The sequence below is a fragment of the Nipponia nippon genome, unplaced genomic scaffold (genome assembly GCF_047370975.1).
Source record: "Nipponia nippon isolate SJK-2023a ecotype South Korea unplaced genomic scaffold, ASM4737097v1 scaffold_2, whole genome shotgun sequence".
NCBI classification, from domain to species: Eukaryota; Metazoa; Chordata; class Aves; order Pelecaniformes; family Threskiornithidae; genus Nipponia; species Nipponia nippon.
Genome location: NW_028262336.1, coordinates 66,684,206 through 66,972,563, shown reverse-complemented (window position 1 = coordinate 66,972,563; position 288,358 = coordinate 66,684,206). Strand labels below are relative to the sequence as shown.

Here is a 288,358-nt window from a genome sequence, read left to right as displayed (position 1 = left end):
CCCCATTAGCCTTGTCTGTCAGGCTGGTTTTTGTTGTTACAGTGCCAACCACATCTGGTAAAATTTCCATAGCCCTAAGGCCACTGGTAGGGACAGTTGGCACGGAAAGCATCCGGCAGCGTGTGAAGGAGGATGAAGGCAGGGACAGGCGCTGTCCTCCAGCCGGAGGCAGCCGGCAGAGACCCTCAGACCAAGGCTAAGTTCATGGTGTACTCCTTCCAGGGGGGATGTTGCGGCATTTTATTTACAACACCTGAAGGGTTGCACCATCTACCTGCTGGGAAGACACATCAACAGACATTTTAGGTGCCCCCAGACAAAGCAGTGCCCTGTTTCGCTTGGCAGCAGGAGAGCTGCCACCGGTACCCTGCGGTGGCACAGTCTGCTCTGCCTGCTTTGGCTGGCCTGCGGGCACTGCGCGGGCTGGGTGTTTTTACAGCTGTTAACTTTCTTGTGGGGTTTATTTGTGCTCATATTTTCCTTACCCGATTTCTCAATTCTTGATCCCTTCCTGAAAAAACTTTTTGCAGGGGTTTACACCCTTGGCTTGATGGAGCATTTTCCGTACCTACGCAACCAGTCCTCCCCGTGCGGGCTACAAGGCTGGCACAGAGGTGCTGACCCCGCAGGCGGACCCACCACGGATTTGTCTCCTCGGGTCCCACTGTGCAACCAAGCCAGGCATCCTCCTGAAAGGTATTTTCTTGCAGAAACAACAAGTTGTCTGATACATAACCGCACCTTTGAGCCTTCAGTGTGTGATGCCCAGCTGTGCCCTGGGTTGGACCCAGCAGATGATCCAGCCCCGGGTGGATCTGGCACTGCTCTTCAGGAAGGTGCGCTGAACCAGCGCCCCTGCTTCTGCGGCTTTGGACACTTGAGAAGCATCGGGCTCACAGGGCAAGCCAGCAGCAGCTCTGTTGGCTGTGCAAAGACAAGCGCTATGCATGCAAGATGTGGGTCACGTTATGAAGGCTTTTCCTAGGATCCAAGAAAGCTTTATAAATGAACCGTAGAGAAAAATGGCTGTAATTTTTCAGAGCTCACTGTATATAAAGATGGCATTTACCCAGAGAAGCACTGTTTCCACAGCATAGAGAGAACTGGAATATGCGGTTAGATTGATCCCTTGTAGCTGAAAATTACCATTACATTTCAATTGCATACAGACACTTTAAATTATTAATGGGATTCCTGCCTGAGGGTAAACATTGTAGATTCACATTCTGAGATTTTTAAGAGCTCTTTGATTGCTCACAACTAGGGCTGTTAAATATAGTTATTTGCTTTATACATCTTAAGTGGATCAATATCAACTGAAGAAATATCAGGGGGATAGAGAGTGAGAGTAAAGGAGTAGGAGTAAAGCTACTGCCAGTATCCCTCGGGTCTTAAAGGATTTTTAAATCTGACTGAGGTTTTGTCCCTTACCTGTAACCTTGTCACTGACCAGCCCCTGAATCCTGGGTGAAATTCATGCAGTTGCACTCAGCACATACGCTTTAAGCAAAAACCAAGCTGTGACCTTCAATCGAACCTTTTCCAGCTGCTTAACTTGTCTGGGAAAAGGAACTGTAAAGCCATTCTCCTTTTTCTGATGGGAAGCAGGTCGTCAAAGGCTACTTTAATAGAGAGCCCCCTTTCTCTTTTCTCCTGAAAAACAGGACTTTGTGGACTAAAGTTTCCACGACGGAGTAGCAGGCATTACACACGCGCAATGTAACTTCCTGCGGAGCGGTTTGGGAACCGGCCCCAGACCCACGCGCACCATTGCCCTCACAGTCGCGGATATCCGTGGGCTGTTTTCCAGAGTACCAAAGGTCTGCAGCCTACGAGCTGGGGAGGAGATGACCAAGCATCCACATAAGGCCCTTCCAGCAGCCAGCTCCCGGAGCCAGCTGGGATGATGTCCTGGGCTGTCCCACGAGCTCTTGGTCACCCAGAGGACTCGTCTTTGTGCTTCTCTCTCTGTATGGGAAGCTATATTGCACTCCTGGATCCAAATGGCTTCTTTTTGAACAGACACACCACTAGAGATGTCTCATGGGGCTTCAATGTGTGTCCAGTGCTGCTGTTCTTTCTACTCTTCTCCTCTCAGCTTCTTAAAGCCGGCTGCTGCACAGGGAAAGTCAGGCTGAGGTGGAAGAAGCTGCTTTGCCTTCTTCTTTCCAGGTTCCCATTTGTGCTATTCCTCCTTTTGCAGCTGTCTTGAGGTAAGGTTTCATACGATTGCGTGAGCCAGCGTAGCGGCTCACTGCTGCCAAAAGGGGATGATTCCCATCCCAACTCCTGGCCAAAGTTCCTACCACCGCCCCTACTAGGTACACCACGCACTGGGCTCCTCTCTGAACGACAGCAGCGGGTACATTTTTCATTTCAGTAGGTAAATGGGCACAGGAGAGGGTCTGAAAAGGCACCAGCCATGCAAGAGAGGCAGTGGGATGGTGCGGCCAGCAGCAGGAGAAGTGGGACCGCTCCTTCTTCTCAGCCGCGGGCAGCTCTGCCAGCTCAGCTGCATGTAAAGCTTCAGCTGCAAACCTCAGCTCAGCTTTCTGCCTTGTGCAAGTGCTTCTCGGGTGCCACCTCTCTCCGTGCAGAAGGGGAGAGCCTTCGGGGTGGCACTGCAACATGCTGTGTGCTGTGCACGGGGCCAGGTGCCCGTGCTCGCAGGAGAAATTCAATTTTGAGCCCTCCCTGTCGGCAAGATGGTGATATTTGCTATTACAAATCCATTCACGCAAAAAGAAAAGCTCTTCTCCAAAGAAAAAGGACACATAAGCAGAGTTACGCAGCTTTGAAAAGTACTTATGTTATGCCCAGACTCTGAAGTGTGGTTCATTTTAATTCTTGTAAGTAAAATAACTTTCTGTTCAGGGATCCCATTGAAAAGAGAGACCAACCCAGCTATTTTATTTTTAATCCAGGCTAAACCTACGCAGGCACTGGCGTATCCTTTCTCAATAGGAGAGTCATTCTCGCCAAATTAAGTCATACCATTGTTATCTATTCCATTCAATCTACACATTTCTTTATGCAGCCCTGCTGCCCTCTGACTTCCCAACAATATCAGAAAACTTCAGCACTGAAGTAATGAAGACGGCGATTCAGCATGCCCTATTGGAAAAAGAGAAAAGGTTAGCCTTCTAACATTGTGGAGAGAAGTGTTGTTATATTTGATGCCTCATTGGCCACAAACAGTATCTTAATACAAGCATGTTTCACAATATGTTAATCTTAAATCAAGCATGTAATTATTAAGACTGATGTAACACACCTAGAATCACAGCACAGCAATTAGTCTTCCTAGTGCTGCCAGTTCAGAGCATTTCAAAATGAATGGTGGTGTTCAGAGATGCAATAGAGTATGTTCACAATTCCCGAACAGCAAATCAGATAATTCCATCCATCCCAATGTCAACAAAGTTGTGGTCTGATATAATATACCCAAATGTATTTAGGATTTGGAAACGAGAACGAATTAATAAGATTTTTTGAGTCTGAATAGATTGGACGGAGTTTCAAAGTTAGCGTTTGAACCAGATATCGAGTGGCTTCTGCGGTACTTCGCAGTGTGGTCCATACACAGTGAAGAAGTACAGTGTAATGTTCAAAGGTAATCAAATCAAATAAAAAATGAAAAAACAACAACAACAACATTGCTTTTGATGGAATTATCTCTTCAGAAACTTTTAGGAGGTAAAAAAAATCACACTGGCAAAGCATGATCATTCCAAATTCCCCAGGAAACAAAAGCGTAAGGGATTTTGATACTACAACATGTTTTTGAAGACTGAAAACTCAAATCTGATCCCTGAAGACGTATTTAGCTAGACTTGACATTCAGGCCCAGAAGGCTATGCCAAGCCATTTAAAAGTCTGGGACTTCATTTTTAGCCAGACGTTCCTACATTACAAATGCACAAATGCCATTCAAAGTTGACCTAGAAAGAATTACGTGACACTAATATCGTAACATGAATCCATCTTCAGGACCTGTTACACAGTTCTGATTTTGTCTAATGCATCATACTTGTAAAGCTGAGGTTCAGAAGTGACGGTGTAGTAATTTGTTAGCACTAGAGTGTAAATGCTATCTGACATAAGGCAGGAAAATCCAAAGCTGTGATATTTCAGCCATCTATCGGGGCTTCAAAAATAGCTACCAAAAATCCCCCAAACGAAAAGAAAGTGCTTGAGCACTTTGAATACATCACAGTCCACAGTGTGGATATCAAGGTCAGCAAGGTCGAGCTATTACCCATCATCAGGTCAGAGGTATTACAAATACTTTTCAGACATGTACATGGTCCAAATCCTTTGGTGGTATAAATCAACCTGATTAGAATCAAGGAGGTAATAAATGATCTCCTTAAATCACGGAACCCTCCCTGGCAAGTCACCCTCCATCAGAGACGTTTGCAAGGGCCACGGGCTGGCTGCCAGGACTTCTTTGCTAGGCAAAGCCTGAGCAGAGGGTGAACAGAACTTGTGGGTGAAAGCAACGCACACACAGGTTCAAGCAGTGAAGTCTTCCATGTGTATCAGGACTCTCACCTCTTGTGCCCTTCGCTGATTTATTATTTCAATGAGCATTGAACATATTCTTCTCAGCTGTGGAAAAGCGGCAGATTTTTGCCAAAGAGGCTGTTAGAGGAAATATTTCTCCTTTGGTTATCACCTGATATTACTAGCTCTTACACTTGCCAGATGACTTTTGAAAGCATGCATCCCTGCGCTTGACGTCCTCCAACACAGCTGCTGAACCTTCTGCGCTGCTGGTTTGTCCCAAGCCACCCTCTCAGCAGTTTGCTGTTTCTGTGAGGAACACCACCATCTCCTGGCTTACTATGAGATCACTTTATTAGTAGACAGGACTCAAAATGGAAATAAAGCAGGTTTATTTGATCAAAGTAAAATGTTAACCAAGTGTAAAGTGTTAGCCCACTTACAAAAGACTGTATCTGCCACCCATCCTGTGTTTTAGCTGTTCTCTTCTTCTCTTTAGCTCTTCTCCCTGCTTGGCACTGCTTTACTTCAAACAACATCTTCTTAGCGAGGAATCCTGTTCTCACTTTTTTTATTCCTGTTTGCATGTGGACATTTTATGATTGCTTTTGAAGTGCCAAAGCGTGTTGCTCTACAAATGTAGAGCATCTCCGTATTGTGCTGATGCTTAGCCATTCACTACACCGCTTTTTTTGACTATGCGAGAATACTAGTGAAGTATTTCTTAAGTGTGAGCTGTTTGAGTAGAGAGTCCTTGATCTGCCAGTTTTTCCTCATCTGTTTACCCCTTCTCTCAAGAGTCAAGCAACTTGCAACCATCAGCTGACTCCCTAACATTTTACAAATCACACATACAGAAGGAGCCCTCTGGGACAGCACTTTTTGGTTTGTCTTCCCAGAGACAATAGGAACCTTTTTGTGAGCTGCATGAAAATTTTACCACTCATACACTCTAAAATGCCCCTCTTTTGACACGTTTCTATTTGCACAGTTTATGTGATGTCCTCAGTATCTGCAGGGGCCATACACATGACTGTGCTAGCATGGATGCCTGACCTGACGGGCCGAGTGCCAGGGGATTCTCTTGCAGAGCATTGGTGATTAAGTTTTGTGGGAGAAGCATGCTTTAGGAGGAAGCGGAAAAACTAATAAAGTCACCATCGCAATGAGCCTCGTTGTTGTGTTTCAACTTTTTTGTCACTGGCCCAGTCTTGAGCTCCCTTGGCAATTTTTTCAGATTTCTCCTTCTGAAATTGGTGCAATAATAGGCTAGCAAAGGCCTAAGTGGTGAGTTGTATTACTCCGGCCCTGACTTTTAAAATTCAATGCTAACATAATTTGAGAATAGTAAACAAAAAAGTAAAGCTATTTTTTATTTAAAGGGATTTTTGTCTCTCTTGCACAGTAATCATTCCTGCTAAAGTGATAAAAATTGAAGGAGCTGCAGATCTCTCTCTTATATTGAGTACTGAGTTCAGACTCAAGTTCTGCAGCCTTTAGATTAGGCTGCAGGAGAAGCAACAGGCAAAAAAAGAAAGGAGAGGATGAGCAGGTCTGTCTGTGCTGCGAAAGGTACGGGGATAACAGCAGTTTCCCTATTCTCTTGGTACCTTCATCCAAGTGGAGAGCAGCTCAAGAAATCCCTCATGCCTCAAGTGCTCCCCCTGTCACTGGGCACGCGAGGCCAGTGATGGACCACAACTGTGTTTGCTGGATCACTGCCGCATGCCAGCCAGATCCCGAAGCAAAGAGTATGCGACCTGTATAGGCTGGAGATGCTATATTTCCTCTGGGCTGGAAACATTTGGAGCTCCTGCCTAATGAAGAGCTGGTCTCCATGCCCTGTGCTGAGTGAAAAGCTGGAGGAACAGGACCATTTGTCTCTATGTCCAGCACATGTCCTGCATGAAGAAGCAAGTGGTCCTTCCTTTATTTTGACTTCCCAGGGGGCATATGAGGGACGTGGGCTTGCAGGAGAGTCCAGCTAGTGGTGACAGACTTCTTCATGTTCAACCCCGTCTTGGACCAGGCTGTCCTTGAACTGATGACACTGTGAAGTTGTGGCAGACATTTCTCAGGGGTCCTCTCCCAGGCCCCTGTCTCAGCTCTCTCACATGCCTTTCTTAGGCCACCGCTGGAGCGAGGATGGGGGCTGACTGACCTTGCGTGTGCACAAGTACAAGCTTCCACGGCACATCTGCGCCCAGAGTGTGCGCAGTGCCGCCTGGGAGCCAATGCGGTGGTGCTCCCGTGGGTGCCCCCTTCGGGGTTTCACAGCAGAAAGGTGCCAGGGCCACCACTGGTTAGGGTTATTGGGCTAACAGCAGAGAGGTCTTTTCTCTCTAACAAGCCCATCTCACAGCCCAGAGGGATGGCATCAGCTCCCCCGTTTCCAACTTTCCTTCTCCCTTGTCTTCCCCAGTCCTCCTGCTCTGCTCTGCTCATGAAGAGGAACTACCCGGCAGGATGGTGACCCGCAGGGTGATAACCACACAGTTCCACCCTGTGTAGGTGAGCAGCTAACTGCTGTCTGCTTTGGGCTGTTTTGGAGCTTTTCTAGGCGAGTTATCTGGATGGCTTTCAGTTAAAACCCGCAACTTCTCCCTCTTAAGGTGATATGTCTCCTCACATATAAAACCATTTCTCAAATGTTATAGTAAAAGGCACACAAGTGACACATTTATGCCAGATCCATCTCCATTTCAGGTAGGTTATGGAGAAAGGCTGGGCTTGTTCCATGCAGTGGCTACCCTCTCTCTTCCCTAACGAAGCTGTACGCTTCAATCGCCTGCGGAGCGGCACGCGGTGAGACTCCCCGTGGTGCTTTCCAGTACAGAACGGGGCAGCCCAGAGCCTCCACAAAGCAGTATGAATGGTTCTCCTCTCTCTTGGAGGATGAGACCTTTTCTCCGTGCAGACCCAGTGAGCAGGCACCCTCGCTTTCCCCGCAAGGCCTAACAGTATGACAGCACACCCTGTAGCTTACTGAAGTACAGCTTTCTACTACAGTACTCCTTCGCCTATCTGAGGAGTTTATGTGCAAAGCCCAAAGGGAAATTACCAGCTCTCCTCTTACCAGGGCTGCACAGATGTAATGCCACTTCTCATCTATCCCAGCGAAAGCAACCTTGTACTAAATATTTGTTTAGAGCCTTCATTATTTGAAAAAGGCTGGTTGCGTGTGGTTTCCTAATAACTGGTGTAGGTTTATACTGTGGGCATCTGATGTAGACTGGCCATCTTCTGAAGGACAGTGCAGACCAGCGGACAGTGCTGCTCTTAAATTCTTCCCCTAGGTCACACCCATTAACCATGAGAGACATTTTAAAGACTACTGATGTTTCGATGAAGGAGGTTTTGCCCATGTTGCAGTGCAGTCAAACCATCACATCGGTAAGGAAACGCAAAGCAAGACTGCTCTGAGCAGTGTGGTCACACAAAGTGCATTTCAGAGCAGCATCTGACTGGGAGCACTCCTGTAGGAAACCAGATGCTTTGGTCGGAAGTGGGAAGCTGCACCTCTTTTTTCCAAGTATGTAGAAATGCACATTCTCCACAGATGCTGCAGAGCTGTTTGTGATAGACCACTTGTTACTTTATTAACACTTCCAACAGTAATGTGAAAAAAAAAAAGAAAAAAAAATGCTAAAATAAACTAGACCCCATCCCCATTCCCTGTACCATTCCCAGCTGCTAGCTTAACGGTGCAGTTTTTCCGCCTGAAGGATGCACATGAAACAGATCCTGAGCTGTAGGACGCCCATGCGTAGAGTTTGTTAGAGGGTACATCAGGGAGGGAGACTCAAGCCTCTCACCCCTAACAAGCGCTGTAGGCTACTCTTTAAAGTATTTCCAAAGCATCTGTCCTTTGGTCTGATGAGCATTAAATAAATAGGAGCACCTTCCACCCCAGAGAGCTGTCCCGCAGAAATACTCAAAGTTGTAACTGCTGATATGTAATGGCAAAGCAGCTGCTGTGGCTTTCACTTCAATTTTAGCTGTGCAGGCAGCCCAGTGAAGAAAACTGTTCCCCTGAAGCCACAGTGGAAGCAGGCCAGGGGCAATTTAATCAAAAGGCCAGGGGAAAGCTGAGAGGCAGGGAAAAGTGCAGAGGTTATGGTGGTGTGGCTGCAGGGGATGAAGCTATTAAAAATTCTGTATCCCAGAGAGGGACTGGGGAGAAGAGAGGACAGAAGCTGACAAAATTCAGCAAAGAAAATGGGCAAAAACCAGTTACAATAATGAGAGTCCTGTTTTAGCAGGGAACTAAAGGGAAAGGAAGGGTGCAGAGCTGGAGAGACCCCAGTGAGGCCACGGCAGGCCCCTCGGGTGCTGGGAGGGAGGAGGATGTCATCAACGGGCGCTGTGGTACTCCAAATGCTGCCGCAGAAGGTGCGTGGGCCACCACTGGGGCTCGGTCAGTGGTCACTCGGACTACAAAGTATTCAGGAACGACTCAGCAAGAACTTGCTCCAGCTGGGGAACAGTGCTGGAAGTGTCGGGAAATATCCTAGGGTGAACCCGGGTGGGGGTGTCTCAGCTGGCAGCGGGGAATCCTACGGATAACAGTGCTGTATCTAAGCTGCAAGAGTTACAGTGTTGGGGCTTTGTCAGCAGCCATCTGGCCAAGATGGCAATAGGGGCTTGGAAAAGCTAAGGGAGATTAGAGAGGCTGGGAGGATATAAAACACAACATATTTCAGTGCTCCCCATGCAGAGAGGGAACCATCATGATGGAGGATGGTGCAGAGACAAAATTGCTAGAGAATGTAAGTGCATGCACGGCTAGCCACAGCACGGCACCAGCAAACTCAGAAGATGCAATTCTCCATCTAATCTTGAATGGCACACTAGGCCTGGATCATACTTAATTTAAACATCCTTCTGGGAATGGAAAGGTAAAAAAAAAAAAGTCTGCTACAACAATGTTTCATTTTAAGGAGACAAATAATGTAAAATTGAGAAAGCTTATTAAAAGGTACAGCCAAAAGTACCTAGTGGGACTGAGATGCCTTATGGACACTGCATCAGAGGATGAAGGGAAAAAATGTATTTTAAAAGACTCTTAAAAGAATCCAGAAAAGCTACACTACCATATTTTTAAACAGTAAAGAGCACTACTAGAAGTTAAGTAAATAAATAAATGCCTTCAGAAAATGGAAGACATCTCCCGATGAGGGTGATACAAAAAAGGATAAGCTCTGGCAGACTAAATGGAAACCCACAGCATGACAGGCCTAAAAAAATTCCTCAGAATTAGAGGGCAAAAAAACCTATAGGGGCCCTTGGGGGAGTTAGATGACAAGCCCATGGATCTGTCTCAGATTAATGTGCCGGTAGAAGAAAATCTAGACCAAACCGATAGCTGGGGCTCTGGCAGGGAAAGTTGAAGACTTCGGGGCAGAGGTGCCAGACGCCCGCGGCCTGTCACCCGCTGGTGAGGTGAGGCCACATTGCGCAAGGTCGGAGCTGGCTGACGTGGTACCTTTTTTTAAAATGGCCAGTCTGGAGATCGCGGAGGTGATTTGACTTTCTGGAAGACAGTCTGGTTGTCAGGCTAATGAGAGCCAGAAAAAGGAGACATATGGATGAACAGGGCATACAGGAAAGAATCAGTGTGGATTTTCTAGGGGAGGGGGGGGGTTAATCCTGTTTCATCAGGTGTATTTAATCAAGCCAATTCTTTCAAAGCTTCTTGATAAGGCCCTTTAGCCAAGATTTCTGAAGAAACGAGGATACAGGAAAGTTTTAAGAGCAGCTTTAAAAATAGGGAGTAAAAGTAGAGATAAATAAGCAGCTGGAAGGAGAATATGGGTGAAATCTGAGAGAAATTTATGTTGTGACCTACATTATTCAAAATATCTGTAAGTGATGTATGAAGAAAAGCATCTATCATGAGGTGAGAGGCTTTGTTGGTCATACAAAATTATCCAGAGTTATCTGAACTGAAACCAGCTGCAGAGAGTTGCAGAAGGATCTCATGGTACCGATTAGCTGGAAATAAAGTCAGAGATGAAAGTTGGTGTTATTATGTTCAGGGTAATTTATATAGGGAAAACAATCATCTTAGCTGTACACATATACATAATGATGGGCTCTCCATTTCCTCTAACCACATAAGAAAGATCTGGTAGTGCTTGTGAACAGTTCTTTGAGAACATCAGTTCAGTGTTAAGTAGTAAAGAGACTCTTGGTAATTACTAGGGAAAGAAGGGAGCACAAAACAGGGTGCATCATTACCCTATAAATTTATGATGCGTCCTCTTTTCACATACTGTCATCTCTTCTCAAAAGGTTATAGTTGAAATGAAAAAGAGGTACAGAGAATAACTAGAATTTGCTGTATAAACCCGCTTCATAAAAATTACTGAACAGAATATGATTTCTCTGCTTGGAAAATAGATGATTGAGGAGAAATATGATATAGCTCTATAAAATTGTGTGCTGCAGAAGAAAATTTATTCACTGTTTCTCACAGAACCAGGGGTCACCAAATGAAACAGTCAGAGACAGCAAACAAAAAGGGGTACTCTTTCACACGGTGTATATTGAATTTGTGGGGCTCATTGGCAAAGGATGTAGAAGTCGAAATTATAAACAGGTTCAAACACAATGAAACCAACTAATGGAGGGGAGGCAGTCAAGGGCTATGGAAAACTAGTGTGCAGATACATGCTCTGGCTGGGGCAGCGAGCTGGCCAGGAGCCAGCAGCGAGCCCTGGCAGCAGAGGTGGCCAGCAGCATCTGGGGCTGCATCAGCAGGAGCACCACCAGGAGCTCGGGGCAGGGGTTGTCCCCTCTGCCCAGCACTCATTGTTAGACCACATCTGGATAACGTGGCGAGTTGCTGCCCCACAAGGCAGGAAAGACGCCGATAACCTGGAGTGAGTTCCCCCTCGCAACGCTCAGGGCTGGAGCATTGCCCCGTGAGCAGAGGCTGGGCCCGTCACAGCTGTGCGCAGCAGGGCAACAAGGTACGGCAGGCATGAACTGAAACGAGAGGGGTTCAAGCTGAGTATTGAAACCTCTCCCCCATGAGGACAGGCAGGCCAGGGGCAGGCAGAGGGGCAGGCAGAGGGACAGGCTGCCCAGGGAGCCCGGGCAGGCTCCGTCCTTGCGGGTTTTCAGGACCCATCTGAGAAAGCCCTGAGCAACCTGGTCTGATCTCACAGCTGGCCCTGCTTGGATCAAGAGTGCACAGGGTACCTCCTGAGGTCCCTTCCATCCTGAATTTCCCAGTGATCCCATCCTCTGATCCTCTGATCCGAATTCCTTTAGCTAGAAATTGTCAGAGGTCAGAAACCTGTATCAGGGAAAATATGATATTGGATTAGACTGTCCCTGAGTCAGACTCAATGCATCTGTTCATTTTTTTCTGCATTCTTATAAAGAAATAAATGTAGACAGTAAAAAAAAAAGTAAATCTAATGAAAAAGGGGATTCTGGAGCACAACTCCGTGAGAAGAAGCCCTGAAGCCTGAGAGTGACTTGAGTCTTGTGACAGAATGAAACTGTAACTGCACTTGACTCGTGGCTACCCTGCAGAGCTATTGCAAGGAAGAGAAAGCAGTTTAAGGCATCCACTCTGTCTTGTGCATCCTCAGCTGGTTCCCTTCACGAGTTCCTATTACATGGCCAATCAATCACACCTGCCCTGTGGCTGCAGCGCTGTCAATGAAAGCCTTCAGTGCCCTGCATGGTCCTGAATGCACTCAGTGATGTGTGAGGCAGAAAAAAACCAAGCTCAGACCTGTGCTCCTAGGCTGAGGTTGTAGGGCTTGCGGCTGAGAAGACCTAGCACGGATGTTTTCCAGAGTGACCCGAGCTACTGGATCTGTAGTGCAGCAAGCACAGATCTGGCAAGTCCATTTTTCACCTGCTTTCAGCCTAGAGCAACATTTTGGTGCTGAGTGAATTCCCGAAAGAGGCTGAAAGTGGCAACTACAGTGAAACAGCTTTTGGTCATTTTGAAGGCCCACGGTGATGTTTCATAAAGGTCCATGGTGCCGGGAGTGGGCTGGTGGCTCAGCCCTGGGGCAGGCTGCAGCACACCTTCTGGTGCACTATTTGGACTTCATGTTGGGAAGGGTGTGAGAGACATTCCCATCTCTTGATTACAGAGAAGTCCCCATGGTGCTCAGTGACACCCCTCTTTTTGTCTTCTTCTGGTATAAGAAGGACAAACCATTTCCTCCATCAAGTACTAGCCAGATGCTGGTGAACAGCGTTGCTTTGCTCATGTAATAGGGCTCTCTGAGATAGTTCTGTTTTCATGAGCCATTTCAGGGTGATGCATATTCAGTTTTACCCCCAGGCAGATTTTTAGGCACAACTGAGCTTTCACATGCAGAGAAGGAAAGCTTGGTGACATTGCACCTGAAATCTAGACCTAGCGCTGCCATCGGTTATGTCTTAGTCAATGCCTTGTTCCACTTTGCGTAAGAGCTGAGGAACAAGCTTAAAGCATCTTATTTTTCTATCCCTACGTGGTGATGCCTGACTCCCTAGGGCAAAACATTACACTTCCAAGTTAATTGGTATAGATGGTTCCAAAGTTTGGTAATACAAATCAAGCAAGAAATTCATTTCAGAGTGCAGGAGCCCCGTACTTTCTCTCCCTCTCAAGTCAATTCCAAATGCTCCGCTCTACAAGTTTCTCTTCTTTTCAATTACAGTTCTCCCATGGTAGTAAATAAATTTGTTTCAAGCACACACGTTTCTCTTCTTTTCAATTACAGTACCCTCTCAAGTAATTTAATTTCTTTCGAGTCTTCAATTCACATCCAACTTTCTCTCCAACAAATGTATACATCAGGTAGCAGAAATACATCCCAGGCTCTATCTTCATATTGAGGTTTTAGAAGGTGGGTTTTGTCTCCATTACCTCTGAATTGACTAAAACCTCTTTACAGGTTCAGCAAAAGGTATGCAGACCAAATAACACGTGAGAGCTGTGCAAGCGGGCTTTTGTTTGGGCCACCTCCTTTGGTTCCTGCGGCTGCCCTAATCCAGCCGCAGGAGTGATGGGAGCACCGACTGTCAGAGCTCCAGCCTTATTTTGACAGAAATGTATTCGTTTTAATTTGCAGCAATAGCTGACATGATAGTGAAGCCCTATGAAGGCTTCATCATTAGCCGTTGCAGGCTGATATTTATCTCCCTCTCATCTTCACAGATTATTAGAAGACGTGCAGAAGGGCTTTAAATGCACATGAGGGATGGATGGAGGACTGAAGGAACTGGAGGTCAAGGACTGCCTTGGGGTTGAGGTTGGGATGATCTGTACAGTCTCTGTTTGCTCTAGGACCCACCAGAGGCTTATCATGAAAGACTGGAGGGCCAAGCAATCTGGCAGTATGTGTACTATATCCCTCTGGCAAATAAACACAGGGCTGAGGTGACCATTTGGATACCTTCCACATGTGCAATACTAAATATTCAAAAAGTGACACATGGGGAAAAATGCACATGAATTCATTACAATAGGGGCTGACCTAAGCTGCCCACATAACAATAAGGGCTTCAGACAGTGGGGCGATGCGTGGTCCTCACTTAGCATAGCAAAGAGATACATGGTTGGACTCTGGCAGACGTGTAAATTCAGCCAGTTGGGTTAGTAGCTGGCTGAACAGGCAAAAATATTTCTCTGATGCTTTACTACAGCCACCTGTCAGAGGATGGGTAGAGCAGTCAGTAATCCACGAGTTCCCCAAGGAGCTTTCTTCTGCCTTTGCTCATTTAATCATGGCAGCGAGAAAAGATGATCCAGCCTTTCATGAGAGCCATACAAGGGTTACGGAAGTGAGAGAGTCTTCCTCAGCCAGCTGTCCCGAACTGGTATGATCTGACCTCTACGGCCTGCACCTGGGGACCGAGGTGCTGGGGTGCGCTTGCCGTTCCTGCCCGGCCCCAAGCTCCTGGCAGCTGGCTGAGCGTGCAGGCTCTCTCCGCTCGCACGGCAGATGGACTTCAGTGCCGGTGATGGAGAGCCATTGCCGATTCCTGATGGCTGTGGGAAATAGATGTTCGCATTTGCTCTCATTTTGGACATTAAAATAGAAAGCACATTTCTATCTTCAGTCTCCTTCACTAATTGTGGTTCATTTCTCTCTGGATTTGGCTTTTATGTGCACCCCAACTGACACCCGCTGGTTTTATTTATTGAGTCTGTATATGCTGAGATTCTGCCTTTTTCTTTTTTTTTTTTTTCTCCCCATTTCACTGTAGTTGCAGTTCATTCGGTAGCTCCCTAATTCGATAGCTCCGTTCCGGGATCTGGCAGCGTACTCGGTCTGTCTCTTTGCCGATACAATACTATTTCTTGCCTTACAAAGACTTGTTTTCCTAACATCCAAATTGTGCAGAGAGGCCCATATGTTCCCGTAGTCCATGTGCTCTAAAGCATAGCAAATTACTATTTAGAAAAATCCCTCTGTAGTCCCCTGTGCCAGCCAAAACGCACTCCTTGGCGTGATGCCATTCCCATTTACAGTACAAAGCAGTCTCAGGGAGAAGGTTCTCAAGAGGGCACCAGAGCTGATGCGCACAGTGGAAATGTGGGTGCAAGCAGAGACCAACTCAACCAGTACACGCTCCACATGTAGTATTCTGCAAGACAAAAACTTGCCACATTTTAAATGCTACACAAGGCACATGCCGAGCTCCCCTTTCTGCGATCTATGATGACTAAAATCCTTCAAAGATTCCTAAGTACACCGAAACCCACCTCTAGCCATTTGGAGCAGGCAAGGCGTTGTGTGGGAGTGCACAGACCTTTCTGCTCAAGCAAAGTGTTTGCTAGGGCCTCATTAAATGCCTTCCCCACTTTGCTTTTGTCCTTTCCCATTTTTCTTCTGTCTCAAACATCCGTTCTCGCAACCCTCTCCCAGTTTACTCCCTTCACCGTTTGAGGAGGCACTTTGATTTCACTGTACCAGCACAGCTCCCTGAAAGCCTCAGGAGTGGAAATTATAGGAGCAACTGGAGCTTGTTTCTGACCCACTACAAAAAAACCCACCTGCTCTCCCCTGGCAGCCCCTGGCCCTGCTGAGCAGAGGAGCTGTGCCTCATTAGCAGCCCAAGGAAGGGCTGGGGAACATCTCCTGTTTGCCACTGGTGCCTGTGAAGAAGCAGCTGTGCTGCATCTTGCTAGAAAGAGCCACATGGCTCTTCTCGCCTTCGGGCTCAGACACTGCTGAGGGACAAAGTGGCTGCTGAAGGGTTCTTTCGATGTCTTAGCTGGCTGTCCTCTATTTCAGTCCTGTTTGACCCTGTTAACCCTTTTCGGGAGGGAAATTGGATGTGGAGTCTGCTTCTTGTTCCATTGTCTTCCTGCGGGGTTTAGGCTCCCACAAAGAAGTGGACGTCCAGCCCTCGCTAGGACTGAGACCTCCTTCCCATCAGCTGGCCTCCTGTGAGCCCTGCGCCTTCATAGCTGCACAGCTTGGGTTTTTTTTCCTAGTTATTGTTTTCCCTTGTTGCTTTGGGGTGGTTTTTTTTCTGTTTGGTTCCCCCCCCCCCCCCCCCCTCGTTTGGGTTCTTTTTTTGTTTGTTTGTTTGGGGTTTGTGGTTTTTTTTTTTCCCCAGCAGATTTGAACTAATCTGTTTTGATTTCTATCTCTCTCTTTGCCAGTGCCCCTTCACCTTCAGTTTTAGGGTATTGTACATGCTCTGCACACCCTCAAGGAGCGGGAGAATAGAGAGTCTGGAGGAGGGTGAGAGCAGAGCTGGACTCCTGGCTGCAGACAAGAAATAGTGTGACGATGGATGGAGACCTGAGATAAGGTAAAGAAAGGAGATTTTTTTTCAGCCTGACATACTACAGGAGCAGGATGTGGAGGAAGGCTGTTTGTAAATGTATAATAAACCAACCTTTTCTTGCAAATAATCACAATGGGACACAATCCACAACATTCGTATTAATTGATATTTTCAAATATGTTTCTATGGAGAGTGCGTAGAAGAGGAGGAGAAAAGACTGTCGCAGTGGTACTGCCACCAGATGTTGGAGCTGTTGCTGTGTGCCGTGACTTTTGGTCCCATTGTACCGTGGAGTACGTGAGTCCCGAGTTATTTTCTTAATCTGTTAGTGTTGTTGTTGCTGTTGTCATTATTACTATCATTCCTGGAAGATCAGAATCTCACTGTGCTAGGTGCCACCTAAACACACAACTAAAAAAAATCAGGTTTTGTCTCAAAGTATATGTAATCCACAACTAGGACAAGAGATGACTGGCAGATACAGGGAGGTAGTACAAGAAATCAGGGAGGCCATGCTGGTCAACGTGATAGGTTTTAGTATCAACCCATCAGTGGCCCAGAAGTAGGGAAATGTGGTTTTTTTTAGGTTTTAAAGACAGTTTTTCAAGGGAACATCTGAAGGAGCACAGTGAAGCATCTTGGCAGACATGAAAGGGGAATTTCTCCAAGCATGGGAGATTGCACAGGAAAAGCATGAAGATGTTTGCTTAAAAATTCCGCGAGCGGGTGATGGAGCTGGCAGGATGGCCCATGCAGAGTCAGCTAGTTCAGACTGTATTGAGTGATGGGTGGTCGGGGCTGGTAATAAATGAAAGGCCTTGAAAATGATAGGAAATGTCTTGTATTGGACATGTATTGAAGGAGCCCAAGGAGGAGACAGGGAAAGGGGTGATGCAATCAGACCAATAGGGTAGGAAATGGTCTTTCAGCAGCAATCGTACGGAACTCAGCTAGGTTAGGTTTCATTTATCACCGTCAGAGATACCAAAGTTAGTGAAAAATAACTGAATAACAAGGAGATGGGAGAACCGTTTTAATCATGTGGATCGGTAGGAGAGAGCAGAGGTGTTTCCGCAGGAGTGTCAGCAAGACTAACGCATGGTGTGGATGGGAGAGACCCGAAGAAGCCAGGCAGGCTGCGTGGGGACGACCAAAAGGCACGCAGAACATGTAAACTTCCAGTTCACGAGTTTTGCTGGGCTGACCTGTGGGCCCACCCGTGCGGCGGAGGCGGGCAGCTCTCCTTATGGGAGCGTGCCCTCAGCATTGTACGGATGGTGAGTGTTGAAGAAGATGCAGCAATGCTGGAAGGCAATGCTTAAATACAGTGCTTAAACTGGGCAAGTTTATTTGCTGCTTACAGCAAGAAGGGAACCCAACACCTGTATCAGAGGTCAAACGGGCACTGTGTGTCATTTGCACCAGGTGTGCACTTCAGCCTTTTGAAAACAAATGGCTGTGAAATACCTAACTCTGCTCTAATTCTGGAGAGGTTTTTATCTTGCTGGTCATAGCAGACTTTGGTCTTTGCATTTGCCTTTTTTTTTCCCCTGCTACTCCTTCTACTGATCCCAGCAGTAACATGCCTGAAACTGCAAGTTTGAGAGCATGCACGTAAACTGGTGCCAAGCATTGTCCTGGAATGCCATTAAATTAAATACCATTTCTGGGAGCATTTCTCTTTGTTGAAAAGTAGTTTTGCTTTGTGCATATTTCAGCCTTTGCAATTTTAAGTGGTTTTCCTGTCAGAACCAGCGTAATGGAATAATATGTCTGAATTTATCCAGTGCCTGGACAAATTGCTCAAATTCAGTACAAATTAATTTTGAGTCCAGCATCTGAATTTACATGGCTTGGGAGAACAACTATACTGAAATCCTTCAATGCTTTGCATAGTAAGGTCTCTACAAGAGACATAGGACAGCTATAGGACAGCTCACTTTATTCATAATAATTTAAAAACTCACTAACAATAACAAAATTGTTGGTGCCATCTGTGGCAAAGAGGTTACTACTTTATTCTCAGATGGAGTATTTTCATCACCTCATTTTGCTGCTTGGCCTGTGTTCCTCTTCTGGTTCCTGAAATCTCTGGATTTCTCATCACTGGATCTCATCTCGTCTCATCACTGGATCTTTGGGTGTATCTTTCTATACTGGAAAAGCTCTGGTGAATCCTTGAGGATCTCTGTCTCAAAGGGCCGCCTGTACCGAGGATGCCGCCTTTCTGCTCCTTCTGCCTTACCGCATGGCTAGTTCGTCGCTCATTTTCTGAACTTCTTTCAGGATGAGGCAATCATGTTTGTGGTTGCTGTCTTTAGTCTCACACTACCCAGCTGTCCTGTGCAAGAAGTCACCTGTGCGTATCTCAGTTCTTTCACTGTGCAAATAGAGTCTGAGGGATGACCTTATTCTCCTGCCTTTGGGTTCAGCAGGATTATTCCCTCAGCTGTTCTGCCTTTTACTACCAAGGCCACGGCAGGCTTAACCTCAGGCAGAGTAGCAAAGACCTAATAAATAGGGCTTATTATTTTGGGCTTGGTGCCACACTAACCTGGTTATGGAGCTTCCAGCTGGCACATGCCTGGCTGGGGGCTGTGCAGTGCTCACCTGAGCAGCATCTCAACACCTTGAGAATTACGGGGCCGTTGCAGCCAATGTGCCCACTGAGACTGCATCGTCCCCAGCGAGTGAGGATGGCACCAGGGACTGGGAGGAGCTGCTGGTCCCAGGGCAGAGAAGGATCTGCCAGGGGCGATGGTTGTTCTGCCACTGCCCCTTGTGTCCGATACCGAACAGCACAGGATGTGACCTCTAGTTCGAAATTAGTCTTTCAGAGCAAAACTCATCCTGCACAGTGGCTTCCAGGAGAGTTTCTTAGCTCCTTGGTCTCGGCACATATCATGGTGGTGTCCTGACCGCAGATGACAGCGGGCAGTGGCCAGGTGCCCACCAGTTCCCCTCATCCCTCGCTGTCCTTGGGAAGGCAGCGCCGGCATGCAGGCTGGACCGGAGCCACAACATGCTCCAGCAAGGCCCCGGCTAAGAGACCGGGAAACCAGGGCTGCAGGTTGAAACAGGGAGCACACGTTGAGCGTGAAGTGAGAAGACCGACTCCTACTTAACGCTATAGTAGCCATTTTGTAGATGCAGGTATACAAAATTACGTACAGTAATTGAAGCAATGTTAGAAGCTCCAGTAGGGCATGCTGCACACATAAATGTGCACGGAGGTCGCCCGTCCTGCCCTGCAGCTGCAGCAATTGCAAGTAGACCTGTTTGACATATTGTTTTGACAGATCACCATTCTTAGTTTCCCTCAGCTCACATCCCAAAGGCTGCTTTCCAGCAAGGGCAACAAGATTTGTTTTGTTCCTAAACTTCCGAAAATACTTAGCAGCTAAAGCCCTTTATCACTGATTACACAAACTCCTCTACCCTGTTCCTCCTGCGGACTGCCTGGCAGGCCTAGCGCAGTAACTGTGCCCTGCTGACAGGCGGGCATTGCCCGCGTTAGGAAAAGGCGGCTTTGCAGGCCCCTTGAAAATATTAAGGTGGGTGCTGCCACTGTAGTTCAGATCCTTGTTTCTTTTCATATCAGCATGGATGATGGCGATTCTTAAGCTCCAGTACAGCTGCTAGACTACTCCTGCCTCTGTGCCACCTACCAGAGGCCACAGGACCAGTACCCCTATTGATGGATGCAGCGCTGCTCAGGTACACCAGAAAAGAACGGTTAACGCATTCAGAAAAGCAACGATCCCCTCCGCCCACGTGACAGTAATTTCTTTACACAAATATTGTAGTTGCTTACTGTCAGCAATGCCAACCTGTATCTGCAGGATGATGCTCCAAGATGAAGAGTGAAAATCTATCTAGCAAATGGTGACAGTTTCTAGTGTGATGGTGTCCAACCCATCAGCTAATGGAAGACACATCTGTGATTTATCAATACTAGAATTTCAGCTGAAAATGCAGATTTGAAACATAAATTATAAATATAGTCCAATAAATAAATCTCGAGGCATTTTATCAGCTACGCTATATATAAAAAAATCCTGAGGGTTTTATACTTCCTAGAATTTACAGAATTTTCTGGTTGGACATCTCATTGTCGTGAGAGTTGCTTGATCCCAGGAACTACCATTTAAGTAAGTGCTTCTCTGCATCATGCACATACTTTTTGCTTGGTTCTTCCCACATTGTGTACCTACCTGATTTTTATAATTTTGTCTTTTTGGTACTGATTTTTATAAAATATGCTGTAGTATACAACGTGTCAAACATAAAACAGAATAAACTGAGATTCTAAGCTATGCGCCTAATGTTATTGAGACTTGATCCAACTCGCAACACCTTTTAGAAACAGCAAGAATGAAAGAAAACCAAACCAACCCCAACTTCTCCTCCCCCAAACAAAACCCGGCAAAAACCACAGCCACTGTCAAGTTTGCGGTCCTCACGGGAAAGCACCCGTGTCTTTGGTGAGACTGAGCTGCCAGCCAGCCCCAACAAACAATGCTTGACCTTTCGGTAACATCAAGAGAGGAGCTCTAATAACACGTGGTATTTCCTCCCTAGGAAGATTACATCCTGCCTTTGCAGGAAGAGAAACTCCGATTAACTTATTTGTCTTCTTTAATTTACAATTCTAGCCTGGCAAGAAGAAATATAATTAATACTATGCAGCTTGGTATCATGTTCAGCTTTAGGTATTTGGTTATCTTCCTTGGGGAACACTGCTCAGATTAGTGATCGAGCCAGGGGAACTTGTCTCCAGTGCCAAATGCGCGTCTCCCCTGCTTGCGCTTCAGCCCGGTGAGGCAAATTCCTACTGATTTGGAAACGGTTATCAAGTCCTGTACGTGCAGCTGAGTCGCACAGAAGCAAAGAGAAGTTACTCATTAAACCTTGTGCTTTTTGGAGGGAGAGAGGATGCCTAACTTTTATTCTCGTACCACAGGTGACAGTCATTATGCTTTTTTGGGGGGGTACGATTTTGAGCGTGGCAAAGCTTTTAATTTGGACGCAAGCTCCAAGCATATGGTACTGCTATGAACTATTGTAGTCTATTTAAAAAAAATATATATATTACAGCCAGATATGCTTTTAAAATAAACCATCTGCTTTAAACCAGAGTTCGTTTGATCCTTGCCTGTAAACAGCCAGTCACCACTTTTTGAGACAGGAAACTCCGGGAACGGAAGGAGAGGTGTGAAATATCTGGGAGTCATTAAGCAGTGCAGCAGAACTGTAGTTACCAGTTGCCAGGAATAGTAAACCCTGCTTACACAAGACTCTTTTTTTTTTCTTTCCTTAGTTCAGCTGGGTCTCAAAGATTTCCTGCCCTGCGGATCTGCATCCCGCCGGCCAGCGGCAGCAAAGTGGGATGCTCCCATCTTCCGCTACCGCCTCTTCTGCTGCCGCAGGACAGCAGGACTGCTGCAGCTCTCAGCGCTGCCCAGCGTGGGAAACTTCCCCTGCCCTTCCTCTCTTTGTATCCCTGTAGGAACTCTGCAACACTGCTCCATCCCCAGCTCGCCTGCTCCCAAACCAAGGCATCCTCCCGGGAGCATCAAGAAATTCATTTTAGCTGTTGCTTTACATGAAGCCCTACTTGAGAGTTAGAGGCAAATAACAAGAAAATTTGCTTATTAGAATGCCAGAGAAGGTGGGGGTTTTGTCACAAAGAACCCTAGGAAGCACAATTGAAAAGAATTTCACCAGGGTAGTAACCACCCTGAAGAAATTACACCAGGATGTGAAGGTGCCGGTGGGAAGCAGCAGCGTGTGTCCCATCCAGCGGCACCAGCAAGGGCGGAGTGGTCCAGCTGCCTTTTACCCTCCGCTGCTCGTGGCCCACGAGCCCAGGAGGCCCAGGGATGGGAAGGACGTGCTGCACTGGCTATGCCGGCATGGGATGGGAAGGTGGGGAGTTCGGTGCTGGTGAAAGAATCCTTTCGGGGGTTTTTCTGTTGTTGTATGTATTGTCTCAAAAAGCAGTCTCTGTAAAAAGGCAGTCTCAGAATTCTTATGAAGTAATTATTTGATGCTTTAAAAATTATACATCTCAGCTCTTGGCTGAGGCATGCTCTGTCACAGACTTCTGTTTTTTGCAACATTAGCCATAAAGGAAGATACCCAGCAAACCCACGCAGCGTGTCTACATCATGTGGCCTTCACTGGTCCTCTACATTTAAATGTAATTTAATTATTAGCTTCCATGGGGCCTGAGAAGAGGTACAGACCTTGAAATCTGCCTCTCTCTTAGCAGGTGGCTGAACACACACGCACAGAAGTGCTTTTTACAATAAAGCGCTAAGTTCTCTCTTTGAATTTGAAATACAGTGTCTTCCAAGGTATTTTTAGGTGAAAAGATGTGAAAAGCAAGTGAATGGAAACCAAATGTACACATTGTTTTAAAAACCTTGCCTTGCACAATCACTAATTTAGTCACCTAAATTTTACCATCTGAACCAACACATGCAAACTTTGTTACTGAAAGAAAATCCTTTAGGAATCAGTTTATAGCCATGCACGTAAGGCGGCAGTGCTTTTTATAACTACAAGTGGCTTTATTTGAAGCAGCACAAGAAGCGCAGATGCAGCAAGCTCTGCAAATACTAAAAAAAAAAAAAAAAAAAAAATCCCCAACCCAAATGCTACAACAAATCTAAGTTAGTGTCTCATGTTAGTACGATGGCAACAGCACGGGTGCCCCCGGGCCCTACATCAGCAAACCGAATCGCCCAAGAGCAGGGCCCGGACGCAGCTGTGGGAGCGCAAGCAAGCGGTGACGTGCACGCCAGGAACGCCTTGTCCCGGGTGAGGTCCAGCTTTCGTTAACGGTCTTGTTTGTCTCCAGAAGGTGCTGAGGAGTTCTGCTGGTCGGGCCAACAATTTGCAAAAAGACCGGGCGATTTTCCTATCGATGCCGCTCTCAATTTGAATACGCTGCAGGTATCTTGTATGTAGATAGTGACCCACATAGGGTGTAAAGTTTATTTAAAGCACTGACTTCTCTGTAGTCTGCTGCAGTTTGCCTAAAATGTTCGAAGGAGAGTATAATTTCCATGAGAGTCAGACAACCAGTATTTTTAACCCATTTTTGGAGTTCAAGGCCGATACAACCTTTATACACACAATATCCAGTATGCGTTCCTGTAATTCGTTCAAGGACAACTTATCGGGCTGTTCACATTTGCTTCCATCTACTGATAAAATCAACAAATTCCACAGTTGCGCTGAGAAAGATTACGGAGAAATGTGATTTACAAACTATTAAAGACTTGCTCAAATTGCCAATAAAAAATAACGTCTAAACAAAATATTCAGATACAATGTAATATGTTTATTTTTTTTAAAATCCAATTTGTAAAGGTCCCTTTTTAAACAAAACAAGAACAAAAAAATCAACACAATTCAGAGGGCTTATCTCATTTACCATATTCCTCCCCACTCTTCACTTATCATAACACAAAGCAGCAACTTATATTATTAGTGCGCATATAGTGCACTTATATGAATTTTGATTTGTGTATTAAGCTTTAAATACAATGTATTTTCCGTGAGCATAGCCCAAAGAGTACACAACGTTACACTTTCAAAGCATGTGTTAAAAAAAAGGACAAAAAAAGTATATCCAAGACAGTCAAACTCAAATATTTTGACTTGGCAAATTCTATAACAAGTAACAGCAATTTTAAACTGCGTACAAAGCAGAACAGTGCCAACATGCCTCCGGTCTGCGAGCTATGGTAAAATATCAAGCGTACGTATAAAGGAGAGAAGCCAAAGAAAACTGCCACGAATTCAGAGCTAACCTGAGGCACACCCAACCGCGGCCGAGCAGAGGCAGCCCACTTGCCCGCTCGGAAATGCAAAGAGCCCAGCAACAACGAAAAGCACTTCTACGCTACAGAAAGTGAAACGGTAACTTCTTCCAATTTCTGTCTCTGCGTTTTTAAACAACTTGCTCAAAAAATTTAAAGAAGAACATCTAATTCTACCAAACAAATGTACAAACTCTAAAGTCAGAGAAGCTCCAGAAGATTGCCACTTTCAACCTTGCATAGTGATAGCTGGCATTGATATTGCTACCATAGCTTCAGCAGAAGATATGGAAAAGGAAAAACCGTTACTGCTAAGTGATGCACGTACGTAACATTTTCTTCACAAAATTCAGTTAAACGTTGTTTTAATAAAAGGGAAAACAGCTCTAAAAAGGGAAAGATAGTGTTCACAAGCTTAGAAATAAAAAAATACAAAACCAGAACATTCCATAATAAAAAAATGAATAACCATTCCATCATAACAGCACCTATTTTATCACTAAATAAGCCCCATACATGCAACAAACTACAACTATTGTATAAGGCTGTCAAATTAAAGGTTTACTTTTCATATAAACAAAGTGTAAAAATAGCAATAAGTTGCAATCTTCAAATTTAATGCTATGTGAGGACTTTGTCCCCCCGGTTTCATTTGGTAGCAATTGCAATCTGCGTTTGATATACAAAGGTCACCCATCTAGGAACCGTGATACAAATACATTGTGCCTAGGACAGTGTTGTCGTATCTCTGTTCAACCTTGACAGAATTGGAATGCTCCACAACACTACTGAGTTCGGGGATGCTTTCGGCAGTATCCCCAAACCCATGGTAGTGTCCATAGTGCAAAGTATCTCCAGGGTCTTCCACCCACGAGGGCCGGTTCGAAACACAGCTACTCGGGCTTCCGTTCAGGTGCAGAGACCCACACATATCGGTGGAGTTATTCATGGCTTTTTCTGCTTCCTCGGTGCCGTTACTGGTATGAATTCGATGCCTACTGGGAGAAGTTATTCCGGGAATTATTCCGTTAGGTGTTAATGCTAAAGACTCCTCACGCCTGGCATCCGTCCCACCGAGCTGCTGTGTGGCGGTGAAATCCAAATGTCCATTGATGGCACATCCATTTGTCAGTGCATTCAATATGGAGCTACTGCTACTCATATCTGCATTAAGAAATACACCTGTCACCAACAATTAAGAATAAATCGAAATACATCAAAATGTCTCCACTATACTCCACTTATTTAAAAAAAATGTTGCCATACACAGCTTTGAAAATAAATCTACCCTTTCTTTATCTGTAACAATATTGATAGTTCAAAGAAAGGAGAGCTGACCAGCAAGCTTGTGGCATGGATTCTTGTGTTGAAAATGCAACTCTCTATCTACATTCAGTGTGTAAACATGCCTGTATTAATCTTTGCTATGACAATGTGAATTTCTCAGAATTTTTTTCATTTCACTGCATGAAGTAAGTGTAGCAGGCAACATTCTGGGCGGTGGTTTGAAAGGTGAAATAGAAGGCATCGTTCCACCTCAACTGTAATGCCCTCTCGGGATGGAAGATTATGTACGTACAAGAACCGTGGCTCTTTTTTTTCCTTTTAGTGGTAACACTCACAGTACAGTGTACGCTGAAATAGGTCAAGTAAAGCAATGTTATGTTGGGGTGCTAATATAAAATGTTTCCAAGTTCCTTTATTCAGAAAGTACTTCAATTTATCTAGCAGCTTGCTAGATAACATACTAGGCAGGTTTGTATTTAATGGTAAGTTTATAACATCTGTACAATCCACATGCAAAATGCGGTACAATAGCAACAGCAGAGTGCACAGAAGACTAAAAAAGATTAGTAGTAGGAAACAAAATTCTAAAAATGTGCATGCAAAAACCACTGACAACTGTTTTAAAGCAATTTCTCCCCTGAATGTAGCAATTAGTACAACAGTTTTTACTTCCATAAACAGATTTCATCAGTATGTCTGAAACGTATGTTTTTGCAGTGGTACTCAAAGTACTAGCACAAAAAATCGGGTGATACATTCTGCCTTAAAAACGTCTGCTGGTAAAGGACATCTAAAATTTCCATCTATGTTGGTAAAGACGAGCAAGGCAAACGTAGAAACTACAGACCTATATGGTAACGTCTAAAGATTTTACATTCCGTTATTATCCCTGGACATATGCACGTATGTTTATGCATATATGAATGCATAAACCAACGTGCAAAATAGGACTGCATTTACCGCATATTTCCAATTCAAGCCAGTAAGTCTGTTGGTAACTTCCCACATTTGTAAAACACTGGGTTCCTGTTCAAGTGACACATGATGAGTACCACTGTTTGACAAGGAAGGATCTGAAGTTTTGGTTCTCTGTTAGTCCTTCGCACGGATACTATTTGAAATACGGGTTACGATACTGATACTTCACACAGAGCAACACATAATGCCAACAAATGTGTTCCATTTGTAACTCACTGGAGGCACTAACTGGAGTTTCCTGTTTAGTCCCTATGAGAGTTAAAATAACCACATCAGCTGAACTCACTAACCACAAATTCTTACTGAAAGTGGGAAAAAAAAACCCAAACCCAAACCCATCAAGACATCAAAGCTAATATTTCAGTGATGAAAACGCACAGAAGGAATTTCATTATTAACTGAAAAGTGCAAGATTTTTAACTGTTTAAAAATAAATCCTGATAGGCTGGCTTTGCCAAATCAAATTTAATAAAAATGGCGCTACTGTTAGTTAATATGCAAAAGTAGGTAATGAATAGTTCTAGTGATAATTATAGAATGTTGTTATTTGCTAAAAATTAGCACCTATAGTAATAGAGTATATTTGTGAAAAACAATAATTTTTCCATAAATAAGAACACTTAGTAATTACCACTGGAATATATCATAGTCTACTTTTTAAGTACTGATTTTATATATATATATATGTATATATATTTATTCCTAATATATTAAAATATCTATTAATTATAATTCCCTTTGGTGAATCTGATCTGTGGTACAAAGCATAAACATATTTATCACAGAACAAATTAAAGTAAGAAATCAATTTCTGACTATAATAATGCACTGTCATAGCAACTCCATGCCTTTACCTACAAAGTGCATGGAAAAAGCTGACCCAAGACAGTTTTAATCAAAACGCTAGATGCATCCTGGGCTTACCAAAAGCATCTTGATTAAGCAGCCCTTAAAAACCTGAAGAGCATTAATACTCGCTAATACTAGTAACATTTTGACTGTTTCATGAAGATCGGTACAAAACTGTTACGTTAGTTCCAAAAGGTACCAAAAAGGTACGTTAGTTCCAAATACTAGTTTAAGACCTGTGACGTCCAGTCTTTTATTTACATAAAAAAAGGAGCCTGCGCTTATATCATTGTGCCTGAACAAATTCTGAAGACACTGAATATGTCTAGACTATTCTTTATAGTATTTGTTGAACTATTTTGAATGGAGTTTAGTTGTAACATACATTATTTTCAAAGCTATATAAGCACTAGGATATGTTTCCCTATCTAGTCTTTTTATTAGCAATTAAATCCACTTAATGGAAATGAATAGTTTAAATTATTTCTGGATTTCCTTTAACCTGAAATTATAGCAACCAAAAGCAAGGCACAACGTAATACAAGCCTCAGGTTAAAAGTGAAACAGCCATTGCGGATTTCTGTTTATCTGAAATAATAATAAGCTACTAATAAACCTTCTCTTTCACCATTACAATATATTGCACGGAACAGCTCATTTTAGATACCTACTAAACCCCCAGTATAATGGGTGTTACAGCAATACAATAGTTTTCAAGACTCCAGACAAAAATTTGCAAAAATAAAGGACTAAGTTTTATACTTAAATTAAAAATAAAATGCATATTGATTCTTGCAACGACAAGGAGTTTGCATTGCAGAAACAGTGTATATTTCAATTTCTTTTGGTCCAACAGAAGTACTCTCCTGTTGTTTGGTGTCTTCAACCATTTGAATGTTGTTGTAGTTAACAGGAAACTGTCCACTCCCACCTGATACAACAGCAAACTCTCTATCAATGTGCATATTGTCAGCATCGTCCTCAACTCCTCCGTTCATCATTGGTATTAAGCCATCAAAGCTGTAAGCTGATAAAAAAAAGTCACATTTAGTCATTGGTGCACACTTGAAAACTCACTCCAACAAACAGACAAGTACTTTGATTATTAGAAGCTTTTTACAAAGAAACGTACATTTTTCACGTCCGAAAGCTTCTGACATGTCTGAGATTCCAAATGCAAAGTAAGTAAATGCTAAGTACTTGCACATTCATTTTTATCCCTCAAAATGGAGAATTACCAGTGTACCTATCAGACCTAGCAGTGTACCTATCAAACAATTACTAGTCTGATGTACTAACAGATTGAATAAACAGCAATTTAACTTACTCGTATTTAGGCTTTACAGCTACTGTGCCTGACAGATAAAAAGCTGTCTCTCTCTCAAATGTCTGTTGTCAGTCGGGACTGCTCCCCCTTTCACTACCAAGCGCCAGTTCCCAGCATCCCACCCCCTATCCACACCAGACTGCTCCAGGGATCCCTTCAAGAGCTGAACAAACAGATCTCTCTTCTGAGAAAAGCCGGCAAGCGGTTAGACTGCTGTGGGAAATGCTTTAATAAGCAAGATGGGCTCGACTTCACTACCTGTTCTACCTACCACCCACGGCACTGCTCCAGTACTCTCCCAGCAGACCCCGCACTGCTCTCACACCGACATTAACACACCTTTCTATATGCACTGCCCACACCTCTGCACATTATGTCGGAAAGGGCTACCTTAGTAAACTGCAAGTCAGCTCTCGTTACCTTGGGCACAACAGAAATTTTCGTAAACTACTCGTTTTTAAAGAACCTTAAGCAATAGCTAAAGTGTTTCAGGGCCAAAGAGATCACACAGGGCTTAAAGGAGACCAGGGCCCTCGGATCAGTGGGCTTCAAATGACCCTAAACCAGAAAGGCAAGGCATTTTTTGTAGTTAGCTAGAGGAATATGGCAGTGCAGCTTCCTGCTGGCCAATTCAAGGGTACACCTTGCAACGCCTCCATCCTCACCTCTCAAAGAACACCTAAAAGCAGCCGTGCCGAGGCTCGCGACACCGGCGTAGTCACGTCACCGGTTGCGTACAGCGAGTCAGTGCTGTCTGTAGCATGTACAGCACGGTGCAAAGCCAACCTGCCAAGGGCCGTGAACCGGAGGGGCGAGGATCAGGACTGCCGAGGACACGCTCGTGTGACCAGCTGGCCTGGTGTGCATCACCATTATATTTGACCCTGTGCACCACCCTCCACCAACCAGCCCAGGAAGCAGGGTGAAATCGCTGGAATTGATTTCAGAAAAACGGACATAAAATCCAGCTAATGTTTCTAAGTCAAAACTATTTGCTGTACATTCTGCAAGTGGCCACTGATTTACTTGTGTGAAGTTCAGCTTCAGCCTTTGGAACTCATTTTTGTATTACATTTGAAGAGAGTAATTAGTTTGTATCACAGTATACCGTGCATCGGTTTTGCTTCATTTTGAGGCGGAAGGTTTTTTTAATACTATGCACCTGGTAGCAGATAGATGTGTGTGCATACGAACAAAATTACACGTAACTCCCACCCACTGCCCAGTTCAGCTATTCCAGGACAGCGGGCAAAGCACAGCTGAAGTATTTCTCTTCTTCCAACTCTACCGCTTACAGGTTCTTGTAAGGGGCACAGACGGTGCCCCCTCACAACAAGGAGGCTTTTTCAAAGCAGCGATTGTTCTAATTTGGGGTATGGCCATCAAAACCTGACTCTTCCCTGCCAACACAGGTTGCCTGGGAATCTCCTGTGCAAATAGTCTTTAAAGGACAACAGACCGGTGTGGTTTTGGTAAGGGCAGAATTACCACAGAATTGGGCCGGTTTTGTAAAAAGGCTAGCTAAGCCCATAGATGTACTGATGACTTCTCATTGCTCAGCTCTGTTTACAAAGCGCCTGAAGAACAGTGATTCATTCTCACTCCAACTGACATTTTACGTTGACACGATATTACTGATGCTGATGTCTTTGAAGGCAGACACGTCAGATTACAAACTTCAGCTTCCGCAGTCGGGATGCATCTCTTCATTACTATAAAAACCTTCAAGCAAACGCAGCAAGGCTTTTGGCTTTGTTTGCAAAGGTCTTAAAAAGTCAAACTGGTAAAAATTTCAAAAATTGCCTACTCTGCTTCTCTAACATCTCTGCAATTGCTTAGGGGATCTCGTTCACATACTGTATATTTGTTTGCTCGATCTAACATATCCACTGGACCAACTATTTATGCTGAAAGGTAATGCAGATCCTGTTATTTCATGACAACATGCAGAATAAAAATAGCTAGCCCAGTGTCACTCCCACAGATTGGGGGGAAACGCTACCAATTGACTAGATTGGAGCCATTTTCTGAAGCTAAGAGAGACTGCTGGTTATGAACGTTCAGAAGGAGCAGCTCTTCAAAACAAAAGTTATGGATCTTCGACTTCACGCAGCGCCTCCCGGTAACAAAACATGAATGCATTGGAGACATCTTTCCGTAGCTACTATGGGCATCCGTATACCACATAAGTTTTCTCATTCTGTGTAGCTACTTAAGGACTTTACTCCTGAAAAGCAGTCTTGCATTTAATTGCATAGGCACTCTACTCCATCATGAAATTATTTATAGTTTAGACCAACGACATGAAGTAACATATCCCATTTATGACCGGCTACAGAAGTATGCCGTTCAGGCCTCTGATCCTGGCATAGCTGAAATGGTGGCTGGATAGCAAGTACTAAAGCAAATACTACAGTGTCAATACTGATGTAATCTATGTTGTTCGTGTCACCTTTAGAAACATTGTTTTGGTTTCAATTCCCCTCGTTACCTGGGATTAAGCACTGTTTGAGCCCATTTTATTTGGCTCACTGAAAGTCACATCTGTTAGAACAATATAAACTTTAACTGAAGAAAGCGTCTTCAATGAAGACCTACAAAGTCCCTTTCCTGATGCTAGACACAGGAAAAAGAAATGAGGTTTGAGTGCAGAATGCTGCATTCTTTTTAATAAGAATTTAATGGGATGACCAACAGAGAGGAAGCAGAGGATATTCTCTATCGTGTTAGTCAAGGTGTCTGTAAGATGTAAGAAAGATTTCTTCATAGAGCCACCAAAAAATATCTTCCAGGTTGTACTATTGCATCATAGCTGGCAGAGGAAGAAGCAGTATCCTCAATGCACAAGGCTGAATAGGAATCCTTAAGGTTCATTCTAGTCTTACGTCCTTCCTGTAAGGTACCAGTTCCTCTTGGAACATGATCCTGGAAACTTAAGGTATGTTAACTTAATGTCACAGACATAATCCCTCTCAATTTGAGAAAACTTTTTGCATTAAATTTCTTTCATCCCTCTTATCCAGCAAACAGTTTTTGAATTGCGAATGAATCCTGAAGTGGAAAATCACCATCAGAACATCCAGGCATCTTTGTGAATTAACACAACATTATCTGGCTCTCCTGAAGGAAAAGAAATTGAGGAAGGAGTAGAAGCTAATTTCAGCTCCTGCTCTTCCACATATTATTCTTGGCATCATGTAACTTTAGCACTCTCTGGAAATAGAAATTTCTGAACACGCCAAGCTGACAGGGAGAATCGGGATCTTGTGGTATGGAATAATTGTATTCATCTGCTTCTTGTATTAACATGTAACTTAGATATGTACGTGAGTTTGTCAATAATACTCAACATCCACTCTGCAAGGCTTTAAAATGTTTATTTTCCTTTCTCGGCAACAGAATCACCCCATCCCTTTTACCTCTGGGGTCTCACCTTCCGTTCTAGCCTTCTTTACTCCAGCAGACTCCGTATCTTCAAAGGATCTCTTTCGACTCGTCCCACCACTGAATGGATTGGGACCTGCATTCTGATGAACCCCATTTAAGGTGCCATTGCTATAGAAACGATTCAGGTGACAGTTCTGGAGGTTCAAGAGAAACTGGGCACATTCTTGGAAGCCCTGGGTATGTGCAAGGTCTGCTGCTGTCAGGCCACTGGCATTTCTCAAGCTGTACAATACAAAGAAACTGAATTACACTCATTCATCAAGCTAGCTTGCTGCTGCTGCTGCCCTTACTGACTATCTATCTGCTGGTGATGAGAGAAAACATACACTTAGCAAATTTCCATTAAGAAATTAGTTATCAATCTTAGTTTTATAACTAACTTAACTTTTCGCACATATATCTGGCTTCTAAGCAAAATTTGGGAGACAATACACTTTTAAATAAAATCAATATACTATGTGCCTTAAAAAAAACCCATCTTCCTATTTAAACTTCTCAAAATGCTTTATTCTAAAATAGTCTGAAGTATCTGATCTTTACATAAACTTCAGACTAATTTAAGCCTTGAATTTTACCATCTTCTGAAGTTTATTCTGCAATCTATTGCTTTAACTTGAGCAAAAGATCAAATACTCAAAACAAACTTAACATGACTTGGCAATTGTCCATGGCATTCTGGTTTCTAAGGTAACAACAACATCACTATTCTTCCTAACAATAAAATATATACATATATATAGAAAAAGATAGATAGATAAAGATGCTATACTTAGTTATGCTTTGCTTATACTTTTTTTTCTGGTTTGTTTCTCATTTCAAAGTGTGTGACATCATAAGTGCTGGGATTTGCTTTGTTATTTGAACCAAGACTTTTCCATGCACGAGAGAATGGCACTGGATTTTGAATATTCTAATGCATCAAGGAGATTATAAGTGACATCTGGTAGGACATGTAGAGACGTAGAGGTTTAATTTCAGAGAGCGCTGTTATCACACGCATTTACACAAACATACAGTATGTCTGTGCTTAGAAATATAGGGTAACTTCATAAGTAAGTGCATAAAAGTGGAGACAAGAGGGCTAGAAGTGACAAAAGTAGATTGTGAAGTGAGAGATGCCAATAAATCTTTCCTAAGTGTCTTCCTCCTTTCCAGACAGATCTAACTAGTCAGAAAACTGAATTTTTGTTTCTTGGCTTCAGTAGTTTAGACAAGTCCATTACTTAAAAATCCAGCCAACAGAATAAGAATTCAGAAGATTAACTGACCTGATTCTGTTGAAACTCATACGAAGTGGAAAACAACTCACTCCAGCTCATGCAAAGAAAACAAAGAACAAAGCCCAGCTTTGCTTTCTAGATCATTGCAACTTATTTGCTATAAAAATGACACTAAAAAAATCCTTAGAAACTATTACAGAAAAACTAATTCCATAAATGGATACGACTGGGTTACATAAAATTTGGAAGAACAAGACACAATACTACAGAATGAAAAAAAACATTAGGCTAGATGAGAGTAATTTCATTCCGTACTACAATATTCTAAGTCAACATTTACTTGGACTACTAGTGAAAATCCAGAGAACAGCAGCTAAGAGTGGTCTACGAAGTGAGACTTCAGAAGACTGAAAAACCTACTTAGTCAAAAGAAATGAAACCTCAAGGTAGAGGTATTAGTTTCGAATACCTAAAAGATAGCTGCAAAGAGAATAATCTGTTCTGTGCATCCAGCGCAGGCAGTATATGATGGGATTAACACTAACAAAGGGTATTTGAAGTTAGGCATTAGGAGAAAGCTTCAGAGTATAAAGGTTGCTGACTCTCCAGAGGGTTCTCTTCCCCTCCTCATTTTAAGAGCAGATGATGATTTCAGAAATTCTGCAAAATACAGTCAATCCTTTCCCGTGCTGAAGCAGACGGCCTGTTGAGGTCCCTGCTAGCCAACATTCAATGCTCTTTTGGTAGTTCTCATTTACTCGTGTAGCAACATACAGATGTAACACAATGCAGCTACAATTTAAGAAACAGAAATTTCGACATATCCGTTTTGGACAAAGAGAATAGCTCAGTTCTCTGAAATCCGTTTTAAATTTGCAAGCCCCAGAAGGACAGTAAAGGAAATCTAAACAAGAGCAAATTGAAGTTATGCAAAGATTAAAACCGACCAAAACAATATGGTGTTGACTGACCACCTAATTTAATAAAGCTTCAAAGAGTAAGTAATTCTATTACTTAGCAAATGTTATTGAACAATCTCTCTGCTTTGAAAAACGGACTGTAAGACAGGCTACAGTTAAGTCACCATTTCCCAAAGGAATGTTGATGCAAGTTGCCAGAGGCACTTGGGGATGTATAAACTAAGATGCAAGTGTGTAAGGCTACATGACCAAACTCTAGGAAAGAAAAGCTATGTTTCCCAGAAACAAAATAAATGAACTTTAAGTTAGTGTTTGTCAGATTTTAAAATGTAATGACTTTGATATTTTTAGATCTGTCCCCTTCCCACCTGTGCTGGTTTTGGGTGGGATAGAGTTAATTTTCTTCCTAGTAGCTGGTATAGTGCTGTGTTTTGGATTTAGGATGAAAATAATGTTGGTAACACGCTGATGTTTTAGTTGTTGCTAAGCAGTGTTTATACTGGTCAAGGACTTCTCAGCTTCCCCTGCTCGGCCCGGTGCACAAGAAGCTGGGAGGGGGCGCAGCCAGGACAGCTGACGCAGGCTGGCCAAGGGGCTATGCCGTACCGTATGGCGTCAGGCTCGGTGTATAAACTGGGGAAGTTGGCCCAGGAGCAGTGATCACTGCTCAGGGATGGGTTGGGCTTCGGTCAGCAGGTGGTGAGCAACTGCATTGAGCATCGCTTGTTTTGATTATTCTTTTATCATTATTATTTTCTCTTCCTTTGCGGTCCTATTAAATTGTCTTTATCTCAACCCACGGGTTTTGCTTTTTCTTTTCACGATTCTCTCCTCAACCCCACCGGGGTGGGGAGGGTGAGCAAGCTGCTGTGTGGTGCTTAATTGCCGACTGGGGTTAAACCACACCACCACCTCTTCCTGAACAGCTTCCTCTTAACAGGTAGACAAAGATGTACTTGTTCTACAGGAGTATTTTGGAAGTACTGTGTAAGTTTTCAAGGGACTCAAGCACATTGGATAGAACCTGCTTGCTTCTGAGAGTTTAGAAATCTCTCTTAAAAATCTGAGTCTGAATTTAGCCTATCAATTTCAAGAGAACTTCCCTCCGTTCAGAAGTTAGTAATTAAAAAAAAAGAGGGGAAAAAAGTTAAATCAAATTGAAGGAGATTACAGGATCTAGATGACTTTAGAAACTGGCTGGCCAACTGCTGTGAAAGAGACCACAACTGTTAAGTTCTCTCTGCTCCCTCTCAGTGGGAATGCTAATTTTCTTTAGCTGATTTTTCTAGCCTTCTCTAGGAGGAAAATCTGTCAGTGGGAACACAAAATGCGGCAAGGGCTAGCCGTGTTATACTAGCTCATCATAACAAAATTTAAGTAAATCCAAGAAAAAACGGCTAACTCAATTAGCCACATGCACAAAGTAGGAAAGAAAATGCTCTTAACAGGTATGACAGAGTTTTACCAGACTGGAATAGTTTTACAGATTTCTAAAACGTGTAGAAGTACTGCCATCACTGTGAGGATTCCGAGCGCATAACAGAAAAATACAGTCTTATACAGTCCTTCTAGAAGCCCTGGAGTACTTGAATGAATTAAAAAGCTAGGATGAGTACTAGACCATTCTTTAAAAGTGCCAATCTAGACTTGGAGTGGTACTACCCTGTTACAGCAGCAGTTACAAGGAACTGGGAACATATCTATTACTCAGTCTGCAGTGTCTGGTCTACCTCGAATGCTGCCAATGTCTGAAAATGAAGCAGCTACCTCAAGTTAGCCCATGAGCTAAGAATATAAAAGCCATTCCTGTAAACAGACTCCATTATAGGAATGAAAACAGAAACGGTTCATTCACTGCCCCAACTACACGTAAGACTAAGAGGAGTTCAATCTCTCATGTGTAATTCCTATGTCAGTCCTTGGTTATTAACTGCAATTGTACGTAAACTGGCTATCAAATGAAAAGAGGGAGTAGTTACTGAAGATTCATTTGGCTATTAAGTAGACTATATATGACATGGACTGCATGGTTGAAAAAAATATAAATCAACAAGCAGGAAACTCAAAGAGGTAATCACTATTATTTAAGTAAATTTTCAACTATTCAGTTATTAGAGATGTCCCTTGAAAGGTATTTCTCTTCATTTCGCATATCTGCCTACATAAAGAAAAGGGATTTGACTAGGTAAAGGATATTATAACTGAAACTAACCTCAAGACCCAGGCTGTGAAAGAAAAGTAGTGAAAAAAAAATGTAAACTGTTGGACAACATGGACAGAAATACCTCAAAACTTCATGTCTCTTGAAAAAACCTTCTCATCCGCCCATCTTCTGTTTTTTTATAAGTTAAAAATCCCTTCAGTACTAGTTTTGATCTTTTACCCTAAACACCTTGAAATAGCAGAAGCTGCAAAGCTCAGAACACACTGTTCGATATTAAATCTTCAGGCAAGCTGCCCTTTTGTTACTGCTGATCATACAGCAAATACGACAGCTCTATTTCTGTAACTGCATTACTCAGAATTTAAAAATGAGTAAGGAAATTTCCTGCAGGTTTTGTGGGTGTGTTTTTTTTTGTTTGGGGTTTTGGTTTTTTTTTCCCCCAACAAAGATGCCAAACTTGAGGACAAGCTTCTGTTTCTTTTCAGGGTTCTTCTCTAAGCTAGGCTACCTAGCTGAAACAAGAACTAGGCAAATAACAAGCTACACAGACTGGTATTTTTCAAAGATGATCTTATGAAGGAACAAGCTACCAGCAAGGAAGGTGTGGAAAGATGGAAGAAAGTCATATTAAAGAAAAGAAAAATCAGGCTAAGCCTTGAAAAGTTACATGTATTTTATGATTACTCAGTCCTTTATTAAATAGTATTCATTGACTTGGTGCAGTGTTTTCTAAAGGTTGGCCTAGTTACTGTCAAATCAGACAGCTGTGCTCCAAAAACTTAATTCTCTCTCTCTCTCTCCAGTAAAAAAAAAAAGTAAAAAAACTCAAGACATTGCTGACGGAGGTCAGTCCAGCTACAGGAACAGGTGGAAAAACTGGAGGAAGGACACTGAAAACTAAAGCTCTAAAAATATAATTCCCTTTTTGGCACCTACTGCAGACAGTAACATTCATGAAGGCTTGAACTGACAAATGGGAGAAAAATTCCTTACTTAACCTTGCCCAGGATTAAATGCAGTTTTGGTTAAGTGGTCAGAAAGTCAATTCACTCTACACTTCGAAAACACATACCTTGCATCATTTCCAAAGCAATTCAAGTATTTGAAAAACAGATGAGTCCTGTTAAGATTCTTTCACTTAGCAGTATTTTGTTGCTTTATAGTTTATTCATTATTTCCATGTAATTCTTATTACTAGAAACAAATTAGAATCATGAAGCATGGTATTATTTACCCTCAGCCTTCTTGTAGGCGAAAATCCAGGAGCTAGGAATGATAAAGATATATTGTTTTCCTCGAAGTACAGAAGCATGAGATGTTAACTCCAAAGCAAAAGAAGAAAGACAAATGTAATTGAAAAGATACATTTTCATATTATGAAGTTATTTTAAATAGAAAAAAAAAATCCATGAGAAAAGTTGAGGGAAGTCTGGATACAGATGAGTAGAAGTAGGTGATCTTGAAGTTCCTTGACAGATGACATTTAACACTTGAACTGTTCTGTAGTGACAGGTGTTTTATAAATAAACTCAAAACGTGCACTGTTATATTAAGAGTTAAAGCTCTGAATTTTGTATATGCATTTATTCATACACCTTCTACAGTGTTTAAAAACAACACTCTTATAAGACATTTTTCTTCTTCCATCGAGTGATGTCCACAGGCAGTCTTCAAAACTGACTAATCTTGGCATGAAGAGGACTTTTTTTTTTAAATTTTTTTTTTCCCTTTGGTTGACATCATCAGAACTCCCATTTTAAAGGCCCAGTTCATCTGGAGAGTCCTGGTATCAAATTAAAGCAGCTATAAAGAGGACACCGATGAAGCGTATGTTTATATTTCCTTCTTCTGAAATGATTTTAAAAATGCTGGCTGTCAGTGTAATTAAATTGTTGTTCAAAACCAAAAGAGATAAATATGTTAGCTGACCAATCAGGACTGGTATACAGAAACATGAATTAACTTTCAGTTTAGCTTCAGTTTAGGAGGTTGTTTTCATTATTTCAATCTAACCATGATTTGTTGTTTTGAGAAGCTCACTAAAGGAAGGAAAAAATCTGAGGCAAGCTCTCAAAAAATATGCAAGACATTTACACTATGATTAAGTTATAGAAAGTAAAAAACCCAAAACAAATAAAACAAAACTTAGAATTGTTTAAATATAACTACCTTCATGTAAGAAAGATTTACGTCAAGATAACTCACAAAATTTACTCTTAGAAGGATCTGTAGAAAGAAGAGATAAAGACTTGTGCTTCTTGCACTGAATTATAAATTACACTGAATTTAGTCAGAAAGAACTTGATTCTAAGTTGTTTCAATTGTTCATATTTTTTTATACTTATCGGAGGAAAAAAAGCAAGTACACTTCTATGTGGCTTTAACATAGAAATACATTTGAAATACACTAGCTTCCACTTATAATGTCACATACCTTGAAAAACAAATGTTTGCTACAAAAAGTCAACAGCAAATCTTTTTGAAAAAAACATTCATATATGTAAAAAAAATCCCCTAAATGTTTAATTTTAAATAGTGATTACATCTCCTACAGCTTACTGTGTTTTTGTTAATGCCATGCGACAATCTAAGAAAATAAACCACAGTTTTCGTATATCAATGTAATATCTGTTAAAAAATACTGATCTCAACTTATCTATTGTTAGTTTACAAATAAAAATGTAGATAAATGTAAATTAGGGTAAGCAAAGCATGCAAATCTATAGATTCTATATCTGAATTCCTAGATTAGCATTAAAACCAATCACCGCAACAAATACCTCAACAGTATGCCTTGTGTGCAGAAAGGAAGCGATACTGAACATTCAATGCCACAACTGTAAGGTTTTCGGAGAAGCACCTGTGGCAGTTTCAGCAGTTTCTATATGGAATGCTCCCCCTTTCTAGGATTACTTGAAAAAATCAAGTCAATTCGAATTACGTAGCTGTAAAACATTGACATGTGTAGTTTTTACAGTTTCAGAATCTTCTGTTTGATTTAAACGGGCAATGGTGCATAAACAGGAAACTTATATCATAAGGGATCACATATTTGCAGGCAACATTAAGATTAAAAGTTACATTAACATACATAAAGTGCTGTAGCACATTATTCAATATGTAAGCCATTATCATGTGACCACCTTAACAACAAGATACTAAGCCTTTTATGCCTTTAAAGCATTATTACTTTCATCCTGAAACCAATTTGTCAGTTCTTCACTGAAATTTATATAGAATGGATTAAAATTACCGGTCAACTCATGGCTTCAATTACTTTAAATTTAGTAGGCTGTATCTCAAAAGAATTAGTAACTATTCCTATAAAAAAAATTAGCAGATACAAGGATTAAAACAAAACAAAAGGAGAAAGAGAAAAAAAAGATCAGAACACTAAAACGCCCACAGTGAGAAAAAAAACGTTTCCTGTATAAACATCAGTATACTAGTCTAAAATTTCTAAAGCAAAATGATTTTAAAACACTAAACTTTAAGTGTTTTAACCCTTTGGTGTCCAAATACAAAAGTTGTAAAATAGTTTCAAACTTTTTTTTTCCAGATACCAAGAGAAAAATATTCTTAACTAAACAGATGTGTGTCACTGCTGGGGACAGCTATAAAAAATCATGCTAGAATTACATACTGGGCATCTACAAAAGCACAAGTTGGTGCCAAGTTTTTATTTCACAACAAAACCTGTGGCAGCTGATATTATTTCAGACTTTTAAAAACAATGGTAGAGTTTCTCAGAACATCCTCCAAAATCATAACAAGGTGAATATACTGGAAAGAAGGAAGCTCTTCTCTGTGAAGCCACTTTCTTTTCACATCAACACCAAGGTTCACTACGAATTATGCAGCTATAATCAGCCCCTAGATACTTCAACTCACGACTGAGCAAATGCAGGCAGAAGAAAGAATTCATTAACCATGATAGGCGACATTAGAATTACTACAAGCACCACCATCAGGTGGTGATTTATTGCTGTATCTGTATTCCAATTTATATGCTTTAAGAAAGACCTCAAACAGCAGACTTTGATTTTCAGTATTTCTTGTAAAAATAATTCACGTTTCCAAGTTAACTTTTGCCTGAACATTATAGGCCTATCTGACTTTGCCTGGTATCAGCAATCAACAATGTTTTTAAATTCATATCCGGCTATGTAAGTGATTCCTAAACACAACTCACAAAAGGAAGGTAGGAAAGACTACGGTAACTGTTGAAACAACAGTCTGATTGCAATACAGCATAACAGAAAAGACATATTAAAATGAAAATAAACATTTCCTTGATCACTAGCAAAAATGAATTCCAAACAAGCATCTTTTTAGTACTGCAGCCACTCTAAGTGCAAAGACAATATAAGAGTTACTTAGCCAGCCAACTTTATGAAAATGAGAACTATCATTGCTGCTGCTATCATGTTTCTAGAAACAGACCAGGAATTGCAGATAAAGTTGCTTACAATGAGGAAAGCGTTATGGAAGACTATTAAGGAAAGGTTCAGTGAAAACTCTGACTTGAAAAGATAAAGAGCCTTGCAAGGCAGATTCTGCCAAGATGCCTCTAGTAACCAATAAAATCATGTTATTTCTCCTCAACATATCAACTGAAAACCAATGATAGACTAGAATTAGAAAAATTAAGAAAGCAAGCTTCTCTCAAATGTGCCAAGCATGGAAGAAAGTTCAAGAGACTTAGTACAAAAATAATGGACAGTAAGAGCTTGGGAATAAAACTAAAGAAAAAAAAAAGTAAATAAATTTTCAAGTATTTTTGTGCCAGAAGGGGGAAAAAAAATCAAGAATGAAAGGACTAAAGATATTAGATGGATTGTTTTCTCATAATAGGCATGGAGAGGGAGACTATCAAACTACACAAAATTTTATTTTTTGTGACAAAAATAACGTCATGCTCTTAGTCAAGCAGACAGAAGATCTTTTGGATTAAGAAACCGCTGAAATGCATAAAACCACTTAAATGAGCTTCACGGAAGTGTTTTTTTCAACTTAGATTTTCCTCCATTTAAAAGAAAAATTTATCTACCACGTATGCGCAACATCAAGCAAAATACAAAGAAGGAAACAGAAGCTGAAACAGAAGAGCAACTTTTTCCCTAAGCTGTAACTGCCAAAGCTCTTCCAGAGTCTGTTAAGCCTCCATGCAATGAGATACATCTTGTAACCTGTAGCAGCACATGACACACATTAGAAAACTTTTCTGACCAACGTGAACGTGTTCTGGGCCATGCCACAACTGCCTGATATCTTTTGTTCAGGTTCAAAGGTACTAGCTGAACTATGATCAACTTTACTGGAAAGACACAAACTAGAAGGGCAAAGGAAATCCAAATCAACACAGTAGAACTTAGAGCAAATGTGTTGCAATTAACCATTCCTTCATCACATACCCAGTCAAAAATATCAGCAGATCAAGCACAGCGCCCGTACAGATCGTCACCACCATCGATGTCTGGACTAACCATCAGAACTAATCAGGCTACTGCATTTGGGAACACACTGCCCCCTTGTTTCTTCCACTGTATCTAACTTATGCTCTGGCCAAGTTCCACTTCGTAACACTTTGGTTCCTCCACTTGACTTAACCACACCCAGGTTTCTGTTGCCGGTAATAGCTTATCTTACAGAAAATAAAAGCCACCGTATCTGAAGCGAAGCTGCACAGTGAACATTAGCACAGTATCGTATGTGAAGGCAGATCACTCCCAACAAAAAAATCCTAACATTCCTGTCAGAAATCTGAGCTATCCTCATTTAAAAGTCTTGGTAACACTTACCAGCTCTTTTGGACTGAAGAAAAGCTGAGAAACCAGTGCTATAAATCACAAAGGCTCATCACTGATGAGTAAACTCCCCTATCAAGCTGACCCGTATCCTAGGAACTTCCTTTATGTTCCAGAAAGGTCACAAAATATCACTGCTTTAATGAAGGACTTAACTTTATTCATAAGAAGTACAACCTCTCACATTCTTCTCTATTTCCGAACTGGTGTCAGTAACTGCTATTGTTATTCCATCCCCACTAAGAATAACCCACTCTCAAACTGAACAGGAATGAGTCTCCCTCAGCTTCCTGCAATTATTCAAAACAGCTGTAACTGAAAACTACCCTTTTCCATCCTTGTTTACTGAAAGACTGAGCCTGTCTCTTACACCTTTTGGTTTATCAGTTATCCAGGCATGTATGTTCTGCTTCAGTATTTCCAGATCTGTCCCTGAGACTGAATCCAAATTACTGCCTTACTTCATGGTCACAACCTCCTACAAACCACGTTAAGTTCTTCTGCAACGATGGCAATCAAGCGTGAAACCAAACATGGAAGAAATTAGTAAGCTTTACTAGTAATTATTTTGCAGGAGAATTCGAGTTTCACCATTGAAATGTACAAACCGCTTTGACTTCGCCTTTCCGTAAGAATTTACAGAACGCAGGAAAGGAAGAATGAATTCCAACACCTGTGGCCTCCATACTGCAGAAGGGTCACTAGAAGACGACTACAGTGATGGCCCTTAAAATGCTTGTTATATACAATGAAAGAAGAACAGCCACATTTTTTCCTCAACTATACCGCACTGTCTAATAACGCAGCAACATCAGTTAATCCAGCAGTGCAATCTGGTGAGCACACAACCAAATTTGCAAAAAGAATCGTGTATGAAGTGGCCTGAGTTTGAAAAGTACCAAACAGATCATATCAACATTAATATACTAATGAACAGATAAGAACCACTCTGTTGAAAAAGCACCTAAATCCTATTCCCAAACAAATCATCAGCAAGAACATGAAGCATTACTCTCAAGATGATGTTAATGACCGTACGCAAGTAGGATGTTGATTCTTCTACACTGAATCAATGTAACAGCACAGCTTCTCAAGTAAAAAGATGACATAGTAATGGCACTTCACAAGTATGTTAACACCAGAAATGGACTGCAGTATTAGAAGTTTGGTAGTTACGTTAGCTAGGTAAGAAAAACAAACAAACGTTAAAAATCTACAAGTGTCTGCTAAGATTTTAAGAAATCAGGAAGAAACCCAGAAACTAATGGAGGAGATCTCTGAACCGAGAGCCTTCAAGAGAAGAGGCCATGTAAGTTTCCCCTCCAGACTGAAAAGGAAATGAAGGTTTATGATGCAAAGTAATGGCTGGTTTCTGAGTTATCATCATGAAATCTACACATCACTCTTCTTCTGTCTCCTCACTAAAGGTGACTGAATTTCAGAAAGTGAAGAAGTCTCGAAAGCACAAATCGAAGAACAAAAGCTGAGATATCACAGGAGTGGTCATAACTGAAATGTGAAAGAGACTTCAAACAGAAATGTATTACAAGAATTTCACAAAGGGCTAATCCAGCGGCACTAAAAATATTCACATTGGACAGATTTCCATTATGGAGGATGGAGAGCAATTGTGAAGAAGAAAAAAGAAATCAATGATGCTTTTTTTTAAACAACACAATGCAGTTCATGACACATGAATTTGCAAAGAAGAATTAAAATTAAGCCACTGCCAAAGAATGAGAATAAAGTTTTTGCTGAAAAACTAAATACCAGAGATAGGACATTCTAGCATTACAGAAAGAGTGAATTTACACATTCAAATGAATGCAAGACAGCTTTAATGAGAAAGTGGCTGCACTGTCTGTCTAAACTAGATCAACATCACGATATGAATCTGTCATCTGGTAGAAACAGATGTACTGGTATATTTATCCCAGCATGTCAGTTATTCTCCCCAAACCTGGAGACCAGAGTATAAGAAACCAGAACGGAAAGTATCTCTTTTGGGTCTTGTAGCACCCCATCACGGCATACAAATCAATTCTTCAAAAACCCGTAAGATTTCTGGCAGGGAAATAAAAAGCTTTCCTGTGCTACTATTCAAGCATCTTGATCAACCAAACTCTGAAGTAAGCGAGTACTTGCGTTCAATTAGATGGATGCATACCAAGCCACATCCTGTCCCCCAAGTTACACTTCTCTCCATCCCAGGATAATACAGCGTTTGAGACTTCTCTGCTAGCTCTAAATCAAGTCACTAAGGAATACACAACTGTTCAAGTGACAGGTGCCGAAGAATTTTTATTCAGAAATAAGTGGACACAAAGAACAAGGAACTGCATGAAAATGGACATGAAACTGGAAGAAGTTCAAATCAGTATAATTAACAGCTGCATCTGCTTATTTTTTTTAATTCCTCAGTGTCCTGTGACTATAGCTGAATTTTATATTTTTATATATGCTATGATGCAATCTATGTAACTATATTAATACCCAGCATTTCAAAAAATAGTGTAGAAGAGCAAAACAAAACATGGCACCAAGAAGGCTTTTCCTCCATAAAGAGCTGTGGACACTTGTTTGTCACCATGATAAATAATACACAATTAACCATACATAAATCGCATAATTATGCTTTTTAGTGAAAATCCAGCAGTTATTATGGATACTTTAAAAGGTACTATCCACATTAAAAAGTCAGTTACACAGCAAACCTTTTCACTCATATGAGGACATTGTGACCACCTGCTTCCCCCTCTTCAAGGGTCCATGAATACCATAGTTAGTGGAGCAACCATTTTTATGGCTGTAGGACATACTGTGCACAGAATATGCTTCAGCTAAAATGAGAAGGTAAATACCACAAAAAAAATCAAAATATTTTCACTAGGGTACAATTATTATTTTGTAATATTATTAAAAATTTACACAGGAATAGAGACCCAAATTCTCTCTCATCAATTAGGAAAGCAATGCAACAACTTCATGAAATTTAGAGACTGCAACATACTGTATTTCTCTGTAAAAGCAAGACACTAACAAGCCTGAAATAAAGTAAACTAGAACAATTCAAGAGAGGCAATTTTATTCAAACTAAAATTCTTACTTTTATCCTTACTGGACTATTGTCAGTATTCTTTGGCTTCCAATATAACCAAAGGAGTGAATAAAGTAGAAATACAGTAAATGCTGATATCAAAGACTACACTACTCCAAGTAACTTCATTTTAACAGCAGTATTTCAATAATCACTCATTAATAAAAAATACATTTTTTGCAATATTACACTACTGATTACCAGTGTTCGTGTAATAATGAAATCTTAACATCCCTGTTCTACTTTCTGTAAAAAACTAGGGATGGTGCAATACTTGATGTCTACTATAAATATCAGGTATAAGCTGTATATTTGACTATTTGCAGTCACAAGGGATATTCTCTTCACGTAACTAGATTTTGATACCGGAACTGTATGAAGAAATAAAGAAAAAATTGGATTAGAAGATCTAATCCCCATAAAAAAAGGCCATATTGACCATCAGCACAGATCAGCAGTTTAGTTCTAGTTAGTGCTTAGCTCTGTATTTTATAAAATTCTTGCCTTGGTCCTATATAGTCAATTATCATTTCGGTTAATATATACAAATTAGAACTCAAATATATGGATAAAATCCCTCTCCTTTTCTTCTAACTTAAGCCATAAAATAAAGGCAGTCAAAAATTTCAGAGCATCTACATTTTCAAGGTGTTACAAAAATCAGGAAATCAACATAACCATTAGAGATATGGGGCCAGTCTTCAAATCCAGATAACCCAAAATTAATCAATGTAAAAAGCATATACATGGATTTGGCCTAATTTAACATTCTGAGCCTGGAAACCAGATTCTATGGAAAAAAATCCTCACTCCAATCAGTCAATAGCTAGCTCTCTCAGGTGACAGGCCCAAGTCCTGATCCTCTAAATGACTAAACATGGGTTGCTCCACCACCCTATTGCATCTGCATCCCTGATTTTACCATTTCCTGGATAGGATCTGATATTTAATTTCCTATAGAACTTGCGACAAGTCTATCTAAGCTAGAAAACTGAGAATTCAAATTATTTCCTGTTCACTAAAACTGCTATAAACCTACGCTACTTCGGCTTCAAATAGCTTTGGTCAAAGGCGGATATCACTCTCCCAAGTTTTATAGAAATGTTTTGCCTATGGCTTGCAAATACGATGTTTAAAAAGTGAAATTTTAGTTCTGCAAATTAAAGTTGCAGCCACATCTCCAACCTCAGTTACTCAGCTACTTATTTTGAAAGTCCTATGGATGTAACGCGTCCTCCTCTTTACATCAGACTCTTAACTCACTCATTTCACAGTTTATGCAGTTCCACAACTTCTCTTTTGATTGGATACTTTATAAAAATCACAAGATTACATACTAATTGATGATGATAATTAAGGTTTGCTCAATTCCACAGTAAATTTAAAGCCAAGTTTATCTTAAGATATCGGAAAGTGAGTTCAAAATGGGAATTTATCAATTTAAGACTGATTTCATGAACTTGTCAATAACTGACCGAGACAGCTGCGTAAGTTATTTCAGTGTTATTTTTCTATGAAGCAATCTCTCCATATAAAGCAGTTTGTTCATTACTATTAACTTAAAAGGTACTATATTTCCTGAATACTCTACGATACCATTGAAAGAGTTAAATTTTATGGTAGATTTATCAGGGCAACATTACAAAAACAGTAAGATGGAAACCAAAGGGTAAAACAAGAAATTAACTACATGACTCTCATTTCACTTACAACTTAAAAATTTCATATTGCAGGTTAAAATACAGTAACTAGTTACCATTTAAGATAATAAGGCTAGTTCTAATTAAAACAAATTGCTAAAGTATTTACATTATTATAAGCCATAGAGCTTATACTCAACATTTCTAGGTGAAAACTGCATCCATTTTGTCCATGCTGTAAGTTGCAAAAGTTTGTGAGATTTTCTGAATGTTTTTGCAGTACATAAACCTTTAAAGAAAAAAGTTAACAGGGCAAATACACAATATACTAACAAACAGTATTAAACTAACTGCAAAGAGTGTGTGAGATGCTATTTTGCACAAATGTTGCTTTTGCATTGTTTTCTATATTTATTCACCAGTGCAAGGTGTAAATTTGTTGTAAAAAATAACTACACGCTAGATAAAGTGTACAATTTGGGGTCATCTGACAGAAGCGTGATAAATATTTTAATATATCAGATATAAATGCAATACTAATGTTGCACACTGGTGTCACTTAAGTAAAATAAACTTTATTACTAGACATGCAAAACATCTTGGGCTTCATTACAGTTGAACATGTCTAGCTGTCTTTTAATCAGGTGTCTGCTGTTTTGACTTTTCTTTCTGACATTAGTATCTATGTTTACTAGTCTAAGTTAGTTAGCTAAACACACAACAATCAACAACAAAAAAAATACCTCACTTACTCTATTTGCGCACCATGAGCCACAAGGGCACTTATGGAATCCATACTACCAGACCGTGCTGCTTTATGAATAGGAGTTTCACCAACATAATCCTGTAAAGACAAACTACATTTTGTCAAGCATAATCTTTCTAAAAATTAAAATATTATTTGTACATTACTCACTTTAATTAAGAAAGCAGATATATAAAAGCAGCATTTATTAGCTAGCAAATGCATCAGGTACTTTATTACTATTTTCAAGTTTGCAGTAGGCTGTCATGTACATTAGATATTTAGCAAGAAATAGTGCTAAGGGCATCTAACTCACAAGGTAAGCCTTATCCAATAACTAGGTAACCAACAGAGTCATATTCGGCAAAATTTGTTAAAAAAACTCACAACATATACCACCATAACAAGTTACTCTAATACCTTTATTTCCTAGCACTCTTCTTTCCCAGTCTGTTGGACTGAGCAAGCCATCTTGAATTCAGAAGCAGCATGGCCAAGTTTGTGGGACTATACTGCTTTCAGATCTTGCTGACAAACTTACACAGTACTGTACTGCACCACAAATACTCACCAGGTGAGGAGTGTGTAGGCATAACTAACTCTACTCTAATATAAGTATACCCGGAGTTCACAGGCCAGGCCAGATCTCCCCTGGGACATACACATTGACTCATGTCCTATATGCTTTTCTTTTCTGACTACCTTTATCCGTTTGCATTCCATTACTGTTAACCAGCACATCCAATCACTTGATCTTTTTGTATTATGTGCAAACATACTGGGAGTAGTGTATTGCTTTTCAGGCAACTCCTCTCTACAAACTGTCTTCGCAGGTAACAGGGAGAATCTACAGCCATTTTACAAACGCAACCGGCAAGCAGCAGGTAAATTCCATGCATCATGATCTACAGGCTGCAGACGAAATTCAGTACTTGCAATTAACCATCAATATTAAGAACCACAGAGAAGAATCTGTAATGAAATATGGCCTATGAAGTAGCAAGTAAATATTCAGTTACTGGTTTGTTACATGATTTAATTATCACAGTCCTCAACACTTTTAATGCACAGCACATTTTTTTTCCTTTCTTCCCCATCTTCTTTCTCTCCAAATTTACAGACTTCATTTGTTTGCACCGCTGATATTAAACATGTTCTAACTGTATGTACCTCATTTTTGCTTCCTCTCATGCCTTTTATTAAAATATCAACACTAGCTATTAAAGTAACACAGTACCTTTACTGACTCGCCAGTCTTCATACACAAGAGTGTTCACACCTAACTCTACAGTACTGGTTATGCTTTAGCTCTATTTGAAATGTGAATATATTCAAAATGTGATCATACTATCATCTTGATAGATAGAAGGTAACAAGTGTTTTAAACTGTCTGCCAAGCTTCTGAGAAATTAAAGCACATCTTTTAGACCATGTAAATATAACTTGAAGATGAATTTTGGATTATGTGTTATATACTCTCAATTTTCTACTTGCCAATTTTATTTCATGGTGAAATATTTTTATAACAAGTTACAAATTCACTGAGGGTAAGCCAGTTTACCAGTGCTTAAGACATATATTCAGCCAAGCAGTGAACCACCTAGCACCCCCAGCAGGCAACAATAATGGTACCAGACCAAGTTTACCTTCTTATAAACTAAGCAAAATTGCTGAGGCTGACACAAAGTTTGGAGACAGAAAAGAGCGGAAAACTCCTTGGAGTCCTTCGTGATTAAAAAATACCTATACAGCCCTTCTTCCAAAATGGCTGTCTATAGCTGATGAACAGAAGACTGCTTTCCAACTAAGTTTATATAATTTCTCCTATTTATAACTTTTCTTGAAGTTACAGGATAACAGAGGTGTTTAACAGAGGACACAATTTTATTAACCATCATACATGGAAATTCATTTGGCACTAATTTATCCAGGAACATTTTCTTCATAGTGTAATACATTTTCCCATCATGGAAGCCATCTTTGATTCATCATTTTGTTATTGTTTCCTTTCCCCCCTCCTCCTTTTGTTAAAGAGGTGAAAGTGTAGAAAAGAAGTGATTTGCCTCTTTTGTTCAGCATTAGTATTTACAGTCCCAACCCTAACTTAAAAGATAATAATTCAATATAAAGTTCAGTTTAGGGAAAGTTAGCTCAACTAGCCATGCGTATGACAAAGATGACAGAAATCTTTACTAGCCCCATAAACCTAGCATGCTGCCCACAGCAATATCTAGAGAACTTAATTATGAAGTATTGCTGTGGGGAAACGCTAGAAGGATGAAAAAAGCCCTTTGCAAAAGGACTCCTCATCACTGCATTACAAGAATAAGCTAAGCTTATAGCAGCTAACAATCCTGTCACCAACAACCAGAAAAAGGTTAGTATCTCAGAAGAGAATATATGTCTTGAGAAGGGCTTCTTTCAATCACTGGCCCGGAAAAGTGCATGTCTCTTCTCTAGAGCTAAGGAATTGAGAAAATACTTAAGAGAACGACAGAATATATGGATTTAGATTTTTATAGCAATTGTTTTAATTACGGCACCTAAGTTTCAGTCATCACTAATGTTATCTTCTTTTGAAGCTCTCCTATGGGACCAAATCTATTTGCACTGAAATAGTTTCTGAAAAAGTCTCCTAGCTCTACAAAGAAGAAATTCTTTCTGGGTTATGAGCTAGACTGAAAGGAAAAAAAAAATTATCTCCCACTGAAAAATGGCTTTAAAGTTTACTTATTTTTCAACACATCCAAACTCATGCATACAGAGGAAAACGAAGTACTCTATGAGACTCAGAACAATTCTGTTTTGATTCAACAATTGGAATGAATGGCACCAAACAGAAAAAGCAATATAACAGAGGTTTTTCCAAGAAGCTTCAGAGAACAGTTCAGGGTCTAGACTGCTAGCACATTTTCATGCATAAGACACCTCTTCCCTATCTCTTTTTTGGCCATGCGGAGCAAACTAAGTTATTTTATTTTGAGGGGCTCTACAAATTCCTAATTATCCTTGAGAATACCTCATAATCCTTCTACTTGTCCACAGTTCCCAGCTGTGCTTCAGTTTGATGCTTCCCTCCCTGGAATATTACTACAGAAGGGATTACATCAATAACTTGTACTGGCCTTTCATACCTAGAGCAGAACTTTTCATGGTCCCATTTACTCTTCTGATGTAACACTGCACCAACAGCCCAAACTTCTCTCACAATCCAGAAGTCACATTGTAAATAAATGAGCAGAAAGACGAATTAAATTTTATTAATTTAGCATTCAAGATAACACAGGTTTGTTTGTTTCTATGGAGACTTAAGTATTTTGTGTACAGTGCTCCTGAAGAGATCATAAAGAGAGTCATGACGCATCATAGGCACATTTGGTTTTTTGCAGCTCGCTGCCACTGTCAAACATCTTCCTCCTTTCCCTTGAAGGAGCATGACTATCCTTTTGCAAAGATAAGGGCAGTCTTCTCTAGCTTGGACTCACGACTAGACTACCTTTGACTTGTATTTCTTTTTACTGAGCAAGTAGCTAGCTTCCTTCCTTATTCTCTTTTTATTTATGTGGCTGAAAAGTCTTTTGCTTTTTTTGCCTTAAATTTTCTCAGTAAATCTATCTCCGCTTGATTAATCACTTTGCATTTCCTCACTATGCTGCTTAACCTCAAAAGGCACTTCCTCTACTGATTAAATATGTTTCTCAAACTCTCTCCTTATTCCCAGGCCTCTTTTAGATGTGATTATTTTTTCAGTTCAGTCTAAAGCCATTTTTTACTCTATTTTCCCTCTTTCTGTCTTTTGGGGATCCAAATTTCTGTTGGCTTTAGGATCTTGAGGTTGAACTTCGAGCAAATTTCATATTTTGTTCTCCAAGTTCCAAGTCTCTAGATACAAGTCAGTTCATTTCACTCACTGGTATCTTTATACCCCTGTCATTTAAAAAAAAAGTTACTTACCTGTAAGTTGGTTTTTTTGTTTGTTTGTTTTTTGTTTGGGTGGGTTTGTTTGTTTTAAAAAACAAAAAGCCCCCATGCACATCTACACTGAAAGCTTTCAACTACGTGTACTGGTCTTTGCTGGGATAGAGTTAATTTTCTTCATAGTAGCTGGCACGGTGCTACGTTTCAGATTTGTGACCAAAGCAGTGTTGATAATATGCCAATGTTTTAGCTAGCAGTGGGCTGAGGGTGCACAAGCAGCTGGGAGGTGACACAGCTGGGACCTCTGACCCAAACTGATCAGAGGAATATCCCATACCATATGACATCATGCTCAGCAAAAAAAGCTGGGGGGGGCTGGAGTTTGCTGGACCTGGGGACTGGCTGGGCATCAGTCAGCTAGCGGTGAGCAATTGTGGTATTTTTTGGTTGTGGCGTGGGGGTTTTAAAAAATTTTTATCATCACTTGAATTTCTTGGGTTTGTTTTTCTTTGTTTCCTTTTTTTACCTATTAAACTGTCTTTATGTCAACCCACAAGTTTTCTCACTTTTTCCCTTCCGACTCTCTCCCTCAGACCACTGAGGGGAGGAATGAACAAGCGGCTGCGTGGTCCTTCAGTGCCTACTGGGGTTAAACCACAACACAATGCACTTGCAAAATACTTCTAGTATAGATATCTGACTAAGACACAGAAGCACTATTTTACATGACGAGAAACAAACTAACTCCATTCCTTAATTCAACTGACTGAATTGCAAGTTCTACCAGCTGATCCCATTTCCAAGAGCCATTCAGATTTCTTGAACCCAGCACCCTACCCCTTCCGAAGCCAAGAAGCAGAAGCTGGAGAATACCAAGTATTTTTTCCTCATTCGTTGCTAAAAATGCTTTGCATTCATGATGGTTTCTCCTTCTGAATTTTGAATACAGATGAGAGTGGATGGAATATTTTTATCTGGATTTAGTCCAAATTGTTGTTTAAAATACAAAACTATAACATACCAAAGGAATGAGTGTTTTCTTCCTCCCCACCAAGGATATCAGCGTGTTTACAGTTCTTGCTAGCACGGGCAGTCTAACCCTCCTAAATCTATCTGCCATCACTGCCACATGATGGTAACTGGCTGGATGAAAAGTTCGCATCACCTGTAAGGACGCAGTATTTCTTATCCCTTCTCTTTAAGACAGGCCACACAAAACTGGTGTTTTGGCCAATCAATACAGGCAACATAGAATATTTAATAGGCTGAGGCTAGAGGGAAAATATATTTAAATGAAGTAATAGGCTTTTTACTCAAAAAATACTTTGCACTGTTACAGTGAACTAGAGCAGGCAGGTAGATGAGTGCAGGTCTTGAGTCACATTATTAAGAGCTATTAGTAGGCACTGCCCACTGAAGGAAAAAAAATAAATAACAGGACTTTCTCTTGAGTCCGCTGCTGGGTAGAAATAGGCAGGTCATTGCTTGACACTTCAGCTTTCTCCTGTGAATTTTTGTGGTGATCTGGGGGGGAGGGGGGAGAATTGCCCACTGATCATTAAAGTGAGAGAGATGGTTCTAGCCAGCACATACAGTTATAAAAGAGGGCTGGGCATCACAGGATATACTCACAGAACTCATCTGGGGAGTACAGTACAGCTGGGACAAGCAGTTTTTCAGCATTTGTCCTTCATTGCTGCTGCCTGAGAAATGTCCTAGGCAACTGTCACCAGCACAGAGATACGCATTTTCAAGTTTTCCTAAACTTCAGGGCAGGCAGCATGGGCTACAATACAGTACCTCAGGGCAGATATGAGAAAGCATGCATGCAAAGTCTACTGAGTACCGAAGGTTTACGTTAAGACTGAGAGACTCGAGTGGATTCCTTTTCAGAAGCTATCCTTTTCTTTTTCCAGAGATGATGGGTTAGTCTGTAGCCAATGACCAGGAGTCAGTTTGGAAGGAAAGTTTTACTAGTTTAAATATCAAGTATTCCCAGATCTTTCTCAGCATGTTTTGTATCCAGTGTCCATGGAACACTTGTCCTCACACAAGCATTAGCCAGTGACTATGTCTGTTTGAAGTACAGCATCAGTCAGCGAGCTGGAAGGAATAAACAAAATACACATCAGGAAATAGTGCTCCAAAAGCTCAAAAGTGTGGGTGGAAGCCCTAGATGACCACCTGGAAGTGCTTGGAAGTTAAAAAAGTAACCAAGATCATTCATTAAGCAGTTCAAATCAAACAAGAATAGCAGAATTTGACTGCAATTCAATAAACAGCTGGAAGGAATTGGGGAGAGCAAAGCATGCACTATGCTTTACATAGCCACGTATGAAACATTCCAAATATCTGTGAGATGAATTTGCTGCTATGGGTATCACCAAGGTACACCATTCAGCTTTCAGTGCTCATGCACGTGAAACTACTGTGATTGATCAGGTGCATCCTAACAAAGAACTTGAGACTTTTTTGTCTCTACTACCCTTTTAATTAACCAGAGCTATCTTCTCATTTTATCATCAAACCAAATCTAGAATACCTCTTCTTGTTTGTTCAACTAACATTTTGAGGGGGCAAAAAGAAGTTATTACATTCAAGCGTAACTTGAGCCTACCATTAACAATATAAGGCTTCCACAGTGTCATCTCTCAGTACTATCTCTATTAGTGTTCTTTGCCTGTCAATACCTCAATCTGTCCTTAGAATTCTACAGGATACTATCACCACTATCTCATTTGAAAACTTGAGAACCAGAGTACTCTTCCTCCTGTGGAGGACCACTGATCTATTATTTGAATTTGCTCTGGTGACACACCATCAGTTTCTAAAGACTCCCAAGTCACTGGCTAGTCTTGGTGACTTCTTTAAGCTGGAATGAGTTTCCTGTCTACTTTTAACTGCATGTCACACTGCCTTCTGCTTTCCTTTACAGTCATCTGCATGTTGCCCTCAGCCCATGGAGAGATCTCTCTGCACGCTTCTCCTCTTCGTTTGGGTGCTAGCTGCTACTTTCTTCTTTGCTATAACCTCACTCACTAGACGTGATTTTTTTTCCCCCATCACGTTCCAGGACAGCAAGCTTGTTCTTCAACTCCATTTCAACCTCACTGGTCAGTTCTTCTCTTTATCCTCATAGTTGGAAACTTTCATTCTTCTCATTCATTCATTTTCATTCATTCTTCTCTTCTCATTTAGCAGATAATTTGTACATCTTTATTCTGTGCATGCCATGTTTCCTCTCTAATCACCATTTCTTTACATTCTTACCTGGTCTCCAGATGCATTTATAGTTCTTGTATTTTCTCTTCTGAAGATTCTACCACTATGCAGCAATAACTTATTGCGTAAGTTACTTTTGTCAGGTATCAAGGAGAAGATGCGATCTATAGCCTCTGCATCCAGTCACCTTCATTGTTTCTACAATTCTCCTGGTGTCTCACAGCTGTTCTCAATGCACCAGCCTTCTTTTCTGAAAACTCAACACAAACTTCCCCATTTCTTATTTTTGCATAGATTTAATTAAAAAAAGAAAAACCAAACTCTAAAAATGCAAATGTTCAAGTTCTTCAGCAGACTTAGCTTAACTCTACTGCATATAAAACACAGTCTGGCCATTAAATATTTTAAGAAAAGTATGATGCAAGATTTAGCAGACCAGACATTTTACAGATGCTGTGCTATACTACAGCTTTTAGTAAATGCATATGCTGTAGTATTAATTACTCTCATAGAATATTATAAATAATAATTTTGAGTACTGTTATAAAGGCACACATTATGTATGCCCAGCAGACATAATAGATCCATTCAGTACCGCAAACATTTTATCCAAAAGCATGATAGATTTTAGCACTCAATTCTGTTACTGTACCAGAGTACAACAGTCCTTTACAGGAATTTTGCTACATTAATGCACTCTCTGCTACCAAATAAAGTTATCCTTACTCACAGTAGAAGTAATGGAAAATTATAAAAAAAAAATCACCCATTCATTCTTTGTTAGTAAAGTACATGTTTCTGATCTATTTGTAGGAAGTTACTAGAAAAGCTTTAGAAATAATCTAAAAAGGAAAACAGTACGAAACCAGATGCACCTTGAAATAAACCATGGCAGACCTTGCTAGTTAGATGTATGACTAAATCATGAAGCACCACAAAGGGCTCATGGTTCTGCAGGTAACGGTGAATTTTTCAAGTCTTAGCATATTCAATAAGTAAGATGTTCCTCGCTAGTCTTTTTTCTTTCCCCTAAAAAGGCATTACAATATTGGAGTATTTGCTAATGCTGCCAACACGAGAGCAGCACACCATTTTGTTCAAGAAGCAGCAAGATGTCAATTCCTAAAACAAATGTCCTCCAAACCTTTAGCGGCTTAAAGGACATTTATTACTCCTCTCTCTACTATAATGAAAAAGGTCTGTAACTGATGATTAAGTCATTTGAGTTCAGCTGATGTTAAAAACAATGTATCTGTACGTGAATGTAAGGATCACACATGTAGTAAAAAGGGACCAAGACACTCCTTCCAAAACTATATGCAGACATGAAATATGCATCAATCCATACCTGTTTGTTTATGTTGGCCCCCACTTGAATCAACCAATTCAGGCACTGTGGATGTCCTCCAAAAGCAGCAATGTGGGCTGGTGTTTGAGCAAAACGTGTTGTACTGGCATTTACAGAAGCTCCAGCTCTTACTAACTGCATTAGGCACTCCAGCTTTAAAGACATGAGGGAATAAAACCAGAAATGTTACACAGATACGCCATGACAATTAGCACATACTAAATAAATAAATAAATACATACATACATAAAACCTAGAAAATCTAAACTTGCTAGTGAGACTACACAGATGCAAAACAAGACAATATGAACATTAGGATATTCCCCCTTCTTCCTTTACTTTGGCCATACCCGAGATGTACTTAATTCTCACCCCCAAAACCGAATGCCAACATCTATGTTCAGGATGGGGGAAAAGAGGGCATAAATACCTCAGAGCTGAATACAAAAGCTACTCAGTTCGCTTTTGTTAGAGAGGAAAAAAGATTTCTGATCCAGCAAAGCTGCAAACATGATACTAAACAGACATTATTAGATAACATTTACCAAAACAAGAGTGTTGTTAGGAGCTACACAGATGTATTCGCAGGAGAGTTTAGAGTAAGGTAAATGAGAAAAAAACACAAGAAAGATTTTAAATTTCTTTAATGTTTTCTTAGAGTGACAGAAGCAGATTACTAATGAAAACTAATACTGTTAATACTATGCTAAATCTGTAAGAGGAATCAATTCTTTTCACCGTTTTCCTGTTATTACAGATGAAGAGCTGTTAAAAACCAAAATAGGTTGCATGTTTGTGGCAATACCAAAAAAGAAAGGCTCTCTGTTTTAAAAAAATTGCAGTATTTTGTCACACTATATTCTGACTTTTATTTTCCCATCATACTAACCAGAAGCGTCAGATATCCAGATACTATTTTTAAATGTTCATAACATTGCATTTGTAGAAGCTAGGCAAGCCACAGCCACGATGACCTCAACTTTCAAAAATAGTAAAAAAAAAAAAAAAAAAAAAAAAGCTCCTTTCCTGTCACACAGTAACATTGTCTTTTTGTTGATAGGAAAAGGAATGCACTATGCTAAAATAAACAGTTTAGTCTAGCCTTCCATTTATTGTGGTTAGAAAACAAACACCACTGCACACACATGCCACAGCAAAACTAAAAACCACCACACTGACTCAGGTTTATTAAAAAAAAAAATCTACAGGTCAGTCTCTCACAGTTAAAGAAAATGTTTGTTAGCCATGCCACAGCCATGGAATAATCTGTTCATAAAGGAGCAATTAAAAAGCATCAGAAAGTCAGCTGGCAGCTTGATTCCAGATAGAAGCACAAACATCACGATTTCAACATTCTTCTCTACTGCTGTATGTCAAGTCTCTCTTTCTCTCTTTTTTTTCTAACCTGTAAATTCCTGATCTTGAAGAATTACATACATGTGAGAAAAGTACCAACCACTGTAGTGAAGTATTTTATATTAGTTTTGCAAATATATTGTGAACTTCAATTGTTTCCTCCCCCCATATAGTTCAAACACATATGAACCCTATCCTTCAGGATATACAAAAGTACTTTTTTGGACTGTAATGGACTTGATACTAGACATAGACATACCATTAACTAATTACATGAGAGAAACATGCAAGGGTAACTGAAATATTGCAGTATTAATTAATCTAGCTCCATAAACCTCAACATTACCAAGGATGCAGTACCTTATGAAAAGCAAACAAGTACTTTTACTGCAAAAAAAAAAAAAAAATTCACATCAAAAAACTGGGGTAAGAAAATTTATAATTCTAATGCTAGACTACCAAAATACATTTTGTATTTGCTAATCTTAGACTTTCCTTGGTGTTCACATGCTAGCACACCTAATATTGCTGTTAACCTTCAATAATTATTAATAATTGTAACACTGTAATTATTAATATGCGACGTGGTGGAAAAAAACCCAGCTGCACCAAGGGGTTTCTCTACTATAACTGCAAACAAAAATAAAGTTCAGCCAGATTTTAAAACAATAGACTTTTAATAGTATTAATTTGAAAACACTTTCAGACAAGCATCACAGCTTCAGGAAAGAATATTTCCTGCACAGAAACCGGGCTGAAAGAATTTCCATAATTAGACAGGCATTATAGCCCATCAATTAAAAGGGGAAAAACATTGGAACTGGTTCACCAACACCATCTTGCACTGGTTAAATCCACTTTGTAAGATGGCCAACATGTCATAATTATCTATACAAGTTCATGTTTAAATGTTGGGTTTTTTCTTATGCGCTCCTCCCCCCATTCTCTCTTACAGGGTTTTAATAATGAAGATAACATTTCATCCCATTAAAAGCTGAAGTATGGGTCTTCTGCATCATGGCTGTCAGAAAAACCTGCTGCTTTGAACATTATGGTCGAATGACGTAAATTACTTCCGTGGATATGAAAAGTCAACATAACGAAAAATAATACTTCACTTAATTATTTACGCTTGAGATCAGGACACACAAGTCCACTTTCATTAAATAACCTTTTAGAAGATGTTTTCTACTGTATTGTTATACCTAAAGCAGAGGTTAAACCGATTTAATGAAGACGACAGACAGGCCTCCACATAGACCACAACATTGGCAAAATACCAAGGAAGAGACAGGCATTTGTATCTGTACTACTTTTGTTCCAAAAGAAACAGAATGTACTTACTACTATTTTGCTTCCTGTAATGTAAACAGTCAAATGGCAAAAATAAAAGTAGGAGAAGAGTACAAGCAAATAGATGTGGTCAGAGAAAATAAAAATATACATGCAAGTGGTTAAAAAGAAAAATGAGATTAAGGTTAGTGTAAGACAAAAATGAATTAAAAGCAACTTTTTTTATGCAAGCCCTTCATTTTCTACCTCTCTGGTAGCTTTTTAGATTGTTAGCAATTTTACATTCTGACCCATCTTCTCAGAAATCTACAGAATGCCAGTGTAATTTAGGGCACTATATAATTAACTCTAATTTGAATACAGCAACTCTAATGGGAAGTAATTTACATCTCAGGATATGAGCACTTCTCTGCAGTCAGGGAATATCCTGAAAACGCAAACTCCACCACAGATACTCAACGCAGCAAGTAAATTTGGACTTGCTACTATCTCTAAAAGGAGGTCTACGCTACCATTAGAACTTCAGATATTACAACCAGAAACACTGGATGGAAGTGCTCAATTGACTTTGCTGGTATTTTATTTATTACTTGCAAGCTCTACAAGTATGTTTCAGAGTAAGCTATTAAAAAACACTGTGTTTTCATTTTTAGTCTTAAGGTACTCCAACTTTATTGGTACTAGTATTGGATCTGTATTCCCCCCGCCCCAAACTATCTTTCCTCTTTCACATATTCATTTCTAGCAGAACTTGACTGTTGATGCTGCTTCCTTACTGCAGCACATCTAGGACTACATTCTTGCATGCAGTTGTACATGGCTTTATTCTAAAATGATTTTTGTACTGTCCTTTGATATAACAAGGCCTTTCTTCTATGTCCAATTGTGCAATAGGTAAAGGGAAAGAAACATCTCTATACTGCTGAAGTTCACCAACCCTGGATTGATGCTGTGTGTGCACACACAGGCATGCGTACGTGCATGAACTGTTTTAGATTTCACTGCTTACAACAAGCTGCTCCACAAGGACTTCTTCCAGAAAGGAACTAAATCAGTTTTGTCATTTCAGCCTCCTACAGGGCTGCAGTTAGAACCGATACATGTCTGGCAGACCACACTGCTAAACGGCCCTATATGAGAAGGACAGCCATGAAGTGTTCTGTTGCAATTTAATTTCTTTCAGGAAAAGAAAAACAAATGAGTGAAAATTCCACGAAATCTATAAAAACAAAGAAGTGCAGAGGGAAAGAGTCTTTTTCAGTAACTACTAATGAACATTTCAAAAATTCATGTTTTAAAAATCTAATACTCTACAATTGGAGTTTAGAATTGGAACTCAGAATTCTAATACTAGAACTCTCCATTTGAAGTTTTGATGAATCTCAACTTGGAGAAAAACCATAAATAACAACATAAGACATGTATATGAATGTCCCCTAAGAGGAGCTATTGTTTCATTGCTGGCAATCGTCTATTAATTGGTGAAAGGTAAAAGTATAACTATGCCACACAAAGAAAGTCAGTCGAGTTTGAGATCTGATTACATTACTGTAACTTTTTCAAGTGTGTTGTATAGTCTCTGGCTCAGAGAAAGGAACACTACCTGAGAACTATAAAACATGCAGATAACGTCCATAAATTTAAATTGCCTAGACCTTGTCAACAGGTTTTTAGGGAGGTACATATATGCAAAGTGGTATAAAACCCATTTACAGCCTATGTCATCTTTGCAAGTCTCATTTCACTTGCCAGATTTTTCCCCTTATACGCAACAACAACACATATCAAATTTTGCTGATACCCAAGAATGAACACGGCAAATATAAACACAGTATCTTGCATACTGACTTGTTCCTTTTGTTAGCTGTTTCTGCAAGAGTCTCTTCAACAGAAACTAGAACATACACAAAAACTCACGTAACCTAGCATGGTTAGAAAGCTGAAAATGTTTAAAGGAAAAAAACAAAACAACACACATACTTGAAAGGCAAAAGCAAGACTGCCACAACCATGTACCAAAGAGAAATTCTTACGAGATGGAAGAAGGAAACAGAAGACTGTAACACCACATTAGTATCTTTGCATTTTCTATGAGCGTACTTCACTATACGATTTAAGGCACTCCACGTTTTTTCTGAGTGTAGAAGCGTAGAAGGTTATTAACTTCTTTTTTGAAGAGATAAAAGGCTGCCTTAGGTTTGGTGGGTTTTTTTTGTTTGGGTGGGTTGGGTTTGGGGTTTTTTTGTTTTGTTTTTTTTTAAGACTGAAGGACTACTTAGCTATGTTTCTAAAATGCTTCTCCAACAAGCACTGCAGATAAGATCACTTAACATATAGAAAACATCTCCTAATGTACTTTCATAAACCTTGACGACTGCGTAAGTACATTCATTCTCCTTCTCTGACACACAATCAATAAACAAATAGAAATATATTGGAAATGGGAGGGAGAACAAGAACAAAGCTCCTCAAAATCCAAAACCAGACAAATCAATGAGGAAAAAAAACCCAAACCCCAGCCCTCCAGGCTGGAATTCTGCACAGGCTGGAACACTCACTGCATTAGAAACAGGAAAGGCCTACATAAAATCAATTAAGATACCACTCATCTTAAGACTTGAAGTTAGAGATAAGCCAGAGAAGAAAGGTGCTTTAGAAATACTTGGGTGATTTTATTTTCCATTTGCCCATTTCCTAAAGAGATGTTAATTCCCATTTTCGAGTTTGTCAATCCAACAAAGGAGATTGTAAACACATTTATTTTTAAAACGGTCCTAGGATTCTCGTATAGCACGGCTTCAAACACTGCCTGTCAGCTTAGACAGGCCACCATTATTTTTTAATACTTAAGGTTCAAAAGGAACGGAAGGCAGTGGTTTCAGGAATACAATAGACTAATTCAGTTGGGAGGGACCTACGACGATCATCCAGTCCAATGCCTGACCAGTTGAGGGCCGACCAAAAGTTAAAGCATGTTGTTAAGGGCATTGTCCAAATGCCTCTTAACCACTGACAGGCTCGGGGCACCGACCACCTCTCTAGGAAGCCTGTCGCAGGGTTTGACCACCCTCTCGGTAAAGAAACGCTTCCTCATGTCCAGTCTAAACCTCCCTCGGTACAGATTTGAACCACAGTGTAGGTACTTCCTATGTTTTGATCTTTTCTGCATCGCAACGATGCCAACGCAGTTAATTCCGTACTCGTTATCTGCGCGTGTATAAACCACGGTTTGTTTTTCATACTGACGGCAAGCGAGGAGAGCTTTACAAGCACAAGCATCTTCTTCCCAAACTCCTACCGAGTCGGTAGTCATAACACAGGCACCACAACAAAACAGTCTCCAGGTGTGGAGTCTGAGGGCGGCAAGGACCATGACCAGACTCTGCAGACAAAGCACGAAGCGCGACGCGACGCGACGGGGGGTTAGCGGGGAAGGAAGGGCTCGCCGCCACGGCGGTCCCTCTCGCCCCGGCGGGGAGGGTCAGCGTGGGAGGAGCCCCCCGCCCCTCCTCCCCCCTCCCGCTGAACCGGGCTTCTTCCGAAAGCCCGGCGGCGAGACGCAGGGCCGCCTGTCGGGCCGCCTGTCAGCCCGCCTGCCGGCAAGGCGGCGGAAGAAAGGGGCCGCTCCCGCCGCCGGCGGGGAGGGGATGAATGATTCGGGGACGGCAGGTGCCACCAGCCCCGGCATCTGCCGCACCCCCGCCTGGCTGACGGCGGGGACAGGCAAGCGGCCAAGGGCCGCGGCTCTCCCCTCCCTCCCTCCCGCCCGATCCCCTGAGGAGCGGCAGAAGGCCGGGGCGGGGGGGGGGGGGGAAGCGGCGCGGCGGGCGCCTCCCGGCAGAGCGCGCGCAAGGGGCAAAGATGGCGCCGCGCCGCGCTCGAGCGGGACTCGCGCCCTCCTTCCCCTTCACCACCAACCCCCCCCCCCGCCTCCGCCGCCCTCGCTCCGCCGGCCGAGCCGGGCCGGGCCGGGCCCCACCTTGCCGAAGTGCGCGGCCCAGTGGATAGGCGTCCAGCCGTAGAAGGAGTCCTCGGCGGCCAAGTCGGAGCGGGGCGAGCTCTGGAGCAGCGCGCACAGGGCGGGCAGGTCCCCATCGCGGCAGGCGCGGTGCAGGGGGAAGCGCAGGGTCAGCAGCTCCTCGCTGGAGAAACCCGCCTCGGGGCCGGCTCCCAGCGACATGGCGGGCAGGGCAGGGCAGGGCAGAGCGGGGCGGGGCGGGGGGGGAAAGCGGCGAGAGGGGGGGTGGCGGCGGCAGGGGCGAGGGGAGGGGGAATAGGAAGGAGGGGGAGAGAAGAAGCGGGCGGGCGGGCCGGGGCGCGCTGTCCAGGCGGGAAGCGGCGGCGACTGCGGCTGGCGCTCGCTGCCGGAGCACAAAGGAAGCGGGGCGGGGCCGCGCGCGCCGCTCCGCCCCTGGGGGGCGGGGCCGGGCGCCCCTCGGGGCGCGGGCGCGGGGAGCGCCGGCGGGAAGCCCGCGAGGGGAGGGGGCGGGAGGCTGGGGCGCGCCCCGCCCGCGGCCGGGCCGTTTTTTCCGTTGCCCGAGGGGGGAGAGCGGTTGCCGCCGCCGGCGGCCGAGGAGGCAGGCTTGGCAGCAGCCCCCGGGGCAGGGCGGGAGCGGCCTGCTCGAGCCAGGGCGCCGGCGGTAGAGGGACGGCGCCTCTGGGCTCGGCGGGGCAAAGCCAGCCGGCGCGGCCGTGTTTTTTTCCTCTCCCTGCGCGGCGGGGCGAGAGGAGCGGCCCGTGTTACCGCTGCTCTCCCCGCGCAGGTGGAATCGCCGGGGAGCGGGCTCTGCCGCGGCGCAGAGAGCGTCGTGACCGTCGCGGCACCTTTGCTGTGGGTGGCGGAATCGGCCTCCCTGCAGGATGCGCTGCTGGCTTTTAACGCGCCGAGTTTCCCTGACCACCAGCCAGTAGGGTTACGGCCTCTTCAGAGCGGCTGTGCGGTTAGCAGCAGGAGTTAGGGAGACCGGATGTTTGTCGTGTAAAAGCGGCCCGGGAAGCGGATTTGATGGAAACAAACCATACCTCATCAAGCCCTCTTCCAGACATCGAGTTCACCTGAGCAAACCCCCCTCAACTCAAAGGGACCGTTTGTGTGCGTGATATGTTTCCTTGCTTGGGGCCCTGACCTAGTACCTGAGTATTCAGTTGTGTTGTTTCCATACGCCATGTAAGTGCTTTCAAGCCAACTTCAGTACCCTTCAGCACCTGGAGATAGCGATGGGCTTGTGCTGCATCATAGATTGCAAACCAAAGGATAACCTTGTTAGTGTCTGATTAAAATCATAGAATCGTTAAGGTTGGAAAGGACCTCTGAGCTCATCAAGTCCAACCTGTTAATCTGACTGCCTGGTCCACCATGTCCCTAACCACCACATCCACACATTTTCTGAACACTTCCAGGGACTGTGATTGCACCGCTTCCCTGGGCAGGCTGTTGCAGTGCCTAACCACTCCCTCCATGAAGAAATTTTTCCTGTATCTAAATCTCCCCTGGCACAACTTGAGCCCGTTTCCTCTTGTCCTAAAATGACAATGCCAAATTTTAATTGCAACTAGAAACCAGTCCTTCAGTAATGACTCCACAGAAACTTCAGGAAACTTTTGTTGGTTGCCCCGAACTGTTTTCTGTCCAAAGTACTTGTGAACTACTTTTCTGACACTAGTAAAATTAAATTGATGGTCATGTGTTTGCATAAACCTAAGTGCGTTCATCTGCCCCTGAAAATCGAAGGATATTCCTTTTTCAGTATACACTCTTAAGTGATGCAAGCCAGGAATTACGTTCTGGGGCAAAGAAGGTACAAAGTAATTTCTGTTAAAAGTACCAAGAGACCTAGGCATTTTACAAGCTTTCCTTTAACATCAGATTAAATTGATCATTAATGTATTGTGAAACATCTTTTACTTAATATAGGAGTTCTGATTTCTCAGAAAGTATGTTGTTTTTCTCTCTTATGGAAGAAAAAAACCAGTAGTTAGGAAAAATGAAACTGGTCTTGGATTAGATTTTGTGCATGAGAACTGTGTATTGTGGGTAGGAACTAGTATCTGAAGTTATTTGGTTAAATTTGATTTTTTAATTACTTTTCTGATTGAGCTAGTAGTTAAATGTATAAAAATGACAGTTTTTTGGTTGGTTTTTTTTTAAATAGCTTTTTTTGTTCCATATATTCTTTGAGGGGGAACTCTGGGCTGTTGGGCTAACAAATCAATGTTAGTTTACAGCTTTTGCTGAAACTGTCCCTGATGATGGTTTTATACACTACCCACAGCAAGTATGCATTGTGGTTCCATAGGCGTTCCTCACATTTATTTGGCTTCTTTGGATTTTGGCATAGCTAAAACTGTGTATGTACAATATCCAATCCTCAGAGATAAGATTCCAACACAAAGAAAAACACCTACCTGCCAGCAGGAAGAACTGCACCCTGGAATACAGCCCATCATAAAACGCCCTCTTGACATATGCTTCCCACAGCAAATAGTTGTTTTGTGCATATGTAAAATCTTAGAAAAGGAATAAGAAATACGGCACACAGGGTAATTTTTCAGTCTTCAGTGAGGTGATAAGGGAATTCATTCACTGTGGAAAGGTACTGATACTGAGTGGGTGCTTGGTTGGATTGTACTGCTCTCATGTAGAGAAGGTGCTTTCCAGAATGCTGTTGCCACAGCAAACAGGAGATTTAGCTTAAGATTTTCCTTAAAATATCACAGCGATGGCCTGAGCTAGAAACAGTGGATTTAGACTGTAAAAATTATAGCAAAACCAGACACCTTTCTTGTGTTCTCAAAGTTTCATTTTGATCTGGACAGTCAAGTAGTAACATACGTCTCTCTGTACTTAGGAGAAGCAGCACAAGTCTGGTATCAAGAACTATCGTATTTAACTATGAATTCATAAAAATTATTAACTTTATATGTGGTTATATTTTTATAGCAGTATGAAGGCAGAGAATATAAAGGTAGAAAGCTTGCTTTCAGAAACTTTTGTTTTGACCTTAGCTGTCTTCTTCATTGTGGCCTTATTTAAACTATAGAGGCTTATTTCATTAGTTTTTTTAATCTGCAAAATGGGAATAATAAAATCATGTCCTGAGTAGTGGTAAGAAGCTCAATAAATCAAAGTGCTTTGAGGTAAAAACATAACACTATGATACGAATATACAGATGAGGAATTTCAGCACTAAGAATTACTGCAGCTAATATCTGTATCCTCTAGCTATTATTTTATCTTCACCGAATTAAAATAATACTTGGTTTCTACAAAGCTGCCAAGTTATAGATCTCCGAATAATGTGTAAAGGAGGATGAATGACAAGTAAGCCCTTTTATAGATGGTGACACTAAAGCATAGGAAAGCTAAATGCTTTGGCCAGGGGAGGGAGTACTTTCAGCTACAGCAACTTTCAGTTCAGTACCTTATCCTTTGCCGTACAAAAACGTTCATCTTACGTTGGATCTGGCCTTTGTTTTCACAAGCTCTGAGAGTTTATCATCCTAGAAGCACTTCTGTTTCTGGGTTATGTGGATTTTTTTTCCCCATATATAGCTAGGCAGATGCTAGCACTTTACATCAGTATGCCTCATTTTGGGATTAAATAATGAAGGTCCCATATGACAGAACAGTTGAAAGAAAAAAAGAGAAAAAAAAAAGAACACAAAAACCCCCAAACCGCAACTTAAATTATAAACATGGTCATTACCAGAATGCCTGGTATTAAGTAATACAGTTTCTTAGCTTGAAAACAGGCAAAGTGTTTCTCACGGTGTTGTGTATAAGCATTGACACAGCCGCTCACATATTATTTATAACTATCATAAAAAGCAATAAACATTAAAAATCTGGGTTATAGTGAAGATGGAATCATAGAATTGTTTAAGTTGGAAAAGACCTTTAAGATCATCAAGTCCAACCGTTAGCTTAGCACTGCCAAGATGAACAAGAATTAAATATTCCTGAACTTGGGAAGATTAATATTCAAGATTTGCATGTGTTTTTTAACTCTTACTGGGATATAGGAACTTCCATACCAAATAAAGGCAGTGGTCTATCTCATTCCCATATAGACACTGTCTTTATTTATGTCTTTATTATTCTAGCACCCCCTGCAAGAGAGACGAGTGCTGTTATTCCTTTTAGAAAGGGGGAAGCAGAATGCAGAGAAGGGAAGAGGCTTCAACAATGCCGTGCAGGAATTCTGCATGTGGAACTGAACCCTGTTTTGTGACTAAATTCCTCGTTATGAGGTCAGCTTTTTTTATTTCCTTGCTAGTGATCTACACCAAAAGTTCGAAAATAGACGAGCACAGTGCTCTCTGTATGCGACTGATTCCTTCATCAGTCTGTAGCTGGCATATGACTTGGGGAGTCACATCTGCCTCTCTCTATTTTTTAAATTGTGAATCATTACCCAGATAAATATAAACATTTGTATTTTTTAACATTCTGCTTTTCCATTGACTTCCTTAATATATTTTAGCAATGGGCTTTGTAGATTAATTAATGTTAATAGAAGTTAAATTAAATTTTAATTAAAATGTTGTCTTTAACTGCTGTCATATGTTGTGAAACTAGGGAGATAGGAATTCTGGTTTTAACTTTTTTAACATTTCATTACAATTACATTATAATTCATTCTTTTGTACTTCTTTATCATTATGGTGGTTAGCTTCTATACAGAACAATACAAATCTGAAAGATATTTTCGACAATCTTTTCGTCCAAAAGATCAGATACATATAATATAAATCTGTTATGTGGTTCTAACCTCTTTCTAGATGATAGATTTGTTTTCCCTGGCACACATAGCTGCTATTCTGGTCTGTTTGCACACAGCGTAAGTCAGGAAATTGACAGTCATGGGTTAAACTGTAATTTACAACCTCTTATGGAAAAAGGGAAGTGGTAATACATAACATCTCAGGTTCTTTGCATTTTCTGGTTTGTATAAAGACAGATTGTAGCATTTAATATGTTTTGTAAACTGAAATTCTTTAATGGAATGCAATAAATAGTATGCTTACAGTATTGTTTACACAAAAATCATATTCCTGATTTTTTATGACTCAGAAGAGTTCACCTCCTAAATTTAGTAGCCCACATTTTTGTGTATTTGAAAAAAATAGTTATTTGCAAGTCTGTTTGCATTAATTTCATCCTCAGTTCTATTCCTGGTCTTTTAAGGGAAGTGAGAGGCTTTGTTTCTGTTTCTGTCGGATCAGGGAGGTAGACTTCACGGTTTGTTGGGGCGTTTAACAGAACTAAATTTCCCCTAAGAAAGAAACAGAAAGACAGAGAAGAGTTTATAGGCAAAGAGGGGTGGAAGAAGAGATTTGTTTTATTTTAGCTAAGTTTGCTTTTATGTTCTCTTTTGGCTAAAGGCTGAGAAAGTAAATGGTCTGTAAATGAGGACTTCTTGAGTCTATTCAAGAGTCTATTGAGTCTATTCAATAGAGTCTAACAAGTATAAATTTAGAAAGTAAATACATTATTTTAAAGCCGTGTTTTGTGGAAAAGAATTTGCTGGCTTACGTAACTGTAATGCAGTCAGCTTCTTCTCTGTGCCATTCATTACATTATATTTGCCCATTTTTCTTTTCAGACAGGTTCAATATGGAGTGTTTTATAATAATTTGTACAGAACAAAGTCAAGGTTTCTTTCTGTTAAAAAAATACTGTAGAATTTAATCGAATACATAATTCATTCAAATCCTTCCATTCTTGCTGTAGCAAGCTTGCATCAGTTAACAGTTCGGGCTTTATTTAGTTGCCCATACGTACACGTCTAGTGCCATTTGAGATGCCCAAGAGTATCCTTCTTCCCTGTTGCCAGCTGCTGCTGCAGAAAGGTATCAGTTACGCAGGTCCTCTGCCGTGCCTGCACACAGCTAACAGGTACCGTGGGAGTCTGGAGGCTTCTTAGGCTGCGTTGGGCATCTGCGTCCTGACACATGAATCCTCCATAAATGTCATTTGCATGGATGTGCCCAGTCACGTAAGGATTTCCTCACATTTCGTCTGGTCCTGAATCCCGTAAAACCTCCTGTCTTTGGAGGAGGTTGTGACAGAATTGCTGGCTGCCTCCTATATTATGCCCGAATCCAGTTCTGGGTCTGTGGGGCATTCTATTAGCTACTTGTGTTTCATTTTGTTTTCGTATCTAGAATCTTTGAGGGGGATTTTGCAAAAGGACAAACTTATTCAAACATTATTCATCATTATCTCTTCTCTTCTCTTCTCTTCTCTTCTCTTCTCTTCTCTTCTCTTCTCTTCTCTTCTCTTCTCTTCTCTTCTCTTCTCTTCTCTTCTCTTCTCTTCTCTTCTCTTCTCTTCTCTTCTCTTCTCTTCTCTTTCCTGAAACTCTCAGTGAACTGTGATGAAAAGAAAGCATTTCTTTAGATGCCATGAATTTACTTTAGCAGTGGTGGGAACTTTCCATCATTTTCCTGGTGTGAATAGACTCTGACTTATCATTTCCAGGGACTAGTTCAAAGATTATGTTTATTTCCTATTTTGGGTTAAATTAAGCCACAACTGAGTGGTGTACCACTTGAAGTACGTTGTTCTTATCTGGATTTTTTGCTGTCTTCACCTTTCTTCAGTGAAGACCAAGTGTTCTGCTGCGATCACTCTTAAAACAGAATAGGAAATAAACATTATTCTTTCAGATGGAAGTTATTGGCAGGAACAGCTGAAACATTTTGTAAAAATTAATTTAATAAACTTAAAAGCATTAGTGCCCAAGTGCTAAAACTAAGTTTGCATAGTATGAGAGGCCTCCGAAGGCACAAAGATCAGGAAATTAATAGCAGCAGTAGCTGCTAACATGGAAAAAAAGCCGTGAGTGGAAAAACAGTAAACTGAAAGTCCTTTATCCTCCTTTCCAGTCCTCAGTTCTCAGAGTTTTGTCTGGCAGTGAAAGCAGGGAATCTGTCTGACTTTCAAATAATTACTGATGTATTACCCCATTGCAGGCTACTAGCAAAGAGCAGCTGTGCCCTGTAGCCAGAGCCAACTTCTCCCTTTCCCATCCCCCATTTCTGCCTGCCTTCCCTGGAGGAAGCTATCTCACTATTAAATAAACCAGGGTTGGGTTGCAAGATAAACCAAGGTTTCATTAGAAAAATATTTACTCATGCAGAAAGAAGCCTTTTTAAAAAACTTCACTACTTAGGAAACGATGCAATTTTGTGGGTAATAAATAAAACCAGATTTGTTACACTACAGTTGTAAAGCTGCCATCTTTTATGAGCCTGGGAAGAGTGACCTTATTCATCATAAGGCTTTGTCAAGTCTGCCTCCATGCAACTATTCTCTTCTTGATACATGTGAGTCATCTGGGCCGTGCTTAACCGAGAGGTCTAGTGCCTAAAAAGTAAGGGAGTTAATTATAGTTGTTGGCTTTTTGACAAACTACCCTTCCTTTTCCCACATTCTTTACCAGTTTTAACTAAAATTAGCATTTCTTGAGAGGCAAAATACCAGCATTGTGGTAAAAAAACAGTTCTGTAAGAAATCAATACCAAACCATTTCCATTTTCCGTTTCTATTGAGCCTGAACCACAGCAGTAAAAAGGCCCTTCAATGACCTCATCTCCAAAAGCAGGCGTTCTCGACAGAGTTACAGGACTGCCAAAAGTTCATGATATCTCCACTTATCTTTACATTTAAGAGAATGTAAATCTGAATTCCTGACAACTTGCATTCAGTAAATAACTTCTATCTGAAAAAGCGCACGGGTGTGTGGAGGAGTCTCGCTCAAGTTCCTGTTTAAATAATTGACATGGTGACTCCCTGAATTCCTCCCGATATTTCATTAGAGATGCTGTCTTCCTCCGCTGTCGTGCAGTGGGAAGCGGTGCCGTGTTGTAGCCCGCTGTTCAGCGGCGGGGGAAGCGACATGTTCATGTCATTTGTGTTGCGCCCTGAGGTATTTTGAGATGTAAGGAATGCAAAGGATACCATGAAAGTGTCGGCGCTCTCGCACTCAGAGGAAGGCTACCATGGGGCCCTGCACGTTGCCTCTCCGGGAATTCATGGCTGCTGGTATGGAATCCGTGTAATTGAGCATAACAAACCTTCCACGCCAAACCAGACTTTCTTATGTTAAGAACCACATTACCCATAATTACTCCGTGTACTGTTTTATTTTGCACTTGAATGGAAGCTTGAAGCAGTACATTTATGTAATATTTATTCAAATGTTAAATGAAACAACAACTAAACCCGTAGCTTGATTGCATCTACATGGATGTGAAGTTAATGAATCATGTAATAATTTTACAGTTCAATAATCTGGAAATCTCTCCATGGAAAAATATTTAATAAAGGGGAAAATCCTCTTACAAAGAGAACAAACAAAAATCTTGAGAAAGGTGAAGAGTGTGAAATGTCTGTGTCTGAGCCTGGCAAGTGTTCTTGAAACCTGCACCCTGTTCAGTGAGATTAGATGCTTGTGCTTGAGGGGTTTAGTCTTTACTCGTTTAAGAGCATGCTCCTCCCCAAACCGTGATTTAATAAAGCAATTGTAGCACCATCTTTTTGTCAAAGAGGATGGTGCCTGGTGCTTCAGTTGTTCATGAAAGGGAGTGAAAAGACTTAGCAGCCTGCGTTATCGGAATAGGTTTCTATTTTAGCTGGCATCATATGAAAGGAGCCATCTTGTGGTTGTCTCTTTTGCAAATGAAATGTTGCTGTGATATTGCCTTGAAAAGCTGAAGTTAAAGATGCATCTATACTTCTGTGATAATTTTTCTTCCACTTGTTTAGAATGTTACCTTTTAAGTAAAACTTGGCCTTATACATGTTTTCACTCAGAGAAATTTTTTCATTCTATCAGATTTCTGATTCTACCAAATCTTCAGAATGAAAATACCACATCTATCTATTCATGCAGGATTAAACTTGATATGTTTAACCTGTGTCCCCTACTAGTCAATCCACCCCAATATTTGCTCTTGCTCAGAGCTCTAATCAGCACTCTAAATTTTGCTTTAAAGTGCAATCATCAACAGCATATCCTCTGAAATGTGACTCCTTCTTAGTCGAACTGCTTGATAAATGAATGCTAAGGGATTTTTTTTTTTTTAATAATCTTCATTGAAATGTCATCCCTGGGAACTCTGTGCATTCCAGGCACAAAACTAAAGCATCCCCATCCTTTGCTCCTGGACTTCAAACTTGACTTGGAGAGACAACGTTTAGATGATACATCAGTCTGGTTTCTTCACCTCTTTGCTGATACACAACAGCACTTACCAGTTTTAGAGTTTGAGTAATCCACACAATCCTGAGGACATGTCAGCAAATTTATTTTATATAGATTACCTCACTGATGCTTGTATCAATTTAATTAAGTGTATTTAAAAAAAAACAACCTTAGTTAAACCAGAAGTTATATATAAACACAAGCCTCAGTCATGATTTGTAAAGTTCTATTTCCTTAAGAATACTGAATAAGGTAATGTATGATTCAACTTGGATAGCCATCTGTCTACTGCAGTTGTTAATAACTAAATGTAACATCAAGGCCAAAGGTCACCGTCATTTGCTGAAAGTATAAAAAATGTTACAAATTTGATTTGATGTATGAAATCTATAGTTTCTGGTAAATTTGTTCACATATTACAACTAACAGATAAGTGAAGTCTTACTTTAGAATGTGCCATTTGAGCTTTATTGTATTCCTTGGAATTGAAGGAAAGACTGCTCTAGGAGAATGCAAGTCTGGAACTGGGGTTTGAAGTGAGACTTATTCCTGCTGCAATGGGAGGTAGACCTTGAGAAAAGGAGAGATAGGATTAGTAATGGTTTTTACTACACCTGGTTTGGGAAGACAATGTAAAAATTTATTTTGCGAAAGTATTTGAGCCATCAGATTAATATTAGACCTGATAGAATTTTAAATCAGAGAATACCAATTAACTGGGGAAAAATCCAACTTTTTGACTGAAAATGTGTGTTTGGGTTCATTCAGAATATGCTTTCTTTGCTTTAAAACTGGAAGTGTAACATTATTAGATGAAAATCTGAGTTTTTTAAAATAAAAATTCAAAACATCAAATTCAAAATGAAATCTTTTTAAATTGTTAACTAAGATGCTTAAGTTGCTTTTCATTTTTTAAGCTTTTACTGATATTTTTACTTTTTCTCCCCAATTAAAAGGAAGACTTAAAAAAATTAGATTTTCTTGAGATGGAAAAATTATTTCCAGTGTCACTCTAAATCAGATCAAAATCTGTGATAGTGATAGCATCTAGATGGCATCTCACTATTTGAGAAAATTACTTCACTGAACGAAACACCATGGATGTAGAAAACTGAAGCAGGGACATCAAAGGTATCATACCATATAAGATTTTGACATAACATTTGCATAAGATTATGTTTGAACTGATGTAAGCAACAGTAATTCTCAGGCATAATCATAGATCTTTACTTTCTATTTTAATTACTGTTCTCTGTCTTGCATCTAGTAAAGGAGACACAATCTCTGTCATGAAAGAAATAGAGAGGATTCCTGCTTAGGAAATCAGTTAAAAGTAAGTGAATGAAAATATCTTCCCTTCAAAAGTGATGCTGGTATGACAGTGATGATTATTCTGAGCACTGGAATAAGAGAGACAAAATATATATGGGGTTCTTTTTGACGCAAATAATCTGCTGTTGTATAGAAAAGTTAAGTCTTTAAATGTACAGGATTCTGAAAGATAATGGATTAAATATAACAATTAAAATAACAGCAGTTGCATAGTTAACCTGCCTCATTTCCCGACCTGTCAGGATGCAAAAAGTCTCCTTTAAAAAATGGAGTCTCTGTGCATCTCTGAAGACAACCACCTCAGTTATCAAGAACCGCAGCCTGACCTCTGTCTCTACATATTTGAGTGGGACTTGAAGCAAAAGCTTATTTTTAATATGTTTCCACAAAAACATGGATTTACTTTAGTGAAACTGAAATCAGACATAGATCCCAGACTGATGTAATTGTGCAATTTTTTGATGTTAAGAAGAGTAAAAGTCAAGAATTTTGGCAATTGTAGTATATTCTGAGGAGAATAAATAGGCATTCTAAGAAATGTGGAATGTAATGAAGTGAAAAGAGAATCAAATGTGAGAATGGACCCCTTGGAAGAGAGTACATTTTTAAAGTATTACATTCCCTCTAATGTCTAAACTTTACAAAAACTGTTGAAAAGTATCAGCCTATCCTCACTTAACAGAACTAAACTGAGTTTATTAGAATTACCTGGATTTAACTTCCAGAAATTTCTTGTTGCTAGGTGAATTTGTAGTCATAGATACGTGGTTTTTTTACCTAGGTCAGCACTTCCATATTAATAAACAAGAAGTAGGGTAAGATTTTCCCTAGGTATAAATCACTGCCTCCACTGTTTATGGAAGCTTATAGCAGATCAGCCTTAAAGGTACCTTTGTACTTTGTATAGATTTTTTTTGTTCCTATTAATTAGGATTACACTGCATTTGCAATCAGAAACTGTTTTGTTCAAAACAGTAAGGAAAGCATTTTTAAACTGTGTTGTGAAATAGTTAAATGTCAGAATCTGGAAAAGAATGTTGTAATGCCATCATCTGGAAATTCATCCAAACAAGAAACTATTTGTCTCCCTGCTTCTTTTTCCACTTTGGCATATTGAATGAATGTCTAATTTACCTGATTGAAACCTTTTGCTTCAATAGTAAACTACTGATTTGCTAAAAATAAAATCCTTTTGGTACAGAGAGACTTTTCATACATCTGTGCAGGAACATGAGCTCTATCTGTACCCTGAAAAGCTTTCAGATATCACGTGCACGGTACTGAATATACAGCGTGAGAGTCTGGTGGAGGTTAATCAGTGATATTTCCTGTGAATTCACCTCCAGATGAGCGTTGTCTCTTTTTGTCATTTACTTTGGTATGATATTATAACAAGGGAATATTTGTTCCTTTTTTTTTTTTAATAAGACTTTAAACTTAATCTTGAGAAGCATAGCATTTTTTCACCATGTCCAGTAGATGCTAGACATCATTTAAACCAGCTAAGCACTGCTAAAAGCCTGTTGAACACCCTCGGTTCTTGCAGACACCAGCCTGTCCTTCACCAGTGCCATCTCTTCTGCAGTATCTAAGTCCAGGTTCTGATGTAATTGGAATGAGGTGAATTTTCACTGACCTCGCCAAAATAACAGAGCAGCTTTCAACTAAAATACTAACTTTGTTAATTAGATTGGTAATTTTACTAGATAAATCTGTGCCAGCGTTAAATAGTTGGCTGGACTGAAGAAATGGTTACAGCCCAAATTCAGCTATGTCATCTGTTACTGTGAAAATCTTGCCTCATGTGCAACTTCAGTACATTTTCCTCTATCTGCTAGGCATATTAGAATACTTCTGAAATAACACAGTTCTGAGCAGAAAGTATCAAGAGTAAACGCTGGACTGAAAGCAAAAGCTTTAGGCAATGCAAACCAGCATGTTAACCTGGAAGCATCTCCATGTATTAGTTTTTATTCTAGCAGATGCTCTCATCCCAGCTGTAGCAGCGACATTCTTGCATAAACACCTAGTATCCTAACATGCAGATATTCTTTTTATTGACCAGACTATCCCTGACAAGATACACAGACATTTTAGGGAGAAAAAAAAGATGTGTTTTATTTAGGTTTGGTGCTGCCATTGTGAAGAAGTTTGTGAGATTAGACTTAGCAAGCTTTATGGAGCATCTTACAAGGAAGCTTAAACCACAGCCATTATTTATATCAACATAAAGTAATTGTGTAACCCCAAAGGAATGGCAGTGTGTTATTTTAAGCAGTCAGACAGGACATGAGAGACTGATATCACATGTTGGCATGAAAGTTAATGCTGAAATCTTTAGCCATGCCAGGTTTTAAAATGACGGATAGTACCATGTCTAAAATGTGTTATCTTTTTTGAAACACACATAATTTTCTCCCTGCGTGGGGAATAATTGTCTGCTTATCATAGTAATGAAACGGGTGACCAAACTTGCAAATCAGCCTTGACTTCCAAGCATTTGAGAAGCTGAGGAATATCCAGGTAGTTAGGATACCAGCCTGCATTATGGTGGAACAGGTTTGGTTCATTCGCTGTTACAGATTTCTTATGCTATCCTGGATAAGACATACCAGTCCAGATCCACAAAGGCTTCTTGCTCCTATTGACAGCAGCTGAAACCCACTTCAAACAGCAGTTACTTTCTTAAAAACTTCTGCGGGTCTGCGCCTAGGTCCATATTCATTGGGAAAACAAAGTCTAGGAGAACTGCTGGGACTCCATCATTCCCCAAGTTTGTGAGGCTAAGTATAATTTCTGTGAAGTGCTCAGCTACTACAAAAGCCGGGGGCAAAGAAATACATAAATAAAAGCTTACAAGTTTCTCTAATACATCAAGCATGAAAAATCTTTGATACTAAAGCTCTAATATATTCATATCATGAGGCATTTCACCACTGCAAAAAATGAACAAACAAACAAACAAACAAACAGAAGTACAAGCTGTAAGTCTGTTTGTTTGGGAAATGCTTTGGTTTTTTCTCAGTGAAATGCTAAGAAAATAAAGCCTCATGTGAGGATAAGAGCCATTTGGCTCAAATAACCCCAAAATTTGGTGCTATAAGCAAATTGGTATTGAAAGAATTCCAGGCAGTTGTGATACATACAGTTATAAAAAACAGTAGTTCTTTGCTTTCTACAAGTGTAACATTATGTGAAATTTTGGTAATATAAGGTACTATTTATTAACCTGTTTTCTTAGCTTAATGCAATTTATGATTTGTGTTCAAGTTTCATAAATCATAACCTAAACAATTACTTGTTCACCTGTGTGTCAGAATCAAGCAGGAATATTTTTCACTTTTAAAAATCAGATTTCTGATTTTTTTGTATGTGTGACCTTGAACTTGTGGATTCCTGTTCTCTCACCAGGTGATAGCTATTCTCCAAAGGAAAAGCAGCACTGTCGCGTTCTCTCCTCTTCTAGAAGTATTTCTGCTGCCTTTTGAAGGGAACAATGTAGGTGACTACCAGCACTCCCCTCACTGGAGCTCAGATTAAGGCCCATCAATTTCAGAGGTACATACAGTGTAAGATGTACGTGATGCTCTTTCCCCCAGCATCACTACTGGCTAGTTCAGGCAGGCCAAATTCAGTGTACTGGCTGTTTTGAATTCCCATCTAAAAAGATGTACGCTGTGGCACTTTTCCCATCTACATCCAGTTTGCTCTTGTCCAGCTGCCGCTACCATGGATCAAGTGGATCCATATCCACTCTTCGGGGAGGCCAAGGAGAAAATCTCCTACTTAAAACTGCTCACTCTGACTTGGGATTCCCTTACACTCCAAGCTGCACTATACAGGAGCCAAGGCACCTATTTGGGTTTAAAAACATCCAAAGTTAGATGTTGTAGTGCTCCACCTACTCAGTTTGTAGAACTGGCGTATGGTTTTTGATGGTACTAGGCCAAGGCACCAAGTTCATCCCTTGTATAACAACAGAAAGGGCAAAGACAGCAGCAGGAATACTGTGTTGAGAATCACTGCCTTGCCAGTCTGTCTCAGCCTTGACCAAAGACTGAAATCTTTATGGTTCATTGTCAATGCTGGTTCAACCTTCAGTTTTCACTAAAAATACTCAAAATATACTAAATGGATGCATGCCACTGTTGATGTTTTTAAGGATTTCAGACTAAATGTGTTGAGGTGTGTGACCTCAGAAGTTAAAGTTATGCACGTACCATGTGTATTTGGAACCTTATCTGGGAATATGCATGCTTTCCAAAATGTATAGGGGTTGGGATGAAAAGAGAGTATATTTCAACTTTTCAGTTTTGGGAAAAAGCTTAACTAAAACTGGAATATGAATTCAGAAATTCACTGGGGAATTGTAAGAATAATCCAGGATCAGGCCTATAGTGAATTTAGGAGCAGAGCTTCTGAAGGAAGATGTAGCTAGCAGGTAGTTTGGGAATGGGCACAGTGCTAGAATCTCAAATTAATGGGATGTCTCCTGGAAATGAGAATCAGGAAGGAAAATCCTAGTGATTGTTTGAGCCTAACTTCATGTTTCTTACCTCTAGCCACCTACCTGGACCGTTCTGAGCAAACGCTAAAGAGCTCTGCCAGGGCAGGTCTTGCGTAAGAAGTTCCATTATTCAAATTTAATTCAGCAGTCTAGATTTGGGACGTACTTAGCTATTTCCTAGAAGTGTTAGTTCAGTTTTACTCAGGATTTCCATGGTTTTACTGCCAGGCAGTTTAACTGAGAGTAACTCAGTTTTTCCCTGTGCCTTATATTATGGGAAAGAACCCATAACTGTCAAGAGTTTGTATGATGCTTTATGGTTTTTTCTTGCAATACTGATGTAATTCTTGCACAATGTATGTGTGATAGTGTTACCTAGACTTTACAGTTACTATTATACAGATGACGTACTGCAGGAAATGCAAATGGGAAACCCTATCGCTCAGAACTACATATTTATAAGAGCAGTACGCCAAGAGTCGGAGCAGTGAGGGCGCTGACTCACAAGTGGTGCTGCTTCCCTAGTGATGGCTGTGACTTTCCCTGCTCCCAGCTGTCCTTGCCATCGCATGACATGCACTTTTCCACCCTCAGTGCAGAGATGGTTCAGCTGCTTATGTAGCAGCTGCTGAATTTCTATAATTTGCAGCCAAGCATATTTAGGTAACCCCAAATAATTTTTGGCTTACCCTAAAACATTGTACTGCCAACTGTAGTACTTCAGCAGCTGTTCTCCAACTGAGACATGGTTGCAACAGAACCAAAAACCTCTGGGGAAAGGGAAACAGGACTTTTATCAATGGCCCAAAAGAGTCAGGATGTTGGATGGGAAAAAAGTTATATTGTGTTCTGTGCTGAGAAGCTCAGGAGCATTTCCAGGCTCTTTGGTGTGAGTACATGCCCTAGCCTTAACCCAGCTACAGGTTCAGATGAAACACACATCCAGGACAAGTCACCTCTGATCATGAATCAGAACTTTTAGAGTGGGAGTCAGCTCCAGATTCAGAGCTAAATTTAGATGTCTACAGTGTAGATTTCTACATGTGAGGTATGTGCTTAATGCGCAAAAGATTTAGCAGATACAGTCAATGATGCTTTGAGACCAATTTTGTATCTTTTCGGATTATATCCTCTTCTTTCATTGGCCATTCCAGGAATAACTGTCAATGAATCATCTTCATCTCTTTATTTCTGCAAGTACTAATGACTCCTCAATGATCTCTGCCTCTGTTCTTCCTTTGTCATTGTTTTTCTTTCTCATTTGTTGGTAATAATTCTCAAGTCTGTTTGGGATGTAACTGTCAGAGACTTCTTTGTGTTTTCTTGCAGGAATCTCATGAATGTTAGTGGATTGAATAGTTTGTGCTCTACATTATGGACTCAACTTCTAGATGTGCCGGTTTGGCTCAACACTAAGGCTATGGGCAGAAGACAGGCAACCTGCATCATTTGGTGTCTCTCCTCCCACAAACTATCAAGTGTCTCTCTGAATCAATAAGTTTTTAAGGGCACATAATGGCTTTCTCTTTTTTCTGTCTTTCATCCATGTGTGTCTTGGGTTTGCGTGGCAAGGTTTTCGTAGCGGGGGAGCTACAGGGGTGGCTTCTGTGAGAAGCTGCTAGAAGCTTCTCCCATGTCTGACAGAGCCAATGCCAGCCAGCTCCAAGACAGACCTGCTGCTGGCCAAGGCCGAAGCCATCAGCGACGGTGGTAGCGCCTCTGGGATAACATTAAGTTAGGAAGGGAAAAAAAAAACTGTGCAATTGCAGCTGGAGAGAGGAGTGAGACTATCTGAGAGGAACAACCCTGCAGCCACCAAGGTCAGTGAAGAGGGAGGGGGAGGAGGTGCTCCAGGAGCAGAGATTCCCCTGCAGCCCCCGTGAAGCCCATGGTGAGGCAGGCTGTCCCCCTGCAGTCCATGGAGGACCCCATGCTGGAGCAGGTGGATGCCCGAAGGAGGCTGTGACCCCATGGGAAGCCCGCGCTGGAGCAGTCTCCTGGCAGGACTTGTGGACCTGTGGAGAGAGGAGCCCATGCTGGAGCAGGTTTGCTGGCAGGACTTGTGATCCCATGGAGATCCACACTGGAGCAGTCTGTTCCTGAAGGATTGCACCCTGTGGAAGGGACCCACGCTGGAGCAGTTCATGAAGAACTGCAGCCCATGTGGAGGACTCACGTTGGAGAAGTTCATGGAGGACTGTCTCCCGTGGGACAGACCCCACACTGGAGCTGGAGAAGAGTGTGAGGAGTCCTCCCCCTGAGGAGGAAGGAGCGGCAGAGACGATGTGGGATGAACTGACTGCAACCCCCATTCCCCGTCCCCCTGCACCACTGGGGAGAAGGAGGTGGAGAAATTGGGAGTAAAGTTAAGCCTGGGAAGAAGGGAGGGGTGGGGGGAAGGTGTTTGTAAGATTTGGTTTTATTTCTCATTATCCTACTCTGATTTGATTGGTAATAAATTAATTTTCCCCAAGTCGAGTCTGTTTTGCCCATGGTGGTAATTGCTGAGTGATCTCTCCCTGTCCGTACCTCGACCCAGGAGCCTTTCACTATATTTGCTCTCCCCTGTCCAGCTGAGGAGGGGAGCGACAGAGCGGCTTTGGTGGGCACCTGGCATCCAGCCAGGGTCACCCCACCACAACATGAAAAGGTGTTATCTTATTAATCATTCAGTTGTGCCTTTCCTTCCAGTGTTCTTTTTAAGAGCACAGCTGCTGTCTTGGGCTAAGTTATCCTGAGTCCTTTGTGGTTCACTTTATCCCCTGGTGACTTCATCTGCCATGAGATTGCCTGTATAGCCAGAGCACCTACAATTTTGTTCCACTATTCCGGTCATTTTAATACTAAAAGGATTCTCCGTAAGGCTGTGAAATGTATGCTGACCATCATTTCGTTTCCCTTCCAATACTTTCCAGAGTTTTTCATTAGTTTGTCTTTTAAACGCTATTGTTAACAAGTGTGTGGCTGAGATTAAACAGAATCATTGTTCAGAGAGAAAAGGGCTTCTGGTGAAACAGATGTCACTTGCAGGACTATATATCCCCTTCCCTTGGCAACTGACACAGATTCTGGCTAACGTATCCGTGGGCATCCTGCCCTCCCAACAGATGGTCAGAAGTGCGGAGAGCCAAAAGCCCATCTACGGACGCGGAATATGTTGAAGGGTGTATGTCTAGACGCAAATGTTGAACGAGCTTTTTACGCTGAACTTCTGTGCCCACAGTCAATCTAGAGGAAAGGACAGCTTTTTAATAAAGGAACATTCTGCATCAACATATGGCTCCTTTGGTGTTTGGAGCGGCTGATAGTTATGGGAGGGTTGGGGAGAGGGAGATCATGAAGTAATGAGCAGATTAGAAGAGTCACTCCGTTTTTGATTTCTTTCTGTTGGGAATATCTAGTAAGAGACCAAAACACAATTCTTCTGGTTCAGCTGAGTTTTTCAAAATTAGTTTAGGAAGTTGGAGAAATCTGCGGTACAGTTGCTCAGATAAACATATGTAGCCTTAGAACAGAATTTCACATGTGTTTTAGTAGAAAATTGAACTTGTTTTCTTAGGGCTTTGTCATATTTGCCAACAACTGTAAGAATCAGAGATGGTTTTGTTGTCACAAAATCATCCCACAAAATACAGAAGTTGTCACATGGATGAGTGAGAACAGTTTGTGTGGCTTCTTATAGTCATGCTTAGGAACCTGGCTCGTTCTTAGGTTTTTAGGGGAAAGGCAGTGACCTGTGCTACTGTCGCTGGGCATGGAAATGTGTAGTGCAACAAGGAGAGATATATATATAATTAGGTCAAGATTTTTGCCCTACATTTTCCTACAGCTGGAACTGCTCACTAATATATAGTCTGTACTTCACGCATGATCTGCCTTTGCTGATACCTGTTGAACTCTTACCCATCTGAACTTAAAAATCAAGCAGGTTTAAATCAGTTGCCTGGTGTGTTAGATAAAGGCATAGCAAACTGTGATAAACACTTACAAGAAATTTACTGAGTAATATTAAGAAATTGATGGAGATTTATATGAGTCAAGGCAAGTCAGCTGAAGAATTTGTATGTTTTTTGCATGAGCGTAAGGGAGGAGTTGACTTTAGCTATGAAGAAAAACAGAGGCAGGCATTAATGAACTGAGAGAGGGACGGAGTATTTTTGTGTGCGATGAGAAACTGAAGGAGCTGGCTTTGTTGCTTGCCGAGCCCTGAGAAGAGTGCTACAGGTGCTTGCGTGCCCTGGAGCATGAGCTGGTACAAACCAGAGGCAAGAGTCAGCCTTCACTCCGCACCATCAGTGCATTCAGACAGCTTCTGAAGATCGCCTTTTTCGTGGCAAAAGGGAAAGTTCATCTTTAGGTAGTTCATGCTTTGGCAGAAACGCTACCAAATGCAACAATAATTTATTAGTGTATGCACTAAAACTGTTAGGATGTTTCACTTACGAGTCATAATAAACAGCTATCAGGTTGTCCTGGTTTCACAGGTAATAATTATTTTCACTCACTACCAAGACTATTTTGGTCACCAAGGGCTGAAAAGTCATATATCACATTGTCATTCACCTATATTTTTTTGATCCAATTCAATCCTGTTTGTTGTGGTTTAACCCCAGCTGGCAATTAAGCACCACACAGCGCTTGCTCATTCCCCCTCTAGGGAAGAGAATCGGAAGAGTAAAAATGAGAAAACTTGTGGGTTGAGATAAGAACAGTTTAATAATTGAAATATAATAATAATAATAATAATAATAATAATAATAATAATAATAATAATAATAATAATAATAATAATAATAATAATAGAATATACAAAGCAAGTGATGCATGATGGCACCCACCAAATGATGCCCAGCCCATCCCCGAGCAGCAGCCCTCCATCCAGCTTTCCCCCAGTTTATACACTGAGCATGACATCAGGCGGTACGGCATAGCCCCTTGGCCAGTTTGGGTCAGCTGTCCTGGCTGTGCCCCCTCCCCTTCTTGTGCATCTCCAGCCTTCTCAGTCGGTAAAGCATGAGAAGCTGAAAAGTCCTTGATTTAGTGTAAGCACTATGTAGCAACAACTGAAACATCAACGTGTTATCAACATTATTCTCATCCTAAGTCCAAAACAGCACTATACCAGCTACTAGGAAGAAAATTAGCTCTATCCCAGCTGAAACCTGGACACTGCTTTACACCGATTCCTCCCTATAGTTTTCACTATAATTCCCGAGTATTTTAAATCATGGCATTTTTTAGAGTAAATCGTATGCCCTGGGGTTTTTTTGTAACTTCATTCTCTATGTTATTTGACTGCATACACGTGTTTCTATAGTTGATTATGATTATAAGGTCAATCACGGAGTGAGCTTGCTAGCAGTGTGCATTCAGTAGCACTCCTCATTAGCTGGTTCATAAAAGCAGGTTTTTTCATTCTTTGTACATTATACTGGTGTGAAGTGCCCCGTGAACTCAGTATCAGCTTTCTGGTATTTACCAGCCTGTTTTCTATTCTCTTTTAGCTCTTTTAACTTTGACTAAATACTAGCTGATGCACAGTCTCATGATCAACGTGAGACTTGCTTTTTAATAGTATTTTATTTAAGTAATGAAATTCACAATGGTGTTGAATTATGGTGCTTGCTTCAGAAGTGTTTTCAAGCTCCTTGTCTTTCTAATATTGCAAGCACATGCCACGGGTGTAAGGAAGGGGAGGACATAGCCTAACTCACTAGGTAGAAAAGTACGTCTTTGTGTTAGCGCTGTGAAAAAGGCCTAATCAGGGACCTAATCAAGAGACTGCAGAAGCTAAAGGCTCTCCAAGATCGACAGCCTTGGTATGGGGCTATTGTGTACTGTTTTAGAGCTGAGGCATTGTGTTTGCTATTCTGATGCAGCCCCGCACGGGGTATGAATGGAAAATGGAAGCCAATGCCAGTTCCTGTTAATTTTTTTCTGTATGAGAGTCTGTTAGCGATTTGCCACGCACCCTGAAGTCCTACCATCACGTGGGCTTGTTTCCTGCCCGTGTCTCTGCCACGATATTTTCGCCATCCCTTGTTCATCATTCTTTCCCAGCCCCTCTGCCACACCTGTGTGCTTTTGAACTGCTTTATGCATCTGGAACAGTTTGTCAGACTCTGGGCAGTAGTTTTTCTCCTTCGGGAAATCCATGTTTCCATACCGTATGAAGAAATCTGGCTGCGTTCCAGCCTGCTTGAAAGCGCGGCTTTGCACAGTAAAGTGTGTACACACGAATACCGAAGTGAGCGCTTAAGTAAATCTCCAGAACAAATCTATGGGAGTGTTACCTAGGTGAGGGCTGGGTGGCTTATATCTTATGATCGGGGAGTCATATTTCACAATTCAACAATTACCTGTTACCTGCTTTGAGTCTATCTAGTTTTTAAGGGGTGATTGAATTTTTATTCCTTCATATTATGCAAGAAAGGAAGAGTTTTCATCCTCGTTTATTGACCTAAGTCAAATAGTACCTTCATTAATAGAGAAATTCGTAGGTTTAAGTTACAGAAAAATTAATCTGATAGCAAGTCGTACTATTGCCAGGTCATTAGAAGGAATCTCACTACAGTGATTTTTGGAAGTTGCAGCGCACACATCACAAGCCGCAGATGCAGGTGCACACTGAGAAGTCAGACATACATCTACCACCTATAGGAGTGTTTTAGCCACTGGGCTATAGGCCAAGTTAAGTTCAATAGTATTCATCATTCCTGTTGAACCTTAGCCACTGTGTGGCATGGGAAGCTTGAGGAGAATCTGGAGTGCTAAACCTTCAACTTGGGGACAGTAGGAAAAGTGACCATTTTTAAAATGCGTGGGTTCAGATTTACATGAATTCCGCATAGAAAATAAACTGGCCATCTTTGAGTCTGAACATGTAACAGCAGTGTGCACAGGACCCTGCCTGTTTCCCCCACTTAGAAGCGTCTAGCTTATCAAATTATCTTATAGTCATTCAGTTAGGAAATGGGTCATGTCAATGAACAGATATTAATTGAATATGCTTACGCATGTTACCATGGTTAATTCTACACACTTATCACAGAACTGTTGGGTAAATTAGGAGATTATTGGCATGGTTAATTTGCATTCCACATCTAATGCCTAATACAGAATTTTGCTTTCTTATTTGTAAACAGAACAGTTGGGACTCAGGGTGGACTTGAGAGAGCCAACAGGCACTGCCATCTCATGTCAGTTTGGTCTCAAGTCAATGCTCAGGTTAGAAGATGCAAGGTTGCTAACCTTCATGATTCTGTTGCAATGTTTGGTGTTTTCCTTAAAACTTCAGCCTCTTGTTGGACTTCAGCAAAGCATTCAACGCTGTTTCCCACAGCCACCTTCTGCACAAACTGGCAAGATACAGATTGGATGGGTGCTTTCTGAGATGGGTAGGAAATTGGCTAACAGGTCGCACTCAGAGGGTGGTGATCAATGGTTTTTACTCAGGCTGGAAGCCTGTCACAAGTGGGGTCCCTCAGGGATCAGTACTGGGCCCCATGCTGTTCAACATCTTCATAAATGATCTGGATGATGGGACTGAAAGCACCCTCACCAAGTTTGCTGATGACACCAAACTGGGTGGTGAGGTGAACACGTCAGAAGGGAGAGCCATCTTACATAGAGACCTGGACAGCCTGGAAGAGTGGGCAAGCAAGAACAGTATGAAGTTTAACAAAGTGTGGCTGGGGAGCAGCCTTGCTGAAAGGGGCCTGGGGGTCCAGGTGGACAACGAGCTGAATATGAGGCAGCAGTGCATCACTGCAGCAACCAAGGCAAATCTGATCCTGGGCTGCATCTGCAGGGGCATTACTAGCAGACAGAGACGTGATCATCCCACACTACTCGGCGCTTGTCCGGCTGCACCTGGAGTACTGTGTCCAGTTCTGGTCCCCACAATTCAAGAAAGATGCGGACAGACTGGAGAGGGTCCAAAAGAGGACCACGAAGATGATCAAAGGGCTGGAGAACCTGCCCTCTGAGGAAGGACTGAAGGAGTTAGGTCTCTTCTCCCTGGAGAAGAAGAAGGCTCAGGGAGGACCTCACCACAGTATTCCAGCTGCCACTTAAAGGGTGGCTACAAAGAGGACAAAGGCTCTCTCTTCACAAGTTGCCATGTGGAGAGGACAAGGGGCAACGGGTTCAAGTTGCACCGGGAAAGGTTTCATCTCAATATAAGAAAGACATTTTTTACAGTGAGAACAATCATTCACTGGAACAACCTCCCCAGGGTCAGGGTAGAGTGCCTGTTGCTGGAGGTTTTCAAGATGTGACTTGTCGGGGTGCTAGATAATCTCATCGAGGCTCCCTTCCCCATGAAAGGTTGGACCAGATGATCTTCTGAGGTCATTTCCAACGCGGGCTGTTCTGTGATTCTATGATTGTTTAAAAACATGTTTTCTTTCAAATAAAAGTAGTCTTTAGCCCTAGATATTAGAGGCAAATGCCTGGAAATGTTAAAAATAATGTGGGAAGAGCCTTGGAGGGCAAATAAAAGGAGCTGAGAATGAATTATTGGAAAGCAAATCTGAAACTTTTTGCAAGCCAACACTCTTTATGTTTGAGGAATCAGTTCAGAACTTGTAAAGGCATAGGATGTTCAAAATTGTAAAAAGCCTCTCTTTGCTGCAGTTGGTTGTTATTAATATTTATTGAGAGGATAACTGAACTGGTACACCAAGTGGCCTGCTAAGTTACCCACTAAATTTTGGAGTTCACGTTCGTTGGCACCACCAGAAATTTTTCTTAATCTTTTCAGAAATGCTTATGCGTTTCCAGGCCTTCTGCTGTCAGTTTGGTTATTTTCTCCTCCATTACATTTTTAATATTCTACTGTATTGCTAATCATGTGACTTTAGGATTTTTTAAAAACTTCACCGTTCTCTGATGGCCTCAACTTCTGAATTATTACCTGCATAAATGCATCTCAGCTTTCATTGTACACAAAGTATCTACACATTTCAGTTTCTAAGGAAATGCTTGAAAATATGACTGGAGCACACTCTAGAGGCTCAAAATCTCAATGGCAGATAAATAACTCCAAATTTATTCATATTTCAAATCTCATGATTTTAAAGCCAATCTCATGATTTTTTTAAGCTTGTTTCATTTCTGATGAAGATCTGAAGCAAGATTTGTGACTACTATGGATTTCCTTATCTGCCGTTTCTCCACAGAACCATCTTTTATTATTCGTAATCTGCTGACAGGGAGCTGGGTTTTGTGTGTTCTGCTAAGTCTTATATCTAGGTGAAAGACGGATGGAACTCTGCCAGTTCATAGAGATGCTGATATTGTTTCTGGAGTGTTTTTGCAAACCAGCAAAATTTTTCTTGGTAGGTTTTGTAAAAGGATTGTGTCCTGAGAAGGACAAATGCTGCACTTCATAAATTTATTTGGAGGACCAAGACATAAATATATGTAAATTAAAAAATTCTAAACAGGTCTGCAGATGTCATAAGATTGTATAAAATTTAGTGTGCCACTTAAAATGGGTCTCTACCCTATACACGGGCGATATGTTCTCTGCTATTTTACATCATGTCACATGACGGGGAAACTTGCATGGAGAAGAGGAAGAGCAAGCTTGATAAAAATCCTGATTTATGTGTTGCTTCAAATCATCCGAGTTTGACCATGTGTCTATCCATCTCCACTTTGCAAATATTTTTTACCTGTTTAGTATTGCCAATAAAATGTGAAGCTCTTCAAGTATAGCAAAAGGATTAGTGCATTTTTTGGACGGTTGACACTTTAGGATCATGGTTAGTAATGGGTTCACGCTACTCTCTTGAAGGATGGTACAGATAGGGCTAAATGTCCAATTGAGTGACCTAGACAGGTGAGCGTTGTCACTGTATCTGAGCAGCAATTTGTAAAATCATTCATGCTTTCTCTATCAACACTGATAGATTTTTGTTATTATTTTCAGCTATTTATTAAACACATGTTGCCCGCTCAGACTCTGTTGGTCATATATTATTTTATGCTGACACTCTAGAGCCTCAAAGATGAATCAAACTCAGGCATCCCTGTCCGGGTGCGGAGCCCACATCCAGTAATCACAAGACCTTTCTTTTTTTAAACTGCAGTTGCTGTCTCTATTCCCGCTTCTCTGGCTCGTTATCGCTTCGTTACACAGACAATCTGCCCTCCAGTCCGAAGTCCTGCATTGGCTATGCTGCCTATTTGAAGACTTTGGGGCAGAATCAGGCATAAGCTGTAGCAGCCTTCCCGGGGAACATCTTCCAGGGATGTGTGGCCCGTCTGCAGAGGAGCTGGCATGGCATGAAGATGGTTGGCACACTCTTGCTGTCAGGACTCTGCATCTGCTCAAGACCTGGAGACGTGGCCAAGGCAGCTGAGGGATGTGCTGATTCAGCATCTCCGTGCTGGGGCAGGGATTTCCAAACTGTAACCTGTGAGCTAACATTTACATTTGGAACAGGTGGGAGTTTTTTTCTCCTTTAGCTGGTAGAGAGCCTTTACGTTTTGGAAATTGTTTGAATGACTGTTTAGGCCAGTGAGCTGCTGCGATTGTAGTTTACCAGTCCCTGGCAGAAACCACACAGCTGGAAGTCAGGGATAAAAGGATAGAAAAAAATTCAAGGATAAAAAATACCCAACTGGACCAAACCCAGAAGCATTTACTCCCCTTACATGAAGTACAGCTGAGGACATGCCTAAGGCACTACATCAAAATAAGACCTCTAATAATTATTAAGGGAAGGGAAGGCCATGGCAACAAAAAACAGTGGGAACAAAAAGCCTGCGGGTTCTTTTTTTTTCAAAGGAAGAAATGTTCCATGTATCTCTAGGGTAAACTGGACAATGCATCCAAGGAGATTTGCTTTCCCTAAAAGGTATGGATCACTAGATAAAAGTAAAACTTTTGATTGAAAAATGCCCTGTATTCTGGCTTAAAAGTTGGGAAAACCAAAGTACTTTCATTTAAAAAAATCAAGGAAAATTTTGAAAACTTTTAGTATTTTTTGTAAAAAAGGAGGTTACGAGGGAAATTTGTACTTGGTCAATATAACACTTTCCCATCAGAAGGCAGTTTTACCAGTCTTACTGGTTAGTTTCCAAGAGCAGACCAAATACGAAGTTTTTCTCCCAACCAAAACATCTAATTTCTAGTAAGCATCTTTTTGAAAAGTGGCCAAGTTGATCATTGGCATTTAATCCTTGCTGGCATTCTGCATCCCATAAATCCTGAGCTTGACAAAATTCTGGTTACAGAAATGGCTTTGGCAGTACTAACTACTGATTTCTATGTACTTGTAGGTAAATCCCTCTGCGAAGAAAAACTTCTGTTTTCATAGTAGCTACCAGTAATGACAAAAGAAAAAGAGGAAAAAACCCACAAGTGATAAGTAAAGTAAATATGAAGGAAGGAGAGAGCATCAAGCAAGAGAGAAGGAAATGCCGTGCCATCTGTCTGCTGTCAGAGAGGGGAGGATCATACTCAGGGTCTGATCCTGAGGCTTCTCTTCATTTACTGATTTTGGTGCCTAGCACTGATGCTGGGTAAGACACCTAAGATCGTTTACATATACCACGTTACCTTCCAACTAAATAAAAGTAATTAATAGCTATACATAAGACAGGATATTCTTAGGGAAGACATGGTTCCTATTTGCTTCTTTCAGTGAGTTTGCTACAACTCTGTGGCTTTTATATTTTCAAAAATTGTTCCTAATGGTGCAAATGCAAATAAAGGTGTGGAGTAATTTCTGCTTGCACTATAGCCTTTATGTGTGCAAACAGCACTGCCATAGATATAGCTAAAGGCTAGGGAAAAGTCAACATGAAATGGGCTTGTTTCTTACCTGAATTTTTTTAAATAATATTTGTTCCAATACCACTGACTGTAAGTCTTAAGAAAGATTATTCTTTTTATTAACCTTATTTTAACAATTACAAAATGAACAGGTTTATTTAATTGCTAGTTGTGTTTGGATATTTTGTAAGACCTTTATATAAACTTTGTTTGATTTCTTACTATTTATTTACTCCAGGTTAGCCTTCAAATACACTTATTTTTAACTGCTTGCACAGATGGCTTTGCCCATTGCTACAATTCAGAAGGACAATGACACTACAACAGAATTAAGAAAATCATGCAGTGGCTATATTGTTCTGAGCTACTTACATACATGTACATATAGAATCAGTCCATGTGGACTGATAAAAATCATACTGCCTGCATAAAATTTGTATGTACACAGGGGTCTGAACTCTGCAGTTAAAGTTGGGGAGAGCCTTTTGCCGCCGGGAACGTGACAGGAAGCAGAAGCCGCTTCTGGCGAAGACAAGTAATGAAGTTAACTCCCGTTCATCGAGCTCATCTTACTGGTAAGGGGAGGCACTGTGAAAGTAATTATTAAGAGACAGAGCTAAGAACATCACTGAGCTCAGCATCCTATGCTTTTCAGCTTTTGTGATTTTATTAGATACATGGATGAGGTCACCTTTTGAAATAGCTGAGAAAAAGGAGAAAGAAGAAAAGATGCTGGTTGCCTAACATCGTGCTGCTAAAGAAATCATGGAGCCTCTTGCTAACACCCGGAGGTTCGTTGTGGGCTGCTGTTTTCTGTATCTTGAAGGATATGCTAACAAATGGGAATTCTTCTGTTCTGTTCTGTTTTGTTTCCCTGAAAATTCTAGAAGAGTAAATCGGAGTCATTCTTGTGAATGCAGCCTCTTGTCCTGGAAAATCATAAGCAATCACTGTCATTGTTTCAGTCTTTCTGGTTGTGAGTGACCACAGAGAAATCCTGTTTTATGCCTGCGTTTTAAGACCAGAAGTGAGAGTGATGATTATTTAGTCTGACATTCTCCGTAACACAGGTCACATCTTAAGTCATAGTCATAGAGGCTCCATTTGATAACTGCCTGCTGTCTCATCTGCTTATTCAGTACTGAGTAATAAAACGCCTTGAGCTTATTCCTATACAGTTTTTTAATGTCAAGGTGATTACTATGAATTTCCATTAGCAAATACCATCGCAAGGAAAGAGTAGCTATTTTTCTGTAAAACTCGTTGATTACTGATCTTTCATTTATCGCTGCAATTCTAGTTCAGATTGTATTTTAGACTGTAATTTAGACTTAGTGGTATGTTTTTATTCCTGTGTTTGATATATAGAAGCTTCTGTATGAAATCATTGGACTTGAAAGGACATCAGAGTTCATCTAGTGCATCTTCCTGTTGCCAGGCAGGAACATGTGTAGATATATCACTTCTGACAGATACTTGTCTCATGTTTTCTTAAAGGTTGCTAACAACGCTAAGGTTACAGCACCTCCCCAGAAAAGCTGTAAAGACATTTCCCAGTGTCCAATCTGAATTTGCCTTGCTGCAGCTCAGACCCGTTCTTTCTCATTTCATGCACCACAGGCATGGAAAACACATTATTTCCATCTGGTTTGCAATAGCCTTTCTATGTATTTGAAGATTTGCTCCATCTTTTCGCGTAGGTCATATATTTTGTGTATTGTGCTGTTGTTCCTGCCTTGCATTCTCACTTTCCCCTTGCTATTATCGGTAGCTCCATGAGCACATGTATCTGTTGTTATTCTTACTGTTCTTTCATTTTTGCCTCAGGTACTTAAAGTTAGAATCTTCACAGTGAATAACTTCTTGATAGTGAATCGTCAAAACTTGCTTTTATATTTTAGCTGGATTATTTTATTCATACTGGTAAAGACACAAGATTTCTAAAGTCAGTACATCAAGAATTTTTGCTAAGTCATTGAAATTTCAATACTTTATTTTGTTGTTTTTTTTTTTTTAATACTGATTTCTGTTTTCAGCTCACCAGTATAAAAATGCTCTCCAGCTGAAAAGCAGGGAGGTATCCCTCGCATTTGCTTCTGGTTTTGGGATGTCAGACTGGACGATTTTGTGCAGGTGCCGTTCCTGCCAGGGCAACAGCTTTGGGCAGCAGGGCTATATATCTTGGCCCTCAGAAAGATTTAGCTTTGAATTAGCTAGATGGCCGGTGCTACTGGCTGGCGGAGAGTTTGACTAGTCTGCCCCTAGAAGGTAGCTCTTGTCGTGCAATGGTACTCTCCTCCCATGCCCAGCTTCCAACAGTGAAACTTCTGTGCTCCCTGCAAGGCGGACCTGGATCATTTCACCTCACGTAATCCCAGAGCAGAATCATGGAATGACTTGGGTCAGAAGGGACCTCTGGAGGTCTCTAGTCCAGCCTCTGCCTCAAAGCAAGGTTTACGCAGGACTTTCTCTAGTTGGGTTTTGAATGACTACAAGCATCTGGTCTGGTCTCCTCTAGATGAGATACATGGAGCCAGCACTTTCCCAGGCTGAGCAAGTCCAGCTTTCTCAGCCTCTCCTTTTGCGTGACGTGCTTCAGCCCCTGGACCATCTTTGTGGCCCTGCGCTGGACTGGTTCCAGACTGCCAGCAAGACCCCGGTACTGGGGTGCCCAGGAGAGGATGCACTCCTCCAGATGTAGCCACTCAAGTGGAATAACGGCCTGACAAGAAAGAGAGGAAAAATCACTTCCCTTGGCCAGCTGGCTGCACTCTAACGCTGAGTGCTCGAGGCAGCAGGGGGTTAATGTAGCTGAGATAAAGCTTCTGTATGGATTTAAAAGTGTTATTCTTTTTTCCCCTTTTGCTTCAGGCTGCTTATATGAGTTTTCTTCAGAACAAGTAATACTTTTGCTTAGTCCCCATGCGTGTAACTTTTATTTAGACTTCAGCATCCATTTGAGTGCCTCCCTCAAACAGTCTTTTTCACTCCTTTTTCACTGGTAGCAGTGCCACATGCTTGCTATGTCTTTAAACAGCTGGTGGTAACTAATGACCATGCTGAACGTGGATCCATTTGCAGGCTTGCATCGTCCAAAGCCTTTAAAGGAATAGCTGTCTGCAGATCTCATTTTCTTCTAGAATGTGTTTCAATATTATTAACTGAATATTCAGATTATTTGCAGCATTCCTGCTCTCAGTGTATGAATACCTCCCTGCCTGACTAGAAAGCTGAGGCTTAATCACACTGTGGTCAGCAAACTCATCTATCCTTTATTTTGGGAGCTCAGCTGGCTGTTACGGAGGGGCAGTTTCCGTTTCATCTGAGCACATCCTGTGCTAGAGAAATACCTCAACCATGAACATATGTTACAGGAAATACGGTGGTAGCACATAGGGGTTTTTTTTAATTTATTCTTAGACTTATGACTAAAGGGCAGTGTCAAAGTTCATGGTCTAAAAATGAGTATTTCTTGACAGTCGTCTTATTTTTAGGTCCTTTAACTTGAAACAAGATTTTTCTTGGCTTGAAATGGTGATCAAAATACAGCTGCAATTTACAGAAAACAATGAAATGCCTTTGTTGAAGCTAAATTTGCTTATGTGAGATTCTAGTGTTTACAAACCTAGTAAAAGAGCAATATTTGACTACAAAAAGTTGAATTATTTCAAAGTTTGTTTGCTTAGTTTTTTCTGAGGTTTTCTTTTCCTTTTGGAAGAGGAAGCTAAATTATATCCAGCTTTGCAGTCCTGCAGGCATGATGTGCCATCGTTTCTCTTTCTCATTTCATTAGGTTATTTTGCTGTGAATTATATGTATGTATATCTCAGATAGACCTATACCGTTTAATAAATACACCCCTAAAATGTACTTTACAATGAAGCAAATAATCTGTCTTATGCTTTGCAAATTAAAAGGTACAAACCATCTTAAATAAAAAATGTCTTGGGCTCAGATTTTGATCTTTTTATTGTATGGAATAGTAGCTGCTCCTCAAATAGTCCTGTTGTGTTTTTTTGAGGAGTGAAGTCCTCTTCCATGTGAATAAGACTATCCAACTTTGTCACCCAATATTTAATTATGTTTCATTACTACTATAGAAGATCTGCTTTTACAGTTTGGGCAAAGATCTCAGTGTATTTATCAGGACTGAATAAAAATTGTGGAGTCACTCTGTAGCTACTATTACTTAAGTTAAATGCATTACGGACTGTTTTTGTGTAATGCTTAAATAAGTGTATATGGTGTCGGACTACTTGATTCATAATTCTCACCAGCTGGAGTCTTCAAAGGCTTAAGCCTAACTGAGATATTAGCTGAAAGAGCATAGATAAAGACCTCAAGTAACTGCAGAATTCATTACTTTCTTATTTTCATTACTTATTTTTTATGTATGCAGAATTTTTAGCTCTGGTCCAAACACAATGTTGCATTTGTTAAATTAATAATTTGTTGCAACTTCTGTGTAAAGACCAACCTTTATTTACGTCAATATTCAAAATCCGGAGAGATTCAGAACAATTTTCCCTGGGCATGAATTATTTCTTCATGAATTAAAATCAAGAGAGGAGAGTAAAGAAGGAAAATCCTATAAAGTTCCCCTTGGAGTTCTCTCTGTTAACTTTTAATTTGGGAAAAATGAAACTGGTATTTAACAGAATGAGGTAAGGAGCCTGGAAAAAGTACAGTCTTCCTGTATCGGTGTTTCTCTCCTTGTTTTGCACTTCTTCTGTAGTTGAGTCTCTGAATCCAGTCTCTACAGGGCAGGACAGTGCAATGGTGTATGGTGCTGTACGACCAGCCTTCTTCTATAGCAACAGAGGAGCATCCTCCCTGGAAAGATGCTAAGCGCAGATTTGGAAGGCTGCTCCCTTACCTGAGCCGGTAAACGGTCTAGTTCCACTTTTAAGGAAATAGCAGCAGTCGACGATGTCTCTGACTTTTCATTTGCCATTTCAGAACGTTATGAATGACAGGAAACAGCAATGTTTGCCTTTTCTCTTGAAACATTTCATGTCTGTATGGAAGATGTTCAAAAGACTTTTTTTTATGTTGGTTTGAGCAAAAGGACTGCAGTCGTACAGGCATGACAGTGGCTGATTGCATTTTTCTCCTAGCTGGTTTAGAAAACAATCCAAGCTTGAAGTTAACTTCTGAACAGCTTTAACATCAAGAACAAGAGGTTGAAACTGGTACGGGGGAGCCCGTTTGTGAAAGATCTGCTTGCTGGTGGCTCAACCTCATCTGTGCCATATTGGTTGCGTTGTCCAAGCTTGAAATCAAAGATGGAGTAGTCCCAGTGAAGGGCTGCCCCCCGTGTGTCTGCTCATTCTCTACAGGTTTCTGTGATCAGCTCCTCAGCCTGGGAAACTGCACCCAAGAAAACAGGATGTTACCTTTTAAATATTATTCAGCTGCAAGTTTGATAGAGGGGTTTATTCTTGCCAACAGAAGTTGCAGGCAGAAGTTGCCACAGATGAAATTCGTCTGTTGCAATGATGTCTTTTGAATAAAAGATAATATGAGATTTCATACTTTATGTTTAGAACAGTACTTTTCCTTTGTTTTGTACTGAAATTTAGGATAGAAAAAGAGCCAGAAGTGGGCTTTGAATTTTTTCATCACTCCTTTCTCATGTAAAACTCCTGGCTACTTTGTGAGCATGGACTTTGGTGTTTGACTTCTATACCAACTAATTAAATGATTCTATTTTCAAGAAGTACTTGACCAGTAGACACACATGTATATACTGGAATGTAGTGATGTTAAACGAATCATTACTGGTGCAGACTGTCCTGTGAGTCTGGATGTGACAAACTGATGAGAAAACAATGTGGGTTTGAAGTACAAGGACCACACTCAATTTCAGCCTTTTTTTTTTTTTACCACCACCCCACCATATTTTTTTTGCAGGCTTTGTCTCATTTCCTAGCATATATTTGGAAGGTTAAATAGCTAGATCAAGTTATTTTGGTGGTGCTATTTCTTCCCAGTGGCATTAAGCCATGACATTCAATCCACAGCAGCACAGTCAAGCCACATTTGAGGATCTCTGTGTACATTAGGTATGTCAGACATCAAAGCGGGAGGCTCACATTTAGGTCTGACCCCACCCATATTATTAAATTTAAAGATGATGTCAATACTGTTGTGAGTTACGCATCAAATATAAATTGGTTACAAAACATATCTGAATGTTAAACTGCCTCAGATTGCCTCAATTGGTGCAATTAGACAGCGAATGTAATTTACATGTTGAGCAGTGGAAAAATTCTTCCTTGTACTAACAAGGATACATTAAACAATGTCTCCAGCCAGTTTCCTTCCCTTAATGTCCTTTGCTTCTTAAGTTATTGTTTAGTACACTTCCTAATCCTAAATTAGTGCAGGTAGGACTGATTTTGTACTATTTGGCATTGATGCAGCAATTGCACATGGTTTTTTCGGACCGACGTACATGATAAGCAGCTTTTCATTTCTGAACTGAACAATTACAGACTTGTTTTGCTGATGAACTGAATATGCAAATAATTATGAGGAAAATAGGCAATGCTCCCAGGAAAGCCTCTGGTTTCCAAGTCTAGTCTAATTAGTAAAGAAGGAAGCTTTCTTACACAGCTTTTATCATGGTCTGTTTCACTGATCAGATAGAGATTATTAATAGAGAGGGGACTGAACACTCTCCAGACTGAAAAGTACCTCGGTATAGAGTCAATCCATTATATCAATTACTGATTAATGTAATACAGGCTTATCAATATCATCACATCAAGTCATCACATGCAACATGCTGAAAATATAGAGAGGTCTGCAGTGCTTTGAAGGTGCCCTAGAAAATCCAAGACAAACACTGAAAAACTTATTTTGCTTAATTTAAAAAGAGATTTTATCTTACCTATGCAATGTCTTTCCTTTTTGTAGCTATACCTGATAAGGAGGTGGAATATGCCTTCTGGAAACTGGCTGAAAGATGCAGAAGCAATGACTGCAGAGCTGTCTTTCAAAATGTACCTTACATGAACACAGAAACTCATCATTGGGAGCATAGGAAACATGGACAAAGAAAAAGGAGACAAAAATTTCAGACAGTCTTCAGCCCAGGGTTCTTACAATGTTTTTTAGTCCAATTCCTATGTTTAAAAGCAGGAATATCCCATTAATTTGTTGGAAACACGAGTTTTAACACAAGGCCACTGAGTAATGAAAGCCTGACGCTCTCCTTACAAGGGGCATTTTTATATGGGGTAATACCTTCCGTGAGATTACACCTGAAATATGCCAGGAGAATACGGCATAGGAAAATATGGCATATGGCATACGAGGGCAGACCTTCTAGATGGTTTGTTTGCTAAATGATGATGTCACCTAAGCTTGGGAATTCTAGGAAATCCAGCATGTCAGTGACTCTGTTATTTCTCCTGTCTAATGAGCGGGTGTGTGCACCCTGGCATTTATAAAGTTGTAGGCCTTTAGGATTCAAGGCCTCTGGAAGACCTTGTTTGGTAAGCTGCTTTTCAAGTGACTACTAATTTATCAGAGTGTACTTTGTAGTTTTATTTGGCCAAAATCAAAAGCACCAAAAGTGATAATCACTGCAAACAGGACTATAAAAACCAGGAAAAATACACAAGATTGGGGTTCTTAAACACTGGGAGCTTAAAGAGAAAAAGGCAGCGGGCTGAGCCAAATCACCACCACCATAACCCGACTCTGTTGGGTGGCTGCAGTTTTGCTCAGCAAAAAAGAGAGCAGCCAGAGGTGCGCAGAGATTCTGGGGCGAAGTACAAGATTTCAGCTGCTGCCATCTCCATGTGTCCTGGGCGACGGGGCAGGGAGCAGTTTCCCAGCCCGCCCTCCGCCCTCCTCTTGGTACCCAGGAACAGCACCCATGCAAACCCTTTAGTCTAGGGAGATAAAGCTCCAATAAGCTAGGTAAGCCTTCAGCAGAGCTTGTGCTGGAAGAGTTTATTTAGTATTTGGTTTCTTTCGAAAGGAGCACTAGGAGAACATCTTACTGCTGACTGAGAGTGCCAGAAGTAAATCTGAAGTGAACCAGTGATGACACAAAGGTCTATAACCTAAATGGATATAATATAAATATGGAAGGGTGCAGATGCTAACTGTAGGGCAGATGGTGACATTTATTGACTGTAACATTTATTGACTGTAACACTTATTGATGGATCATTAGAAGGCTTCTAGCGCCTTGGCACTTCAGTACCTGCTGCACAGGGAACAGACGTAGTCAACAAATCGTACTGTAGGACTAAAAATAAAAGCTCCATCCACTCACGTGGTCTGCTGCAAAAATAGTCCGGAGAGCACTTGAAAGCCTGATCGAGCCAATAGACGTTGTGCTGAGCCTTGCTGCGTGCCAGGCTGGGGCTCTGGCCGGGTGCCAAAGGGAGCAAGCTCCCGAACCCCTCCCCTGAGCATGCCCTCCTGTCAGTACCGGCGATAAAAAATAGCAAGGGTGACCCAGCAGATGGTAACACTTGCTGTGCCATGGGGAGACAGCGATTTCCCCTGTGAATGGGGAGCAATACAGTTTTATAGTTTTACCAAATGTATCCAGTATGTTGACCGCTCATACAACTGGGAATAAGAATCCTCTTGCAAACCTCACCAACTAACCAACCCCATCAAATTACTTCTCTTTACCTGCAATTTGCACTGACAGCAAAGTGTGGAAATGGTATCATAAATATCCTGATGGGAGAGTCGTACATTTTATTGCTCCTGCTCAATACATTGACCAAGAGCCTCTAGCATCTCCGTGTTCTCCTTCCCTCTCCCATCCCATGTGCTGCCTTTCCATCCTCCCGTACGTCGGAAACATCTTGAAAACTGTCTGTCTACTGCCAAGGACTTTGGAGTGAAGTGGAGGACAGGCTATTCACACCAGTAGCAGGACGCTACTTCCCTCTGGTAATGACTGCATGTTTAAAAACAAAGCGGGCATAGAGCTGTGGCAAACTTTTATAGGACAGAAAAATATGAATAGAAAAGGACTCGGCAAAATACGTGCAAAGGTCACTGTGTGTACCTGCCAACCCAATGGGCCTATATCTCAGAGAAGAGGATTTTCTTCCATTAACCTAGTTTACTAAGTGAATTTTCCATGCGGCAGTGAATGACTGTCATTAGCATTCACTCTGAGTGAGAGAATGGCTTTGACTGTGGTTTTGCTTATTTGACTTCTCTCACTAAACCTTATCCATCATGATGAATGCTTGGCCCACTTTGATTCTGGTAGGCATAACGCAAAGTCTGCTGAGGAACGGAGCCTGGGTGAAGTCCAGTCCCTGCTACTGCAGTCAAGTCATATAATCACTTTAACCCACTCATGATACTCCCCTCTAAAAACGGTGGGGTTATTTGCCCCACTATTTCTTATCAGCATTGAAGATTTTTATGGCTAGAAGAATCAAACATCTTTTCCTGATTTCCAGCATAAATTTATTCAGGACCTGTTTATATCCATTTGCTCTTGTGCTAGCATTGTCCTTAAGCTTAAATAGCTTCTTGCCTGTCTATCTGTGATATTTACCCGCTGATGTATTTATAGACAGCCCTCCTGTCCCCTTTCTCAGGCTTTGTTTTGCCAGGGCAAACAAGCCAAGCTCCCATAAGATCACTGTCAGTCTTCTAATGACTCTGTTTCAGTGTGATTTAATTTTTCTGGAACATGAGTGTCCAAGTCTCTGTGCTATACTCCAAATGAGGTTTTACTAATGACTCTGTAACACTCTTTCTTACCTTTACTCTGCCCAAAATTCATCAGATACATCCTAGAATCCAGTTTGCCCTTTTTATGGATGGTCGTGTCGGACCTCTGCAATCAGAGCTCTTTGCAAAAGTTTTAGAGTTTGCTGTTTAAAAAATGTCACAGATTCGTCAGCTTCAAGGGAGCTGTGACAGCTTCCACCAGCTGGGGATCTGCATCTGATATTTCGGTTTGCAGGACACAGCTTTCTCTGTGGCTGGCCTGAAATGGTGGAGCTCGCTGCCAGCTCCCCTCCCCCAAGACCTTCCCCAGGGGAACCACTGATTTGCTTCCGCCCAGCCTGCAATGCTAGAAAAGCACTTACTCCATCTCATGCTGACAAAATACAGGGCAAAATTTGGCAAATTCTATTCATGCAGCATGCATGCATTAAAAAAAAAAATCTGAAAATCTCAGCTCCTTTTTTTTTGTTTAAATTCAAAACATTTTCAGTCATTTTAGCCATTTTGATTTCTGGCCATTCAATTCTTTTCCTTCATTTCTTTCTCAGTCCTCATTAAGTGTGAATAAAACTTTCAAAATGGCAATTAAAATAGATTGCCTTCTGTGGAGAGAGCCTACGTGTGACTGCACTGCTGCCCATTGTCCTTCTTCATTTCTTCCTTTCTCAGGTCTATCCTTCATCTTCTATCATCTGTGATTTAGACTAAGCCCTTCATGGCAAGGACTTTTGTTTTATATTCGTCTCTGCCTAAAGCAGACACACTTATTGTTGGTTTCTGAAAGTATAAAGAATGCAGCGGATCAATGCCATTATCCTGAACTGCACTTAGAAGGGAAACGCAGTGTGGCTGTTGAATTTGTGCTCTCAGGAGCACGGAAGCAGAGCTACATTTTGGGCTATCGCAGACTTGCCCGAGGACTCTGTGGATATTTCCATCTAAAGATCATAGCCAGGGTAAAAGCTACAAAAGCGTTGGTGACTGCGATAAAGCTTATAACACAGAGAATTTTCTTAGTTACCGTGTCAAATGAAATGGGTGTTAACAAAAATTTCGACTGCTACGACTAAGATCGCTAAGGATCTGGCAGGAGCCCGGACTCTGAGCTCAATCAGAGCATGGTGTCAATAGGCTGCATTGATTTAAAATAAAGTATTTCTGCTTCTGAACAGACCCTAAAGGCACTTGCCCAGGAAGTAGTAGAGCAAGTGGGCTAGAGGCCTGAGAGATCTGAAATCCATGTCCAGGGGGAATAAATCAGGGATCTGAGCTCTGGGGCACCTCTCTCCCAGCTGAAAGCCCTAACCATGCTCAGCATCCCTGTTTTCCCTCAGGCCCTGCGACAGGTGCCTGCAGCCCCCATGAAAGAAAGAGGTTTAGAAGCACCTTTTCCTTTGTTTATTTTCTTTTTGGGACTGCCTTGGACATTTCTGCATTCAGCATACTGCCTACCATGAACCCTGTTTGAGAGGCCCCAGTCTGCCTGGCCACCCCCCGCGCTGCCCTGCAGCCCCGAGCATCACGCCGCCGTGGCCCTTGGTTAAACGCCTGCTCCGAGAGTCCCATATTTGCGATTCTGCATCAGCACGTCAGCTGCACTCTGTATGGTACTCATTTATTTATGCTGGATTGACAGGCTTCTCAGGACCAGAAATTTTGCATCTGCTTATTAAAATACTTTGCAACTTGGAAGATAATGAAATAATTGGTTCTCTGTTGTGTTTCTTTTCTCCATTGTCACCTGTGCCAGGACCACGCAGCTCATGGATCTGCCTTCCTGAGTTCACCAGCACCATCTTTGGCGTATAGATTTTAACTGACACCTTCAGCTGACAGGTAGTCAATCAACAGCAAAGAGAGCTGGTGACATTGAACTTGTGATAGCTGGTTTCAGTAACTGCAAAAGACTAGCTCCCCTGCAAGTCTCAAGATACTTTTGAAAGGTAGGTTTAACTAGACATGGAAATGTATCTCTGAGTTTCATACAGAAGTGTTGCTTTGTTGGGGTGAGGTTTTTACTCAGAGGGATGTAAACCTCCCTAGGCTACAACTACAAAGATAATTACATATAGGGTGGGAATCCCAGCACAGTGATTCATCCAGTATGACCCCTACATAGCTAATTACAGACTGTCAAGGCAATTTCTGTTCAAGCCGGACCGATATTTAATTAGTCTCCTCCCCATCAAAATCCTGACCTTGGTTTGGCACCGGGAAAGCAGAGAGTTGTGTATCCGGCCAAAGCATCTCATTGCTGCTCCGGGGGCAGGCAGATGAGGTATTAACAGCTGAAAATGCAAAATCGCAAATGAGAGTCCAAAATGAAGCAGCAGCTTTCTCTACCTGCTATTTCCTTCCTCTCCTGCTCTCCCTCCTCTAAAACCTGTTGCTCAGGCTAAAAGACTAAATAAAATCTGCGGAAGTAAAATTGCCTTTTGGTGACTTCCAGTTAGTTCATAGCACAGAACAGAGGAGATATCTCTACTGGTAACTTTTTAGTCAAATTGAAAACTGGCAATTTATTCCTGCTGCTTTGTCTTTCAACCACTTTCTAATCCATGGCAGAAATTTACCTTCTACCTCGTGCCTACCTCGTTTCCTTAGTAACTTCTCATAAGAATACGACAAAAGCTTGGGAAAGACCAAATAAATTGTCAGCTGCTTAATCTTTATTTACAGAAAATGTTGCGCTATTGAATTTACTAGATCTCTGCCAAAGCTGGATGACGTATTTCATAGAATATTTCTTCCTCTCTTCTTCAAAAAAGGGTCCACATATTATTAAACAAACAAGCAAAAAAACAACATATAAAAATCTCTTTGCTTGCATAAAGAGATTTAAGACCTGGATGTTACCTGAACCTACATACGTGCTCCATATCTATCCTTTATTTATGAGAGTCAGTACCAAAATTACTTTTTCAGCTTTGCATATATTTAAAATGTTTTGCAGAAAAAGGTGGTTAAAATCATGCCTCTCGATACCTTCAGAAAGAGTTTAGATTGCTTAAACATTATTGTGATGAGTGCTTAAAGAAAGATATCACCAGCTTATGACTTAGAAGCAAAAGCGGGACCAAAGGCAGGACAGAAGAGAATCAGAACAGCTTTAATTGTGAAACAGAGGACTGCAGATTGGCAATAATTACATGTTTCATCGTTTGTGTTACTTCAAAACTCCCACCGTGGCATGGGTTCCACTTGCCGGATGGCGCAGATGCAAAATAACCGTCCGTCCGGCAAAATAACCGAGCCTGCGGTATGAAGGGTCAGCACTGGGGAAAGGATAAAAGAAGGGAGCAGTGCAGAGAGTTCGGGTGGCCTGCGCTGAATACCTTGTAGGGGAAAGTCTGACGAGGAAGGCAGGCAGGAAGAGATTGGCACGCTCCTACGTCTTTCGGGCGCTTCCACTTTTTTCCGCTAAAGATTTGGAAACAGTTCTCCCACCTCGGGCGAGCTTCTTTCAAAGGTCTCCAGGTGGGCCATCCACATGGCTTTCCGATGGCAAAAACTAGCCACGTTTGTGTTCTTCATAGCTAACCAGCTATCGGGTAGGAAGCTGTTACTTAAAATATGTATGGAAGGGGCAAAAGGAAAGACAAAGTTTCAAATGGTTGACGCTAAGAAATTCTGGAAGAGGTATCACACCTCAGGCGTCAGAGTTTAAGAAAATCTGCTTCTCTTAGGGGTTAGAAGGAGATTGAACGTTGGATTTAGATTATCTCGTCTCAAATCCAAAGCCACCTCTGTCTTTCTGAGAAGCGCGGTGGGCTGGCCCACGGTTCAGGAGGGAACGCTGGACAAGGAGAGGAACCCGCCGGAGACGCTGCTCTGGGGCTGGGGTGGCGGCGGCCGTGGCGAGCCAGGCTGGAAACCGCACCAGAGAGATGAGTTCTGGGTTGGCAAGGAGCCCTCTAACGCTGCCTTGAGGGCGGCTTTGCCCCTCGAGGGGGTCGGGTGGGGTGCGAGGGGAAGGGGTTGGCATCACCTCTGCAGCGTGTGCGCGGCATCAGGGAGGCTGATGGCGACAGAGGGGCCCCGGGGAGCCCTGGCCAGGTCTTAGCGAAAAAATACTGATTGCCCATAGGGTCCTCTCCGAGCAAAGTCCCGTGGGGTGCTGTCCACGCAAAGTCTTGAGGAATGGGCTCTGCCGGAATAAAAAGCACAGGAATGCTTTCACCGCCCTGTTTCAGGTTGGCCTCCCCGGTCCTCCTGAGTATTTACGTTGGCTTCCCAACCAGCGCCGCAAGCCGTGCAGGTGGGAGCTGGCAGGAGGAGCGCCGGGGAGGCACATGGCGAGCTGCAGGCGTGGTGGCGGGGACGGGGCCGAGGCTCCTTAACGGGCGTCCTCGCGCACGGGAATGGCGAGCAAACGCAAAAATCCGGTAAATGGGATCAACCGGGGTTTTTTTGGTATCAAATCAGCCTGGCACTGAAGGCCCGCGGGGGCGTGTTCCCCGCGCGACAGCGCGGAGGAAACGAGGGGCCGGGGACCCGGCAACTCTCCCTCCCCCGAAGGAGGCCGCGGCCGCCGGTGCCCGGCTGCTCCTCGGCTGCTCCTTCCCCGCGCCCCGCTGCGCGCCCGCGGAGGCGCCGTCCGCCCGCTAGGGGGCAGCCGCCGCCCGCCCCGCGGGCTGCGGTGCGGGCGCGGGCGCGGGCCGGGGCGGCGCGGGGCGCGGAGCGGGGCGCGGCTCTCCGCGGGCGCGCTGCCCCCGCGCGGCAGGGCCGCCTGCCGCCGCTGCCAGTGATGTCATGGGGCGGCGGCGGCGGCGGCGGCGGCGGCGGCGGCGGGGGGGGGGCGGAGAGGAGGCGGCACTGCAGCTGCATGTGTCTGTAGCGGCGGCGGCGGCGGCGGCGGCAGTGGCGGGGCCGGGGCGTCGTCATCTGCATTCACATGGGGGCGGCGCCGGCCTCCGCCTGAAGCCCCCGCCCGGGGAGACACAAAACCCACGCGAGGCGCGGGGTGCCGCGACCCCCGCCCCGCCGCCGCCGCCGCCACCGCCGCCGCCATGAATTCGGCGGAGCAGACCGTTACGTGGCTGATCGCCCTGGGCGTGCTGGAGTCGCCCAAAAAGACCATCTCCGACCCCGAGGGCTTCCTCCAGTCCTCGCTGAAGGACGGGGTGGTGCTCTGCCGCCTGCTCGACCGCCTGCTCCCGGGCACCATAGACAAAGTAAGTGCCCGCTGTCCCCCTCCCCTTCGCCCCCCGCCGCCCTTTGTGCAGCCGGGCCCGCCGCCCCCGGAGCCACCTCGTCCGCCGCCGGGCCCCCCGCGCCGCCGCCGCCCGGGCGGGAGGGAGGGGGGTCCCCCCCGGGCCCGGGGCGGGGGTGAGGGGCGGAGGGGGTGAGCCCCGGCCCGGGGGGGAGAGCAGGGGGGCGGCAGCGGGCAGCCGGGCTGAAGAGGGCTTTCCCCTCCAGGGCCACGGTTTTGCAAGTGTTTTGCATTAAAAAAGGCTCCGCTCTCCCAGTCGAGGTCCTGGATGTGCATGGGAGAAGCACCTTGTTTTTTTGGGGGGGGGGGGTTTATGGACCTTTTCTGGCATGCCACGAGCCGGCTGCAAACTTGTCGACGCAACTGCTGGAGCAGTCGGTGCCTCACCTCACTTGGGAGGTGATTCAGCTCATCCCTCCCAGCCTCTGAAGGACATCTTGATGTTTGATGCTTAGTGTTCTTGAAGGCTGTTTTAGCGTTATTTGGGTCTTTTACTGCTCGGTAGCCTGTGGAAAAAAATTCTCATCCTTTTCGGCTTGAAAAAACACGTTACAGCTCTTTTCGGCGTCGCGTTTGAAGAAAATGTTCTCTGTCGGGTAACTTTTATGTGTTGCGTGTGCGTATGTAATTCCCGTCGTAGCTCAGCTAGAGGGGAGGGCTTTGATTTTCGATACCGTGCCTCAAGACTTGGGACGATGCCGTTGTCTCACCTGGAGCTCAACAACGTAGCACATGTAGTGACCCGCCTGTTGGCGAAACTTTCCTTACGAGCCAGTACCGGGTGGCAAAGAGAAGATTGACGAAGGTCATCTGCTATGCTGATAGGGAAACTCTTTGCTTGAAAATAACGCCATATTTTTCACCTTTTGCAGTTGGCAGACCACTCCACGCACTGGAGCCTGCTGACAATGGGCTTTTGTTACCTTTTGTGGCTCTTTTTCAAGTCGGCCGCTGACCCACGAAGTTGAGAACCAGTGCTTTGAGCTCGGTCGGGCACTGGACTGGGCTTTCTCCCTTCAGGTCGCCACCAACCGGGGTCGTTGCTCTTTTGTGTTGTACTGTAGCGTGGAGGTCCTGGCCTTGGCCTGGAGTCCCACTCTGCTGGATGTAGTAGGTCGTTCCTGGACCCCTAAATTCACAAGCAAATTAGGAGGCAGCGTGGGGACACGGAAACCCCGCAGGATCCCATGGCGCTGTCGAGGGGCGATCGAAGTGATGAGTGCGGGCAGCGTGAGCATGGGTAACTTGGGGTCCGCCACGGTGACCAGCAGAGCTAGCTGGGACAGCCGAAGCTGCTGCTGCCGGCACCAGCTTTCCCCGCCACCATTTTCCCAGAAGTGGCTGTTTGGGCAATAGAGCTGAAGAGGACGCGTGTCCGCCCCTGAGGCGCTGCGGCTTTAGGGCCGTGGTACGTGAGGTGCAGACCGAGGTCCGGTACGCTGGGCTGTAAACTGCGGCTCCGGAGCGGGTAAATGTCCTGCTCTGCCGTCCAGGGTGACGCGTGTGACGTGGAGCTGAGGGCAGGGGCCCCCTCAGCGTGGGGATCCCCCGCCTGGCTGCCCGCCTCTGCCCGTCCCTCCTTGCCCCCCCCGGGCTCTGTTGCCTGGTGGCACCAAGCCCAAGGAGGGTCTTGGCAGCCCATCCCACCACGCCGCTCCAGGCACCCTCTCCGAGCACCTCTCCAAAATCTCGGGCTTTGGGTCCTGAGCTTCAGGGCAGAAAAGGTCTTTCGCCCTGTGCAGATGTCAAGCCTAGTAAAATGGGGTCCTGAACTCGATTCGGGAAACAGGCTCTGCTGAACAACGAAATAAATGAAAAAGCATGACAGAAGTAAGTGTTAGAACAGCGTTTCCCAACTTAACGTGCTTTTCTGTGCATGGTATAACCAGGAGCAGCTCAGTTAGTGTGAACGAGAGGTGCTCTTTTCTTTTCACATCAGAGGAGCGAATACTTCTGATGTTCAAGCAGGGGTTTCCTCCACAGCACCCACACCCGCAGGCGGGTTTGCAGAGGCGCACAGCTCCCCACAGCCTACCCCGCCACCAGCCCGGCCCGCAAGGAGCTGGCAGGGGGCTGAGCATGGGCCCCGTGGGGCTGTCAGGGGGGCTCAGCATGGACCCCGTGGGGCTGTCAGGGGGGCTGAGCATGGGCCCCGTGGGGCGGCGGTGCGGGGCTGGCAGCGGGTGGTGTGCAGGCTGGGACAGCGGCCAAGGCGGGAGGAGAGCTGGCGCTTTGCAGCCTCCCACCTCCCCGAGCTCGCCCCGCGTCGAGCGGGGCGCTGGGACGGGCAGCTGGCGGAGGTCCCTGCCGACCTAGCACGTCTCCTCTGTCTTTGGCTTAGTTAAAGTCTGGGGAGGAATAACTCTTTTTTAAATTTCTTTTTTTTTAGGGGCTCTTTACTTTTGTGCGGAGAACTGTACTTATCTTTGTGGGCATTTCACATTGCACTTTCTAATTCATAGATGTGTCTGAGAGACTCATTAACTCATTTTCCCATCCAACTTTGTGAATTTTTTTTTCTGTAGACTCAGAGTATATACCACATACTACTTTCATGCTCTCAGCTACGATTATAGGTCTGAACTATTTCCATAATACCTTTTCTGTTTCTTTTTCTTTTTGCTGATAAAAACATACAAAATTTACATCCTTCCCTGTATTCTGTTACTTTTTTCAATGCCTTTTTTGCTACTACTGTTCTTTTACATCATACGTTTTCATACTGAGTGCATTTTAAATATGAGCCCTTTTATTCCTTATTTGTCCTGAAAGACTCCAGTTCAAACTGGACAATTTTGAAGTCTAAAAGATACAAGGCTTCTCCCGCAGATGTAGGCTCTTTCAGTTCTTAAAATCATTTCAGATCATAACTTTCTATAAATATCTGACATCAGCAGACACTTTGAAGACTCACAGAGCTCATTTTTCTGTAAATACAAAGTAGTAACTAAAACCAAAGAGAACATAAAGAAAATACAAATTATAAATAAGAATAAAAGTTTATCAGGTTTTTTTCTTAAAATGTTTTCTACAAAAGTCTATAAATGCGTTTCTTTCAAAAACTGTTTAGAAAGAAGACTCAATATGTGCAGGAATGTAATAATACCTTTTTTGGCATTTTCTGCTTTTTAAAGCCTCTGGGTACCCTGAGAGTAATTAGTAGAAAATTTTTAATAAATAAATGTTGTGTGACCATAAAAGGAATGAAGCACTTGAAGGTCAAAGAACAGATTTTTCTTAAGTCGATAAAACAAATTAGTGGGTTTGAAGGCTGGTTAGTTTGGTCTTCCTTTAGATTGCAGTGTATTTGTATACCATCCTTGCACAGAATAACGTACAGAGCTTCTTGTCAGGAAGTTTTGGCTAAATTTGTTTACGTTACAGTCATCTTCTATCTTGAGCAGCAGCAAAAGACAGATATTAAATTTACCAGATTCCAAGAACTCGGAATGAAAATATGTTGGAAAGTAACGTTATTACAGACTGTTTCTCTCATTTTTGGGCTTCCATTTAATGCCATTATTGGCATTTTGAAAGAGAACATGACGGTAAAACAAAATAGTTGGGTTAGGCAGCGTGATGGTGCTGCTCAGTAACCTTATCCCAAACATGGGAAAGGAACAAAAGGGAGAGCAGTTACTAAAAAAAAAACAAACAAACAAAAAAACCAAAACAAAACCAAAACAAACCAAAAAACAGAAAAATGGAAACAAACCCAACAAAAAACACAACAGCTTCCCCCATCCCTGACCAAATCCAGCCATGTCTTAGTTTTTTTGAAGCACAGAGATCTGTACTGAAACACCCTGGTCAGTTGATCTGCTCTAAAGGAGAGGGGATTGCTGAATTCAGGTCATTTGAATGAAAAGCCGTGGTTTCAAGTTACCGGATTTCAACCCTGCGCTGTAAAATTGAGTTGCTTTGATGGCAGGGGAGAGGATCCCCGTGGAAGCATTGCAGTGCAGTTGTCTGCCGCTTAGATGCTTTTCCTCGCAGAGATCATTTTCCAAACAGATTCCTCCATCGCGGACCAGTTTGACCCACTTTCGATGTTGTAAACAGAGATCAGAACTGGAGCGGGCATTTTCCTTGTCCTATGAGGCTTCGCGCTCCATTAAGTTTTGTTTGTACTTTCATTTTTGGTCAGCTGTTCGACAGAAAGCATGATTTTGAGGACAGCTTTGTTCCGTTCAGGGAGGATGGGGAAGACACATCGGGGGATGCGATGCAGCAGCCATTTGGCACCTTGTGGTCCCCCCTGCCCCTCCCGTCAGGGGCTCCCGGAGGGGGCGAGAGCAGCTGGTTCAGCGCCTTGAAGCCAGGGGATGGGGAAGCGTGCTGGGTCTCGCGCGCCTTGGCCCCCCTCCGTCGAACAGACCGTCCCCAGCCGTTGCACCGAGCATGGGATTAAACAACCCAGGAGCCGCTCTGCCGCGCGTGGGAGGCTGATCCAAAACACAGCCGCTGCCTCTCGCTGCTCCTGCATCGGCGAGGCGCGAGGGGAGCGGTGCGAGGCTGGCCCCGGGAAAATAAATACAGCGCTCTCCTGCAGGCTGAGACTCTGCACACGGCTGGAAGAAAACTTCATTCTCCCTGTGGAGGATTGGGCACCGGTGTTGACATTGATTTGGTTATTTATTGGAGTGGTATCAGGGCTGATGGGAGCAAAGATTAGGATCTTTTCATAAACACCTCTTATATTAGTATCGTTCTCTTTTTAATGATGGATGTCTTTGGCTAAACAAGGCGTTCTGAATTGTAATTTAGGAAGACATTAACTCTTTGCGACTCACAAGGCAAATGAATTGCTGTGTATGAGCGCGAGCACTGCAGAAGGGTCAGGGTCCCCAAAAGGAGGGTTCAGGCTGCCACGTGGGGCAGCCGTCTCTCCAGCCATGTCCTCGCGACGGGCGTGAGCCCCGACGGCTCTGGCAAAGGGAGGCTGATGTTCCCTTGTCTCTGATTTCACACGGGTGTATCGGGGCCAAGTACTTCTGTCCTGTTGTGACAACGTGTGACCTGGATGTCGTGTTTCAGGCCTTGCAAAGGAAGAAGGAAGGGAAGGTGTTTGGGAGCCAGAGGTAATAACAAGCGGTGCTTTTTATAGCCCGATAACCTTTGCAGAGGGTGCAGTGCTGGTCGTGAGCTGACTGTGGAGCCCAGGCAAAGCTCAGGAACCGTGGTGAGCATCCGATCAGTGGTGCAGAGGTTACTTCTAAGGTAGCAGTTGTCAGGTGCTGGTTGCTCCTGAGCAATTTGAATTTGGGAAATTCTTCTGGCAAGATGGCTCAGCCCCTGCAGCCCTGCTGAGGCTATTGGGGTCTGCCTGGCTGAACCGAAGGACTATCCCGCCTTTGCTCACTGAAATCCATCAGGAAGGTATTGCAGATGCTGGTATTACAACAGCAGCAGCAGAAGGTCATTGTAGGACTAGACCTGTGAGGCAGGAAGCAAAATCTGCATTTTAATGTGCATATGCGCTCTCCCTCCAGCAACAGTCCTTACATAGAGCCTCCCAAGGAGATTATTTGTGCTTCTGGCAAGAATAATCCGCACTGGGCAGCTGTGCCTGCCGTGGCTGCGTGCTTGGGGAGCGCCGGCGTGCGTGTGGATGCCGTTGCTCCAGGGTGGAAACACTGCGAGGGCGAGCCGAGTGCCAGGGGAAAGTTATCCCAAGCGAAGTCATTAGAGTGCCATTTTCCTGAATAGGTGCTATTCTTATAAGTGTTACTGTGAGCTTCTTATGGGATCGTTTGGTCCTGTTATGGAGTTATCATTGGCCACGTTGTCATTTACCATGTTACTCCTATTGTCTTGTGAGAGCAGCGGTGCACGGATCCACGGAAGGAGAATGCCCTGGCTTTTCCCATCTATGCACACTGGCTTTGTAATTCTGGTGACTGGGATGTTATCCAGAGAAACATGGTCTGTATGCACGTGCTGAGGAAGCAGAGGACTTGTATCTGCGTTTCCTGTATTTTTCCTTGAAAATCAGGCTCTGTTAATGCACAAGGGTCTAGACTGAATTAAATAAGGGCATGCCAGACCCTGAGAAGAGGGGGAAATCAATGAAACTATTGGCGATTAAATCGTTTTTGTGAGAAAATATGGAAAGATAATTAAGTTTTGCTGGTCTTACTCTTGTTAATGTCCTTTCCACAGTTTCTAGATATGTTCTTTCTATGTCTGTGCATAATATGGACAACAGAAAAGGCAATTCCTTAGCCCTCAGGTGCCCTGCTGCTACCCAGACCATCCTTCAAATGCTGTGTCTGTGTGGGGAAAAGGAAGAGCTGTGGGGATGCCACCCGCGTGCTCCCTCTGTGTGCTAGTGGCCAAGGGCACCACATCGTTCAGCTGAAAATGTTTAAGATTGTAATTCAAGCCTTAGAAAAACTGGAAGTCTGGCTTTAAAATTGAAGTTTGCAAATTAATTATATATATGTATATAAAAAAATAAAAGTGTATTTATACATATATACACACATATATGTATTTAAAATCTGGCTTTGAACCACTGAGGATAATTCAATATACATCTTTCTTAAATAGCAATTCTAATCAGTTGTTACCCAGTGGCTGTGATTTGAAGAGCTGGAACCTTAGAACATTTCAAGCATGACAGGGCTTGCAAAAATACTGCGAGCTGGCAGCGTGGAAGCGGCGTCAGTCTTGCACCTTGGCTGGCTGCGCTTTACTCCCTGATCCTCAGCCAGTGTGACACTCCCCCGCTCTCCCTGGCTTTGCTGCGTGGAGCAAAGCCACCTTCTCTCCACATCTCTCGGTATGATGTGGTTGCCACCATCACCCGCCACTGGCACTGCAGAGTCGAGGAGGGGTGGCTGGCCTCGTCTGTGAGAAGTTGCCATCGCCCTGCTCCTCGCCACGGACCTTTGGCACCCGGTGGGCAGAGTCCCCTCCTGGCCCACGAAACGCTGCTTGGGTCTAAGAGCATTTCGTTCAGGTCTCCATTTTCCTGCTCTGCAGCGAGCGCCGTCAGACAATGTTGGCACCTTGCCCAGGAGAGGGTCTCCGCTGTAGGGCTTTGGTCGTCCTATGGAATATTTTCACACGAGGCGGGGAGGGGAGAAAGCAGTAAAAATCATACACTGCCCCGCCGGCACAGCTGTGCTGACAGAGAAGTGCTTTTGTTGGCTTTGTTAATGTCATTGGGGGAAGTGGTACTGTTAGACTGGCAGAGGAATTCCCTCTCTGGCATATGTTACATCCACACCGAGGAGCGATGCCAGCGTATCTAGCAGCAGAGCTCTCCCACTGTAAACAAACCCTGAGTGATTGGACTCCTGAAGCCCGAGCTTGTGCTGCATCAAACCAGCGATGCTGCGTGGGAGACGGTGCAGGGTTTATGTGAGAAGGGGCGCAAAATCCCTACCCACCAGCCTCCCTTGGCAGGGGAGCCTCTTTAGGTAGGTTCTCGCCAAGCACTGCCCAAACGCTTGCCCACACCTGGAGCTTTTTCCACTCACTGACTTCAGGGAAATACACGTCTTCCCGCAGGCACCTAATGCTGGCACCCCTGGAGCTCCGCAGCCTGAGGCTGATGATACCGCATGGGGCTGGTGACAGTTGCATGCTAGCCGATTTCCTCTTTTTCTTTAAAATAGCAAGAAAATCAGGAAAAACACAGGAATATTAGTTCTCAGTATTTAGGAAACGCTGGAAAGAAGACTACTCCTGCAGCTGCAACTGGACCCTTTCAGGTATATATACAAAATTTTTCAGGCACACTGCTGTGCATGTGTTCCAGTAGGACCCCTGCTTAGTTCAGTTCACGAGGTGGGCCTGCAAGTGGGTCGTCATTGCAGTTGCAAAGGCAGCTGTCAGTCTTGTATTTGCTAAGTTTTACGTGCTTGGCATTCTCAGTTTCTTAGTGCTGTCTTAACGTAGTTTTTTGTGTGAAATACAAAAATATAATGGAAACTTCAGAAAACAAAAATACTGTCCAGAATGCCCTGGCACCCTTAACTTACTATGTTTGTATCTTAGGGCTCGGTCGAATACCCACCTCCTGAGAGTCAGTTTATAGGCTTCGATGGGAATTTGATCAGGGTCCAAGGGAAGTGACAAAAGTACACTAGTTCCACTGCAAAGAACGTACTGTTTTCCTGAACATTGTTTAATGCAGGTGCAGATCTGAAAGGATGAGCTCAAACAGCTGGATCAGTTTTACAGTATCATTTTCGCAGGGCAGATTAAAGAAAAATAAGTGGCTCTAGTAGTTGTATAAGACTCAAAGAACCAGTTTATCAAGGCTGCCACAGACCCAGTTGGCATTTTAGCCAAACTGTACATTTCCTTTGCAAACTTAGCCCTCAAAAACTACGTTCAGCTATTTCCAATAAGGGACTGAAGCAGCTAAAGCAGAACATCAGTGTGTTTAAATGCAGGTCACTGTTAGTGAAGGCTGGTCAAGCAGATGAGCGTTTCTGAACACGTGCAGGGGAAAAACTTGAAGAGCTGGAGGAGTCGTCAGTCAACCAAAGTGCTCCTGGTGGCAGGTGCCGTAGCAGGGTGGAAGTTGAGGGAGCATGGAGCTGTGGCTGATGAGCTGGTATGGCCCATTGGACAGTAAAGGAAGGGTGGTTGGGATAAGGTTGTGTGGTAGAGGATTAAATGTGGGATTGGAGTTGCTGGTTTGGAAGGTGGTGGTGTGTGGTCTGAGGTGGGACAGATGTTGTTGAATGGAGTACAGGGACTGGTGTGGTGATGTAGGATGTGCAGCAGAGGAGTGGGGTGAGCTGTGCTGATGGCTATGGAGCGAGGCAGTGGGATCTAAGAGCTGCTGCTGTGGCTGTCACTAATAGTGGTGTCCAAGGGGAAGAGGTTTGGGAACCACCATGCTAAATTATTTCTTAAAAAGTGGGCACCTGTAACTTCTCAGAGAGGATGCACTGTTGAGTTCTTCCGAAGGACACTCAAAGGACTCTTGGAAGTCCAGGAGATGATTGGAGTTTGGGACACTAAGCAAATGAAGGCTCACTGTAATTAAAGTCCCGGATTGGGTCAAGAACATAGGTGCACTCTTGCTTTTGCCTCCTGCTGTGCCTTAGCTCTTGGTTAACTTCAAGGCTGGGTGTCCCTCTCAGCATATAAGAATTTTAGGGCATATTTTAAGGCACCTGCCTTCCCTTTTGTATGGTGTGCAGAGCCTAGGTGAATTCTTGCATGAACCCTGGAAATTTAAACTTTGGGCATCTTAGTGCATGGCTTGTAGGAGCTTCAGTCTTTGCCTGGATCTAGCTCTTGCTATCTGTGCTGACTGGCTGCAGCTGCGTTTTCAGAGCACGGGTTTCCTCATGCCAAAATTCAGGTGTCTAGCACACGGTAACTTCTGTGTGGCTTATTACTGAAAAGTTTGTGGGCAGCAGGTTTTATAGGTTGGGAAAAGTCAGTACTAAAGAGCTACAGTACTCCAGAAACAGTATCGTGGCAAGATCTGGTGCTCCTTCAAGACACCTAATTTTAAAACAAAACTGCTCCTTGCTGAGAATCCTGATCTGCATTTTTAGTTTAGTTATAGCTAACGTCACCTAATGCCACCAGCAAGACGTGCGATCCATGAAGTGGTTGGGCTCAACTGCAGGGTGCTCCTCACTTCGAGACGTGGAAGATGTGACTCTTTCAAGGGCAGCTGTGACTCCTGCTGTCCTGGGAGGAGTGTGGGGCTCCATCCGCAGTCCCCTGCGCCCAGCTCTGTTCACTGACTATGGAGGGAGCGCCGCACCTGCCATCGGTCCCTAGCAATGGATGCTTCCTTAAGAAGCAGATGATGTCCTCCAGTGTAGCTACAGAGGACATCGCTGCGATGTCACTCTTTCTTTTCCATCCCTGCTGGGTGCGATTTTTGAGGGCGGGTGCTCTGGGACAGAGGACAGAGCAGGAAACCTGAACGCCCCAAGGGATAGGCCCTGCTGGGCACCGGTGCAGGAGCAGGCAGGAGGTAACACAGCTGGGAGCGGTGGGGAGGGAAGGAACCTGCAGGAGTTGCTGGACAGTGAATCACCTGCAGCTTCACAGCCCAGGTTACCGTGAGAATGGCCTGGCCTCCTCCTCGTGATTTTTTTTTAATCTCATTTTTATCCCTGAACACAAACCCTGGTGACAAACCCCAGCCTGCAGCGCTTGTGCAGGAGGTGTTTGCCTCTGTGCCACCATGCTCCATCGGAAGATCAGCGGCCCTTGATGTTGTGCCTTAGCCACTCAAAGGGGCTGGATGCAAAACACAGCTCCTGTGGGACCAAATGTGATCAGTAGGACCCTTTCATTAGCTTTGCTGCATTGATCATTTATGGTATTTTTACTGATTAGATTGCAGTAATGCTCTGTGTGTACAAGGTGTTCTGAAACCTGGAGTGAAAACTCTTCCCTGCTGCGAGGCAGATACGGTGTAAAAGGCTCCAGGGTGCGGAACAGGGTGTGGGAAAAATGGTCTGGCATGTTGTGACAGAGGACAGTACCCTCGTTCACCCTGTCTCTACAACGCCATCCTTTGGGATTGCATTCTTCTGCAATGCTCTTTACAGTGCAGGGTTGCCTCTTTATGGGATTTTCCCCTAGTATCCTTACTTGAGGGTCGAGTCTTTGAACTTCAGACTCGGGCAGCCGTAGTCCTGAACAGGACATTTTTAAGTGGTAGTGCTGGACATGCCTACTAGTTTGCAGCTACCTGTTATGTTCTCTATCCGTTTCTGCTTTCTAGTAACTTTTCTAGTCTTCTTACATAGTAAACCATGTTGTACATATTATATGTCATGCTGGATTAATGATTGATTTTTTTAACTTATATGTAGTAACCTTGCTGTCAGTCAATCGCTTCCTATTGCCCTCCTGGTAGATTCCAGTTTATATTTAAAGACCTCATACACCTCTCTTCCTTTGACCCATTTTGTCAACTTGTTCAGCAGATAAATACAAGTAAACAGCTAGTTTCCCATACATATAGCTGAAGATGTCTCCTACTTTTCATTGATTTCTCGTGTTTATGCATTGCTATCAAAGGACTGTGGTTTTTTTTTTCTTTTAAACTCATTATTTTACGCATTCCTTGCTTATTTTCTTCATATACTTTCCCTGTTCAAATGAACTAATGGTAGCCTTTTTCATTTTTTCTAAGACCACTCCTGTCATACCTTTTCTTGATACTGCCTGTCTCCACATTGCCCTTTTATATGCATTTGTAGTTGTTGATTAAAATAGTAGATTTAAACTGATCAAAAGGGATGTGACATTTAGCTAGGTACCATCTATTCGTATTGCACATTGTTGTCCATCTTTTCTGGATGGTGGAAAATGTACTCGGCTTCTTGATAGCTGCAGCGCATCACATAAGCGTCCTCATTGAACTAGCCGTGATTGCCAGAGCTACTCCCTGAGAGATTAAATCTTAATCAGAACCTGTCCCTGAACCACGACAAAGTGGTTTATACTGTTGCTGCTCTGTGTATTACCTTCCACTTGTCTCTTTGGATTCCACTGTGGAGCCCCGGTCCCTAATTAAGAATCTGTCAGGTCCCTCTGGAATCCTTGTCTTTTCTAATTACTATTAACCTTTTTTATTTATATTACTAGAGCACATAGAGGTTCCAGTTGGACACTGAGGCCTCTTTGTACTAGGAGTCGTATAGACAGGTAAGAAGAAGACAGCCCCTGTTAATGAACTAATGGTGTTGGTCTATGAAAGCAAGAGGATGAAGCAAGTACTGGAGAGGAAAATATGTAACCTCTTTATTTCATTGGCTTTATGTACATGCAATCAACTTTTTATGAAGCTAAGTAATTTTGGAGTATGGCCCTACTTTCTCATTTTGTTTATCCTTTCTCTCTGGATGTATTTGCCATCTTTCAGGCAGACTAGGACTTACCTGCCTGTGATCTGCTCGCATTATAGTCTATTACATCTTGAATGGTCTGTGAGGCTATAAATGTGATCTATGAGAGAGAGGTCGTGCTCCGGAGCTTCCTATAACTGTATGGAAAGGATGTCGTATACCATAAGTGTGATTTTAACACGGGCTTGGCCCACATAATTGCACTTCGAGATTCTGTCGGGGGGCTGAGTTTGTTACTCAGGTCCCCCGCTGTGTTTCTCAGCCATCTGTGGGAGAAGGTTGCCAAAATCACTTTAAGACTTCCCAGGTAAATAAGTTAACGGGTTTGCTTCTTTTTATGGGATCATTAACACTTTAAATTTCTAGCAGGATACAAATGCTAAGATATTTTTAAATTCTTTACCCATATGCTTCTGTCTGCTGTTGGATAAAAATGCCACTGTAGCCACAGAGCTGAGAAAACGTAACCTGCTTCTTGCACTGCCCCTGAAGTCTTTTCCCTTGTTTTGTGAGAGAAGAAATGCCATTTCTAAAGATTTACTGTAATTTATTTTATTCTTTTGAGGGAAGATGATTTTTAACTGGAAACGTGCATTAGGGCTGAGGTGTCACAGACGTATATTTGGCATGTATTTTAAACTTCCAGACCTGACCTAGGACAATTTGCAGGATTTGGGTTTTCTTTGCTTGTTATTTCTTTAATCTTAATTGGAAGGTTTTGCCCTCCTCTAATCAGATGTCCCTTTTTACCCCCTTTGTTTTTGGTTTTTTTTTTTTTTTGCCTATTTCCAGGTATTGTGCAGTCTTTTATGAATTATGTGCAGTCTTTCACGAGGTAGTAGTCCATATATCTGGGTTTCTTAAAATTACTGAGTTCTCTGCTTAATGTGTTGGGAGCTTTGGGAATAAAGAGTGTTAATGTGGATTATGTTATAAGACAAAACATTTGTTTCTTTTGAGAGAAATCTAGATTTACTGTGATTTCTTGTTAGAGGTTATTCTTGTTTGGAGAGTAGAAGGAATTTTAAGGTTTCCCAGAATGAAAAGAGGCCTTGATGAATGAAGTAGAAGCAACCAAGAAAACGGTGGGTGCAAAAAAAAAGATGAGGAAGTATGACCTATAAAGGGAGATAAAACCCAGTTATTGTGCAAATAGTTGAAGAAAAAAAAAAAGTTATAAATTGCAACTATATAATTATTATGTAAATACTAGGAATATGGAGGAGGGAGCATACTAGAAGCATCAACATGAAAATACTAATAGGATTCTCAGGAATCTATTCTAGCAAGGTATGTTGGCATGATTGACTAAGCTTGAGATTTCTTACTCGAATTAAGAAGTAAATTGATAGAGTAATCAAAAAGCGTAACAAGCAAAAGGGATGAAGCCCATGATGTTTCAGGGAGGGTTCTGTCACCGCTTGTGTCTTTTCTGAACTTACTGATTCGGGCTGTTGTACTCACATAGGACTTCTTTGGCATTGCCTTTACCTTTTAGCGTAGTAAAAGGGTTATTCTTAACCCACAGTGGTTTGTCATAGTACCAAACAATTTGAGGAGTTTGGGGTGTGTGCTTGCTTGAGGAAAGGCAAATTCTTCAACTCATATCACTACGAAATTCCCTGTATTATAAAATAGCGGCTTTCATTTAAAGCCCATCTGAATTTTGTGTTTAGAAAATGATAGTGACTTGTGTTTTAAATTTCTTGGTACCAGGTTCACCCATGTGGTATCACAGGGTCAAAGATAGCTTTGATGCCATGTAAACGTATGGGAAGGCACTGCCTTGGTTTCAGCTTGATGCAATGTTTGGAGTCAACCTTACGTGAAGTTCCCAGTGCTATGGAGGTGGATTATGCTTGTGAGTTTATGTAGCCTTGACATACGTGTGCATTTAACGAAACTTCCTTCCGAGTGTAATGGGTAATCAAAGGCCACCTTAGCTTCCAGCAACTTGCAGCGCACTTCTGTGCTAGGCTTTCCCCTTCCAACAGAACGAGGTGTCCAGGGCTGCAGGTCTGCTTTCCTCTCAGTTTGGGCAATGCTTTGTTTGCTAAACAACATCATAGAAATCAATGAATTTATTGTGAAATGACGCTTACCTGCACACGGAATTTGAGGTAAGCTGTGGTAAGTTCAGCTGCGGCCCTGAAGCCCACAGGGCTGGCTGCTTTTCCGTGGAAGGTCTGCGCCTCAGTTTCGGGGTAGAGGCAGCATGAATGTGGCCGCAGAGGGCACATGGCTGCGTTGCTAAAAGCTCTTTTCTCTTGAGTCAAGGTTTTCCCCTCTGTGAAGTTGCTTTTCTTCTGGGGTAGGAAGAGACCGCGTCTGTGACGGACAAACAAAGCTCGTTAACGTCGGACCCTGGAATTGGTAGATGATTAACTCTGGGTAGGGATGTTTTTCCACTGAGGTCTTTGGGGCATTTCTGATCTATTTCCTGGTTAGGAAAACGATGTTTAAGGGTGAACCGAAGTCAAAACAACCCGGGCACTGGCAGCCCCACAGACCACCCGGGCCACCCGCGACGTGGGCGTTTTACCCTGCGCACGATCGTTTCTTCCCGCGGCGCGGGGCGGGACGCCATCCCGAGGAGGGGCTGTCCCCTGGCTGCCCAGGGCCCGCCTCGCCTCGCCCCGCAGCCCAAACCCCTAACGGCACCGGGGTGCGGGTATCGTTGTTTAAAAAAAAAAACCCAAAAAATTAAAAAATACTCAGCGGCGAGGCCCGGGGGCGCTCCCGCCTTCCTCCGCCGGCCGGGCCTGCGGCTGCAGCCGGGGCGGGGCGGGGGAGGGCCGGGCCGGGCCGGGCCGCGCCTCCTTCCCCTCCCCTCCGGTCGCCGCCCGCGCGGCGGCGGGGCAGAGCCGCCCGGGGCCGCGCCTGGCCGGGGCACCCCTGCCCGCGCTCCTGCCCGCCGCCCCCTGCCCTCGCACGCCATTTCCTGTGCTCCGTGTTTACTTCCCGGTTCAACCCCTTCACTGGGAGCGATCGGTGCTGCCGCCGCCGCCGCCTGCGGAGGGAGCGGGAGGTGAGGGGAGGGGAGAGGCGGGGCGGGGAACGGGGGACGCGGGCCGCCGGTCCCCGCCGTGCCGTGCCGTGCCGTGCCGTGCCGTGCCGGCCCCCGCGCTGAGCCGTCCGCCTCTTCTCTTGCAGGTGTACCCGGAGCCGCGGACGGAGGGCGAGTGCCTGAGCAACATCCGCGAGTTCCTGCGGGGCTGCGGTGCCTCCCTCCGCCTGGAGGTGAGTGGGAGCCGGGGCGGGGAGCGCCCAGCGGGGTCGGGAGCGGGGTGCCCGGGCTGGGGGTGCCCGGCTCGATCGCCGGGGGTGCTGGCGGGGGCTTCTCTGCCTCCCTCTGCCCGCCCGGCGCCGCGGGAGGCGGCGCTGCCCTCCCTTTGTGCCCGGGGACGCGGGGGCGGCCGGTGGCGGGCGGTTGACAAGATGGTGGCGGCCGCCCCTCCCCTGGCTGCGGGCCCGGGGGGCGGCGGGGGAAGCGGGCGCTGCCCGCCTGGGGCTGCCTCCGCCGCCTCTCCGCTGCCCGATGGGTCGCGGTGGCGGCGGCTGCGCCCCGGCCGGGCCTCCATCGCCGCGGGGCGGCTTGGCTTGCTGGCGGCCTGAGCGCAGAATGCGCGGTACCGCATGGAAGGGCCTCGCTTCTCCTTACCGAGCGCTGAGGCGGGGTGCGCCCCGGCTCTCTGTCAGTGGAAGGCGGGGAGATGCTGCCGGGGCTCCGTGCGGCGGGTGGGGGGATGGACGGACGGACGACGGGCGGTTTGTCCGGCTCCATTGCGGGTAAAACCTTTGCTTTTCTCTCCAAGGGGATTCTTGGTAATTAACGAATAAATTGTATGCAATTTATTTGCGAAACTGTTTCTGAAGCGCCAGTTGGCTTATAGAAATGAAGTTGATAACAGCAAAATGAAATACTAATTAAGGAAAATGGTAGGTGCTGTTCCTTCTCTTTACATTTACATAAAATTACATAAAACCCCAGCAAACTGCCATCTTCTCCAAACATGCGTTCACAGGGTTGTGAATTAGGTAGTCACATATTACCAGTATATTTAGCTATAGCAAGTACATGCTGCTGTCGAGTTTACTTGAAGTGTGTGCGTGGGAAGGAACTGATGCGATTAAAAACGGGTTCCAGCTTCTCTGCCTTGGAAAGTGAGCCGTATTGTAAGTTCAGTTCTCAGAGGCATTTTTTGGGTGGAAAAATGGTTTCTAGTGCTTCTGAACTTAAATTAGTGAAGTGTTGCCTTAATTAGTTCTCAGGTTCTTACAGTACCTCTGGTCCTGCCTGTAATTTTGCCAGGCAGTAACAGGAAAAAAAAGGCTCTGATTGCTTTCCCGAGGCCTCTAAACAGTGAAGTGTCATTAGTGAAATTAATGGTACTTACAGGACTTGCATTTAATCTTAGGTTCCGTCATGAGGAAGGATGGAAATTAAGACAGCTTTTAGCACCATTCCTTGTGAAATAAACCCATATATTCTTACCTGCCTTCCTCCACCCCCCACTACCCCCCCCCCCAAAGAAAAAAAAAAAAAGGCAAAATAGAGAATCTTCTAGGATTTGTTGGGACACAAAACCGAATTAAGTTCTAAAATATTCAGAAACCAGTTTCTGGGCTGAACTTTGCATTATCTCAAGCATTCTGTTTTGCCTTAAAGCAGGTAGCTCTCCATTTGTCTTTTGTAGGGCTGCATTAAGTTTTAATTTTTTGAACATTCATGTGTGATTGCTGATCTAAAATTCAAGTAGTAGACATGCACGAGCTAGAGAGAATTGGGGAGGGAGGTACTTCAAATCTCAATTCAGAAATAAATTGAGTATTGCAAATATTAAAGCAAAAGAGAGGGGAAAATACCATTAATATCCCTCCCTCCCCTTTACTCATTTCCTACATCAGGTCTTTCACTAAGCTTGAAGTTTTTGCAATTGTGACAGGCTGGGAATAGTCACAGCATTGCAGTATGGTCTCTTTTGTAGTTGCAGAAAGCTTTTGTCAGCTCTTTTCCTCAGAGTGACAAGAAAGTGAAGAAAAATGATTAAAAGAAAAGATAATTTTGGTCTTACTCTCAGAGTCTGAATATTTTTGGGCATAGTCAAATTGTTAACCTGGCCTCAGGGGCTTCTCAGCAAGATTGCCGGAAACTCCTTTCTTACGTGGAGGTAACTGGCTGCAGTAGCTTCCAGCTCAGCATGTTGGAACAGGAATTACTCCCAAGCTACCAGAGAGTTGAGAGGCTGGCAGGAAGGGGCACAAATGCTTGGGCTTATAGAGCTTCTTGTGTGTGTATTTACGGCTTGTAGGTTAGCCGGTCCCTGTTGTTTTCTCATTAATTTTTTCAACCCCCTAGCTGCAGCCAAAGATGAGCGGAATGGCAACCCGGATTCAACCAGTGAGTAGCTGGCAGGGGCCTCTCGGCTGTCCGCTAATCCTGGGCTCTTTCTGCTGTCTCCTTTAACAAGGTGTGAGTCAGCCCTCGTGGATCTCTGCCTTCCTCGCTGTGGGAACTGGGGAGATGCCATAGCTCCTCTGTGCAGCATCTATGTAATGCTTCCTTAGTTGCAATCAGGTTTAGAGATTGCATTGTGCGAAGAGTGTGAAGAGCGTCTCTGGAAGCAGGGAAGGGGATATTCTCAGAGAGGGCAGATTAGCTAATAAAGAGTTACTGGTGAGTATAAATACTTGACAAAGTGGTGGATGTGTATGTGATACCTTAAATAGTAGAAACATTTGGATAATACAGGTATCAGAGGAAGCTTTGGAGCGGTGTGGGGAGATATGACCTTGTTCTGTGCACTAATGTGGTGCTTTTCCTAACAAGTATTCCACAGTGTGGAGTTTTGCATGGTTCTACAAGGGATGCACTTGAGCCTGACGTTGAATCTGAGTTATATGTAGTTGGATCAGCTGATTTCTTTGTGTGTAATTTTGAGAGCGTGGTAAAAACATGGTACTGATTTGGTTAGCCTAGGTTCAGCATTGCACAAGCACTTTTTGCTCCCAGATCTGAACTCATCTTGGAAGTAGTAGAATTGTATTTTTACGAAACTGCGTCAGAGCTCCTTGCCTTGCTGGACCTCTGTACGGTTCCAGCTTTGGATACTTTGTTATGGCATGTTTCAGAATTGATAAACAGATGTGGTTAATGGAAAGTTGCATAGCAGTAGATGGCTTCTTTGAGATGCTTTCCTCTGTGGCATCCTTTTATTAGAGGACATGATGACTGTTGTCTTCCTACCCTAAAAATAAGGGACAGAGGTGAGATGCTTTGTTGGTTTGGAAATGTTCTGGTATCTGAAAATTGTTCTTATCTTCTTCCTGTTACTTCCCAGTTTGTTTGGGCTGTTAGAAAGATAATAGGATATTCAGAAAGGATATTTCAGATTCTAATGAGAAGGATTGCTATTCCTGAAAGGAAACCAGTGCCTTCCTTTCCACACTCTCCAGTATTTTTTGATGTTTAAGTGTTCCAGACCAAAAACAGTACTTAATCTGGAGCTTGCAGCAATCGTTTGTAAGGTGAAATTTAGGTGGGTAAAGCAGAGCGAGTTTCAAGAAATAACCAGAAGAACGTTATGCAAGTATTGTTTTTTTTAATTTTTTTTTTAATACAGGTTTTTCATATGCAGATACAAAGAGCTGAGACCTGTTAATGAGAAAATGTTCCTAAGACCTCACCAGGGACTGAATTTGCAACTCCATATTGTTTTTCCCTTCTGGAAACTGTTAGTGTTTGCTTAGAATAATTGTAGTGTCGAGTAGTTTATTCTACTTTGAATCTTAACTTCCTATGATGAATGTCTATGTAGATAGAAGGGGCTTAGAATAGCTGCCTACATTGTCCGTTCACGACTTACTGTGCACTTTTTCCTTAGGCAGAGGATATTTGCTATATCCTGCTTTTGCCATTTTTGCTTTAAAGGCTGTTTTCCCCCACAGTTTTATCCTTGTCTTTGTGGGAAGACATCTAACCGTACTCACTTCTGAGAAGAATGACCTGCTTTTCAAAACAGGGTCCTAGGCGGTTGTTGTACATGATGGACTCTGTTCTAGAAGAATCTTGGTGGGTATGTATAGCTGATATGGAGCTCATTGCAGGTATACAGTACACAGAAGTCTGGCAAAAGAGACAAAAATGAAAAGGTGATGGTCACAGAGCATATGTTCCTATCTGAGCCCTAATAAGTTTTGTCATAATGGTTATCTTGTACCTGTGTTGTGTTACTCCAGTTTTGTTCTCTTTCAAAGGAGTTCCAGCTTCTTGAGTATAATGCAGTCTTTCCTCATTCTTTGGCCAGAGGTGCTTGACAGCTCGCAGGGCCAAAAAGAGGCCCTGGAGAAATCGCTGTATAGTTCAACAGCAGAGACGTTTGTTTGGGGAGCAGTTAAATGTAGAATAATAAGCAAAAATACATTAATGGAAAATCATGTTAGTGTCTGTTGTTTAAAGGGCAGAACGCTTGATATATCCTGTGAACAATACCAAGCTTTAAGTGATCAAATTCCATGAGTAGTGTCTTGCAGCATTTTTCTGCTGGCTTTCATCACATAAAAGATTAGTGCCTGCTTGCCTGTGAGTATCTAATGTTAACGTGTTTCTTGAGCTCAGAAATGTTTTGTATTTCTGACTTTCATACTGATGGGAAAGATGGCAACTGGCTAATGGAAAAAGTTTCTCAGATACATGGCTTGTCTATCTTTTCCATACCTGCCAAGAGACCTGCTTGCCTCTGGGATTAGGATGGTCATTTTATTACAGAGGCAGCAATGCCAAACCTAGGATTTTATTTCTACAGCAAACTACCCAAAGAAGAAATAAAGCAAACCTGGCAGTCTCATGCAATCTAAGAAGATCCTGTGTTTGTTTATTATTAAATCTCCTGTATAAGAAGGATTTGCCCTTAAGGTTCAGAACACTGCATGCAAATTTGGGATATTGAATCTCGAGAGCTATGAATTATATCAAGATATACAAATGTCTGTAATACAGCTCTAGCCTTGGGGAAAAGTTTGTAAGGGGTGCCCATGTCATTCTGTTCGACCCGCTAATCTTATGGGAGCAAGCTTGCATGTCTGTCTTCTTCCCTCACACCCACCCCAACCATAGCAGTTAACCTGTTTGGTGACGCTCCTTTTCTCTGAGCCTTGCATGCTTCTTTAGATCATTATTGCTACAGTCCTACTACCATTGTGGCCTTGGAAAGGTATTCTGCAAGTTGGCTTACAAAGACCTATTTGTGTAAGGAAGGTGTAGAGGTAAGCTGCTAGCATGGATGGACTTTGCTTGCATCTGTCAGTGAATTAGGAATGACCAGGATTCTAGTACTGAAGAGCTTTAGGCCAAGCTTATGATGATGACATAGCAGGTGGGTGATTGAATTTCTCCTTTTCAGCCCTTGTTCAGACTATCATCTTTTTCTGTCAAGAACCATATTTTCTTTAGATTTGATCTTGGTTTTATTCCAACAGAATGTCTTTCTAACCCAGAAGGTGTGCTGCTGAATTTTAAAGTTACCGTTCTTTGCTTACAGACCACATGTTGGAAAGTTTTATTTGGAGGCTGAGATCTTACGGGTAGATTTTTCAAAAGGGAAAAATTGTACAAAGAAGTTCAGTCTTTTATTAAAGATATGTCTACTGTATTCCTTTTCCCCCCTCCGATTTCTGGTTGTTTGCAGAGCTACTCTGAACAGATCTATGCTGGATAATACTTACAGCAAAGTGCAGTGTGTCACTGCAGCTCGCCTTGTATGTACTGACCTCCAAGACATGACTCTCCCCCCATCCCAATTTCTATCCTTTTTCTCATGTGTTCATATGACAATTCTGAGAATCAGTGTTTCAGGCAGCTCATCCTCATGTCTTTTCTTTTTGGCCTGTTTTGCCTATCACATATAATAGAGAAGTACAGCCTGACTTGCATGACTGGAAAGCCATGTTAGCACATCTTGGAATCTTTCTAAGACAGGAAGATGCTGTTACTTGACTATTTATGTTACTTTTATAGAATGGCTTCTTTTTATGATGTGAAGGATTCTTAAGATGCACGAAGTAGTAGTCTAGGACTCTGATCATGTTTCATGTGTTTACCAATTCTTTGTATTGATTGAGGAGAAGGCTTTCAGTACTACTTTAAGGGTGTCTTACAAATAGTATGCTGGAAAAATTGTCTCTTTTTTTTTTTTTTTTTTTTAAGGTCAAACCAGTCCCTCATCTCGTATATCATTCATGCATGGTGTCATGGTAGCTGAGGAGGTGACACAGAGAGACAGGAACGTGGTGTTGGACAGGGAGGAATGATAGTATCAGAAGCTGTTACAGTTTTATCCAGTAAAACACGAATATGCATACTGGCATTTCAGATCCTTACACTGTTCCCTGCTCACTTAAACCTTCCTTCTCTTCCCATGAGAATTTATTTCTTGTGGTTCTGCCAAGCTTGTTGCATCACCAGTAGCGTGGTATTGTGCTATCGCTTCTTGACTAAAGCAACTTCAGTGGCTTTCATTAACTAGGAAAAATGCTTCTCCTTATTGGGGTATGTGTTCAAAAGCACCTGACACTGAAAAAGTTTAAGATGACTTTAAAAAAAAAAACCAAAACACCACAACAAAAAACCCCTAGCAAATAACAAAAGTAAATTAAAAGTGTGTGCCTTTGTAAGGAGTACTGTAACAAACAGGGTTGGGGAATGTGGTGGTGGTTTTTTGGCTACTTAAGGGCTACATTCAATATTTCCCAAGTAAAAAATAACTCAGAAGTTTTGAATTGGACCATAAATGTTTTAATTCCTGCCAATTCTTTTGTATTGCGTGTTGGTGTGATACCTTGAACACAAAAATGTAAGTGAGTGTGCGGGTACAGAGTCTGTCTGCCATGGTGAATCCACCACAGGTGCAAATCCGTTTGTCTTTGCTGAATGACCATACGCGAATGACCATACGTGAGGGTGAGTCTGGCATGACAAAACTCATCCAAAATGTTTCAGTCGTATCTTGTGGGTCAGTACGTGCAAGACAAGTTACAGTGACACGCTGCACTTTGCTGTGAATGTTATCTAGTATAGATCTGTTCAGAGCAGTTTTGCGAATGAGTTGCTGTGTGGTTTGGGAGAGGCCTCTGTGTAACCGCTTCATTTGTGGTGTTCATTTGGATTGTAAGAATAAAACGAACCTTCATGTAGCAATTAAAATGTATTGCACTATTAATCTAGAATGCACAGAAGATTTCAGCATTGTGATCTTATGCTCAAATATAACAAATTGTTTTCACAAAAGGGTTTCAGTGCTTCTTTGATAGAAGAGGAGTTAATCATGTGAGGGAAAGCATGGAAACTAGGAAAATTGGGAGAAGGTGGGTAGAGAGGGATGGAGGGGAGGAGGGGTTTGGGCAGATCTTTGGAGTCCCTGAGGGGAAAAAAGGGAGAGAATGCAGAGGCTGCTTGCTGACTTACACTGTTCTCCTGACTTGTCAGAGGAGTTCTTTCTAATTTCTTTAGCCCTCCTCTGCCCTCCAGCTCTGTGGTGTGAAGCACAATGTGGAAGCACTCATCTGCTGGCTTTCTGAAGGGTGAGAGCTGTGGGAGGAAGTACTTTTGATCAGCCCTGAGCAAGGAGCAAGCTGTGCAGGGGTGGTGGGAATGCCAGGTGTAAAGACAGCTCCTGGGAGGAGAGCAGGTGAGCTGCTCCATCCTTCCTTGCAAGAGAGCGGCAGCAGGTACGGTAGGTTGAGTGGTGAGAGAGGGGAACGGAGATGGCATTGGGGTAGTGTTGCACCTGCTGCTGTGAGGTGAGGGCTGAGCAGTGAAGTGTGTTTGAGAAGGCAGGTCTGTGTACACGTCAGGGCCTGCCTGCCTGCCTTTCTCCTGCACAGAGGATGGCTATGGTCTTACGTGTAAAAACCACAACAGCAGCTAACGACTTCTGAAGTTGGACTTCAGAAGTCTTGGATGCCCTCCTCACACACACTTCTCTTGAATAGTTTTGAAGACTTGTAAGAAATTTTTAACTGGTAAATGCACTCTCTGACTACACTTGTGTATACTGAACACAATCACCTTGTTATTAGGTGTCAGCTGAATTTCCCAAGCCTGTGTGTGACAGAGGGAGAACAAAAGGTCTACCTCTATACAGAATGTGTTATAGGTGGTGGCATTCTGTGTGAAGAAAACTTGAGTACCTGCAGATCTAATGATGTAGCATTGTATGTTTTTAACGTATGCTTTTGGACTAGTAAGGTCCTCATAGCTGAAGTGCATCCTGCAGTATAGGAGATGGCAGTGCACGGTCTCTGCAGGAACTTGGAAAACTTTCTCATCTTGTGACAACGGACTATGTTGCATCTCTTTGGCAAAGGAGGAATTCTAGCAGAACAGTTGCTTTGAAGCTTACCAGAGATGAGGACTACGCAGAAGAGTCCAGCTCTGCAAAACAGGCTGCTGCTTTTGTTTACTGTGATCTCGCCAGAATCTTCTTTTGATTTTACTTGGGATTTAAGAATCGACATAAATCACTTCAGTTATGTGAAAGTGATGCGATATCAAATCTAGGTCTTCAATGGCTTGCTCTGATTTCTTAAATGCTTCCAGCTTTGCAACTGTTCCTGGCTTCCGCTTGCATGTAAATGTCTTGGCATGTGTGGGAAAGGTGGTATGCACTCTGCTGTGGAGAGGAGGTTTCACAGGTTTAATTTTGCAAGATTGCGTTGATGAGAGAAGAAAAGTGCCTTGCTCACTTCCTCTAATTGAAAGGAAAAGGCATATTGGAATATGGTGATTTTTCCTTTTCCTTAAGGGGAGTTAATCTTATCTTACTGTGTTCAGCTGAATATCCAGATAGCTCTAGCTCTCACATGTTTCAGCTTGAACCCTCTGTTTTGCTGTAGTTAACTGTGTTTAGATGTTTCATCAGATGCTGGGCTGGTCCTGTCAGTATTGCCGAGAGCTGAAGTGTGCCTATGTGGGAAGCATCAAGGTTTTTTGACACTGCTAGCTTTTTCCATATCTTTACCTCTTTCAGGAAGTACTGGAAAATTCTAGGTAACAGAGAAAATTGTAGCACTGAAAACCTTCCACTCTTGTTACAGAAAATAAGCTGTATTGAGTTGTGTTGCCTCAGTCTACCTGTCTGATGAAGTGACCAGGGTCTATCTGACTGGGTAACTTGAGGGCAGGTGAGGAGGGAAACTCGGCTATGTGGGAAGATGATGTGATGTTTCAGTAGGTGGCAGTCCTTCTCTGGATCGGTCCAGGGCCAGTGGTGAGCCTGGTGTCAGAGGGAGGAAGAGAGAGAGGAAAAAAGAGGGAGCAAAGTCTTTCTGTCAGTGCCATCTTGTGGGCCAAGTGCAAATACGCGAGCCTGAGCACTGGTGGCTTGGAAAGAAGAAGAAGGGTGTCTTTTCTGGTGCAGGGCAGTCTGCCTGCGTGGTGTCCTGAGGTGGCTCTGCCCCGCTGGCAGCCTTTGCTGGGGGACGCGGGGAGAGGAGAGCCTGTCTGGGCAGCCCAGCAGCTGCCCTCTTGACTGGCCTGGATTGGTTAGCGTGGAGAGCTGCAGCGTCCCTGGGAGAAGCAGGCAGGCTGGCATGCCCCTGTCCTTTGGAGCCAGTGGGGAGGGCGTGCGGTGTTCTCAGAGTACCCTCTGCTTCCTGAAGGGCTGGGGCTAGAGGCTCATATTTAGCAGATGAAATTCTGATTAATCCTTCTTCCCCCTAAGCTTCGGCTGAAGTAAAAAAACTTCCAGTTTTTTGACTGTTGTGTATTTCATGCAGCGTAGAGTGTTGCTCTATTTCATCATCCAGTTGGCTGCGCTTCTTTGAATGGAGTGTTTAGAAACTGTTAAGTAGCAGTTGCTTTTGAGTCCGATTTAGAAACAAGACATTAAAAACTGAGCCAAGCCCCTGCTCCAATACAAATCGTCAATGCTACTTGCTTCACCAGTCCTATGAAAGGTAGAGCGTAGTGGTGCAACTGCCTTAGGTGGTGAAATAATAAAGGAAAAAAGAGTGCGGGGGGGGGGAACCCAACAACAAATATGTGCCATTACTAGCTGGTGTACTTCCTGTTTGTGAAGGACTCCTTCACAGATCCTCTCCTGGTAGTGCTAAGTGAGTTGGTTTTTTTTTAATATATATTTTTTAGAAATTTTTATTCCCCTGCCCCCCCCCCCCCCCCTTATTTTCTGCCTCTTACCCCTGAGTTGTTTTCCTTAAAGAAGAGGGCATTAGAGTGGTTATCAGAGAGAGGATGAGTGGTGGTTAGTGAGAACGTGGTGATGACATGCTTAATAGTTTTTTCCAGATGTATAGTTGTTAAATATCCTGTGAAATTCCTGCCTGATCTCCTGTGATGTCTACTCTTGCTTCACAAGAACCCCGAGGCTGTTTTGTGTGATGATTTTAGGGCATTATTAGCTGGCAGTGCCAGCAAAAGCAGTAGCACTTGTCCTCTTAGGCTGGTACTGCTGAAAACCAAACCATTGCTCTAGCTTTAATTACAAAATCTGTCCCTTTTTTCCCCCTCTTCTCCCCTCTCTCCAGAAAGGGGCCTTAGCTGGTTTGATTCCTTCATGCAGATCACTCAGCAGATGAATGGAAGGGCGAGTGTGTGAGGGGTATTTTTCTTTTAACGGCATTTGCAGTATTGGAACAAATTAAATAATTAAATCCTCAATTTTTAGGGTGACTTAAGTGTGCTGAGATTTGTCTAAATAGGACTCTGGTCTGTGTGCTGAAAGCACTAACACTCCTTTTTCTTTTTCTTGCATCAAGTTCCGTCTGAAAAATTTCAAGAACGAAGACTCCGGGTGTCCCAGGGCAGGGTTTCAGTGCTGGTTAAAATGCTTTCCCCTCGCCCACCCGTCTGGCAGCGACGGAGCACAGCGGAGCAGAGCTTTGAGGGGTGTTGAGCGGCTTTGCATGTAGCTGTGCACTATGCAGCTTCCTCTGAAGCCAGGAAAACGAAGTTGAATTGAAATAGCACAAAAATATTTGATGGTGGGATTATTGGTGGTTCAGTGTAACATTAACTGGTGGTGAATTTACGTGTAACAAAGGGAGCCAATTTAACAGGTCGCTGCTGCCAAAAGAGATCTGCTCCCACCTTTGCTCTCCCCTGCCCTCCCTGCCATGGCCATTTCATCTTGTGCTGGTTTTCACATGTGCCAGCTAGCTGAGTAAATCCACAAAAATCCAAAAATCCAAGCTCTTCCCTCCCTACCCTCTCTCAAAAAAAAAAAGGGCGGGGGGGCAGAGAAGGGAAGAAAAACCACTCCACCATCAAGAACAGAAAATCGTGCTTCCCCCAAGCCCACTGCTGATGGGATGGTGAGCCAGGTTGCCTCAGTGCAGGGTCTGAGTTCCAGGGCTGGTGCAAGGGAGGAGTTAGGGGCACCTGTTAGAAGCAGGACTGCATATTTCAGCAGATATCTGTATGGAATTTGAAATCCTGCTCCAATTTTCAAACAGGAGAAATTATTTTTGAGAATCCTGTTGATGGTCAATTGCTCAAGCATCTGTCTGTGTAAGGGGGGGTGGTTTGGTTGGTCAGGGAGCAGTGTTAGGCTGTGGCAGCACCCTGGTCTAGATTTGTGTGAGCTGCCATGGAAACACCCCTAGCTAGGCATCCATGAATTCAGTGTTTGACTTTCCTTACAACTCTGGCAGCAAGCATGTACTGCAGAATATTATTTTTACTTCATCTAGATGAGTTTACGCTGTATTTTATGTTTATTTCTAATGAAATATGAGCAGAAACGCACCTTGCTTTATTTTTAGATGAACTGCCAGACTTCCAGTTAACTGTTCATTGTTTCCCTGCCAAGTCTCTGGTGGGTTAGATATTTTTCTTCCAGTGTAACTGACCCCCTGAACTGGATCAGAGTGGATCGGTTGAGTGACTGTGGCACAAAGGACACAGCAGAGAAGGGAGGGGACCAGGACCTCCTCTTTGGCAGCAGCAACCCAACCTAAAATAAATAGACCTTTACTTACTTTTCAGCTGGATTGGTCTATTCTTCAAATGTTTTGAGTTCAGTCAGTCAGTACAAAGCAAAGAGACTGGGAGAGAGGGTGGGATTTATCACACCCTCCCCCACTTGTTCACTTAATTAATGAATAAAAATGAGGTTTAAGACAGACGGTTCCTGATTCTAAAATCTGGTAGCAGAAAGTGCATAGAAACAGTTTGTTTTAAATCAGCAGGCCCAAATACTTCTTCCTATTTGTTAAATTAACTGTTTTTCCATGCAAAACATGTTGAAACATCTTTTTCTTACATGTTCTGTATGTTTATTAGCTACATAGAGTGCCTTCAAAATGTATACCTTAACTGATTACTGTGTTTTGTCTAAAAGCAGCCTCAGTGCAGAAATCATGACATAGTTCATCATTTTCTGTCACTTGATCAGATTCTTTGTTCTCATGTATGTTAAAGCATTTAAGTGTGTGGAGGTAGAGTAATCTTCCACTTTTTCTTCCTGAATATTGATACCTAGTGTTTAGGAAAGTTCTTGAACTACAAATACGGAACGGGATGTTAACCTATACTAATCTAATAATTACTTGAATAGGCCATTTAAATCCATCCAGCTGGCAGGCTTATGAGTGGCGTAAAGTAAATTACAAGAAAATGCATTTTCACACCCTTTGCCTTAGGTAGTTCTTCACCCTGGTGTCACATGAACATTTTGCAAAAGGTAACTTCCATGTATAATACAGCTGAAGTATTTTCTGTACTTGGCAGTTAAACTGAAAGAGCAATTCTTCATTGTTAAGATACAAAGTTGTTGTAATTAGCTGACTTTGATATTGTAAACTGCTGATAGTTAAATTGACCGCATCTAGGTATTATTTATGGCCTAAGTTAATTAGTTGGCTCCGAGGGCTCTGCAGTTTCAAAGATGCCTGTCAGCTTGTTAATTTCTTTCCTGCCTGTACTTGCTTATTAAGATGGCTTATCTCTTAATTTTTTGTTAATATTGCTTGCTAGAAGTATCTCATTTTCGAATGTCAGTATATCATTCAGAATTAACTGAATGATTGTGGTTTTATTTATAGCTGTTGTCAGCAAATGCAGAAGAAAATGTAGATGTGCCTTTAGAGCAGTCCACAAATCTCAGATCTCAAGGAAGGACTCTTTGAGACAGAAATGAGAGAATATTGTAACTGAAAATGCTGCAGTTTGTTTTTCCTTGTTGACACACTCAAGAGCGTGTAATTTGAGCTTGTTTTGCACAGATGTAAATAAATCATTTTTTCTATTAGTTTAGCTGATAAATAGGTAAGTGAGGTACTTATCTTTGTCTGCATTGTAAAAGCATTTCAGGACCAGAGCAACTGTAGACTAACTTTCGCGCACCACGCTTTCCTCAAATCCATTTTTGTCGTGGCTTTGACCAAAGGAAAATTGTTACACTGAAACCAAAAAGCTTCATTGGGCCCCCTCTGTATGTGTATTGTGATAATAGGAAATTGTTCGTTTTTCTGTAGGAACCTTGCCTCTTCTCAGCTGGAAGGCTGTTCAGTGCTCTTCCTTTGTTCATTGGATAATCTTTGACTTCTCTGGGATATGATTTAAGTCTTAGTTTGGAGGCAGAATTAGCAGCTTCTGCACGGACATTCTGTGGTGCTTTCCACAATGGTGTCGGATATTTGAAAACTTTTTTTTGGTTTGGTTTTAAGACTGTTTATGAAGGAGGGGTGTTATCCCTATTTCACAGTGCTTGAGCTGCAGGCTAAAGTGTCCGTAGTTTGACGCGGCTCCCATTGACTTCAGTTGCAGCTGTGAGCGCTTGGCATGCCGCAGGGCGGACTGAAGCCAGGCTGTGGTCCTAGGGTAGCTTAAACCGATTGCAGCAGTAGCGACTCGTGCTATTCCTTGAATATTCCTTGCCCTTCCCTCTTCTAGCATGGGTGCTTGGCAGACTCCGAGGTGAGGTGGTGCAGGGAGATGGGCTGGTAGAAGTAACCCTACTAAATGGCTCTCTTTCCCACCAAATTGGCTCACTGTGGGGGTCAGGAGGGAGCTGGGGCTGGCACAAAGCGGGGGGATAGTTGCAGTGATGCCTCAAATTCATGTAAACTCTTGTTTAACTCAAAGCCTTGGTTTCTGAGCAGCTGAGGAGACAAGCAATGGATCAACTCAAATGAAATGAGGTGACTTTTTTTGTAGTGATATAGCAATGTTGTGGCAGATACAGGGAATTAATTTCTCTGCTGTAGCTGTCAGCTGGCTTCACCATGAGGCACACAGTTTGCTGGCTGCTTACCGTGCCTTCCGATTTCTGCAGTAAATGACATGGGCATCTAAAGGAGTAGATTTTGTGAGCTTATGGCTCAATGGCAACACTAATTTAGCACTGCCCACCACTGCACCAGCCTCCTTGTTTTGCAAACTCAATTAATTTTGGAGCTAAATTGCAAACAGGGACCCATTTTCTGAAGTTGCTTTTAATCCAGGTAAGTGACATGATTTGCCTGAGTAATGTATAGAATGTGGCAGGTAGGAAGATGTCCTATATGGGAGAGATTTGGGGCTTAAGAAAATGCCCTTACAGGCAAATCCTTGTTTAAGGCTTCCTGATTGATCCTTTGACCAACCTTGCCCTATGTACTGAATGGGGACAGAGATCTTGAGGGAAATGGTAATAGCTGATTATTGTACACTGAATATGCAGATTTTTTTTAAAAAAAAAAGGTGTGTGTGGGAGCTCCCTGTGGCAGCATGCTGACATGTGGGAGCAGAACGGCTGTCTCTCCTGCTCAGCCTCTGCACCTGAACTGCCAACCTAGCTGCTAGTGATGGTAAGCTCATGTTTCTTCTTTGTGCCAAGCTGGGAAGACATGGGCACGTTCTCAACTGCTGCATTTTCTAAGTTTCTGTTGATAGCAGAGGGATGACATAACTTGGCTTCTACACCAAGCTCTTGAAAACTGTTTCTGTTTCTCCTCTCCCGTTCTCCCTTTCTTGTTGGCTTTGCTTTCCCACTTGGGTTTTGAGTCCTGATCTTCCTTTCTGCACCTTCTCCCAAGTGATTTGCCTCGCTGTTGCCTCTCTCCTGTCATTCCTAGCCTAGCATCAGCTGTCTAGCCCTGTTTTCTGAGGTCTCAGGGACAAGTAAGTCAGTGCCATCTCTGCTCAGAGAAACATGTTTTTCTACCTGTTCCTGCTACTTAACTGTAGACCAGCTCTGGTGCTGGTCAGACCTCTGAAGCAGCAGAGAGCTACCCCAGCAAAATAATGGGTTGCCTTAGTGTTCAGCAATTTGATTAGTTACAGTGAAGGGAGTGATGGGCTAAAAGACTGGTGGGAAAAGGAGGGTGCAACTTTGTAGCTGAGAGCATGGTTAAGGAGGAGTGGGATTTCCAAAGGCTGCAGTTCTCTGTAACACTCCCCTTCCTCTTCCCTCCCCTCCCCTCCCCTCTGTCTGCTGGACCACAGCTGAAGTTACTTATGGAGGCTTCCTTTTAAAGTCAACAACAGAAGCCTCTCCAAAGGATGACCTATGGTGGATGGGATGCATGTCCCTCTGGGGATACAAAAGGAGACAACATGGACCAAGACATCTGAAAAACAGTTTCCTAAAATTAGGTGAAACTTAGCCTTGGTGATGTCATTCTTCCACCCCCAGCTCTGCAGTTCTGGATCTAGCTTTTGTTTCACGGTATCTGAACTGGGCAGTTGCTTTCTCTTAGAGGCCCCCTCTTTTGGCATTGGTGTCTGAACTGTGTTGAGACCTGCAGGAAGCGTTCTGCTCCGTGCTTTGCAAGTGGGCTCCTCTGTGAATCTGTGACACATTCTGCCTGTCCTAAGCATGTGTATAGACTAGTTTAAAGAAGAAATGAACAAAACAAAGCCAAGAGGTCTTAAGTTGGTCAAAATTGGGTGGATTTTTTTTCTAGAGGACAACTTCTGGTACATTTTGGAAAGAAATTTTGATGGGGTGGAGAGCCTTTAGAAATTCTGCTCCAAAGCAAAGGGCGCTAATTGTTTCAAGGTTTGGATTTCCCAAAGTTGAATTCTGGCAAACATTGTTTTCTGTGTCATTTATGGTAATGACAGGATAGGGAAGTTCTGGACAAAATACTGGTAATGATAAAGTGAAGCATGAGGCACATGTACTACATGAAAAATACTAGTTCAAATGTTTGCAGTTTAGGAAAGCTTAAGAGAAAATAAAAGATTTGATAATGGGAAGTGTTAGTATTGACAGGGCTACCAGGTCCTGGTTCTGCAGACTGCTGATCTGCAGTAAAAAGCCTCAGACGTCTACTAGTGTCTCTTGAAGAGACTTGAACTGTTGGGGTGATGTTGTACTGCAGTGCTCGGCCCTTCAAATAGGGTCTTGGTAGTTTTGCTTTGCTACTGAAAGTCCCGAAGCTGGATTGAATTCCACCTAATTGCTGCCTGTAATTGCTCTGAAGTTTGAATCTGTTCTTGGCAGTAGTTAAGGCAGGTCTCATCAAGGAGTGTCCTCACTGCCTACTGAATACTAATAGTTTCACTAGCTAAACTACCCAAGTGAAATAATTATATTTTCACAGCAGTGTCTACCCTCAGGTAACTGTGGCGATGCTTGAAGTGAGGCACATTGAGGTTTGTTTGAAATAATCCTGATTTTAATATTAAGACAACTTTTTCATCTTTGTACGTTTCTTTTGCTTCTGTAGGATATGGAGGCTTTGTAGTCCTGAAGAGGAGGCCTCAGGTGCCCTTCCTGCGAGTTAATGAAGGACGTGAAATTCCCCTCACAACATGAAACTCTCCTTCTTTGTTTTCCTGCCTTTTTAAAACAGTCTCTGCAAGGGAGTCTATGCAAGCAGACGCAGCCTGCCTTTTGAGGTAGTGAGCTGTGGCTTGTTTGACAGTCAGAGAACTTCTTGCTCAAGCAGCTTGCAGAGAGCACAGCTGCTCTCCTGCTCTCTTGACTTGAAAGAGATTTGGACAGAATATCTTGGCCTATAGTCGGGGTGGCAGGATGGCACTGGGAAGGGGACAGTCTTATGTTGAAAGCCCCAACAGTTTTATGTAGGACTGTGTAGGTTAAATTGGTTGGAAGGTACTAGGATCATGGAGTTTAAGGTGGTGGGTTGCCATGAGCGGAACTTGGATTGCTTTGGTACGATCCAGACGTTACATCATGGCTTTATTTGATGCATATTGTAGTAACTCCATTTTAAAAGATGGTGTGAAGTTAGAGATTATGGTATGAATGTCTGTCTGGAAGGAACTGCTTTTATAGCTGGTAAAAGGTATTGTGGAAGCTACTGCTGCATGCTTTAAGAACAATCTTCATAGCTGAATTTATTGTCTGGATGCCCTAAAACTGATTATATTGCAGGACACTAAATATGAGGAGTATGTATTGTACATTTATTGCTTTATCAGGTGTGTGGTATTGGGCAACATGCCAATCTTTATACAAAGTAAGGCGGGCTATTCTAGAAACCTTGCAAAGGCTTGTGTAAAACGAATTTGGCTTGACAGACTGATTGTACAAAATAAGTATTTTCAGTCTGTTCTTAAACGAGAAGTGCTTTTTAATAGTTGTTTTATGGGTCAGATTTGTCTAAAAACTGTATGCTTGCTTTCAGAGCTATTGTTGTTACTTCTCAGAGGTTAAAAAGTATATTCACTTGAAATTGTTTGCTAGGAGCTGTGATCTGTTGGAAAACTCCAATATTGTCCTAACTTGCTGTTTGTTAGCTTTGCATTATGTTTCTTGCAATGCATCTGAAGGGGTTTCTCGCCTGTAGAAGAACTTAAATTTTTTTGGGGAGGGAAACCCAAAAGGTTTTTGAGAGGACATTTCTGGAGATTTTTAAGCAACTCTGCTTTGTTGGAACCACATCTTTGTTTTCTAAATGCTTCTGGAGCATCCTATTGGACAGATTTGCTTAACTTTTCAACCTGCTTCAACCTAGAATGACACATTTTCCTCCATTATATTTTCTTTTAATTTCATTTCTTCCTGCTTGCAGTATCTGGTATCACTTGTTTTTCATATGAGAGGAAACAGCAGGACTTCGGAAAGCAGTCAGAGTTTGCAAACATTTGTTGATTGGAAAAGAGGACTTTCCAGGACCTTCCAGGAGAGATTTGAATTAGCCAGAGATGCAAAAGATGCAGTACAGAAAATGAGCATTGCAATCACTGTTCCAGATACAGGGAACAAACCTGGTATTGCACATGGAAGCTTTTGTGCTTCTGAACAGGTATCGATAGCTTTTTAGCTATTGTGTTTGCTAAGAACAAAGTCTTGCTGTAATTGCTTTCTGTGTCGTGTTGCTCTGCATCGTTGCAGTCCTAGTCTGGATTAAAAACGGCAGCAGTTGACTCTTGCTCCAAGAGCAACCCCACAGTGTACAAACAGCTCAGTGACAGCTTGGTGGCTTTGGAGCACTTTCACTGTTTCCCATTCTCAGGCAAGGGAGAAGCCTTTGCTTTTATCTGATCAGTTTAAACCTATCTGCACTAGGTTTTTAAATGCATGATAGAGCACTGTACCTGGTAACCTCTTATCTTTAGGTCATAGGCTGTATTTTTGGGTGTGGTTAGAGACACAGGAAAGCTTTTGCCTCTTTTACAACTAAGTTAGGTATAAGTAACCATTATGTGCCTTTGCTTTAAGAAGCAAGGGAGACGAGAAGGCATCACCTCGGGCGTTGCTTGATGTGATGCCTGCTTTTGCCATGTGCAGAGCACCTTAGTGGTTGGGTTTTTTTGTATGTATGTATGGAACTCCTCTGAGGCTGGATCTTTACCATCGCTGCCCTAGTTACTGCTTTTAATGCACAACCTCTTATTTTTTTCTATTTCTTTTATTCAGTTGGGAACATTATACTGCATTGGCGTTTTCTATGTTAATATAGCAGTATATTTTGCAGACTTCATCTCTTGTAGAAGGTATGTTTCCAGTGCAGTATGACTCTGCAAATAACAGAATATCTACTCTGATCTCACAGCTAAAAGGTTGAGGTCTTAAGACTGGTGTCAGTCACATCAGTGACCTCAGTAGGAGTTTCACATGGGTTTTTTTTGGAGGGGGGTGGGGGGGTGGTGTTGTAAGGGAGATAACAGTGTGAAAAGGGTTTACATGTGCTCTGACTCAGGCTTGTTCTGAGCCTCGCACTAAATGCCAGAGTGTTATAGCCATTTATGCCTTTACAGTGATGCCTGTGATAAATTGTGTTTCTGAGGATGCTGTAGCTCCGTGTGATTTGGTTGGTATGCTTTCTTTCTAAAGTGTTATGTAAAAGACAGTTTCAGTTTCAAGTGCTTTCCTGTAGGGGTTTCAGTTATGCTTGAAGCCTCATCCTTAACTTTGATGCGTCTGAGAAAATCGTGACCCTCCTGCAGAAGCCCCATTAGTATCAACTGTCTCAACTTCACAGTATCAACTGTGAAGATGGGCCAGTATAATAATCCATACATTGTTCTTCTAGACTGAGGCTGATTTTTGTGCTATTTAAACAGCAAAGATTAAGTGGAGGAAAAAAAACCCACACGGTAGTATACCACACGAAATTTTTATAACAAAATGTTACCATTGCTGTTCTGTGCCATAACTTTAACATATTGGTATAGTGATATATGGAGCTGTTTCTTCTTGCTTGTCTCCTTGCTATCATTTACACCTAGACATCATTACTAGCTAATTTTGCAGTGGTGCAAAGTTCATGTCAGTGTTTAAGCAGTGCATTTAGTGATATTAGCATTACTGTGTTTGCATCTCTTAAGGGTGAATATGGTTTGTTGCACATCTGCTGCTGTAGCTGTGGGCTGCCCTTGTGAAGGGAAATCCCGAGAGTCCACAGTCTTAGCCACAGTCCTGCCGCTTCCCCGGTGTCAGAGCTACAGACTGTGCAGTTGCAGAGTGAGTTGTTTCCGGGAGCTGATCTTATGGAAGGCTAAGGCTGACCAGCTTTCTGTAGCTGAACTGACTCACCCTTCGACTACCCTGTGGCCAGATCCCATGCTGGGGAGGCGTGTGGGGTACAGCTGGGGGGGGCGCTGAGCCAACGTTGCCCCTTTGGGTAGCAGGGTGCAGTTGCACTGACCCAGGTAGAATGTTTTCTCAAATTTCTGGCAGGAAATTTCTGTCATGAGAATATTTCTGTATCTTCCAATATGACTATTCCATTGCTTGACTCAGGTTTTTAAATGCTGCATTAGTTGTAAAACAAAGTCTGATGCATGGTTTTGAGAATTTGGGGAATAAAAGCTAATTATTGTTGCTCAAGCAGTGTTTTACAGAGGAGTTTTCTGTAACGACTAAGTTAGCATAACAAACTCTTTTTGCCTAACTTGGCCTTTGAGATTAAAAATGTAGGAATAGTTTTACTGTGCTAAGGATGACTATGCAAGTTCAGATCAAAGGTCTGTTTACCTTGTTATCCTGTGAGATAAGGGTCTGTAATAGATGCCTGGGAGAAAAGGTATAAAAAAACCCAGTGAAAATACAGTATGACACCTTCTGTTAAATCTTCCCAGCTTCTGACAGTCCATAGGTGAGGAGCTTCTTGAGGAGTCAGGGATGGTACCTGTATCACTGTGTATTTAACAGCTCAATGGACCTCTGTTGTGGTTTAACGCCAGCTGGCAACTAAGCACCACACAGCTGCTCGCTCGCTCCCCCCTGGTGGGATGGGGAGAGAATCAGAAGGGTAAAAGTGAGAAAGCTCATGGGTTGAGGTAAAGACAGTCTAATAGGTAAAGCGAAAGCCGCGCACGCAAGCAAAGCAAAACAAGGAGTTAATTCACTACTTCCCACCAGCAGGCAGGTGTTCAGCCATCTCCAGGAAAGCAGGGCTCCATCATGTGTAACGGTTACTTGGGAAGACAAAATGTCCCGGCCCCTTCCTTCTTCTTCCCCCAGATTTATATGCTGAGCATGATGTCATATGGTATGGAACACCCCCTTGGTCAGTTGGAGTCAGCTGTCCCAGCTGTGTCCCCTCCCAGCTTCTTGTGCACTCCCAGCACCCCACTCACTGGTGGGGTGGTGTGAGAAGCAGCAAAGACCTTGACTCTGTGTAAGCACTGCTCAGCAATAACAAAAACATCCCTGTATTATCAACACTCTTTCCAGCACAGATCCAAAACATAGTCCCATACTAGCTACTATGAAGAAAATTAACTCTATCCCAGCCCAAACCAGCACATTCTCCTTCTATGGCTTTTTTTTTTTACTAGCTTTCCAAAGCTATTTTGAGCTTTTTTACCTTCACAGCATCCTATGACAATAAGTTCCAGGGTTAAATTATACATTTTATAAAAACTTCCTTTTGTTTGTTCAGCTGCTGCAGCTGGTGGCAGTAGGTGACTTTGTTCTTATGTTAGGGATCTTCTCCATGCTATATGGGACTTCATATGGCAGTGGTATACTTTGCTACATCCCGTATTCTCTTTCCAAGATGAATACTTCTAGTTTATTTACTCTTTCCTTGTATGCAAACCATTGCATTAATTTAGTCGGTTTAAACAACATACACCTCTGTACCCTTTCTTGTTTTATAATGTCCTGGTGGACCAGAGCTGTATTTAAGTTAGAGAGATACTGTGGAAATAATAAAAACCATCTGTTTGTTGCCTCTGTCTTTTCTAATTTTCCAGTATTGTTTCTCTTGGACTTCATGACTTGGCTGATCCCTGATCTGAAGTTGTTAGCTGACTGTCATCTTTTTATTTGTCAGTGGGAATATATAATTTAGAACTCACTTTTATGCAAGTATAATGGCGAGGTTTGGGTTTTTTGCATTTGTTAGCACTGGATTTCACCTGCTGCTTTAACATCTGGTCATCCACAAGATCGTATGGTAGCTGTTTGCTATGAGTTCAAGTTTTGACTACCTTGAATAATTTTGCATCTTCAACAAAGCTTACTCTTCATGTCTTTTGTGAACTCATGTGTACGTTGTCTTGAGTAGTGTGGGTCCTAAGTCAGGTTCTTATGGGATGCTTTTGATACTCCCTTCATAGTGGAAACCAATAGTTTGTATACAGCTGTTGTTTCTTACTTCTTGAGCACTTCTGAGTCTTCAAGAGGAGTCTCCTAGCTCACGTTACCTTTGTTTAAAACAAAACCAACCCTTGACGAGGTGTCTTTTCAAAGGATATTCAGATATGGTGCATTAACTGGACTACCCTATGTTTACGGCTAATTGCTTCAAGGAGCATAGATGCATTTTGGAAAGATTACTTCCTTCTACCAAAGCAATGTTAATTTTTTTCTATTTCCATATTTATGCAAACCCCACCAATTCTGTTCTTTATTATAGCTTTTATCAATTTACCAGGCTTAGGCATTTGCTTTACTGGTCTGTAGTTTTCTGGATCTCTTCCTTTCTTTCCTTCCTTGATCTTTAAAGGCTTGGCTTGTGTTTGCTGCCTTCCATTCCTCTGCTGCTGAGGCTGTGCCAAGTACTATGTTGCACGCTATAGTTAAAATTTCAATTCAGTATCTGAGTTCTTTGAACTGACGGGTATAATGTAGTCCTGGCAAATCGCAAAGATATTGTGCTCGGTCACTCTCTGACTATTCTGTGAGTTGTAGCATCGAGATGAATTATATTTATAGCAATGCCCAGGAGAAATGCTGCATTTAAAGGAAATGGAATAGTCTGCCACTTCAAGACTTAACAGAAGTTGTTACAAGAAGAGGAAGGAATAGAGTCCATGTGAGTTGCAGATGAATGTATTGACTCTTGTCGACAGAAGAGGTGAGTATCTAAGGTCAATAGGGTCTCAGTAATGGGTGGCATGGGGAAGGTTGTTTCCTGTTTCTCCTTGCACAGGAGCTAAGGGCTACTCAGAAAAAGCAAGCAATTGGCAAGGTCATAACAAATGAAAAGAAGTGATTCTTCACACTGTAACTGAGCTGTGCAAATAATTTCTGTGGGTTTTTGTAGAAGTTAAAATTACATGGATTACAGAAGTGACTAGAGAAGTTTAAAAATCCAGAAGGCTTTTAAATGTAGATAGTCCCTGAGACACAAACTGTTGGAAGAACATCTTGGTTAAGTATTACTATGCAATATTTGCCTTTCTATATTCTTCCTTATTGGCAACTCTTAGATGCAGGGTTTGGGGCTGGATAGGCTGTCATCGATTCTTCTTAAGCGCTTGTCCTGATTCCACAGATGGCATCCCTAGATGCTACTTGGAGTAGTGTCTGGCCCTCTGCTAGAAATCCTTGTTTGTCAAGAGGAACAGCTTTAACTCCTGGGTTCTGCTGCATGAGCAGCAGTTACATTAGCAAAAGAGCTCACACTGAAACAATCTTTGCCGGTCACTGAACTGTTATGACTTGGAAAAGCACATGGTAGCATACCCAGGTCTTCATCGGAAGGTCCCAAGCTCTGGTGCATGTGGACAGACGCATTCCTGACCATACAGGGCATCACTTACCACAGGCATGGACTCCTTGGCATTGGCTGGCTGCATGGAGGTGATAGGAATAGGATATCTCCGTATGGGTACCATTGATCAGATGGTGGCCAAAGCTTGCTCTGTTCAGTGTCTGCTGCGGAAACCCGGGGCCTGCCTTCTGGATCAGGATGCCAGATCAGGGCCCAGGCAGTGCTGGTGAGGTAGTATGTGTTGCAAGTGAGAGGCTGGATTTAGGACTCTGTTTTGTGAAGGCTGGAGTGTGAGTGGTTGTGTTTTGGAGACGGCATTGAAGTTAGGGCATCTGCAGTGGGGAAGGTGATGGCATGAGGCTAGAAGAATCCTTGGCTGTGGAGATGAGAATATTTAGGAGAAAAGGAGGAATTGAGATAGACAACTGGGCCTGGCTGCTTATAGTAACGTCTCTAGCTGCCCTTGCCAGCTTGGCTACCCAAGCCCATCGTATAGCCTATCAGCTGATGAATCAGAACTATAAAATTCTCACAATAACTGGTTTCTTGGAAGAAGTGTCTTTATTTCTTTCAGATTGTGTCCCCAGGCATTACTATGAATAAGCAAAATTGGCGTGGATTTTGTTTTTGTTGTTGCTTGTAACCTGCTAGAGGCCATCTTTTATTAATATTTGGAATGTGGGAATTTTTATAGATAGTCCCATAAACTGCAAGTTTAAATTTCTTACAGAAATTTACTACTGAACATGAGCATGATGTCGGATGATTGGGGTGGGGGTAGGTTGTAGCTACGTTGTGTGGAGGTTTTTTTTTTCCTTTCTTCCTCCTTGTTGGAAAATACCTGAACAACTTCGTTTCCCGGCACCTCAAGTGAATCTTTTTCCCTTGACAGACAAGATGTTTCTCTCCCACGTGTTGGCGCAGGTGCTAATCTCATCCAGTACTGAACTGGTTTAGCTTGTGAAACTTGCAGCAAACTTCCTGCTTCTTGCTGGATTAATTTTCTGCCAGTTCAGGTGCTAGAACTGAATTGCTGTGGGGGTTTAATGACCCTCTGAGTGAAAGGAGTGTGAGGTGGTGTAGGAGCAGGGACTGTGGGAGATTTCCCTCCTGAAAACTTGCTCCGATACTGTGGGCTTGTGAATCCTGGGCAGGTATGGTTTACCTAGACCTGTGCCATGTGTCTTGCCCCTAGGTGTCTGCGTCAGCCTTCATAGGGATGACTCTGGCAGCTGCTGAATGCCCTCAAGTTACAGGCTCTTGCGTTAAATTGGCTTCAGTTTTCAGTCTTCCTCTCCCAAAGATGCTGGGCCCTCCAGCTGCTCCGCTGCTGCTTAGGCAGCTCCACCAGCCCTGTGACAGGAGGAGTGGTCGGTCACCAGAGCAGGTGGTGGTGAGGCTCGTCCCTGCTTCCTGGGTAACGTCTTGCGCCTGCTCTTTCAAAATGGGTTTTATAAATAGTGGAGGATCTTGGATCACATTATTGCAAGTGCCTGGGAGAGAGGGAGAGATCCAGCCCTAGGCTCCTTTTTAACAGTATTTGTACTGGCTGAAATCAAAATGGTAAGCTATGAATCAAAAAGGGCTCGCTTGGGAGTAGCCGTAGGTCAGGGGGCATGCATGCAGTTTTGTACTCTTCGGTGAATTTTAAAAATGGAAGTATTGAAATGAATTCACTCTGATCTAATTGAAACCTGAAATCTTGTTTTTGGGGGCTTGTTCATTTCTGCTAACTATTTTGGAATTACTTTTTTCCAGTTGGTGATTCTAAATGAAAGCTTCAACAGGCTGTATGGAAATTCAGTAAGCCTTTATTCTTAAGTTTTGGCACTTTCCACAGTATATTCAGGAAGCAATTGAGATTTCTGATAAATCCCTTCTTAACCACTCCTTTTTTTTTTCCTTTCTTTCTTGCATTTCTGTTATCTTTTCCCTCTCCCACTTTTTTCCATGCGTCTAATTGTGCTTAGTGAGATTCTGACCCATGCCAGAAATCTCAAAATACCAATTCCCCTTGTCCAGCTATTAATACATATTTAATGCTACAAGCGTTTTCCTGTTTCTTCTGTTAATATGTGCACACAACAAAACGAGACTCCTAAGCATGCTGGTAAGCGGTAGGTGAAATAGTGTATTTGAGGTCAGTGGGGCTGTTTTGTGCCTCGTGCTTTGTCTGCAGTTTGTTCTCCATTGATGCTGAATCTGTGCATCATCTGATCACTTGGCTGTATGCGTTTGTTCCAGATGAAACGTGAGCATGTGACAGCATTTAAGTTGTGGTCAGAGCACGTGGTAGCATAGTAAAACAGCCAGCAGGCTATTTTAAGAGGGCAGATGATAACCTCATGTAGTACAAAATCTTTTGCAGTAAGATGACTCCTTCCCCCTGCCCCCAGCTCTGGCTCTTTGACATTCTCTGGGTGTGTCTGTCTCATCAATCTTACTATGTCTGTGATAGTTTGATTTGATGCTAGTGACTTAAACTGGTATTTAGCTACTATTTCCCTGGTTTGCAAATGGAGAGCTGGATTACAGGTAACACTGCCTATTTTAGGCCCAGAGAAGTTGGTTTTCCTAGGTTTTTTTTATTTATTTAATTTCTTTTTAAATTTAATTTATTTTAATTTTTCATTACATAAATTAAGCTTTTTTACTTCATTATATAGGCCTCTTCTCCTCACTCCAGAAGCATGGCTTTTGAAACTAAGCTGATACTTCAGAAATTAGTTGAGAAATGTTGGCAGAACATGTATCTAGACAGAAGGCATCTGATATCAGTTATGGTAAGCCATCCTTCCTGTGTCTTTAGGTAAGAGTATGGAGATGTTCACAGTTTAGCTGTCTTCCAAAAGGAGACATCTCCCTTCCTAATGTTTGAAACCTAGTTGCAAGTTTCCTGAATATATCGACTCCCTCTTCTTTAGAAACTGGTTTATTCTGAGCCTTAAAACATTCAGTGTGTCACTACTGAGTTCAGCCCTTGGCAAACAGTAGTTTGTAAAACCTTGCAGAGAGATGGTTCAGGTCTGAATGTTTATGTTCAGGATCTGCTTGCAGACCGTGGCCAGGCCAGCTGAGCAGCCTGTTTCGGTAGTCTTAAGCAACTGTCATTGTTGCTGTCCTGTCATTTTGATTTCTGCCATGACTATGTGTGATCTGCTTGAGGTCAGTCTTCATTTTCAGTACTCTCGATAATTTCAGTTAGTGTTGATCCGGTGTTGTGCAGAGTCATTTTTTGCATTGTTCTTCCATTAAGGCTTTTTCCTAACTTGTTTCTTTCTAACTTATTGGGGAAAAAAGAAAAGTCAGGAAGAAATTGTAGATGTATGAAAATGATGGAGCCATAATGTATGTTTATACTTTTAAGATAGGAAACGGTTTGCAGATTCCATTACAGTAACTTTGCCTGCAAGTACGACATTTGTCTGTAAATTATGGAGAAGGTGGGTATCTGCCTATGAAATTCACCTAGTACTTCAGGGCATGGTAGACATCTTCTGTGCTGGAACTCAAGAAGGCTTGTGTTCTCATGCTGCACCATCGAATGGGGTGTTGCATGGGGTTGGTGGAAGGATAGGCGCTCAACAGGGTCTGAAGTAGTAGAACCTGTGGGATGAAGGGCTAGCTTCCCAAAACCACAATTTACTACTGTGATTTGAAAAAAGAAAAAAAGTGCAGTCGCTCAAGTGACCAGCCACTGCCACAAGTTGCAGTTGTTCACATGTAACTGGGATCGTAGTCTTGCAAACCTGGCCAGTTGATACTGTTACAGACATCACCTGAATTTGTAAGACCAGAATGTGCCATTTCTTTTTTTTTTTTTTTTTTGTAATTGCAAGTTATTGACAAACTAATTCAAACTAATTATCAGCATCTGCCTCATAGAAAGGCCTAAACACTGACTTCACAGGCTTTCTCCTGCTACATTGATCTTTAATGAACTATTCATAGAAGAAGAAACTGGTTTCATTAAGTATAAGCGTCTACTCTGAGGCACAATCCTGGAGTAGATGTTAGCATTGTTCTTGGGGGGAAAAAATGGGACCTAGAAGCTGCTTTTCTCTGCAACCTGTTTCTTTTGGGAAATTCTCCTGTTAGTTCTGTGAATTTTGCTGCTGTTTGTTTGCTTTTGTTTCTGAAATTTGGGCCAGCCTTTTTATTAGATGTGGCACTGTATCCAGTCCCCATGGCAGTTTTGGCTTCTAGTCCACTCACACCTTTTGGTGCTGAATAAGTTTGCTATCTGTGGTGTCTAAAAGAAACGCTATGAAAGCAGGAGCCTTCTTTTTAGCAAAAAGTTACTGACACATTGCAGTTTTTCTGTAGCATCTATGCTGGTAAGCACCACAGAAGTACACGTGTTCTTTCATTACAGGGTCAGATGGCACAGTCACTTTCGGGAAGAAAAATACTTTGTGACACTCTTGAGAAAGTTCTTGCTGGTTTCTTGTGAGGCAGTTCTGTCAGTGCAGAGACTGAGCTTTGACCTCTCGAGCGTTGCTAGGGTACACGGCTGGCTTAGGAGAGCACAGAAGACTTAAGTACCAACCTATCAGCAAATTTAGGGAATTAATGTAACTTGTAGTTAACTGGGCACCTAGTCTTGGCCATCTGAATCTATCGTTATTCTGTACAGCAGGCCTTCATCTAAGCAGGTGGACATTGTACTTCAGGACAAGTGAAGTGCTTGGGTCTAATATTTATTCCTCATTCGGATGCCTTTTGGTTCTTTCATTCTTAGGAATTGGGCTGTTGGGAGAAGGATAAGGTGGAGTTTTCAGTTCTTATTTTTAGAAAGAAAAGCTAATTATGGTTCAGTAGGATATCCTTCACCTTTCACTTGTGGTTTTCCTCAGAACGTATGACTATTTAACCATGTCCTTGTTTATCAGATGTGCTGGCAGTCTGTGATGGCTTGTGCACTTATTAGCCAAAAATTATTTTTTACCATTTTTATCACTGAGTGCTTACTCTGCTTCATAGCAGAGCTGTCTGTATTTATTTCCAAGGGTGTACTTTGTGGGTTTTTTTCTTGGTCCTATGTCTCTTACTTAGACACAGTATTCCTCATGCATTTTGGCCTGGATTTCCACAGCTGTGTTTCCTGATTTATTTGAGGAGAGTAGTTTACATGGTTCTTGTCTGTGTATATCAGAAAGAGAGGTGAGTTTTACTGGGCTGAGTCTTCCTCGGGGTATGTTTCTGGCAAAGTTTCCCTGTTGACCTGCCTGTCTTCGTTGACCCTAGAAGGTGCTTATGCAATTGCTTTGTCTCTGCTAAACAAGTAGGTGTAACCTGTTGCCTTGGCAAGTACCAAGTGTGCCGATCAAATTTTATCTGCTGTAATTTCATTCCAACAACTTTTATTTTTGCCTGTAGCTCCAGGAGTGTGAGCTTCCTTAAGCCTTAGTACTCAATCATGGATTAATACTGTATGCCACTGAATGTCTCTCAGTGGCAGCTGAGATTATCAGTGTGTGGTATCCTCTGTAAGATTCAAATCCTACAAAGCAATTTGAAAGTGATTTGGGATGAAGGTGTGAGAGATGTAGTTCTTGTTTTGCTGTGCAGGTAGAAATTTAGAACAGGCTCGTGGTTTCTTACGTGCTAATACAAATTTAGGCAGTGCTAACCTTTCTGTTTGTATTTTTTAAATTGCATCTTAGTTTCCTACTGCTAGAAGTTTATGGTTAAAAATACCAAATTCTATGACTTTGTTACTAAAGAATTCATTTGAGCATACTAACTTCACAGTTTGTCTCCAAAGAGGAACTTAGTATTTCTTTGTGTAGATTTTTTTAATGCCATTTTTGCTGGGGTTTGTGAAAAATGAGTTGTATATTTTTAGTTTTGGCAATATTTAGGTGTTAACTTCGAAGCAGTGGCTTAGGTAAAATGTTACGTAGTATTTGAAATTAATGCTCTGCAGAATCTTTAGTGCTTTGATGTAGCTGGTTTGGGAAAAAAACTCTCGGAGCTGGAAAACTTTAGTACATCTTCAGGGACTCTAAAACAAGATTTTTTTTTTTTTTTTTAACCTTTGTACTCTTTGGATTTGTGTCGTAAATGTATATTTGGATACATGCACGCACACACGGATGTGCACACAGACACTATAAACTTCAATATACATTTTTATTGCTGGTTGTGCCTGCTTTTGTAGATAAGATGTTAGGTCTTAAAAGTATTACTACTTGTAGGGATTAAATAAAGCTTTCTAGGTGATTGTGGTGTCTTTAGTACAATTAAATTTTTACTTTTGAGGAGCAGGTTTATATGAGCAGTAAAATTTATTCCAAATCTCTTGTTAAGTGTTATATATTGTTTACCACTGAGTTTTAATTTCTCTTGTGAACTGGTACCAAATCACACCAAAATCCTGCACTGCAGGTCTGTTCTCCCAGTTATTTTCAAACTTTTCCTTTTGTCTTACTCTTTAATTTTTGAAACAGATATTAATTTTTTCTTTAGCTCTCCCTTGTGCTGCACGTACTAGATTTGGGCAACATTATGTTTCATAGAGATTTCCAGAACATTTGTAATCATCTCATCTTCTCCCCCCTTCTCTTCCTCTCTCAGTTGTCATAGTTCCCTGCTTTTCTTATCTCTCCTTTTAGTGCCGCAGCTTTCAGATGATAATTCACGGCTCGAGGAACAGCTGCTGCATAATAGCTGAATGAGACTCAGCTCCACTTAAGGCTGACCTAACACGAGAATAAATGAAGAAATTTGTGCTTTGCATGTAGGCTTACCTATGAGACCTTTTTTCCAGCTTGGGCGTGTTAGTGTCATGACGGGAAGGTGGACCGTTGATGGCCTCTGTGGCTTCTCCTTGCCAGCTGCTCTAGGGGTAGAAATACGCTGGGGGTGGTGGCGCAACGAAGCGAGGTGTTGGAGTTCTTAATGTTTTTCAAGAAGGTCACCCGTTTCTAACTGTGAGTTGCTTTTTTTTTTTTCCCCCTACCACTTGTTTATTCATGCTCCCATGGCCAAAAACGCCGCAGCCTTTGCAGTAGGAACAGGTGGAGCGACACGTTGTACATGGTCATGCTGTGCTTTGCCAAGCCACCCTGCTTATTTCCTTTCATTTCCTCCGGGCGTGCAAGCCAATGTTCTCGTAATCTTTTGCGCTAGGGGCCTGAGGCCACCAAGCTGAGCTGGAAAGCATCCTGCCAGTTTAGTACACGCAGCCTAGGGGTTACAGCTTATTTTGGGGCTGGCTGGCGAGGTTAGCTGTGGCAGCCCTATCTGTGCTGCACAGATGTCTGGGCTGCTCCTAAGTCAGCTCCTCAGCTGCTGCAGTTTATGGTGCAGTGCTGTAAAGAAAGCTGTCATCTATTTTTGTCAGACAGATGCTTAAAATGTTAATATTCATTGGGAATGCTGTACCTGTGTATATTCAAGGCACTAGTCTAGCAAGGAAATACTTATGAAGAAAAATCTTTTTGTTTTACTGTTAATCAGTATATGAACTTTTCTTACTATGACTGTTAGATACAGCCTTACTGATGTTCTGGTGGTTTAAGGATACAAGCAAGTTAAGATTGGTAGAAGACACATTTGAAGAAAAAGCGTGTGTCTAGAAGCTTGGCTGATTTTTTTTTTTTCCTGTCTCTAGTTGTAGACCTTGCCTTATCAGGAGAAATACCTTAATTTAAAAACATTTTCTCCATAACTGTCTTCTGACTTCATGGGTTAGAAGGGGGGAATAAAATAGTGTAAAGGATACCTGAGGCCTTGAAACTGATTTGAAGGAAAGAATGCTGCTGCAGGCTTACTGTATGCCTTAGTGTGCTCTCACCAGGTATATTCTCAACGTTATTTTCCAATTTCCTTTTCCTGTCACTAATTCCGCAGTTAATGTTTTTCCAATTTCAGTAGGTACTGGTTGTTGCAGGGATATGAGGGATGAGCATTGCTATGTTAGTTTTATTTCCTCCTTGCTATTAGGTCATAAACACCGTTTGAACAGAAGTCTCTGTCCACTCAGGGTTAGTGGTTTAGATGACTTTAAATGACCTGAATGTATTACCATGGATATTTTGAATGTGATGGAGTTTAAACAGATGCATACGGAGGTCGGTCTTGTTTTAAAATGAGAAGATGGATTTGGTAGTTGAACAACGAGTATGTGGATGAAATGGATCTCTAAGGCCTTTCATTTGGTGTTTAAGAAGTGCCAGTGATGGAAAAATCAATATGGCTCCTATGAAATGAATTTAAAAATTGGCTAATTAATAGGCTTTAATACAATTACAAACGTGGACTGACCATCCAATGTACACCTTGCTGTAGGGGATTTGCTGCCATTGGTACTCAACCATGTTATTTAACACTTCATTAATGACCTGAAAGAGGTCATAAAATTGTTATCAATAAAGTTTGCAGCCAATTGAAATCCTAGGGGCAAAAAATGCAGGCATAGTTATGGAAAGCCAGGCTGGGGTATTGGGAACTGGTGGGGTATGTGGGAAGGGAAGCCAGCATCTGTGGGTCAGTGTAGGCAATCAGCAGGCTTTGGCAGTCAGTGTCCTGTGGCCCTTGCCAGCGTGCTCTTGAGTGTATGCGAAGTGTTACAGATCTCGTAAGACCCCTTGTTATTAGGCAGTTTAGTCTGGTCTGCTTCTAGAATACAATATCTGCCTGGGATATTGATGTGTCAGATGTTGAAATCCAGGAGAGAACAGAAGAATGTGAGAAAGATGTTAAAACAGGCACATAATAAGAGGCATGCGGAGATGAGCCTGCTAAACTTGATGTTCGTTGATTCCCAGCTAACTGTTTATAATTACAAAGTGTTTCCAGTGTAAGGCTCCTAATATAGTCCTGCTCTGTCTTTATTTAATAGGTGTGCTTTATGTTAATGCTTATATAAGACATATCTGCAGGTGGTCAATTCTTTGGAATTTAAAAATGAACGTATTTTATTGAAGTAGTTTGTTCAGAAGGTTTGGCTTGGCTGGATCTGCATCTGATGTGATTTATGATGGTTTTACACTTGCATCCTGACTAATGTTTTATCTGACTGTCTTGGTGGAAGATAAGGATTGGATGAGCAAGAGGATAAGCTTCATCACAGGTGGAGTCTCTGCAGAATTAAACGTATTGTTTGCCTGGAAAGCAAGGGTATACTGGAAATATTTTTCCATAAAGCCATGTTTAACGTCTATATAGGCCTGTCACGTAATGTTTAAAAGACGATATTTCCAAGGTCATATCTTTCTAAGTGTTTGCATTTTTAGGTTTTAAGAGCTGTTGTAAGCATGTGCAAGTTTGAATTCACGTTGTGCTTCTCTGAGATGATTTGAAAAGTGGATTATGGTAGTATTATAGAACATAATTTAGCATGCAGACCTTGTTATGTGGTAATAGTTTGCAATATAGAAAAAACTTTGCTTCGTACTTGGATCTCAAAATTCAGCCTTGATTCTTGCAGTGGCAGAATTGGGGGGGGGGGGGGGGCGGAGTTTGTCATCCAGTGACATTGAACAGAGAAGTTACTGAATGACTCGTTCTCACATCGGGGTATGATGATTTAAAGAGTCAGTTCTCACAGCTGATCTGTCCATAAATACCAGAATGAAGATGGTAGTCCATATGCAAGTCGGACTTCTCTTGAAACCCGGAGCAGACTGTTTTCTCTGGCAATCCCATGGAAGCTCCTCTTACAGTGTCTTGATGCTTTTCCTCATGTCAGAGAGAGTTTTCAAACATACTGTGAAATGAGCAAACCTCTACTAAGATAGAAGAAGGGTGTGAGTTTTTGGTGGGGTTTTTTGTTGTGTGGGTTTGTAGTGGTTTTTTTGTTCTGGTTGGCTTTTTTAAAACAAGGTTTTTATAATCAAGTAGTTGAGTTCATAATGAATTAGCCTTAAAACTTTAGAGCACCTAAGCGTTTTTTCCTCACTTTTTATCTCTCTAGGTTAGTTTATTTTTAAACATTTGTTAAGTTAAGAGAAAATCTCTCTGGAGGGTGTCATGTCCTTCCCCCCCCTCTGTCAAATGCTACTAATGAACATGGTGGCCGTGAGCGTGCTGCGGGTGGCTTCCCGTCAGAATTACTTTTTGTAAAATCGCAAGGAAGCAAACATTTCTCGTATCCTCCCATTGTGTTGTTTCCTGTGAAGCGGCAGACTGGATGCGTGTCCTGGATACAGCCTTTTTTGTGGCACCATACGTGTTGGGATGATCCAATCAAATCATTCTTGGTATCCGCTATAGTCTCGGTGTAGCAGGAAACGAGGCTTCCTCGCATCCTGTTGTTCTCCAGTTAGCCTGACTTTGGAGAGCTCTTGGCTCTAGCAGAATCCAAAATGAAGGTGAGCTTAAAGTAGATTTAGGATTTTTTTTTTTTTAATTTTTGTAAATTTAAGCTATAGTTTCTAACATTTTTCTTAAACATTTCTTTTTTTAATAGTTTTCTCTCTCTCCCCTGTAGTACCTTTCCGATTCAATTCTGGTGTCTGCACAAGTGCCTGTATCTCTTGTACTTCCTTTTTTTGGGATCAGAGCCATTATTTCATGACTCTGTTCATACTTTTGATTTGCTTGTTTAAAAGCTACCACAATAAGCATATTGCTAACAATGAAAATTTTACACTCCTGATGCTTTCTTGTTCCATAACAGCTTAATTTTTTTTCCCAATTTGAGCAGTGGTTAAGCTAGTCTGCTTTTGCTTTTATGTATTCTGCTGTCACCTTATTGGTATCTTTTCTCATCTCTTATAAATTATGCTATTAATAAAACTTAACATATCTTTAGTCTCTTTGTGTAAAATCAGATAATTTCTTCTTTGCTTAATGTCTTTTATTGTGCACATAGCTTTTAAATACTTCCTCATGTCCAGGAAAACTCTACAAAGTTCACATCGAGCCAATTCCCTGGTCCCTCTCCTTACTTCTTGCAGCTTCAAATAAATAAGAGGAGTAGTTAAATTTTCTGTAGCCCAGTGAAACTTGGTGAAACAGTTATTTGATTTATTTTATGTGAGTGATAATTCCTTGGAGAGTATTAGTGTTTGCCTCTGCTTGATTTTGTGTCTGTTCTGTGGCATTGCTCTTCTGAGCTGTATGCACACTACCTGAGCTTGAGAGATGTCAGCACCTGTACAGCTGAGGTAGAGCTGCTGCTCGCTGGGACCAGAGATGATCCTCAGTGTGAGGGGAAAAAAATATGCATGTTAACATATGCAAGTACCTCAAATGCTGTGAATGTTTTGGGAGATTTTTTTTTTCCGTTACTGAATAATACTGTCATTAAATGTTGCCCAAATCTGCTCTGCCTTTGTTAGTAGATCACATAACCAGTCACAACTGGTCTGGCAGTCCCTTCTGTAGTTACTTTAGGTAGCTTTCATGAAAATTTTCACTTCTCTCAGGTTTAACCAGCCTCCGTGTTTCTCCTCCCAGTCCTCCTTTGTCCCTTACGCTCTTCTCCCCTGGGAATATGGGTTTTTCCTCTCCTGCCTCTGAAGGCTGCTTTCTAGGGTACAGACTTTCTGATAGTGCCTGTGGGATGGGTCTGTTATCAGGAAAATAAACAGGTTTTTGTTGACTTTTCAGATAAAAGCAGCTATGCTGCAGGGGAAACTCGTTTTCTGTTTCTTAAATCAGTTGGCACAACTGTAATAGCTGTCTTTTATTGTCCTCTTTATAGTCTTGCACAAGGGAATACTGTGACTCCTTTCAACCTATGCAGAATCTATTGCAAGAGCTATTTTCATGAGGCTTTAGATGAGTGTTTCCATTACCTCAGGCAAATATTATGGGTCTCTTTTGCTTTTTTTATCTCCTCTTTCCCCCCCTGAAAATCCAGATGTTTAATGTCATCACCCAGCGCTTGAAAGTTTCTGGAGTGTTTTCTACAAGAGATTTGGTTCTCTTTCCCACAGTTAAAAAATAAAAAAAAAAAAATAACCCCCAGCTTTCATCCCTGCCCTTCCCAAACTTCATTCTCCATCTAACCTGTCCAGCAACTTCACTCTTTGGAAAACTCATTAATTTTCAGGAATCCTGTCGTCTTCTGTGTCTTGTAGGGTAGAGATAGCATGTACGTTGTTGTAGTACTTAAAAGTATTTGTAGTAATTTAAAAAATATTTTATGACCCATCGGGTACAGTGCCTGCGAGCTGCTACAGAAAACGAAGAGTATGCCAAGAGTAATGGTACCCAGTAGCTTTTTTGGCCAAGCTGTCTGAGGAAAGCTTCTCTTCTGATAATTATGTTTTATTCAACTTGTGTGTAATTTAGATGACACTTGGTATTTTTAGCTTTTATGTTCTTCATTTTTTCTCAAATGCAGCTGTTTCTATATTCTCTTTCTATTTAAAAATGATGGGGTTTGTTCTTTTGTTTGTTTGTTTTTAAAAAAGGGGAAAAAAGCCCCCACAGTTTTACTGGTCCATTACAGCCACTGAAAGACTGACACTTTGATAGCTTCTACAGTCATGGTTTGCATGATAGCACAGAAATGCTTGGTTTAAAGGCTTGTTTCTACGTCTTATTCTATGTTCTTCTTGTTTTCAGACTTTTGATGCAAATGACCTGTATCAGGGACAGAATTTCAGCAAAGTTCTCAGCTCTCTTGTGGCTTTAAATAAGGTGACTGCAGGTAAGTAGGCTCTGCTCTGTCATGGTGCTTGTTTACCTTACCTTCAGCTTATATCAGTGTGTATACCTGTTGCTATACTCAGGATAAAATGAACATGTGCAGTGTTTTAGAAGAGTTTCTTTGTTACAGTTTGTTGTTATGACTTTGGCAGTGGCTCTCTGGATTCTCTTGTCTCCTCTTCTGCAGAAGGAAGCTTTGCAGTGGAGCTAAGGCTGAGCCTTTTAGCTGGCAAGAATTCTTAGAAAAAGGCCCCATCTTCTTTTTTCTCCTTTTTTTTCAGTTTGGAATACTAAAAGTTGACTTTTGCCCCACTCTGTCATTCCTGTGTTTGAACACTTTTGTCAATATTTTTGTCGTGTTGTTCCCCCACCCCTACATTCCCCAGAACCATCCTTTCCTAAAAGGATAGCCAACATCTCTGATTCCTTAATCCACGCATGTTTCATTTAGGTAGCAGCTAGAAGTTATAAATGACCTACCTCAAGTTCTTTGTGGGGAAGAGAGAGCTGTAGAAATAGCACACAGGTGCGAGGTTTCCGTGCTTTCTTGTAGGGTGAGGCTGTGCTAAACGATGTCAACTGGACCCTGGGACAGTCAAAAAGTGTTAGCATTGGTGACCCTTTTTGCTGCTCTGTGCTGGGGTTTTACTTGTCAGCAGCAAGTTCCAGTAATGGTCATGAGGTTAGAGTCTGGTGAGAGAGAGAGATTATTTAAAAATGTACCGTGCTTGTCAGTTTTTATGTGGGGAGAAAAAGGAAGACAGGGATGGATCAGTGTTATTTTGTTTAATAGTAATAGGATAAGTATGTTATCACTTTTATAATATTCCCCTGGTCCGTTACAACAGGGATTTTTTTTGTGGCTTTCTTTTTTTCCTCCTTGCATCAGAAAACACCCCTTAGGAGTGAGTTTTACAACCAAATTCTTAGTTCTAATGAATGGGCATGGAGTAATACCATTGATGGCTTTGAAGCTACTTACACCAGTTGAAGATACTGCCTTTCATCTTAACTGCAAGTGCAAATGTAAACCATTTCAGTACATTTTTAAAGCTGCTGTCCACTGACCATAGTTGTCTTTAAAGGGGAAGAAAAGTGCGGCTGTTCAGTCCAGACATCAATCACATCAAAAAGCCACAATTGCAGCTGGCCTTAGAAAGGTCACAGGCTGATCCCTTTCATGGGAGTGGGTAGTGGTATGGAAATCAAAAATCAAAACCGCATGCAAAATGTGGTGTTGCTTCATTCCTAGGAGCAAGCAGAGCTGCATGAATCTTTCCTGACCAACTGTTCTTCCAAATGATTTTCTTTAATTGGGTGACTGCGTAGAAGGCATTTTAGACTCTATCTCCCTACTATAGTGCTGGAAGATAGCTTTCAGATCCTCATCTGGGTCTGCAAGAATTTCAAGTATACACATGTTCACACTCCATCAAATTCTTTAAGTTCAGGAGGGGTAGGATCAAGGTCTCAGTTGCTGTGTGTAGACAGATAAGGGGAGAGGAACTGGTATAGGGAAGCTGAGATAGTGGTGGAGAAGAAGGAAGGGTGTTACAAACCCTGAAAACCTTTGGATGGATGGATAGAAGTGTAAAGCTTCTGTGAAATCTACCAAATTAATATTTGTCAAACATGCACATTCCGTTGCCAGCCAAGATTCCTGAGGTTTTTAGCAGCCGAGCTGAACTCTCTTCTGACCATAGTCCCATTGAGAAATTCATTGAACATGTTTATTTGGTATTTTAATGGAAACTTCAATGGATACATGGGGTCTGCCAGCCTTTTAAGTCTATCAAAAGTTCAAATTCATTTAAAAGTATTCAGATACTATTGGAAAAAATACTTGCGATTTGCATGTGGTTTGTTTGTAATAATTTTCCTTCTTTTCAGCTCAGACACATGCAGTTTAATTCAAGCCTCAAAAGGTGCTCTTGTGTTGGTGTATTGGATCTGCTGTTGTGAACTCAAAAATTTTAGGAATCAGGCCACACTTAAACAATTTCTAGGTAGTGTGTTTTAGGGTTACCCAGAGGCTGGAACACACTGCCATGAATAAACCTGATCCTGTTTTCCTAGGTGAACTGTGTCAAGGTATAATGCTGGATTTGGTGGTGTGTCTGTTCTGGTCGACTGCAGATAGGAAGCATAGCAAACTGGACATGGAGATGCTTCAGGTTACTTATAAGCCTTAAGTTCTATTAGTTACTGACGGTTACAGCAACTTTAAAGTTTTTGGGAGCATTAGAATTAGCCATAAAGTTATGATTTGCAAACGAAGCCCATGATGTAGTCCCATTTTTCTCCTGCCAGTCTGTGAAAACAAAGATGTATGTTCTTTCTGTAATGGACTATAATCACGAGCGTTTATATTTATACAATGGCCTTCAAATGCTTTTAGGAAAGCAGGCTCTCAAAGTGTGAGGTCTTTTATGACTTCAATGTGTAACGATACTTTCTATACAAAATATGCAACTTAATATGAATAATTCTAATATTGCACTATTTGACTAGGGTGTGTATATTTGTAGGGTTTTTTTTAAGGATAATGATTTTTGAAGGATGACAAAGACTATTTAAAAAGATGCACCTGAGAGAGGTGTTCTCTGCTCAGTCACTGCGGACTTGGAGCATCCTTTGTCAACACTTTTCTTCTGTGCTCATTGTCCATCCAAAACCCTTTCCCTCCTCCTTCATCTTGGTTGCTGTTAGATGCCGTGCTGAAGTTTAGAGGCTTTCCAGTTAAGATGAATCGAATTCTCCCTTCAGGTTTGACATGGAACAGCAGATAACGCTTTTTTCACCAGTCTCCTCATGGAGCTGCACCTGCATGTGTATTTCCCTTTGGTCAAAAATAACTCTGATTGCATAATCGTTGTCTGCTTTAGTCCAAAAGTAACTGAGAGCCTGTAGTTGTGTGCTTGTACCTCTGATGGAGGTAGAGCGTTGGAGGCAAAGCAGACTACTAGGAAGGAGAGTAACAGAGGCATAAAAATCAGGAGAGCAGTTGGGATGCTCGTGTAGTCTAGCGAAAACATCTGAGTTTGGGACAGAAAATACTGCGTTGCTTTTGGGGCTCCTTGAAGCTCAGATGCTCACTGAGTTATTTCCTTCTATGTGGGAAAACATGAGGAAAAGGAATGACTTGCCATACTCCTGCAAAGCAGCAATGTTTGTCTGCTGCAACATGTCACCTGTGCAAGGGCCCTGGGAGCATCCCCCTCCTGGGGACTTGGCTGAGAGGGCTGGGGGGAGCTGGTGCAGCCAGGACCAACCCTCGTCCCACTCTAACACTGGGGGAAGGCTCCCAGCAGTGCTGTGGGAGACCACGGCTGGCACTGACCCCGGCCCTTAGGAGCCACTTTTGGTGCAGCCCGGCTCCTGTCTGGCTGTGGCCTGCTAATCCGCATGAGGACACCCCATCCCCAGGGAGGTGCCCGATGTCCAGGGCTGGGGCTGCCTGGGTGCCCCAGCTGCCCCGCTCCTGCCTGGGGTGGTGGGATGAGCTGAGCCCTGCCCTGCCACCCCCTCAATGCCTCCCAGCCCACAGGGAGCCCAGCAGCACCCTGACTTAACGCTGCCCTTCAGATGAACATCTCGCAAATGGGCGTGCTTCTCAGAGTAGAGACAAATGAAAGAGGGAGAGGTTTTGGGGGGCTGTTGTTTTTTTCAAGCATGCAGCTTTCTTCCTTTCTACTCCTCCTATCCCTCCCCCTCCCTCCAAAGAAGAAATAGCTTAGTTGGCAAAAACGGGATGAGACAAAGGAACGTAGGAAAAAAGACAGTGGAAGGAATGTTTTAATTGAGAAGGAGATGGGGGGGGAAGAGCTAAGAAACAGATGTGGCTGGCTTGACTTCAAGCAAGTTTTATGCATTCAAAATTCTTGGCCACTAGCTAAAATGATGCTGGTTAATTACCTTTAAATAGACTGGTAGTGAGTAGGAATGGAGAAATACAACCCTAGCCCTCCTCTTCCTAAACAGCTCAAATTGTTTTCCTGTCTGTATGGGGAAGAAACTGCCAGTGTCTCAGGATTTCAGATCATTTATAACTATATATTTTTTTAAAATCTTGAATTATTGAGGAACTGCAGATATATCAAATCTGCTTTAGGCACGTGAGTTTTACAGAAGTAAACAGAAGTTATTAGAATTTGAGAGATCTGTATATATATACTTTTTCTTTTTCCCTCCTACAGACATAGGGCTGGGCAGTGATTCTGTATGCGCACGTCCCTCATCTCATCGGATAAAATCTTTCGATTCTCTGGGATCGCAGTCTTTACACAGTAGAACTTCAAAACTCTTTCAGGGACAGTATCGGAGTTTGGTAAGTTCTAGAAGAAACAAAACACGGCTGTGGTGTGATTTTTTTTTTTTTTTTTTTTCTTTTGACAAGATTTATAAGTAAACAATAGTGTAGTAAAGTAACTGTGTTTCCTCTCTTTCAAGCCTGTAACATTCTATTTTTTGCAGCTTTTCTTATGATGTTCCAAAATACATGCAGCTTTCTGTGAACTTGTAATTATTTTTTTCATCACTTACTGCATATGCAGACAACATGGATTTATTTCTTACTTTTCAGTGTAAGGACTTGCTTTTTCAAAGGCAAAAATCTCTTTTTCTCCATGTCTGTGAGTTTAGGGATGATGATTGAAGGATATTCAAACCTCAGCAAAGGTGGTACTTTCAATGTTGGCAGTGTTGGTAGTTATTCCTGTTTTCTGTTATGTTTCAAGGTGAATCCTTTTATTAGCCTTTGGGTAACTGAGTGGTATGGGCAGTTGTTTTACAGTACAGCCAAAATCAGGAGGGAGTACTGTATTGAAAGTAACCGTGAGGAAAGGTGCTTTTAGCGACTAAAAGGTTTGCAAGGAGGGTTCAGATCCCTACTGTAAACTGCTTTTTCCATACTTGAAGGAGGCTGTTTTGAACTATGTGATGATTGCTATGTGAAACTTTAAACACAGTGCTCTCCTTAAGCGTTCTTAGGTGTGGTTTGATGTATTTTCTCTGGTAGCAGAGCCCTTGCAAGTTCTTGCCCTAGGCCACTAATTCCAGCTCCCGCTCTGCTGTTCACCGCCCACTCAGTTTTGGTGATGCAACTGTTTGTGGGACTAGCTGTTAGCTGGATTACTGAAGTAATCAGAGTTTTAAGTATTTCTATCACCTTGGTGATCTGAGCAGCTCTGTAGGAAGTTGCAAAAGGGCAGAGAAGTGCAAGAAGGAGGGAAAGAGAGCTAGTGGCCAAACTTGGGAAATTCTTAATTTGGTTTTGCTGCTGTAGACAAACAGTTTGGAACTGTTCTCACCAAATTTGTACTCAGTTTCATCTACTGGAGAGCCATCCTGGCAGAGTAAAGGGACTGTAGTTGATGTCACTGTGCTATGTTGCTGCTTATTTTGTGGCTTTTTACTGCTTACTAAGGCAACCCTTTTTCTCTGAGCAGTCATAGCGGATGAAAGCACATGATGTACAAGCAGAGGACTAAGGCAGAGCCACTTGTTTGAAATGTGCCGATCTATTGATTGAACATTGTGACTTGCAGTATCTTGGGGCTTTCTGTGTCTTTTCAAAGTTGTGTTTGCCTTCATTTTCCTACAGTTTCTCAGCCACTAAAAGTCTGATTGTTAAATTGAGTTGTGATACAATAACATGATTGCTGTGGATATGAATTAAGCTGACATGTTATATGATCCCAGTGACATTACGCAGTACATCTTTTAATCATCTCAACTATATAGACAACATGTAGGTGAAATTCTGCTACCTGGATAGCTGACTAGTATTGCTTGCTCAGTCATTTTCTCACTAAGTTACTTTTTTAGTAATACAGGTATTGATCCTTACTTATGATAGAGACAGACATGATTTATAGTCCTGTTCTCTCAGTTCCAGTGCAGTAGATTTGTATTTGGATTATTTAAAGCTGTCCAATTATTTAGCTTTTTTAGCATAAAAGTTTGTCCTAACTCGTGAAATGCTTAAATGATGCAGATACCCAAAATTGACATCCAAGAACAAAATGCCAATTGTGAACATCGTTAATTTGAAAGACTTCCTAAAAAGTAGCTATTAACATTTAGTTGTTACGATAGAGCGATAATCTGCCTTCACATCTGTGATAGGGGATGAACATATATATGTGGACAGCTGCAAGTCCGACATGCTGCAGACTTGCAGCTTTGCTAAACTTCAGGCAAATGATTTGTGAGTACTTATTCAAGGTAAATTGCATAACTGTTCCGTAGATTTTGTGGAAGAACACTGTCCTTCTCCATTGGCAGGCTGTGGGGACTTGCACATTCAGGTGTGGAAACTTCCAACCTGATCTGTTGCAGGGGAAAAAAAGTTTTAAGCTGCAAACTCTTTATTTATATCCAGAATTAAATTAAACCCAACTCAGTTCCGCCTTCCTCCCAGCCTGGAAAGTTTTAGGTAAAAACTCTCTTAATGTAAAGCTGTTGTTTCTTTGTAGTTGCCAAAGGCAGTTCCAATTTATACTATATACAGAAAATAGAATTTGATTTTTTGGGGGGATTAAGAATGATTCTCATTTTAGGTCTATTACCCCCTTCTGATTTGAAGTGGCTCTAATAAGGTGATATACTCCCTGGACTGATACAAATCCATAGATTAAAAATGACAGAAATACTGGAAGTAGGAAATAATCCCTTACAAATGCTTAGGGTAAAAATGTGTGGGGAGTGTTGTGTGTGGAGGAGAGGCTATTTCCATTTTATGGGTGCTTCTGTTTTGTTCATGGAATAATTTAAATCTCTAACGTGATCTTTTTGTTCTTTGTATTCTCGCTTACTAGGACATGACAGATAACAGCAACCATCAGTTGGTGGTGAGAGCAAAATTTAATTTTCAACAGACAAATGAAGATGAACTTTCTTTTTCAAAAGGAGATATTATTCATGTTACAAGAGTGGAAGAAGGAGGCTGGTGGGAAGGAACTCTAAATGGCAAAACAGGGTGGTTTCCAAGTAACTATGTACGAGAAATAAAATCAAATGGTGAGTTTTGAAGGAGAGCATATTTGCACAAATTCTTGCTTTGGGAAGAGGTTGATAGTTGGTTGATTCTTTAAAAATTGTAATGCTTTTTGTTTAAGCTTGACTGTATTTACTGAACTTCATTCACAGCAATGGTTGATGTTCAGGAACTCATATTGCCTCACCACAGTTCGCTATATAGAGTGGTCTAGGACTTTTGAATGAACAGTAAGCATGCAGCAAACTCCACCATTCCGTTTGCTTGTCTGTCTGTCTCTGTCACAGTTGGGCTGCTCTGAATTCCTAGAATGCTAGATTTTGGCTCTGATGCTGACATAGTTTGAATTGGTGCTTTAAAAACAACAAAACCAGAACCACCCCCCCAAAACCAACAACAAACTATACCAAAAAAATCTCTAAACATGTCCCATTACTTAGAAGCAAACAAACGCAGGAAAAATCCCCAATTCTACCAAAATCTACGAAAAGTTAGAGACAGTTTTTGAAAGATAATCTATTTGTGGTTTTTCCTTTATTGTTCACATGCCTTCAGCATTTCTTTGTACAGGCTTCACTCTTCCACTGAAGTTTTATTTTGAACTTTATACAGTGAAAGTGTCTTCTGTAAATGTCATCTTTGACTGAATATCAGAACTAATGTTGCTTTTTAACCCACCAGGACCTTGACATGGGTGACATCTTCTCTCTCTTCCCCTCCCCCTGCCCCGTCTCTTCCCTGTCTCTGCTTGCTTTCAGAGACTGGGGATAAACCTGGTAGGATAAAACTACCCAGAGACCCCGAGAGGCTTCACCACTCTTTCTTTTGTCACAGCTCCAATGAAAACGCACATCTTTTGGGCCATGCTAAAATCATTGCCATTACTCTTTTTTTTTTTTTTTTTTTTTTTTTCTTTTTAGGCAGCCTTACAGATGCATGATTGCAAACTGAAGTTGTGAGGCTAAAACCCTATTTTTAAACTTATTCTTTCCCCTCCAGTTGCATCTTCTTATTTTCTTCCTTGATTTGCTATCTCAGTCCGTTTTTACAGAATACTAGAGTCTTAGATCTGTAACTTGGTTGTAATTTTCAACTAGATCCTCTTAGGCATAGTCATGATGTGAGACTTAGCTTTAATGTTCTTCAGAGATCTCTCAGATGCAGCTTATCCTGAAAAAAAATAATTCCTGAAGCCTGTTTTTTCTTGTCTGTAGTGTTGTAGCAGTCTCTTGCAGCCATGATGACTATCTTGTCTCATCATTATTCATTTAAAACATTGCTGCAGAGGTCTTGCTTGGATTTCGTCAGTTTTGATCTCTTCTGACTCCGGAGACTGGAACCCGGGTCAGCAGTTAGGCTCCAGAATAGAAGTAGCTTTTAACAGTGAACATACGAGAACCAAAAGTTGCCAGCAACTGAAATTAAGGTGGTTGTTGTCTTTTTAAGAATACTTCACTTGGGTGAAGTAACTCTCCTAAATAGGAAAGCCAACAAGCTGTGGGGCCGAGGTTAGTACCAAGTGCAGTTTGATTCTTGCCAGTCCTTGCAACCCTGTTTGATTCCTGGGGGCTGAGATGAATTCTTTCCAGTCCCTGGTTTAACTTTCACTTCTCACCATCAAAGAAGTTTTCTGCTAAGCTCTTCTTTTCCCTTTGCTGTATAGGTATGTTCCCTGTGCTACAAGGGCTTGCTCCTTCTGGCTTCTGCAAGACTTCTTGCATTCTTGGAGCACTCTCTCATACGCTCAGTTGCTTCTATGGAAGGGAATATGTGCCCACGCTTTTCTCTTTCTCAGGAAGTTAGGTTCATTGCTTTTGTTTTCTGTGCATTTACTGACTATTACAAAGTTAAAATGACTGGCCTGTAGCTCTCTAGCTTTCTCTGTTCTCCTCCTTTTTAAAGACAGTTACTGTGTTTGACCTTTTCCAGTACTTTATGGAACTTCACTTTTCCTCTGTGGTTTCAAACATGGGTGTAGCTAGTTCTCTTACTGCCAAATCAGCACAGCAGGTACTGTTTCATTTATCAAAATACTAGTTTTAACCTGCTTTTATGCCTTTGTAGGTATGTGTTTGAATTCTGTGAAGTTGACCTTTTTATAATGAGGATGGGCGGGTAGTAGAAGGAAGCATGACTTCTTATGAGCTTCCTGATATATGTTGTTAACTCTTCTTCCCTATTGAGATGCAGATCAGCTTTCCCCCTTGATGTATGTATACTATGGAATGTTTTGTTGCTACTACCCTTATGTCCATGTTAGTTGTATTTCAACTGGTGACATGACTTTTTCTAGTTACTTTTGCTTTTTTTGTGTGTTTGAGGCCACTGTAGTATTTGTAATATTTGATCATGTCAATTTGCATTTACTTTTGAGAAGGAAAAGTAAATGCAACCTTACTTTTGAGATGCCCCTGATTTTTAAAGGATTTGTCATTCTTGTGAGCCTTTTCCCTGTCCATTGTCACTAGTGGGAATCCTTTTTTTACCCATATTTTTAAGTTTACTGAATTCTTCTTACTTGAAGCTCATTATTCTCATTTTGCTGCTCTCCCCCCCACCCCTTGGTTGTTTGCATGAAATTTGTTACGAACATTTCTATTCTCAACTGATTTCTGCTTTGTGGGTATTGTTTAAAGTTTTAGAGAGGGCTTTTCTGTAATTCTCCTTCCTTCTGTATCAAAGTGCATTGCCACTGCATCCTGAGGTTGGACTTCCTTTGTTCTGCTGTCCTTGTTGAAACAGGAATGCAGTGCCCTCTGCCACAAAGCTCTGAAGTTACATGAATGGCTCTGGGGGGTGTTCATGAGGAGTTTCATCTAGGTTTGAGCATGAGGTTAAAACACAAAAGTGCTGTTTTTTCCTGATGTATTTTAAAATGAGTTAGTAGAACTTGCTGTCTTGCAGGCTAAAATTCAAAATGTGTTTTCTGTTAGCATTACAATGAATTGATTTTAAAAAGATCAAGATAATACTGTTAACACTGGCTCTTGATTAAGGTCTCTTTATGAACAAAATGTTCATCCTGGATATCTAACTGGTTTTCAAAATACTCTGTAAAATATTATGGCATCGACAGTATGACTCCACCCTTCTTTCTTCTCTCAAATGTGGCTGAAAATACTGCAACTAGTTAGAAATTCTGTACAGGCAACATTGTGCATTATCATTTTTGATGATTTGTTATTTGGAGAGCTCTTGGGAACTGGCAGGTTTGATGAAATAAATTCCTTCAGTCTGCTGGAACCTGACTTCATCAAACTGGGTAACAGAAGAAAAGAAAAGTTCTTTATGCATGCGTGTTTTTGTTCTAATTCTCACAAAATTCATAGGCATTAGATGTTCAGATAAATGTATTTTTGTTCTAAATTAAAATCCTCTAATGTCAGATAACTGTATATTTGTAATCTTAGCTTGTACGGTTGCTCTGAAGTTAGATATTAAAGGAAAGGGAGAAAGAGCTGCTTAGTAATGGGAACTGCCTTTACCCACGTTGCTTTCCTAAAGATTTTAGAAGAAAAGTAAACTACATTACGTATATTGCACAAGCAGGGCATGTTACATGATAAAGTATCTCAGAGTAGCTAAAATATCGCAAAGCTCTGCCCATGTTTACTACGTTGTAACTTGTTGGCTTAGCTATGCCAGAATGATTAGTGTTAGCAAAGAATGCTAATACATGTGTGAGGTGAGCTATGAATGGTTGTAGGGCAGATACTGAGATTATTGAGCCAAGCACAGCATTTAGTTTTCTTGCGCTGGACAATGACTCTGTATTTTTCCATCTCAACCAAATTTCTTTCCCCAAAATGTTTTTTATTCTGCTTTTGAGTGTGTATTTTCTTTCCTCCCCCACCCTCCCGACCCAAGGGGAAAAGGAGGATTTATTTGAAATTGGGGTACTTATGATCACACTTACAAGTAGAATAAAAAAATGTAGTAGTAGTTTCTTTTCAGGTATGTACCTACACTGTAAGGCTCAAAAAGATGGTCCATTTCTCTCTCCTTCCCTGTGCGTGTGTTTTCATTTCTCTTTTTAAACCCTGTAACGTCTTGCCCTTTTTTTTTTTTTTAAATGTTCTTTGATCACTTGTCAGGAAGTACTTTGAAATAAGAGGACTTTATTTTCATCCTGCCATAGTTACACATGACAGAGGGCAAAACACTTATACTGTGTAAACTTGTTAGATATTTGACAGTGTGGCCTTGTGGAGTTTTTTTCTTAGGTAAAACGGAGGAGGGAGGGGTGAAGGTGTAAGTGGAGTCTTGTCTCTTACGCTGCTGCTTCTGTGTCGCACAGTAGAGAGATTTTGAGACTTAGTTTTGAGAGTTCCTTTGTGATAAAGAGAATAGGGGTGAGCCGGAATGGGATGTGCTTGCTTAGCTACTGTCAGATGTTAATCAGATTTAAAAAAACAATAAAAATCACATGGTCACTTGCTGGGTTTCATCAAAGTGTAATCCATTTAAATGGCATGAGATTATGTTGAAGGGAATATAGCTTTGAAAAATGACATTTGATGTGTCACAAACTTTATTCTAATTCTTCTATTGTAGAAATTAACATGTCATTACTGTCCTAGCCTCTCTTCTGTTATGCTTTCTTGACAGTTATGTTGTTATCAGGCCCAGTGCAAATTACAGTGTTAATGGTTCTTCTGGTTAGATGTTAAATTTAAAAACCAAAAAAAAATCACAGTGTGGGAAGAGGCCAGTGTATAGTGGAAGAGTAGAGTATCTCCTTTTCCCATCCTGTGGTGCATGAGGGAAGGACAGATACGCTTTTAGCTTTGAAAAAAAGGAGGAAAAAAAAAAAAAAAAGAAGAAAAACCCACCAAGCATGCTACCTTTCCTCTCCCCAACCATGTGCACTTGGAGGGGCATTTTGTTCTCTTGTCAAGTGTTACTCTACAGGCATAAACAGAACAGAGTCTGGGACAAGTGAATACTAGTAGGGAAGAAGTGTCCGTAGTGCCGATGTTGCAGAGCGGAGTTACAGTGATGCCTGAACCAGCTTGAGAACTGGGAACAAGTTTAGGTCTGCCCTCCTGGTGCTGGACTTGAACCAGTTCGCCTTGAGAGACAGAGCTTGCTTGTAGCACTTAACTAATAGGGACCACATAGCTTTTGGTGTCCCAGTTGGCACATCTCTTCTCCCCTACTCTAGGAGGGAATAGCCTGGATCAGATCTTTGCATCTAGGTTACACACGCCGTAGCCTAGTAATAGGAACACATGGTGCTGATTTTGCAGTGCAGTTGAAATGCTTTAGTGAAGTATTTCCTGAAGGAGTGCTTTGTGGAGTAGCATGAAGTAGACTGTTGCGTGAAAACGAATATGACATAAACTGGAGACATGACAGAAGAGAGATAGGAGGGCATGTGAGAATAAGTAATTTCAAGGCGAGTAAAAGAAATACTTGCATATTAATGAAAATAGAATGAAACAAAACATTGGGAAGGATTGGGTAAATTGTTCTTTTACAGTCACTTAGGTAGATTTTTGTAAAGGATAAGACAGTTTTGGACAGTTCGTGGCATCTTATGTACTGCTTAGGGAAAGGTTACAGAAGCAGCTACTCTGAGTTGTTTTGGGTTCTACTGAGAATAATTATTTGCTGGAAGAATAATGTTAAGAAGCCTGTGCCAACTTCCCTCTCCACCCAGAGATGATCTGTTAAGTGAATTCTATCTGCTTAATCACTAGCCACTTCAAAGCATTGCCAAGTGTAGCTGGGTGCAACTGAATGTAATGCTTTGGTCAGGAAAGAAACTGATAGCGGTAACTTACATCTTGGTTTCAGTCATCAGCTGAATATGGTCTCTTCCCGTACTTGAGCAGATGCTTGTTTCCTTTGGATTTGATGGTGTGCTGTACATGTTTTCACTGTGTTTTCAGTGTTAATGTAACAGACTTACGTTGGGACTGGGAGAAAAGTAGGGAGAAGGGAAGAATCTTCCATATGGGAAAACTTGGTGTCTGGCTCAGGTTGCTCTTTTCCAGTGCTTTGAGAAACAGAGCTTATATGTTGGAGTGGGCAAGGTTGCTAGGGTTTTGCTGTTTTCAAAACCTATGGACTTCATAGACCAATGGACCTAAAAGTCCTTTATGTGTTCCCAGTATGCTGAATTGGGGTGACACCTGCTTGAAATGTTTAATGAATTATGCTATATGTTTGCAAAAGTACTCTAATGATCTTTCATGAAGGATAATAATAAATAACACTTATCTTTGTTTATGCTAAGAAAGAGATTTCTTATGTGCAAGATCAGGATTTTCTTCTGTGTAATGCATTGTGCAATAAGCTAATTGCAACAAGACTGTTTCTTATTCCTCCTTATGAAGCAAGGCAGTGCTTGGAGGCAGAATACCAGACGTGATAGACAGCTGGACTGATTTGCTCTGTCTAATTCTGTGTTTCTACAGTAGAAATGGCCTTTGCATTTTAAAAGCTGAATGTTGATTATGGCTGTTCAGACAAAATTATTTGAATGTGTGATTCTTTTTTGTGTCCTGTTTTTAAATCTGAATTTGATCGTGTCTCTCTGGATAACTGAATCAGCTGAACAGCTGGTAATATAAATGACTCTATATATTTCAGCAAAAAATCTGCCACTTTCTTCAGCAGCTTAGGGAAAAGAAAAAGTTAGGGGAAGAGATGTGTTTTTACACCCTTCAAGATAACAAAGTAGCTGGAAGATGAGCTAGGTTTCTATGACTAGCCAACTTTTCCCAGATAAACAAGGGTCAGACATCTGTATTATAATAAAATTCAATATCAAGCGTTTACATTTTCCTTAAATGACTCTGGTTTCTCCTTTCATGCTTTTTGGCATGGGATTAATTTTAGGTACTAAATACTTTAGGTATTTAGTGAACCTGAAAGTCACTAAATTTTAGGATAAGTCAAGAGCTTCCACAGAGAATGAAAGCAAATTACCAAGTGTGTGTAAACTGCATCATTTTCATCATTCAGTACAAAGAAACAAGTTGTAATTGTCCCATGAATGAGTAGCGTAATACATAAATGAGTAGCTGTACGTACAACATGACTTCAGGTGATTCTTTCACATTGAGTGTTTAATGACAAATCTGCTTGGGTTTATGGTTTTGTTTTAAGGGGATGGGAGGAGCCCTGTCACTTGGAATTCCTTGGCTGTATAGCAGATCACGTATGTACTGCAGGGCCGGTGGCTGAGAGCATCAGTGTTCCCAGCTGAATAACTGCTGGGGCTAACGGGTTTTGTGCTGTCTGCGGGCTTATAGCTGACTTGAGGAGGCGGGCGGGGGATATTAACTAAAAGGATTTTACTGTCATCTCTGAACATGGTAAGGAGAAATGTTTTGCCCGTGTTTGGCAGTTTTAAGACCATATTTTATTTTTAGAGTAGCTTCTTTGAGGAGAGTTCCAGTGCAATACAGAGAAAATCCCCTCAAAGATACCACGTGTCTGCTCTTGGGGCCTGAGCTGCTCCTTAGGGGCTGCTGGCTAAAGCCTCGGGTCCAGCCAGCCTGCCTAGTGCTCCTGGCGCTGGAGACGAAAGGGTGGCCTGCATCTGTAGTCAGCTCGCCTGCGATTGCAACATCCCTGAGGCTGCAACTGGGCAGCCTGAAGAAGCAGTAAATTACCCAGGATACAGTCCAGCAGAGGCTGGTACCACATGGGCTGCTCTGCTTATGGTGGTGTTTCCCTGGTCAGCTTTACTGTCCATGGGAATTTCCCGTAGCTGGCCCTTAGTTTGGCTGGCTGGGCTTCTCCTGGAAAGGCAGGTCTGTATTTGAGACTTGCATAATTTATTCTTAGTGGCCGGAGGTATCAGGTAAACTAGAGTTAAATTATTCATATAACTTTATTAAAGTGCATTTGAAACAGGAGCTTGCTTTTAAAATAAAGGTAAAACTTTCAGTAGGTATGTTTTGATGATGCTTTTTTTTGTTTTGGTTTGTTTTTTTTCTGACAGTCTGCCATTTTATTGTTTGGATGCAAATTACTCAAATGCTTATTTGAAGTTTGCATATTAGACAAGCCTGTTTATTTAAAAAAATCAAACCAAAACACCACAATGTCCTGATAAATACAGTCTCACAAGCATTCTCAGTTGGTTGTGTGCGAAGTCAAGTGTGAGGGGTCCAAAAGAGACGCTGTAAATCTTACCTCTGTTTCTCCATCATGCAGCATGATGCTTTTGATGTTTCTCCCCTCATCTTTGCTCCTCTGTGATTGACTTAGAGGAATGATAGAGGTGGGAGGGGAGGCTTTAGGAGTGTGTTTTCTGTGCCTTTCCCTTCTGGGAGTCAGCACTCAGATAGCACTCAGGACTGTTTTGATCTTGCAGACTTACGTTGTCCTTCCAGGAAGAGCATGCGTTACTGAGGGGTAGATTCACTATGGGATTATAGGAAGGATTGCGTTTATTGCTACGATGGACTCTGTTCTCAAGTGCATAAGCACTTTTATTTTTTACTTCATTAACAGTAAAATATAATTTGTTTTAAAATATGATTTTCTGGGATAGGCATTTGGTAAGTCACTTCAGTACTTGTATGGTGTTTTGATTCTCTGTTTCAACCAGACTGAGTGTAACATTCCACCTCTGGTATGTTCAGCCTTTGATTGGTCTCTTGCTTTTACCAAGTTCATTAAATTGATGTTAAAACTTAATACTACTTTTGTTTGAAAGTGCATGTAGTGTTTGGAAATGGCTGTTGTGTGGGGGGTTTTTTTGTTTGTTTGTTTTTAATTGCAGTCTGTGACAAAGTTGTTTGTTTGTTTGTTTTAAATAATATTGGAAAAGCTAACCTTATTAACTGACTTTCTGGTTCCAGGAAAAAGAATGGGAGTTTTCCTACCTGCCTTCATTGAGGCTAGAGTTTCATTCATTGTGCACATGTGAACCATTTTGATTCTTTAATTTCAAGCACAATTATGTACGTTTCTCAGTGAAGCACTATTTTCACTATATCTTATGATAAATATTTTAAAGCAGTTTGTTTGACCTCTAGTGTTGAGCTATGAAATTGCACCCCGTTGACACAAAAATGTCTTACATTTCAGAAAAACCGGTCTCCCCCAAATCAGGTACATTGAAGAGTCCACCTAAAGGCTTTGATACATCTGCAATTAACAAAAGCTATTACAATGTGGTGAGTGATCCTTTTTCCTCCATGTGAGCTGTTATACACAGTAGAATGTCATTTAACTAAATGCTCTTATCTGCACAAAAAATTTGGCAGTCTTGTCAGACCCTTAGTGCCAAAACTAGATAGGGGTTTTAGTGAATTCTCATATAAACAAGATCATTATTACTTTAATAGAAGATCACACATATGGATTCTTAAGCATGATGCAAAATTATAGTCTGAAGTAAGTGAATAATATATTATGCTCGTTTTATTTGCTTTGCTAGTTGTTAATTTCCCTTTTCTCTCCCATCCCCCAAGTATGCAATCAGTCTTCCCCAATCTCGATGAATTAATGAAATTGTGCTGTGTTAAAATGATTAAGAATATTTTTGTCCTGTTTGTTGAACAAGAGATTGAACATTTTGAATGAATTTGCCTCCTTTGTATTCATGCTTATAAATTAACTCAATTATTAACTTCAGGAACCTCTCCCTTACACTGATGGATAGATGTCACAGCAAAAGCGGTATAGCCAGAGTCAGCCTTTAACACATGCGTAGCAATTCTTAACCTAGTCAGACCTCTTTAGTAGATGCATGTAAGAAACATACCAAACTCTATCTTTAAATGTGTTGTTGTAACCATTTTGAGAATCCTTTATTTGCTAACACTAGACAGACTGGGAAGCAATAAGCATCTTACTGTTTCTGTTAACCACTGCTCCCTGCTGGTGTAAAACCAAAACACAAGGTTTCTTACCCTTTTCTTTGAAGCAGCTGTCATTGTTTGTAATTTTATTTGTCAGTTTTTAGCAGGGATCATAAAGCATCCTTTTATGCTTTCATCTTCTGCGGTTGTGGCATGAATAACACCAGCCACCTGGAAGAAGAGAGCAGTTTTTTATAGTCCCCTAACTGAAAACAATGAAGCAACCTCCTGCTTCTCCCCCTGGCTTGCCTGGTGCCTCGGTCCAGTAGCCATAATTCCACAGTAAAGGGAGGGCTGTGATTTGGCTGTTGTATCCCACACCTGCTAGTCACAGTGGAAAGCACCTGTGCAGGCACACCCTCCTTCAAACTGCAGGAAGTAATGATCTTACTGTGGTATGTCCAGCAACAAAACATTGGATAGTTTTCCTTTTCACTTTTGTTTTTCACTGTATCTCTTTATAGTATTTTTTTTTCAAAGTTGCTGTAGTGTGTAGTAGCAAATATATCTTCTCTATTGTTGTTTTGATGTTAAAACCGATGTTTTTCAATACAAGTAAACTGAAGTGAATGCAGCAAAGAGAAGATTTAGTTCCTTCAGTAGGCAGAAGACTACTCTTACTTAAGTTTAATCTTGATCTATGTTGAATTTTTAATCAAAATAAATTGGCAGTTCTCTTGAACACCAGTCCTTTATCTTTGTTTTGGTTTTGTTTTGTTGTTTGGGGTTTTTTTTTTTTTTTTAAAGTCAGTGGTAAATACATGCCTCATATATAATCTTATATTATTATTTCCCTGATAGATCTTAATATGATGAAAAGTAAGAGTTGCAGCTGTTTAATTAGGGCTTAAGTAAAACTCCAGTTTGACTGTGTCCGAAATGAATTGAATCTTGTGGTTGCATGTTTTACTCTGTAAGAGTAATACAGGCCATTTCGGGGGGTGATAGTGTACTTCAGTGAAAATAATAGGAAGTAAATGTTTGAATTTGCGTAAAACCATAGTTAAGGCAGCTAAGTTATGAAAGGCCATACAATTTTGAAATATCACCTTTGGCTTGTGTGCTTTTTATAATTGTTCCCTGGATAACCTATTATCATAATCATGGAGACTGAAGCTACTGTACGCTTTGGGAAACAGATAGCCATAGCTGGCTTTTAAAGTTGTTTAATTAAAAAAAAAAGAAGTGAAATCGGTGACCATTATACCTACTCTTGGAACTAGGTTATTTTCTATCTTGCTCAGGTGGAACTTCTTGGTGCACTGAACTGATGTGATAAGATTCCCACTGTCTTCACTGCTAGCTATTTATTAACTGTTGATGATACAATGCAGGGGGTGGGAAATGACCACTTCATAGTAACATATATAGTAAATTAGAGCACTGGCCCTAGAGTGCTGCTCTTAAATCTGTCTGCAGTGAATTGGATAATTGTCTTGTTTTCACATTTTGCCACACTGTGGAAAAAACACCTCTACTTTTTTTTTTTAAACAAAAAGAATAAAATGGTAAGCTTAAAAAATGAGAGGCTGTGCTGCAGCATGCACTTTGTTTCAGAGAAGTATGACTTTACTGCTATGCTTTAAAACCTAAATTAAGCTAACTAGCATCTAGGTTTTCTTGAAAAATACTGAGTGCTTCCAATGGCAATATAACTATAAAATAATTATTTTTAGTAATTATTAAATATGTAATGATTTTTACATGTAGGTAAGATACACAGCAAACCCATTCACTGAAGTGAAAGCAGTTTAGCCTGTGAGTTGAGTTTTTGTTCTGTCTTTATACATAAGCTGCAGACACGGGACTTCCCTGTGCCTGAAGTCTTATCATTGGTCTGCACTGATAATAAAATTGAGCCCATGCTAAGGTAAAACCAGAACAGCTCCAAATAAACCTTTGGCAACTAGTAGCTAAAAGGACATAGCCCAAGTTAAAGTAAGCATTAAATCTGTGTTAAAGGCTCTTTTGACAACCAAGCATGATTTGAGGCTGGTGCTCAAGCACTGTGTGCTGTTTTTAAATTGTGGCTATCTTCCACCTTACAGGTACGTGCTGAGACTCTGTAAACCTCATGATTATTTATTGCTGTTTTTCCTAGGGAAGGATTTGTGCAGTACATTTTTGTGGGTACATTCGTCAGACTGAGGACAAAATCAAAAGGCAGTTCAGAGGAAGTTCAGAAAGCGGTAGGAGAGGCTCTGCTCGTCTCCCTTTCTGGGAGAAGGGCTAGGACAGGCTAAGGGAAGGGTGCTTAATGTAAAGAGGAGACTGCTTTCACCTCTTTTGTTCTTCACCTTCTTGTAAAGGTCGTATTTATTTTTATGGATTCACAGAGCTCCATCTGAAGTTCATAACACAAATCGCATACCTTCTAGTCTCGCTGTGCTTTATTAGCTGCACCTTGCGCTAGGTGTTGCTGAGAAGACAGCAAATTTCGTTTATGCTTACATTTTGCCTGGCTCGGGAATGCAGGTTAGTAGAGAATGACTAGTGCTACAAGGTCTTGTCCTTCATAAAATGGTACAAGTCTACAGCAGTGTGTAATATGAACCAGACTTGTGATCAAGCATGAAGTTTTTTTTCATGTAGAAGTAATTTAGTAACCTGTTACTGAAGAAGTGGGCATATTATTGCAGGTTATTTCCTGAAGACAGAACAGGAGCTACTCTGAGTTTTATTTTTACTTGTTAATCCCTTGAGAATTTAAAACTTTGTGTCCAAAATAAAATTAGGTTATCTCTGCTTACAGGACAATTGTCTTGAGATTGAGTAGCTGTTCTAAAAGCCCGTAAAGATATGGGCAACTTTCTCCATAGTATGAGTATTTGGATGACCTCATTTTTCGTTTAAGTGTTTGAGAAGTGATGGAAAATAAGCACTCCTTTTGAGGCCACACTTCTGAAGTTGGGTCAAGAGTTTGTGTTTACTGAAGTTAATAAAAGTTTTTAAGGACCCTTGAGATATGGTATACTTGTGTGGTGCTTTACATTGCCCCTCTCAAGGGCCTGTTTTAAGGGGTTCATCTCTCAGATTCTCGTGATCCAGGAAAATTAGGCATTGATCACCATTTTGCTGAAGTACGTGGTATTTCAGTTGTATGCCATACTACTCCCATAAAATGGGAATGTGCTACAGGATCATGCCCAAGTGTAGCTGTGAAATCTGCCTTTTCTTCCTCTGATCTGGAAGGTGATCAGCTTCATGTCGGTCACTTAAAATCTGGTTTTTGGGTGGTGGTTTTTGCCTTAGGGAGATGGCTGGGGTTTTGTGTGACAGAATTGTTAACCATGCTTGAATTTTCCATGCCGTGTGATTGAGAGAGCTTGTGTTGTATAAGCTCAGTTGTCTGTGCCTGCCATTCATCAGTGTTACGGATTGTAAAAGCTGCCACTTCAATGCTGCTCTTTTGGTACCCAGTCTTATCTGTGCAAATGTTGTGGTGGAGCTGTGGAAGCAAGGTCTTCGAGGTCTCATGGGGTCTTGCAGCAGCCAGAACGCACAGAAAGCAGGAAAGGGAAGAAAGGTGATTATTAGAGCATGCGGGTGAGATGTGGATGTGAGGAATGTAAGGGTGCTCTGGTGCCAAAATACTGAGTTGCAATACTGACTACTTACCGCTTCAAAGCACAGTCCAAGCATTTAATCCTCATAGCTTCTCCGTGAGGTAGGTAAGTCAAGCTGGAAGGATGCGAGATTTCACAGAACTGGTGTGTTAGAGCTATGTAAGCAAGATTATTCTTTTTAAAAGATATTAAAAGTAAAAGAATGTTGCATGCAGTGGAAACTGTACTTGTAAGAAAAAAAAAAAGAGATTTAATGTGTTTTGGGAAGTGTTTACAACTGTGTATATCTAAAGTATTGTGTAACACTGTGAACTACTAGAATAATATAAAGCAGTATAAGTGTATCTAGTACTCTGCATAGGTTTTGTAGCATAGCTTTATTTACAGTTGCATTTATTTTCCTTTTTCCAGTAATTTATCAGGCTGCTAATTCTAGTTTTTAAGCATTCCCTTTTCTTTTTCTTCCTTTAAGTCTTTTTCCTCCAATCGCATATTCTCCATATTCCAAAGAAAATCCTTAAATAAAAATCCAAACCAGCACAGGAAAATAATGGAGTTGTGTCCAACATGAAACTACTTTTACTTCAAGCTTTTCAGACAGCTGTTTATAGCAAAGAATGGAAATACTCTTTGAGAAAGTGGAGCAGTGGTGCAGCCTTTAAAGATCTCTAGCGAATTTGTTGATTTTTATCTTGGAATGTCTTTTAGTGCTGTTCAGTGCTTCATCAGGACACTGTGTTTTTGTCCTTGGCTTTCGGTCTCCTTTTCCTCACTAATGGCTGTGTAATGACTTTAGGCTAGGAGTTTGGTTTGTTTTTTGGGTTTTTTTTTGTCGGAAAAGCCATATTGGAAAAGATTGGTCTTGCATTTAGTTTTGAACCTCGTGGATCCTCAGTACTTTTACATTTCCATTTTAACAACGGACTGACTTTGTTTTATATGTCTGTAAGAGAATGTGGGGTTTAATTAGTGCTATGATCAGTGGAATTTTTTTTTTTCTTTTCTGGTCTAAGTGGTCAAAAAAACCTTAGCTTTTTTAAAATTTGTGTGCCCATGTTGTACTTTATGCTCTAGTTTCATAGTTAGTAGCCATAACTTTCCCCGTGACATTCTTCTGTCATAGTGTTTAGCAGAGAATGGAGACATTTTAATCTTCAGTTCAGGATTCAGATTTCCAACAAAAGAATGAACTCAAAAGTGGTCTCTCCCTCCAAATGAATAGAAGCATTCAAGGAGTAAGCAGAATCAATGACACCAATGAAAGGAACAGTGAATTCTTCATTGACATACTGAACTATTTAAAGTTATTTCATCAGGTTTGCATTTAGGAATGAATGGCTTTTTTTATTTTCTAAGAAAGAGTATTGACTACAACAGCGAATAATGCACTCAATTACAGTAGTTACTATAAATGCTGAAATGAGATATTACTGTAGGCTTGACAAATATGGCATGTACCAAAATGAGAAGGTTTGTGGTGTGGCTTATGACCAGTGAATAGCAGAAAGTTTTCAAAGCTCAGTTGTGTTCATTGAACTGCATTTAATTCTGATGATTCTCTTGCTAAATTATCAACTTTTTGGAGGCAAAAAATAATTCACCTGCTATAGAAGCACAGTAGAACTTGGTGTGGCTGTATTGGAGGATATCCTAAAGCAGACTCACAGGAGATGGCCCAGTAAAATGCTTTCTTGTACATATTTGGGAGTATTTCAGTTGTTTGACTTACATGCAGCCAAAAAACAAGTGTGCGCTGTATTTTTTAAATTCCTGACTTTGCATCACAATCTGTTGTAATTTTCCCATGGTAGTGTGTATTATTGCACTCCCAGTGGAAAATTAGGCAGCCCCCCTTAAAAAGAATGCAATAATGCTAATCACATCGCAAAGTAAAGTTGTCAATTACTTGATATTTATAAACCTGTTAATATTCAGACCTTCTAGATAGAGCAGCGCATCTGAATAAGTAAACACTTTGCGAGCAAGATTAGTTGTAATGTGTTGTAATCGAGACCAAGAAAACGACACTAATTGTTCATTTCTCTTAGGACTTCTATTGTGCTTTACCAACCTCTGATGATCTTTGACTGTTCTGAAGTACATAAGAGGAATAATTACCCCTAGCTTTGGAAGAACGCTCTGTGTAGCTCTCAAATTTTACAGTGAAAGTTTTAAATGGAGCGAAATTCCTGTTAGTTTATCAATTCTTTTGTATATGGCTAAAGGATGGCTCATCGTGTGTGTGTGGTGGGTTTTTTCCTGTGAATTTCATAGATGTATTCAATGTATTCAGTGTTTTCTTGCTGATACTTAAATTTTTAATGTAGGAACACTCATTTAAATTTTCCTAGTGCTAAGTAAATTTTAGTATGCTTTAAAACTGGTATTGATTTGAACATTTTGAAGTATCTCTTAAAAAATACCAATTAGCAACTGTCATTTATTGTAGGTGCTACAAAATATATTAGAAACAGAAAACGAATATGCTAAGGAGCTACAAACAATGCTTTCAAACTACCTGCGACCATTACAAGCCAGTGAAAAGTATGTGAGTTTGTTTTGGTTTGTTTTTAAATTAAGCTTGCGATCTCTCTTGTATTGGGGAGGGTTTACATGGTTGAAATTTCAATGTCAATGTGTACTTTCTTGTGTGGACTGTGAGATTTTTGAGGCAGGGCTTGCTTTTATTCAGTTTGCTTGCTGACTGAAACAGTCTGGTCCTTGAGCTAAGAACCAGTAGGCATTTTCAGTTAAGGTTGTGGGTTTTATTAAAGCATGATTAGTCAATAACTGCAAACCTTTTATTTATTTTTACTCCAGGTTAAACTCGGCAAATACTTCATACTTAATGGGAAACCTGGAAGAAATAAGTTCTTTCCAGCAAATGCTTGTACAGTCTTTAGAAGAATGCACCAAGTAAGTACTATGCATACCAGATACTATAAAACTCTAACGAGCAAATATTTTTTCTTATTTTACTTGTGTATGTTGTTTGTGATAATTTTTGTTCCTTTCACTCTAAGGATAGTTGCTACAGCAGTACAGCCCAAACTAAGGTAAAAACAGAGCAGCTCCAAATAAACCTTTGGCAACTGGTAGCTAAAGGGACGTAGCCCGAGTTAAAGAGTGAGCATTAAATCTGTGTTAAAGGCTCTTTTGACAACCAAGCATGATTTGAGGCTGGTACTCTGGGACTGCTTGCTATTTTTAAGTTGTGGCTATCTGGTTTGGATAATGCATTGATTGCTTGTGCAGATAGGTATTGGCCTCAGGATGCACTTGCAGAGGTAGGAATTTTTATGTAGCTTGGAAACAATTTGTGAATTTCCATGATGCAGTTGCATACCAGTGGGGAAGTGGTAGAGTGGTGGTTTTTTGTTTTGGAGGCATGAATTTTAAGTCTTTTCTTAAAGTAAGAGAAAGAATGAAGGGAGCTTATGTTGTGATGGAACAGTGGAGGAGGGGGTAAGTGACTTGGATGAAGGGCGCTGTATGAGAACGCTTGTGCTTAGTATTCTGCTGTCCTAAACAATGGTAATCATCAAAATGTACTGGGAGAGGTGTGCAGGATAGGCAGAAAGAGCAATCTGAATTTAAAAAAAAAAAAACAAAAAACAAAACAAAAAACAACAAAACAAACAAAAAACCCCCAATGCCTCAATGCTTGTACTGTACCATATAGGAAGCATGAAGCACAGAAAGAATGGGATGAAGACACCTGTCCTCCTTCCATAGGTTAGGCTGAAGTGGTAGCTGGATATTTTTAAGCTTGTACCTCAGCACTTGGGAGTGTAAGGTGACCATATCACATTTGAGTTGTCCTAACAACTTTCTAGCGTTCGAACTCCACTGAACGTGGAGTTCCTGTTCCTAACCTCTGTTGTGTCCTTTTCTTTGCCTGTGTTCTGGTTTTGTCTGACCACGTGGTGAGCTAAGGCAACTTGCTAATTCCAACTTGCTTGTTTTCTGCCAAGTTAGTAATTTGAATTGCTAGTGAAGGCTTAGGCAAGTTTCAGTCTTTTCGGAGCACTTGGCTGTGGGAAGGAATGAATGTCTTAGAGGTGTTTTCTCCTCCATCCTTTGGCAGCAGTGATCTTTAGATCAGCTCCGTGTGTCTTGTTGTTTTGACCTCTTCCTCCTCTTTTCCTATGCGCTGCTCTGTGTGAAGAGGAAGCTTTGTCATGACAAAGTATAAGCTGCGTCCCCACTAGGCAGTAATGTGTGTCTGTTGCTGAGTTTGGATCCCATGTCCTCCTGCCACCTGGTTTCTCTCCCTCTCTCCTGCCTCTGGACGACTGAGACTGGAGAGAATGGGGAGGATGGTGGTGTAGTTTAGATGGCTACTCAGCAGTGGAATGGAAGCATTCTTGAAATGGCCTTTCTTCCACACTGTGTTTGAGAAAGAAGGATATTCTTTCTGGCAAGTTAGACTTGATCAGTTAGGTGTCTAAATCCCTGAGAATGACCGTTTGTCCCCATACTTAAGTGTTTCCTTTCTTTTCTTGTCACTGTGCTTTGTGTCATTCTTTTGTTACCATGATTTTTTTTCTCTGAGTCAGAAGTTGGGGAAATGAAGTACCTTGCATGAACAGACTGTCATCTTTTAAAACTTTTTATTAAGTTGGTCTTAAAAACAAGAGTGGAAGAGCGTATGCCTTTAAACAAGTATTACGGCAAGCTGTGTTTTAAATTGGTGTGTAGATTAATCTGATACTATAATGTAGCTTCAAGCTCAGAAAGCTTATTTAGAATTCCTTCCTTGATTTAAACTCTATTAGAGCACCTTCTCATAATGTCCTTTATTTCTTCTTCCTGGTAAGTGAAATATTGCTGTGTAATATATTAGGAACATAATGGATGCTAGTAGGTGGGCAGAGGAATTGATGCCCTAGGGTTACTGAAGGGTTACTGCAAACGTATTGTGTTATTTTCTTTTCATAAATATGCTGGTCATGCCAAGTCGTATTTCTAGCTTAATTTTCATCATAGCATATTGACTTGAGCGTCCAGCTTCCTCCTGTTTTGAATCTAATCCATCATGATTCCCATCGTGTAAAAGAATGCTTGCCCTGCTGCCTTGTTTTTTGTCATTTTGCCATGTTTTTTTGGCTGGTGAACCTGTTCTGTAAACTCAGAGTAGCTCCCAGGCTGAAAATAGATTTATCATTTTATTTTATTTTTGGCAGAGAGCTTATAGTTCCATCATTCAGGCACTTTATATTGCAGCATCCGGTGTCGTGTTTTTTCAGACTTGACATGTCGGAATGACCAAATGCCAGTTGTGGTGCCGCCAGCATACGTTGCTTGACAAATTCCCGTTCTTGGGCATGAGAGTTGAATGTTTTTTGAATTCCACACACCACTCGGGTCAGTTTGTCATTTGAGTTTTCTCTTAACAAATCCTGGCCTGTACTCCAGTGACAGAAACTTCCTGGTGCTTCTCTTCTTCTTGCCTGCACCACATTGGCTTGTTTAATTCTCATGTTGTTGTTTGGTTGGGGTTTGTTTGTTTGTTTGCTTGCTTTTTCCCCCAGAACACATAATGCTGTAGTGGGCTTTTTGTGTGTTTTGGGGGGAGGAGTTGTTTGGGGACATGACTTGGTTTTGATTGTGTGCCACCCTCCCACCCTGGCCCCAGCCTTAAAGCTCTTGTGGTGCATTGCTAGAGGTTTGTCCGCTTTCAGCCTGTCCAGGTTGGCCTCTGTTGCAGTATCGCTGTGGTGCTCCTGTGGGCTGCTCCATCTGTCACAGGCCTGGGAACACTTCTTGTCTGCCTGCCTGGGTGCCGCGCACCATCGGATGGATTTGTTTGGGGTTACTTCTACCTTTGTGACTTCTCTTCTTTATTTACTGAACAAAAGTGGCGTATGAAAGGAGTCTAACTAGCATTGAGTGAGAATCTTCTGGCTGATCTGCTTCAAAAGCGTGGTTTTTAACTGATGAAGTGCACTTTGTTTGGATGGATGGAATGTAACTGAGAAGGCAGAGAGATGCTGCTGGAGTCTTCAGTTGCAAAAGGGTGGATTTCTGACAGTGAACAGGGTGAGAGCGCTCCGTGCTCCAGTCTCTTGAAGACAAAAAGTGGTCCGGTGCTCTAGGTCTCTTTTCAGATCTGTGATCCAGTGCCAAAGCTCAGTTCTGCAGTGGTTCATGCAGCAGAAGAGTCTATGAACAAAGTCGGTGTCCGTCAAGTGACCTCTGGGCTGATCTAAATGATCTCTTTTGGAAGTATTGCTCTTTGGGTATTTTTGTAGCAGGAGACTGAACAGATGTCTCCTGCTATGAAAAAAAAAATAAAAAAATCTTCCATTCACCTGGGAATAGAAGCTGTCAGTCTATGGGTGTACTTCTCAGTAAGGGGAGGGACACGACACACAGGCTGGCTGGTGACACCAGTGTCACCTCTGTAGCAAATTGAAGGCATTGGCTGTCTTTTAGGTGGTATCACAGACTTACCTCCCTGCCCCATAATAGCCATCGCTGGGTTTTGCCCTCTCTTTCCCTCATGTCCCTGCTCTTACAGTCACAGTAACTGTGTTGTTTTTCTTTATCTAGTTCTGTGTTTGAGTGCAAGCAGATAATTCATGTTCTGGGGTGATCCTGGAGTGGAAGGGGAATTAAAAAAAAAAAAAAAGAGGGGGAGGCCAGGGTGTGAGAGGGAGATTGCTTAAATGTAATCCAAAACTCATCAGTGTTTCAGGTTTGTTTTTTGGAGTGCAGATACAAATTAAGTCTGTTAAAGGTTTATCCCGATATTGTCCCTTGCTTTTGGTTACTGTGAGTATCAACAGAAATAAGGCTATCAGTCTTAGTGAATTTGAACGTGGTGTCTTCAGATTGCCTGAAACAAACGTGTATTAACTGGTGTCTGAGAGGTAAGGCAAACAAATAGTGAAAGGTATGGTTGTGAAGAGAGCGTTGAAAATTAGACATGGATTGTGAATAAGTTGAATAGTGCCTTCATTTGTGTAAACAGTAGCTCAGAAAGTCGCGAAGTGTCCCCCTTATTTCAGTAACCTCATCAACTGTGAAACCTCAGGAGATAACATCTCATCTTGTGTTTCTTCACAAACTGCATCCCTTGGAGTCATTAATCACAATTATCCCTTAATAATTTTTGCAGAACTTCAGTTGTCCTGGGTCTTCTCTGCTATCAGCTTTTAAGTTCAAGACATTCTCTGTACTGACCTCCTGCAAACACCATTGATGCTCCAGCTCCTTCAAGAGGCTGAGAGAGGGGCAGGAAATTATGCTGTTTATCTTTCTGTGGGAGGAGATGGGGAAGAGCAGGAAAAGCCACCCAGATAATTAGAAGTTTCCAGTTTGTGGCAGGTTCTGCGGGGGGGGGCGGGGGGGGGTGTGTCTGTGTGTGTACACACACACTGCACGACACTCTTATAGTAACCACATAGTCAAGTGAAATTTAGGGACATCTGATCTTTTCCTTGCAAAAAAAACCCAACCAAAGAAACAAAACCAACATACAATGTTGATTACACTTTGCTATCTACTTTTCTTTTAAAATTGCCTCTGTTAGTCTATGTTTACATTTGTCTGGATTCATCGGAGTTTCCACAGCCTTTCTTAGAATGTTGTAATGTCTACTGACACCAGAACTAAGGCAGATTACTTCAAAACACGCAGGACATAATTAGATATTCTGTAATGTCACTCTTTCATCAGCTGCCAGTCAAGCTTTAGTTCAGTTCTGATCATTGGTTTTGATCAGAATCTTAAAGTAAGTGTGATTGAATAATGAGGTATTTTATTTTCTTTTCGCAAATTATCATGCATGTTGATGTTCATTCGTGGGAACCCAGTTTAAGTCTGGAGAAACAGAACTGATAGCTATATCAGATGTAACTCCAACAAGCAAATAATCTGTTAAGTGGTTTAGGTGTAGTTGTATGATGATGCCTCTACAATGTGTAGAACAGCAGAGGCTTTGTTATGGCTCTTTAATTCTGTAAATGAAATTAAAGCATGTCTTTGGCCTTTTTATAACTGAAGTTGTTATCGTTTATATATATATATGTATAAATATTATATGTGATTCCTTTTTAATTAAAGTATGAAATATGAGAAGGATATTGGGATGACAATTTCAGAATAAATTGTATAATACCGTACTCTTCACTGAACGCATTAATTACTAAAAGGTTTTTACGATGTGGAGATAGGCTTTAAATTGTTTTTTCAGCAGTTGAAGGTGATATAGGTAATTTATTAATTGTTACTCTAAAAATAGTAGAACACTTGCAACTAATGCATGGATTAGAGAAGTCAAAGGGGATGAGTTGCCACCCCCTCGTAAAGTCTGTTAATTATCTTAATTCAACAAAGCATATGCAATATAAAGTTGCAATGCATGTGCAACATGTAAAAGAGAATAATGTCAGTCTTTCATTCTGCTAAAAGAACAGCAGACTGAGAAGACACAGATGTCTGCTTGGTGCGAACAGCCATAATTCACTCTCCCCCTCCCAGCACTACAGTATGAAAAGACAAATTAACCATTTTCACAACTGTTTCTTGGGGCCTCTTACTATTTAATACTGAGTTATATGCCTTGAGCATGTCTTCAGAGTTTGAGGCTTTTGCTGCATCTATTACTTGAGGAATGTATTATTAGCTCATGCTTAGATTTATTAAAGAGGACCAGCTGCTAGGCAGGAAACGCTGCTTGGAAGGCTGTAATATAGCATTCCCTTAATATCCTGGGAAATGCCCCTGGTTTTCCCCTAAATACCTGCAAAAGCAGCCACTCTGATTTCAGAATTTAAACTTTTCTTGAAAGAGAAATGAAGATGGGTTTATGAAAGGGAGGTCCTGCTTCACTAACCTGGTCTCCTTCTATGACAAGGTGACCCGCTTAGTGGATGAGGGGAAGGCTGTGGATGTTGTCTACTTGGACTTTAGTAAGGCCTTTGACACTGTCTCCCACAGCATTCTCCTGGAGAAGCTGGCTGCTCATCGCTTAGACATGCATACTCTTTGCTGGGTAAAAGACTGGCTGGACGGCCGAGCCCAGAGAGTGGTGGTGAATGGCGTCAAATCCAGCTGGCAGCCGGTCACGAGTGGTGTTCCCCAGGGCTCAGTACTGGGGCCAGTCCTGTTCAATATCTTTATTGATGATCTGGATGAGGGGATTGAGTGCACCCTCAGTAAGTTTGCAGATGACACCAAGTTGGGTGGAAGTGTCGATCTGCTGGAGGGTAGGAAGGCCCTACAGAGGGACCTGGAGAGGCTGGGTCGTTGGGCCGGGGCCAACTGTATGAGATTCAACAAGGCCAAGTGCCGTGTCCTGCACTTGGGTCACAACAACCCCATGCAACGCTACAGGCTGGGGGAGGAGTGGCTGGAGAGCTGCCTGGCTGAAAAGGACCTGGGGGTGTCGGCTGACAGCCGCCTGAACATGAGCCAGCAGTGTGCCCAGGTGGCCAAGAAGGCCAATGGCATCCTGGCCTGTATCAGGAATAGTGTGGCCAGCAGGAGCAGGGAGGTGATAGTGCCCCTGTAGTCGGCACTGGTGAGGCCGCACCTCGAGTACTGCGTTCAGTTTTGGGCCCCTCACTACAAGAAGGCCATCGAGGTGCTGGAGCGTGTCCAGAGGAGGGCAAGGTGAAGGGTCTGGAGCACAAGTCTTATGAGGAGCGGCTGAGGGAGCTGGGGTTGTTTAGCCTGGAGAAGAGGAGGCTGAGGGGAGACCTTATTGCTCTCTGCAACTGCCTGAAAGGAGGTTGTAGCGAGGTGGAGGTCAATCTCTTCTCCCAGGTAACAAGCAGTAGGACGAGAGGAAAGGGCCTCAAGCTGCGCCAGGGGAAGTTTAGGTTGGGTATTAGGAAAAACTTCTTCACCGAAAGGGTAGTCAGGCACTGGAACAGGCTGCCCGGGGAAGTGGTTGAGTCTCCATCCCTGGAGGTGTTTTTTAAAGAAGGGTGGACGTGGTGCTTGAGGACATGGTTTAGTGGTGAACTTGGCAGTGCTAGGTTAACGGTTGGACTCGATGATCTTAAGGGTCTTTTCCAACCTTAATGATTCTATGATTCTATGCAGACAATAAAATATGGGCTCTAGCCTTTAATATAAGGAGCGCTGATAATGTGATCAGAGTGTATCTGGGATTCAGCTGTCATTTTCTGGGTGTCTATAATGAACGCTGCTTTCAAATACGGAAGCGTGTTTCCCCCGCCTTGTGTTTTGAATGTCTGTGTAGTCAAGTTTGACTTCATATTGGGTAGGTCTTCCCACACCGTACAGAGGGACTGAACAGCTTAGGAGACAGACTTACTGTTTTTGAATTTGGGGAAATATTTCTTGCGATGAACTTTGAATTTTAACTACTATGAGCAAACCTAAAGAGTGGGACAAGGTGACTGTATTTGAGCAGGATGGGAACATTCCCTGCCTGGAGGAGCAGCAGTCCTGGACAGCTGAATGGTTCTTTTCTACTGATGTTCACTGGAGCATCTTTCACCTTTTCCAAGGGAATATGCTAAATATTGATGTTTAGAGACTTTATGCACATGTTCAGGACAATTACAGAAAATCTGGACTTTTAAAAACTTTGTTTTTAAATAAAAACAATATTCTTCCAGAGAGAATTGTTGGAACTAATGCTAGCATGAAAACCTTTGACTGCTAACAGCATGTGTGTTGAATACTTACTGAGAACTCATCTAGCTTTAGAGCAGTGTGAAATACTGGTTTTAAGAGTAGTTAAATGGATGATGACAACAACAAAATCAACTGTATGTCTCATCTTGCAAACAAGCTGAAGCAAAGACTCAGCATATTTGTGTTAGGAGATGCAATCTTTATGCAAGGAGAGGAAATGTATGGAGAAATTGAGACATTTCATCTCCTTGCACGTGTTGTACAGTGGGTTTAGACAAGATGTCAGGGACTGATGAAAACTTAGTGTCCCATCTTCTGGTTGACTTCGGTGTGGGTTATACAATTGGCTATTGGCCATACAACCTGCTGCTGAAGAGGGTCAGTCCTTCAAGTGGGAGTTGCTCTGTAGAAAATAATAGGGTTTCATCCCTTCTGACACCCTTAGGATATCATTCGCTTTTTTGTCTAATTTATTCTCTCTCACATAGGAAGCAATCTAGTATAGATATTTTTGAGTGGTTCTGAGAGTGGTGATATGGTAGCAGTAAGGAAGCCTGGCTGGTTAGAGTATATGCTTCTTCCCATCAGTTTATGTTTAACTTGAAAATTATTTTAGATTTTAAAAAAACATATGAGAGTGCCTTTATTTGTATCTGAAATATGCAGCTTAAGGAGATACTAAGAATAAGACTGGAAGAGTTGCATTTTTCTTTTTTTTTTTTTTTTCCCCTGCTTATGCAGATGCAAAAGCAGAAGCCAGACGACTTCTTTGTGCTGATTGTACCAGTTCTAAGCTGGTGCCACACAGCCAATTTCAGATATTTATACTCCAGATATTTTCTTACTGCAATTTGAGATGACAGTTTCTGCTGAAACTTTTGAAATATACCCTGTGTATATTCATAGTGTCTTTCTTCGTATCCCGTTCTCCCTTATTTATGTGAATAAATGTGTGTATATTCCTCTGACAAACCTGATCAAAACTGATTAGGTTCACCAAGACTGTGTGAAAGTAAGCTTTTCTTCTAAATACTGCTTCTCCTGCTGAGTCATGTTTTTTTTGCCAAAGTCACTGAGCTTGCTGTTATTTAAGCACCATTTTACGCTAGACAAAATAAGCTCTTCTGAACAGAATTGTGAAATTTTCCTTCACTGCTTAGCAAACGTGGTGCATTTGAGCATGAAAGGTTAAGGAAGTATGAGTTATAGAAAGTATTTCTGTACTGACAGTGGTAAAGAAGCACTCTTGCCCTGGTTACAAATCAACATAAAGTGTGTTATGGTCCTTAGAAAGCAAGATGAGTGACAATTGTGTAAAAACAGCCTGTTACTGCACTGTAACTGGCTTCTGTTTGTGCTATCAGAGCTTAATATGGTACTTAGATCTTTTAACGAATATTTTAAGCCTATGATCTCTGCTGGTGTAGGGTAGAGGGAGAGAATCCTGTTGCTACTCCATTCAGTTTTTGTCTAAGTGCTGAAATAGTGCTTTTAAGATTTGACATGGCATATATAAGTGGATAGTAAACTGTTCTAACAGACAAGTATGTTGACTGAAAATCAAACTCCTAAAGAAGGTGCTAATTACCACTAATACTTGAAAAAATTTTGCTGAATGACCATCTTACATGTATGTACCATATTCTGCGTATACTGTGGTAGCATAATCAGGCCTGACAGTTGCAGGGTTGAAGTTGTAAAGAAGGAAGAGAAAGGTGTTGATTGCTGGTCAGTGACCATAGAAATCTATCTGTTTATTAAAAACAAACAAACAAAAAAACCCACACAACAACAAAACAAAAAGAAAACCCCGGTATACACTGCTTTTCCAGGCTTTAATTTAGTTCTGTGTTTGGTTGGTATTACAGTAATTTCATCTCTTACTCTGTTTTTAGGTTGCCTGAAGCTCAGCAGAGGGTTGGAGGATGTTTTCTAAATTTGATGCCACAAATGAAAAGCTTATACCTTGCATACTGTGCCAACCATCCATCAGCAGTAAATGTTCTCACAGAACACAGGTACGTTTACTTTGTGGTCTTTTAAGTCCGATACAAAAAAAGTGCATAAAATACACTTGTGTTGTAAAGCTGTGATGTCTCCTTTGACACCACATTTGGTATGATAGAGCTTGTTTAAGGAAAAAAAAAAAGTAGTAGTATGTATTTTTTAAAAGGACAAAAAAACCTCACAACACAAAGCTGTGCCACGTGATCAGGACCAGCTTATCACTTTTGGCAGTGTGTTATGAAGTATTTGAGAGCATTTTCTCATTTAAAGAACGCATGCTGGACTCTGAGTATGTAAAACAATGTGTATTGATTGTCACCTTTGTTTAAAAAAAATGTCGAGAGCAAAACAAATTTGTGGAATCATGGCATAATTGACATGATTACTAGTAGACAGTTGGTGAATTGTAACTTAGCCCTATAGAAGCCTGTACATTTGTATGTACTTAATTTTATAATGGTATACCCTTAGCTTTACTTTTAAGTGATATGAAAGGTGTGTGAGCTTTTCAAGTTTATGAGATTAGTATTTTCTGTGTGTAAGAAGTAGGATGCTGAGTTAACTTGATGGAGGTTGCTCAGCTTTGGGACTGACCTTAAATTTGCATAGAAGATGCCCTGTATCACTTTGAGGGAAGAGAGTTGAGGCCAGAACTTGTTTAAAGAAGTCTGCTTTCACAAACTTGTCCTGTGTATTCTCCTCATGGGCACGTGCTGCAGCAGCTGTTAGTTTGGGACTATTTATGTTTGCTTGTGGTGCAGGACAGAACCATGACCTTCTCTTGAAATTGCTATACATAGAACAAATTCTAGCAAGATATCTGTTCTTTTTGCCTTCCCCTCCTGCTTTTTTTGTCTTCTTGTGATGGACCAAAGTAAACATATTTTGAATACCTTAACTCTTCCTAAACAAAGAGGAGCATAATTGAGTTGTTTTCTATTGTGTTACCTTCTTCCAAGAACTTGCATTTTGTTTTAACAGCAACAATATGTGGCATTTATGAGTTTTACTCATAATCGTATAAATAAAAACCTGCTAGCTACCAAGTACTATGAACTATTACTTTTGTCAGACGTGCAACTATGTTTCAACCCCACTTTGAAAAATCAATCTGCAAATTCACATTGCAATTTAGGCAGAAAGGAGGTGTTTGGGTTTTTGTTTTTTTTTTGTCAGAAGCAATGACGAATTAAAATCAAACAAGACAAAATATGTTTAAAACCCCCTGATGAAACCCCTTAGTGTTTGTTTTCTTTCAAATGGCCTAGTTCTAGTAACACTTTCCGTAAATGGTAAAATATTTAGGTGATTCATGCCTATGGGGTTTTTAATACTTTTAGGCTTTTTAGATTTTGTGTGTGTTTGTGCCTTTATGCTCTTTCCATACAGAGGTCTGGGATTTAATGTATAGATGGACGATGGCAAGTGATAGCAAAGTGATCATCTACATTTCTTAAGATTTGGAGGTATTTGTAAAGGATTAGCATAACTTCTTTTTATCCTAACTCCTGGAAAACAGAGGGAATAGCCATGTCTGAGAAGCCATGACAGAAATGCTAGGAAGGCAAGCTACTTGTTCTGCAGATGGGGAAGAGCAGCATTTCTTCTCTTCTGTGTCGCTTTGGGCTTAGGTTGTCCTAAGAAAAATTCAACTTCTGGTCTGTAAAGTCAGCTTGATATCAAATCCTGGTGGAGTCAATATAAATATCGTAGAGCATCAAGTCATTTGGATGTGGAAGTAGGTTCAAAGCAATTGTATTGTTTGTAAGAGATCAAGGGGGGAGGTGAGTTGTGATAAACGGCTTTCTGTTTAATGCTATTGTGTTGCCAGGCATGAGTCAACAGAAGTGAATCCTGTTGGTTTGTTTTTTTTTAATTACTCCTATTTTATTATTCTAAGCCCTTCATTTTTGTTTAACACCGTTGCTGTAGGTAGCAAGTGGCTTGACTAAAAATTCTGCTTGAGACAGCTGCTATGAAGAAATTAGAAGGTGGCTTTAAGCAGTTCTGAACCTTTACCTTTCAGAATGCCAGAAAGCTTTTAATTACATTGCTTTAAAGGTAGGGGAAAAATGACTTTTCTGCCAAGAATAACACACTGATTGAAGGCATGAAGAAAAGGAAAATACTCGGAACTCTCTCCTTGTCTATTTAGTTGCGATATTTTTATTGTGTAAAAGCATCCCTAGTAAATCTTTAATGTAAAAATTACTGTGAGGTTTGAGGATAGTCATGATTGTAGTAATAATGAAACAACTACACTGCAGTGAATACTAGATTAATATTGAGCTGAAATTTTTCAGAGATGCAAAAGACTGAGGTTTAAGACTTTTAAGAAACAGTGATGATCAGTTGGCTGGTTTTGCAGTATAGTTTTAGCAGAGGGTCCAAAAACATTATATGCGGTTTAATACCAGCAAAAATATGGCAGAGAAATAGATGTTTGCTGAATTCTTGTATTTGAGTATCATGTTTGTAACAGCTGTGCTATTCGGTAGTGTTTTAGAGCAGAAAAAGGCACAGTCTGGAGCGGTTTGATTTGAAACAAATTCTTGCTGTCTACAGCAGATTACTTCTTACCATGAACTCTGTGCACTTCGTAAACTGAACACATATGCATTAACTGTGCTTCTGAAAGCCTTTCTACAAAAAAACCTTGCAGATAGTTTTAAGTCAGATTCTTATATCACAGAATTAATATTTTCTGCAGTTTATTAAGTTCACTTGCTTTTGGTGGGGACCATACCAACAAAAAAGAAACAAAAGAGTCTCCTAGAGAATGGCTCTAGGTGAAACTTCAGAAACTTTACCTCTATTTTGTTTTTTTTATTCTGTAAAATAGACTAGTTTTACTATTGTTTTTAGTCAGTGACAGTAAAAACACAACTTAAAGGAAATTGGCTATAATTTTGAAGCATTAACTGTATTGTTTCTTTAACCAGTTGGATCACTGTGACATCAAAATTGTAAGCAGTCATCTGATTTAATGGGATATTACACATATGAGGTTTTTATATGTAATTTTCTGAAGTATCAAGCATGCTCTTTGAGCAGTGTTGTAATACCTGTTAAAATGTCATTGACGCCTCATAAAGACTCTGTGTCTACATATAGATAGATAAAACTTGATGATATTAACTTAGAATTATTTTGGACTTCTAGTCAAAAGCTTCTTTTTTGAATAGCATTTTTGTGAAGTTGATTCTAAATAGCAGTACTTGGGATGGGGCTGGAGATTTAAAAGGGGCATTCAATTGGAATGTGACTGGGGTTTTTTTAAATGCCATTCAGTATGAATGCCAGCCTGTGTTTCCTCTTTCTCTGTCATTTGCTTCTTGATCATATGTAGCAGCAACATGGGGACTATTATTCAATTAGTACAAAATAAGGGGGTGTGTGCATATCTATGTTCACATATGTGCGTGTTTATATAAATACGCAGTTGGGGGTCAAGAAGGTTAATTATATTACTTAATGAATAAGAGATTTTTCATGTTCACATCTTCAAAGCCACAAACATCTTTCATTTCCTTAAATTAATTATTAATAGTCGAACTATTGAAATGAATATCATTAGAGACCTGAGCATATGTGAATATGCAGAAATGGGAATAAAACCTAATACAGCCCATACAGGAGTTCAGGTTCCAGAGCTGCATTTTTCTGAGGTTGCATTTGCCTCTGATACTCACAACAACAAAAAAAATCTTTCTATTAAGTTTGGGAAACAGATTCTCTTCTTGGTACCAGTTGTGGCACTGTAAGTTTTATCCAGGTGTTAGAGTTGGTACTCAACAAAATTTCTCCGATTTCATACAGTCCTGAAATTTGGTAGGTACTTTTTGTCTTGGGAATTGTTTCAAGGCCATTGCATGTTTTTTGCAGAATTAAAATTCTTTGTGTAATGAATCAAGAATTTCTAAGAATTAAGTCATTTTTCCTTAGGTCTGTCATTGTGTCTTGTAATTATGTCTTATGCCACTGGCTGGAGCTGAAGAGGTGGAGCTCATCAGGTGCAGCTGACTGGTGGCTCTGCAGAGATCAGTGTTTTGCATATTTGCACCACTGCCTCTTAGCTTGTTCTCCTTGTTCCCTTCTCTCATAGTAGCTATAGTGCCACTGTACGTGATCCCTGTTTTACTTACTTTATTCCTACATACAGTTGTACCTCTCTGGCTGCATTGTATGAGGTTTTAGTTTCTAACATACCTTAGCTTTTCTTGAGAATCCCAGTTCAAGTCCAAGGGTAGGTGTTATTTTTGGAGAGAATTTTGCTAGCTGGTGAGAGCAGAGCTGCCTCGAGGGCGTAGCGTTTAGTCAAAGTAGCATTGATTGCTGCGTGTGCTTCTCATCATAGACATATGCTTGCCTTCCAGTAAGAGAAGAAACAGGATGAGCAACCTAAGGCATGAAAGAATGAATTTCCCTCAAATAAATTAAAAAAAAAAAAAAAAAAGAAAAAAAAAAAACAACCCAAACAGCTGGATACAAAGTACAGAAATGGATAATTCCAGTGGGGTAAGGAGTCCCAGGAACATGAGATATTACCTACCTGGGGAAGATCACAAGCCACAAAGCTCAGTGCAAGGGGAAACTCCAGCAAAGAAAAAGAGGAGCAGAAGCTAGGACTGGGACTTTGTGGACTGTATCCAAAATGACAAAAGGGAAGATATTTGAGTATAGAACTCAGTGAAGGGTGGATAACATAATGGGAAAAAAGTCTAACAGGCCCCACTGATCAGTGGACATAAAACTCTTCTGAAGAAATACAGAGAGACTCAATGTGATCAGCATTAAGTATGTCATTATTGGAAGAGGGGGAGGTTTTAAAGCTTTTTTACTTTATTTAAACAACACCATGTTTATTTTAAAACAAAATGGAAGAATAATGTTACCAAAAGAAAATTTAATTTGCTGAAAAGGCAGCCAAAAATTGGTAATATATGCCCGCTTTTTGTTAATTTTGCAAAGTGGCAAGTGTTGAGCTGGTTCTCAGCTGGAACAAAGCTATTCACAAATCTTTGCTTGTTCAAACATTAGTTTTGCTAGATTCTTCTGTTCTCTTAGATAACATGTCCCAAGCATATTCTACACTTGCATCATGGACCTAGCAGTCTGGATAAAATTTGTGGAGCTGAAACATCACAATTACTCTGAGTAACTGGAGCGAGGAATACAGATCAGCTTGAGTCAGAAAACTCTTTGTGCCTCCCCCACTTCGGTGCATCTCTGAGAGCCTGCAAGTGTGCAGGCTGATGTCATACGCCAAGCAACAGTCCCCGGGAGAGGAGCTTGACTGGGAAGGTTAGCACTAGGAAATTAAAAGCTGCAGTTGAGGGGTTGCTGAGCCAGGCTGTGCCACAACGCTCTCAAAATGCGGTGCCTGTGTGCAGTCCTCAGACCCCTCAGCAGTGATAGCTCCTGCTCCTTCTATTACAAACAGAGACCTGCTTCAGAAGTGTAAGTTGTAATTTTAAATGTATACGTTTTAGTTCCTGGATGTGCTCTCCAGTTTAAGTGGTTTGTGTTTTGCTGTTTTTGTTTTTTTTTTCCTTCTGCTACTGTAGGCACATCTGAACTTGTTTCCTTCCCCTTGCCCGGTCTGATTTGGAGATTCGAGGCAGCTGTACTAAGGAAGATTTGAATATATTAATAGGGCTTAAAGGCACTTTTCATGGTGATCTTTAAAATATCTCAAGCTGTGAGCTAACTCTAGTTTGGAGTGAGGAGAACTCTTCAGCGTGGGATTTCAGGATAAATGAAGCACAGCACTTTTGTATGCTTCTCTGCATTTTATTCTGTAGAATTACTCAAGTGATGAATTCAAATCTCAGCTGCCTCTTTCTGAAAAGCTACTTATTTAGGCAGTTGTGACTAAGTTGATGATTTCACTGTTCAAAAGTTTTTCCCCTTCAGTTAAATGATACCTCTTTTTAAAACATACTACTTAGCTGTGGGCCAGAGTTTTATTGAGCATATACTGCCTAGGAGAGTGTGGTACTTGCAGGCATCAATTGAAATTGTGACATGAAAGAGCCATTGTCTTCGGCAAAGCAGCTGTGCTCTTGAGCTAACAACACTGACTTTTAAGCGGCTATTAATTAAAAAACAGTTGTGAACTGCTGTCATATTCAAACAGTATTTTAACCCACCCATATTTTATTGAAAGTAAACCTTTGCATTATGTTACGTATTGTATTTATCGTTTGCGGATAAATGAGGGATGCTCACTTTAAGCTTTGAGCTGTCCATTTTGCCAGATATTTTACGTCCACGAAGCTGCAGAGGTAGCAGGTTGGTTTAGCACGAGCAGACTGCTAACGGGGTCTGCGTGATGGAACTGCTCAGACAAAATTTTGGGTACTATTAAAAGAGTGTGTGTGTGTGTGTGTGTTCACACTAGAGTTTGAACAAGCTGGCGTGTCAAAACTTGTCAGAGGGAAGCACAGAAGTGTATGAAAGAAAACATTGTCCTCTTGGGAATGTTGGGAAGAAAACTACGTCATTCCATTTTAATTACACCTATTAACACTGCTCGGTGCAAAAGGCTTCCTGATGATGCCATCGCTAAGCGTGTTTTTCAGGACTTTGTGTACATTTCAAGTGAGCTGAGGTTTAAACTTGCTCTGTAGGTTCCTATACTGTGATTAACTAAAAAGGAGGTGATAAACAACCAAGTATCTCATGGCGAAGAGCAGTGAATGGCTTGGAAACTGCTGCAACATTGCGTAACCACAGAGTGTGTTTAGTTAAAGGAATTGCAGAGTCGACAGGGAAAACAAGATAGTATCAGGTTTTTATTTCAGGTTTCCAAGTAGTTGATCTTAATTCAGGCTACAGTGAGGGTTTTTTTTTCCCATTTTCTGGCACGTTTCATAATGCTGAAGTCGGGAAGGAATGGAACAGTGATAATGAAAATTAGAAATGTGAATGTGGGTGAAATGGTAACCAATGTTCCTCCTACTGTAGAGGCATGAAATAAAAAAAGAAAAAGAAAAAAAAAAAAAGCATTGTGTAAACGGATAGCTCAGCAAATAGCATTTATATAATGCATTTGTCTGCACCCAGTAGCGTGGAGATGGCCAAAGTAATTAGGAATGACGATTTTTGTGTCTTTGCAATCTAAAGGCAAAAATCAGTGCTGTTCAGAACAATGTTAAGTCGAATGGCCTGTGGTATTTGCAATGGGCACGTCTCATAGAGGGTACTGGTATGTTGGGGAGAAAAGAGAAGCTGCGTAGACATGCGTGTGGATTGTGCTGCCTGAAATGGAGAAGAGCGGCAGGTAATGTGTGAAAGGAATAGTTGATGAAGTTAGGCAGCAGGGGCTGTGTGTCTGGCTGAAGCAAACAAAATGCAAAGAATGAGTTTAAATGTTTACTTGAAGATACATATCAAGTACCTTAGGTACTCTAACTTTGACACTGACATGGGTGGGGGTGCGTACAGGGAGAATTGATGGAGGGAACAAAAAAAAAGGCACTAGCGTGCATAAGATCAGTGTCATATACACAGTGAATTTAAATTTAAAACCACTGAGTGCCTTGAGACAGATGGGCTTTCACAGGTGAGCTTTGGTAAAGCTTTCTGTGGCAACTGGGTGGCCTACCCTCGTTTGTCCACCCCATCACCATGCTGGAAACAGCTGCTACCCTTTAGCTGAGTCGGGAGAAGAGGATGTGCCACCATGCCGTAGCCATTCAGCTCTGCGTTCCAGCAAATTAGCCTGAATCCTTTGTGAACAAGTAGCTGGTAACACTGTAAAACCAGATATAAGTATGAGTCAAAATCCTTAGTCTTGTTTAGGGTGCCACCAGAATCAGTTGTCAAGTTCTGTAGTTGGTGTGATTTTTGTGCTGAGTAAGGGCTGTGACTAAAAACACAAGGCAAAGTAGGTCTTCAGGCTCTAGGTATTCAGAGTTGGCCAGCTTTACTTCTTAAATCTAAATTCAAGCTAGAAAAGTACTCAGGTTTATCTGTGCTGCACTATTATAATTTTTCCATACAAAGGTTTTTCATTGGGTTTTAATTTTGGCTAAAACCTGATCATGTCCCAAGCTGATTTTAGGAGGCCTAGAGTTGCTGATACACATCGCTTGAGAGGGATGTAGCAAGGTCTGCCTGGTGGAGCCGTGGGTGTTCTCAAGGGTGCCCAGCCCTTCTCTTTGCATCTTTAAAACGCAAAGCAGGTGCTGGGAAATCCCCTCACCCGATTTCTGGACTCTGCAGTTGAGTACAGCAGAAATTGCGCAAATACATGCACTGAGGAGTGCCTGAGTCTGGTTAGAATGGGGGTGAAGTGCTCTAAAAGAGGTTGTGTAAGGTTATGTCGGACCTGACACTTCAGAAACAGTGCTGGATGTATTTAAGCAAGGTACTGTAAGTAAGTAACAATTAACTAATCTGAAGACAAGTGAACATTGGAGTATACTGTATGGAAAAGTACCTTCTCTTCTGTGAACTTGGGGGAGCTTTAGCAGCTGGCAGGAGAGAGATCCAGGTGGGGTGGTGGACGAAGCACTTACGTTGGGGATGGAAGGTTGCTGTTCATGTTCTTGTTCTGCTCTCTTAATCTGTTTGGACAAATGACGTTAATAAGCAAAGTGTCACTTGTTCTGAAATGGGAAGGGGGGTGTTCGTGTGTCTTGAGGGAGGTAGGGAGGTCTGTTTTGTCATAATCTATGTAATGCTTTTATATAGCATGACTCACTGATAATTGAGCATGTGTGTTATGGAAGTGTCCTATCAGTATCTTTTTCCTAGGGAAATTGAGCAGGTCAAGATTTGCTTTCACTTCTGCATGGAAAAATTATGCCCTAGGTTTGGAGAACCTTGCCCTTCCCTTTTTGTTAATGTGGCCATAATGCACAAGTGTTCCTCCTTTATTGCTGTTTGATGTTTGACACTTCTTACACTTTCTAAAAGTACTGAACCTGGTAGCTGGCTAAGGCTTCCTTTGAAAAATGAGACTATGTCAATAACCAAGAAGGGGATAAAAATTTTTTATGGGAGTGTAATGCTATTAATCAGTAGAAAGTAAGGACTTTCAGGATATCGTAGGGTAGAATTTACATGACTGTCACATGAGAATAGTGTTATTTGTTGTGGGTTTTTTGCAGAACTAGTTAATTTACTATAACAAGGGCTCAAAACATGAGCAACCCCATCTGCAGATGTCTAGAATGACACAGCGTGAATGCAAGAAGATGTTATCTCTTTAATAAACGGCTTTCTGAATTTCCTTTATTCAGATTTTGTCTTTAGAATCCCACGTTCTTCTGTAACTCATATTTTCTGAAGCCTGGAAATCAGCCCAGGTGCTGCTGTACCTTCCTTTCCCCACAGTGAGGGCTCATTTTGTTCCTGGTCATTTAAACTCTAGAAAAGCTTGTCCTCCACCATAGTCCTCTGAAACCTCTGCTTTATAAGGAAGCAGAAGATTTAGCTATTTTAAGTTTCCTTGATAGCAAAGTGAGCTGAAATTTCCAGGATGCACTGCTTTTTTTAAGTGAGTTAATGTAAAAAGTTGAGGGGCTGGGCCAGTTCTTGGAAATGATTCAAACATGAAAAACCATCTGGATAGGGGAAGTAGCAGTTCATGATATTTGGAGAGCATGGATTTCTTACAGCAGCTTTGCTGTCAAAACAAGTGTGTTGTGTAAGTACACCCTCAGTGAAACCCGAACTTGTTTGAGAATAGATTGCGCAGTAATTATTTCTACTGTGGTCTACCATTTGTATGGCTGTTGGTTAGTTGGTCATTTTGCAATAACACCTTGGATGTGTGAGATGAGGTCATTAAACATGTAAGTGTGGGAGGAAAAAAGGTTCTGAAATGCTCTGTGTCTTCCCATTAGTGCCAGACACCTTAAAAATATTGATGCTTGATTAAATATGAAGCCATTGACTCATTTATGCTTGTGTATTATCTGTGTAAACCACCTCTAAGGTCAGATGTCATTTTACTAGAATAAAGATCTGAGTAATAAAATATAGCGCAAATGGCTTTCTTCTGTAATCGTTGCTTGGATGGGGTAGCATTTAGGAGCTGTCTTTGAGCATCAGTTGCCTAGAACGGTGGATTTGATCCTATGTCTGTTGTTCCATGGAAGGACCCCAAATCTGCAAATGTCTTTTTGTTCCTGTATTTTATTTAATGCAGAAACTTATCCCAGCACTTCAGTTGTACTTTAATTACTTTTTGATTTATTTGGCCTCTTGTTTTATTGGCAGAATTCATTGTGGATGAAAGACTGAAGCGAAGAATCCAATGTCATTTTAATTGTCTTGGTAATTTGATCTTAATTTGCTTAAATATCTTGTGTACACAGTGAGGATCTAGGAGAATTCATGGAGACGAAAGGTGCCAACAGCCCTGGGATCCTTGTACTGACCACGGGCCTCAGCAAACCTTTTATGCGTCTGGATAAATACCCCACGTTACTCAAAGAACTTGAAAGGCACATGGAGGTATATCTTATCAGCATTTATGTTCCAGCTTAATGATGATTTGACAACAATTATTTTAAAGGTACATGTCAAACATGATGGGACCCAAAATTACATTTGTTTGCTCTTCCGTCAGCCTTCTAAAATATGGGCTGCAATGGTTTAAAACTTAGTGCAGTAAAACTTCCTGTAAAAGCTAAACGTTTAAAGTAAAACTAGCCAGAGAAGTTAATCTTTACTCGTAGAACAGTCTTGCAGGGTCTTTGGTTGACTTGGCATTGAATGTGTCTCCTGCATACTACTTGAGGCTACTTTATCTTGTAGAAGGAGTGCTGCTTCTCATCTTAGGACCTCAGCGTGTCGAACACATCACCAAAGTAGTCCCTTTGACTTCTACCGAACACTGTCCAGAAATGATCTTTCCAATACGGGAAGGTGTTTGAGGAGCTACTGTTTCCGCCTTTGCATTTTATAGGTTAGATTTTTGGAGTGTGAAAGAGGGAGAGAAATAGAAAGTGTATGGGTCTTTGTCTTGTCACACAATTTGGTTTGTCAGTCAGTGACAATGGAACATACTAGTCTGTAAGGAATCTAGTTTGTGACAAAGCTAACGTGCCAAATAAAACTCTTTAAAATAAACACTTTCCTAGTAGGATTTAAAAATCTCTTGTCTACTAGGTCTTGTAAAACTTCCAAGGCTCTATTTTAAGCATAAGTAGGAATGTTATAAGTGACTCTTCATTTTTATTACAAGCCACCAGTGTTTGTTATAAGAATAAGGTGGCTGTGAAAAGAGAGGCCTACAACTCCTATTTTTCAGAATTGTTTATTTGTTTTTAGTTAAGCTTCTAAAATTTTTTAATTAATTTTAATAGAACTAAAGTTTTTATTGTGTGTTTTCTCTGTTTGTTTTTAGGATTATCATCCAGATCGTCCAGATATTCAAAAATCCATGACTGCCTTCAAAAATCTTTCTGTAAGAGTGATAAAAAAGTATATATTTTAAGTAGAATGTTTTCTAATTTCATCCTCCTCTATTGCTTTAGAAAAACGAAGCTTTTTTGTAAATAATTGTATAAGACATTTTTGAAAGCCTGGAAATGGATGCTGTTTGTGGGCAGAGCTAAGGATGGTAATTTGCTGGGGAGTTAGAGCAAATAGATTATTGATGCAAGAGCCACACAAGCATTTTGCACCTCTTGGTCTGCCCTCTCGCTCGTGCTTTGTCTCACTTTCTACTAGTGCTAGCATAACTAGTATCCTGAAGAAGGTGGTCTTTACAACAATTGAGTATATCTTCTGAGGTTTTTCTAAAGTGCATTCCTTCTAGGGGAATGGTGTTGAAGTTGCGGGAGAGAGGATGAAGGGCAAAGTGCTAGTGAAGTTCAGAAGATATGGAACTTCTAGTAATAACTGGAGTAGGAAGCCTAATTTGAACAGATGAGCGGTCTATTATTGTCTTTTTAAAAAAAAAAGTCAACTGCAATAAACATACTTAATGCAATCTCACTTACAATAAACTTAATGTTTTGTGTTTCCTGTTAGGAGAGTGTGCTGGCATTTCCCATTTTTTATTTTTTAAAGCAGAAATTTAGTGTTATCTGTGTTCAGAAGAAGTTTGGCAATCCCATTCTGTTGGGTGCTTTACAAACAAGAGGAAACAATTCTTGTTGAGAGAAATTCAAATGAATGGGAGTACAGCTAGTAGAGCAGGTTGGAGACATTTAATAAAAACAGGACATAAGATGATACACACTCAGTTTGCACAATTGGCATGGCTCTTTTTACTAAAGAAAGATGCTTTGTTGTATAGTTGTGTATTCATGACAGCTGTGTTACTCTATTCTGATGAGCCTAGCCATTTTTGGTTGGAAGTACAAAAATTAAAAATGTGAAGAAAGGAGAAATTTGAGAAACGGAGTTATGACTATTGGTAATAGTCATCTAAATGAAAATGCTTCACGTTAGGTGCTGTCTTCTGTGCACTACGACCGCAACAGTAAATACAACTGTACTGGTATTTCTACCCTTAACCTGCTCCAGATTGATACAGTTGATAGAGATGGTATTTTTCCCTATGTTTGTTAGGGACAATGTCAAGAAGTACGGAAACGGAAAGAACTTGAACTACAAATACTGACAGAAGCTATCCGTTGTTGGGAGGGAGAGGATATTAAAACACTTGGCAATGTGATTTACATGTCCCAGGTCATGATTCAGTGTGCTGGAAGTGAGGTAATGTCCTTCTCATCTTTACTGTTGGTCGGTCTTTCCATTTTGAATAAAATTAATTATAATCAGTATGCAGCAGAAATAAACAGAATGCTTCAGAGATACTAATCTAGACTAAAATCTTTCTCTACTGATTTAAGGCTTTTATTACAAAACGTGAAATAAATTTCCTTGAAGATGGATGGTCTCATTTGTAAAATTTACTGAAACGTAACCAAATATAGCAGTTATATAAACATTGCAAGATGATTTTGCAGGACTATTTTCAAAGTGCATAATTAAACAGGATTTTCCATGCGTATTTATGTTACAGGATCATTTTGCATAGCAGTTATTACAGTGTGTTTTAAATAACGAAAACTTTCAAGTTTTGTATTACAAGGTGTCTGAGGCACACTTTTCCCTCACTGTTTTGGGCACTTTGCTCAACCAGTAAATTTTGAAACACAAGCTTAAGAATCAAGTGGTTTTGGAGAAACAGAATAAGAGGAGACATTAGAAGGTCAGTGACACTGCAAAGTCTGGGGTGACTTTTTTAGAAACAAAACAAACAAAAAAAACACACAAAGAAAAGGTTGTCCTGCCAGAAATAATGTCAAAATAATCTTAAGAGCAAGTGCTAAAAGAAAAGAAATGTTATACAGATTACTGACATGTTTTTACTGTCAGTTGTTCCCCTGTAAAATCAATGAAGCTTTGAACTTGGTGGGGGCTTTGAATTGCAACCTTATTCAGTCAGTTTCCTCCCTTAGAACAAAGATGTCCATAAATATGAAGAAAGAGAAAAGTGTTTATGCAAGTGAATATTTCAGAATTTGTCACCTGACATTTTTCTCTCAGATATTTTGTTAGGTATTTAAATAAAAAAGATTCAATAGGGCTGGTAGTGCATCTTTTGCAGTCATGTCTCTTCTTGCAGTCTTCAAAACAAAACACCACCCCACCCCCTACTCTCATCAAGAGCTAAAATGTCAAATGTAATGGACTTCTAGAAGTTGCTGCATAGCATTACAGCTTTTTGATTAGATATAGAACAGCTTCATTTGTGCAAAAGCAATTGGTTTTGGTTTTGTCTTTTTTAAAATTACATCGACATTTATAAAGGTTTATTGAAAAACAGATAGAAACATTAAAACTAGGTAAGGACTTGTATTGTTTTGCAAAGATGCTTGAAATTGAGACGGTGGCTTTGTCAATGGATATATTTGTTTTGTCATTAAAATTAAAACATTATCCCTTAATGCTTCTCTTCTTCATTGTTTGTCTGTAGGAGTAGATTAAAAGTAAACCTTCTCCTCCTTCCATAAAAATACCCCCAAAACAAAAAACAAAGGACAACTTCATAAGTGAAACCAGCAAATAAAAACCAGAACAAAGTAACGAGTGTTTTTGTTGCGAATATAAGCATTATTAGTTTTCTTTTATCTTCTTTTTCTACTTTGAGGCATAATCCAACATAATGCAAAAATTTGATCTCTCCAGTTTGAGAGACCGTGGTCTTGACATTACCGTAACAGTATCCATCTAAATTATATTAAGAAATATATCTGATGTGTAATTTTGGTTTTGCTGAAATTGGCAAAACAGTTGTTACCATATTAAACAAGGTCAGTATTTCACCCAGACTTTACAATTTCTGTTTTAAAATATTAGACTGTACTCTCCAGGAAGAAGTATAGGCATGTGTTACCAGTACTTTTCAAATAGAAAACCAAATAATTCTGACTTCTTTTTTTTTTTTTTTTTTTTCTTTTAAAATTCCGTGGAGGGTTAATTTTGCCAGGAGCAAATATTTGTGGAGTAATTATGGAGTTGTAACACTGATGGTAGTTTTTAATAATATAAAACAGAAAAAGGGGGGAGGGGGCTTGTGATGTTGTATTTACTTTTTCATTTTCTTTTTTTGATAAGGAAAAGAATGAAAGGTATCTTCTTCTCTTCCCTAACATTTTGCTAATGTTGTCTGCCAGCCCAAGAATGAGTGGGTTTATCTATCAGGTAAAGTAATACATGTGTATAAATGTGTTTGGGGGGTGTGTGTGGGGGGTGTGGCTTTTTTTCTGAATGGTATTTCATAGAAAACTTGGAAGGATTATTAAACTTCTGTGTTTATAAAGATAAAGGGTAATTTCTGCAATAAGAACTGGTCATCTGTTTTATAAAACTCTGGGCTAGAAGCCTGGGTATGATTTTTGCAGCTGTGACTATCAGCAAGGGGTTTTTTACCTTGTTAGTACCAGCTAATGAGAAAAAGTATCAGTAGCTTTTTAGATCTACATAGTAAAATTATACTGTTGTACAGGTTTGTTAGTGCTCTTCCAACTGCTGCTTGAGTCTTACCAAAACTATACAGCACTCCTAAGCTTGCATTGGTGTGAGTCAGGCTGTGCTACCATCTGTTTCTTTAGGTGCGTCTACATTAGTGTTTTATCTTTGAATCAGCAGAGCACTTTTGAAATGAATCTTCTAGTTTTCCCTGTTTACCTGTATTTGAGTCACAGCGTAGACGCAGTCTCAGGGCTCAGACTGGACTCCCTCTGGGTGAAGCTGAACTGGAAGGCGTGCTCCAAAAGTGCACTTGATCTGCTACAACTACTGGGAGCAGATCAAGTACATGGATTGGCATTCAGTCCATGGCCCCAGCCTAGAGCTGGCCCAGTGTAACACCAGCCGAAATGCATACCATGTAGCCTTCAGGTCCTTAGCACCAGGTGTTTCACTTCACAAATCCGTTACTTGCTGCTGGTAGACATGGTCTTTGAGCTCTCTATCAAGTCTCCTAGCTGAATACTTGCCTGTTTCCCCGCTACAGAAATAGAGCAGCTCTGCTATAGTGCAGGAGGATCAGTGCCGATTGGGTTGGCGCCACTGTAGCTCTAGGACATGTTTCACAGAAGCACTTGCGTTTTGGCTGTGTCATTCTAAAGGCCCCTGAGAGGTGAAGTTAAAGCAAATGCACAGTCCATGAGTTTCTGAAATCTTTATAACTGTTCTTCAAGTATTGTTATGTGGTTTCCAGACATCACAGTAAAGCACCAAAAGTTTTAAAAGGAGCCTGAGATTTCACCTGCTGTAAGTACTTCTGTAAATGAGGCTCCTCTTGAGCAGTTTATTACTTTCTCCTGGGCAGTGATTTGCCTGCTGTGAAGAAATGCTGAAGCATAGTCATTCAGGGTTCCTATGTGATCGGCTACATCCAGTCACAGGCTGTGTGACTTTCTTAAGAGCAATTAAATTCCAAAATTCATGTTTGGGTTCATATCTTACCTGCCATGGTAGTAGCTGGATTTGTCTGAGACTGTGTTGCATTAGATGGTTCAAACGCACAATCAGGTTTCTCTTAGGTTTGTGCTGCTCTTCAAAATTTTTGGCCAGTGCTTTATGCCAACACAGATGGAAAAAAACACATTAGAAAAGGCAGGTGAGCTCTGTATCTCAAGCGGCACATCCAGAATTCTTGACGAAGGAAGATTCTTGTGTACTGGTTACAAAGGCAACTGACTAGAAATTTAAGTGTGTTAACAAACAATATGAAATTAAACAATGAATCTGTCAGGCTTAGTTTTGCTCTCCTTTTGTACATCACATTTCTTCCTCCTCTCTCCCACCTTGTCCCCCAGGTGCACAGCATTGTTCACTAAATAAGCAATTTTCCATGGATTTGTCTTCAGCTTCTGCACAGTATGGCCATAACCTTTTCTTAATGTTTGCCTTCCAACCCTCTGTTGAATAATTTCCTCATAACCTCTCACATGGTTTTCCCAACAGTGAGAACTTCTCAAATATTAATGACTACATATTTACAGCAAGGCGAAATTATTTCATCACTGTTTATGTCTGTCTGGATTGCATAACGTGGGCCGCCTGGACTTTCTTCTGAGGTTCTTGTCTCAGAACTGGGGCAGATATGGGCAGAAGATGATGCAGCTCCCTCAGTTATTCCCAGGGAAATGATGCCACTGGAGTCGGCGTCCTGCACTACACCCTCCCTGTATTTCTGAATATTCCAGTTATCAGCAGGCTTTAGATGTTCTGGTTGATAGTGCAGATATCTGCCACATGAGCTAATTGGGAGAACTTTTAGCAGTGGTAAACTGAAGTTACAAGGGGCACAAACCATCCTTTACAAGACGGCTTCACAATTTTGTTGAAAGAAAGGGAATATAAATGATTCGTGAGTTCAGTTCCATTTTCTGTGTTTTGCTGACTTCAGTACTTTTTCTCTGCATGTAGCAGGTGATCTTTGTTCTCTGTCACCAGTCTTTTGCTTGGTGTATCCCCATATTCCATCTTCACCTCTGTCAGCTGTTCTTGCACCTCTCTCTCATTGTGGCTGTATGCTGTGCTAGTCGTGAACCAGCAAACACGGAAAAACGGAAGAGAGAATTTTGGGCCGCATTGTAGTACGTGACGCCACCATGTTTTCTTCAGTGGGGAAGCTGTTGCAAAAAAACCTCTTCCTTTCTCTTTGGCATCTTGGGCTTGAGCATGCTCTGTGCATACAGAATATCAAGTGATTTTTAGTTTCCAAGCTTCTAAGAAACCTTTGTCCATTCTGCAGTCATTAGGAAAGAAAGAAAAAAAAAAAAAAAGTTGTGGGGGGGGTTTTCCCCTTCATCGGAGCCAAAATTCCACAGTACATAGTATTTGCACTTTTGCCAGCATGAGCTGAATAGTGTTTCTGTGCAGGAGAATACAGGATCTGTCTTAAAGAACTTTATTATTAAAGTTGCCTTTTTGGTAAACCGTTTCATCCTGACAATATTCAGTCTTATTCTTCTGTGTTTCTAAAGGGTCAGAAAGTTATCCTAAACTGACTTTTTTTTTCCAGCTTGACTGGGTTTAAAATGAGAGGTTATCTTCTGCAGAATTAATATGTTCTTCTGAAACTTTACACATTTAAAGGTGTTTTTACTGCTTTTGGTTTTTTTTTTCCCAAATATTTCTGTGAGTGAATTTAGTAGTGGGTTTATTAGAGACACAAATCTTCAGTAAATAATTCATGCATTTGTTCAGTGAAATCTTCCTTAGTAAATCTACTTGTACCACAAACCTTACTTTGAGAGCTAATCAAGCAGTTTGCAAACAAACATGCTTAAAGATGAGTCACCATTGCCTCTCATCATGTAATATGGATGACCCTGAAGGTCTCGGTGACCGCTGTTACATTTGTATGGATTTCATAGCTTGCATAGGCATCCAACAGACTTATTGAAGTCACAGGTGTTATTTGCAGAAGTTTGGCATATTAAAAACTTCCATTACAAGGTGTTTGTGTGGGTTTTTAAATGTCTTTAAACCCATCAGTGTGTGTGTGTTTGCCAATTTACCGTGTATGTCTCTGTTCAGAGCTTTAAGTTTATATATTCTTTACTTGTTAATGTTTTTGTGTGTTTTGGATTTAACTTCAATGTTACTGCCTCTTTTTTTTTTTTTTTTTTTTTTTTTTTAAGGGAAAACTGCCAATGACAGGAATGACTATCACAAAGCTAGAAGACAGTGAAAACCATAAAAATGCATTTGAAATATCAGGTATTGACGATAAATAATTTTATTTACTACTTACTCCAGAATATTCTATTTCAAACATCAAATATTCTGTCTGAACAGAGGGAAAATCTTTCTCATTGTGAGGGTGACCAGGCACAGGCACAGGTTGCCTGGAGAGATCTCCATCCTTGGAGATACTCAAAAGCTGTCTGGCCATGGTCCTGGGCAACTGGCTGTAGGTGGCTGTGCTTGAGCAGAAGGGTGGATGACCTACAAAGGTCCCTTCCAGCCTCAACCATCCCATGATAATACAAATTTTGTAAGGCAGCTACCCAGAGCCTCACTTGAAAGCTGGTTTTTACTGCTTGTCTTAAGCAGTTAACAAACTGTTTTTGCATGGGATTCCTCCCCAAATTTCTGTGTTGTAATGAATGGAGGCAGTAGCCTTGGAGAAGGTCCTTTATAATGAAGCAGTTCAAAGTATGCTATTGACTGGAAGAAAAGACATTCCAGAGACTCTGGAAGAGCTTCAAGAAAGAGTTTTCTTCCAGAAATGGTCCACCTTTTTCCTGTGAGACCTTTAGCATCTCTGCCAATGATGGTTGCCGTTGTGCTTACTTTGGGTAATTTCTGTCTGTTAAGTCATTTGTTTCAGCATGTACCTTTTCCTTGGGGGATTTAAAGGACAGTGGGAGCAGGGTCCACATGGTGGAGCTTCATACCTTCATTCATTTCCTGGATCAATTCTGCCTCTGCAGGTTGCATTTAAGTAAAGTAATTTTGACCCTCTCAAGTGGCGGGCAGTATCACACATCAGTGCTATGAGGCAGAGGGGAAAAAGCTGCTGATGGTACATATTCTTCTGAGATAATAGCTACGCAGCTGACCTCGGATGAGGAATGCGATGGCTTAAAATGGAGTTAACCAAAGATTAATTTCTGCAGTTAAGATTGCTTTCCCAAGTGACTTGTGCCTGAGCTTTAGTACTAGATTCAGACCAACTTTATGCCCTTTTCTGAGAGAAGGTCAGGGAATGGTATTTTATAACTTTTCCTATATTGTAGCTTATAGACTCAAGAATGACATTTTAGGGTATATGCTGGCTTTCCTGGGGAAGATGGAGAAGCACAAGGCTCCTAGATGAACCTGTCTCCTACATCTATTTCTTATCATTAAAGGTTGTGTTTAATTATTAGAGGTGGGGAAAAAAGGTAGAACTCCTACACTTGGTACAGGAACAGATACACGGAGGAAATGTCTGTTACAACCTGGAAAAGTGAGATGCTGTTATTCTGAAAATCCAGGTTAAAATTTTTGCTTAGTACTTAGGGAATATAGTGTTTTAGGAAACTAATGTCTTTATAATCATGTCAGATTGACTAAGTTGTTTTTCTGTGGTTTCCTACATCTATTTTCTGTCACCTAGGAAATATGATTGAAAGGATACTAGTGTCTTGTAACAACCAACAAGATTTGCATGAATGGGTGGATCACCTGCAGAAGCAAACCAAAGTCACAACTGTTGGGAATCCCACCATTAAACCTCACTCTGTGCCATCTCACACAGTAAGAAAGAGCTTCTGAATTGAAGTGAATGAACAGTGTATGCAAAATTAGGTTATCTGGCAAATATTCCACTGTGTAAAGCATTTTTTTTTTTTGCCATTAGTAACAAAAACTGAATGTTACGACTGTAGTTTAATGGGTCAAAAGGTCATTCTGTTTTTAATTGTGTGAACAAAGAATAAAATGCTTAGATCTCGGTGTAATAGTTTAATGGGGTAAAAGAAAATTCATTATCGTTACTTTTTTCTATTTTGACCAAGTAATACATCATCATCTTTTAAGTATCCTTAGAACAGTAGGTTTTAAATGGTGATGTACTTGACAGGCTGTGGAGAAACAGTTTCCTTAAGTACCTTCTTTTGGGCTCTGCATTTGAGTTGTTGGTTATGAATGGATCTAAATTTAGCTCTGTCCTTAGTGGTGAGAGAAGTGGGAGCAGGGCTGCTCGTAGCTGTTCTTTCTTTAGTGCGTTCTCTGTCTGTGGTAGACAAAAAAAATTTCTTTAAGCTCCATTTTTCCAAATAACAATTTAGTGTCAAAATTTTCAAAGGCCAGCTGTAATAAACAGATGCACTAGATAGCAAGTGAGATTATTTCACCAGTCCTTGATGATACTATGTCTTTATTATGATAATATGCTTTCTTTCCCTTCCCATCACCTTTGTGTCTCTGACAGCTTCCTTCCCATCCCGTAACACCCTCCAGCAAGCATTCAGACAGCAAGCCAATACCACTGACTCCTGCATACCACACTCTCCCGCATCCGTCACATCATGGGACTGCACATACCACGATAAACTGGGGACCTCTGGAACCTCCAAAAACCCCCAAGCCTTGGAGTCTGAGCTGCTTACGGCCTGCACCTCCATTACGGCCTTCAGCAGCCCTTTGTTATAAAGAGGTGAGATGCAATAGCCAAGAAATATGACTGTGTAGCAGGCTTACAATGGGAAGCTTAACTTTCTTTTTTACACGCCACCATTTTACAGTTTTGTGCATGTTTTTATATAAAGATGATTTAACAGCCAGTGCTGAATCAATGGTAATGGACTAGTGAACGCTGTTTATTTCAAGCAGGGGTTTAGTCTTGCAGCTCAGAAAATATTAAGGTGTATTAGGAGAGTCTTCCCCCGCCTCCCCCAAGTGCTTCCACTTATTCCAACTCTTTATCCAGTTAATAAATACGATTTTTTAAATTATTTTTTCGAACTAGCAGTTCCTTTGTTATGTTGATCATCCAGGCTTATTGCAAAGTAAGCTCTTTGCTAACCACACTGCAAAGTATCTAGGGGAAGGGATCTTATGGTGCTTCAAAGTGCTGTATCAAATCATTCTAAACAGCTGTGGTGGTATAATTGACTCTTGGTTCCTCGGTATTTACCACTGTTACTAGGTCACAATAGCATATTTAAAAAAAAGAAAGGTAACTGTCAAAACATATGTAATGTTTTTGTACTCGAAAGCAAAAAAAAAAAGCTTAGATTTTAAGATGCTGTTGTAGTTTTTAATTAGCATATAGTATGAAACAGGAATCTGTTCCAAGAGAAATAAAATGTGGTGGTTTTTAACCACAGAAAGATGGTGGCGGTAGGTTAATTTGGTCATGCCAGTACATTTTGTGTGGTTTCGTAAGAAAATGTTAGATTTGTGTTGGAAGTCTGTGTGTATGTAAGAAGGAGAATAGTGGATGCCCTGTGGCTTGCTGATATCTCCCGTTTCAGTATCTTTGTCATGTGTTCTCATGATACTAATTTAGTGTGAAGCAACAGGGCCCAGAAAGAATCATGCAGTTATGCGTAAGAACATTTTATTCTGCAAGCACGAGATGTTGACAGAAAAATTTTATTTTGCAGAAAAGTAAATTGCAGTTTCTTAGAAACTGTAGCCTAAACACTGTTCCCCAGTGTGGCCTGGCTGTGGGTTTTTTTTTTTGTGGTTGCTCTGTGTGTGTGCCTTTTCTTTTCTTTTGTAAATCCCCTAAACAACAGGGAAAAAGTGATAGGTGATCTGCAACTGGAAGGTTAGTATTTAGGCTTAGTTGCTACAAGAGGTTCTTCTATTTGGCTGTACTATATGCTCATTTTATAATTTAAGTTAAATTCCTTTCAGGTTTTCATGTGTAGGGTACTAAATTCTCCAATGTGGTAAAATTTCAATCATCTTTACAGTGTTTAGCATACAGTGATGTTCAAAACCTATCTTCATCTTCTTTGGTCTGTCCTGCTCATTCACCTTTTTACTTTCTTGTTCTGTATTTTTATAGAGGATGTCTTGTATCCTTAAGGTAAGGGGTAGACCAGTATATTCCTTTTGTTCCTGTAACCTAGCATTGTTCCTGTAAATTAGCATGACCACGTTTTGAGCAGAAATGCTGTATTTGTTGCTGCTTTTTTTTTTTTTTTTTTTTTTTTTTTTTTTTGCTGTAAAGCTTTGTAAGAACAGACCTAAACGTTTACAAATTCTGGCTTTGAAGAGTATACTACCTGCCAAGCTTCCTTGTTAGGACCTTTTTTACCTGCTTCTACGTAGACAAGTGAGATGGTTTTGTCTCTTCAAAAGTTAAGGAAAAAAAAAAAAACAGTGTTAACGTATGCCTGCCTCTTCCCTTCGCTCTAGCTCCCAAACAGCCTGCATGCTTTTGCAGCAACTTTTCTGTATATTTCTGTTAATAGAACAGATACAATATCTGACTTTGTGTATAGTTGGAGGAAGGGTAGAGGGGAAACCAGCCAGTTCAGGCAAATCGGATGTGCCAAAAAGTATTAGTGAACTGAATTTTGGTGCTGTTAAAATATTTTTAGTTAGTAACTCCTATATCCATCTTAGAAGTTAAACTTTTGAAATATTGTAGAGAAGCTCTACTCTTTTTTTTATTTTTATTTTCCCCACACAGGATCTCAGTAAAAGCCCTAAAACCATGAAAAAGCTGCTTCCCAAACGCAAGCCAGAACGGAAGCCATCAGATGAAGAGTTTGCACTGAGAAAAAGTAAGAGACTTGAAAAAATGTCTGCATAATACAAAGGCTGGAATTAACATCAGTTTAAATTCTGTGAAAGTTATATGTACAGTGTAAGCAAGTCATTTGGTTTCCTTTCTCCTGTCAGGGGGGAGGGGGTAGGTATCTCCAGCGGATGGTTTGTTTTATTCATGTTAGGTGCTTATGTCACGATGGGATTAGTTGCTTTCTAGAGTATTGACTACAGCGGATGTATGCTTGTAAAGTGCCTATTTCTATCTCTTTGCTAGAGAGGGAAATGAGGTTGGCTATAGAGCTGTGTAAAGTTCAGTAAGGTAAACCTGTCTTTTAATACTGTAAACAACAATTTGAAGACACTATCCCACTTGTGCAGAATACTTAGTAGCTGTATTCTTAAATTGATCCTGGTAGGAGCTTCTGCTGAGCTGGGTGTTGGAAAGCTGGGTATTGCTGCTGGTTTGAAGACTAGTTGCTTCCATGGTCACTCTTTCTAAGATCCAACAGTCTGCTCTAATCTCCTAGAAATAAGGTCACTTGCTAGTGTCTGTGTCCGGATAAATTGCAGAGCTTTAGACTGCTTGAAGTCTGAAGAACAGCACTGAACCAAGAGAGACTGAGGAATGTATAGAAAAACAGAAGGGTCAAAATCTGGATGTTGGGGTAATTTGGGGTGGAGGGAATAGTAATGTTATCAAGCAAACACAATACTCCTTTAGTTGTCAGTGTCACTCTAATTCTTCCTTATAAATTTGTGTGAAGGAATAATCCAATTACTTGTATCAATAAAAGATAGTATTTAATATGAAGGCCAGATTCTTCTACTGCAACTTTAGCTTCTCTGTGTCTGTCCTCTGCTCATGGGCTTTTTAAGAGAGAGACTGTGCCTTGAGTGTTCAGTGCATGAAATGTGTTACCATGAACATTGTCTCTCGCTGGTTTATGCGAGGTTGGAGAGAAAAAGCTTTTCCTCAGCGCACTGTTGGTTTGTCTAAGGTAGAGGCCCTTCTGTGTGTGATGTGAATGTCATATGGCAAAGATTAAGGTAGTGAATAGAACAGTCCTGTGTTCATGGATGTGCAAGTGGACATTTTAGTTCAGGATGTTTTATCTCTTACAGGAAGGTATCTGTTTAGGAAAAAAGAAAGTACTGCAATATAGTATCTTTTCAGATGTTGGAGGATGGACATTCAGTAGCTGTAATGACAGCGGTAAAGCTGTCAACTTGCAGATTTAGAAATTATTAAAGAACACTTAGTGAGAGGAGATGAGTTCTTTTTTGGGGGAGGGAGGGGCTCTATAGCTTGCAAATACATTTTAGTTTTATTCCTGATTAAATTAACACCTTTCAGTATTTTGTATGTAGGAGGTAACTTTCAATAAAATGGATTTTTGGTGGCTGTAAGTCAGAGAGTGTTACTTACAGAAATACTTAGTGATTCTTGGTATTCATCTCTTTTTTCACCCTTTGTGCCAGTAATAGGAAGCTTCTGTTATATGTTAGTGCTCCTTCAACCTTTTCTAGCTTGTGGAGCAATAAAAGTTTTCCGCTGAGGAACTTCTATCAGACTTAAAGCTTATTGATAAATAAGTTTGGGGTTTGTTACTTATCTTCTCTGGAATCCCAGGGATTTATGGGCTATGTTTTGAGAACTGCTATGTCAAATTAGCATTGTAACAGTAAGGTAGGTATTTCAACCGAGTGTCCTCACAATACTCATTCCAGAAGTGAAATATTTGTCCTGCTACTGTAATAATATGATGCTGCATTCTAGCCACAACAAAATCCAATTATTTTTCCTGCCTTGAAAGAGAAATAACCTGTACTTTGGAGTACCTGTGTCTCTTAAGCTGTGGGGAAACTATAGCGGGTCAAGAGAATTTCTTCAGCAGTTAGCTTGTCCGCTGATCCTGACAAATGTTTGGACAGTTGGCTTTGTTTTGATGGTAATAAATCACAAAAACTAACATGATGCATTGGCTGACAGAGAATACTACTACATTTTGATGTTGAAGGCAGTTCAGATTCATGCAGCAGAAAAATCTTTGAGACTATTTTTTTCCTCAAGCTTTGCAGGAGGAAAACAGGAAAAACGCTTTCAAAACAACAAAGCGTCTTGCCCTACATTGAGACTCCTGGTTCCATCTAAACTAATGGTAGAGGTACCTCTAGATTTCAGTTTGACTGGAATTTCACTCTGTTGCAAGTGAACAATTTGACAGCATTTTTACTGACTTCCCCAAGGAGAAGATTTGCTGTGGAGCTCTGCCTTTAGGAAAATTCTGGCATGTTAAGCTTGAATAGTTAGATTTTTTTTTTTTCCCAGTAGTGCTGTTTCTGCTTTAAAGTCTGAGAATTTTAATTACTCCACTTCTCACAGATACACTTACATGATAGTGACATCTTTCCAACTGCACACTGGACTGAAACTGTACTTACATATTTATTATGATTTTAATTCTGAATTTAATTTTCAATAGTGTGCTGTTAAAAGGGGTAAATCTGATATATGTACAAAACCCAAAAGTTTTCAAGATTTCGGTGAATTAATATTCTGTTCCTTGATTTCTTTGATTAAATAATGAAATAATATGTATATAATAACTGGGGTATCCAGGGTTTTTTCAGTTTAATGGCTATTTGGTTTAGAACCAGAGTGATCGCACTTCAAAACGCATTCTGTGCAACTTCAGATGCTCAGAAAATTTCTTGAATGTGTGGGTAGTTACTCTAACTGGTTTTTTTTCCAAGCATTTCAAAATAGTATTTTGTCTTTTTAAACTGTTACTTCTGCTCATTGAAGTTTGATTTTTAAAATGGGATGATTAAGAGAATTTTAAAGGGTTGATTAGGCTGAACTTTGGTCTCAACTGAAACATAGTGATTTACAAAGGCTTTTCTGTGTTAAGAAACATAACCATGTTTAAAATTTTGTTTTTTCCCATTGATTCTAGGTACAGCTGCTTTAGAAGAAGATGCTCAAATTCTTAAAGTCATTGAAGCATATTGCACAAGTGCCAAAACACGTCAAACACTAAATTCAAGTAAGTTAGAAAATATTGAAATGGCTAACTAAAACACAAATTAGATCGTTTGCAAAAAAAAAAAAAAAAAAAAAAAAGTGTATGTTCTCAGGCCTTTGCAAGTAGCCAGCTGGACCTGGAAGAAATAATAACCTGTTTCTGGCTTAATGTCAGTGTTGAGTGTTTAAGTATTGGATGCCAAGGTCCATGGTTAGAGACTATAATTCTTTCAGTGTTTAAAAAAAAAAAAACCAAACAAACAAAAAACCCAACCAAAACAAAAGTGACTACTTGTCATGGTTTAAAATTGCACAAAACCTTCACCAGTGAATGAGAGATGCCTGAACTGACTATAATGGTTGGTCACTATGCTTTTTGATAACTTTCAAGAAGCTGGTAAGTAGTGAGGAGGAATGAAGAACAAGTCATAATTTTGGAGGAGTGTATTTTTGTCTTGTTCTGTTCAAAAAAGACTTCCGCTATGGAAAAGTAACCTAGACCTATAAAAATTTCTTTTATTTTATTACCACTAGTTGTTTTTAGCATTAATTACCAATTTTAATCACATCTCATAATTTCAGGAGAAATTGTTCTCAGATCTATGTGTTGCTTAAAGCCATTTTTAGTTTCTCAGATCAATACCTAGCTTATTGAAAACCTGTAACGTGCCTCTGGGGTCCTACTTCATTTAATCCAAATCAAGGTTGCCATGTGGAGTTCCTCTGTATTGTAAGTAAAACATTGCACAAAGCAGGGGAGTCCACCACCAGCATGTGTTCCATTTACACAAGGAAGGAGAAAATGCTGTTGCGTTTGTTCCGATTTGCACAGTTTTTGCACTGTTGAATACCGACTTAATTCGGGGATCCTTGGAACACAGTATAATCATCCTGAAGTACTTGTCTGGTTTTGCTGCTGTCAGGAACTAGAAGAGTGGACATTATACCTTACTCCTTGTTCACTAAAGCTGTTTACATTTGCAGTGTTAATCACTGTTACTGCTACCCACAGCGCTCTGTGCCTGTTTTGCTTCCAAGCAAAAGCACTTTATGGTGGCAGTTGAGAAGTCTCAAAACGCAGTTGCAAACTTAGTTCATGGATTTTCCTCGTATGTGTTAACTTACCATTGTCACCTTGAAAAAATCCAGCTACTTTGTAATCGTATGTAGTTTACAATGGGAATATGGCCCTTGTATTAGACTGTAGAAACTTTTGAAGTGAGAGCAAAAACCTTCATTTTATTTTTTCTGTCTTGATGAACTGTAGGTCTCCAAGGTGATAAAATTGTCAATTTCCTAAATTAGCTACTATTACCTAATTTTTTAATTAATATTTATCTATTTTATAGCCCTACAGTCATAACAGCAGTGTGTTTAATTGGATAAAAGGAAATTAATGTGTTCAAAATTCTGAATATATACTGTTGTTCCAAACAAAATTAAATGAGATGATTGCTGTTTAAATCTCTCGACTGATCTGTTGATTATTTCCGAGAATAATGTGACAATAAGTGGTTGGGGAAATATTTGCACTTGCACAGTAGTGTGTGTGTGTGCAGGTATAAAATGGATGATTTTTTATTTTTTTTTTTGCTTTTTTGCCTATTTTTTTTTCCTTTCTATGTATATTTAAGAAATATACATAGTGCTGTGGGGATCATTGCATACATCAGAAGTCAGCAGCTTTTATTTGCTCTTAATTGCAGCAAGAAGTAATGGTTTTATTGATTAAGTACACGGCTGCTTTGTTTGGAAAGAATAGTGTTGTCATCTAAGACTTTAGGTTTCAGGAGATCCATTTGTAGACTGGAATTGGAAATGGGGAAAAAACCAATCCTGCTGGAATTGCCTCTATGGGAGCAGCAGTCAGTGTAGAAGAACAGAATGAGAGAGTTGCCTGTCATCCGTGCAGTACGCCCTTTTTTTACGTACTCCTCTCTTACCTCCATGTTAATATTCTGCCTGTCCCTCACAGCACTCTTGGCAGTTCTCCTACTACTTGCACCTTAATCCAAAGCCCAAGGGGTGCTGCTTTTGGCAATGCCTGTTCAGCAGAGCTACGGCACCAGTGCAAACTGGTAGGCAGTGGCATTATAGATAGCAGAGCAACTTTTTTCAGTTGTTTGCGTGGGGAAGATGTGGGGTTTAATTTGGGGAGACATGCAAATAAAAGAACCGTTTCACTTTCTCCTGCTTCTTAAGTACTGAGTTTAGTTTGCATTTCTGCTCCAAATGAAGGCTTAAAATCTTTTGCAATACTGTGTGTATGGTGGCTCGTAGCATGGCCACTTACATGATTTCTGGCCTAAAAAAAAAAAAAACAAAAACAAATAGAACAAGTGTGCTTAGCTGTTTGACCAACTACCCGAGACATCTTAGAGTATTTAATTGGGAAGATAGATTCAGATAGAGGCGTGTAGGAAGAGGTGTGTGAGGAGCTGGAATGGACCAGACTGTGTTGCTGTTAGGCTCTTGGCCCTGTTATTCTGTGAGTTAATTTACTACATGGTTAAACAAGTAACAAGGGGTACAAGCACAGAAAAGCTGTACTTCGACAGTCCCCTTGAGCGGGTGCAAGGTGTTGCTGCTGATTTAGAAAGTCAGCAGCCCTGCTCTGCATGAGAACCTTTGCTTTTCCCCCTGCATTTTCCTCTTTACCGTGGTGACACAAGCACTTCTGTAGCTGTGTTGTGAGCTGATGGGGAAATTACCTGCTTGAAAAAGAATCTTTTGTAGGGTTAGTTTTTGTCTGAAACTGTTCGCTGACCTGGCTCACCAAGCAGCTGTACAAATGACTGTGTCATTGCAAGGGAGGGAAAGGATGGAGGTACAGATGTGTGGTGGGGAAGGGGCTGTTGCTTTTCTCATCAGTGCTGGATCATGCTGGCTTACTGTGTTTATTGCTCTGTCCCCAACCAAATCCCCCCCAGACCAGAACTGACTCCATACTTCAAAAGAACCTAACTCCCTCTTCCAAAAAATCTACTTTCAAACAAGATTTTGGTTATTCAAAATTCTCAACTGAGGATGCTTAGAAGCTTAAAAACGACTTCAAAAATTGTATTGTAACAGTTCAAACGTTATTACATGCTGAATGTAATTTATACCTAAACCCCAAACAAATTAAAAAAAAAAAACAAAAAAAAAAACAACAACTTTGGTGCCTTTTTAACAATATTTTCTCTTTTCCTTCTCTTCCCATCACCTTTTTGCTTTTATTTCATGTGTTTGGTTGTGGCTATTCCTTACGTTCTCCTCCTCATCCCACCTCTGCCTATCCACATCCACCATTTCATTTCACCTATACATCCTTAGCATGGCAAGGCACTGACCTGATGCATAATCACGTCTTGGCTGATGATGACCAATCAAGTCTAGACTCCTTGGGTCGTCGCAGTAGTCTTTCTCGTTTGGAGCCTTCAGACCTCTCAGAAGACTCTGACTATGACAGTATATGGACAGCCCATAGTTACAGAATGGGGTCTACATCTCGTAAGAGCTGTTGCTCATATATCTCTCACCAGAACTAATGCACTTCTGAGCTTTTTCTTAACAAATGCTTGTTGTATCACAGCCTGCTTTTCTTAGATGTTTTCTTGCTGTTCCTTGTCTCTTTAATGTGATATTTTAACAACTTCTGAGGGAGCTTCTGAAACTTCAGTTATACCTGGTGGAAGGCTCTATTGCCAATTCAGTACACGTACAAATAAGTCATTCTAAAAAGTGTATATCCTGTTAAGGATGATATTTCTTGAGGTTTTTTTAACTGACAGATGTTAATTTGTAGCTCTGAATGTTTTTGTTTTTTTTTTCTTTTGACTTGGTCAGTGTAGCAACAGGTCCTTTCTTCTTTTGTTTTTGTTATTTTGGAAGCAGCACATTTTTGTATTTTGTACTGAAACCATACTGGTTTGTGAGCTTAAGTGCCAGCAATATGGAAATACCTTAGCGGTAGTGGTTGGATTTTCTACATATTACTAACAAAATACAAAGCTGGTAGAGTAAGAAAAATGCAGCTTAAAACGAAACAGTACAAGAGCTGTAAAATCATACAGATATTCATGTATCTGGCCCACTTGTTTGGAAGAGCATTTGCTAATCCATAAAAATTTCTGTTTTTATACTGCTGTCTTTTCCTCATTGCTTAGATGTTTATATGAAGGACCGCACTGCTCTCCCCCCACCCCAGTCTGGCAGTTGTCATGAAAACCTGGCAGTCCATGCTCATTACATGCAGTGTTTTGATAATCTCATGTTACCTACGGTCATACTGTCACTTTACTGTATGCAGTAGCGTGGCAGAAAGCAGGGTCTAGACGTTTACTTGCCTGTTAAAATACACAGCTGACAACTCTCAATTGACCATTCTTCTTGAAAAGACGAGATGAAAATGGTTCCTCTGATGGAGGCTCGAGTGTTCAGCATCTGAAACTCTAGGTACAACTGCGATCGCATTGGCTTGTTTGAAGTTCTGAATAATAGAATGCTTGGCTTTTGGGTTGTACTGTTTGGAGCATGTCCGTGACAGATTTTATTGTGTCTTGTAACTTCTCTCACGAGCAGGTTTGTTTTCAGCAGCAGCTCTTCACTTACAGTCGTGTTGGCTTTTCAGAGAACGGTGGCATACTGTGCACAGCTGAAGGTCTTGAACCTGCACCTGGGGCACTGCTGGGGTGAAGTGTGTGTGTTCTGTCTTGCGGATAACGTCACTGGCATCGAAACAAAAATGACGTGTTTCCGAAATCTTCATTAGCGTTAGGGAAAAGCATGTGATGAAAGGACAGAAACAGTTCTCATTTTCACCAGGGTCCCCAGATGCAATTCCCTTACCACTTTTCAAGTAAGCATGTTATCCAGTGTTCAGGTATTACTCTATGAACAAGTTCAGAATAATCATGATGCAATTAGCTGCCGCCTGGGAACTTGGATCACACTGTATAAAAGATAATCAATACCTTTCTGCAGGTTACATGATGAGAAAGTTAGTAATTGCTAGATGTGCATGATTCCAGAAGGTGTTGAGCGTGAAGAAGCTATTTCAAAGCAGTTCGCATCTGCGGATTTGCATTCAGTCTTGTTTGATCACCTGCTTTATCCTCTCTCACTGTTGTTGGCATTCAGAAATGTGACTAACAAAAGCAGCAGTGCTTACCGAGGAGGGTTTTCAGGGGTACATTTTACTACTAGTCATATATTAACGTAATGACCAGGAACTTGTGTATGTTGAACTTTTTTCAAAATGGAGGAGTGTTGCTTAGAGAAACGAGATAAGTACGTGTGCTCCATGCCATTCCACAGAGCATTTGTAACCCCCTTCACTCCCCTCTTCCTTTCAGTCAGTTTTTGGTTTTTTAACATATATGGAAAGTATGGATTGGTTTTTTGGTTTTTTTTTTTCCTGTTTCTTAAGCTGTGGTGTTCTAGTTGAATAATGTTTTCTGCATCGGATAAACGAGAATTCCTTTATGTCTGTTTCATGTTATATAGTGTAAATATACGTTTGAAATACAGTTGTTGCACTTGAACTTTCCTTATCACACAGAATGTTTTGTTATCCAGATCCGAAGATTTTATTGACTTTCTATGCACCAAAGCTTTGACAGTTTACCACCATTAATTATTGTAGTATTTAAGTCATTAACTACTGTCATAATTAGGATCTCTCATATTAACATCACCGCACATTTAAAATCATTCCGTGTCTTCAGTGTTACAGGCCATAAGCTATTGTGAACTGATCAGGAGTATTAATGCAACATGCTTTTTTAAAAAAAAAAAAAAAAAAAAAAACAAAAAAAAACCCCACAAATGTGGAAATGGTGGTATTCAGTCCAAAGGTTCAGTGTTTCTATTTTTGTGGAACTTTAGTCATGGTAATAATAGTACCTTATGTTTATGCAATTCTGTAAATTATATGTGTACAGTTACAAATACACTGGAAGGATGGAGGATCTGAATTAGAAGGTAGGTTCAAGCCGTTGTCAGCCCCTCTTCACATGGCTTATGCAGTGTTTCCATAAATTAGTATTTGCCATAAATTGAAACCAACCAATATTAATTGGGTGTTTTGCATAATCTTGCCAAAACACAGTAATGTGTATATAGTGACGTAAAACATAGAAAAAATAATATATATTGTGCACTTCATTTGTGAATGGGAGAAGCCATCTTTAGTAGGTGACTGCCTTTTGAAAATACAAAATGGATGTATATCTGAATGTTGCATTGTACTGTACAGTATGCATATTGTTTGTGGTTGCATATATCAATTAAGTGTTTTGTTTTATATAAAAAGGACATCTGTTATGTACAGTTGAAATAAATTTTGCATTTGCTAGACTGTGACTTTAATATTTAATTATTACACAGGGGGAAAGGACAGCATAACTTGCAAGTTAATACTTGATTCCCTCTTCTCCCCATGCCTCCTTTCTCTCCCTCCCTTCTTCCCGGAGGAATCAAATGCTGAAGTGAAAGAGCTTTTTTGACATAAGTGTGTAATCTTTGTTTAATGTAGTTGACAACTACAGGAAATTTAATGTAATATGAAGTATGTATCCTTCTGTATCCTCTTTTTTTTTTTTTAAATAACTATTCAGAGATTATGTCATCTACAGAATGTTCTTCTGTTGCCTCCCTCTCCCCTTAATTGATTTTATTTTATTCTTTTTCATTTTTTGAATTGGTGTATTCTCAGTAAAAGCACAGGCTGAATTATTGGAACAATCTAAAACCTACTTCTGCAGGTCCTGTTACGTGTGAGAAATTTTGTGAATACGATACTGGTTTTTATAATATTACATATTTTCAAGATTTAATATTACAATTTTTTTCTCTTTAAAACAGGAGTTATCTTCAGTGTTTCAATTAAAAGATGCTCATATTTGAGTGAATTTAAATAAAATGATAACCTAATATACATACTAAAATGTTTACATCAGAATAAACAAAGTAATTGCCTACTTCTATTAAAAGGTCATTACTTTTTTTGCTATGATTGTAGCAACTCTAGTTTTAGCCCTACAGCCCTCTGTTTGGAAGTTTTTGTATTAGTTAGTGAAATATATTTCACTATTTTTTAGTTTAGTGGGATAGCTCTTTCCAAATGTTGTCTTAGAAATATCCCACTTCTTCAGATGGTCTATGTGTCTTTGAAACTCTTCGTTCTGTTCTTATATGACTAACACTTCCATATGGAGTTGTATGTGTTTCAGTCCACTTTAATTATTTTCATTTTACTTGTCAAAACATTTTGTTGTAAACTGCATGGATCTGTCATCTGAGCCGTGGGTTTTTTCCTATTTGAGTATCACTATTAGTTAAAAAACAAAACGAAACACCACTTCATGCCAAAACCTTTTTTGTTACTCCCGAGAATTAGCAAAAAAAGATGTATTTCACACAGTAAACTAAAGTTTGGCCTGATGTTTTGCTTCTGATTTGTTGTTATCTGTAGAAGACATTAAAGGGCTCCCCTTTGACTTTGGCAGATCTGTAGCATGAAGGATTTTTTAAAAATGCTTTAATCTCAATGCATGCAAGAGTCTGGAAGCACCATTTTTAGGATTCTTCATATTAGGACTTCATAAAAAATTCATTGAGAAGGTTAATTTGGCAGGTCTGCTCATCCACTTTAACATCTTAAATATAACTAATGCAATGAAATACTGAATGTTTTACATGACAAGTAATTCTTATTTTCTGTCCAACATTTGCTTCTCCAGGAAATTTGCACGTCCGTACATACTGGTGGTTAATGGTAGATCTAATCAGTTGTGTGTGCACATACTTGTCTTTCAGTGGCCAGTCAGACTTCTGTCTTTGAAACTCAAGCAATTAATTTCAAAGAGCTGCTTAGCTTATGAAGAGAAGCTAGTGAAGTTGGTAAAAAACAGAATTGTATATTTACAAGTACCTTTTCTCATTTTTGACCTTTATTGTGCCTTGTTCCCTTCTTGCCTCTCCTAATCACAATAAAGGTATGAAAAAGTGAGGAAAACAGCAATACTTAAAAACTGAATCATTGCTAATGGCCTCAAATTATGCCATGCATTTTTGAAAGTTAACCACCATTGCCATGGGTCTAACTTCCATAGCTTAAATTAGGACCCTCATAGTCACTGGAAGAAGGCCAACTCTTTGTAGAGTATCAGGGTGGAAGTACCTGGGTTAAGCCTTCTCCTCCAAACGGCCAGCTGGAGGAAGGAACCCTGTTCTTGATTGACTGGGAAGAGGTGGCTTTTAACTGAGGCCCTGAGGTTATCTACTTGAAGTAGGTGACGTGAATACCCACCTCCATTTTACTGTTGGCTTAAATGGTTCCTGGACAGAAAAGGTCTCTGAACATAGGCAGGGACTTAATATCTGGTTAAATTGAAAAACTGTCTGCATTTCATCCCCCTTCCTTTCTTCCTTCCCTTCTGCCTGGTGTCTTAAGATCTGTGAAGAACTTCTGGACTCTCTTCCATGTGTCTACTCTTAAGATCAGAATGAAGGACCAGACTGATTACCAGTACAGCTCCTTCTGAAGCCTGGCTTCTGTCAGGAACTGGCATGGTACCATATCAACCATTTTGAAAGATGACATGCTCCCTTTTGAAGAGAGTGAATAAAAAGCTGGGATTGTGCCGTTATGCTTGCAGACAGACATCACTGAGAACCTCTGTGCCATTCAGTCTGCACGCTAGTTTCTTCCCGTTTTGGTGTTAAGACCATACTCCAGGGCTAGGAGTGACGTTCTGCCGGTTTCAGACGGGTGTAAAGTGAACTTCTATTGAATAGATACTTTTATTTTCTTCATGGAATGTAATTGATGGAAACTTAGTTGAATCTTGATCATAGTAGTCAGTTGTTTTGCCTTAAATGTGCACCAGACTTGTAAACCGTAGGGTCATTCTTCCAAGACCCTGGATTTAGGAGTTCCCCATTGAAAAGCTATGGCAACTTTCTCAGCCTTAACATTTGTTTGCTGATCTTGAAGCAATTGTCTGGGTCTGCCAAGCATCGTTTCTTCTCCCATCCACCTTACTTCCCTCAATACCTCAAAAAAAAAAAAAAAAAAAAGGAAAAGAAAACAAAATGAAACCATGTTTTGTAAAGCTTTGGGTTTTTCCCCCCCCATCTTTTAATCTTCTTTTTTTTAAAAAAAAAAAAAAAAACAAAAAACAACAAACTAGTACTTTTGGTTGTATTGTCTCAAGGTGATGTAGGGCCAGAGTTGCTGGAGGTCAATTTAAACATTGTCTTTTGGCCTGACTTGGAACGAGACTTGAGTAGTGTCTCTTAATAAAACTCAGCATGAAACTTGCACATTTAGGATTGAGGAATGGCAGATACGGCAAAGTGAAGTAACTTTTGATTCTTCTGCACTACTTTGTGAAAATGTGGAGTACATCTGAAAGAGGAGCTTAGGATTATCGAAGATGCAGCAACTTCCTGGACCGTCCTTTTAGTACAACTCTGCGTGAAACCCCCACTGCGCTGTAACACAACCCTCTCGTCATGTCCCAAAGCTGTAGCTTGTAAACGTTTCTGGAGAGAAATGGTCACATAGGGAATAGACATAGAGAAGCTGGTGGAGGCACAAGGTGCGATTTAGGGTATATTGCTGAGTGCCGGTCATGAGGTGACTCTGCCTGAAGTCCATTCTAGACACATAATTGATGGAAACTCTGTCTGGGGAAAAAAATCAAGAAGAAAAGCTTCTGGCATAAATGGTGCAGAAGAGCAGGGCAGTGCAGTAGCTTTGTTTTGCCTTTAGAACTTGACGCCAAGTCTGACGTTACTGTGCACAGTGCTCATTTGATGACAGGGTCCTTTGCTGCAGGATAGATGTGCTGTGTGTTTGTGCCTTTTGATACTTAGCAAGTGCCTGTGGGGTTTAGGGAAAAAAATAATCCACAACAAACAAACAAAAAACCCCACCAAAACTCATAAAAAGCAAACCAAGATCAAGGAGAAAGTAGGGATTTTTTTGCATAAGTACAACCCGTGAGAGCGGCGAGGGTTCTGAGATACAAATAAAAAAAGTTGCATGACCAAGGGTATTGGAGCAATGAAGGTGAGAGTAAAACTTGCGGTGTCCTGAATTCCAGGGTAGCTAATGTTTTGTGGCACAGGAGGGTCAGCCTTCACAGCGGCAGTTTTGCATCGTGTAAGTGTGTATATGCGCACTGTGTGATCTCCCTTGTGTGTATAATGTTGGTGAACATTTTGTTTTTAATGAAACTGCATTCTGTGTCTCAGTAGCGTTAAGTGTTTACTGTGCTATGCTGTACATACATCAAGATACGCTGGTGTAGACATCTGTTTTACGTGCATGTGTGTATATAACTGTACAGCTGGGACTTTTTTTTTCAAGCTGTCTACTCCGTGCTATTCCTGCTTTGTAAGGACCCATGTTACTCTGACCAGGCAAAGGCAATTGGATGCAGCTCTACACAGAGATAAACACAATGCGATGCTCCATTTGGTTGAAGGGAGTCATGGGCGAGAAATCCGTGGCGGTTCTTTCCCTTTGGTCAGTGTCTCCCTCGGCGTGGGCCGAGGTGCTCCACATTGGTACGGAGACCCAAAATGTAGCGATCTGGTAGCAGCTGGTGCCAACTAATTCCTAAAATAACATTTAGCTCGGTGTTCTGTGTTACCTCCTGGGCTAATAAAGCAGAGCAGTAACCAATTAACTGAAATAAACGTAAGACAACTTTTTACAGTTAGAGATTGACAGCGCAAACAGGGAACTGTCCTTGAGCTCCATACAGAGTTTGGATGTACTTGTTGTATAGGTTGTTCCTTCCCTGGAAAATAAGTGGGGGTTGCTGGGTATTAACCCTTAAAAGATTTCTTCACTCTCTAAGATGAAGAACTTAGAGCTTTCAAGGACAAGATTCTGTTCTCAAATCTGCAGTTATCTTAATTCCATAAAATTTTGACCATCACATACTGATACATTAGATCTTTACTGTCAGCTTAAGGAAACTTTTATTCATTAAAGGACATTTGTCATTGTTTGCTAACATGGTTTACATAGCTTAACATGTACCGCTAAACCACGGTCCGTACAAGCTCGTTGTTCAGAACTCAAGACTGCAGCTGTTAGGGAAGTTAGTATTTTTCGATGACCCTGATTTCTTTCATTTTTTGTGTGTTTATATTTTATTATGCTATTTATTAAAAGAAAAGCACTGTTGTCACAAAGCAGCTGTTCAGCAAGAGCTAACTAATTTCTCCTGAGAGGCATGCACCCTGTAGTACCTAGTTATCAGTTCAAACTTAAGACATTCCTGGTTAATGAAAGTTCATTACAGTGAATTAGTAGGCAAGTGTTTGTTAAAACTGATATCTTGGTTAAAATATGCAAGAACTTTAATGCCTTATCTGCTGTGTTTGAATTCTGAACAAATGCTTAGACAGCAGTTTATTTACAGACCACCTTTCAAAACAAAAAAAATGCTTGTAATTTGTTGCAGCCTAATTAAATAACGTTTCTAGAATACATACTTCATGTATGTATGAATGGATGCACATCTCTGAGCTGTAGATTTTTCTATTCAGAGCTACTTTTTTAGAATCTATATGTATTATCTTGATGTTATAAGCTGTAATGATTGTGGAAAATGTTTTGAAGATGTTGGAATGCTTTGAGTTTTTATTGTCAAATCATTAAGTGCTTTTAAAAACATTTATTAAATACTAAGTATGTATTTCATTTGGTAGGAATTTATTATAGGACTAAAAGGCTATCTGTAAGTGTATGTGTATGTATATGTGTGCACACACACACAATTGTGTTGTTTATAGTGTTTCACGGGAAAGGGACTTTTAACTTTTTTTTTCTTCCATCGCTGTATCATTTGGTACCACTATTCTGCTCCTTACTGATAGAGTAATTGGTTTAGAGTGGAACTGTTTCTTGGATTTGTATCAGTGTGAGATCAGAATCTGTCCTTGAGGCTTAAATTGCTGTTACTTAAACACATCTAGCTTTTTCTGAGTCAGCTATGGTGAATTTATATAGCTTTTACTGCTAGTTGAACGTGCACTGTTTGCTAAATGGTGCAGCATCACTGTCGATGACACAGGAGCTATGTCAGCAGCAGGATAGGAATGTCAGACAATTCTTTGTTGTTGTAAGGCTGTGGTTTCAAATGTAAAAAAAAAAAAAAGTGTCGGTAACTTGTGTGGAGGGAAGGGGGAAATGGAAAGTGATATACCTTGGTCACGCAGGTGTATCATGCAATGAATGAAATAATAATCTTTAAAACGCCCCAGCAATATTTGTGAGTTGTTCATTTTGTAATTTATTTTTGCAACAGGTTCCCGTAAAGAATCAGCTCCTCAAGTCCTGCTCCCAGAGGAAGAAAAAATTATTGTAGAAGAAACTAAAAGTAATGGTCAGACTGTTATAGAAGAGAAGTAAGAGAACATTTAATGAATGATGGATTAAACCAGTAAACTTTGCACTCTTCCTCCTCCTCCCGTCTCCCATTATAGTAGCGTGTATATGGTATATTTGTAGAAGGGAACAGAGCTGTTTGGAGTACGCTACCAGGCCTTTAAGTGCAGTTGGCCTTCATTTAAATGCTTGTAGTCCAATTCTTTGTATACGCTACACAGCTTACTCCTTCCATGCCAAGAAGTGATGTTTCACTTCTAGATAGTTTTTCCAAATGTTGTAGGATTTCAGTATTAAATTGGTGTCATCTTCCTAGTTAGTGCGTGGCGTCATTCTATTTTTTTGGTAAGGTGTATGTTGGAAATGAAACACAGCTCTGTTACAGAAAACTGTAATACAGAAACCAGTATAGGTCCATATGTGCTTGAGAGGCGTATCCTGTCACAGAAGCTGGTGACGGGTCCTTGCCTTACTGAACATAAATGAGGATAAGAGACAATTTTTTTAGCACAAGTTGGAAATTGGCTGTTAGCTGTGGGGGTTTTTTTGTTTTTAATGCATTTCATTTAACCGTTTTGTCTAATAATAGATTTAGACACGTATGTCTGAAAACCATTGTAACAGATCATCTTCTTTTTTCATTTTAGAAGCCTTGTTGACACAGTATATGCATTAAAGGATGAAGTACAGGAGTTAAGACAGGTTGGTAACTTGCTACATTCATAGCAACATGGCGAATGGAAAGATGGGAGGCTTATAAAAATAAATACGGCTTGTAAGTTGATTCACTTTGGCAGGAATGAACTTGAATTTTGGACTAGATTCACTTTTAAAAGTAAAACAATGCAATTTGACAAAAAGCACCCTCTTTTGTGGTTGTCATCGGTCCTTGGAGCACCAGCCTTTGAGAGCAGCATTAAGTGTCCTCTCTCTGAGGTGACTTACTAAGATATGTTTCATTTATTTTTGGATGTTACAACTTGTGAAATGTTGAAAGCGTTAGGCCAATTTAATTCTGCTGTAACATTAGCAAAATAAGCTTATAGAGGCTGTGAAATAGTATTTGCTCTAGAATGTATAATTTTAATAGTATAAATGTCTGGATCTATTCAGGCCTTTTTTGATGATCTTTCAGTAACCTGAACACCTCTTATGAATCATTTCCAGAGATGAGAGTCCTTTTCAGTGTCTGTCACGTGGCCTTTTTTTAATGAGCGCTTCAGGTTAGCTTAGGGTGCTGCTTTGTCATGTGGGGCAACTGTGCAAGATCTCGCCTGAGTTGCTGGGTTTTAAGCTTGTTTTAAGTATCCAAAATGAGATGTTTGAAAATACCTTGTCAGGACACAGACTGTTTAAACCATATTAATGCTGTTGCACATAGTCATTGCTTAATGTGTAGGTGAAAAAGCATTGAATTATCCTTACTCTCCAATGTGTGAATTTGCTAACTGACCTTAACAGTTCTGACTCAGGAAGTCAGATGAAATTTCTTGTGTTAATGTAAAATGGATTTGTATTCAAATTACTGTAGGTTTTGGGCTATAAACGTGAATTCAAATTCTTTGCCCATCTGTAAGCGTGCCTAGTATTTCTAAGGATGTCGTGCATGTTCCTTGAAATAGGACAGTTGATGTCTTAAATACTTACATTCTGTTTTCAACATATAAAGCATGTGTATCCCAGGTTTGATGCAAATTTGACAGTCTTTTTAAAAAAACAATTCATGTAACATAAGCAGCAATAATAACTCACTAATATTTCTGTGGCCTGGCTGCTTTTGTACAAAGGATAAACGTGCTGCCTCACTGAGGCCCTGCAGATCTCTGTGTGGCTCTAATCAAAAAGTCACCTTCTCCTGAACTTGAAGCAATGGCGCTCTTTTCTGGTGCCTTTCCAAAGAGATGGTCTCTTCACAGTCTCGCGTCTTCCAAAGCCAAGACCTGTTAAAGCCCAAGTTCATTTTCTTGTATATCTGGAATCTCGGCTTAGAAGCATTTATTGGTCTGCTGCTGTGATGTTGCCAACCGGAGAAGTGGCAGAAATAATCTCTGAGCTGGCAAGGTCCCAAGTGACCAAGGGCTTTATGGATAAAGGCTCTCGGGGAGTATGTGGTGCGCTGGTTGGTGTAGACACCAGGCGGCCTGTTGGTGAGAGTTACCACGTGGAGTGGAATCCTCCCGTAGCAGCTTCCATGGTTTATTCATAGCTGTTGCTCCACAGGCACTACACTTGAATAGTACAGTCCTGACTTGGCAGTAGATAAATAAATGAAAAGAAATTAAGTCTGTACCTACAGGAAAAGAATGGAATTTCTGAGTTTCTCGGCAGATTTGAGGAGGGGATGGAGTTAATGAGGTGGCAGCCGTTGATCCCATCCTGTTTCTAGAAATGTCTCTAAATGACAGCTGATGGGAGTCCACTGGGACTGTAGACCTGTGTTTGTTAAACACCCGTAGGCTTGTTGTCATGGGGCCTTAATATAATGTTGTCTTATCTTCTGGTTGCTTCCCCACTGTTGCCAGTATCACCTTGGCCTGTACAGGATTAAAGAATGTAAGCATTACTGTGGTTGGGTCAGTGACATCCTTACGGTCCTGTTGTTCATGGTATTTCAATATTACCCAGCGCTAAATACTGAGAACTGACTCGCTCATTAATATACATGCAGAGTGGTGGTGTTCCTTGAAATTCGGACTCCTGTTAGACTGTTAGTAGTCATCTGTCTGGCTTAAAATTTAGTCACAAAACACTTTCCAGAGAACACAATGGTTTTCAAGATATTCCTTTCAACTATTTACTTTCCTAATGAAGCAAGTTAATTTGCATTAAGTTTTAAGAAGCTTTTCTGAGATTGTGAAACTACTTATAATTGCAGGAGGCTCTTAGAGGGGATATTTATTCTACTTATTGCTCCATTTCCCTTCTCCATTAACAACAAATACATTCTGCTGTTCATTGATCAGATTTGAGCAGAAGAATTTAAGATTATTGGCCATCTGTTACTAGCGCTTGCATTATAAAGGACCTATTTTTCCTATAAATAGGAAATAGCACGGTTTCCATTTGGTGGGGTTTGTTGCATTGTGTGAAGTAACCGTGTGTAACTTGTGAGATTTTAATAGCAGGCTTTGCTTTTGAACAGCTAATAGCAGTCTTACTGAGAAGAGCCTTCAGACTTTGTAATTAATGGTGCATGTGTGGTCAGAAAAGATCTGTTAAAAAAAAAGAAAAAAAGAAAAACAAATAACCAAACACTAATATTTCTGTCTCTATTAAACAGGATAACAAAAAGATGAAAAAATCATTAGAAGAAGAACAAAGAGCTCGCAAGGACTTGGAGAAGCTTGTTAGAAAAGTTCTAAAGAACATGAATGATCCATCTTGGGATGAAACCAACTTATAACTAATTTTTTCTTTTTTTTTTTTTTTTTTCCTCCCCCCCTTTTTCTTTCTGTTGAAAGACCAGTTGTAAAACTGAGCTGGGAAGCCTTCTGACATTAGTCAGTGTTGCATCAAGAGCACTACAAAACAGGATTTAACTGGATCTAGTGATTTCTTGCTCTGAACTATAGAAAAGTCAAGCCATTTACTGAAGCAATCTGTACTTTAAGTGTGGAGACCATGGATCCTGAACTCTACTAAACTTAATTTGTTTGCATCTAAATTACCTCATTTTGCAGAAAGTGCAGCACCTGACTAAAAGTCCATGTTTTTCAGTGGCTTTTTAATTAAATATATATTTTTCTTGTAAATATCTGTAATTTTGAATGCATATGTGATTGATGTATCAGGGCTGATGTTATTTTTTTCTCTTGTTATTATAATGGTCACAAGTGTTAGAAATGACGGCAGTACTGTCTTACCTAAAAAAGGTCAGAGTTCTTGGTGGATAATTATGGATTTGCTCCGAATTACCCACCTATCACACATGCAAATTTAAAAACCTATTTTTCCTATTGACCACTGTATTTAAATCCTTTACTGTTATTTATGTCTGTGCATACATTTTTAAACAGTTTACAATTCTTTAAGAACAGTATTAAAATACAGAAAACTGTTTATTGACAGTAAAAGCAATTTTTAACAAAATTAATGCCCATGATTTATGTTCACGTACACTTGTTTGGCAGACTAATCTGTTGTGCTTTGGCCACCAAAAGACTGATGTACTTGCCTGCTTTTTATGACTGTGATTTTTAAGTGTTTATGTACTACATTTTCTATTGTTGTGCTTAAACATACAGCTGGCTGATAATTTAATAGATCATACAGTTTGTTAAAGCAAAAAAATCAATCTAATCCAGAATTTTGTGAATAAATTGTTGCTATTTATATTTTATGGTCACAACAATTAAATTTTAGCTAACCTTTGTGCATAAGACACATGGGCTAGGCCAAGCTTCATTCAGAGCTTTGTTTTTATACCACTATGTACGACTCTGTTTGGAATTCCCAGGCCGTGGAAGCAGAGTCATTCCTTTCCCACCCTGTTTTCTCAGTGTGTTACTGGTTTCTGTCCTACTAGGATTTCAATGGAAACAAATCTGGAAATAAGGTTATTTTTATCAGACTGTAGTCCATAATTTGCACTGCTGACAGATTTGAAAATACCTAAATGAACATTTATTCCCTAGTCTGATAGGTGCAATTACTGCAATCCTTTCTTGTATTTAAAATAGGAGACGCTACATCACTGCAAACGGTGAGCTTCAGTTGGAGCACTTAAAATACTAATCCCATTAAAGCTCGTTTGGAAGCCTTTCATCGATTTCAGCAAACTTCAGATCAAACTCCAGGCGGTGCAGTTTTCTGAGGGGTTTTCTTCAGCTGACAGTCAGAAGTGCAGGTATAGCAGAGACCTGAGCTGCACCTTGCATCATCCTGATTTTCTAGTGCCCTTTAACTCCTGTTAAATTCAATGCTCGGACTTAAGCAAATGTTGATATGAACTTTAATGAGTTGGAGGCAGGATGATTAGGGTGGTAGGAATTGTCATGCGCATTTCGAATCTAATGAAAAATCTATTTTTAAAGCTATCCACTTTTCTCAGCCAAGAACAGCTTTTTTTAGATAGGAAAGAATGTCAATGATTACATACTTGAGGAACAATTCTGTGGGAAGGGATACTTAAGAACCTGAATAGACAATTAGTTGTCCGATTAAAAAAGCTGAATATATCTGTAGGTATTTTAATTTGTGTTCCTACAATTTTAAAATGTCTTCCTTTTAATTCGAAGCAGACTGGATAAGAAAACTAAAAATGCCTACAATATCAGAGTTGCATATATTACAGAACTTTAAATTTATGATAATTCTTGATACCAAAATCTTTTCCTGTTGTTTGCAGTTGCACAAAAATGTGGACTGACATTTATAATTCTCTTCCTATTTAGAAAATACTCTTGCTAAAAGCTAAGTGATACTAAACACTGCAAATTCATAGCATCTTGCCTAAATTTAGATTTGGGAATGCCGGTATGATTAGAATTTTGCTAACATTCTTAATTTCTGACATTCAGGCTATTTTCAGAGTGAATTTTAATTTTCAATTAAGCATATGTGAAAGGACATTCCAGAGGAAGAAGTATAAAAGGAAAACATGGATCTTAGCAGTATTTAGCAAATTTTAACTCAGGAACAACTTCCATCATAACAATTTGTTTTACATTATATTGTAAAGAGTGGCATTGCTGTGTAAATTTGCTGACTCTTAGTACCTGTGGTTAATATCATTTCTGACAGTACCCCTATACTGACATCTAATGAACATGCCTTAAACACTGGGATTAAGCAGTTGTTAAATATGACCAGGACTTAGGGACTGATTTTATTCAAGGTGGATTGGGATGACTAAGTTTTTTACCAAAAAAAAAAAAAAAAAAAAACAACTAAAATTAAAAAAAAAAAAACAAAAAAAAAAAAAACAAGAACGCCTACCACCCACCCACCCAATATTGTAGGTAGCTTTTGTCTTTAGTGCCGAGAGCGAGCTTCAGGCTTCTGGGAACCAAGGAATATCTGAACTTTTTTCTTTGACAATTTGTTATACTGTATATAGATTGTAAATTTCACCATGGACCTTCTGAATTGTTGGAAACTTTATATAAGCATGGATAAATGGGGCACTGTTTATTTAACCTATTAAAAGGTTATTTCTTTGCTCTCATCATTTAGGGATGAGGAGATGAAGCCATTTCTTATCCTATAGATGTGAAGCACTTTCAGTTCTGAACTGTCCAAAATGTAGCGTAACATTTCTCTGTACTTACTGATGTATGCGTGTTTGTCTCACCATGTCATCACATCTTAAAGATTAAACAACTGACCGCCTTTGTATAAACCTTCTTAACGCCAATCATTTAGGGAATTTAGAGTGTCTGTTTACGGTATCTGTGGAGAACTCCAGTTTAGTTTAGACGTCACAATAATATCCTGGTATCGACTACTAAAGTTTTATGCTACATTGTTGTAATTAAACCATGATTTTTCCCTTACTCTATGAAGTGTTACATTTCATCCAATACATGGGCTTATGAGATTAAGAGGGAAAATTGCTTTAACTTTTTTTTTTTTTTTTGCCTTTCATACGAATAACCAATTTAATAGTCAGTATACTGTATCAAAAGGGCCTTTTTGTGGTCTTTTATAATAGCAAATTGATGCCTGGAAAACAAAACAAAGGAGGGGTTGTTTAGAGGGGTGAGAAGGAGAATCTTAACTGTCTTGCCCTGAGCAATTTTCACTTTACTTTTCAACCTGACCTGCTAGAGTAATCGAAGAGATGCAGGAGATCAAAGACAGAAGGTAATGAAAGGGAAGAAAGCAAGAAACATTAGAAAATCAAATCGCTGCATAAAGAAATACTTGTCTACATGCATGATTTATCTGAATAGACCTGAAATTTGTGATAAGTGTGTATCATAGAGACTTTACTTGCCTGGTGCCACATGAAATAGCGGGGGGTGATTTTTATGGTGGGAGCATCATCGGTATTGCTTTATGCAGGATGATGGGATGGGTAATGGAAAGTGTAGGGAGTCATTGTTTGAAAAGATGGCTTCAGTCTTTGGACGAGGCATTTGAAGGGATTAATAACTGAGCTTAGATGTATGAAGTAATACATATTGGTTTTGCTTAGCAGTTATACTTAAAAAGAACAGAGACCATTTTATAACTTTAGTCAGAAGAAATCTCATATCTTCCAAATTTTCTCTTGGTTCATTATTGTAAAGACAGGTTTTCCCCACAATTTGGAATCCTCATTTACTTTCCACACTAAGAAGTGTTTGGGGGGGGGTGTCTTTCTGGGTGTGTGTTATTGTGGGGGGTTGACCTTGGCTGGCTGTCAGATGCCCACCCAGCCGCTCTCTTACTCCTTCTCCTCAACAGGAGGGGAGAGAATAAGATGGAAAAGCTCGTGGATTGAGAGAGAGACAGGGAGATGATTTATCAATTACTGTCACAGGCAAAACAGACTTAACTTGGGAAAAATTAACTTCTTGCGGAAAAAATAGAGTTGCAGGGTGAGGACCAAAGACAAAAACTAAACCACCTTCCCCCCACTTCCTTCTCCATGCTCAACTTCACTCCTTCCTTCCCAATGCCCCTACATTGGATGGGGACTGGGGAGTTGTGGTCTGCCCATAACAGTTCCTCACTGCTGCTCCTTCCTCCCCATGCTTTTTCCCGCTCCAGTGTGGGTCCTCGCCATGGGCCGCAGTTCCTGCCACAGACCTGTTCCAGCGTGGGCTCTCCAAGGGCTGCAGCGTCCTTCAGGGCACCTGCTCCTGCATGGGCTCCTCCATGTGCTGTACGGTGGATATCTGCTCTGGTGTGGTCCTCTACAGGCTGCAGGGAAACAACCTGCTTCCCTATGGTCTTCTCTGCGGGCTGCAGGGGAGCCTGCTCCCGCCCCTGGAGCACCTCATCCCCCTCCTTCGCTGACCTGGATCTTCACAGGGTTGTTTCTCCCAGTTTTTCCTCCCTGCTGCGCTCTTAAATACGCTTTTCCTGAGGCACCACCTTCTTGGCCTCTCCTCACAGAGGCCACCCTGCAGCCCCCCGCGGCCAGCACCTGGGCACCGAAACCCAGTGCATTTATGAACACTCAGCAGCGAGTGGGTCTGTTGTGTTCCTGTACGTAATGCATTGAAACCTTAAATAACCGTTACAGCATTAAGCATTACCTTAAATAACGCTGTTTGCCTGAGATCAGGAACTCTGCCTGCAAACTTGGGATACAAGGCAGGGGTGAGAAGGGTTAGGAAGGCAGATGTGAGAGGAGGGAGCTGTTAGTCTGATGGGGACAAAAAATGTTTTCTCCCTCATTGTGTCCGATGACTGCTATCCAATTTCTTGTTCTTCCCTTAACTGACCGTCGTTTTTCCAACCACCTACAGAATTTCTCTAAATCACAATATGAGTTGTGTCCAGCAGGTGAAACACGTTTATTTCACTATTGCTTATGAAAAGCATTTTTACTGTTGATGCTCCACCAGCTGCTTTCTATTTTACAGTCATTGCCAGGTAGTTGTGGCTTGCCCATTGCACTGGCAATGTTTTCCAAGGGTGTGGTGCGCTTTGACAACTAGAGGAAAACACCGTGTCGGTCGATGTCTTCAGCAGTTGGGGGGTGGAAGGAGGAGGACTGATAGTTCAGAGGCGGGGATGGTGTCAGGACAGAGCTACAGAAGTCCTTTAAACTGGGAACGAGAGGGAAATGAATTGGCCATGTTGGCAACTCTGGTTCCCTCTGGTAGCGCTGAACCTGGAGCTGAAGAAGTCGATGATGCTACAGGCTGGGTTGGTAGAAGAAGCAGATAAAAGATGATACAGTTTGTATCACGCTAACCAAAAATGTTTATTTCTGCTTATAGTGGGATGGATTTCTGAGGAAACGGTCTAAATAGATCTCGAGACACTTTTCACTGCACATGGCTGTGGCCACCAGCGTTTCCCGTGTAGGGTTATGCCCCTCTGAACTGCTGCTCTTGCCCAAAGGGTAGCTAATTTATACTCTTTTGGAGCTGCTACGCCTAGCAGGCTGAGAAATCTACGTGCAGAACCTAACTGCAGTGGGCACCTTTGCTTGCTACGGTAGGGCAAGGGATGGGAAAGGGGGGAGCGTGTAACAGCTGTAGATTATGGGAGCGAGAGGCCTAAAACAGTCAGGGGAGCTGTGGGTGAAATGCGTATATACCTGTACGTACGCCACGAGTCCCACGGTGCTGACACTGAAGGATCACAGAAATGCGGAATTTGCACTTTGGAGAAATGCTGAGATGAAATTTGAGATGAACTTGCTCGGCAGGGCACGCTTTGTGATCTGGAAAAGGGATGTAGGCTGGACATATTTCACCTTGCGCGCTCTGCACTTGAGCTTTCTCTTTACTTCATGTGAATCAAATATCATCTTGGAAGAGGAGCTGAGCCTGGATTGGGAACTAAATTATCCTCCTGAGCTTTTCATTAATTTGAGTGACTGCCCTCAGGCCACTGTTCAGGCCCAAATCTAATTCTCGTGTTGTTAGAAGGAAATGAGAGCTCTGGTTCAGTGAGGTACTGTGAACAGTTAGAACCGTGTCGCTGCTTACATAGTGCAGATCTTAGCAGTCCAAAATTTGCTCAGCTGCTCCCATTTGTTCCCAAACGTTCTCCCCGATTCCGTTCCCCTCCCCTGTTGAACGTGCACAGGCTCTCCTTTATGCGGGGCAGAGCTCACTTCTGTGCTTTTACCCCAAGAACAGTCTTGAGCGGCCGTGCATCTCTCCCGTCCCCCATTTGCCTGGCTACGCCGTGCGCGCCCACGGGCGTATCTGCTGGCTTTCCAACTAACGCGGCCGTGCTAACAAGCCTGGGCAGGTAAGGCCCTGCGCACACCTCACCGTGTCCTTCTGACTCTCCTCTGCGTAAGCGGCGGGTCTGATGATGAGGATGGTTTTAGGCTGACATCTAAAAGGCAACAGAGACTGACACAGTGAGAAAGCTTTTACCTACTGCTACCCATCAGTCCCAGGAACGTGGCGTGCTGTACGTGACGCCCAGGATATCAGAGAATCGTACAATATCTCGAGTTGGAAAGGACCCATAAGGATCATCGAGTCCAACTCCCTGCTCCTCACAGGACTACCTAAAACTAAACCATATGACGAAAAGCATCGTCCAGACACTCCTTGAACTGGTGACAGGCTTGGTGCCATGACCACTGCCCTGGGGAGCCTGTGCCAGTGACCGGCCACCCTCTCAGTGAAGAACCTTTTCCTCACGTCCAATCTGATGTTACATGTAGGCCTGGTGAGATTCCCCAAACAACTTATTTTTTTTCTTAGCCAGTGTGTCGCTCAGGTTTTGTTAGACATCTCTTGCCTGTCACGCAGCCTATGATAGCTCTGTGTTTGCTGTAGACATAGATGAGCAATACAGAAATGGCATGTTTTTACAGTATTTTTCCAGCAGGGGACTGTGTTAGCTTCTGCTTTATCAGTAACTCCTCGCAGTTTCCCTGAATTTGTTAATATTTGTACTTTTTAATGCTTTTATAACCGACTGGAGTTAGCTTTTTGTATATTTTGGACCTGCTTTTCAAGCTCCAGGGAAGAGAGTCTATTAACCTTTCCTCCTGTAGCAGAGAAGTAGGCAGTCACAGTCGAAGGTGTTCACGCAGCATTTGACCTAGCCACGCATATGGGATTTGTACGGGGTTTTTAGCGCTTCCCCGTGGCACGTGTGACTTACCATAGCGTCCGCACATTCAGCATCACAAGGGCCCCTTTCAGCAGAATGCGATGTGGAGGTAACGCGGGATCGGGTTTATCGTGAGGTGAAACTAAGCAAGGAATTTGGCCGTGATCACTAGCTCGTTTAATCTCAGGCCTCACTCTAAGGCAGGCAGAATTTCAGGGGAACTGAGAAACATCCACTGCTACGGGACTGGTCCGACCAGTTCCCACAAGAAGTTTCCATTCTGAGACTGGGTTGAGAAAACAGTGGGATGGTGCAACGCATGCTCCATCCCCTGCACTCCCTCATTACTACCTACTTTATCAAGCGAGGTTTCTGCTGGGAATTTACAGTACAGGACTGTCTTACTTGTGCTGAGAAGGGGAGAGAGCAACGCGCTCTTTCCTGGGGGCAGAGAGGGAGTATGGTGACGACCTCGGGCTTGAAGGTAAGCATTTGAAAATACAGGTTCAGGAAAGTGACTCTGCCCTGCCCTGGCCACCAGATCTTCAGAAGGATTTCTGCCTCAGCGTTCAGACCTGCTTCCATGTATCTGCTGGCTGTCTCACTGACCATCTTTACATTGCTGGCATGCTGGAATAAAAAAGCACATCCTCTAGGCTTTCCAGAGCACTAAGACGTTTCAAAATTATGAATAGGGAGAGGCAGCCTAAGATGCTTTCCCATTCCTTGCCTATGTCTTAGACAGATTTCTGTCAAAGGATCATTCTTTTCTCCACAGAGTCACACTATGGTCCCTTTCTATCCTTTAGGTTAAATAGGAAATAAATGGGTTTAGTTCAATACGATCCCTAGACCTCACTGAAATGACTCCAGGTTTGGTATCTGACAAAACCTTTCCCCTTTGCAATCAGTTGTCATTTGTGACAGTGCAGTTAGGATATCATAGAATCATAGAGTCGTTTAAGTTGGGAAGGACCCTTAAGATCATTGAATTCAACCGTTATCCTAGCACTGCCAAGTCCACCACTAAACCATGTCCTCAAGCACCACGTCTACCCTTCTTTAAAAAACACCTCCAGGGAGGGAGACTCAACCACTTCCCCGGGCAGCCTGTTCCAGTGCCTGACCACCCTTTCGGTGAAGAAGTTTTCCTTAATAACCCTGTCTAAACCTCCCCTGGTGCAACTTGAGGCCTTTTCCTCTCGTCCTATCGCTTGTTACTTGGGAGAAGAGACCGACCTCCACCTCGCTACAACCTCCTTTCAGGCAGTTGTAGAGAGCAATAAGGTCTCCCCTCAGCCTCCACTTCTCCAGGCTAAACAACCCCAGCTCCCTCAGCTGCTCCTCATAAGACTTGTGCTCCAGACCCTTCACCAGCTTCGTTGCCCTCCTCTGGACACGCTCCAGCACCTCGATGGCCTTCTTGTAGTGAGGGGCCCAAAACTGAACGCAGTACTCGAGGTGCGGCCTCACCAGTGCCGACCACAGGGGCACTATCACCTCCCTGCTCCTGCTGGCCACACTATTCCTGATACAGGCCAGGATGCCATTGGCCTTCTTGGCCACCTCAGCACGCTGCTGGCTCATGTTCAGGCGGCTGTCAGCTGACACCCCCAGGTCCTTTTCAGCCAGGCAGCTCTCCAGCCACTCCTCCCCCAGCCTGCAGCGTTGCATGGGGTTGTTGTGACCCAAGTGCAGGACCCAGCACTTGGCCTTGTTGAATCTCATACAGTTGGCCCCGGCCCAACGACCCAGCCTCTCCAGGTCCCTCTGTAGGGCCTTCCTACCCTCCAGCAGATCGACACTTCCACCCAACTTGGTGTCATCTGCAAACTTACTGAGGGTGCACTCAATCCCCTCATCCAGATCATCAATGAAGATATTGAACAGGACTGGCCCCAGTACTGAGCCCTGGGGAACACCACTCGTGACCGGCTGCCAGCTGGATTTGACTCCATTCACCACCACTCTCTGGGCTTGGCCGTCCAGCCAGTCTTTTACCCAGCAAAGAGTATGCATGTCTAAGCGATGAGCAGCCAGCTTCTCCAGGAGAATGCTGTGGGAAATGGTGTCAAAGGCTTTACTAAAGACCAGGTAGACAACATCCACAGCCTTCCCCTCATCCACTAAGCGGGTCACCTTGTCATAGCAGGAGATCAGGTTCGTCAAGCAGGACCTGCCTTTCATAAACCCATGCTGACTGAGCCTGATCCCCTGGTTGTCCCACACGTGCCGCATGATGGCACTCAGGATGATCTGCTCCATGACCTTCCCCAGCACCGAGCTCAGGCTGACAGGCCTGTAGTTCCCCAGATCCTCTAGCTGGCCCTTCTTGTAGATGGGTGTCACATTTGCTAACCTCCAGTCAACTGGGACGTCCCCGGTTAGCCAGGACTGCTGATAGATGATGGAGAGTGGCTTGGTGAGCACATCCGCCAGCTCCCTCACTACCCTTGGGTGGATCCCATCCGGCCCCACAGACCTGCGTGTGTCTATGTGGTGTAGCAGGTCACTGACCATTTCCCCTTGGAGAATGGGGGCTTCATTCCGCTCCCTGTCCCTGTCTTCTGGCTCAGGGGGCTGGGTACCCTGAGAACAACTGGTCTGACTATTAAACACTGAGGCAAAGAAGGCATTAAGTACCTCAGCCTTTTCCTCATCCTCTGTCACTGTGTTTCCCCCCACATCCAATAAAGGATGGAGATTCTCCTTAGCCCTCCTTTTGGTAATGTATTTATAGAAACATTTTTTATTGTCTTTTATGGCAGTAGCCAGATTACATTCTAGTCGGGCTTTGGCCCTTCTAATTTTCTCCCTGCATAACCTCACAACATCCTTGTAGTCCTCCTGAGTTGCCTGCCCCTTCTTCCAAAGGTCATAAACTCCCTTTTTTCCTGAGTTCCAGCCAAAGCTCTCTGTTCAGCCAGGCTGGTCTTTTCCCCTGCCAGCTCGCCTTTCAGCACACGGCGATGGCCTGCTCCTGCACCTTTAAGATTTCCTTCTTGAAGAACGTCCAGCCTCCCTGGACTCCTTTGCCCTTCAGGACTGCCTCCCAACGGACTCTCTCAACCAGGCTCCTGAACAGGCCAAAGTCTGCCCTCCAGAAGTCCAAGGTAGCGGTTCTGCTGACCCCGCTCCTTACTTCTCCGAGAATCAAAAACTCTATCATTTTGTGATCACTATGCCCAAGATGGCCTCCAACCGTCACATCACCCACCAGTCCTTCCCCGTTTGCAAACAAGAGGTCCAGCGGGGCACCTTCCCTAGCTGGCTCCCTCACCAGCTGTGTCAGGCAGTTATCTTCCACACACTCCAGGAACCTCCTAGACCGTTTCCTCTCCACTGTATTGCATTTCCAGCAGCCACATCCCCCACGAGAACAAGGGCTAGTGATCATGAGTCTTCTCCCAGCTGCTTATAGAATACTTCATCTGCCTCTTCATCCTGGTTGGGTGGTCTACAACAGACTCCCACTGTGATACCTGCCTTATTGACCTTCCCCCTGATTCTTACCCATGAACACTCAACCCTTTCATCACCGTCATCGGGCTCTAGACAGTCAAAAGACTCGCTAACATACAGGGCTACCCCACTGCCTCTCCTTCCTTGCCTATCCCTTCTGAAGAGTTTATAGCCATCCATTGTAGTGCTCCAGCTGTGTGAGTCATCCCACCATGTTTCCGTGATTGCAATTACATCATAGTTTTCCAGCTGCACAATGGCTTCCAACTCCTCCTGTATGTCGCTCATGCTACGTGCATTGGTGTAGATGCACTTCAGTTGGGCTATTGATCCTGCCACCTTTTTTGAGGGAGAAGCCCTAATTCCTATGTGACTGTTCTCAGGTGCTTCTGTGGTTTCTAATGCATCAACAACTTTTGCATCTTTGCTGCCACGTGGATCTCCATCCCCTGCCCCCACTGAGATGGCTAAGGTGCTGTGCGCATTAGTATAGAGACATTTCAAATGTGCTCCAGTGCGCTCAGCACATCATGGAGTGGTCTGAAGGACCTTGCTAGCACACCGTCCCTCAAACTTTGGCATGCTGTCCCATGGCTTATCTCTAGTGAGCCTGGTTTTATCCCTTTCCCCCTTCAAGTCTAGTTTACAGCTCTTGCACTAAGCCTCGCTAACTCTTGCACAAAGATCCTTTTCCCCCTTTGAGAAAGGTGTACCCTGCCTGTCACCAGCAGGTCTGGTGTCATGTAGACTGACCCATGATCAAAAAAACCAAAATTCTGCCGGTGACATCAGTCACGGAGCCAGGTATTGATCTGCTGGGTCTGCTTGTTTCTTCCCTCAACATTCCCTGCAACTGGAAGGATAGAGGAAAACACTACTTGTGCTCCTGATCCTTTAACCAGTCATCCCAAGGCCCTGAAGTCTCTTTTGATCACCCTTGGACTTCTTATTGCAACTCCATTGCTACCTACATGAAAAAGCGATTATGGATAATAATCCGAGGGCCATACCAGGGTAGGAAGTTTTCTCACAACATCTTTAACCCGGGCCCCAGGGAGGCAGCAGCCTTCCCTAAGACACGGTCAGCACGTTGGGCCTTCTGCTCCCCTCAGAAGAGAGTCTCCTATGACAACAACCCCTCTTTTTTTTCTTAAGGGAGGTGGTTTTGATGCAAGGCGTAGGCTGACTTAACCTTGGCGACACCTCCACCCTAGATGGACCATTGTCCTCATCACTGTTTGGTTCCACTTGCAGAGCCGCGTACCTGTTGTACAAGGGCACGTGGGAAGGCGAGGTAGTCACAGGGGAGAAGCGCCTGCTGCGCATTATCCCACTGCTGCAGTGAATCCTGACACTTGGATTACAGGATAGGATGCGCTCTTGCACACGTTTAATGTTAGCGTAAAGGATTCCCCAGCGCCTGTCTGACAGCAGCGTTGGTGAGGGACCACTACCTGGAGGAGTAGATAGTTCACTTGAGGAAAGAAAACAAAATGGGCATTATCCAAACACGGAGTTCTCAGATACGGGCTGCCTCTACTCCCTCCTTTACTCTGCCAAACTCTCTGCAGGAATCTTGCTTCTGAGATATGGCAGTTCACAGACAAATGGGACACAAAGAACATGTCCCATCTTGCATCTCACCTGCTGAATCAGAGGGAGGGTTGGAGGTGAGCTTTGTCTACGCATGTTGCAAAGGAAGAACATTCTTCAATTATTTTGAGTGATTGGGTGTGCACACATCGACAACACATCTTGAGTTGCTGAGAGTAATTTTTCCTACTCATGGGAAAGAAGAAAAAGACATGTGACTATAATGACCAGATTTACCTGTTACTATTTTGGGAAAGTAATAAAGAAACGGATTCGAGAATCTTGAATTATTCTCATTTAACAGACTTGGATTCTGGTTGAATGGAGAACTTCCTTTCTGAGGGCTTGGTACATAGAAATATTCCCAGGCCTAGTTTTTGGGCTGTAAAAAACACTTATAAATGATCAAAGTTATGAGTACAGCATACTTGAGTATCTTCTATGGATAGCTGCACAAATCAACACGGCATAATTTGCCTGCTGCAGGTTGTAAAATGGGAAAGTTGTTCTGGAAGGACATGGGAAGTGCACATAAGGACATAGGAAGCACACAATTTGTGGGGGAAATTCAGTCTAGTCCCCTGAAATGTTTTATCTTCTTGGTGTATGCCTGTTACGCTGAAGACAATGAAGACTCACAGCATAAAAATTTGTATTCCAGGTATTTTTGCTTCTGTCAATTTGTGGTTTATTGGAATCCGTTTAGAAGTGCCTTTAAAACAATTCAGATTAACTGGGCTTTATTAGAAAGCAAATTGAAATAACATTTCTATGCATTTCAATGCATTTCCCACTAGTAGGGAAGTCTTTGATTGAAAGAAAAAGAAAAAGGGAAAGTACTGATGTGATCCTTTGGCACGGCAGCGTGTCCTGTGTGCTGTGCACGCTGTGAAGAACAGGAGTGTGAAAACTTGAGTGGGAAGCGACAGACGAGGAGTAGCTTGGAGTTCCTCAAAACCCCGGCTATTGGAAGAGGCTGGAATGACAGGCTTTATTTGAGGGAAAGGGGCAAACGGGACCGAAAACACTGTGTAACCCCAGGCGTTGTCCCAACTGAGGTGGAAATTTTGGGGTGGCTTTTTGTCCACAGAGCATGGGCTCCTCATTCTGCTGTTTTCTACTTGGTTTCTCCTCTTCATTACACCTCCCATGCCCACTGGCGACCGTGACGCAATGTGGAATGCTGTGTGACCTCACTGAGCATCGGCCCGCACCGCGAGGGAAGGAGGATGGGAGGCAGGTCCTGAGCAGCTGGAAAAGCTGCTACCCTAAACTTGAAGCTACTGACCTGAGCTGCACTGAACGCTTTGGTTTTCTCAACCGCCTTAGATTCCCCCTCACTTTTTTCCCCTTCATTTCCAGCTGAACCCATGGCTTTCCAGAAACTTTTCTTCATAGCATTGCCGACAGAAAGACAGCAGACGTGCGCCATGAAGAAGCATTTTCCTTTAGCGTCCTTCCTCACAGCTTTCTTCCAGCCAAGGGCTTGGCCTTCCCCTCTTCAGTCACGCAGCGTCATTGACCACAAACTCGCTGTCAGCGTTCAGGAGAGATCTCCAAGCTGTCCCCAGGGAAGCTTTCCCGATAAGGTTAGAAAGCAGTGATGTAGTTTACTCTGCACGTTCGTGCATTTTGCAGGCAGTGACTGTGAACATCATAATATATTAAACTACTCAGTGAGCTATTACTTGGTTCCCAGGCAAAAACGTGCTGGTGTGAGGCTGTTCTGCCTCTTGCCTCGATTGTGTCTTGCAGCATTTGGAAGTGCTCCGTGATGGGCCTTAATGAGGTAGAATCTGTTTTTATCTTGATTTAAGGAGAATCATTTACAGAGCTTTTTGGGTCTAACGAGCGTTGGTTTATAGGAAGTTCAAGAACTTAGTCCCTTTGTCAAATGTCGTTGACGTCCACTGGGAGGCTCAAAACTTGTTCAGATTGGGAGGGAGTACGGGAAGCAGAGGAGCTGGCCAAGTGATTTTGTAGTTTTTGTAGGCGCCTCAGGAAAGTGAAGTAAAAACTGTGTATACAGGCTTGTAATGAAGCATGTAATTGCTTATCACTCTTAAAACGACTGAAAATAACATGATGGAGCCGGGCCGCATCAGACACTGCTATTTTATGGGGCACTCGGGACATGGGTCCAGTTCTCAGCTGAAGCCTGCCAGCTGCTGGAGGTTGTGCCGGTGGGCAGCCATAAAGGCACGTGGATGTTTGCGGTTTTGCTAAAAACCCCTTTATAAAGCCAGTAACGCTTTGCTTGTTTAGTTGCCAAGCTCTGTTTTTAGAACAGCTGCCCGACACGTTTGGAATGGTGTTGCTGGACTTTTGTCCAGTTGGAAGTAGAGCCGTGAATATTTGAAGAAAAAAGTATATATCTAAAAAGTTGAGAAATACTGATTAAGGGAAACTCACCGACTTACAGATAGCCTCTGCAACTTGAGCAACGGTGACTAGAGCAAAACTGAACTTGCTCACTGAACCCCAGCTCCGTGAACGTGTCACGGACATGCATCCTCTTGGCTCTGTGTCCCTCCTGCTCATGGCTCAGGGTCTGCTGCTGTTCGCAGAGCCTTTCTCCCTTTGATTACTAGCTCTCGACTGCAGAGAGCTCATGGGGTTTGTGCTGGCTGATGTGGTCCTGGGCACTCTCTTTTCTTCAGCTCAATGGCTCTGCAAGGGCCATTCCTCAGGCCGCCCTGCCCAGATCTGATCTTCTTGAACCTGGATCTTTTTCACATGTCCGTGGAAGCCCCTGGTCTGAACCAAGCACTCCCACTGGCCGCTTAGATGCTGTCCTGGAGCCATACCTGTAGGGGATTGCTAGGGGATTGATTGGATGTGCCGCTACAGGTGTTTAAATAAAAATATTTTAAATGAATTTGACTAAATGGATATGAAACCAACATGACCATCCATATTAAGATGAGATGGAAATGAAAAGCTGTATGAGACAAAAAAAAACCCAACAACCAACCCTCCTGGATGACAGATCTCTTCCTCAGCCCCTGTTTTGTGAGGGACTGGTCTCTGGAAGTGCTACCTGTACAGGTGAAAACTGCAAAAAGGGAATACTTGAGGGACACAGCTAGGTAGGCTGAACCTAGCAATTTGCTGTAGCTGAGACTGTGGACAGGTAAGTATTTGCCTCTCCTCTGCCAAAGCCGGGGCAGTGAGGCTGAGGGGAACGTATTAAAGCGCAGCTGGAACGCAACGACTGACGACCCCGGGAACTTTATTTCCTGCCAGGCTTTGGAAGATGACTCAAAGTGCGTTATTTCAGAACATGCGCCTTTGAAACAGTGATAGATGGGGCAAGCTGTTATCTCATAAGTTGCAGTATAGAAAGCAAACTGCTTGGGATGAAAATATTTACTTTGGCTTTACATGCTTAGGATATGAAGAGTAAATGATGTGAGGCCACAGGGGAAGACACAACCTGTCTTCAGGGGAAGAAAAAAGCACATTTGATGAGAGATAATTCTGAAATGTAAACAGCCAATATTGTAGCGCTTCACCACAAAATTGTACATATTGTAAATGAGTCACGTCACTACTTTAAACTGTGGTAAAGCAGTAAACAAGATTCAGAAGTGTAATGGTACAGTTCAGTCCTGTACTCATCAGAAAAATATAAAATAGGGCAAGAGTTTTGGCAAAAGCTGAGTGCTTCTGAAATCTGGTGCGGTTTATTAGATTTTGAAACATGGTGAACAAATAAGGTTCACAGCACACCTCGCCAAACTCTAGCTTTGGTCACTATATGAGACTTTGTATTGCAAAGAGATTGTGTGGTTTGATGAATGATCCTATAATATAATGCATTTTTCAGTATAGGCAAATTTGTAGAAAAAGAAAACTAGGTCCAGAGGAGCTTGTCGTAAATATTAGATTACGCCTGGAACAAGCACAATCCTAATAAAAGCTGTGCACAGCCATGGTGTAGGAGTACAGACTGGGAAATCGGAGGTCTGCTAGCTCCTCTTCTCTCATTTGTATTTATCCCAACATCGTGTCGTTTGCGTCCAAAGCAGAGAACGAAACGTGGGTTTCGTACTGATGCCTGAGAGCACCGAGCTTGGATGAACTTTCTAAATAGACCTGAATTTGTTCTTGGATACCTGCATCCTCGAAAGTGCAATTTACCTATGGCTGTGCGAACGCCTGCAGTTAAGAGGTGACTCCAAAGGCGGATGTTCACTATCCAGGGTAGGAACTACTTCGTGTCGCTATGGAGCACGTGGGAACAGTGGTGGGAAGAGAAGCAGCCCATGAAGAAGGTATAAATTAAGGACAGTTTACCGAGTACAAGTAAAATAAAGAAACATCTTAGGAACTTTAACGTGAGTCCCCAAGGAACGGAGAGCAGGCTGCCGTCAGCAGGGTTTGCTGTACTTGAGGCGAGGGAAGGAGATACTCAGAGCAATCAAAACATCAGTCAGGAGTGGCAGAGCAGCATCGCTCGTGGGAAACCCGTACTGGTGCCTTCAGCTTACACGCAGAAGGCATTAAGCAACTCCAAACTCCAGGGAGGCCCCTTCCCATCCATCCGCTTCCCTCAAATCTGGTAAAATCCCACCTGCCGTGCTACGTCTTGAACACGCCCGGCCGAAGAAACGGTGCGCCCTGCTTCTTACCGCGGTTTCCTACGGACTCCCCCCGTTCCTGGAAAGGCGAGCAAAGCCGGGGGCGTGCGGGGGGTTCCCGCAGCGGCTCTCTCCCCCTCCCGGGGGCGGGCGCGGGCGGGGGCGGCGGGGCCGCCATCCGCGGTGGAGGGGCTCCTCCTGCTGGCGGCTGCCTCCGGCCCGCGGGATGCAGCCTGCGGCCTTTGCCCACGCCTTTGAGTCTGCCATCCTCTTCGGTATTTCCACACACACACACACCCCCCCCAAAGTAAATTTCCCCCCAAGTTCCCCCCGGGACTACTCAGGGAGGGAGGGAGTCTCCTACTGTTTGTCCGTACCAGGCTGAGCCTCCTGGCTCCTGATGCCCAGCCGGGTGTTTCAGGCTACAGTTCACGGTGGGATTTGGGGCAGCAATGGGAGGAAGGGGGTATAGTTCAGGGGAGAGCAGGGCAGATGCTCATTTTGGTATAGCCAGGAGAATCCTGGCTCCGGTGCGTTGACAGATGTGTACACCTACTTGCTACTTGTACGGTTACCTGGAGATTCGGGATCCTGTGTGTTCTTTGGATCCTGTGCCAGTTACCTAATTACTGAATGCAGTAGCAATCAAGGAAGAGAAGATTTTAAACAGGGTCATGCCTAAAATCCTCCCAAATAATCCTTCTCTCTGGACTTCTTCCTGTTGCTCTGGCATTTTCTTCATTTCCCTCTGTCAGCCTTCTTGTGGGTCAACGCCAGCCGGCAGCGCAGCCCCATGCAGCGGCTCGCTCACTCCCCCGCGGTGGGATGGGGAGAGAATCAGAAGGGTGAAAGTGAGAAAACTCGTGGGTTGGGACAAAGACAGTTTAATAGGTAAAGCAAAAGCCGCGCGCACAAGCAAAGCAAAACAAGGAGTTAATTCACTGCTTCCCACCAGCAGGCAGGTGTTCAGCCATCTCCAGGAAAGCAGGGCTCCACCACGCGTAATGGTTACTTGGGCAGCCAAAATGCCATCACCCCGAACGTCCCCCCCTTCCTTCTTCTTCCCCCAGCTTTACATGCTGAGCATGACGTCATATGGTATGGAGTAGCCCTTTGGTCAGTTGGGGTCAGCTGTCCCAACTGTGTCCCCTCCCAACTTCTTGTGCACCCCCAGCCTACTCACTGGTGGGGTGGGGTGAGAAGCAGAAAAGGCCTTGACTCTGTGTAAGCACTGCTCAGCGATAACGAAAACAGCCCTGTGTTATCAACACTGTTTTCAGCACAAATCCAAACATAGCCCCATATCAGCTACTATGAAGAAAATTAACTCTATCCCAGCCGAAACCAGTACAGCCTCCAGATAGTTCACAGCCGTGCAGACACCCCGTCTTGCCAGATGCAGCCTCCTGCATGTTCACAGTCAATTTTCAGTGGAAAATTCTTTTGTTATTCCTCAGCACTTGGCAGGTCTGTGGTTTTGTGTGGTGGCTTCTGTCGCCATAGCTGTCTTATTTCCCCCAAAGGGGACCCTAATCACTTCTTATGCTTAGTATCAAGGATAGCTGCAGCGTAACTGGTGCTGGAAACTACTGAGAGGTTTTATTCCGAGTTGGAATGGGGACTTGGAACAACATTCCAGTGTCAGTAGTGAGGGGCAGAAAACCTGAACCCATATTAAAGAGTAAAAAGTCTTTCCAGGCCATGGGTCCTGTTTCTGTTCAAGGAGGTTTAAGGATCTGAAGGTCCAACAGGATTCCCACTGGCCATGAGAAAGACTGATGTCAAGCAGGCTGGTCTTCTAATCCCTAACTTCTTCTTCTTTTACTTAGGTTTCTTGCTTAGATTTGCCTTTAAACCCATACCAAATATGTCCCACACTTAGGCTGGGTTGCCAGGTGGTTTGTGTTTTTTTTTTTTTAAGAGGTGTTAAGTGGGCCTTTGCTCAGGTTTACCACAGTTACTAAATTTCAGAGCTTATAGGCCTGTATCAGAATTAGACATGTGGCTGTAGCACAGGGGAACAAGCCTGAACTTGACTACCTCATCAACTCCACCTGAGCACTGATAGCAGGATTAGCTAAAGCAGTATGGGCTTTGGTATGGGCTAGGTACCTGAGTAAAACCATTCAGGCTGGAAGGGACCTCAGGAGGTCTCTAGTCCATCCTCCTCCTCCTCCTCCTCCTCCTCCTCCTCCTCCTCCTCCTCCGAGCAGGGTCAGCTCTGAGTTTGGATCTGGTTGCTCTGGGCTTTGTCCAGCTGGGTCTTGAAAACCCGCTAGGATGGAAAACTAACCAAAGAACCCAGGGGGCTTGAACTGCTGGTGCTGCTGAAGGAACTTTACTCAAAAGAGCTGGATTAAAGGTAGGCTGGGCAAGACTCCAAGGCTGCGGTGGAGCTGGCATGTGTCCTAGCTCCAATAATGACACAGTACTCTCTTCATGTGCTTCACGCCGAGTATCAGGGTACGTGCTCCAGTACTACAATCGCATTGTGTACTGCAGCATAAAGGACTCTGAGATGGTGTTGCACTACAGTGCCTGTACTTCAGTAATATATATATCTCATTTTTTTACACGCTGTATGAGACAGGGCTAACGGAAACAGTTGACATAGAGTTGTTCTGAAGCTGCCTTTGAGACCTACGGTACCACTGACGGCTGAAGTGGGCAGTGGGCTTTCCCTTTCTTCTCAGCGGTTAAGGGGAGGCAGGTATGCAGCTCATGCCTGAGGTTCCGGACCACAGACACCTCCAAAGGTGCCGCCAAAGGCCTTCTGTTGAGACAAAATGCTTTTTTAATTTTGACTTATTAATGTTTGTGCTCCATTAACATTATCTCTGCATCAGGGAGGTGTCCCCTACTGTGGGTTCAGTGTGTTCTTTTCTGTCGCAGGCAGTCTTGCGTGGGCCCCTTGATCTGCCTTGCCTTTTTTTTTTTTTTTTCTAGCTGTAGTCATTTTGCATTCCCATTTCCACTTTATATTATAAAAAGCTTTCTTGATGAAAATGTTGAACTACCTATAAACATATTGAAAACGGTCAGTCACAGAATTGGTAGGTTTTTTTAATCTTCTTCTGTAGTACATATTCATTATCTTCCTTCCTTCCCGTCAAAATGGCAGTAAAAATTTCTATTCCATTACACAGACTTGAAATCCTAAAATCCTCCAATGTGGATAATTTAAACTTATAATACATTAAAATATGGAATAATTATATGTTACAAATCGAATCTCAAAATTTCTATTGTATTCAGCCTGTCTTGTGTTCTGCTGGACTATTCAGACTGGCATCAGCAAGAGTCTTCCACTGAAGCGCATTATGACTTGAAGACGGTGTTGCTATGATTAGTCAATTCTACCTTAATTTTGTTTGCGTCAAACTTTCGTTTGTTCTAGATACGCATCACAGATTTCGCTTTCAGTGATTATGAAGATAATGCAACTGCTTTCAGTGGAATTAAATGAAAAGCTAATGTTAAATTCACTGCCTTTTTTTTCCTTTTTTTCCATTTTGGAGTTTGTGAATGTCGTGTTTACAAAATACGTCACCAAAAAGTGCCAGGAGAGGCGTATGTAACCACAGACTGCTCCTTCTACGGGCAGGATAATTATCTGAAACCTATGCCATGAGGGTATTTAAAAAAAATAGGATAGCACTGTTCAGATCTCAGCCTTTGCTTCAGATTTTGGAGTTAACATCTTTGCATGGACTGTGTTTGTGGTGCTCACGTCTCAGGCAGGAAGAGACGGGCCCATGCCTGTGGCAGCCTGCCACAGCCTTCGCGTTCCCATTTCGAGCTGACCGATGCCCTTATGCCCCGGCGTCCTCCTCGGGTGACTGGCATCACATTGTTGATACTAAATGAACCAAGAGAGCTTTCTTCAACTATGCGGTTAATGTGGGAGGAGAATTTGCAGGAATAATATGCAGATTCCAATTAAAATTTATTTAAAGGTTCATTATAAAAATGTTCAGGACAGGCTATGTATGTTAATCTTTGGGAAATCAGCCTATTTGGAGACAGCTAAAGGCTGACTAGTGTTTCAGTTCTGTCCAGAACTTAAGCTCATGTTCCCAGGCTGACTTGTACTTGCATTTCAGAGGGTTGGTTTCAGCTTCCTCTTTCTCTTAGAGAAGAGAGCAAGATCTTTATGAACAAAGGGGCAGAAATAAATATACTCAGAAAAATTATGGAAGAGGTGTGTAAAAATGTAGAGCAGGCATGTTTTCTCCATGAGAGGGAGAGAAATACACAAAAGAGCACCTTCAGAGAGAAGTGAGATGGACAATTTGCCTTTACCTTTTTCTATATGGGTTGCGCATGTACAAGTTAGGTCTGTATTTATGCAATTCTGTGATACCTGAAATACTGTTCTCTTAAAAATCTTGGAGTTGAAAACATCTGGTTTTCATATAAAAAGGCTACCTGAACAGGAGAAAGTTAAACCAGCTCAGTGCGAGAAGGCTGGACAAATAATAATGAAGAATTAAAATAATGGTGTAATGCCATAGATAGGAAAGGATTTTTTAAAAAATTATACTAAAATGAAGACAGTATCTGTGTGGGAGTGGATAATGGGATAAAATGAAACTCAAAAAAGGAGAAAATTACTGACCTATAACTCTTTAGTCTGAAGAGCTGTGCAAGTGAGGAACTCATCTTTGCTCGACAGATTTTAATTCCGGAGTGGAGAAAAAGGTTTGTGACATACAGTTTAGGGTAGTCAAGGAACAGCAGACGAAGTGAACTACACAGTCATGTTTTCATCTTCAGATTACAGCATTATAAGCTTCCCGGCCCCAACCCGCCCCTCATATTTTATTTTTTCTCCCCCTAATTCCTTCTTCTTTGCGAAACACGTATGTGTATGCATGTGCTTCAGTATCCTTTTCTGAGAATTGGGTTATTTCATGTTGTGTAAAATTTACTTCTCTACCTTTCCTCATTTATTTTCATTTACTCACTGTCAATGTAGCAGGTTCACGCTGAGTGCAGAGAAGACGTTGTGTGTATTGCTGCTTCTGGCATAGGGCACCTTTAACTCAGACTCAGTATGAGGCTTTGCTGAAAGAAATATTGTGCAGAGAAAAGGGTATTGTTTTTCATACAAATCTATTTGCCAAAAAGTGCTGCTTCATTAGGGCTGCTCAGAGTTTCACATCCCGATTGAATTGGGTGAATAGTTTTGGCCAAAAGAGGGAAAAACACATGACATTTTGTAATGCTTGATTCAAATGACGCCGTAATAAATCATCACCATGTTTCAGGGTGGATTTGTTAAGAAGCGCAGGTGGTGCCTGTGCAGGGAGGATGCAGTGCTCCTTTTCCCCTCTCCTGTGTGATTACCCAGCAGCTAGGGAATTTGCTGGCCGGCAGGGACGCGGGGTTCAAACCTTCCTTGTCCTGAAGCAAGTGAGTAAAGCAGGGATGGGAATTCCAGGACCCTTTGCCTTGGCTGCGTAAGTAGGTGTAGAACATTGAAATGCTTCGTGTTTCATTTCAATGCCAGTACAAAGATATTCAGGTACTTAACTCCTTTGTGGCAAATGAAATGTGTTTTAAGGTGCCTTTGTGACCTCGCCGGCGTTCCAGCAGTCAACCTCCAGCCTTTTAAAAGTTGGGTTTTTTAAAAAGTTATGGCAGTTAAGATAATGATATTATTACTATTTCTAATGATACATTTGGGGGCTTTTTTGTTTGGCATCCTACCTTCTAGCACAAAGTTTGCATGATTTTTTCCTCAATGAGCAAGGCTAAAAAGTATGACTTTGTGGAGGGTTTGAAAGGTAGAATTATCTTTCAGATTGCAGGAAAAATGAAAAATCTTGTAGAAGTTGAAAGCATGATTTCTCTGCATGTTTGTTTCTGTGTATATCTCAAAGGAACCGGTCACTTCTTAATTTTCTGCTTAAGATAATTCCCCTGCTGCAAGTCAAAGGTGGAAATCAGACTCTTCATTTAAGGAAAACTAAAAGGATGTCTCAGCTAAGTGTCTAAATTATCCCTATCTGTTCCAACAGTACCCTATGAGTTTCTCTGATTTGTGAAAAGGTGGCACATATTGGTAGAGACAAGCTGTTCCTTTGATACCTAATATTAATCATGTCACTAAATGTGTGCTGTCTGTGCCACTCCGGCATGTAATCGGCAGGCTGCCGGCATCATTATTTAAAGGAGGAGGAAGAAATAATGTTGAGGAGTTGTAGATGACAAAGTGTAATTGTTTATCAGCCTACGTGAAAGTGCTCGCCAGCTTGATAATGCTTGTCCTGGTCGTCTTCATTGTATTTATGTACAGCAGGTGAGTGCTTTTACTCTATAAAGAAAATGTAATTCTATTGACTTTGGCAAAATTGAATTAATACCATATATAACTTGATTTCAAGTTTATAGGGGCTTTCACAGATATTGAACTTCTTTTTTTTTAATCTATCCCCAGAAACGTGTGTGGTGCCTGCCCAGGAAATACAGAATGAAGGCAGGGGATGAGGATTACCTGTGTGGTGAGCCACAACAAAGCTATTTTGAGTATCCTGCCCTATAAGCTTGGATGGTGATTTGATGCGACTAACTCCTTTCAGCCGTGGAAGAAGGATGACAGGCTGATTATAACTTTATCCCACTGAAGGGAGGGTTTGAGAAAAATGATTTGTGCCCTTTTGGATGGGCCTGAGCTGCTTAGGCAGCTGGATCCTGGCCTGAATGTGCAGTCCAGCTACAATTAAGACGTCTAGCTGTAGGCACCTTTGTGTGTGCTAGGTGTCCAAGCTCTCCTGATTGCAAGTCAGTATAGTCTATATTTCAAACAATACAAAACTTTCTTGCTTTAGAAAGCTGGAATTTGTCTATCCTGTCATCTTTCATCTTAAATATTAGCCTGTCACCTGTCCCTTCCTTGCTCCTGTGGCATCACGGGTCTCTGCAAGCTGCACCTCCTGAGCTCAAAGGCAAGGCTTGCTCCGTGTCCAAGCAGGTTTCTCCATTTAAGCTCATTATCTAAGTTCCCAGTCCAGTCACTGAGGCATAACTAACACAAGGCTTAACTCAACTGCCCCCACATCCTTGCTGACCTCCAGTTCAGAATCGGGCAGAAGGAAAAAAGTCTCCTGCAGGTCTCCTCCTCCTATCCACCTGCTCTGTACAGATGCCTCAGACATCTTAAATGGCATTATGTTTCCGTGGGTGAACAACTTACTCGAACTCTTTGTATGCCCTAACAAAGACCTCCCAGACACATCCCTAACCCTGTTGCTGTGAAGTCACAAGAGTTGCAGACGTACCAATTTAGCCAGTCTTGCTGGGTCACAGCCCACTGCGTTTGCAAGTGACTCAGGACCACCACTTCCACCATTCTGCTGCAAGTGGACACCCACGTTTGGTCAGTTCGATGCTGTCTAAGCTCCACTTTGGGCCTCAATCAGTTACCCGTACTGGGGCAACTACTTCAGGGACTGTATTGACTAGATCTCAGCTGGCTGCAAAAGGGATCTTAGAGGCGCAGCACACACGGACACCTGAATTTACCTGTTTCGGTCTGGAATTGGATCTCCCCCAAACTGTTTCATCCGAGGTGGCTGCGGTTAGAGCAATGCTAGTAGAAGCTAATATGTTCTGAAGGGCTGAGTGTGTGAGCCTGACCTCAGGACTGTGCTGTCTGATCCCAGCTGGCCTGGAGTATTGATGGAGAGACTGTGAAGGTGGAATGAGGGGTGATGGTTATTACAGACCTGAAACTAAACTCTTCTTGGATGTTGCAAGCTACTAATGCTTGTACAATGACTGGGAGACTTAAGGGTTGGATAGGGTCGTTACAGGATGGGTGCAAGGTAAGATGCTGTAAATGTTGTAAATTCAAGCATTTCTAGAAAGGGTTTCTTGGGCCTCCAATAGGAGTCTAAAGAAGCTACTTCATCTGCATTGATTGAATTCAACTTTGTCCTTCCTGACAAAAGTTTTACTTTTTAAAGTCTTGTTGCTTTTAGTTTCTGCCCAAAGATGCCTGTAAAGTGTTGCTCGCTATGTCTATGTGCAAAGATGTCCCATGGAAAATGAAAAACGTGGTATTTTGGTTAAGAAAAGTTTCTCTGAGAATTAAAAAAAAATACTGGGACTTGTTTTGTGGTTGATCATAAATCCGTAATCAATATTCATTTCATAGAGGCAGACCTTAGCAATCATTCCAATGATATGCTTTCACCAAACATATTTTGACATTGAAATAATCAAATTATCCAAACAAACGTAGAGCAGTATCAGGTCTAAGTCAAACTAGTATGGCAACATTGGCAGCATGGTATACTCTCATTATAAACTGGTCATCGGTGCCTGATTAAATAATATATAAAGACTTTGAACATTTATCCAAATAAATTGTTGTTTTTAAAGTCAAGTTAAATGATAGCTGGAAAAGAAAATAATGTGATTGCTGTTAAAACACTGACTTGTATTCATGAGCTAACAGCCATGTCAATCACACCGCTTGCCTGCCTGGTGAATTTCAGGGTTTCTTTGTTTTATTTATTTAGGAAACTCATGTTCCTTCAAGAGGTGATGATATAGCAATGGAGAGACCTTGTTAATACGTCCAAAGTCACAAATATTTATTTCTTATCACTGGAAATCAGATAGGGTTTTTCAATTTCATATGTTCCTAAACTAAATGTTGTCCATTACCTGTCTGCCCAGAATGCTTATCTGTAGAGTCACATCACATCTAGATGATGTAATTTGTTACCTAGACAAATAAACCTAAGCAGACCATTTCAAGGTGGTAAGGGTAGAATCAGCAGTAGTATGGAAAGAAAGAGCATATATTTATTTTCCCTAATATAGAGAGAATTCACGAGAGGAGGGGCTTTGCTAGTTACAGGTCTGAAAGAAAGATCAGGAGCTCCTTGGTGGCCCTTGTTTCCTTAAAAGCAGGAACCAGCTCAGACTTAGCCATTTCTGAATCTCCCAGTTCTGCAGCTGGTACCTACAACAGAGAGTTGGGTTTTATGACAATGGGACCTACTTGAGAATCAAGAACTGCTAGGAAGAGAGAGGATCCACCTGACCAAGGAGAGCAAAAGCATCTTAGCCAACAGTCTGGCTAACCTGGTGTGGAGAGCTTTAAACTAGGAATGACAGACAGGAGAGGGAGGCGATGCCCATATTCAAATGAGGAAGCGGTGGACCGGGTTGGCAAGCTAAGGCTGCAGGGTGATGTGGCCAAGAGAGACCTTGTAAGCAACAAAAGAGGCCTGAAAGGGCCCCATCCTAAGTGTATGCAGATAAATAAGGAAATGCCTACAGGACAGCATGGTGGGGAAAGCTCTCACCTTTTCTGGGCCATGAACACACTTGTGTGCCTCTCTGAAGTGCTTGTACTTCAAGTGCAAGCCCCAGCTCTAACTTGTAGGTGTGTGGTCCCCAACATGGAAAGTAGGATTTTTCTTTTAGGAAACTAGGATAGATTATGTCAGGGAAATAGGGCCAGATCAGGCAGCCTGACAGAAGTGAGGCTGCAACAGCTCCACGCCCCCAGGTCCAACCAGTAGCATTCCCAGTAGAAACATGCACACAGAGCACACATACACACCATGCGCATATATACACGGCTGGCCACACGGGTCAGCCCAGACACGTACACCCACACGAACACAGGCAGCACCACCTGCCTCACTCTGCTTCCACATTTGTTTCTTCCCCAAATCCCCCAGATGCCTTCCTTCTCCACCTTTGGTTCCTGCCCTAAGTCCTGGAAAATCCTAAATTGCTCTTCCCCTGCATCCCATAATATGTCCCACCCCTAGGCAGCAGTCCCCCTCAGTCCAAAAGGTGCTCAGGCATCCTGCTGGGTTTCACTCCTGGACAATGGGGCTGAGGGACTCCCGCGACAGTCCTGAGAGGGTCCTGGACAGGGTTTTCCTTTTCCTGAGTCCCTAATTTGGTTCTCCCTGCCCGCTGTTGTGCCTCTGGGCTTCTCTGGGCTTGTGGAGGTGGGACTTTGATGGGCTGATGCTTCCTGGGATGGGCCTCTGAGTAGCCAGGCAAGGTACTGTTTGGGTGCCTCCAATTGCCGTTGTCTCTCTGTGCTCCTTTGTGGGTGCACAGGGAAGCTTTATAACCTAACTGTTTGTATCTCAGACCGCTTTTAGTCAGGTCAGTTGCTCTGTGTACATGCCTGTCTTTCTTGGTTATAAAGGAAGCTGGAGGTGGCCAACAGAGATTTGGGCATGGCACTTCCCGGTGTTCCAGATCAAGTGAGGAGAACCTCCCTCTGGGCTGCCCATCATCCGATGGTGTGTCAGGAGGAGACCGAGACCAAAGAGTAGCCCAAGGAATGCCTGCAATTGAAGATAGGGAAGAGACGACTTGACTACTCAAGGTGAGCCTTGGCCCTAGCCCCTTGCTGTAGGACATCCCAGCTGAGGACTAGCTCAGCGCCTGTCCACAAGGGTGAGGTGCTACGCTGTGCTGTATTGTTAACAATTAGAAGAGGGTCACTCTTTTGCTTTTGTACTTTGGTTAAAGATGCTTTAAAACAAAGCAAAAAGTCACTTAATATTTGGCACTGCTGTGCTGGGGTTTGTTAGACATGTCCCAAGCCTTGAAGGTTATCAAGGGAGGGATATCTGGTTCTGGGCATTACGTGGTTTCAGGCTGCAGCACCTTGCCATGGCAAGGGCTTCTCTGAGTAAGGGCAGGCTTGTCATGTTAGCCTTCCAGGGAACTTTATCATGGAAAATGGGATGTCCACGGTGTTTGCCCAGAGTCAAGCAGCAGTGAAGAGTCAGGAAGGTGGCTAAAGTTTTAAAACTCTAATTTGGGGTTTATATGTCAAATTATATGTTCTGTAATGGGCGATTTGAAGTTCCTGTCCTTAAATACTCTGTAGTGATCACCAACCTTACCTAGACAGGTAGGCTGAAACATTTGCACTGTTAGTTTGTAAGTCTAGTTGCAGAAACCTTTAAAACAATAGCACGTCTAACTGCTCATTTTCCAGGTGTGCTCTGGGAAAGGCAAGAGACAGTGAGTGGGGGAGGCAGAGGTTCCCTGTGTGCCATCCCCAGGTGCTTGCTGAGCTCTTTTTCTGAATGACTCAGTACAGTACAGATGATGAAGTAGTTTTTCAGAAAAAAATTGATCTATTGTGCGCTAATGTATTTTTCAAGGAAAATCCCTTCTGAGTCATCACAAATGTTCTGTAATAGTTACTGGAGGACCTATTTTCCACCCATAAATAGTTTCTTTTATACTTAACTTCAAAAGCCAGTATCTCTCCAGCTTGGAATTAAACTGAAAGTGTTGCTTTATCAGACCATTTGTTGTTGCAGTAGCTGGTTGATTACAGATGTACATCTTTTTTTTTTCCTGGTCTTTTTAGAGGGCCAATCACTATGGTAACCACATTACAGAAAATTGCTTGGTCTCCTTAAAATACCCTTCAGAAAAAGGTCATCTGTTATTAACATTTTCTGACTAAACTCGAAATATTAACAACATCAAGAATCTTGTCGCTGTTTCTATACTTACGCGGGTTTTTTCTTTACCATGCACCTTTCAGTTAACTATCAAAACAGGACAAAATATTGAGACTCCAAAACAATTGCAAAGCTGCAGACTTTTGAGTATGTTTCAAAATATCAAGATTCGCTCACGTTGCTGTGTTGCGGCTGCTGGCGTGCACAGCTTTCCTTCATTGTTTTCGTTTCTCCGATTCTGAGAAAAATCCAGGCTGAAGTTACTCTTTCAACCTCTGCACGCTACGATTGAAAGGAAGGGGCAGGCGTATGACTATTATAGACAGCTGTCTGTCGTTGAATTATGAAAGAGCTGTTCTGGTTAGTCATTTAAAAGCCTGGAAATGGCTGGTTAAAGGTTTCTACTCTCCGGGTAAAATGCATCCAAGGGGTGTTAGATGGGAAAAATCAGGTCTGATTGTAATAATAGGGTTCTAGCCTGTGAAGTGAGAACACACGAAGTTGTTCTTTCTGGCGTACGCCACTTGTCTTCTGCTTGATTGGACACGTTGTTTCTTTGCCATTTTACATTATCTACATTGCCGGCACAGGATTCTCACATTTGTATAGTTTTCTTGTTTTGCAGATAGCTATTTGCAGCTTTTATCCAAGCCCAGTAAACAATTAAAAAAAAAAAAAAATCCCCTTTCTTGGATTTCCATCATTTTGGAATTGACAAACAAGTTAAAAAGGCTGCCAAAAGAAAGCACGAGTTGGAGGAAGTTAATTCGCATTGATGTGTGCATGCCACTGATAGCAAGTTATGCCTATGACATACTGACATCGCCTCTCAAAAAAGAGAAAGAGTGGAGTGGAGTGAAAGACTAAGAGGATGTTCATTTAATTGGAAAGCCTACTGAGATCTGAGGCAGCTGAGGCAAAGGATGCACCCTTTTTCTGCACAATGGCATTGGTTGAAGGTTGTATATAAGGTGGCCTTATTAAAGTGACAAGGCAATTTAATTCTTTTGTGCACAATGATTCTACTTCATTGATTTACAATGGGAAGGATATAATTTTGCTAGTGTTGGCAAAAAGCTCAAATGTCAGGCTTTTCAAATTGCCATACTTGCCTTGTTCAGGATGAATAATGAATAAGTCACCTTTTGTCTACAGTTAAATATTCTTGAATAAATACAAAGAACATAAAAGACATAAATGATTGCCTGATTTATATTTAAAATAAAGATCAACATTGTGATAAATGGTTGAAAATGCTTAGTGTGAAGTAATATGACTATGCTGATAATTACATTATCAATTAAGGGGCAACCCAGGTGTGGAGTGTTATAGAATGGATGGCAGAGAGAAACCCCCAGTGTGGAACATGCCAAACTTGGCTGTCTGGAAAGCAGCATGGGGGGAGTGAAGAGACCCTTAGCTATGCAGGGGACCTCATGTTTAAAATTGGACCATTTAATGTACTGAAACATCCATTCTCCCCGGAAGCTGTAGCTGTTGCTTCTGGCTTTGTCACTAGCAGGATGCATTGGTCTCACATCTGGAAACAGCTTTTGCTCCATTTATTCCTGATGGTTGGGTGGGCAGAGGAGGCTGCTCGTCATTTCTCAGCATCTGTCTTTATTCAGAGAGCAACAGATCTTAAAGGCCTGCTAAGTCCAACATTCATAACTGGCAATGCTGTCAAGGCCTCAGTAAAAGAACTGGAACAACTCAGAAGAAGATGAGATGCAAAAATATACTGAATACTCCTCAACATCTGATTCCTAGATCGTGAGCAACAGGCCTTGCCTCCATATGCACAAGCATACAGCCTCCAGTTTGGCTAAAATAATTGTGTTAAAACCACACCTACTCGTGATCTGTTGTTCTTCCTCTTTAGAAAGCTTTGTTTGTCTTTATTGAATTTCTCAATGTCTTAAACAAGATGATCAGAAAGATGATGGATTAGCTGCTTAGATGCTTCTGTTAGTTGAAACGTTTGCTTTGAACTTGTAGCAGGGCAGCAGGCAGTCTCAGAAGTAGCTGGCTGGCGTAAGAGTGTGATATGGCGAAGATCTCAGGGTGCTGTACATGGAAATGAAAGATAGAGTACAACAGAGTAGGTACAACATATGCCCGGGTCCTACAGTACTGAGATCACGATGATGGAAGGAAGGATCATAGTGCTTACGTGCAAGGAGGCCTTACAGAAGTGCTGCAGGCAAATTCAACACCCCCATAGTATAACACGTGCAACTTTAAGCTAATCACATACTTTCATTCTATATGGGTATGTCTGAGATAGGGAGATTTCTGCGACTCTTAAAAAAAACCCAAACCAACCATACCAAAAAAGCCTTCCAGAAACAGGCAGTGTGACACTAAGTTGCCATCAATAAGAGATCATCAGCAAGAACAATTACATCCGCCATGCAAACATTTTCCATTGAACGAACCAAGTATTATACAATAGTAGCAGATTGTAGCTCTCTAAATGAACCAGGTCAGGGTGTGGGAACTGCAGAAGGGTTTTACGTGCATTGCTGACAGCAAAGATATGGTGAGATTCCTCAGCTTTGGGCAGGGGCAGCATGTGCTTTTCTGTCTACTCTCTTCTGTGACATCTTTAATGTCTCCTTGTCCCAGTCTTTCCTCTGTCCCACCCCAGGCTCTCCTGTTCTCTTCTTCTCACTCTCCCACACATTTCCTTGTTCAGTGGGTCCAAATGTTCTCCTTTTGATCCCTTGTCCCAGATGCATAATCTCCAGAACTATTCTTGGTTTCCATGTGTATAAGCTCCCATTTCTCCCTACGTTTTTTTTCTGATCTCATTTCTCATTTCCATGGGGTGTGTTGCAATGCAATTTGAGAAGGAGTTATTTCACCCTCTTTCCTGCCCATTTGTTCCAAAAGCCCAACAAAGAACAGTAGCTCAAAGAAAAATGCACTTGCCTTATCTGCTAGCAGTGTGCTGCTTGCTTATCTCTGCACAGGATGATGGGAATGGCCAGTAATGTTGCCCAGGAACAGAAACTATCTTGGTCCTGCACCTGGGTTGGGGCAATCCCCGGTATCAATACAGGCTGGGGGATGAAGGGATTGAGAGCAGCCCTGGCGAGAAGGACTTGGGGGTACTGGTGGATGAAAAGCTGTACATGAGCCAGAAACGTGTGCTTGCAGCCCAGAGGGCCAACCGCATCCTGGGCTGCATCAAAAGAAGTGTGGCCAGCAGGTTGAGGGAGGTGATTCTGTCCCTCTACTCTGCTCTGGTGAGACCCCACCTGGAGTGCTGCGTCCAGCGCTGGGGCCCTCAGCACAGGAAAGACACGGACCTGTTGGAGAGGGTCCAGAGGAGGGCCACAAAAATGATCAGAGGGATGGAGCACCTCTCCTATGAGGACAGGCTGAAAGAGCTGGGGTTGTTCAGCCTGAAGAAGAGGAGGCTCTGGGGAGGCCTTATTGCAGCCATTCAATACTTAAAGAGGGCTTATAAGAAAGATGGGGACAGACTTTTTAGTAGGGCCTGCTGCGATAGGACAAGGGGTAATGGTTTTAAACTGAAAGAGGGTAGATTTAGACTAAATATAAGGAAGAAAATTTTTGCAAGGAGGGTGGTGAGACACTGGAACAGGTTGCCCAGAGAGGTGGTAGATGCCCCATCCTTGGAAACATTCAAGGTCAGGTTGGACGGGGCTCTGAGCAACCTGATCTGGTTGAAGATGTCCCTGCTCATTGCAGGGGAGTTGGACTAGATGACCTTTAATGGTCCCTTCCAACCCAAGCCATTCTATGATTGTATGATTCTGATTCTTCCACTCTGTCCTGTAGTGTTAGGCCAGATGTTGAGAGTGACTGGTTTTTCCCTTGCTGCTAAGTGTTTGTCTTGTGGGTGTCCCCCAGCCTCTCTACCACAGGTTTGCCACTACTTGACTGTTCCCTGGAGGAGTCTGTGTGTTGGCAACGGGCATGCGAAAGCTTCAGATGCATCTAGTGTTTCCTACTTTTTCTAAAGTATTGCTGGCCGATGACTTCTGTAGTACCTATTTCTGACGTGGCTTTTAATTCCTAGAGCTGAGTAGTTTTAAAGTGAATCTAAATGTGACGTTAAATGACTCTTTTGCAGAGGGACATTGATTTTGTATGAGGTTATCTGAAAATCTCTATGCGTTGATAGGGACTTATAATTCTGAAGCTGCCAGATTTCTTCCTTTGTTTTCGCTCACATACCATTGGATCGGGTGAAGTCCCAATGTTATGTTATAAAGAAAGAAGCACATGAGAAGAACATGAATATTACATGCTACTTTTAGACATTCTGAATAATTTTAAGCTACACATGGCTTAAAAACTTCTATTAAGCAAAAATGCATTCAGTACGTGCTTCCATTTACCCGTGCTGTATGGAATATCACAGCCTTGACTGTGCCTTTTCTCTCAAGTTGATCTCTCTATGGATCTAACTGACCAAGAAGCTGCTGTACTTCTGGGTCTGTGGAAACAAACTGGCTTATGATTTCTTTCAGTCCCATGACACTAGCATGGTTACTGTAGCTTTACTTGCAAAAGGAGTCTGTTGAATGAGTAAGTGTGGTGAGCTACAAGGGGCAATGAAAGTAGAGAGGAAAATACAGTATGTAATAATGTTTCTTTTGGACCCTATGCAGAGTCAATCAATGCTCTGTCTAGAGCAATTGCTACATTATTCTCCCAATAGAGCTGCATGGGCCAGCTTCTGCTCAAACCTCGCTTTCTCTGGTTTCTTTTCATGTTCACCCAAGATCTTACGTTCTACCTGAATGAAGAACATACATAGATTATGATAAGTCTTTTTCACTGGTATTTTCGGGGCTCCAGCTTCACAATACGACCATGAGATGCAGGAGTGAGGTGTGTTATCAGTATAATAAAAGCATCAGACTCTTTACAGAAAACTTGCAAGAGACTGAAATAATGTGTCCTTGTTTACGTACATGTTAGCTATGGTTAATAAGAACCCCCGCCCGGGCATTTAGTCTTCATTCTTTTTCAGTTTGTTGGGCTACTTGCTATCATGAAAAGCAACTGTAAAAGATTACCATGGACTTAACTGATAGCATAATCAGAAGAACACACCTAGTTTGAACACCACCCCTCTGCAGAGGGAGAACGGGTGAATGAGACATACGACTGCTATTCCAGCGAGGACCAAATGGGCACCACATTTTCATTTTCACCCAAAAGGACACTTACAGAGGGCAACGATTTCCAAATCAATATCCATTACGAAAAAGAAATCAGTATACAATGACCATTTCATAGAATAGCCCAGGTTGTAAGGGACCTCAAAAGATCACCAGGTCCAACGTTTTGTTCCAGTGCAAAGGCTGACAGGAAAAAAAGCATAGTGGAAATTCTTTGTTAACTCCAAGTATTTGTCCTGTATCCAGCAAAAGTTGAAAGAATGGACTATTTCAAAGATTCACATAGCTGGCAATACATTTCAGGACTTCTTTGCTAGGTTCGTTCTCACAAGAATATACACAAAAGAATCTCTTTCAGTAGTGGGGACTGTTACTGTTACAAGCCCAAAGCTGAGCAATGGAGTTTGCCAATTGTATCAGTTTCTGCCATCCTTACCTCTCCCAGCTCCATTCTTTCACCATGAGAAATGTCCTGTGGGTTTTTTTTAAATACAAGTATTTATTACGGTGGTATATTTTTCAAAATTAAAGACGGAGGAAACTGAAAATATAAAGATGAATACTGCTTTTTACTCACTTATGTAATTCTAGCGTCTCTCTTTGTTTTGACATTAAAACAACTCTCCTGAGTAGAAACTGAATGTTATACTAGCATGATGCCATTTTTAGGAAGGATTTATAAAGCACTGTTCAGGTAACCAGCTCTCCAAACCTCCTTTGTGTGAGCATTGTGTGAGAAAGCACCGGAGTAGCAAGCAGAAAGTAGACTAAATCTTCTCTGTCCTTCTTTAAGAAAAATTCTGAGAACTGCGCAAACTCCTGGACTTATGTGAACCGCATTTTGCAGGTTATTCAATTACTCTGATCTGTCAGCATGGTTTAGGTATAATTTGAAGTCTGGGAAGAGATCAGTTCTTGCTGTTCAGAAACTGCCTTGTGTGTGAAAGAGGATTCCTTTATGTCTGGAAACCTTAGGTTAAATATAAAAATTCATAGAATCATGGAATCATAGAATCATTAAGGTTGGAAAAGACCCTTAAGATCATTGAGTCCAACTGTTAACCTATCACTGCCAAGTCCACCACCATGTCCTTGAGCACCACGTCTACCCGTCTTTTAAATACCTCCAGGGATGGAGACTCAACCACTTCCCTGGGCAGCCTGTTCCAGAGCCTGACTACCCTTTCGGTGAAGAAGTTTTTCCTTATATCCAATCTAAACTTCCCCTGGCGCAGCTTGAGGCCCTTTCCTCTCGTCCTATCACTTGTTACTTGGGAGAAGAGACCGACCCCCACCTCGCTACAACCTCCTTTCAGGCAGTTGTAGAGAGCAACAAGATGTCCCCTCAGCCTCCTCTTCTCCAGGCTAAACATCCCCAGTTCCCTCAGCTGCTCCTCATAAGACTTGTGCTCCAGACCCTTCACCAGCTTCGTTGCCCTCCTCTGGACATGCTCCAGCACCTCGATGGCCTTCTTGTAGTGAGGGGCCCAAAACTGAACACAGTACTCGAGGTGCGGCCTCACCAGTGCCGACTACAGGGGCACTATCACCTCCCTGCTCCTGCTGGCCACACTATTCCTGATACAAGCCAGGATGCCATTGGCCCTCTTGGCCACCTCAGCACACTGCTGGCTCATGTTCAGGCGGCTGTCGACCAACACCCCCAGGTCCTTTTCAGCCAGGCAGCTCTCCAGCCACTCCTCCCCAAGCCTGTAGCGTTGCATGGGGTTGTTGTGACCCAAGTGCAGGACCCAGCACTTGGCCTTGTTAAACCTCATACAACCGGCCTCGGCCCATCGATCCAGCCTGTCCAGGTCCCTCTGCAGGGCCTTCCTACCCTCCAGCAGATCAACACTTCCGCTGGAGGGAATTCATTCAGTTCAAAATAAAAATTCAAAGTATTTTTGTTCTAGATAGAAGTATGTTGTTTTCTTTGTGTTCTAAGGGCAGGCTGAACTAAAGCAGTGTGTGATGTATTCTACACAAAGATGTTTCTCAGCAATTGAGTTAGGCCTTTTCCCAGGTGTGTCATGGAGCACTGCATACTTGTGGGCAAATCTTATGCTTCCTCATGCCAAGCTTTTCCTAGAAAGTATTTTAAAGTCAGCAAGCTGCTTTCTCTCTCCTTTCTATCCCTGTGGCTGGCTTCTGATAAATCTTTTCAAATTATTTTTAGAGCAGGAGAGATCTAAAATGTGCAAATCTGTCAGGATAGCACGCCCCTAGGAAGAAACCCCTGAAACGCCATTGCAGAACGTGGTTTCGGTTGGTGTGAAACAGTACTGTTTGTGTGCATAAGAGATGGGCTAGCACAGAGTAGCTGGGAGGGGAGGTATTTGCAAATCTTGTCCTCTCATTATCTTGTGTGCTTCAGTCCTGGGCCTCACAGGGACATGGGCCCGAGGATAAGTAGAAGGAGAAGAGGGGTGACGGGTCTTTGCAAGCACTTGAATTTCAGCACCTGGGTTGCTGCTGAGCTCATGGGAAAGGAGGGATCTATGGGAACGTGTTTGCCAAGCACTCCAACTCACTGGCTGAGGGAATCAGAATGGTTGTGGCTGTCGGCCGCTTCTTGTGTGAACCCCAGGTGATACGAAGGTGTACTCTGGGTGAGAGACTTAGCTTACCTCCCTACAGACTTTGTGAATTGCTAGGACCAGCAGTCAGTGATGGTGTTTGAGACACCTGGAGGAGCACAGCTCAAGTTCTGGATTCACCTCTTAAGTAAGTTAGAGAATTTTGCATGTGGAGAAAACTCATTTTAAAGCACTGTTTGAAGATTGCCTTTGGCTTACATGATGATACAACGTGCACGTGAGCTCCCTGACATGTAAGACCAACATTTGTTCTAATTTTATTTGCTTTTAGGAAGTGCATGCAAGATTTAATCAACAGAGACCTGTCTTACCAGTAAAATAAAGACCAATAGGAGCAGATATACAATAGGCAGAAAGAAAAAGAATGAGCAGTTGCTCCTTCTTTGCGCAAGAGTCATTCATAAATTCTGTCCCAGACACAGTTTTCCACTTGCTTCTTTTAAAACCTTGAAGTACAGATTAAAAAAACTGATACTTCTGCCCTTTGATTCCTCAAGGACTGCTGTGATATCTTATTACTGACTAGAAATTAATTGTAGCTTTTCCTCCCAGCTTGGACTACAAATTTAAGCTGTGATTCTGTTTTCTGAGACTGGTTGCTAGAGTAGACCATCAATAGGCTAGCCTAAAAGATGATCACTTAGCAATGAATTCTCTTCCCTCTTTTTCACTACTTTCCTTGGCTTCTTCCTTTTGTTGGTTCTAAATGTTTGTGATTTTCACCTCTTTATCCATCATAGCACACCGTTGACTGAATAATACACTTTCATTAAGCTGCCCTCTTTCTGTGAAATAAATGCCAGTAATAATCAGTCAATCATTCAATCCATATGAATGTGGAATTTAGATGTGGCTGTTTGAATTGGGTTTATAATATACCATTTCTTGGTACAGCATGTTCTTTGATAGTATTCTTTTAAATGACTGTTTCCAACTGCACTTGAAAGCACCTATGAAAGAAATTGTTTGTGACGCTATACTTAGTTTAAATCTCCTTCTCTTTTCTTCAGCATTTTTGTCTGTATTTCATTTCTATGCAAATTATATCTTTGTGAGTTAGTAAAATTTTACCAACCAGTTGAAATGCAGCTATGGAATGAATTATCAGAGAAAATTTGGAAAATATGCTCATGAAAGGAAAACTGAGGAAAACATTTAAATCTAATTGTGTATTATTCAAAGAGACTTTCAGAGCAACTCTTAGGCAAACATTACATAAATGTATACCTATATTAAATGATTAATTTACCACAGGTAATATACTTCAAGGCTCAGGGACTATTTTCCCATTAGCCTGTGCATGTAGCACTTCTCATCTGAAATACAGCCTAGGTACACAAATGCACTTAACTCAGTCACGGGGAATTGCAGAGGAGGACTTGTGAATGTAATGCTTGTAAACAGCTAGAGAGCAATGGCAGTCGCTACCAACTGTCCCAGTGCTTCGTTTCCATTAGAGTGACAGTGACTGAGTTTAACCTCGCAGGGAGTCAGTCCTTGATGACCAAGAATAATTTCATAACCTCCCAGGTATAAAACATCCAAGCCCTCTAAACTCATTACCAGCAGCTGGCAGATCTACTGTGAATACTCTGAATAACTACCAGATTCTCAGCAATCGATCTCCAAAATGGGAGACTTGATAGCTGTGCATTTGTCAGTCAACAATAATTTCCGTGATTTGTGCCTCCACGAGATACGTGCTTCCCCTCAAGAGACAGGCTGGCTTTTTGAGAAGTTTCATCCCTCGTTTCAACATTTACCTAGGAAGGATGTGGGCTGAAATGTGGAGGCAAAGGGACTAAAGGACCTTCAGTACTTTCAGAGCCTCCATGGGAGAGAGGAGCTGAGTCCAACCCAAAGGTTGTGCTGGTCTCCAGAGTCCAGGAGATATTGTAGTAGAGCTCAACGCAACACTTTTTTTTTTTTTTTTAATATATTAAAAGAAGCTAATTCTACTCATGCTTCCCTATTCTCAAGTACTGAGCGGCACGTCCAGAGGGTCTGTCTAGGGCAGAAGACAAGGGCTGCCAGTTATCTCCTCCTCCCCGTATCGCCCGGGTTCTTCAGCAGGTGATGAACCAGTTGAGGTCACCAAGATGTGCCTTTTAAGAGCTGACAGCCATTGGGGTCTTTTGGGACATCCTGACCCACTTGTGTGAGTCATTAGGATTTACTCCCTTTTTTGCTCCTCATCTGTGTGTGTCTTAACACTCCAGTCCCGTCCATTATCTTTCCGCCATCATCTCATAATGCAGACTGTCTTTTGTTTCAGTCTGGGTGCTCTCTTCATCTGGGTGTCCTGGGAAGCTGCCTGTCTGGGTGCCGGGAACTTGCAGATCTGCTAACCTGGGTGCTATCAACACCTGCCATTCTTACAGCCCTACTTCTGGTTTTCCTTCTGGTGCCTCCACACCCAGACGTGCCCATTCACCCTCCGTTCATACAAATCTTAATATTTTTCTTACAAATCTGTGTTTTCATGGATGGGTTTAATCAGTTTGGGTTCCTGCACCCAGCAGAATGTCTCCTCACTCCTTACAGACCGGCAGGGAGAGCCTGTGAGAGCTACGCTCCCCCCACCCCGAAGACCGGGGCGTTTAACATGGCGACCGCCGCCTTTTCCCGCCTCGTTCTCGCGCCTTTTGTGCTCCCCTGTGCCCCCTGCACCCTACGGCAGGGGGAGCAGGAGGGGCGGGGCCTCTCGGCCGCCAGACAGGGCCCGCAGCCAATGAGGCGCCTCGGCTCGGAGAAGCTTCTGGATCACGGCCAATGATGGCCAGAGGGCCATCCGACCCGCGGTATGAACGGGGCGCCGCCGGAGGCCCCCTCAAAGCGGTGTTCTCAGAGCAGCGGGAGCGTCTGTAGACCTCTCCCCTCGGGTTGGGACGCCGCCTGAGGAAGCTTCCCGGGATGGAGTGCCCTCGCCTCCTTTGGGTGAGTGATTTTCTTCTGGGTGTCCTTGAGTGAGCGATTCCACCCTCTGGGTGCCCACAGGAGGTGGAGAGTTTCCCCCCTTTGTGCGTGTGCGCGCACGCTTTGGCTCATCGTTGGCGTGTGTGTTGCTGTGCAGGGAGGATACCCTGCCCGACTGACGCCTCGGACCTGTTATGTCTGAAGTGTTATCGGAGTGTTGATTGATTTCGGTTTGCTCCTGTTTCTCGTTGGTTTCTGTTGTGTGGTTTTGGTTGTTTTGTGCAATAAAGTTGTTTGAGTTCGTCCGTAGTTTTGGTTAGCCTTAGTGTACCTCCGTGGCACAGCCCTTGGCTGCTGTGGAGCAAATACACTCAAACAAACAATGTTTTCTGAAGTACCCATGTAACTAAGGGCAAGATTCAGTAGAGCACACAGGGATGTATAAACTGAAATGCAGGTAGATTTAAGGCAGTGAAGTCTAAAGTTGCAATCCAAGCTCCTTCTTCTGAGTTGCCTGCTCAACCTGGAGGTTTATCTGGTGCCTCCCAGCTTGAATCCCAGGTTCCGTGTGAAGTTTCCCAATTCAAGCAGACAGGTGATTAGCGGATGCCTAATATTGCTGAAGGTCTATCAGCTACTGAACATGCCCTTGAAGGACCCAGTCTTCAAGGAACAAGCCTGTGCAATGCTTGCTGGGAGAACTCAGCCCTGTGTGAAACCCACAGCAAGAAATCCTGCCTCGAGGGGCTGGTTTGGAGCTGTTGAGATCGCTGCTTGGAGGCTTCCAGCTCAGCCGGTGTCCTCCAAAGGGAGCTGTGGTGCTGAACAAGGCATTCTGGCTCACACTTCGGGGGCCAGGTACCCTGTGCTGGGCATCCTCGTGAAGCAGTAATGACGCCTGCAATGCCCACTCCTCCAGAAAAACCTGTGCCTCTGCTCTGCAGTGAAGTCTGTCTATTTATGAATTTTTGTCAACCTGTAGGAATGCTTATATTGAGTGAAGATGACACAAAGCTTATGCATGCCTCTTATTTAATCAGACACAGTAGTGCTCGTCAGCTGTTGATCTAACATCGTATTTTACATATTTCTAAGCGGATGACAAAGGAAATTTAATCTCTAATTTGAATCTCTATCAAGGAAACTTTACATTGTAAGCTAGAAACAGGGTTTCTGTAATGGAGAATAGAGGGTTACATTTGTGCATGTTTGGTTTTTTCTGTAGTACTTTCTAGTATTATGGATATGAAAAAAGCTCATGTTTCTGTACTGAAAGCATACATTTGTACATACAGTGTAGTAGTTATGTGATAAATATAACGCATAGCAGCTTGTAGGTATCACATCCTGTGTTAATTCCCAGCGCTCTCAAAAAACTGAGCGGATTCATTGGTTGGATGCAATTCAACGAAGTTATGAAAATTAATAGTGTTCAAATATTCTAGTAGCCAAATTCAGACAAAATTTTTCAGAACAGTAGAAGGTAGGATTCATCCTCTTTGATTTTAGTAATCTTAAATCAGATGTCAAAGCCCAACTAGTTTTCTAGGTTTCATGTACAATGTGTTTAGAGATAGCCATCTCAAACTGAATTGGAATGGAAGACTATAAAATTATAGATGGTCCAGAAAGATGACAAGGCAATTATTCACTGTTTTTCACAAAAGAAGGACTATGGACCACATAGCTAAATCAACATCCTGTCTTTACAACAAACATGGTGTATAATTAAATCATGTAACATATTGTCATGTAACATGTTGTTGCAGTAAAACAAAAAATCTAAATTTATTTTAAAAGATGGAGAGAAGTTCAAGGATAGGTCTGTCACTGGGTTATTTCAATAAGTTATTTGACTGTGACCCTTGCCTTAGGAAATCGCTGCACTCCTCGAAGAGACTGGGAGTATATACTGGGGACAAATATTTCCAGCTACTGGATAACATCAGAAATGGGATATTATTCTGAATGGACTTTTGCCCTGATCAGTTTTGGGGTTTTATCATCCTTTTGTCTCCTTAGGACTAAAAAGCATCACTGAAGTAATGCTGCAGTAGTACTGGGTAACCTCAGCATGCTGTATCTCTGTCAAGATTTTTGTAAGCATTGTGTTGCAAGAACAACTTATCAGAATAGTTTTAAAGGGCACATTAAGACAGTTCTGAGTTCGTTTTTCCAAGGGAGCTTATGATAGGAAGAGCAAAAGCTTCCTTCTTCAGACACAATGGTACTCATACTCAGAATTTGAAGGAAGTTTTGTGAGTTAAGTTGGAAAAAAATGAAAATTATTCTTGATTTTTAAGAGCATGTGCATAAAAATCTAATTTTAGCATTGGGAATGCTTCAGGTAGTGCATTTGGGTTTATTGGTGTAATAAGAATGGCACAGAAGGGAAAAATGCTGGGATTTTGATTTGCATTTCTTGAAGGAGAGAGAGCTCTCCTGAACTTTTCAATGGGAATTTCTACTGGAGTGTGCTTCCAAGGGGACTGAACTCCTTCAAGGATGAGGAGAGCCTTGAAGCCGCACCTCTTATTTCTTGGCAAGTGCCGTAATTGTAGGGTTTCTATCCAGAAAAAAGTAATTTCTTCCTCTTGCACAGAGTTTAAGTAAATCCACTTGGAAGCACTTGGCAATTCAAAATCAGGTTGTGACTAGCTGGTTGTCTTACTCTGGCTACATGCTTCTTGCCAGAGACTCTATATTTATGTGTAGTCAAGACTGAAGCATCTGTTTCTATTATGTCTTATGCTTTCCATCCTTCATGTTCTTCCATGTTACCTTTCTGCACAGAATATCTTCTATTTGGTGTATATTGAGCTAGGACTTCCCAGACTTGCGGGTTGTATGCTGCGATGCAATTTGTATTTCACAGCTTGGTCTGTCCTGTCTGAGGCTCTGTGTTCTTTCCCTGGCAACTTAATAAAGCAGAAGCACTTCTGGCTTGACGTTCTCCTGCAAGCAGAGGCAAGGTAAGGCATGGAACCAGACAAGGAGCTATTTCAGCCATTGGTGTTGGTGTGAGTGAATATGTAGCCCAGAAAGGGTCATTCTACAGGCCTCTCTGGAGCAGAAAAGAAAGGTTTGGAGGGATCAACCAGGATGCAAATCTCCAGCATGGTACATTATGCTAGGCTAGCTCTGATTTTTGTATTTGGACAAAAGCACTTTATTTCCTACCTAGTAATATGCATGACAGTCTGTCCGCTGTTAATCTGGGAGATGTAACCTTTTTTTGGCCTGCCTGGACTTATGAAGTGAGTGTATGTGGCAGAAAGATATGTAATTGTACATTGAGCACGTGACTAACTTCAGTTTGGCTGACTGAAAGAGAGATGAGATAGGTTGAGCCATTGCTTACAAGCTTAAAGAAGAGCCTTTGAGAGGAATATCTTGTGTGCACAGTCCTTGGTGTCTTGCTTTGCAATGGGAAGTGTTGAAAGGGAGCATAGTCACCCACATCCTGTCCTGCACATTCCAAGGTATGAATTGAAGATTTTGCTTCTTTCTTGCTCCTAAATATTTACACAGAAATGGATGGAAGAGCAAAATAACAGGCTAAAAGTCTGCTGAACTTTGGCTACTACAGTCTGAGTAGTTCTCTCTGATTGCCTCCCTCTAGTCTAACCTGCTGACAAAGTCTGTATCTTCAATTTTCCCTTCCCTTCTGAGACATCTGCCTTTGGAGGACAGTGCTGCCCTGCTATGTACTTTATGTTTGCGTGAGTGAAAACCCAGAATGGTTTGATAATCTGTACTGTTAGAGGAAAATATACCATCCCAGATCCCACAGCCTGAGAGAGATGAGGCTGCTGCAGCTCCGTGCCCCCAGGTCCAACCAGTAGCAAGACTGGAAATGTACTCTTACAGGCGCACACACACACAGAGCACACGTACACCACATCTGTATATACATGGCTGGCTGCACAGATCAGACAGACACACAGAGCACTCACATGAACACAGGCAGCACCAACGGCCTCATCCTGCTCCCTTCTCTGGCTGAGCAGGATGGAGGTCACTAGTGAGAGTATACCTATATATATACACACATATGTACAAGGTGGATCCCTCCAGCAGCTGGGCTCAGACACTGTCTGCCCCGTAGCTGGTTCCTGGATCCCAGTCTCCCCAGTTGCTGGCACCTGGACGTATGAGCCCCTGAGGCTGCAGCCCCTCTGTAGTTGCTAGCACAGACCATCTCGCTCACCCCCCACCCTGAGCTGGCTGGGGCTCCTCTGGTCCCCCAGCAGCCACCACCCATGGTCTCACCCTCAGAGCCAGAAAAACAGACAGACATACACACACACCTGGCTCCCAGACCATTTGACCTACTCACAGGTATTTTTGCTAGTGCTCACACACTCCCCGGCACGCCCATGCTTGCTGCAGCTGCTGCCACTGTGGACACATGGGCCCCTGTGACCCGAGGTCCCGCTCTGGTTGCTGCACTCAGACCCCATAACACACATGTGCGCAGAAAACAGAGCCCACACCCAGGAAAAGAGAAAGGAATTTAATAAGGGAATAGGACAGACATCGCTGATCAGGCAAAGGTCACGGCCAGACAAGTTTACTGACCAGCTCCCTATTTACATGCATCTAGCCCTTTTTATCTGCTTATCCCTCTGTTTTCCCACACTTGTTCCTCCCAAAAATCCCCTGGACATGTCCCTTCTCCACCTTTGGTTCCTGCCCTGAGCATCCCATCGTAATTCCTGGATAATCCTCAACTGCTCTTCCCCTGCATCCCATGATGTGTCCCACCCCTAGGCAGCAACTCCCCTTAGTCGGAAAGGTGGTGTGGAGAGCTGCTCCTGATGACTCGTCGTGGTGGGCTCCATGCCTGGCCACCAGGGCTGGTGGCTCTGCTGGGACAACCCTGGGAAGGGCCTGGACAGGGTGTCTGTTCTTGGGAGTGCTTAACTTGGGATCCCTGACTGCTGTTGCTCTGTTCTCCTTTGTGGGAGCTTTTATCACGTAACCTAACATATAACACTTCTCTGTGCAGCAGAAAAAAATGGAAAGGTTTTTTTAACTTTCTGCATCGCAGGAAGGGAAGTTGCAACTTCAAGTCTATGTAGTTGTCTAGTCGGTCTGTTCTGCAGCTGCCATGTTCCAGTTTCTCCTCATGTGCCCATTGCACAGACTCTAGGTACTGCTGTGTATGCAGAGTGGGAGAGGTCAAAGACAGTTTTGCTAGTAATATAATCACAAAGAGCATTGACGCCAGAGTATGTGAACATCTCAAAATGGAAATGAAAACTTTTGCTCCAGGCTCCCAGCAGAGTGCTGTTCATCCAAACAGCTGCTCTTTTCCTGAGAACAGATATGGAAATCAATAACTTGATGTAATATTCTTAGGAAAATATTCAAACTTTATTCTTAAAGCATCATGGTCAGTTTAGTGTTCCTGGAATTTGGACATGTAGGATTTCTTATATTGCTCCACGGAAGAGGATTAATGGGCTGGCCAGGGTTGCTTGGGGAATTCTTTCCTGTGCCATCTTCATGGAGATAACTTTGCAAAAGTGAAAATTCCAGTTACCTTTTCTCAAAGTTGGGTCTTGCTGATATCACACCATGCTTCTACCGGATTACTTGAGGCCTACATCTGGCCAGCTGGTAGCATGCTGGGAGGACAAGTGATAGATTGAAGTGTGCTGGGGATGTGTGTAGTATGGAAAAAAAGGTGATGGCAGCACTGCTAGTTCAGATTGATTTGTCCCCAGAATGAGACCGAAACCAGGGCACGTTCTTACTGCAGAGGCTTGAATACAGTCTCTCTTCACAATGGCTGAAAGACAAATTCAGACTAAAAGTAAGGGCATGATGAAGGAAACTCTAACGTTATAGAAAATTAACCATTGTTATAATTTATCAAGGGCAGCAATGCCCTTCATTGCACAAACTTTAACTCAAGATGAATTCAGGCAAATGTTCCAATTCAAGAAAGGTTTTTGAGCTTGAAATAACAAATACAGGGAAAACCTTACAGTGTGCATAATGCACAAGGTTAGACTAGATGATTATTTGTGCCCTTCAAGTCTGTGGGTTTCATGTAGTTCCTGTCTGCAAAAAAAGGAGCCTTGTTAATGTGCGCTAAAGGTGTAGGGTGTCTAAAGTGAGCACGTCTGCAAATGGGAAGGTTGTGATGATAAATAGGAAGGCTATTTTCCATAATGGTTATGGGGTGGTAAAACAGCAGCTGGTCTCTTGTGCTAGGATATTAAGACACATTAAAAATACACCTTTCTCTATTAGCGAACATAAAATTACGCAAGTTGCATAAAGAGGAAGCTAATGCAGTGTTGCAATGAACAAATGCCAAGTGAAGGGAGAGAGAGAAAAGCAATAGAAAAGATGTCTGTAGACCAGAAGGGGATTTAAGATAGTGGAAAGGGGTAGAAAGGAAGAAGCATTGATTGTGCTTTCAAAAGATGAACCTCTCTGATACAGTGTGGGACTTGTTTGTGCGGAGTCTCAATCACTAAGGGGAATTGGATCACCTTTCTTTAAAATTTCTTTTCTTTTTTTTTTTTTCTTTTGTACTTCAGAGCATCATTTAAGATTCACATGTCTAGTGCATCACACATACCTACCCAAGTGCCTTCCTCCATGAGAAAAATTGTATCTTTCATCAAGGTAATGTATTTTTTTTAAACTGTCAGAATCATTCTGATGAAATGCATGAAGAAATCAATAGCAGAATCGTATTAAAGAAAAACCACAGCTTTGCTCACAGTTAAAGGTTTCAAGTTCAATAACGTTGGACTTTAAAGAGAAGGAAAGAAGTCTCCTTCATTTTTACTATAATGCACTTAATGCACCATACAGAGAAGAATAGAAGTGCTGTCCAATAGACCCTTTGTGTTTTCCCCAACCTTTGCTATCAGCTTCCTTTTCCATTTCTTTTTAATTCTCCTTGTTCATTTTCAAAAAAGACCCCTCCACCACAAACGAAGCTAATTCCTTCCAGTGGCCCTGCACCAGATATCCCCTCATCCTGTCACAAACAATATCTGTGACGTTTAGAGAACTATCTTTTATTTTGAAACATCAGTAGAAAAGGTATTCCTGGTTCTGTTCTTTCTGAGATAATGCAAAGAAAGATAAGAGTGGGCTAGTGCCATAATGAGTACATTTTTTTCAAACACACCTGTTCTTGGTATGTTAATACACAGTGAGGAGAAGAACCAGATAAGCAAGACATAACTGCCTGCCTTGTGTCACAAGTAAGACTAGTTATTGAGGATTATTTTCTTTGGGTATCCTTTTCTGTCAGACATGCAGGACTGGACCAAAACAGCTGCTGTTGTTTGGAACTATTCTTAACTACCTAGCTACTGTTCATGGTTATAGCTTAGGTATGTTGTCCTCGGTATTAGTCTCTCTTGCTGTCTCTAAGTTGTCTTCTTCCATTTAAATCTACTTCAGGCAGTCATTTATCACAACCTTCCTTTGAACTGAGCTCGCTTTTTCTCCTTGCTGTCTTCGAATATTCCTCCCACTGACAGCTAGTCTTTTCTTTACATTCTTTTTACATTACTTTGCGTGGGGTTTTCTGCCAGTTAACTCTCAGAGCGTTTTGCTTTCTCATTTTAAATAGCATTTCTATTAAACAGTGTTTACTTTTCTGAAGTAAATACTTACTTTTCTGGTGAGGGAGAGAGGATTTCTGCTGAGGAGTGGACAAGTGCCTGCATCCTTACAAAGACTTACAGATTCATGTGATCTGACTATCTCCGTGATAACAAAAATGCATAGTGAGTTATGTACTCTTCCCTGTCCCACTCTAATTGAAAAGCTGGTTATTTTCTACCAGTAACAAACTGTGATCCAGTTTCCACCTGAAAATCAGAGTCTCTGTGAATACTTACAAAAATGTGAATGTGATTAAGGACCTGATGTCTTAGGAGACCACAGCCAATAACATTGACTGACAACATAGCCTTCTCTCCTCCTGCTCCCATGTCCATTGGTATCTGCTTTGGGCTGTTCACTCCCCACGCCTGAGAGCAGTTTCTGTTTGACATATTGGGCTCCAAGTCCATCAGCAGTTTTCCAACCTCCTGCAGTAGTGCAAACAGCAATGACAAGGTACTTCTTAGCTCTTTTTTCAAAGATCCCATCAAAATGGCCCTCCTCTCAGGGGAGGAAAAAAACGGTGCTGATGACCACTTATTTACCCCCTCACATGCACAATGCTAGTAGTTTTAGCCAGTCTGTACCAACTTCTTAGTGTTTCTTCTCTCTTCTTCATGGATTTAGACTGGGTAGACGTCTCTGGTCTCTGCCTGAGATTGCCAAACTAGTGAGCAAGGGAGCAGCCGGCTGGCTGAAAGGCTGCTGGAAGGCTCAGCTGTGGGAGGAATAAAAAATTCAAGAGCATGTTTGTTTTAGGGTGGGAGTAAGTCCTTTCTTAGGGAGCAGACAAAAAAAAAGGTGGGAATAATAAAAAGTCAATACATTAATCTGAATTAAATTTATCTGATCCTAGCTGAAATGGAGATGGTATAAAAAAGAACAAATGAAGTTGCAGTTTGAAGTTCTGCGGTGCCTGTCCCTCCCCCTTTACCTCTGGGAGGCCTCTGTGATCTTTTGTACGTAACTTGCTTCTCTAAGGCTTTGCTTACCTCTCGGCTGCTGAAGTGCAAGGTGACCCATGATCTGGGAGAGGAAAAAAAGTGGTATGTGGTGGTTCCATAGTGTAGTGGTTATCACGTCTGCTTTACACGCAGAAGGTCCTGGGTTCGAGCCCCAGTGGAACCAACACCTGAATACCTTCTTTGATACAATGAGAGGTAATGGCCTCAAGTTGCACCAGGGGAGGTGCAACTTGATTAGATATTTGGAAATATTTCTTCATTGAAAGTTGTCAGGGCCTGCAACAGGCTCCCATCCCTGGAGTTATTTAAGATGTGTAGATGTGGCACTTGGAGTTCCTGATCTTAAAGGTCTTTTCTAATTGGTTCTGTGATTCTGACTGACAATGCTTTGGCCCGCACTTGTACAGCAGTGATAAAACAGTGAGCCCATCTTTAAAATGACATGGATTACCCAGTACTGGCTGGTTCAAACAGTTTAAAATGGACTGTGTCACCTCCTTTTGAAAAAGGACACAGTTTTTCTGTATTGGCCAAATAGTGATTTTACTAGTCGAGTTCTGACAGGTCAGGCACTTTAGCTTTTTTTTTTTTTTTTTTTTTTTTTGTAAGGTAAGGGTGACTTTTACATCCCCGGTTTGCACTCAGAGATGCTTATTCCCCCTCTCTGCTGTGTTAGGGCATTCCACTCCCACCGCAGACACTTAAGTGAGAGGAGGTGAAGGGAAAAGGATGGTCAGAACCTGCCGGGAGTCAAAGCACAGCCTTGCTTGGAGGAGAGGATCTGATGGGAGAGGGTATAAGGCTGCTGCTGAAGTTAGACCTGATGAGGAGGGAAACACTGAAAGGGTCTATGGCAAAGGACTGTGGAAAGATGAAATGGGAGGAGGAAGAGGCCTAGGGCAGGGTAGTGTCTGCTAGAAACCCTCTGTTGGTGTTGCTCTTCTGTGTGCTTGAGGGCATCCCAATCATATTTTGTCAAAGGATAAAGGCATGAGAGGGATGACTCTATATCAGTCTTGTGGAAAAATTAATGAGGAAGACGTGGTAGAGGCAAGCCCATTTGCTTTAAATATCTCTTGCACTTAACTGGTGGCTTGGCAGCTTTCCTTGAGCAACGCTCGAACGAAATGGTGTGGACGAGTCCTGGGGCTATTTCCCTGCTTACTGTTGTCCTGGCAGAGCGCTTAATGCACATCCATGACCATTGCATTCAAAAACATCTCCCTGCTCCACAACATCAGGCTCTTGTGTATGTTGAAGGGCTGAATCCACCCTGGGTTTCCACCTCCACTCGCTCTTTTACACAAGTAGACTGTCTGCTGGCTTAGTGCTGTGTCAAACGTTGCCGTATCTCTGCAGTATGGGCTTCACAACAGGCGGCAGCAGGCTGTTTGTTGCTGGCTTGCGTGGTGCCTTGTGTGAAGGAGCTTTTCATACCTGCCCTGAATGCTACCTGTTCTGAGCAACAATAGTAAATATTAACAAGTGGGAGAAGGGGCAGGGTGCAGCTATTACCAGGAGGGTTCAAACGTTGTGTCAGCTCCGCCTGGTATGGTAACGTATTAAAATACTGTCTATTTGTAAGACCTCCCTAGTCTGTCAGATCCTCTATATTTAAAAAATGTGGGATTAGAGACAAAAGATATTTTCAGAAAGCATCTGCTGTAAACAAAAATGTGCACATGTGCCTGACTGCATATAATGGATACACACAAACAAATTATGAGAGTACTGCAAAACCGGCTAGATTTTTTTGTGTGGATATATATGGAGACCACTTTAATAGCCTGCATGTGCACACATACACACATTTAAATACTTTATGCAACGGTATGAGATCTCTTTTGATGCTCAGTACTTTTCTGATCTTCAGTAGCTTTTTCACACAAATCGTGCCAAAAATATATGAATTTATGGTAAAAATTGTGTCCCTGGGTAGCAGTATTGTACAGGTGCTCTTAACACCTCGATGTGCCAACAGGGCTTGTGAATAGGAACCAGAATTGCTGTATCTGGACAAATATCTTTCACTTGTTACAGTATACTTCCCTAAATACTACTGTTTTTCAGAACGTAAATGGTTGTAGCCTTCCTCTCTCTACTCAGGCATACCTATACAAGCATACGATATTCTCAATGTTTTATGGGTACTAAAACACTATGGAACTAGAATTTTTTTGAATTTGAAAACTATTTGAGTAATTGTTCATGATCTATGCCATTCTTTTTTTCTTCTTTTTTCTTGGTCCAGACACAATTCTCCTGTTTCCCCACATCAGTTTGCCAGTGTTTGGTTGTGTCTCAAGGGAATGCATAGCCATTGGCACCAACTCTTCAGAGACATTTCAGACACAGTAAAAAATAAAATGAAATAATGAACACTTGAAGGTGTGAGTAGGATGAGACTGTGTAGCAAGTATAGCTGTATACTGGAATTTTAAAATACCTCTGTGTATTCAGCTTCTGTGAGTTGGCAGTGGTCTCTGTATTTTGTAGGGAGCTACCTGAGTCTGAGAAACAGCTGTGACAAAACCAAGCTGCAATATTTTACTCAAAATTAGTTCTTTTGATGTACATGCTCTTTCTGGTGCTGAAGCAGGGGTTTTCAGGCTTTTGCTTTTATAAGCTCACTAGATATTTTTCAGTGAAAGTACTCCATCCCAAAATTTACAAGAACAGGTTCATTTTTTTCCTTAGTTGCATTTCACAAAGGACTTTGCAGCCTGATCATCCCAGTACAGAAACCCTGACTCACTGAAGTGAGCACCAAGAACCAAACCTTTAACCTGTAATGGATTTGGACCTAGATATGAACCTCAGGAGCAGCATCTGCCTTTAGCAAGAGCTGAACTCTTTCAGCTTTTCAGTGTGAGCTGTGCCCATCCTGCAAGAGAACCAGAAAGGAAGTTTAGATTATACTGCAATTCCAGATTTGGGCTCCACTATAGTTATGAGTGACCAACACCCAAAGATAGCCCTTTTTTCCCTGAAATCTATGAGATTGCAACGAATGCCTTAAATGTGAATCTCTGCTCAGGTCAGGTAACATTAAAAAATGCACAATGAATTAAAAGGTGGGGATATAGCATGAGCTGAGAATTGTTGGTTTACTTGTAAAACTAATTCAGGTTTCAAAGTTTCTGTGTTAGTCAGAGCCCCAAATGGGACTTATGGTAGCAACTACAGTTTATTTTCCTCTTTTGCTTTTGAAAAGTTGATGTCAAACCACTGAAAGATGAAAAGGAATTAATTGCATTTTTACTGTAGCTGTGTAAAGAGAGAGAGATTGTCTCAGAATCAGTAGTCTTAAATGTGCTGCATTTGAGTCATTCTGATCTGCTGTATGTGAATTTTTTGGGAGACTTCTTAATTTAGTGACTGAGCCAATTCAAATCATAGTGGTACAGAGGCTCCTTTCATAATGCAGCATCCAGGTGTCTGGCAAATTCCATGTACTAACAGTTCGATTCCACTCTTCTCTCATACATGTTCTATAAACCATTAAAAAAAAAATCAATAATTTAAAAATCTTTTTGTGTGATACAGCAAAACCAATTTGTGCCCTTTACAGTCTGACAGCTTAATTTTTATTTCTTAAAGAAAAAAAATATTCAAATCCTAAACCCAATCTTGAGTTATACAATTGTTAAAAAGCCTCAGAAATTAGCAAGCAGCTTTTAGAAATGTTTAACTTAAAAACAGCTAGGAAGGGTTTTTCTTTTTTCTTTTACATTTGTTTAAAAAAAAAAATTATATTGCCTCAAAATGAGACCTTTGTGCCAAGTTTTATTCTGGAGCACAGCTTTACAGCTGAGCTAAAACCCCCTATAATAGGAGAAAAGTGACAGACCCTTAACTATAGTAGCATGAACAGCACTGCTATAATTCCTGGGTGAACTTTGTCCCTGGATGTGTGTTTTTGGAGTGTGCCGGGGTGACATTCAGCCTCTACATTCATTTTTATGATAATTCAGAGTAAATTGTGGTGCAATAAACTCTTCAAGCCTGTCTTTCTTGTGAAAGCCATGAATCAATCAGCTGCAGGCTTTTTTGGGTCTTTTCAATGTATAGTGATCATTTAGATTTGACATGCATTGTGAGACCTTGGCTTAGCTCCTCTCTATGGTCTGTCATTAATTCCAGCCTTTACTGTTCTGAAGTACAGTGAAGGATGACTGAGAAATCATTGCCCCTCTTCAGCTCTGTTATTGCACAAAATAGCAGCGCAATAATTTTTTGTCAATGTTTTACTCTAAAAGCTTTCTACATCAGTTTTGAAAAGGAAGCAATAAAGCCCATTCAATGGTATGAATAAAAATCCTTTGAGGTTTAGGCGCAGGGCTGCTTTTCTTCAGCTGGTAATCAAATTGGAGCTAAAATGAAATTGAGTTTTCTTATGAAAATAGCCTTTGTTGCTGGGAAGGCTGGTAATTCATAAACAATAACCTGCTCTTTTGTGTGGATAATAATATATTCATGTTCTTTCAATAGGGTAAAAGCCAGACCTAGTGCATTATGGTACAGTAAAAATAGCAGAAGGAGCTTGCTGGAATAATCTTGAAGAAATGTAGCATTCGGTGACTTAAGCTTTCAGCTCCCATCTGAAATTGTACTTTGCTTTTATTTGTGAGCCGGGTTTTAGTTGTTGATTTGTTGCCGCTATACAATATTTGGTTAATTGTGGAAGATCTCAAGCTGTGCTCATCACTGCTCCTGCGAAGGCTGCTGCCAGCTGCTAGAAACAGAGCCTGCTGCTACAGGATGTACACTATTCACAGGAGCAGCCTCTCAGCACTGATTATCACTGAAGAGTTCCCCGCTCTCCATCACTCTGCGCCCTGCACGCAACCGGACTGCTGAGCACGGGGAGGTAGGCTGCCTGCCCTCTCTTCAGGGTAAGGTTAAAGGCGTGCAGCGGGGCTGTGGAGAGTGCGGTGGGCGAACTTGGCTGGGGATTTTCCAAGCGCTGGTGGGGAAACAGGCTCCCAGCCCCCGGGAGGACGCTGTGGGCTCAGTCACTTTGGAGCTGAGCAGGGGCTGGAGGAGGACGCGAAGGGCAAAGACTGAGGATTTCCAAGTGCACCGTGAGGTGCTCTTGGAAATGTTGCCTTGGGGTTCGGTGTTTTTTTCTAACGAGCCGGGCGATCCTTTGGAGGTTTGATCTGGCACCAGCGCTTGTTGGCGTTTTGGGGTGTACCTTGTTGTCACATCTGTGTTTTGTGACTCGATGCTAAAGGTCTTGGTACAGGTGGAGGATGCTCCCCAGATACATTGTGTGAGTAAAGGCAAGAGGCTGGCAGAAAACTCTGGGAGCATGTCCTGTCTGTCTGTAGTGACTCTTTCTTTGCCTCAGCTCATGGGGAGTGGAGGGTAAACTTCAGTCTGAGTACGTGAAATTACCTCCCTCCTCCTCCTCTCCATCAGTGTGTGCTTTAAAATTCTTGATAGCTGTGATAGTTGAGCTCTGAGTGGTGATAAAAAAAATTGCATGCAGACATGGGCATGCAAAAATGCTGATTTAGAGTCTGTTTATGTGTAAGATGCAGACTTGGTCAGTCTCACCAGCACTGAGGTGAGAGATTGCTTCAGGATTTAGTTTAATTTTGACTAGTCTCCCTGCCTGGGTGACAGGAGTAGTACCAAAACCACTCGTCAGAGTGCCTGGGGAGAAGCAGGGTGAGACATGATAGCAGGTCAAAACTGTGCTGTTACTTGTGGATTTCGGTTGCAGGGGAGGACTAGAGGACAGACTGTCTGGGTGGCAAATCGGAAGCAGCTTTGCACAGGGCTTTCTTACAGTGAAAGGGTTTGTAATCCAGACTCTGCAAACCCTACTTTTTTCAACCAAAATAAGCAGTGGATTAATACCAGGTGTATTGTTCTCCTTATAAACTTTCCAAAGGATTCAGAAAAGTTTTTAAAAAAACAAACCAGAACATACCCTAGGCAGATACAAAGTAAACGAGAATGTAAAGTGCAAAGACTTGCAATGGGTATTATTTTCTAAGTAACTTTGAAGTTAGATCTGTGCCATATGCAAAGCTGTGTTGAGGCAGTTGCAGAGGTTTTTATTCATTTTTAACAGTGAAATTACATGCTTAACAAAAGGAACTTTTAAAGGCACAGTGGTAACTGACAGTCAAAGCAATATATGTCATTATCCAATTAGTACACACAAGTGTGTTTTTATTATTCACTTAACATACCTCTGTGTTTGGCTCTCAGAAATACGATGTTTTATTTCTCAAAGTGTTTTAAGACTGGTATGTGTTTTACTGCTGTAATTGGAGTAATATTTTTGCACATTACATGTATTTATATCTTTGTTGCTCATTGGATTAGTGTTGTTTAGAAGGAAATTTCTAAAATGAAAAATTGTTTTTGTGGGTAAATGCTGGTTAGACAAAATGTAGCATGCACTCAATTCCAGTTCTCTTCACAACTGGAAAACCTGCTTTTTATTGCACCCAAAGTTGAATTGAGAGAAATAATATTTCTTGTATTTAAAAGAATGATAATACAATGAGATTTTTCAAGTGCATTTGAATGAAAAGTATGTTAGCCTATAATAGAGCATTTGTTGGTACTTGCTAATATGAGACCAGAGAGTCTATTCAATAGAGCCACCCTTTTTGTTTTGTTGAAAAATAAACTATCTAGCAATGTGTTGTTGGCATTTGTTTCATCGGGAGACTAGTTACTGACAGGTATGGTGGTGATTTTAGCTTTTTAATTACAGGCTTAGCAGAGTTGTGGTACGTTGTATTATCAGAGTTCTTAAGGAGCAAAGATTTCGGCTGTAGTTGGACAGTGCTGTTATCCTGGCACCAAATAGGTCAAATAGGTATAACAAGTTTTCCAAAGAATCCATGTTGTCTGCAGCTTTAGAAAGAACAGTTTGGCTTCTCTTGCTGTATTTAAATAAGATTTAGTGAACGTGTTTGAAGTGGAGTATGTTTCTTATGCTGGATTCACCTTTGTCATGGAAATGCATGCTTTGTTCTGGGATTCATGCAGAAAGGATGCTTCACTTAGGTATACGGTTCTCTAATGAAGCTCTGGTATGTGCATAAACCTCCACAAAAGCAAACTCAGTCTTTAAATTTCACTAATGTTAGATATTTCCCATACTGATAACACCAGAGTGGGACAGCTCTATACTAAGGAAAGTACAAGCTTTTCATGAGAACTGCTAGTGAATCTCATGCACGAATACTATTCTGTTATTTGGCAATATTATGAATTATGAATAATTACCCAGCAGTGAATCACTCTAAGACCTCCAAACTCATTTCTTGGTGCCTGTATCAGACTGTAATATAAGTAAATATGATGTTTACCAATGTTAACTTTATGTATCACCATAACTCACAAAACTAAGTCATTTCAATTGCAATTAGCATTTTAAGTTCACAAAGGAATGCATTTCCAGTCTATGCAGTCATAAATTACATGCTACTTATTACAGCACACAAATTGAAGTTGTCTACTGTTTAAAAAAGTTGGTTGAATGATGCACTGTACATTTGCCTTGAAATTTTAAGTATCTACTGATGCTGGAGCATAAATTTTTTTACTGAGTATGGATTTCCCTACAGATGTAAGGCAAACAAGTTGATCGTAATTATTTTGCAATAGAAAGCAAGTTCCAACCATTTCAGACAACAAGGTAACTGAAAACTCTCAAACCCTGTAGTCAAAAAAACATTGATGTATTCAGGTTTGGCATATTTTACCTAATGAATGAATCCTAACACTGGAAAAAAAGCTGACCTTTAAGATAAGAAGGTAAACAAGGTGAATTAAGATTCAAGATTAGTGTAAGTAGGAGAACTTTTTAATGTATTTTTGCACATCTACTTTCTCTGTACTAACTGTAATTAAAATTTTCAGCCTTGCTTTTCAAGTAGTTTGTGGTCACCTTGGCTGGGTTTGTGTCTAGTGGTTTGTTTTTTTGGTGTGGGTTTTTTTGTTTTTTGGTTTTTTTTTTTCAAAAAGAGTATTCAGTAAAGGCATATCTGGATAATTTATTTGTATTGGAATTCTGGCGTTAGAACAGATCTGATGGCTCTTGAATGTGTAAAAATAATGCTTAAAGAGAAAAATATATTACAGGATCCTTATCAATAGTGATGATAATGGAGGTCACAAACTGCAACCCACATCGTGTGGACGAATGTCTGTAGAGTGCTGTTTCTTGGGTCTTCCTGCTTTTACTCTTCTGATTCTTATGTTTGCTTAAACCGTGTACATTTTAGTTAAATGCTGTACTTCTTCATGTAAATGGCATAGATAAAAGTTCAGAGCAGCATAAAGCTTCAATACTTTCATGCCTGTCTCTACTTCAGTCCTTGAAAACTAAGAGCTTATTTATGGATGACTTTTTATTTTCTACTAAAATATAAGGTTAGCACATTTCAATTTTTATTCTCTTCTCAGCTTTCAATGCACTTTGCCTTATCGGTGTACTTGAATCCACATGATGTATACAAAACGAAAAGCTTTAAGTATTTTTATTAAGACATCCAGGAAGAGCTCTGTAAACAAGGCTTTGCTTTCCAATGCTCAAGCTTTGAATTGTCAGCTGTTACAAACACACTCTTACTTTCTGTTCTGAAATGTGGCCGGAAAAAAAAGAGCATATCTCTAATGTGTGTGGTGCCTTCTTAATGTAGCTATTTGAATATCAATATTTTGCTTTGAAATAGGAATCTTCTACTTTATGAGGAGCGCTGGTTCCTCAAGTTTTCTCAGTGTGTGTGATGCCCTGAAGTTAATGTTATTTTATAGTGTAATTCAGCTCATTTCACCAAGACTATTCTTAAGGACAGTTGAAACAGCATCTTTCTGCTTTGAGGCTCTCAAGTACAGTATAAATAAGTCAATAAAAGTAACATATTTTGCTGGCAGTTGGGTTACTTAAGGGGCTTCAGGAGTTGAAAGAAAGTAGGGGTCCCACTCTGGTAGCCTTTAGGTGTTCAAAATGGGCTGGAAATAAGCAAAGGAAAATCATCTAAAGAGTGAGCTGAAGCAAAATTCCTCCCATTTGCTGTTATAAATGGGAAACCAAGACCCTAACTCTCCACTGTCTAGTACTTTGCACTTTCTCTGTTGATTTCAGAAAGTAGGTAAAAATGGAGGCTGACGTGGCAGCTGCACTGCAGTTCAAAGGCCAGGGCATCCTTCAGGATAGATTATAAAATTGGGATGCGGGTGGAGGAAATGGTGGCTAGGCACAGCAAGTTCCTGGGGCCACGGGCAGCCCTACACCACTAGTGGTGTAAATGTAAAAAAAGCGCCCGCTGCAACTGTAGTGAGTTTTAAGTCACTCTGCACAGCTGTAAAGAATCGGGCTCAGATATTTAAGGAAGTAAATTCTTGATCAAATGATCTCTCAATATTTCCCGCATCATCTCTGATGCTACCGGCCAGAGAATACACGTTGCAAAATCAGACCAATAGTTATTTGGTATATTGAGTACGTACGTACAGGAGGAAATAGAAACTGGCAGTTCTTTGGAATCTGGAAGAGACTCCCACACAGCATGAAATAGTTGATTTTTTTACTAAATTTACTCGTGCCTTTGTGATAGACAGTATTTTTTTCTTCTTTTTTTTCCATCCATGGAATTTTTTTTTTCTTGCTGGTTTTCTTACTTCACTGCAAAATAATTTAATCTTCTCTTAATTTTAGCTTCTTATTGCTAAAAGCACTGGTCCTGATTTCCCCAGAGCATTCCATCACTTACAAATCTCTAACTAATTTGAAATCGGATCTATGCCAGCATGAAAGTGATGGGAAACACTGGGAAATCAGGTCCGCTCTCAGAGTAAAATGCTAGCTTTGTAGAAGTTTTTCAGATCACCTTTTTTATTGTCAAATGTAAAACCATTGAAGTTGAACAACTTTTCTGTTTTGCTCCCTAAGCCAACCATGTTTGCTAGCATTAAGGTACTCTATAAAAAATTATGTTCCCGCTGCCACACTGAAGCCCATGAAACAGCAGCCATCTCAAAATAACTGGAGCAAGAAGTAACTGATGCATCCACTACATAGTACCACAGCAAAAGGAAAACTTTTAAGATCAATCATTATTCAAAGTGTTATGGGTAATCATCATCATGGTCTAGGCTTGATAGCACATCTGAAGTATTAAACAGCCATCCGCAGACACTTAAATAGCCTTTTTCTGTACACTGCTTACACTGAAGAAAGAGCACAGCTTATACTTCTACCAATCAGCAAAGACACAAAACTTGGAGTTACAAAAATGTAATTTCAGTCTCCCTGGGAAGTGGAACATCCAGCTGCAAAGCATTTATAAAGTACATCAAATACTTCATATCACATAGCAGCTAGTAAAACATGTCTTGATTTATCTGTTTGAGAGCTGATCTTCAATGTATCTTTGGAGCTGGTCTTAATCTTTCATCAAGGCCTTTCATAGAAGTTTTTAACCATATTGGAAGTGTGAAAATGTTGCTTTTGAACCATACTGGAAATGTGACATTATGTTGCTTTAATTGTGAATTTTTAACAGAATTAATACAAACATGCCAATAAATGCTAAAGGATAAAATGGCATTGGACTCTACGCTTGCTTTATTAGGCTGTGTTGCAAATACATAAAATGGATAATGGACTACTGATTAACACTTTAAGCTGACATAACTGTACAGAAACCATTGAAATAACTTGAAAGTTCGTAAGAAGACTCAGCATGGTGAGTTTTTAAAACAAATTGAGTAGTTTTAAGTGGTCTTCAAACCAGAACAGTAATTTGAATGAGACTCTACCACCTGTTATCTTAAACAAAGCATTGAG

General features: G+C 41.7%; 2 protein-coding genes, 2 long non-coding RNA genes and 1 other non-coding gene across 12 annotated transcripts; 3 read left to right on the top strand and 2 right to left on the bottom strand.

Moving 5' to 3' along the window:
* Nucleotides 1-23,596: 23,596 nt before the first annotated feature.
* On the bottom strand, nucleotides 23,597-62,970 carry ANKRD10 (ankyrin repeat domain 10). Of its 6 annotated transcripts, none has more exons than XM_087756109.1 (7): nucleotides 56,068-56,205; nucleotides 54,768-54,976; nucleotides 52,519-53,600; nucleotides 47,587-47,678; nucleotides 31,973-32,208; nucleotides 28,144-28,239; nucleotides 23,597-25,280 (listed from the first exon to the last, which is right to left on the bottom strand). In XM_087756109.1, exons 3-7 carry the CDS (start codon nucleotides 52,657-52,659, stop codon nucleotides 24,796-24,798), a joined length of 1,050 nt encoding a protein of 349 aa, XP_087612235.1. In that variant the 5' UTR covers nucleotides 52,660-53,600; nucleotides 54,768-54,976; nucleotides 56,068-56,205; the 3' UTR covers nucleotides 23,597-24,795. The 6 variants fall into 6 exon arrangements, with proteins under 6 accessions (XP_087612235.1, XP_087612236.1, XP_087612237.1 ...); XM_087756110.1 differs by having other exon boundaries at nucleotides 54,768-54,969; XM_087756111.1 differs by having other exon boundaries at nucleotides 54,768-54,987; nucleotides 56,068-56,189.
* A 6,209-nt stretch (nucleotides 62,971-69,179) lies between these two features.
* Nucleotides 69,180-80,131, top strand: LOC148055822 (uncharacterized). The gene is made up of 3 exons (XR_015704766.1): nucleotides 69,180-73,260; nucleotides 76,671-76,817; nucleotides 79,096-80,131. It is a non-coding gene; the product is annotated as an uncharacterized LOC148055822 (long non-coding RNA).
* Nucleotides 80,132-104,207: 24,076 nt separating this feature from the next.
* Nucleotides 104,208-230,789, top strand: ARHGEF7 (Rho guanine nucleotide exchange factor 7). Of its 3 annotated transcripts, none has more exons than XM_087757886.1 (22): nucleotides 104,208-104,457; nucleotides 119,498-119,584; nucleotides 155,231-155,315; nucleotides 159,511-159,641; nucleotides 162,133-162,334; nucleotides 171,363-171,451; nucleotides 178,154-178,248; nucleotides 178,525-178,620; nucleotides 188,217-188,339; nucleotides 198,660-198,798; nucleotides 199,694-199,753; nucleotides 200,866-201,012; nucleotides 202,921-203,007; nucleotides 206,463-206,541; nucleotides 207,926-208,065; nucleotides 208,742-208,966; nucleotides 210,959-211,052; nucleotides 213,996-214,085; nucleotides 217,379-217,555; nucleotides 226,378-226,477; nucleotides 227,105-227,159; nucleotides 229,738-230,789. In XM_087757886.1, the coding sequence occupies exons 1-22, from the start codon at nucleotides 104,293-104,295 to the stop codon at nucleotides 229,858-229,860; spliced, it is 2,589 nt and encodes an 862-aa protein (XP_087614012.1). In that variant the 5' UTR covers nucleotides 104,208-104,292; the 3' UTR covers nucleotides 229,861-230,789. The 3 variants fall into 3 exon arrangements, with proteins under 3 accessions (XP_087614012.1, XP_087614013.1, XP_087614014.1); XM_087757888.1 differs by lacking the exon at nucleotides 104,208-104,457 and adding an exon at nucleotides 119,184-119,372; XM_087757887.1 differs by lacking the exon at nucleotides 217,379-217,555 and having other exon boundaries at nucleotides 104,210-104,457.
* On the bottom strand, nucleotides 117,413-119,081 carry LOC148055821 (uncharacterized). The gene is made up of 3 exons (XR_015704788.1): nucleotides 118,887-119,081; nucleotides 118,447-118,672; nucleotides 117,413-117,462 (listed from the first exon to the last, which is right to left on the bottom strand). It is a non-coding gene; the product is annotated as an uncharacterized LOC148055821 (long non-coding RNA).
* Nucleotides 230,790-277,623: 46,834 nt separating the features above from the next.
* On the top strand, nucleotides 277,624-277,696 carry TRNAV-UAC (transfer RNA valine (anticodon UAC)). Its single transcript has one exon. It is a non-coding gene; the product is annotated as a tRNA-Val (tRNA).
* The last annotated feature ends 10,662 nt before the right edge of the window (nucleotides 277,697-288,358 follow it).

Coding starts and splice junctions, on each gene's coding strand:
- ANKRD10 (XM_087756107.1), bottom strand. CDS start 62,896: ATGTCGCTGGGAGCCGGCCCCGAGGCGGGTTTCTCCAGCGAGGAGCTG. Junction 32,209..47,586: donor GCTCATGGTGCGCAAATAGA/GTAAGTGAGGTA, acceptor TGTATTGTACAG/CTTGAGAAATGCCAGTGGCC. Junction 28,240..31,972: donor AAAGAAGGCTAGAACGGAAG/GTGAGACCCCAG, acceptor TTTTTTTATCAG/CTTACAGCTTTGATGGCTTA.
- ARHGEF7 (XM_087757886.1), top strand. CDS start 104,293: ATGAATTCGGCGGAGCAGACCGTTACGTGGCTGATCGCCCTGGGCGTG. Junction 171,452..178,153: donor ACAAAAGCTATTACAATGTG/GTGAGTGATCCT, acceptor CATTTATTGTAG/GTGCTACAAAATATATTAGA. Junction 217,556..226,377: donor CAGAATGGGGTCTACATCTC/GTAAGAGCTGTT, acceptor TTTTTGCAACAG/GTTCCCGTAAAGAATCAGCT.